The 288,358-nt window shown below is 34.3% G+C and overlaps 3 protein-coding genes and 2 pseudogenes across 7 annotated transcripts in view; all 5 read left to right on the forward strand.

Annotated features, from left to right (window-relative positions):
• Positions 1-7,459: 7,459 nt before the first annotated feature.
• Positions 7,460-11,190, forward strand: ATP5MC3 (ATP synthase membrane subunit c locus 3). 2 transcript variants are annotated; one of them, XM_074303048.1, is made up of 5 exons: positions 7,460-7,589; positions 7,782-7,890; positions 9,076-9,153; positions 9,978-10,171; positions 10,931-11,190. In XM_074303048.1, the coding sequence occupies exons 2-5, from the start codon at positions 7,852-7,854 to the stop codon at positions 11,043-11,045; spliced, it is 426 nt and encodes a 141-aa protein (XP_074159149.1). In that variant the 5' UTR covers positions 7,460-7,589; positions 7,782-7,851; the 3' UTR covers positions 11,046-11,190. The 2 variants fall into 2 exon arrangements, with proteins under 2 accessions (XP_074159149.1, XP_074159150.1); XM_074303049.1 differs by having other exon boundaries at positions 7,564-7,664.
• A 27,489-nt stretch (positions 11,191-38,679) lies between these two features.
• On the forward strand, positions 38,680-158,384 carry ATF2 (activating transcription factor 2). Of its 2 annotated transcripts, XM_074303050.1 has the most exons (13): positions 38,680-38,837; positions 59,448-59,521; positions 88,263-88,332; positions 101,916-102,012; positions 106,359-106,477; positions 106,620-106,748; positions 109,710-109,888; positions 113,307-113,421; positions 115,772-115,858; positions 140,395-140,544; positions 142,954-143,160; positions 151,710-151,815; positions 155,767-158,384. In XM_074303050.1, exons 2-13 carry the CDS (start codon positions 59,490-59,492, stop codon positions 155,991-155,993), a joined length of 1,518 nt encoding a protein of 505 aa, XP_074159151.1. In that variant the 5' UTR covers positions 38,680-38,837; positions 59,448-59,489; the 3' UTR covers positions 155,994-158,384. The 2 variants fall into 2 exon arrangements, with proteins under 2 accessions (XP_074159151.1, XP_074159152.1); XM_074303051.1 differs by lacking the exons at positions 151,710-151,815; positions 155,767-158,384 and adding an exon at positions 143,610-143,683.
• A 673-nt stretch (positions 158,385-159,057) lies between these two features.
• LOC141562212 (transmembrane and coiled-coil domain-containing protein 6 pseudogene) lies at positions 159,058-166,163 on the forward strand (annotated as a pseudogene).
• LOC141562213 (transmembrane and coiled-coil domain-containing protein 6-like) lies at positions 162,600-166,163 on the forward strand (annotated as a pseudogene).
• Positions 166,164-208,766: 42,603 nt separating this feature from the next.
• CHN1 (chimerin 1) overlaps positions 208,767-288,358 on the forward strand; it is a 258,773-nt gene continuing 179,181 nt past the window's right edge. Inside the window, exons 1-4 of one of the 3 annotated variants that reach the window (XM_074303053.1) lie at positions 208,767-208,957; positions 209,102-209,297; positions 259,785-259,823; positions 273,252-273,307. In XM_074303053.1, coding sequence (XP_074159154.1) covers positions 209,279-209,297; positions 259,785-259,823; positions 273,252-273,307 — 114 coding nt within the window. In that variant the 5' untranslated portion in view covers positions 208,767-208,957; positions 209,102-209,278. Of the gene's footprint in view, positions 208,958-209,036; positions 209,298-254,955; positions 255,339-259,784; positions 259,824-273,251; positions 273,308-288,358 lie in introns of those variants that run through there. The other 2 variants (XM_074303055.1, XM_074303052.1) reach the window with 2 other exon arrangements.

The raw sequence follows: 288,358 nt of genomic DNA on the forward strand, positions 1-288,358 counted from the left end.
ACATTATTATTTGCTTCTCCCAAAAGTCAGGAGAGCTCTTAATTACCTGGTAGTCTGTCTTAGTGATGGAGGAGTGGGAAGAATTTGGCTGATTCCAGAGATTGTATCAAATTTATTAATATATGTTTCAATCCCTTTGTTCAACAGGCTTTTAGAGACTGTGCTAATACAAATGATGCTGCTGGTGCTCCCATAAACACCTCCCTTTTGGAGACAGTATGTGAGCATCTGAAGAATCAATATTTCAGTACTACAATGTGGCCAAATAAAAAGAAAGTTTGGTACCCTCTAAAAGATGGTATTCAGAGGTTAAAAGAGGTCATGGAAACTGCTATAATGATGGGAGACACTGATACATACACTAACAGTCCCATAATAGCTCTCCATTGCAACCTAATAATTAAAACTGCTTATTAACATATCATGCTAACCTTGCTTTTGGCAACCACGGGAGAAAATTTAGGGACAGTAATAGATAAAATATCTCAGGAGATCTGGGGGAGTTTGGTCTTGCTCCTAAAAGCAGTGATGAGCAGTGCAAGCCGATTAACACTTGAAATATATTGTCTAGGCACGAATTATTTACTGTCTTACTAAAAGCAGGAGTAAAATGGGAGATTGATGGAATTCCAAACTCTGAAATATATCAGATGTAATATATAATTGGCATAGATATTTTGAGAAGGATGACTGACTATTAGAGGGACAATATCAAATTGCTGTAAGAAAACTATGAGTTATGCTTTAAAATTATCAGCTCTTTTGGACATGTATATAAGTTTTATGAAGTTATTTAGCTGTTAACTATATTGTGAATCTTAAAAAGTTTTGAAGAAAAAGAAAACAAAGGAAAGGAGAAAAGAGGTGATTTTACATACATGGGACAAGAAAGATTGATTTGCAAAAATAATAGTTTGAACAGAACATCTAGTATCACTTGGAAAGGTGTTGATTTTAAAAATAATTTTAATTGGTGTGTATGTGAAAAGAATTTGAGACAACTGTAAATGACATGGGATTCCTATCCATTTTTGTGATAGGTTATGTTTATTTGGCTATCAATTATGAAAATTGTGAAATTGATAATTGTGTAGTGGTTATTGTCAAAATATTGAAACCTGAAATTGTTAAGGATTATTGATTAGGAAGCATATTAGGAGAGAGAGAAGGAGAGTGAGAGAGAAAACAGAATGTTGGAGTTTCTGTATTAACTGACTATACAAATTGAAACTTGTAGCAAAAACAGTGAAATAAAAATGTCCCATTAGGATTTTGGTTCAGAAAACTGCCCAATGTAGATTTGAACTATATAACTTTTGATTAGCAGTTGCTAGCCATACATTGGACCATAGAAATAGAACAATTAACTATTAATCACAAAGTGATATTGAGACCACAAATTCCTATTGTGAATTGGATTATGGGCACCCCTATTTAAACATGCATAGTTTACTGATGGAACTGCTAAACACATACGACAGACACACCACTGAAAAGCTATTTCTCATAATCCTGTCAAAAAAGTTACACTTGAAACTACTGGAAAAGGGGGAAACAGCCAGTGGGCTGAATTAGTTACTGTTTATCAGATGATTAAACAAGAGAAAGGAGGACAATGTCACATATTTACAGATTCTTGGGCAGTGGCAAATGGATTAACTACATGGATGCCTGTATGGCATATAAAAAATTGGGACTTGTGTATGGGAAACAAGTTTGACGATATGAAATGTGGAAAGGCATATGGGACTGAGCTCAAAATACTAATATTTCAGTTTTTGTTGGAGATGCACATGCCAATGTAAACACTCCTGAACATGAGTATAATGCATTCATAAATTGGTTGGCCAAGATCAGAACCATGCAAATAACTCCTGAAATGTCTGAAGAACTAATGTCCTTGGCAAGATTGGCGCCACATAATTGCAAGATGTTTGGGAACCCAAGCTTCCTCCAGGTGGGCCCTTGCTAGAGGAATATCTATCCCTATTTCCATATTGAGACAAATTACTGATCGATACCATAGTAGGGGAAATAGGGAGAGGAAGGCTGCCTGCACAAATTTGGCAAATTTTGGACCATTACCTATAAGCCAGGGATGTCAATATATCTGCACTTGCATGGACACATATTCTGGAGTATTAATAGCCTGCCTGTATAAGAGGGCAACCCAAAAGAACACCTGTAAACCTTGGATATTATTACTTTGTATTATGGTTCCCCAATGCAGATCCAAAGTGATAATGGTTCCTATTTTAAGGGGAAAGAAATTGATCAATATTGTCAGGCCAATAATATAGAATGGATATATCATATATCATACTATCCACAAGCTGCTGGCTTGATTGAGAGGATGAATGGCTTATTGAAAGAAAAACTGAAGAAGTTAGGTAATATTATACATTGTCTAAGTGGAAAGATAACTTATTTAAAGCTTAACAACAATTACATAATTGCCTTGTGGGTGATGGTACTTCACTTTCTAGAATGATAACCTCCAATTTGCAAATACGAATTGCAAGAACATATTCTAAAAATTTGAAGTGATGATCATATGATGATTTCTTTATTTTGGCTCCCTATCAAGGGATGCCAGGATCAGCTGGATGTGACCTGGCTACTTGTAGAAGACATTAAACTTGGACCAGGGAAGACTGGCATATATCATACTGATATAGGAATAGAGATTCCCTTGGGAAATTATGGTCAGCTCCTCACTCATTTCAATATGGCTATTAAACAAGTTCAAATAGTGAGTGGAGTTATTGGCAGTGATCACAGAGGAGAAATTAAAGTGTGTCTCCATAATTTCAGCACCACTGAAGTATGTATGGCCTTTAAAGGTACCAGAATTTGTCAGTTAATTATAATACCTTACATGACTGTTCAGTGGGAAAAACTACTGACAGGCCAACTACTAGCACTGCCTAAACTGGTGATTTTTGGTTCAACCAATCTGAAGGCCAGAGGAAGAAAGATACCTTACTGATGCTCCAAAGGCCACCAAAATCATAGCAGAAGGAAGAGACAACACTGTCATAATTTGTCATTCAGGGGAGGACACATGGCATTACATTCCTAAATCACAAGCATATTTATGGGAATGATTAGTGTTTTGTAGTGTTCTTGGGAATTGGTTCACGGATGGACTGCTGGAGAATTGATGGGCAGCAGTGGATTCATTTGGCTATGGGTTGGAGAAACTCTACACTACCCCAGATACAAAGCAACTTTACTTGCCCTTCTTATCAGCAATGTACCATCATGAATTGGACAGTGGGACCCAGTGCTGAACTGTGAGGAGCACGTGTGCCGACATTTTTATGCCTATTGGTTAATAACTCAGAATTGCTTAACACCAGTATGACTGTATCCCCAGAAAACAGATATACATGTGACATGTTGTATCTTACCCTTGACATTCACTACATCACATACATAGTCACGGGTTCAGCAAGCCATATATGATAATTGTACCCAATGGAATGTCATGGTGCCCACCTCATGCCCCCTAAACAAAGCAGATGAGGGAAAATATTTTATGTGTGTTAATACTACTCCTATAGTGAATAGTACTGCTTGGGTTACCCACTATGCCACTAATAACAGGGGTACCTGTAACACTGACACCCATTGTTAGGATGCTATCTACTTGTAAAAATGTGGCCCAAAGAAACAAGAAGCACATCCTATATTACCATGTTAGCTTTCCACCTCTCAACTCATGTTCCAGAGTAAAAACAGCATGGTATGATAGGTTACTTGGTGGTGCAGGAACAGGTTTGGGTCTAGTAAATTCAATAGATCTTGAGGCCTTGGCCCATGCACAGTGCTGGACAACATGTATCTCAAGCTTTGACAATTAGTGCCCCATGGTTACCCACAACAATCCTGCCTCACCAACTTACTCTTGATTTTCAGAAACAATTCCTTGTAGTATTTCATTCCTCCATTATAGCCAATATTAAGATGGGTATTAACAATTCAGCTGTTTAATTGGACAATATGTTCTTTGCAGAACATGTATACTCTCATACAAAAGGAAAATGCACAGCAATTATTGATGCATGGAACTGTTGATTTGTGGCATAATATTTTTGGAAAATATCTTCCTGAGGATCATTGGATTTCTTCTTCTGTGACAGCCCCCATTGACTGACATCTCATACACTGGCACCATTATATATTTTATGGTTCAACATCATGTTATTCCATTTGTTTTATATATTTATTTTGCTTTACCATATATTATAGGACAGCATATAGACTTGGACAATGTAACCTGTTCTTTAGATGATTGTATTAGTTGCTATCAAGGACTCGTCTATAGAATGATAACCAGGCAGATGGAGCCTAACAGTTTAACAGACAGTTAAACCATTCATCAAATCTATGTGATCTCACTTTGTAGCCATTGTCTAACTTTTCTCTGCTGTATGAAGTTTCCTCACAGCATATATGTAGATCTTCTAATGATATTACTGATGCCTTCAGTAAGGCAAAGTGCCCCCTTTTCTGGTTGTTTAGTGAATGTTTTGTGTCTCCACTGGCAGGGTAATGATTTGTACTTTTCCCCTGATAGAGTGGATGAAGTTACTTTGAATTGGGTATCCAGAACTCTACTTCTACCTTATACGTATCTATCCTTGAATCCTCTAATCTCTGTTCTCAAAACCTCTAGAATGTTATATGATCTATTACAAAAGAATCAGAGAGCTCTCGATGAACATCACATATAAACACACATTGTGGCTGGCAAATTAATTGAAGCTTCACATGTAGTCACTTCTGATACCAATCATCACTGGTATGATTTCTTTTTTAAATCTGCTGCTGCTCAACAATATTCCTCTTATAGCTCATCCACTGCTGCTATGTGCTATAATTCAGTGGTCCTCAAACTTTTTAAATAGGGGCCAGTTCACTGTCCCTCAGACTGTGGGAGGCCCGAAGATAGTAAAAACAAAACCTCACACTCTTGTCTCCACCCCTCAGCCCATTTGCCATAACCCGGCGGGCCGCATAAATGTCCTCAGTGGCTGCATGTGGCCTTTGGGGTTTGAGAATCCCTGTGCTATTATCAATATGCAATATATACATATATATCAGAATTAGAAGAATTTATACTCACTTTAGGCTACAAGTAGAGACAGCCTATGCCCCCATAATTAGAAATGGCCTACGGCCTACTTCATCTTAGGGCCGAATGACATAGGTATAAGGATAAGATTCTGTAGGCCTCGGCCCTCAGTTTCCCTTCATGTCCATGGGATAATTACAGTACGGTGAGCTACTGTTCACCCTGTTTTGCAGCTACTGAATAACCCTGGGAACAAACCGTTCCATCCTGGGTGGATCCTGGCCAAATCCACCAAAGACACATTATCTATGTACTGGAACTAGCCACTCCAGGAGTAAAACTTCACTCTTGACAGACTCTGGCAGGACTGGTCCCCCTTCTGGATTCACTCAAGAAAGTGAAGTCACTATTGCTGGCATTTAGCCATCTTTGTTCCCTGGGCTATTTAAGTCATTATAGATGGATACCCAAATTGGAATTCAACCACAGAGAAGAGGCTCCTGGTGGAGACTTGCAGGGCTGTGATTCAGGGTTCCCCAGCTAGAGGTCTGCAGTGTTGGTACTTCCCTGAATCTGTGATGTATTCTTTCTTCTCTCCCCCTCTAGTCTGTGCATCTCTTTGTATTGTACTAGTTATATTAATCACAAGATGCATTAAATGCTTTTGTTATAAGAACTGCACTGTCAGTTCTTGTTTTCCTTTTTTATAATTCATTGTTATTAAACATTTTCATACAACCTGGTATCTTAAGTCTTGTTGTGGGAGCGAGCCATTCTGTAGGAGCAAATCATAAATCTCAACCTAACACCTCTGAAGTCTATTGAATGGGATGAGAAGAGGGAGAAAGGTATCATGGTCAGCCACAAACTGATAGCTGAATGGAGGATGGCCCATAAGGAGGAGAAATGAAGCTGGGAGGACAGCCATAAGGGCAGTATAATAGTCTAGGCATTCGGTGATAAGGGTCTGGACCAGGGTGGCGCCTGAGTCAGAGGACAGAAGGGTTTGGGGAGAAGATATGTTGAAAGCATAGAATCACTCAGGCGTGACAACAGAGGAGCTAAGAGGAGGGCGTGAGAGTGAGGTGTCAAGGTTGTTGACACCGAGGTTACAAGCCTACATGACTAAGGATGGTGGTGCTCTTACTAGTAAAAGAGAAGGTAGGAAAGAAGAGGACTTTGGGAAGAAAGATGGGTTTTGGATAGCTTGAGTTTAAGATGTCTACAGAACATTTTGTTTTAGATGTTCCCTAGGCAGCTAGAAATAGGAGACTAATAGGAGGGGTAGAGATTAAGACTAGATCAATGGATCTGAGAATTATCTGCATAGAGATGACAATTGCATCCATAGAAGCACCAACAGTACAGAGGAAGAAAAGGACCGTGAGCAGAATCTGGGGGTCACTGAGCGAAGTAGTCTTGACTTGAAGATCCAGCAAAAGAAATTGAGAAGATACAGTTGGACAGTGATTGGAGAACAGTGACACAAAACAGAGAATATGAGGGAAGAGAGTGATCAAGAAGGTCAAAGGCTTCAGGGAGGCCAAGAAGGATGAGAACTGGGAAAAACCAGTCTGGTTTGCTAAATGTGCCCCAAACAAAGCGGGGAACGGAGGAGTCTCATCCACAAACACTGCTAAGCAACCCAACAGATCCCCTGTTTATTCTTCCAATTATAGAACCGAGTGTATGAGCTAGAGCCGATTTCCACTACCATCCAGGTGAGCCCCCTCATTTTGCGTTTGGGGAAGGGGAGGGCCAAAAGAGCAGTGTTTCTCTCAAGGTTACCAGCCTGATTAGTGGCGCCCAGATCAGAAGCCAGAGGTTTCAGGAAAGCCGAACCGGTACTTTCCCAACCTTTTTAAATAGCACTTCAAAGTTTCCCCCGCACCAGCTTCTCGGACCTGGCCTTCCCAAGAGTCGCACTGATCACAACAGTTTTCTACGCATCTAAAGACACGAAAGCCACTCGGTGAGACCCTTAATTCATGACTTCACAGCTAATAAAAGTCTTGTCTGAAAGTGTTCTCAGAGGCCCGAAGGGGCCCGTCCCTCTGCCCAAAGTTCTCTGGAGGTTTGTTTCTCAAGGGGAAATAAAGATTCTAATCAAAAAAGGACTCTTGTTCTGCGGGAAGCCTGGAAAGTGAAGAAAAGGACGAACCCTTAAAAAAAGGAGAATAGAGATCTGGTCAAAATGGATCCTCAGCTATCTTCTCCTAGCTAACCAGCTCCATTCAGCTCCCGCAGCCACTCGCTCCTTAATCTTTTTTTTTAATCTCCCTTGCCCTTGGCACAGTCAAACCCCGTTGTCCTTCCCAGCTTGTTACTAATAAAGTTGTTACAAAGTGACCTTGAGCGTCTGAACCTCCACCCACTAGGATTCCCCCGCCTTCTCTGCCGTAGCCCCCTCCTCCTTCTGCATCCGGGTGCTGGGGTTGGGATAAGAGGCTGACTGCGCTTGCGCGCCCATCCCCACTCGGTTCGACCTCTGCCGCAGCCGCTTGAGAAGGTAAGTCCCGTGCGCGCCGGAGCCGGACTCGGCCCAGTCCGCTCCCTCATTCATTCGCGCTGCGTGGTGCACCAGGTGCGGTGTGGGGAGAGGAGGAACGCGGCAGGCCTGGGCTGTGGGTCCGGGGACGGGAATCGGGGCAGCAAGCTCCCAGCGAGCATTTGACCTTAAAGCTTGTTCCTCTCCCCGCAGATAGCAGAGAAAGCGGCAGTGAGCCGAGCCCTCACCTCCACCACCTGATCCAGTCCCAGCTGCACCTAAGATGTTCGCCTGCGCCAAGCTCGCCTGCTCCCCCGCTCTGGTGAGTGGCTTTGGCGCCAGGACCGCGGGCTCCGGGCGCCCCGAGAGCGTCCACGTTGAATGACAGCGGAGGCCAGCCAAGGCCACAGCGGATCCTCGGTGCAGGCCTTAGGCTCCCCCTGCCCCTTTTTTCTCGGTTTGCTTCACGGAGCCCTCCGGGACGGAGGAGCCCTTCCCTGGCCGGAAAGCTGCAGAGTTTCTTCTTGGCCTGGGGAACTTGGGGGAGGAGGGAGGGGGAGAAGAGGTCGGCGGGGCCTAGCTGTCAGGCTTCACCCTGAGTGTAGGTCAGCTCTTCCCCTACCCTGGCTCTGGCCCTTGTCGCTCGGTGTGGCCAGGCCCGGTCCTAAGGATCAGGGAAGGGCCTCCAGTGTCATTGCCTCGAGTGCGGGAAGGGGGTCTACGGGGAGGGGGCCTAGTTCCGGCCGCCGCGCCAAGGAACTCCTTGCCTGTAGGTCAAATTCCCGCAGCCCCAGGGGGAGGGACTTGGGCTCCCCAATGGGCCGGGAAGAGCTGGAGAAGCGTCGCTCGGCCGGCCGAGGGGCTCTGCGTGGTCGGGGTGTTTGCTAGAGCCTGAAGGCCCCTCTGGGAATCGGGACAAAGTTCTGTCAGGACTCGGAAGTGACCTTAGGCCCCTGGAAACCCAAGGGCATAGGCCGAAATGGAAGAGATCTCCTTAGCTTTTGTAAGGGTTTTCTTAGACTATAACTTAATGCTGCTTTTTTTGACTAAGGATTAGTGTTTTACCAGGACTTAAGCTTTTTTTTTTTTTTTTTCCATTTTTAGAAGTGGATTTTGTTTTCAATGACAAATAGCTTTGAAAATAACCAGTCTCATGAGGTTTTCCTTTCCATGTATCTGGGTTGCTTGTTTCACTTAATAGGTTTTAGATTTACTAAATAGGGAATCGTTGGATTCATTGGATAATTCCTAGAAAGAGTCTGTAGTGTTAAAATTAAACATTTTTAATCAGAACTTTTTTGAAAATGTAATATATAGTATGATATGCCTCCTGAAAGACTTCCAAGTCATCTTACAGTATAAGTACTTTTTCTTTCCTTTGCTAGTCAGTTTTTAACCATTAGCTTTCTTAGAATTTGGGGTGCCCACCCCCAGAAAAGTCAGTGAAGCTCTGCAGACCGTGTGTTTGCTTACTATATGGGAATTTAATTTATTTTTCGTTTATCAGATCCGTGCTGGATCCAGAATTGCATACAGACCAATTTCTGCAGCAGTGTTGTCTCGACCAGAGGTCAGGACTGGAGAGGTAATTGGTTATAAGAGAACTCTTTCAAATTTATGTCTTATGGGTTTTATATGTTATAGTGGTATCTTTTTGTATCCTCTTTTAACAAGAATAAAATAAGGAATAAACACAAGTTCTAGAGATTCAGCCATTTGAGAAAAGGTCTCAACACATGAGACTCAAGTGTCATAGAGCTTGACTTCTTAAATTTTTTTCACTTGGGGTCCCTTTTCTTTCCAGAAATTTTATGTATAGGTATGTAAAATAGATATGCAAATCAAACATTTACAGATAATGTAATTGTCCTGGGGGTAGAGGCTGAGGAGACATTCAGTTATTAGACCGAATATAAGGTCATGACCCACAGTTTAAGAAGCTTGGTTATAGATAATTTATTTAGAGCTGAAAGGGAAGTTAGGTCTTTAATATAAAAATTCTGGTTCAGCCTTCATATTTTACAAATGAAGAAACTGGGGCCTGGAAAGGTTAAGTAACTTGCAGATTTAGGATTTAAACCTAGGTCCTTAGATTCCAAATGATGGTACCAACAATAAGAATGTCTATGTCTTCAAGCTAAAATTATAGTAGTAATATAGTTAGGACAATAAATAGTTTGGCCATATAGTCAATTAAATAGCTAACAAACACAGGTGCTCTGAAAGCAATACACAAATAAATGGTGTATATTTATATTCACAATACCTGCCCACTATTCCTAATGTATTTCTTACCTACATGTATTAAAATTAAATTAGACCAATATATGTGGCATTAGCTTGGCGATATGCTTAATCTAACTATTCATTTGACCTTTGTCTTTTTTTTATTTTATTTTTTTTCCCTAGGGCAACACAGTATCTTATGGGGCCCAGAACAGGATGTCTCAGCTAGCACTAAGGGAGTTCCAGACCAGTGCTATCAGCAGAGACATTGATACTGCTGCCAAATTTATTGGTGCAGGTGCTGCCACAGTAGGAGTGGCTGGTTCTGGTGCTGGTATTGGAACTGTCTTTGGTAGTCTGATTATTGGTTATGCCAGGTAACTTTTCATATCTGAAAATTCAATCATATTTATTGCATGCACGCTAATGTATTTAAAAGTACTTATAAAAGTGCTTTTAAAGTCCACTAATTTTTTTCATCAAAACCAAAGTTTTTTGTTTTGGTAGGGGGTGAGTCAAAAGGGAAGTAAAGTCCTATGCTTTGGAACTGGAAATAATATCACTGGTGTACATATTTTTTAAATTTCCATAGTACACTTCTTAGGTATACTTCCCTGTTTATGATTTAAGGCCTTATTTTTAAAATCATCTTTTGGCTTAATATCTATTACAGTCCCTCAAAATATATGAAATATCCACATCCTAAATCTGTGTTCACACAGGTCAAATGATAAAATGGCTCTCAAATATATTTTTGAAAATACTGCTTGCTTTTTCAAAATAATCTTTGTGTTTTCCCTCCCTTATTTCTGATATACTTTAAGTTTTGCTTTCTAGAAATTTGATTTGAGTTTGGTTATAAAGGCATACCTGTTGAAGATCTTTCTTAATATCCACTACACAAGAAAAAATTGATTCTTAAGATAGAAGTAGTTTAGAATTCTTTCAGATGTGTTAACTTAGAAATAAAATACGTAAGTGTATACTTAAAATTAAGGTTGTCAGAGTTCATCTTGTTTTTTAAGCAGCATCTTATGGCAACAACCTAAAAAGAAAAGGCTTCAGCCTTACTGATATTGAAACTTAACTAATATATCTAATATATTTCCTATATCTTTTTTTTTTTTTTTTTAAAGAAACCCTTCATTGAAGCAGCAGCTGTTCTCATACGCTATCCTGGGATTCGCCTTGTCTGAAGCTATGGGTCTCTTTTGTTTGATGGTTGCTTTCTTGATCTTGTTTGCCATGTAATAAATTGCTGCTTGAAATGTTGACATTTAATACAAATTACGGATGTAATTCTGTGTATCTTACTGTGGCTCCGAAAACTATTGTGTTGGTGTCATGGAAATGTACATTATTTCCAAAGTCATTTCATTAAAGATGATAACTTTAATTTTTGCTGTCACTTTGTACTTATTATGTTGAACTTAACACAGGGGAACACATGCTGTAGTATAAATTATACTGCCAAACTGAATGAATCCATTAACGTTTGATGTAGAGTGGTTTTTGAGTGATGTAAAAGGAAGAGTATTGTATGTTGCCTGTTTTTCATGTTTGCCTAAAAAATGTATATATAAATTTCTTTCATGAAAAGTACAAAAGTTGATTTTAAAATTAATATGGACTTGAATTGGTTGGCTTTTATTATGACTTAATCTCTAGTTAACGTGTATGTACAAAAGCCAAAGTAAAGAGTCTTAAAAAAATTAATCACATCAGATGTTTTAAATAACTTTTTAGCTGTTATAACTTTAAGCTATAAAAATCTGATTTTCAGATATCCATCTTAATTTATAATAAATCTTGCTCTTATATTAGCAAAGCTATTTTTTAGATCGACTATAGCTCTTATTTAGTATCATTTAAATCATATGTTCCAATAAATTTACATAGCCAAGTAATACCTCTAGGTCTCACTGGTATTTATGTGGAAGTATGAGGAATAGGATTGGCTAAAATCTGTTATGATTGGTCAGAAGTAACATAGCCAGCCCAAACTTAGACCATTGGCAAGAAAAGGATTAATATGTAATGAAGCAAATTAATGTCAGCTTTTCTCTATATGCAAGGATCTATTTATGATTCCCATTCCTGCTCAAAAGACAAGAAGGAAAATAAGGTATGTGCTGTTGCCAGGGTGTGTTAATGTATCACTACAGCTATTATTTTACCTCTGGTAATAAAACTCGTGACAATGAATTTGGTTGTCAGCACCTTATCTTTGTTGAGAGAAACTACTGAATTGTGTGGTGGAAACCCAAATATCAACTCATATCTATATTAATCTTATTAGGAGGTACAATTTAATATTGATTGGATTCTTTAATAGTTCCTAGGAACAAGCAATTCTAAAGGTGCTGTTTTTCTAAAACCTATTGTTTGGTAAACTAATGTCTTTCTATCTTTGATAATTTACACAATATAAAATACTCAGACTAGTGAAACTACTTCAAGGTGATAAAGATCCATTTTAACATTAGATTTGTAGTTAATGAAGCAAAACTATATTTATTTGGATTGTTATCCATAGTTTGAATGTCCCTGAAGGAAAGAGTATGGCATTAATGGATTTTTGAAGCAATTGGCAACTTAAAAATATTGTATCACTTCATAAATGCAGATAATTAATGTTTTGGAGGGTGAATTTTTTTTTTTTTTTTTTTTTTTTTTTTACTAATTCAAGAGTTTCTGCCATGTATAACATACTGACTGAAAATTCAAAGATAAAATATCTGCCTACAAAGAATTTATAATCTGATAAGACATATACACAAATGAGTATAATAGAAGGTATGAAGTATTTTAATAGAAATACAAATGAAATGTCAAGAGAATTTAAATATCAACATTAAATATAAGACATGAGGTAAACTAGGATCAGACCACAGAAGAAAAGTCCTAGAATTCCAGCCTAAGAAACTGGTTCTAGAGGGAAAATCAAATAAGTTATTCTGTTTCCTCATCATAAAAAACAAAAACAATTAACTAGGTCCCTTCCTGCTTTTCTGATGTTGAGTTTAATTTTGGACACATGTATATTCAGATGAAATATTTAGGTGGCAGAAATTAGGGATGTACCCAATATGTAGTAGACATAGTTTTTTTGGTGCTTTGGAGAGATCGATGTTGATTTAAGATTTGTTATCTTCAAAGAAGTGAGAGAGTTTTAACTGCTGAAAGCAAGTAAAAGTCAAGGGTATAAAATTGGAGAATCACCTTAATTGAAAGGACACGAAGTAAGACAGTTAAGGAAAATTACAATGAGCAGTCAAGGTAGGCAAAATTCAACTATAGGAACTGCTGCTTGAGGGCTATGTTGGATCTCCCTTCCCCCTACAATTAAACACAAATACACAGATATATATACACATGTAAGATCATACTGTGCATATTTCTATTTGTAAGTTCTTTCTCTGAAGATGGATAGCATCTTCCTTTATTGGTCCATCTTTCAATGTTTTTTCTAAACCAGCTCATTTCTTATATCACAGCAGTGATTATATATAATATATATTTTTTTTCCTCCCTAATCCATTAATGATGACAGAATCTACACTAGCAGCTCCACTCCCAACTTGCTTCTGTATCAGTTCTTCCTTTCATGCTTTATTTGTATGAAATAATTACTCCTATGCAGTTTTATTTTTAGAATCACACTATCATACACAGCTTGGCCCAAGTCTTTCTTTCAAACTATCCAATAATGATGACAATCATAAGAGTATTGGTGACATGATCATATATAAGTAAATAGTTTGACCTTATTAAGTTCCTTATAATTGATCTAGGTCTAATATGTCAAATTTTCCATTAAGCTCTGCTCTTTTTGTCACAAATACCTGAGAGTCTTTAAATTTATTAAATGTCCACTTAAAAAAAACCATACTCAACTTTATTGGGTTAATTACCCTTAGTCATAAGCCTAGCTCTTTTACTTTACAAAATATGTTCCAACACTACAGTTCTTCAACAAAGTAACTGCTAAGTCTTGTGTAAACTTAATTGTAGCTCTGCTATATTTAAATTGGTTTTTGTTGTTGCTTGACATATTTTCTCTTTACCTTAAAAGTTCTGAAAGTTGATTATATTTCCTATAAGCTTTCTTCTTGGGATCTCTTTCAGGTAGTAATTTGTGGATTTTTTTCTATTTTTGCTTTACCTTCTTGTTCTAGAACTTCAGGGCAATTTTCCATAATAATTTTTTTATAAGATTGTATCAAGATTCTTTCAGTTGTAACTTTCAGATAGTCTATTATGTTGTCTCTCCAATCTATTTTTCAGATCAGTTGTTTTTCTGATTTGATGTTTCATACTCCATATTTTTCATTCTTTTGCTTTTGTTTTATTTCTTGATGTCTTATAATGTAACAAATATCATATAAAAATGTTTTATAATGAACAAAGCTTACCTTTGTTTAATTTTTGTTTTCAAATAATTTTTTTCATAATTTTCTTGATTTTCTTGGATTGCTCTATTTTTTTTATTCAGTATCTTTGATTTTTAAAGTTCTTCTAAGAACTTTTTTTTGGCTTGTAATTATTTGATATTTCTCATTGAAAAAGAATCTAGATCTCTATTAGTAACTATCTGCAGTTCAGATCTTTCTTCTTTGCTTATTCATTTTAATTTTTATTCTAGCAGCTTATCAAGTTCCAATCCTAAAGTAAGGGAAATGAGGCCCCAAACTGCAAGTCGTTCTTATTGTTAATTTTCTGAGCTCTGTCCTGGGACCCATCCTTGGATATTCCTCTCCACCCCTAAACTATGGCTATGGCCCCCAGTCATACTGTCCCACAAATGATCTTGCTCCCTGTAGTCCCTCTGGTAGTAGCAACTTCAATTGAACTCTTTGCTCTGGAACTGAAACTAGGGACATCTTTCTGCTACTTCACTCAAGAGGTGTATGTTAGCTCCTTCTTTCCCTCAATCACAGCCTGGGTCCACTTCAAGTCAGCACAATTATTTGTTGTTCCTTGATAATGGAACATCCCTTAATATTCTCCTATTCAGCTGTTGAACCCCTATCTTGTATGTGATGTAAAAGTGCCCAGGGTTGAGCCTGTCTCCCATCCCATCTGCCCCCAGGACATTTTTGTTGATTCCACAGTCTGAAGATGTTTCCACTTCATTCTGACCAAACCTCTACCTCTGCAGGTCCAGTCTTTCTTGAAGTCTTCTCAAGTTGTCTTAAAGAGAACAATTGCTTTCCTCCAACTTTTATTTCTGCTGTTTGGAGAGCCTAAAGTTTTCTGACCAATTCCACCATCTTCCCAGAATTCTCTCTCATCTCAGTATTATTCATTTCTGCTTCTTCCTCGCTCCACATTTATAATCAGTTGCCTAATACTTGGCCATTTCTACCTCTCATTTCTCCCATCCATCCTCTTCTCACTCCTCAATAGCCACCACTTAGTATATACCTTCATCACTTCTCACCTGGTCTACCGGAACAACTTACTATCCTCTGTCTCATGTACTTCCCCACTAAACTCAATCCTCCACACAGCACTAAAATGATTTTTCTTCAAGTGTAAATTTGACATTACTTCTCATATTCACTAAATTCCAGTATTTCCCTATTATTGTCTATAGGGCATATGAGTTCTAGGACAATATAATTTCCTGTTTACTTTTTAAAATCTTTCACAATCTGACCCCTTCCTATCTTTCTAGCTTCATTATTCTCCTTCAAGTACTTCATGGTCCAGAAAAAATGGAGGTCTTTCTGCTTTGCACATACAGCACTCCATTTCCTCTCTGTACTTTTGTACTAGCCATGCTCCATTCCAGGAATTTACTCCCTTCTAATCTCTATTTTACAGAATCTCATTTCGTTCAAGTCCTTCAGCTCAGATACTGCTCTCTACATGAAGCTTTTGCAAAGCTTACACACTTCTAGCGTTTGCTTTCCCTTGCACTAAACTATCTTACATTTATATTATCTTTACTCTGTATACATTTATGTTGCCTTTCCATAAGTTGACTAGAATTTATTAAGCATTTACAATGTGTCATTCACTCATAAGTGCTGAAGATACAAAAAAGGCAAACACATGATAAAAGCTTTCATTTTTGTTCTTGCACCCCTGTATCTAGTATAGTAAATGCTTATTAAATTTTTATTCACTTACTGTTTTATGATTTGCTCTCTGTAAAAATAAGTTAGTAGTTATATAGCTCTTTAAGATTTACAAAGTACTTCATAAATATAATTTTATTTGATCCTCAGCAAGATACTATCATTATTCCCATTTTACAGAACAAGTTTGATCTTTTCAGCATAATAGCTCTTCAAATTGTTAAACACAGCTATCATCTTCCCCATTCTTAGTATACTGGAAAGATTACTGAACCCCATAGTTAAACAATCTGGATTCAGTGTTAGTACTGCCATTAATAACTATATAATTTTTTTTCATTTTATGATCTTTTTTTTCCCCTAATTGCAGGTTGAAACTTTTTATTAATTTTATAATTATAATTATAAATTTTTTTGACAGTACATATGCATGAGTAATTTTTTATAACATTTTGCCTTGTATTCATTTTTCCAAATTTCCCCCTCACTCCCTCTACTCCCTCCCCTAGATGACAGGCAATCCCATACATTTTACATGTGTTAACAATATAACCTAGATACAATATATGTGTGTAAATCCAATTTTCTTGTTGCACGTTAAGTGTTAGATTCCGAAGTAACCTGTGCTAACAGTTTACATTCAATTCCCAGTGTTCCTTCTCTGGGTACAGTTGTCTCTGTCCATCATTGATCAACTGGAAGTGAGTTGGATCTTCTTTATGTTGAAGATATCCACTTCCATCAGAATATATCTTCATACAGTATTGTTGTTGAAGTGTATAGTGATCTTCTGGTTCTGCTCTTTTCACTCAGCATCAGTTCATGTAAGTCTCTCCAAACCTTTCTGTATTCATCCTGCTGGTCATTTCTCACAGAGCAACAATACTCCTTAACCTTCATATACCATAATTTACCCAACTATTCTCCAACTGATGGACATTCATTCATTTTCCAGTTTCCAGCCACTATGAAAAGAGCTGCATGTTGAAACTTTTAAAAAACATTTTTTAAAAGTTTTAAGTTACAAATTCTAAGCCTCTCTTCCTCCCTTCTCTTCCCCTTGCCTGGGATGGTAAACAATCTGATAGAGTTTATACATGTGCAATCACATAAAACATTTCCATATTATTTTGAACAAAAAAATTCTTTTTCAAAAAAGAAAAATGTCATGCTTTAATCTGTATTCAGACAGTATCAGTCTTTTCCTTGGAGGCAGTATGAATATGCTTCATCACCAAGCCTTTTGGGCTCACTTTTGGTCACTGTTGCTGGGATTAACTGAGTCATTCAGAGTTCTTCATCATACAACATTGCTGTTGCTGTGTATAATATTTTCCTAATTCTGTTCACTTCACTTCACTTTGCATCAGTTCATGTAAGTCTTTCCAAATTTTTCTGAACTCATCCTGCTTATAGCACAATAATATTCTATCACAATCATATGGTACAGCTTGTTTAGTTATTCCTCCACTTAATGGGCATCCTCTCAATATATAATTCTTTCCTGACATAGGAATACCTGCTATAAATATGTCCTTTCCTTTTTTTTTTTTTTTTAATGTCTTTGGAATATAGACCTCTTAGTGGTATTATTGGATCAAAAGGTATGCAGTTTTATAGCCCTTTTGACATAAATAACTATATAACTTTTCATAAGATACTTTACCATTCAGGGAAGATGAACAGAAAAGACAACATGATCAATAAATTCCTTTACGTTGCTAACATTCTATAATCCTATGACCTACTTGCAAGGGTTAGAAGGACTGCTAATGCTATGAAGTAGCAAGGGGTCATTCTGAGTTTATAAATGGATTGTGTGATCTCTACTCAGTAGCCAGATAAAAAAAGTTTGAAGAAAAAAGTGGTAGAAAGAGAACATCAAATGTTCCCAAATAGGGAATATTGCTGTACAGCAGTGACAAAACTCCTCTGATTATGTGAAAATGTGAATGCAAGAGTTCAATGAGACCTTCTTTGTGATTTGTGACAGAGGGCTATGCTCTTGGTAATAAAGGCAGCAAAGAGTCTGCTAAAAAAAAATGCTAGCAGAAGATACTGCAACAGATTCCAGCCAATCTATAGCTCATAGGTGATTGTAGCACACTTAAAGAGGCTCGTGGTTCTATGATGCTAGGAAATAAGATCTTTCAAACTTAAAGCTCTTGTATGTTTCTTGTTCATTTATTCTCCTTTCTTCCCTCCTTCCATTTCTTCAAATGCAATCTTCCTCTGAAAAGTGACTTAAGTACAAGATGTCCCCAGGCTTCTGGGTTAGGAGCTTGAGCCAAATTGAAGTCTGAATTTCTCTTGCACTCCCCTTCTACTCAAACATACTATCATCAGATTTAGGTTGTGAAGGGGATTTCAAAAGGTCATTTAGTCTAATCTCATTCATTTTTACAGATGAGGAAACTGAAGCAGATGACCTAGGACCTTTTTCTGATTAGCTTGGGGAAAGAAGTAAATAAGCATAAAAGTAACAGGGGTATTATTGAAATGGCTGGTACACTGGGATTAATTTGTAGAGATAGATGGAAAAGAGTGAAAAGGGCAGATTCAAGGAGGAATAAAGAAGATGGAAAATGAAAGAATATTTAGTCAGAAAAGAAAATAAGAGAAATGAAAACAGTTTGAAAATATTTGTGGAATCAAATCATGTTGACTATAATATAACTGTAAGTTTAAACTTAAAAAAAAAACTACTAAATTTTTGCAAGTTTCTTTTGTTCCTTAGTGTATTTTAAAACTATTTTATGTCCTTATGAACAATATTTATATACTCTGTTATTTCTATAAATATTTGGAGTTTGTCCTTGAAAATTAATGAGTGCTCTAATGCTTTAAATGCTTTATAATATTTGATTCCATCATCTTAATACTAATAGCATATATAATAATAATTGAAGGTAGTAATCTCTGCTTTATTAATGACAAAAACAAAAGTTATTTCATTAATGTTATTTTATAACTTTTACTAATGAGATAATATGCTACTACTAATAATAAAAAATATGATAACCAGGATAGAGTCAAGATGGAAAAAAATAGCTTTTATCTGAGCTATTCCTGGTGTTTCAACAGAATTTGGAAGTGGAAAAAAAAAAAGCCAATGAACAAAATACCTCACTTAAAAGTTCAATTGGCCAAATGCAAAAAGAAATTAAAAAACCTGAAAAACATAATTCATTACAACTTAGAATCAAACAAATAGAAGTGAATGACTCAATGAGACATCAAACATCAGTCAAACAAAATGCAAAAAACTTAAAAAAAAAAAAAACAGAAGAAAATGTAAACTATTTCACTGGAAAAACAATTCACCTGGAAAATAGATCTAGGAGAGACAATCAAAGAATTATTGGACTTCCTGAAAACCATAATGAAAAAAAGAGCCTAGCTATCTTTCTGGAAATCATCAAGGAAAACTGCCTTGATGTCTTAAAACCAGAGGGTAAAATGCCATTGAAAGAATTCACTGATCACTTCCTCCTGAATGAGATCCCAAATGAAAACTCCAAGGAATATTGTAGCTAAATTTAAGAATTATCAGATCAAGGAGAAAATATTTCAATTAGTCAAAAAGAAACAATTCAAATATCGAGGAGCCACAATCAGAATTATCCAAGATTTAGCAGCTTCCACTTTAAAAGATTGATGGACCTGGAATCTGATATTCTGGAAGACAAAGGAACTTGGATTGCAGTCAAGAATCAACTATCCAACAAAATTAATAACTATCTTTCAGGAAAGAAGATGGACATTCAATGAAATAGGTTAATTTCACTTATTTCTGATGAAAAGATCAGAACTGAACAGAAAAGAAAGAGGGAAGTGCTGTAAAAGGGGAGAACTGTTTGAGAGAGCTGGTAGTCAGAAGCAAAATACTGTAGGGGTGGAAGGGAAAGGGGGAAAGGAAAGAGAAACTTTCCTTTGAGGAAAATAAGATGGCGGTACCTGTGAATGTGAATGGGATGTATACTCCCATAAAATGGAAGCAGATAGCAGACTGGATTAAAAGTCAGAATCCTACAATATGTTGTTTACAAGAAATATATTTGAAGCAGAAAGATATATAGAGAGTTAAAGGTAAAGGACTGGAGCAGAATATATTGTGCTTCAGCTGAAATAAAAAAGTAGGAGTAGTGATCCCAATCTCAAATCAAGCAAAAGTAAAAATAGATCTAATTAAAAGAGATAAAGAAGGAAACTACATTGTGCTAAGGGTTCCATAAATAAGGAAGTAAATCAATACCAAACATATGTGCACCAAGTAATATAGCATCCAAATTCCTAGAAGAGAAGTTAAGAGAGCTATAAGAAGAATTAGACAGCAAAATTATACTAGTGGGAGATCTCAACCTTGTTCTGTCAGAACTAGATAAACTGAAGCACAAAATAAATAAGAAAGAAGTTAAGGAGAATTTTAGAAAAGTTAGGTATTTTGGAAAAAAATGAATGAAGGTAGAAAGGAACATCCTTTTTTCTCTGTAGTACATGAATCTACACAAAAATTGGCCATATAATTGGGTATAAAAACCTCAAAATCAAATGCAGAAAGGTAGAAACAGTAAATGCATACTTTTCAGATCATAATGCAATAAAAATTACATGTAATTAAGGGCCAGAGAAAAATAGACCAAAAATTAATTGGAATGAAATAATCTGATCCTAAAGAATGAGTGGGTAAAACAACAAATTAGAGACACAATCGATAATTTCATTCAAGGGAATGACAATGAGACAACATGCCAAAATTTATGGGATGTAGGCAAAGCAGTTCTTAGGGAAAGTTTTATATCTCTATATGCTTATTTCCATAAAATAGAGAAAGAGATCAACGAACTGGGCATGCAATTAAAAAAGCTACAAAAAAGTTAAAAACCCAGGGGCAGCTAGTTGGTGTAGTAGATAGAGCACCAGCCCTGAAGCATCAGGAGGACTTGAGTTCAAATCTGGCCTCAGATAGTTGATACTTAATATTGGCTGTATGATACTGGGCAAGTCACTTAACCCCAGTTGCCTCAGCCAATAAATAAATAAATGAAAATTAAAAAAAAAATTTTAAACCCCCAATTAAATACCAAATTTGAGATTCTGAAAATAAAAGGGCAAATTAATAAAACTGAAAGTAAAAAAAAAAAACAAAAAACTATTGCACTAACAAAATTAAGAATTGGTTTTATGGGAAAAAAACCCCCGACAAAATAAACCTTCAGTTGATTTGATTAGAAAAAGGAAAGAAAAAAATCAAATTATTAGTATCAAAAATGAAAAGGATGAATTTTCCAATAATGAAGAGGAAATTAAAACAATTAGAGAAGCATAATTTGCCCAACTATATGTCAATAAATCTGATAATCTAAGTGAAATGGATGAATACTTACAAAAATATAGATTGCCCAGATTAACAGAGGAGGAAATAAATTACTTAAGTAGTCCCATAATTGAACAAGCTATTAATTAAATCTCTAAGAAAAATTTTCAGACGATGGATTTACATGTGAATTCCACCAAACATTTAAAGAAGAATTAATTCCAATACTATGCAAACTATTTGGAAATTTATTTTTTATTTTATTTTTTTTAATGACACAGACATGGTGCTGATACCTAAACCAGGTAAGGCCAAAACAAAGAAAGAAAATTAGAGACTAATTTTTCTAATGAATATTTTTTATCTCTACCAATATTTGATTGAAAATAAAATTTTAAAACATGGCAACACTGGACAGCTAGTTTAGAAACAAGTATTGATAGCTTTGACACTGACTACCTACCTTATTGAAATAAGCTTCATGTTCTGAAAAGTGAAAGGGTGAACTAGATGATCTTTGCAGTTCTGTTCCTTTCAGGTTCAAATTTAATGACTCAATAATTCATTAATTATAAATCATGTTAAATATTGTCTTCTGTTTTTATTTTCCTGTTCTCATGAATCAGCAAAAACTAAGAGATGACACATTAATATCCTTGTGGTTTTAACATAAATTTAAGTTAGAACAGTAAATTTGTAATTCTGAATAAATTATAGTTTTTAGTATACCAAACATAATAGCATATAGATCTAACAATTATATATATCTAGTGGTCAGAGGCTTATCTAAATCCAGATATTCCTGATCCCAACCCAGAATTCAATTTACTATGTCCTTGAAACTATAATAGCAAAATATTGATGAAATACTACCAAATACCATATCTTTTCTCATTTAAAAGCTTTAGGTTAAGTTCATGGGATGATTTTCTCCATTTAATCACAGTTTAAATTTTAAAATTTGCCAGTGGCAGAAAAAGAAAGAAAAAAGGATCTATTTGTACAAAAATATTTATAATAGCTCTTTATGTGATTACAAATGGGAAACTGAAGCAACTGGAAAATGGCTAACCAAGCTGTAGTATATGATTGTGATGGAATATTATTGTGCTATAAGAAATGACAAGAAGGATGACTTCAGAATGACCTGGAAAGACTTACATAAACTGATATAAAGTAAAGTGAGCAGAATCAGGAGAATATTGAACATAGCAACAGCAATATTGCATGATCAAGAATTGTGAATGACTTAGCTGTTCTGAGCATTACAATGATCCAAATCAATCAAAAAGTATTTGTGATCAAGTACACTATCCATCTCCAGAGAAAGAACTCATACTGCCTATATATTGGTTTTGTTTGGTTTTCTGGAGGTCTTGGAGGAGCCTTTCTTTCATCAGATTAATCACCACCAGAATAGCCAGGTGTTCAAGTCCAAATCCTTTATTATCTCCTTCACAATCTAGTTTCCTTGCCTGGGGCTGGGCTAGCTTTCTTAGAGACTTCCCTGGAGTCTTGGTTTCAGTGAGGGGAGTGCAGGAGGCCAGGACAGCCACCACCAGGCTGATGAAGATGGAATGAATCTCTCTCCTTGGTTCTGAGAGCTTGAGCTCCTGCCTCCAGTCCTCTTGTCTTCTCTGGCTCTGTCACTAAGCTCTCTGAGTCTCTCTTTGGCTCTGACTCTGGTTGAGTTTGTCACAACTTTATATGCTCTACACTGAGTATAAACCAATCATTATATCACTAGGAAACCATTATTTGTTGTAAGATTAAATGAATCATACTGAACTTAGAGAACTATTAAGCACCATGCTAAACTAGATAACCATTGTCTCATCAATTCCACTGAGTTAGCACCTTGTAAGAATCTTGTTTCAAATTCAGAGTTCTGGCCCATAACAGTCTAATCACAGACTGAAGCATGCTCTTCCTTTCCTACTTCCTTTCTTCTCTTTTCCTTTTTATTATCAGTATAACAGATGTAATAAATTTTGTTTAATTAAATTAATAAGTAATGTGGAAGAGATTAATTCTATGTAGTGAGATCTTCCCACACAAAGTGGGTATCTCTTCCCTTCTTCCCCAACTAGGGGCAGGGATCCAGAACATTTCCTTCCTTGAAAGCTATTTCCATCGTTTTAAAATTAAACTTGTTTGATTCCTGACCCTCCTGCCTCTAGTCTGCTTTGTTTGGCTTTGCCCACTCACAATTGAGAAACCATTCTGTTGGTCTGACATTAATTGTATCAGAAGTGGCATTGGACAGAACCAGGACAAATGGACTTTCTGATACCAATGGGAACTAAGTGCCACTGGAGATTTCCCTGGAGTCTGACTCCACCCTTGTCAGGTGAATTTGCTGCCTTTTCCTAGTTCTAATACCTGGTTCTTGCCTTGTTTGAGCCCATCATTCTTTGTGAGGAAAACTCTATAGAGTCCCACCCTTGATCTGGTTTGTCCTAGATCACTCTAGTAAAGATATCCCTTTTTAACCGTACACTTCTTGTTATTTAGTCTGTGGGCTCCTGCTCCTTTACAATATATTCCTGTAAATTTTGCAATTGTGTGCATGCCTCAGTATTGTGTGCCTCAGCTCAACTGGTTAAAATTAGAATTGGAATTGCATGCCATGTTAGAATTGTTTGTGTCTGTTTATATTTATCTTGTTTTGTCTGTGTTTGTCTTTGTAAAATGTTGTATTGTGATTGTGTTTGTATTATAGCTAGATTCTGTTACCTTGAAAGATTTAAAATGTAGCCAGCCAGAATACTTCTAAGGGCTGAAGCCAGAGAATTCAGAATACTGGAACTTTCAATTGGAAGCAATTGTCCTAATAATAAGGACTAACTCCCACTTTAGGTTTTCAGTGAAACTTTAGTTTATAAGAAGAGAAATAACCTGTAAGACATTTTTTTTCCCTTGTCATTTCAGCTTTGGCTATGTTGGAATTTCAGAACTAAAGTCAGACAATCAAAGTTTGTGGAACAGTCTAAAAACATTTTAGCAGATTAAAGTTTGGAGATTAATCATTTTAAGATTTTAGGGGAGAATTCATAAGACTTTGGGGCAAATCTAGGAGCTCAATTCCTGAAATATCTTAGTTAAGTGTAGGATGTCAATGTGTAGAATTTGTTTTAAGGAAAAATAAAGATTAAATTTTATAAAAGTTTTGAAAATAAATGTCAATATTAATAATTTTATTATTCTGCAGCAATGAAGGAATGCAGCTAGTTTAGAATTTCATAGGGAAGAAAGAAAAAAAATAGGCAAATAATTTTTACCTTATAGAAACCTCTCATTAATCCTTTCTTGATATATCTGAACATGAAAAGAGAAAAGATTGTTTAAACCAGCAATCCCCTGTGACTCACCCAATTCGAGACACTCTCCCTATTAACCCTTCTCATCCCAGATTAGATTTCCAAAGAAAGATTTTGAAAAAAAAATGCTAGAAAAATATAGAGAAGTTTGAGTTATGTGATGCCCCTTCAACTGTACAGTTCACTGTCCAGTGCTTACTTGACAGAGAAGGGATAGCAGCTACACTGAGCCCCTCCACTGGTAGAGACCCTTGATGTCCTTGAGCAACCTGCAGACCACCTTTTAATAAGTAAGGCAGGGGAAGTACATTCTATCCACCCTCTCCTAGCAGTGTCAAATGGCCCCAGTCTCAGTAGGGCCTGGCCCTAAAGATGAGTTTGAAAGGTCAAGTCCCATGGCCAGCATCTACTTTGCCCTGCTATTAGGAACTAGACCAATGGGAAAGCCCTGGAACCAGCCATCCAAGCTCCTGGGATTCCCATTCTGCAGATGGTGCCCTCTGTTACATCTCCCAAAGCCCAGTCAGTGTTTCTAGTGCAGGCCCAGCCCTGGGCAGCTGCTGCCTGTGAAGATTCTGATCTTCCTGGCAGTACCTAATGTGGCAGTAGGAGGTGAGAGAGGTACAAGGATGACAATTAGCTTCTGCCCTTGGTGATCCCTCCCAGAAGTTAGGCTTGATAACTTTATTGTGGTTTAAAATGTCAAAGTAATAAGATCAATTTTTATATGTGATAATTTGGAAATGCAAATAATGTCAACTGAAGTTTTGTTTCAGGTTTTAAATACATGAAGTTGTTTGTTATTATTATATTTTAAAATTTTCTTATATGGTCATAACCATGATAATAGAAGTACTCTCAGACAAAATGACTTTTTAATCTGGATGTTGTTATACATGAATTGGGCTTTAAAAGAATGTGATAAAAATAGATATTTATTTAATGTTTAATAAATTTTAAAAATATATACTTATTTAATATTTAATAAAGTATATTTTGTTATAAAGCAGATAATATAGTAAATTTTTATTTGAAATTCTTAGTTGTTATGAAAGTATATAGGGTAGTTTAAAATATAGCTTTGACATATAAATGATGAGTCAACTATGTCTATATGTCTGAAGCACCAGAATATGGGTAGTTTTAATTTATAAGTAAAGGATAAGTGAAATGTTAATTATTAAGGAAACATCAGGAAAGATAGCCAAACTCTAAGTTTTGGCTAGTGAAATTTTGCTATTTGAGGTAATAATTCTTGGGACTATAATTAATGTTGTTTTGCATTTTGGTTATATTGATAATTGTCTGAATTATCATAAAGTCAGTCAGTAGTAGAAAATGGTGTTGCTGCAGTCTGGAAAATGTGGGTGTCTATACCTTGGAAAAGTTTTGGGGATGACTTAGATATAGCTCAGGCAAGATTCTCCTGGCTCTAATTCCCCATTGTGCTATTTCTTCTTTGAAAAGAAAATGTCATCATCTGATTAAACCTGAGTATTGCTTTTGATAACTTGTAAGCACATGAGTGGCTATCACATATGTCTTATACCTGGAATCAAACAAAGATGAGGAAGGTTTTCCTGTTCTGATATGTGACATTCTTCTAACTATGATTCTCTTTTTCCTTTTATAGCATATTTCTATAATCAAGAAATTTTGTAAGGACAATATTAAATCTACTGATTATTAGATTGATACTGGAACATCTCTGAATTACTATAATAGAATGCAAGTATGAATATCTTATAATTTTAAGCTGTATTTATGGTCAAACTATAACATAAATTATAACATATATAACATATAAATAAGATATCCTTTTAAGGGTAAATCATTACAGAAAGTAATGACACGGTGGAACCAAGATGGCAGAGTAAAGCCAGGAAGCTACTTGAGCTCTCTGTTTCCCTTAAAAACCTCATGAAATCAAGCCTTTGAACAGAGTTTATTGGAATAAAACCACTCTCCAACTCAAGATAGATTGAAATGACCTCAATAAAAGTCAATCTCACTGGAGTTAAAGGGGTGCTCAGCCCAACTCAGATGGAGTCTGGGAAGGCCAGTGAGAGAGTTTTAAACATAGCAGATAAGCAAATGAGACTCTTGGTCTTGTCTCAGTAAAAGAGTAGACCAGTGAGGCACTTCAAGTTCCATCTCAGAAGGCAAATTCTGGGAAAACAAGCTGTTTTCTGGAAAGATCAGGTAAAGCTACTCCTTGCTGTGAACAAACTACCAAACAAAAGGGGTCCCTGTGCTCAAAATCAAGGCTCAGAGCTGCACAGGAAGCTCGGGCCAACATCCCCTTTATCCCAGGAACAGAACTCAACCATAAAAGTTTTTAAAAAGAGGAAATACAAAAGGAAAAAGAAAGAAATGAGTAAGAAACGGAAAAGAACCTTGACTACAGAAAAATACTATCATGATTGGGAAAAATGAAAACATCAACTCAGCATAAAATGTCCACAGAGGACATCTCAAAAAGTGTTATAAATTGCTTTCAAGCTCAAAGAGGCTTACTGGAAGTGCTCATAAGACTCTAATAGGCAAATAAGAGAGATAGAAAAGAATGAGAAAAGAAATGAGAAATATGCAAGAGAGAGTCAACAGCTTGGAAAAGAAAGACAATTCCTTAAAAAAATACAATTGGCCAAATGCAAAAAAAAAAAAAAAAAATCCTCTGAAAGAAACCATACTTTGAAAAGTAGAATTAATCAAATGGAAAAAGATACAAAAGCTAACTAAAGAAAATCATCCATTAAAAATTAGAAGGGGGCCAATGGAAGCATTTGCAAATAGAAAGGGGCAAATGATTCTTGACATCGAGAATAAGTGAAACTAAAAAGAATGGGAAAAAAAACCCCAGAAAAAAAATGTTAAATATATTATTGGAAAAACAGCCAATCTGGAAAATAGATCCAGGAAAGGCAATTTAAAAATTATTAGTTTATCTGAAGGCCATGACAAAAAAAAAAAGAATCTGGCCAGTATTCATCAAGAGATCATCAGGGAAAACTCTCCTGATATACTAGAAACAAAGGAAGAAAATAAATCATTGAATGTAAAGGGCCAGGATATAAGAATCCATTATAGGTTTTGAATCTTACAGTAACTTGGCTCACCAAAACTCTTTTATTGAAAGAGCAGAAACTGTCAATATAATAAATTAATAATCTAGTGACTGAAGCAAAATGCAAACACTACTTTTTGGATTAAAGGCAAATCTTTGAATTTAGGACAGGAAAAAGAGCCCACAATAGAAACTAAAGGCATTTGGGAGAAAGGTACTTGAGACAATGGTATTATAAAATTTATCCCCAAGTGTATCTTAACTATTTGCATCTCTATCTAACCAAGATCCAGGGCTTAATCATTTACATCTCAGTAGATCTTGTTTGTGAGAGAAAACTATAGGAGTCCATAGTCAAGTCTATGAGCTTGTCAGATATACATATATATGTATATGTATATATATTCATGGTCCTGATCAATAAACTTTGAAGCATCCAGACTTTTCCTCCTGGCCCAAAAGTCATACCCTTCATCTCATTACAGGATCAGGACTCCAAGAATTGAAAGACTCCAACAATCCCTCCAGAAAGAGTTCCTACAAGGAAAACTCCAAGGAACATTGTAGAAATACTCCAGAATTATAATCTCAAGGTAAAAATGCTGCAAGCTGCCAGATAAAAGCAATTCAAGAATCAAGAAACAATAGTCAATATTGTCCAGGATCTGGCAGCATCTACGATAAAGGATCAGAGGGTATGGTATTCTGGAAGGCAAAGGATCTGGGATTACAACCAATAATTAACTACTGAACATCATTTTTCAAGGGAGAATATGGATCTTCAGTGAAGTAAGAGACTTTTTTAAAATTAATTTTATAATTATACATTTTTGACAGTATATATGCATGAGTAATTTTTTTTTATAATTATAATTTTTTCCTATTATCCCTTGTATTCATTTTTCCAGATTTTCCCCTCCCTCCTTCTACTCCCTCTCCTAGATGACAGGCAATCTCATACATCTTACATGTGTTACAGTATAACCTAGATATAATATATGTGTGTAAATCCAATTTTCTTGTTGAACATTAAGTATTAGATTCCGAAGGTATAAGTAACCTGGGTAGATAGACAATAGTGCTAATATTTTACATTCACTTTCCAGTGTCCCTTCTCTGGGTGCAGTTGTCTCTGTCCATCATTGATCAACTGGAAGTGAGTTGGATCTTCTTTATGTTGAAGATATCCACTTCCATCAGAATACCTCTTCATACAGCATTGAAGTGTACAGCGATCTTCTGGTTCTTTTCATTTCACTCAGCATCAGTTGATGTAAGTCTCTCCAAGCCTTTCTGAATTCATCCTGCTGGTCATTTCTTTCAGAGCAATAATATTCCATAGCCTTCATATACCATAATTTACACAACCAGTCTTCAATTGATGGACATCCATTCATCTTCCAGTTTCTAGCCACTACAAAAAGAGCTGCCACAAACGTTTTGTCACACACAGGTCCCTTTCCCCTCTTTAGTATTTCTTTGGGATATAAGCCCAGTAGTAGAACTGCTGGATCAAAGGGTATGCACAGTTTGATAACTTTTGGGGCATAGTTCCAGATTGCTCTCCAGAATGGCCAGATTCTTTCACAACTCCACCAACAATGTATTAGTGTCCCAGTTTTCCCACATCCACTCCAACATTCATCATTATTTGTTCCTGTCATCTTAGCCAATCTGACAGGTGTGTAGTGATATCTCAGAGTTGTCTTAATTTGCATTTCCCTGATCAGTAGTGATTTGGAACACTCTTTCATATGAGTGGATATAGTTTCAATTTCATTATCTGAGAATTGTCTGTTCATATCCTTTGACCATTTATCAATTGGAGAATGGTTTGATTTGAAGTAAGAGACTTTCAATAATTTCTATTGAAAAAGTCAGAATTAAACAGGAAATTAGATCTTCAAACACAGGACTCAAGAGAAACACAGAAAGGTAAACAAAATATTTTTTTTAAAAATAAACTGTTCCCTAGATGGGGAAATGTCTGTAAGTCTCAAGAACTATATCTGTTATTGGGGTGGTTAGAGGGGACATACATGGATGGAACATGTGATTATGAAGGGACTCTGATGGGATGATACCAAATAAAAAGATACTGTGGAAATGGAAAAAAGAATTGTATTGGGAGAAGAGGAAAGGGGAGGAATAATGCAACAAATTGATTACATAAAGAGGTACAACAGAACTACTACTATAAAGGGAAAGAAAGGAGAAGAATGAGCATTTTCTGAAGCTTGATCTCATCAGTTTTGACTCAGAGAGAATAACTGAATTATTCTGTTAGGAATAGAAATTTATTTTAACCTATTAAAAAGTAGGAGGAGAAAGGTGTTAGGTTCTTACTAAGTATGTTTTCCCAGAAGCTTCAACCAATGAACTTGCTCCTCTTAAACATGTAAGCTCCTCCCCAGAAGTTCCTGTAAAGGCTGCAACTAGAGAATTGTTAACTACCAACTTAGTAAGAACCTATCATCTCATTATCTCATTAGCACTTAGTAAGAAGACAAAATAATAACAAAATTCATCTGGAAGAACAAAATATCAAAAATATCAAGAGAGTTAATGAAAAAAAAAATACAATAAATGGTGGCAGAACTGTACCCAATCTAAAGCAGCAGCATTATAAAGCAGCAGTCATTACAACTATTTGGTACTGGCTAAGAAATACAGTGGATAATCAGTGGATAGGTTAGATACATACAACACAGTAACCAATGATTCTAGTAATCTAGTATTTGATAAACCCCCAAACTCTTATTTCTGGGATAACAACTCACTCTTTCACAACAATTGCTAGGAAAAGTAGAAAAGCATATGCCAAAAACTCAGCATTGACCTACATCTCATACCACCTACCAAAATAAGGTCAAAATGGGTACATGACTTGGGCATAAAGGGTAATAACATAGGTAAATTAGATCTGCCTATCAGTTCTTTGGAGAAGGGAAGAATTTATGACCAAAGAAGAACATTATAAAATGCAAAATGTACACCTTTGATTGCATTAAATTTAAAAGTTTTTGCACAAATAAAACCAAAATAAACAAGTTTAAAAGGGAAATACAAAGCTAGGAAAAACTTTTTATGGCCAGTGTTTCTGATAAAAGTCACATTTCTAAAATATATAAAGAATTGTGCCAAATTTGTAAGAATACATACAAGTCATTCCCCAATTGATAAATGGTCAAAGGATATGAACAATTTTCAGTTGATGAAATTAAAGCCATCTATAATCATATGAAAAATGCTCTGAATCACTATAGATTAGAGAAATGTAAATTAAAACAACTTTGAGATACTATCTCATACCTTTCAGATTAGCTAAGATGACAGGAAAAGATAATGATAAATATTGGAGATTTGGAATGTGAGAAAACTGACTAATACATTCTTTGTGGAGTTGTGAAATGATCCAACTATTTTGGAGAAGAATTTGGAACCATACCCAAAGGGTTATCAAACTGTGCAGTCCCTTTAACCAACAGTGCCACTATTAGTTTATATCCCAAAGAAATCATATAGGAGAGTAAAGGATCCACATTTGCAAAAATGTTTGTAGCAGCTCTTTTTGTGGTGGCAAAGAATTGGAAAACGAGTAGATACCCATCAATTTGGGAATGGCTAAATAAGTTGTGGTGTGTGAGGGTAATGGAATATTATTGTTCTATACAAAATGATGAACAAGCTGATTTTAAAAAGACCTGAAAAGATTTACATGAATTGATGCTGAGTAAAACAAGCAGAATCAGGAATACATTGTACACAATAACCAGGAATACAGCATACACAGAATCAGCAAGATTGTGAGATGATTGACTATGAAAGATTGGTTCTTCTCAGTGGTTCAGTGATCCAAGGCAATACTAATAAAACTTGGGATAGAAAATGCCATCTGCATCCAGAGAGAGAACTATAGAGAATAAATGTAAATCAACACATGCCATGTTCACTTTTTTTTCTTTTTATTTCTCTCATTTTTCCTTTTGTTCTGATTTTTGTCTCCAACGTGACTTGTAAAGAATTGTGTATTTTAAAGAGTTAATGAACATATATGAGAAAAAAAACCAAAAATAATTTTTTCAAAATAATTTTTAAAGTGATTTTTTTTTTTTTAAAGAGAAAGCAACAGGATTAAGCTATTTTTTCTAAGAACTATATGTAGATTATATGATTGACTTCCAAATTTAGCTAATGTAGAAATTCAGGCTTTTAAAGCATGTTTTAATAAGAAGTTCTCAAAATTAGATTAACATTTTACAAACAAAATCTATCAATAATGGTAAAGAAAGTGAAATAATTTCAAAGTATCTGAATGATAATCTTCCCCCCACTCAGGCAATTGAGATTAAGTGACTTGCTTAAGGTCACACAGCTAAGAAGTATTAAGTGACTAAAGTTAGATTTGAACTCAGGTCCTCCTGACTTCAGGACTGGTGCTCCATGCATTGTACCACAAAGCCGCCTCAGAGTGAGGATCTTAGATGGCAAAAGAGTTCATTTTGTTGTAGGACCCTCATAAATTTTTAAAAGCTTCTTATATTAGGTAAGGATAGAAATAACAAATTATATATAAACTGAAATTCTCTGAAGTTTCCAGATTAAAGAACCAAATTTGAGTGTACTAAGTTATATTAAATCAGAATTACCTATTAAATTTGGAACCAGACTGTAAGAAATGACCAGCAGGATGAATACAGAGAGGCCTGGAGAGACTTACATGAACTGATGCTACATGAAGTGAGCAGAACCAGGAGATCATTATACACTTCAACAACAATACTGTATGAGGATCGATTCTGTTGGATGTGGCTCTCTTCAACAATGAGAGGATCCAAATCAGTTCCAGTTGATCAGTAATGAACAGAACCAGTTATACCCGGCAAAAGAACTCTGGGAATTGTGTGTAGACCACAACATAGCATTTACACTTTCTGTTATTGTTTGCTTACATTTTTGTTTTTTTTTCCCCCCAGGTTATTTTTACTTTCTTTCTAAATCTGATTTTTCTTATGTGGCAAGATAACTGTATAAATATGTATACACATATTGTATTTAACATATACTTTAACATATTTAACATGTATAGGACTGCCTGCCATCTAAGGGAGGGGGTGGAGGGAAGAAGGGGAAAAGTTGGAACAGAAGTTTTTGCAAGGGTCAATGTTGAAAAATTACCCATGCATATACTTTGTCAATAAAAAGCTATAATAAAAAAAAAAAAAATGGAACCAGAAAATAAAAGCCTACATTAGAGTTGTCTTAAGAATAAAGCCTATTGTCCAAGAAAAGATATCTAGGGACCAGATAATTACATGACACATCTGAGACTCAAAATATGCTGATTAAATGGATATTGAGAATGGGTTACTAGGATACAAGGAGATTTGATGTTAATTAATTTTAGTGATAATCAGTGTATTGCTTTGGTTTTTTTATTTCAAGATGTCTATATTTAACTTTTCTTGGTTACCTTGGTGATAAAATCTCCCTTCTCAAAATGAATTCACACCAGTAGTTTGATCTGTATCTGACTTAATGTAATTATGGGAATTGGTGAAAAAAAAAACAAAACAAAAAAACTATTGAATTGTTTGAACCTAGCCCTATGTGGATGGGAAACTGGACCATCTTTTATTGTATTGTTTAGAGGTCTTAAACCAAGGTCCAATGTATACTAACCAGAAACTCAGATTCAAAGATAGATGCAAAAAGTATTCTCTAAGAGGCCCTATCAGGACCTTCTGATTACTCCCACCCCTGCCAAACTTGCCGATATAGACACCTGGATTATCTGAGGTATGCCCCTGCTCCTGAGTGGATGGCAGAACTTTTCAAGGTTCATCTAGTACAGAATATCAGAAGCACTGACATTCAAATGGGACAGCTGTCCCAATATTTCGGATGAGGGTTGGGTATACGTCCTAATTATTGTTTCTTTTCCCTTCTTCCTGTTCCCAACCACCAAGCCTCTGATTCAAGTGTATGTTAGTTAGCATTTTCTTCCTCTTCATTCTTCTCCTCCCTTCCCCTTTTCTACTTAAAAGCAAAAAATGGCTGGTAATGATATCTAGAACACACTTCCTTAATAGATCACTTCAAGGAATTACTAGGCAACATTTCATCATGGTCCGACTGGCTTCTAGTGACATCCTGGCTTATACTTACTGCCTCTCCTTTACAGGCCAGAAGGGTAGTGCAGTTCTTATAGTCTCCCTCTCTTTTGGCCAAATGGCAAAATATTAGGACACTTTTCCAGAGTTAAGGCCTAGAAAATAAGCTATACCTTAAGGTTGGCATGGCAACAATCCTTTGCGTTCATCCTATAGATGATCTTAGTCCTAACAAAATCCTAGGTCATGAAGTCCTGCTATGAATCAAACTTGTCACATTACTGCTATTATCACTCACTGTAAGGTTACCACTCACTGTGCAGGCACTGGTATAAACATTTGAGATCTCCCCACACTAAGCAATTCATCCCCTCAGGAGAGGTAGGGTGCTGGTACATGCTTCTTTGCCTATTAGCCATTTCCCTCTGAAATTAAACTTCAGTTTGATTCCTGACTTTTCTGTCTCTAGCCACTCATAGGTTATAGGCCTGGGCTGTTTGTTTGATAAGAGAAAAGATTATGTGGCCCAGAACAGAGCCTGGAGGGATCTTTTCAGATACTGGGTATGATAAGAATGAATAACCAACAAAGCCTGCAGAAAGAGAGGTCACATAGGTAGGAGAATAAGTAAAAAAAACTTAGAGAGAATATCATGGAGGAGAGCATGTCAAAAACTATTGGGTCCTTAAGAAAGATGAAGATTGAGCAAAGATTTCATTTAATCAGGAAAGTCAGGTAGTGGGTCACTATCAAACAATTTTACCCCATATATGGGGAATATCACAACTGCAACCGATCCTGATTCATTAAAACAATTAAAAAAATTTTTTTTTTGTTCGAGGTAGGGTTAAGTGACTTGCCCAAGGTCACACAGATAGTAAATGTTAAGTGTCTGAGATCACATTTGAACTCAGTTCCTTCTGATTTCAGGGCTGGTGCTCTATTCACAGCGCCTCCTAGATGCCTCCATAAAACAAATTTATTTGACTCATCATAACTTTTTAGCAATAACTCAGAACAGATTAAAATTATACAGAAAATATTTTAGAAATCTCTCCCCACTCCTACTCATTTTCAGAAGAGTAAAATTACTTTCCTGAGGTCACCAGAATACTAATCAGCAAAACTGATTTGAGCTCTAGTTCTATCTAGTACTCCCAAGTTCAGAATTCTGGCGCTAGGACTATTTATGGGATCCAGTTAGATGAAAAAGGGGATAGTCATAGAGCAAAGCAGGAAAAACAGGGTTCTTGAAGACATTAACTATAGGTGGAAAGAAGTGAATGAAAGGAAGTGTAAGAGTTACTGAAGTTAGAATAAGATAGGGAAGCATAAAATCATTAACTGATGAATTCAAAAAGGATATTGAAAGGAAAAGCTTTTGAAGAGACCACAAGGATTGTGATGCTAGTGTCTGCAACCTAATTGTTTGCTACTTGGGCCTTTTGCCCTCACAAATTGTTCATCTTTATTTTCTATCATTCTTCTGATATGGCATTTTCCCCTAATATTTAAAAATTTAATTCATAAAAGAGCCATCATTAGATGATTATTCAGATTATAGAAATATTCTCTTTCTGAAAGGATTCATGGAAGTGTTTCTTTAAATAGAAAACTTCCCTAGTGCATTTAAGTAAATCATTAACTACTTGGCAGGGAGGTTGAGTGAATCAGGAGAGCAAGAGAATTTTAAAGCCAAAATATTAGGAGTCACTGCCAATTGAAGATTAATCAGAAATGAAGATAAAGCATCTCAGAACTTTAATGTATGTCAATGAGAAAATGATTGATTTGCAAAAATTAAATACTCATGTTTTCAGGAACATAGTCATGATGTAAGATATCCTTGTTGAACTATAACAATTTATGAAATTTTCTTGCAATTGCCTTTTTCTTACATAAAATGTTGAGGAGAATAAAAAGGTATGATTTTAATGATGCATTTCAGATTTATTTATGCTACTTACTCTGCATTTTGCAGATCAATATTTTTACAATTAATTCTTTTAATCTCTGATAGATGAGGGTTGTAGATATGAGTTTGTTTTTTTAAACAGTTCACTTTAATGATATGCTTTGATGTTTGCTATTAAATTTGGGAAGTTACCATAATTTTAATTTTTAATGTTCAAGCATTAATAGCCTGGCATCCTTCTTGTCTTTAGAGTATTGAAAATTAGTTTTAAAAGAGGATTGAGTTGGCTTGCGTACATGTATGCATGCCAAAAATCTGTTAAAAGGTCCAGTGCCATTACAAACTTATTTTTAAAGCCAGATACCATTATTGAACTGCATATTCTTTACCTTTGAAATAAAACCTATGAATATCCATACATCAACTTAGATTTTACTTTATTGGATACATTTATATACAAAGATAATTTTAGAATGCATGTCATATTAAATATTAATAAGTTAATCTGCTTTAAAACAGAATAATAGAGTTGTATCTATGCTTGGGAACTTAGAAATCAGTGTTACTTCTCACCCTCCCTCATAGTAGATAAAATTCTATGTTGAACTAGCTTAAAGATATATTTATTAAACCAAAACTAAAACCCAAATCTCCTATCTCCCACTTAAGTTGTTTTTTTTTTTAAATTCCAGAAAGTATTTAAAAAGTGAACATTAATGACAAAAAACTGATTAGAGAATACTGAAATAAATTTGCTCTTGTAGAAAGTGCTATTTATGAAAGGTTCAGAAATTTCCTTATGGAAGCGATTTATTATAGTTTTCAGACCAGTGCCAATGCCTCTTATTTCATTAAATAGTTCACGAGACAAATAGATGACTAGTATTACTGAACATCATTGAAATCCATATATTGTAAAAGAGAATTTGGATTAAGTAGTCCAGTCACATCTACTTTCCATGATCTTTAGGAGCACAATTGTAATTTAATGGTAGAGTTCTAAACCATATTTCTGGAAAGCTCAAATGAAAAATCTGGCCCTTCATTTTTTTATGTATATTTGATAAAATCAATATTCTTTACAAAGTTATCTGTAAAGGGGACAGATGTTCCTTTGTTTATTGGAATTATAGTTACAACAATACAAATTTTAGTATTATTTCCATGTAAATTTTCTATAATTTTTTCAGTGGTTCAGCCATTTACTTTTCAAAAGGTTGAAATTAATAACTGAACTTTGTTGAACTGCTAACAATTCATATTTTAAATTTTCAATATTCTTGAATTTGCTATTAAAAATGCATGATAGATCTTTACTTAAATATAACTAGAAAAAATGGTTCTACATAACAAGAGGAAAGAAAAAGTGAGATAACTGTTGCTTTCTAAGCATGTATCAAATGACAGTGTGGGCAATATTTCATAATATTAATTTCCTTTCTACAATTTTGAAAGAAAACTTAGAACGTTATGCTTCTTTGTCCTTAAATGAGCAGATATTACACATTTTATCTTTCCAGGAGAATATAATCTTCTCAAAGTATGGAGGCTGATTTTTTTTTTTTCTTTTTTTTGTAAGACCAGGGCTTGGTAATTCAAAAATTCATGACTGATAAAATTAATAGTGAAAAAAGCTCACAAAATTTGAAATGACAAGACCTATATTTGAATCCCAACTTTGCTCTGTGTGTTGCTGGACAGGTCTCAACCTCTTTGGGTCTCAGTTCATCTGTAAAATGAGGAAATTTGGAATGAGCATTTAAGAATTCTTCTAATTCCAATTTAAGTACATAGCAGAAATGAAAAAACAAGCTCCTTTGTGGTTAAGGGATTTTTTCCATTTTGTAATTACTCTTAAAAGCTGAGAGATGCCATTTACACCCATCACAAAATTCGGGATGGAAGGGACTTAAAAAATGATTCATCTAAGTCCTTTCATTTTTACTGAAGAAATAATGAGGGTAAAGGATGGGAAATAATTTTCCAACATTACTCAAGCAATAAATGAATAAATGATCTGGATTCTCAGAATCCAGAACACCAAACTGACTCCTTGAGACCTAACCCCTCTCCTCCCCCCCAAAAAATTTGATGAATTAATTTAGTCTAAGAAACAAGAATTCAGGAGACTATCAGCAACTTCGACTGTGGACAAGGCACGCTTCAAATTCTAGTACTAACGGGAAGAGCCAGTCCCTCCCATCATAGTACGAGCAAAGGTGACCAGCAGGTGGCTTTCCTTCACAATCAGGTAAAGTTGAGGCAGGTTGGACAAGATTTTTTTCAATTTAGGTCTCATGTGACTAACTTGTATTATTTGAAAACAGAGTCCAAATCCTCGGGCCAATGTCAGTGTAGTCGAACTTAAGCAATAGACTATCAAGTCCATCAACCGTCTTCCTTAGCCTTTCTTTTTCTCTTTAAGCATTTAGAAATTTAAAAACCATTTTATAACTTAGCTCCGCCCCTGACTGATGTGGCAGCCGCAGCCAGAGCCCCTTCAGGCAGCAGAAAAATGCGCATGCGCTGAAGGACAGGAAACCGGCGCCGGAGGGCCGGGAAGGTGTCGCGTTTCTCGAGAGGAATAACCGAAGAGGGCAGTCCCTTCCTAAGTGCAGAATTAGAACATAAGAACTCTAAGTGCTAAGCAGCTGGGCTTGGAATCCTCCCTATGTAACCTAAGCTAACCCTATCCCCCAGAGGACCTCAGCTGACCACTCTACCAAACTACGCGGCAGGTGTACTGCCTTTCGTTCTTCCTGACAATTTCAATCTGAGAGATTCTCCATTTCCTTCCTTTTCCCTCCTTTTTCCCGCCCTTTCATGTTCCTCGACCAATCACAGGAGCTGGACGGTTTCGTGTTCAGCCACCTTTACTCCATTCTCCTCCTCTTCCTTTAATTCTATTCCAACGCTTCTGCTGCCCCACCCTCTCAGTCTAACCACTCGGGACCACGTGACCAGAAATTGGTCTTGCGGCAGGAAGAGGAGGGAAAGAGAACGTGGGAGGGGAGATGTAAGAGGGAGGGCGCTAGGAAGGGGCGGAGGGAAGGGTTGTCAGTAAGATCTCGCGAGATCGGACGGAAGCCTGTGGGAGCCCGTGGCCTTTAAAGTGCGGTACAGCCCTTTCCTCCGGGGGTAGTTTGTAAACAGCCGTGGGTACCGGAGCTCGTGGTCACGGCCCCCGCAATCGGGGGTGGCGCTCGACCCAGGGGAGCGGGGAAGGTGAGTGATAGTGGGGATCTGGGTGTCGGACGGGAGCAAGCGGGGGGCACCGAGGAAAGAAGGCGCTAACATGGCGACGTCGCTCGCTACAATCCCCACCCCCCACCATCCACTCCTTCTCGGCTCGGGTCCCTGTTCCCTCGGGCTGCTATGGCAGTCCCGCCCCCGCTGAGGCTTGGGTGGCGCCTGCCCTGCGGCCTTTGGAGGACTGGACCGTTAGGTAGGTGGTTTACCAGGTTCCGGCTCTTCCCCTCTCGCGCGCTTTCTTGAGCTCAGAATGACTGCATCTGCTCTCCTCCCCCATGGCCACGGCCTCTCCCGGCTTTCGAGAGGCCTCTTGGGGGCTGTGTCCTCGGTTGGCAAGGTGGGCGTGACCCTAGGGTGGGGGTCCCTTGCAGCTTGCCCTCCTCCACACCCCCGTCCCTCTGTATCTGCTGCTGTGTTGGGGCGGTGGAGGTTTCAGCAGCGGCATGGAAGAGATGGGGACAGGTGCTCTCTCACCTCTCTGACCTGGGTCATGGGCATCCTCGTTGCCAACTGTACTACTGCTACTAGTATAATGGCTTCCTTTAGCGCTGGTTTTTCTCTTCCTTTTCCTCTTATGTGAATACAGATTGAATCAGATTTTCCCCATCAGTGACCTCCAATGGTGTACAGCAAAGTCTTTGTCAGGGAATAATCTGTGCATTTCGCCCATTTCTTTTTCCTTTAAAACCCTATGGCACCTGGGGGCTGCCCTTTTTACTCTTGTGTTTTCTATGCTCTCTCCGAAATTGGAGGGACATAGGGAAAGAGCAGAGATGGGAAGCCCATTTGTGGGTGTGTGCCTACTTGTGTACTCTAAGGTCTGCTGTAAAATTTTCCTCTTAAGAGGATGTTGGGGCCTAAGAGCAAATCCACCATGTAAATATAACAGGGACAGATTAGCCATGTTCTTATTGAAGCCAAACCTTTTATTGCCAAAGAAACATAGGCTCCAGAATTTTGTTAACTTTACTGTGTAAGGAAGAAATGTCTGAATCCAAGGAATATTTTGAAAGCTATATTTAACTTGAGAACATTTTATTTATCAAATTAGAACACATTTATTACAGCACACATGTAGACACACACCTAACCTCATCTGTTTTAGTAAAATTGTAAAAATGGATTCTTTTTAGTAAAAACTTATTTTAGAGGCCAAGAAATTTATGGAATTAGGATTTAAATACTAAGAAATTCAGGTCATTGGATCAGTTTATATTTGTGACTTTGACCCAAAGAATTTATTAACACTAATACATAATCCTTTGAGCAGTCTTAAAAAGTGTGTAGAATGAACCATTTTTCTGATTTGAAGAGGAAGTCCAGAAGTTCTGATCTACCAGAGCTTCTCTCCTACCTCCTTCCCAATTATTTTTGTGTTTGTGTATCTTATTTTTACTCAACAGAACATAAGCTCTTTGAGAACTTTAAACTGTTTTTTGTTTTTATCCCCAACACTTGGCAAGGAGTAGGTACTTAATAAATGTTTATTGATTACTTCATCTTAGAAGACAAAAAGTGAATTATTTAAGTTTTAAATAACTGATCTAAGTCACTAATTGATGAATTACAAGTTGTAAGCATTTCCCCAATGTTTATTTTTTGTTGTAGTTTATAAAAATGTAATCTTGCATTATTGGGATATTACTGTCTTCTCTCTATTTCCAATACCTTACAATAGATACTCAGAAAATGTTTCACTGAAGGATACATAGGGATTTTTCTTAAAAAACAAAACATGTGACTAAAGTGTGTGCATGCACATACATACTCACACTCACTGGACTACTACCGTTCATTCCCTGCTTTGAAGGAATAGGAAGAACAAGGTGATGGATGTTATTCTCAAAATACTTCCTAGATTGTTGCAAGGGCCCTCAGAATACTTTATCCCATACCTGAACAAGAATTTTCTCTATGCTATTCTTAACAAGTGCACATTGATTCTTTTTGTCTGATGACCTCTCATTACCTTCTCTCCTAAGGCCCATTTCCTTATGGCAGTGTTTGCAATAAGGAAGTTTTTTCTGAAATGAAATCTAAATCTGCCCTCTTCTAGCCATTGTTTTAGTTTTGTCCTAGCCAAAAAAGAACAATCCTTTTTCCAGATGATACCTCTTCAGACTACAGGTACTTGAAGGCAATAATCCTTTACCTCCCTAAGTCTTCTCCAAGTTAAATTTTCCCATTTCCTTTAATTGAATCATATATGGCATGATCTGAAAGCTCTTCACAATCTTAGTTGCTTTTCTAGATATTCTTGAACCTATAACAAACATTCTAAAATGCAAGCACCTAGAAGTAAGCACAGTACTAAAGATAGGGTCTAATGCACAGTATAGTTGAGTTATAACCATCATTATACCTTTGTTAACACAAGTTTGTATCATTTCACCTTTTCTGTCAACGATATCACTATGTTCCCTTAAACTGAACTTGCAGCTGCAAGGGCTCTTTCAGATGACATCTCTATTTCAAATAATTATGTTTTCCCCATGCTGAAGTTGTGAAGTTTATTGTTTTGAGCCCAAATAAGGCTTTTGCATTTATATAGCTGCACTGCCTGCCATCTAAACAATGATATAAATATCAAATACAGAAGCCTATTTTCTTTATCACTCTTTAACTCTCTTTAAACTCACATACTGCTATAGATCTTAGCATTTCTTTTATTCATTGTTCATCTTGGAGAAAGATAAAAGTTGAGTGTTTTCTAGAAGTAATATAGAAGTCTTTCGGAGCATTATTTTAAATAGTAGTTTGTTACACTTTAACATAATTGTAAATTATAAAATTTACATTGTAAATGTATGAAATTGAGTATGCAGTGGAATAATTTTTGTGGGGAATAGTAACAGTGTTTTGTTGGAAATAAGAGTGACAAGATCTGAGTCAGTGGTTCATTTAACTGAAGGTTCATTGATAAGTGAGATTTGTTGTTCTTAGTGAAAATTCATATTTAATATTTAGAACAGAAATGACTATTGAAAGCATTTCACTTCATTTTCTCAGTTTCTTGTCAATAAGTCTTGAAATGACTATTGAAAGCATTTCACTTCATTTTCTCAGTTTCTTGTCAATAAGTCTTGAATGTTGAGAATATGATTTAATTTCAAGGTAGTAATAGGAATAACTGACATTGATATAGTACTTTGAAATTTATAGATAGCTCATTAGTTTTTCAACAATGCTGTGACATTGATACTTGGTTATTAGACAGATGAAGAAACTGAGATTGTGATTTGCTAAAAGTCAAAATTAATAAACATGTCAATATTTGATCTTCCAAACTCCATGCCCAGAAGTAATGTATGCACTATGACATGAGGCCTCTTAAATATTTTTAGGGAAGTAGTGAATAAATAAAAAACAAACATTTAGAAGTCAAAAATATTTTGTAAAATAATAATTAAATTTTAAAATACTTCAGTTCCATTAGGGTCATTTTTTTTATCCATATGGGTACCACTTTATCACTGTAAATGGCAGGCCCTCTCTATATATATGTACTTGTACACATGTACAACTGCTTCTTGTCAACTGCTTTCACTGTAGCTAATCTCAAAAGCATTTTAATATATAAAATACATTTTGAAGCTTTTCATTACTTCAGATCTTAAGACATGATTGACATTTTAATGTTTATTTAAAAGGAATTGAATCTGTTTCTTAAGATCTGATTATGCCACCAAAAACTTTAGGTAACTAGAATAGTGCAGAACCTCCTGCCTTATATAATGAGGACTGGTTGAATAAAGTGGTTGGTTTGATCTACCATTAAATATTAAGTTCCTACTGTATAGTAGGCATTTATGCTGGGTGATGAGAATAGAAAGGAAAAAGTGAAACGGTTCTTGAACTCTAGGAAAAGAGGAGATACACATAAGAGCTACAGGAGTCTTTTAAGTATTATGATATTAAAGAGAATTTAGACTTATCCTGATTGTCCCCAGCATCAGGAACAATGGATAGAAGTTTAAAAAGAGACAGATTTTAGCTGTCTGATAGAAAAACATGATAAATTCTTAGAGCTATTGAAAAGTGGGATGAGCTCCTTAGGAGCTACTAGATTCCTCATTAGAAACATTGAAGAAGCAGCTGGGTGACCACTTTTTAGATATGTTTTAGAGGAGATTCATTGTCTTTAATAAACTAGTTAGACATAATGGACTAGTTCATTTTTATTGGTTTGTCCTAATTGGATTTAGTAAACTAGGATCTTCTGTAACTCTAGGGTTCTTTGAATGTTAAACTATTATGCCATAAGATGCCATTTAAAAAAATTATTAAATCGGGGCCGCTAGGTGGCGCAGTGGATAGAGCACCAGCCCTGAAATCAGGAGGACCTGAGTTCAAATATGGTCTCAGACACTTGACAGTTCTGGCTGTGTGACCCTGGGCAAGTCACTTAACCCCAATTGCCTTGGCCAAACAAACCAAAAAAACGGATTATCCTTTCTGAAGATCCTTTCCTACTGATAGTCTATTAATTCCTGGCTTCAGTCTTCTTTTTGTAAGTTGTGTTTGGTTTGGGGATAGTATCTTCTTCCAATAAATTTTATATAGTTGAAAAAGTCCTATGATGTTGTCACCTTAAATTTTCACCTAGTTTATTGTTATTTTTTTTGAAAATGGGTTATGTAAAAGTAATTATGAAATCCATTAGGCAATAAGCTTTTTTCAACGTTTGGAAGTGGAATGAGTATCATGATGTTTTATTTTGTATTTATTGGAAAAGCAGATAAAGAGCTGCTATTGCATTTAAGAAGAACTAGATTTGTCATTCCTTTTCCTGGGAAACTGCTTAACTTCTCAGAATGTTTTAAAATATATAATACAAAAATATAACATTACAAAAGGGAAAAAATTATACTGATAAAAATAATTTTTTTTTAAAAAAAGGTTCACAGGTTAAGAACTCTAGCTTGAAGACTATGTTCCTATAGATAAACATCTATATTATTAAAGCTTTTACACTGAGCTACTTATACTGATAAATTCAAAGGTCTACACATACAAAAGGTAATTTTTATAGATTCCTATTTAAAGTCCTATTTATTGAATATTTTCTTCTATGTGTTCATGTAGAAATCCTCATATAACTCATTCTGTGTGTAATTTAAATTTTCTGTGACTGATTCTTTGATCTTTTGTCAAAGACAGTTTTGTTTATTTATGTGATAGCAGATTGAATTTCTTCCATTTGTTTCATCTCCCTCTCACTACCAGAATGTATAGTCTTCCTCTACTACTTCTTAATCTTGAAGTTTTTTATTTCCAGCAGTCTTTTGTGTTTTCCCAATTATTATATTAAACTCCAAACATGGCCAAAATTTTTAATACCTAAAATTTCTAGTGATTAAAATCAAACCAGCATCTTCTTGTACCTAGCTGACCTCCTAAATAAATATGGCGATAATAGTATTTCTTAAACATTACTTTTTTCCCCTATTCATTTATTAAACTCACAGACTTAATGCTAGGCATGGAAATTGAAATGTGCAATATTTATTAAATGCTCTTTATCATTTGTTTTCGTCTCTAGTGCAGTATATGTTTCTTGAAGATTTATAACTTTGTAAAAAAAAATTAATTTTTTATTAAAGCCTTTATTTACAAAACATGGGTAATTTTTCTTTTCTTTTTTTAATTAATTTTATAATTATAAAATTATAAAAAAAATTTTTGACAGTACATATGCATGAGTAATTTTTTTTTAAAATAACATTATCCCTTGTATTCATTTTTACAAATTTTCTCCTCCCTCCCTCTACTCCTTCCCCTAGATGACAGGCAATCCCATACATATTACATGTGTTACAGTATAACCTAGATACAATATATGTGTGTAAATCCAATTTTCTTGTTGCAAGTTAAGAATTGGATTCCAAAGGTATAATTAACCTGGATAGATAGACAGTAGTGCTAACAGTTTACATTCAATTCCCAGTGTTCCTTTTCTGGGTGTAGTTGTTTCTGTTCATCATTGATCAACTGGAAATGAGTTGGATCTTTTTTATGTTGAAGATATCCACTTCCATCAGAATACATCTTCATACAGCATTGAAGTGTACAACGATCTTCTGGTTCTGCTCATTTCACTCAGCATCAGTTGATGTAAGTCTTTCCAAACCTCTCTGTATTCGTCCTGCTGGTCATTTCTTATAGAGCAATAATATTCAATAACCTTCATATACCATAATTTACCCAACCATTCTCCAATTGATGGACATCCATTCATTTTCCAGTTTCTAGCCACTACGAAAAGGGCTGCCACAAACATTTTGGCACATACAGGTCCCTTTCCCCTCTTTGGTATTTCTTTGGGATATAAGCCTAGTAGTAGCACTGCTGGATCAAAGGGTATGCACAGTTTGATAACTTTTTGGGCATAGTTCCAAATTGCTCTCCGGAATGGCCGGATTCTTTCACAACTCCACCAACAATGCATTAGTGTCAAAACATGGGTAATTTTTCAAAATTGATCCTTGTAAAATTTTCTGTTCCAAATTTTTCCCCCCTTCCCCTCACCCCCTCCCCTAGATGTCAGGTAGTCCAATACATGTTAAATTTGTTAAAATATATGTTAAATCCAATATATGAATACATATTTATACAATTATCTTGCTGCATAAGAAAAATTGGATCTCGAGAGAAAAAAAAATCTGAGAAGGAAAAATGCAAGCAGACATCAACAGAAAGCGTGAAAATGCTATATTGTGGTCCACGCTCAGTTCCCACAGGCCTCTCTCTGTCTGTATATGGCTTTCTTGACCACTGAACAACTGGAACTGGTTTGGATCATCATATTGTTGAAGAGAACCACATCCTTCAGACTAGATCATCATGTAGTCTTGTTGTTGCTGAGTATAGTGATCTCCTGGTTCTACTCACTTCATTTAGCATCAGTTCATGTAAGTCTCTCCAGGCCTCTCTGAAATCATACTGTTGGTTGTTTTTACAGAATAATAATATTCCATAACATTCATATATCATAATTTATTCAGCCATTCTCCAATTAATGGGCATCCATTCAGTTTCCAGTTTCTTGCCACACACAAAGAGGGGTGCCACAAACATTTTTGAACCTGTGGGTCCCTTTCCCTCCTTTAAGATCTCTTTGGGATATAAGCCTAGTAGAAACACTGCTGGTTCAAAGGGTATGCACAGTTTGATAACTTTTTGAGCATAGACTGGTAACTTTTAAACTTCTGAAAGTACCTTACACATTTCTTGGCAGTTAATTCATTTTTATAGATGAGGGAATAGTAATTGTGGTCTGGGAAAATCCCCTGAAACAATTTTTTTTAAATTCTCACATGTACTGTGTAAGAAGGAATAGTTGTGGGGCAGCTAGAGGTGCAGTGGATAGAGCACCAGCCCTGAAGTCAGGAGGACCTAAGTTCAAATCTGGCCTCGGATACATAACACTGACTAGCTGTGTGATCTTGGGCAAGTCACTTATCCCCAATTGCCTCAGCAAAAAACAAAACAAAACAGGAATAGTTGTTAGAATGAATGTTCTATATAAGGAAATTTTATTTTAACTTTTGCTTAATGTCTTTTCCTAGTCTGGAAATACTTATGTGATTAAAAAAAGATTTCATTTTGGTTCAGACTTGTCTGAGTTTTCCCTTCTATAAAATGAGGAAATCTAACAATACAGCATGTTAAATATTCTTATTGCATTAATGTGTTGTTTCATTTAACATATTTACATCTGTGTTTGTCGCATAACTCTATATGTTGTATGGTCTCCAAAGTCCTTTTCAGCTTCTTTCAGAATTCTCTGATGAATAGCTTACTTCTGAAGCCTTGCCACTTTGGGAGTTTATGCTGTCTTTCATGATTTTGACCTCAATTGATTAGAAATGAGCCTCACTATGTTAGTCAACAGGCATCTATTAAGCACCTACTATGTGCCAAGTGTTGTGCTCAGTGTTGAGCACATAAAGAAATACAAGAGAGGTCCTGCTCTCAAGTTCACATAAAACAGCAGACAATAAGACAACAATACTTTAGTTGTAGACAGGATAAATTCACTATATTAAACAGAAGTGAGGCACTGAAAGGACCAGGACTTAAAGAGTTTCTTTTTCTTTTCTTTTTTTTTTTTTTTTTTTTTTTTTTTTAATATAATTATAAAATTTTTTTTGACAGTATATATGCATGAGAAAATTTTTTATAACATTATCCCTTGTATTCATTTTTCCAAATTATCCCCTTCCTCCCTCTACTCTCTCCCCTAGATGACAGACAATCCCATGCATTTTACATGTGTTACAGTATAACCTAGATACAATATATGTATGTAAATCCAATTTTCTTGTGGCACATTAAGTATTAGATTCCGAAGGTATAAGTAACCTGGGTAGATAGACAGTAGTGCTAACAGTTTACATTCAATTCCCAGTGTTCCTTCTCTGGGTGTAGTTGTTTCTGTCCATCATTGATCAACTGGAAGTGAGTTGGATCTTTTTTATGTTGAAGATATCCACTTCCATCAGAATACCTCTTCATACAGCATTGAAGTGTACAACAATCTTCTGGTTCTGCTCATTTCACTCAGCATCAGTTGATGTAAGTCTTTTCAAACCTCTCTGTATTCGTCCTGCTGGTCATTTCTTATAGAGCAATAATATTCAATAACCTTCATATACCATAATTTATCCAACCATTCTCCAATTGATGGACATCCATTCATTTTCCAGTTTCTAGCCACTACAAAAAGAGCTGCCACAAACATTTTGGCACATACAGGTCCCTTTCCCCTCTTTAGTGTTTCTTTGGGATATAAGCCCAATAGCAGCAATGTTGGATCAAAGGGAATGCACAGTCTGATAACTTTTGGGGCATAGTTCCAATTTGCTCTCCAGAATGGCCGGATTCTTTCACAACTCCACCAACAGTGTATTAGTGTCCCAATTTTCCCACATCCCCTCCAACATTCATCATTATTTGTTCCTGTTATCTTAGCCAATCTGACAGGTGTGTAGTGGTATCTCAAAGTTGTCTTAATTTGCATTTCCCTGATCAGTAGTGATTTGGAACATTTTTATATGAGTGGATATAATTTCAATTTCATCATCTGAGAATTGTTTGTTCATATCCTTTGACCATTTATCAATTGGAGAATGGTTTGATTTCTTATAAATTAGGGTCAGATCTCTATATATTTTGGAAATGAGACCTTTATCAGAACCTTTAACTGTAAAAATATTTTCCCAATTTGTTATTTCCCTTCTAATCTTGTTTGAATTAGTATTGTTTGTACAGAAACTTTTTAGTTTGATGTAATCAAAATCTTCTCTTTTGTGATCAATAATGATCTAGTTCTCCTCTGGTCATAAATTCCTTCCTCCTCCATAGGTCTGAGAGGTAGACTATTCTCTATTCCTCTAATCTATTTATGATCTCATTCTTTATTCCTAAATCATGTACCCATTTTGATCTTATCTTGGTATATGGTGTTAAGTGTGGATCCATATCTAATTTCTGCCATACTAATTTCCAGTTTTCCCAACAGTTTTTTTCAAATAATGAATTTTTATCCCTAATGTTGGTATCTTTGGGTTTGTCAAAGACTAGATTGCTATAGATGTACCCTTTTTTGTCCTTTGTACCTAATCTGTTCCACTGATCGACTGGTCTATTTCTTAGCCAATACCAAATGGTTTTGGTGACTGCTGCTATATAATATAGCTTTAGATCAGGTACACCTAGACCACCTTCATCTGACTTTTTTTTTTCATTAGTTCCCTTGCAATTCTTGACCTTAAAGAGTTTCTTGAAGGACCAAGCTGCATGAACTGACACTGCACGTTTAATCCATAAAACAAAAGTTAGGATGAACATTTTTATTGCAGAGTAAAATGAAAATAAAACTCTTATGTATGTTGGTATTTCTCCTTCTAAATGATAAGGGGCTCAGGAGAGGTATCTTGCTAAGGTGGAATCTAAAGATAGCATTTGAAAAAATCCAGAGAAGCTTTGAGGCAGAGGTGAGGAAGGAAAGAATTTCAGGTACAGGGTCAGTCAATGAAAATGGGAGGTGGAGCATCTTGAGAAATAGTACAAGAAACGCTAATCAAGTTATTATGAATCATAAAATGATTTCATAAGAGCCTTTTTTTTTTTCAAACTCATATACTTTTATTTTTTAAGTTTCTTAATTTTTCTGATATCTTTAAAGTCAATATATTTTCGTGTAATTAATCAGTGACTATTGTCATGGTTTTTAAAAAAGTTTTAGGTAATGATATATCTTTCTGAAATTTTGCTCCATTCAAGTTCTATTCTGATTTTATATTATCACCACGGTGGCAATCCTAAAACCTTTGAGTGGGTATGCTAGTAGCATATAAACTCTGATAAGTTTTACCCAGCTGGGTAAAGATTTTTAAGGAAAGGACTGCTTATGGCCAAGGTTGTCCAAAGGCCAGCTTAGCTCATCACCTGGTTGACTGCAGGATGATGAATTTTTTGGACACAATATTTCTTGAGAAGTGTCATTTTCCACATCAGTGAAAGAGGAGTATCTAATCGAATGAAATAGCTCCTTAAAATTTCCAAGGAAGTATACTTCTTTTGACCGATCATAACTCTAGGAATATAATTTTTGTTAGAAGAAGTATAAATGCCTCTTAACATGTAGAATGGGACTATTTATGTGTATATACGCTGACGTAATTTTTTGTATATTTGTATATGTGCATAAAAAAATGAAAATTTTTGAATTGAAAAATTTCACTTCATATCCATAGCATCTAAGTAGATTTATTTCATCAATTGAAATTTTGATTTAAAAAAAGTATAGCAATTTATTTTTATCCCCTATGAAGGTCCTACTCTTATGCCTTGGGCATTTTAGTTTCTTGGCTGTAACACAGCTCTGGTGAGTGCCCTGAAAAACATTTGACTGTGGGTCTGTAGTTTTATTCAAAAGACCAGTCTCTTTAAGTGTGGGTCTCATTACCAGAAATTTGATCCCTAGTTGCATCATGGCAACTCATGAAAACTCTTTTAAGGTGTAGAGTGTTGTAATATGTTTTATTGGAAGCAGCCATAATTGAATTCACTGATATTTTGAAGTAACGAAAAATAACCTATTGTCAAAAACAATTATTGGGCTAGATAGAAATAGTGTTTTACTCAGGCTAAATCAGATTTATATTTTTATTTATACCTGTAATAAAGGGATCCATCCCTATATTCTTACTTTGCATATATTGAAATTAAAGTAATTTTCTTTCTCATCTCATAAAAGAAAAGAGATAATTGGTAGTATTGCCATATCGGTGATACAATTAAAATAATCTACTCTTGAAAAATTCTGCAAAAAATTGGCATTTCTGTTTTCTCCCGCCTTTGTACATACCCACACACCCACAACTGTAAGAAGTTTTTTAGTAGTAGTACTACTCAGAATGAGTCCAGAACTTTTTTGGGGGGAGGGGAATTTGATTTCCTCACAGCAATCTTTCCTTCCTCCCCAATAATTAAACTTTTGAGTATACTCTAAAGAACGATTTGGGCCATTATCTAACTTAAAAATCAGTACACCAGATAAATTTATGAACTGTCATAATGTATTACTCAGGCTATCAGTAAGTCAAAGGAAAATAAGTTTTAGATATAAAAGTTGAACCAAATATTTAATTCTTAGCTCTTCATTCCAATTGTCAATGCTATTTTGAATAGAAAAGTAAATCAAATAAAAGGAAAATTTTAAATTTGAGTCCAGTGTTTCTCTGTTAAGTAGTTTGAAGAGCTTGTTATTCCTGGGGTTTCTTGGATTTCTAAATTTGTGTATTACAATTTCTCTTAATTGATAATTTCTAATTCTACAACTAGTATAGGTTTATGATATCATCCTGTCTTTTCATTTACTTTTTTTTTAATATAACTTTTTTGTGTTATTCCTTTTATTTGGGATATTCCATATTAACATTGCCCTTATTTTATATGCTTTAACTCTTAATTTAATTCTTAATTTTTCAACTCTTAATTCTTAATTATCAGGATGACTTTATAACTTGAAAGTGTCTCATTTCAAAACAGGTAGACTGCCAAGGATTTCAAGAAATGTACCTAGCAAAAAAATGGCACATCCCATGATTAAAAACAGAAATTGTCAAATACAAAGCACATTCAAAGCTCTACTAGCTAACTGTAAATCTTGCCTCATTTTAGTTGTGGTTTTAACAAAACAATGTAAAGCATAACTCCTTCCTAAGGTTTTTCAGGATCAGAGATTTCTGGATGAGTACTAAAGGCATCTCAGGAAGCACCAGCTTGAAAAGGGGTGTTTCTAATAGGATTAGTAAATTTGTCCTGGAGTCCTTATGTTGATCTAGTTGACTACTGCCAATTTTTAATGAGTGAGGTGATTTATTTGTAGTCTAAAGTTCTTTGTATTATCTTTTAAAAATACAATCTTTTCAAGAATTCCCAGACCAAAATTAAATATTAATTTAGTTTTTCTTATTATCTAAGTTAAACTTTTTATCCCCTGGGATTATTTTTTATACATTAGATGTCAGCTTTCACTTCTAAATACAGAAAAAAATAAAGAGCTCAAGTGGTTTCTCTATACCTCATTAATTTTATTAACTCTCTAGGAGTTATTAACTGGAAGTTCATGAACATTTTTAAAAAAATTGATAATTATTTTATTGATTGAGAAATCAACTATCAATCAAATAATTGATAATTATTTAATAAATTTTCCTTTCTAAGTGTATTTTATTAAGTAGTAAGTATTTAAAAGCATCCTGAATCATCTCTATTTAAGCAGATTGCCAGACAAGTCCATGACTCAAAAAAAGATCAAGAATTCTAGCTCTATGCCAATAGATTTCAGTTGTTAAGTGGAGGGAAAGATCTTCAATAAATAATTCCAGTTTAAATTCTGTAGATTTAGAATTTAGAAATCTTAGTCTAAAATTTTTGATTTAGAGATCTAAATTAATTATAGACTCATGATTTTGATTTGAGGGTGTATTGATGTTGGATTGTTTTTTGTCACTGCCAAACAATTCTCACAGCTTTATTCTTGTTCTAATGAGTCTTGGAGTTTCATAGAATAAGAGAACCTTCATGTCAGAATGAAATAGATTTGTATGTTAAACAATACCTTTTAATTTTAACCTCTACTATACTATAACATTTTTTTTTAAATTTTATAATTATAATCCCCTCCCCCCCGTTAAGTGACTTGCCCAGGGTCACACAACTAGGAAGTGTTAAGTATCTGAGATCAAATTTGAATTCCTGAATTCAGGGATGGTGCTCTATCCACTGCACCACCTAGCTGCCCCCCAATTATAACTTTTTTTTGACAGTACATATGCATGGGTAATTTTTTACAACATTATCCCTTGCACTCACTTTTGTTCCAAATTTTCTCCTCTTTTCCTCCACCCCTTCCCTATTTGTCAGGCAATCCCATACATGTTAAATGTGTTATATATGCTATAACATTTCAATGTATCTGTGATCTCACTGATGTGATTATTCCTTCCAGTGATGTAATCACAGTCTATTCATGCTTGCCTAGATAGCTAAGTGGCAGTGGTGGCCTAAAGGCATGAAGATTGGGGTTTGTTTTTAAATATTGGACCTTTATTTCTGAAAGAAACTTTGAATAGTTTTTTCTGTAGACAATACAACCCATTCTTGTCATTTTCAATTTTTGGCCCCAGTTCTTTGTAGTTTCTACAAGGCAAAATTAATATTATAGTTGTACATACAATTGCATTTCATAATCTAAATATTAGGCATTCTTTGTGTACTTTATTTTTCTTATATGTGAATGGTTACCTCAAACTCTTGAATAATTACGAATCTCATTTAGGTGATTTTGCTGTTTTCTAGAGAGTGATTTCCCCTTTTTATAGATGACATTGTATAAATTGTATTAGGAAGATAGCATCTCTAGGGAATCCCTCTTCCCTGGGTCTTCTCTATGACGGGCAAACACACATATCTCTATATCTTCTTTATTTTATACTGATCCATAAAGCAAAAATCCTGGAGTGATTTGCCATTTCTGTTTCCAGAAGAGGAAACCTAAGTACAGGTTAAGTGACTTGGTTAAGAGGTTAAAGGGTTAAGAGTCTTGAGAGTAGACTTGAACTCTGGTCTTCCTGTCTCCAGGGTAGGCCCTTTATCCACTGTACCATTTTTAGCTACCCTAAACCTTTAAAGGGCAATCTTTTAAAATGACATTTTATTATATTGAATTGTTTGCTTCTTGTAATCAACAAACGATTCACACAGTATAAGATCTTGTGTTTATAAACTTTTGGTCAGTTTTATGATGGTAAAAATGTCTACTCTGTAATATTGCTTATAGAAACTTGTTTTCTTTTAATATCTGCATCTTCAAGGGATACCCTGAATGAATATGTTGATTATTCTTTTTAAAAATGTCATATAGGGACGGGGTAGTGCAGTGGATAAAGCACCAGCCCTGAAGTCAGAAGGACCTGTGTTCAAATATGTTCTCAGACACTTAACACTCCTAGCTGTATAATCCTGGGCAAGCCACTTAACTCCAATTGCCTCAGTGTTCCCCTTCTCCCCCCTAAAAAAAAATCATATAGTGGGAAATAGGCATGTAAATCTGTTGAATTTGTTTTCATTCAGTTTACATTTAGATTTGGTCTTTTCCCCACACATATCTTCCTTTTCCATAACAACAACAAAAAAAGCTTTTTACCTTCAATTGTCACTTGTTTTTACATTTTTTTTTCCTATCTTTTATTTTCTTTATTGCTATTTCTTCTATAAAGTAGGTCTAGAGCTCTGTGATTGAATCCAAATGCTCTACTATCTTCGAGATAAAAGAAAATTATGAAAATCGCCTTTAGACAGATTGCCCCCTCCTAGTATCATTTTTAATAAAGCTATCAAGATAATTTTGCCGAAGTTGGCCACCCTTGGGAAGTTTGTAAACTGTTTTTTTCCTACTGATTCTTACTATTTTGCAAAGTGATAATTTTCATAATTTACCATCATTTTTCATTATATAATTTTTATACCCATTTAGGCCAGTATTTTCTTAAAAATTTTTTTTTGTTATAGTAGCATTTTGTTTTTCAAAAAACGGGCAAGAATAGTTTTCAATATTCAGCCTTGCAAAATGTTGTTTCATATATTTCTCCCTCCTTCTCTACTTCCTCTCTCCCTTAGACAGCAAATAATCCCATATAAGTTAAACATGTACAATTCTTATAAATATATTTCACATTTATCATGCTGCACAAGAAAAATTAGATCAAAAAGGGGGGGGACAAGCAAACAACAAAAAAATGTTAAAATATACTGTTATCCAGATTCAATCCCTGTAGTCTTCTCTGGATGCAGATGTCTCTCTCCATCACAAGTCTATTGAAATTGTAGGCCAGTATTTTCTGACTAAGGTAGGTTTTTGATTCTTGTGATCAGGCAGTTGATTTATATTAAGTTATTGAATGAAGTTATTTATAGTGTCCTTTTGAAACATCATCCATATCCCATTTTTTAATATTAATAAGTTGATTAGGTTATATTAAATGGAGCTTTTAAAATTTGTAATATCTCTATCATTTGTCATTTCTCTTTATCATTCTCTAACACATTGGCAATCTGAGTCTTTACAAACAGCAGTAATTATTAGCAAGTCATTTTCCATTCCCATATCCAGTCAGTTTTATTTTTTGTAATTTGATGTTCACCACAATCAATACCTTCAGATTTTTTTTTTTTAAAAGAAAATGATGTATAGACATAAGGATTGTGTAATCTTTTGACCTTTTCCATTGCCTTTGAACCATATTTTCCAACATTTTTGTTCCCATTCCACCCAATGTATCCTTTTTCATTAAAGACATAATATTGGAGTCTTTTGCAGGTTTTACTAAGTTCCAAGTAGTTTCTCTACATTTTCCAATCCTTTATAATAGTTGCCTCAATTGTCATCACTTAAGTTAACACTTGTGTTCATGGTAGCATTTTTTAACAACACTGATAATAGAAATAGCATAGTATTTTAAGGTTTGCAATGTTCACATGATCTCTAAAAGATCAGACCCTAAATTACAGGAAGTATGAAGTGACCCACAGGAAGCAGACAACATTGGTGACCATTGGTCAAGGAGGGTTACTTTTTAGTCTATCCAATGCAAAGGCTTGAGTCTTTTGTTATTTAAGCCTAAGAAGCCAGGAGCTGGTTAGTTTCAAGCACATGACGGGAAGCTGGGATGGCTCCCAGGTGTGTGTTTGGTCATCTCCCTGCAAGGACTAAATAAATGCTTTCTCATTGTACCTGAAGATGTCTCTGATATGTAAAATAGCCTAGCAGGTACCTATGGAAATTGTAGATTTCAGAGGGCATCATGTAAAAGGAAAAAGGAATCTTCAAACATGTCGATATAACCAGGCGACCTGGAAAGTCACAGAGAAGGCTATTCATAGTCAGGAGACCTAGTCATATCACAGGTTAAGAACTATGATGAGGAACCTCAGTTGTCATTTAGTTCAGTTTCCCATTTAATCAGGTGAGAAAATTAAGGCACAAAGAAGTCATTTGCCAGAGATCACACAAGTAGTAAATGGAAATAAAAAGGGGGTTCAAGTTTAGGTTGTCTTTCTTTGGTACTCTGTCCACTGGGCCATGCTGCCTTTCTCCAACATTGCCACAAACTTCCCTTGATATATCATTGGTGGTTTTCAATTCCCTTTACAAAATTCCTAAGGTTCCTTTTGGCTGTACAGTTTTGTGATTTTATGTTAATCCCTGAGAACAGAATAAGATTTCTTCATAGTAGACCTCATGCTTCATCAGAATCATTTTAGTTCATGTAAGTGAACATTTAACCAATTTTATTTCAAAATACACCTCTAATTCTTTTTTTTTTTTAATCAAAATGGAACCTTGTGCTTTAAAGTTTTCTTAGTCATATAAATATAGAATTGATTTTTCCTGTATCTGTAACTTGAAGTAGATGTACAACATCTTTGTTGTAGACAACAAAGTACAACTTTTAAAAGTATAAGTTTTAAACTTGAAAGTTTTGGTTTTGTATTTGGCAATACAATTTTGTAAGTAAAAATATAGAAAAATCCTACTGCTAGGCATGTGTTCCAGTGAGGTCAATGACAAAAAGGCTCATGTATACATCAAAATATTTATGGCAGCGATTTTTATAGTAGCAACGAACTGTAAATAAAATAGATAACATTCAGTTTGGGGAAAGTTGTATTTTTGGGAAATGGGCAAGTGGTAGAACAAGAGTGTTATGGAATGTTGCTGTGCTATTAGAAATGATAACTGAAGAATGACTAAGAAAAGGGAAACAAAGGGAGACATGAACTGATGTAAAGTGAATTAAGCCAAACCAAATTAAAAAATAATCTATTTATACATCAACAATGACAACAGAAATGGAAGGAACAATAACACGTCTGGTATGTAATAGGCACTATGTAAATGTTAGCTATTAATAATAAAAGTTTATAAAGCATTTTACAGTTGGTAATTCATTTGATCCTCACAGCAGTCCTTGAAGTGCTTGCTGTTATTTTGATTTCCCACCTGAAAGATTAAGTGACTTGTCCAGAATCACCCAGCTAGTAAGTATCTGAGGCAGGATTTAAGCCCAGGTCTTCTTGACTAAAGGCCTAATATTATCCACTATATCACTTATATGCCACTACAATTGAAATTAATGCTTTAAAGTTATAATGACCAAAGTGACCCATATCTCCTCCCTTCCCTCCCCCAAAAAAGGTAGAAAGTTGCCTTTTCTCTTATGGTTATGGAGCTATACATATATTGTCAGACTTTGATGTGTTGCTTTTGCTAAACTCTTTGTTTAACTTCTTAAAAGGGGTTATTGGAAAGTATAGATGATGTGAAAAAGAAGAGATCAATAAAAAATTTAATTATTATAAGGGAGGAGAGAAAGCTGCTTTATAAAAACTTTGTACCTTATAGGAGGAGTTTTGAAACCCCTTATTTTGGGTTGAAATCTCAGAGAGAAAGGATTCAAGTTAAGATCCGGATTTTAACTCTGTAGGTATTTTCCCCATACACACATAGTAATTCTAATTAACCTTCTAATGGCAAGATAATAATTGGTGTGTTTGCTCTGCCACCTACTTTGAAGTGTCTTTCTCCCTCATCACTATTGCCCTGTTCTGCCTTGTTCTTAAATCTTAGTTAAGGCCATTTTTGTTTAAGTATGTAAAGCAGAGGGGTTATTAAACAAAAGTGTACTTTAAAAAAAATTCTGTTTATGTAATGGCAGTTTAGCTGTCAGGGGTACCTTCTGGTCTTCAAAATTCTTAGGTTCCATACAGTGAGAGGAAATCCTTATTTTTAAGTTTTCTTTAGAGTTTTTCTTGCTCATTCATTTCTCAGTTTTATCCGACTCTTTGTTATCCCATTTAGGGTTTTCTTAGCAAAGATACTGGAGTGGTTTGCCATTTCCTTCTACAACTCATTTTACAGATGAGGAAACTGAGGCAAACAGGATTAAGTGACTTGACCAGAGTCACACAGCTAGTAAGTATCTGAGGCTGGGTTTGAATTGAGGAAGTGGAGCTTTCCTGACTCCTGGGCCAGCACTCTATCCATTGCACCACTAAGTTGCCCCTGTTATATATTCTATTTAAAAACAGTATTTTACAAATTCTATTTTCCTAGGAAAGGAGTTTTTGTTCGTTTTATGAATGTTTTATTCTTCCCTTTGAAAAATTTTTTTTTAATAATGATTTTTTAAGATATCAGATTACCTATTTTCATAATCGTATTTGATTGAAAACTAATCAGGTCAGAGGATGAGAATCTCAAATTGCTAAGTACCTGTGTGACAGTCTCTATAAAATGAGATGGTTGAACTATATGATTTTCCAAAGTCCTCTCAACTTCTAGATCCTATGATCCTGAATATAATGTCCACATAAAAACTTTTTGTTACTCACAAGTAAAATGTATGGGATAGCCTGTCATCGGGGGGAGGGAGCAGAGGGAGGGGGGGATAATTTGGAAAAAGGAATACAAGGGATAATATAAAAAAATATATAATAAAAAATTAAAAAAAAAAAAAAAAACTTTTTGTTACTGTAATTCAGCCAACTGCATTATGCAGTCATGTTCCCATAACAGCCTTATGCACGGATTACCCTCATGATAATCTGGTAGTTTTCATCTTCTCATGTTGTAGTTGTTTTTTGTTTTTTGTTTTTTTTTTTTTTTTTTAATTAATTTTAATTCATTTAACGTGAGTTTTGCTATAGACACGTCTTTCACACAACCCTGAGAATTTATGTAACTATTATGTCTTTGACAAATGAAAAAAACATAAAAGTGAAGTATAAGTACTTTTTTTAATAGTGTAGCTAATAGTGTCATTAACATTTGAACCTTGGGTTTTTTTTTTTTTGGTTTTTTTTTTTTTTTTTCTTTCAAAGTTAGTGGCTTTTTCTTTATTACTGCTTCCTACCATAGAGTAAGAAAAAATTTTGTCTCTAAAGAATCTTATTAAATATAAATTGTTCATGATCTTTTATGGTTTTGTACAAATACATAATAAAATGTTAGGTTAAATCAAAGGTTAGCAATGTTTGTGGCAGACAACTAAATAAGAGAACCAAGTTTTTGACCCTGGTTTGGTTTCTTGTTATGGCAGAAAGGAAAAATGTTAGCATTCACAACTGGATAGAGCATTTGGGATTGATTTTCTCATCAAAAATCCCTCCTTTTTCCAATCTCTTATATTCTTCTAGTTAGCCATTCAGACTCTTCTAATATGCATCTAGTCCATGGAGCCCTATTTGAGTAATCCATCATAGTTGTGCTAATTACTTTAATCCATTAATAGATGAAACCACCATATTTCTTTTTATTTTTCCTGAGGCTGGGGTTAAGTGACTTGCCCAGGGTCACACAGTTAGGAAGTATTAAGTGTCTGAGACTTGATTTGAGCTCGGGTCCTCCTGAATTCAAGGCTGATGCTCTATCCACTACGCCACCTAGCTGCCCCTACCATATTTCTTAAAATGTAAGCAAATAAAAGTGAAACAAAGAATCATACTACAGTGGAAAGAGCACTGATTTCAACATTGGAATCTGAGTTTACATTCTGATTTTGTCACTTCTCTACCTCGAAATCACTTAATTTTTCTGGGTCTCAGTTTTTCCTCATCTGTAAAATGAAGGAATTGAAGGCCTACAAGGAGATTTAATTTTCCTTTTCCTTGCAAGAGAATTTTCATCTAAGAAGTTTATCTAGCCCATTTTACTGCTGTGCCAGAAATCTGCTTTTGCTCACCCACAGATTCTCCAGAGCAACCTATTTTTCATAGTAGGTATTCATAAGTGATAAGTTCCTCTATTAGGGACCAAAAGACTGAAAATCCTCAATGATGTAAATACCGGCATTATTGGCAGGGTAAATGAATTGCTTGTTTTCTAGTAACTTTGGTAGAAATAATGTAGTTGTCAACCATATTTCATGGTGGTTTTAGGTATTTATAGTTTGCTCCGTAATGTTTCAGTCTATTTTTTTTTTAACATTGCAAAATCATTTTGTTTTTCAGTATCCTTGCCATGAAAAGTGGATCCGATAAGTTGTTTGCCTTATGAAATTCGAGTTACACGTGCATTCTGCCAGGTATATATTTAGTACTGTTAAGTAAATTTTGTTTAAAATATTAAAGGTGCATTACAGTGTTCAGAACCTTTTTTTTTTTTTTTCCTTCTTTCTTTCTTTGAACACATTTGGTTTTAAGTGGTGTTAGAAAATTCACATGATTTAGTCTGGAATTCTTCCAACATTTATTTGTGTTTAAAGCTGTCATTATAAATTCATTCAATTCACAAACATGTTTTAAAATGTGTGTGTTGCTAATTTTTAGTTTGAGTTAAATATTTTCTGGAAGATAGTAACTAATAGATAAGACTGCTATATTTCTTAAAATGTAAGCAGATATGTGAAGTATGGTACAATGGAAAGAATGTTTTTTGCCATGCATTTTCATCCTTTTAAACTAATTCCTTAAAGAGAAAAAAATGTTTTAAAGTTCGATTAGTGTATCTTTAAAATCTCTGTCCCCCACACCTTTATGAATTTCTCCAAATTTATATTTTAATAGCATACTTTTTTTTTTTTGACTTTGCTGTTTTAGTTGTCATATACTTACCTAAAACATCTAGGAAAGGATATTTGAACTTCCCATTTACTCATCAGTAAGAATGAAGAATCAATATAAAGTGTATTGGAAAAAAACATAAAATGTTTAATAGGTTTTCTTTTTTTTTCTCTTTTGTATGTTTTGGTTTATCTCAAGTATTACAAAGACATTTTTAAAGACCTAAAAAGGTTCAGGAAATATTCTTGATAAAAGTATTCTATGTGAGTGAGTAGTAGAATATAAGTAGTGGGGAATGGGGCTTTAATTACATAGTTGAGGGATGAAACATAGATGTGTACTTAAAAAGGAATCTGAAGATTTAAGATTCCTTTTTGTTAGTTCAGTTATTATTCAGTCACGCCTGACTTCATGATCCCATCTGGGGTTTTCTTGGCAAAGATATTGGAATGATTTGCCATTTTCTTTGTAGATCACTTTACAGAAGAACAGCTGAGGCAAAACAGGTTAAGTGATTTACTCAGGGTCGCATTGTCTGAGGCCAAATTTGAACGAAGGGTCCTCTTGACTCCAGGCCCAGTAGTCTTAACTGCTATGACATGCTTAAAATTCAATTTAGAAGCTACTATCTATCCTCCCTGACACAGCCATTCCTGTTTATTATGTTTATCTATATCTTGAATGTATTGAGTATGGGATGTATTTAGTAGATGGAAGATTGCAATAAGTTCCCTTACTTAGACCTTGTTTTCATTTACACATCCAGAAAAGTGGGCTAGTAGTACTAACAATCTATATGCAAGAAAAGGTAGGGGAAATCATGTCAATTCTTAATCTGCTGCTAATTTTGTTTGTGACCTTGAATAGGATATTTATCTTTTTTATATCTCAGTAACTTCATCTGTACAAAGAAAAATTAACTAAATCTTTAAAATTTTATGAAATGCTAGGCAGAAAGGAAAATGAAAACTGAACATTTAATCTGATAACTATTTGTTAAAAAGTTATGTGAAATATACTTTGGAAAGGTACAAGAAACCTTGATTGGATTTTATAAGGAAGAAAACCATTTAGAGGCTTTAAAATTGAAATGTTAAGACAGAAACCTCTAATCTATATTTTCAATATTTCTGTTTTCATTTTAGAAATGAAACATCTAATAAATTATTTTAAAATAAGGAATTGTGTTAAAGACCATGCCTAAGTGTGAAAGGGCATGTCAATTTTTCAAAAGCTCCCCTCCCCCCACAGCTGTGAATTATAACACTCTGAAAGAATTGCAAATCAGCCTTTACTAATTTAGATGTTGCTTATGGATTGTGAATGAAATAAATTGGAGGCAAGAGAGAAGAGGCCAGAGAATGCAACTGTCTCTCAGTCTCCTTATATCATTATCCTCTCACATGAAGGAATCTATTCTGCTGGTCAGAATTAGATTCCCCAGCAGTCACTAGTGGGTGGCTCCCATAACAAATGGCGCCTGAACAGGGACACAATAAGCACAAGAAATGTAGCAGTGCTTTAGAGCTGTTCGTGAGAAGGATCTTCCCAGGAGAGTTCCTAGTAACCCATGGGGAAGGAAAGGGAGTAGAAATGACAATAAAACTTTTTCAGTTAGAGTTATTAAAATGGGCCAACATATCAAAGGGCCAAGCAAAGAGACTGATGAGAGACTTATGAAAAATGTCTGTTCTGATTATAGTCTGCTTCTCCATTTATCAGACAGTTTACCTCCATGACATCTCCTAAGATTCAAAACCTGGTATAGCATCTCACCCTACAACCATCCAGAGGAATAGGATGGAAAAGATTTTGATAGTGCTGTTTGCATTCCTTAGTCTGTTGACTCAGATAACAGCTACTTCACAATATTGGACAAACTTACTGACTATGCTGTTGAGGGGAATAATAATGGTGTTCCCATAAAATAAAAAAATGGGGAATATAAATGTAATATGCTTTCTAGAGCCCCACATTGGGTGCCATTTGTTAGGGAAGCAGCCTGCTAGTGGCTGCTGGGGATTTAATTCTGACCAGTACATGTGAGAGGATGATAGATATAAGGAGACTGAGAGATAGTTGCATTCTTTGATCTCTCTTATCTTGCCTCCAATTTATTTCAATTCCCAATCCACAAGCAATATCTGTGTTAGTAAAGTCTGCTTTGCAATTCGTTCAAGTGTGTTATAATCCACAGCTGTGGGGGCTTTATGAGAATTGACCTGCCCTTTCACACTTGGGCATGGTGCTTAACAGTATTGGAAATAGTGGCAAAGCATACAATTTAATGAATCTGCCAACAATTATACAGTTCTATGAAGCATACATTTTAATGATAACATATTATTGTATTTTGAAAATATACATTGCCTTTCTCCTGTAAAACACCTGGCTCTACTAGAATTTTGTGATAATGGGAATGGAAGAGCCATGAGTAATCATTTGACTTTATTTTAGTCAGAGCCATAACCCAGCCATAAAAAAGAATCATTTATTTTGAAAGCTCTGCAGAGCAGGAAGTTTCAAAATCTCAATAATTTCTTCTAGTATTTTGACATGTTCATAATTTTTTGTGTAACTCAGGTCTTTTCTAATTCATCTTGTAACATAACTATATATTAAAATTTTAGCTCTCAAGTGAAGATTAGTAATTGATCCTTATGGTTTCTGCTTTTTTGAAAGCATATTAATCATGTATTTGAAGTTATATCTTCATTAGACACCTTTCTTTTGGTTCTGTTTCACTTCTCTTCACTTTATCAATATTCTTATTGATAAATTCTCAGAGTCTCAGACATTTTCTAACCAAGATATAATACAGAAGTGTTGTAGAATAAAGAAATAAGAAAAGAAATGGAAAAAAAAAAGTTCTTTAGTGGTTATTATGTCTCAGGCATTGTGCTAAGTGCTGGGTAAACAATTATAAAAAGAAACTGACTTGCTCTCAGAAAATTTATATATGTTATTTTCGCCATTAAAATATAAATTTGCTGAGACTGGGAACTGAGTCTGGATAGTGGACAAAAGAGATAGTTTTGGTCTGGAGAGTCATAGAAATGACATGCTTTTCCATAAGTGATGGTATTGTTTTGATTTATATACCTAGAGGAAAAAAATGAAAATGAAGGTGAAAGCAGGCAAATTTAAGGTGAATTGGATAGCCTAATGGGATATAAAAGCAAATTAGAGGCTGGTATAATGGGCACAGCTAAAGATATGGTAGTTTATATTCCAGTTACCAGTTAACTTGGCTGGTTAGAGTGAGAGCCTCAAAGAGGAGTGAATTAACTTCCTGAGAGATTGAGAAAATGAAAGTAATTTGTAGGTTTGTTACTATATATTATTATATAATGTAGTTTTTTGTTACTCTTTTTCCAAATCAATTGTTGTTGCCCTATTTTAATTGAGTGGTTTTAATGGAATATTTTAATTGAATGATTTTTTTTCTCTAGTGATAATCAAGTCAAAACAGGGTCTTCCTAACTGTGTTTGGAGAACATGGTCTTCATCAAGTTGGTACTGACAGGTTTTTGTCATTTGTCTTTCTCTATGTAGACTGTATGTAGTTACAGGTAATCTTCTTGTTCATGAACTTGGTACCCTTCTTTCTTCTTACTCCCTTCCCCTACTTAAGTCAGATTCCCACTTCAGACTTTGCTCGAGTCCTGGTGATATAAAGCTCAAAATCTCAGATATCATTTGGTAACAGATAGCCTTTATAAGCCTCTCACCTTTTTACTATGCAACCAGATATATTTTTTTTCAAAGATTTACTTTATCTTTTCCTCCTACCAGAACCTCTCTTTTAATTTTCATCAGTGAGTATTGGTCTCAATTAGGAACTGAGCAAATTAAAATTTGCAGTTGTATCTTGAAGTGAGAAATTTGAGAGGACAACATGCCCTTCATGTCCTTTCAATACAAATACTGCAGACTTTGAATTTCAGCAAGGAATTTAATAGCTATACCAAGTTTTATGGTCCTTAATGGATAAAATGGAGCACTGTGGGCTTAATGGTAGATGACTTTCTAGCTCACTAACGACCCAAATAACTTACCATTATTTAGGCTGGAGAAGAAAAGATTTAGGATTTGGAGGCTTAATAACTATCTTCAAATATTTGAAAGGATGTCATGTGGAAGAAATATTAGACTAATTGTTATAGCTCTAAATGGGAGGAGAAGACCAAAGGATAAAAGAAAAAGGGAGGTGGATTAAAATTTATTGTAACAAATTCCTAATAATTAGAACTATCCAAATGAATTATCTGCCTCATTAGCTACTTTTTTCCAGTCATTTGAGGTTTTCCTATAGAAATGGGATGATACATTTATATAAATTATAGAAGGAATTCATCTGTCAGAGAAGTGGTTAAAATAGGTCATTTTAAAACTCCTTTCCAAAACAGATTTGATGATTATAGTTTGTATTTTGAAACATTTAAATATTTCAAGAAATGGAGTGAAAAATTCAAATTTCAACAAATGAAATCTGATTTTAGAAATTTGCTTTTGTTACATGAAAAACAAGGTTACTTCAATTCTGCAACTCGAATGTCATCAATACCCCATCTCCCCTGGGGCCCGCCTCCCTCTGATTGTGTCTGAGGCATTAGTAAGCTCCTCACCGGAAGCTGCTCCATTCTAGGAGAGGCCAGCCATTTCTTTATCATGTATGAATCCTTCTACCCTCCCCTTCATTTTATACTTTTAAACATCTCACTGCAGATTGTAAATACTTTTTGGTCAGGGAATTTATTTGGGATGGAGGGGAGGAGAGGTATTCCTCGCACATCTGCACTATACCTGACACATTGTTTTAAATGTTGGTTGATTAAAATGTCACATTAAGAAGTAGCAATATAAATTATAATTTATGATAGCATGTAGGAGGACTCTTTTATCTGCAATCATTTCCTTATTATAATTTTGTTAGATTCAGAAATTGAAGACAGCTTATTAATTTTAAGCGAGAAAATTACATAATACAAGTTATATTTGAAAAACAGTGGTATAAAAATACATTAGATACTCAATTATCAAGGTATACATAAAAATTTATTGAATGACTTTTGTGCAGAGCCAAAGGGAAAAAAAAATATAGTTTAGAGATGTGAAGTATATTTGGTCATCTTAAATAAAACTAGTAATATTAATAGGAGAAAATGGTGATGGTACCAGTTTTAGAATTTAAAGATTAGTCATAGAATAGAGTTTTAGAAGCTGCAAAGGACCTTAGTGATGTTAAAAGCATTTTAAAAAATAACACTTCTACAAGGATCCTGCAGTTGTATTTTAAAATATCTTTAGATAATTTCCTGTATGTTGTCTAGCAATATAATAGTATCTTAAATAGATAATAAGAACATTGTTGGTTAGAGACAAAGTGAAAATTTTTTTTCTTCCACATTTTTAAAATTGTCATACAACTTGGCGGGGGTTGGGGAGAAGGACTTTATCTCACAAAGAATACCATTTCTTCTCAGATAATTTCTAGTTCTGAAGTCTTTCCTAAGTTCCAGTTCATGTTAATAACTGTTGCTTGTTGGGTAGCATCAATTACATTTCCCACAGATAATAAACTTTAGGACTGCCAAAATGAAACTCATTACTATAAGAGATAAGTGTTTTACCAAGAACTCCACAGATCTACCTGATGAAGCCAGGAAAGGATTTTTATTCAATCTTGCAAAACCTGCTGTCTGGAAACTGACACACTTTAGAATGATCTGAACCTGCCTTTTTGTACCCTGGTCTGTGAAAAGCAAGTCCTTCCATTGATTTCCCATTAATTGAATACTATAGAGGTTAGAGCCTATCTGGAATATCTAATTTCCCCACATGAATATGTTTCCACCCATTACCTCCCATCAGCAGTCACCTTATTTAGACATACTTCCATCTCTCCTCCCATTCTCTTTGGTAGAGGTTACAATTTATCTGGAACATCTAATTCCCCAATATGAGTATGAGTCTCCATCCCTGATTATATCTCCATCAGTGTTTACTTTATTCTAATTTTTGCTTTCCCTCTACAAAGTTTTATTTTCTTTGTTCCATGTTAGCCCAACTATGTAACTTTTTGGAAACTAAATCCTCATCCAGTTCTCACATTATTTTGCTAAACTTATTCGTCTTTTGCCCTATTTCTACTAAAGTCCATGCAGTTCTTCCAGTCACCAAAGTTCACAACCTTAATCTAATTCAGTTCTTCTTTCTCCCTCATCCTCCATTTCTTGTCAGTTGTAGTGTACTTTATCTTTGTCATGTGTTCTGTTCTCTGTATTCACATAGCTAATCCCTTAGATCAAACCAGCCTTCATAATTTTTCTGTAGAAGAGGGGTTCTTAACTTTTTTATGATGAAGTCTTTTGACCACTGCTTGGAATAAAGTTATTAAATATATAAAATACTTAGGCAATAAATTTTGTTTTAAAACACTTATTAGTATTTTTAAAAAAGAAGTTCATGAATCTCAGGTTAAGATCCCTTGCCTTGCTCTAAAATTATAATAGTAACTAATTAGGCTGCTTTCATTCTTTCTCATTTCCTATCTATTTTCTATATAACTTTTAATAGTCATCCTAAAACATAGTCAGTGTTAGTCTTTCTGCTCAAGAAGCATTTTTGATTCCCTTTTGTACCCAGGATAATAAAGATTTCTTAGCTTTTTTTTTTTTTTTTAAGTTCTTCATAGTTTGAAATCAATCTTCCTCTCTAGATTTGTTTCATATTTCTCCTTTTTACACACTAAAACAAATTGACTTACTTATGGGAATCAAGGAATTTTATTTACTACCACCATGTCTTCACCTCATCCTTGCCTTTTGGCTTTCATTCAAGATTCAGCCTCCTTTCTTGATAACCATAGTTACTAGTGCTTTTTCTATTCTCAAAATACTGTGTGTGTGTGTGTGTGTGTGTGTGTGTGTACCTACATTTACATTTTTAATTTTTCTTATGAGAATTAACTTTGGTGTATATTATAATGGGAAAGGATTTTCTGATAATATATTTGGGACTGTCTCCTTTCTTCCTTTCCCTCTCCTAATTACAGTCAGGATTTTTCTCATTCATATGTGTGAAGACACGAGTACACATTAAATTTACAGAAAATACAGGGTCAGCAATAAATAGCACAATAAATAAATAAATACAGTATTTAAATCAGTATTTAAAATAATAAAATAGGGCTAAAACAAAGTATCCTGAGTTTGGTGCTTAAATGAACCCAAGATTTATTCAGCGTCTTGCTCTTAGGGAATTAATATTATCTTCTGAGTAGAATTCCAAGTAGAAATTTGCTCCTCTAACTATTTACACAGATAAATAAACAAGTTGGCAAATAGTAATTACAAGTATAGTTTAAAGGTTTAAGGAACAAAATCCTGGTTGGGGTAATGTTAACTATTACAGTTGCAATTATTAAGAAAACAGTTGGAAAACATTTTGCATATGTGCTTACTTACAAAGTGAAGAACAGTTTCCAACATGGAATGATTTAGTTAAGCCAGATTATATGCTTCTTTGGAATGAAGGTTCAAAAAAAGGGCCCCTGTAGAATGGAAAGAAGAATAGAAGTCAATAAGATGAAATTTAAAGAGGTTGGGGCATGAGAGAATGATGTTCAAAGAGAAAGAGGATAAAACTAATGACTAAAGAGCATAAACTTTTTTATGGTTGGGAATAGGATTAGGAATAGGTATAGGAGAAATAAGTGGCTGCTTACATAGGTCAAAATTAGACTGAGCAGGTTTTGAATTGGACCAGGTTGAAATTTCTAAAAAGAGATAGTAAAAGCTGTGTAGATAGTCTCTTAAACGAATCTTACTATGGTGGCTCAGGACTCTCCTAACTTTGAGGGCCTAACCATTGTATTATTCTCTTGCAAGCAAAGCCAGTAATATGATCTAAGATTCCCTCCTGTTGTATTGGTTTTTAAGAAAACATGAAGTTTGTATAGACATTTGAAATAATTGACTGTTAACAACTACCATGGCAAAGCTTAGGAGGGTATAAACATCTTAAAAGTTCAAAGATACAAAATTATGGTTTGAGTCCATATAAAAATGTAGAATCACTGGATTTAATATTTGAATTAAAGAGAACTTAATCATCTGTTACAACACTTTGTAGATGAGCAAATTTAGGCCTAGTTCAAGTGTAAATGACTTGCCCAAAGTTACAGAATAAGCAGAAAATTGATATTCAAACCATCTAATTAAAATCCAATGTGGATAGTTTTTGCTTTATGTAAATGTGTATTATGCAAATTTGACTTTTAGGTAAAGAATTCTGAAGGAAATCTGCATTCCAATGCTGATTTTAAAATTGTGCTGGATTTTTATAATGTGCAGGTACTGCTTGTAGAGATATTAAAGCAACAATGAAATTCCCAGAGTTTCTGTAAAAGATAATAGATGAAAGTCTCTGTCTGCCTGAGCAAATCTTTATGATGTAGATGACACCAGCCTACTTAAAGAATGCCATCTTGAGCCTACATCTTGTTGGAAGAAAATGTGGCAATGCGTAAAGTTTCAAAAAATAGTTATTTTGTTTGATTTTTTTCCTGGAGGAGATATATTTGTGATTTGTGAATTAAAACCTGTTCTTGTACACCACTCAGAAAATTTCAGAATGTTGAAAGGGATCAGCAAAGCAACACTAACAATGTATTAATTCATTAACGTTAGGCTTATCAATTTTATACAATGATTTTTGCACTGCTTCATTTTCTAAGTAGAGAAGTTTTGTAATGATAATGGCATTCTTTTCAGAATTCTGCTTATTTTGGATAATGTCCCAGGTTACCCTCCCCATCTGGATGAATTCATTAAAAATGTAAAAGTGGTCTACCTTATTACAGTCTTTGTATCAGGGAGTGGTTGCAATTTCAAGGCATTTTATTTATTCACTACATTTACCCAGGCAATATCAACTTTGGATACAAGTATAGACATTGAGAGATTTCTGGAAGTCCTATATTTACCAGCAATCCAGAATTTTGCTAAGATGTGACAAAATGTAACAGAAATATGTATGAAGAAAGTTTGGTGAAAAGTGTGCCTGCAGTTCATTACTAATTTTCATGGATTTTACAAAGATGAATCAAAGAAATGAGTAACAAGATTGTAAAATTAGCGCAAAATTTGGAGCAAGAAGTAGATGAGAATATGTAGTTGATTGAGTCTTATGGAGAAGAAATCTGATTGAAATGATAGCTGCAAAGACTCAGAAGAAGATAGGGAAGCTTCAGGATCTGAGATTGAAACAAAAAGGTTCACAGTTAAACAATTGGCAGAAATATTTTATCATTTGAGTGAATTTTTTTTTTTTTTAATGGAAAAGATGAATTCAGATACTTCCAAGACTTTAAAATTTAAAGAATAGTTGAGGAAAATGCTGCTTGCTTATCATCAGATATATGAGGAAAAAGAGAGCCATTGATCTAAATATCTCTTGATAACTTTCTTTTTTTAAAAAAAGTTGAACAGTTAATCATCACTGATAAAAGACTAGGTACATTAGGTAGGGAAGGGGCAGGCAGTATACTGCACACCTCATTTATTTTACCTTTCATTTCATGTAACTATTGTGGTACAGCATTTATTATGTCTGTAGTTTAGTATATTTTAAGGACTGGCATAAAAATATATTTTCTATATGCCTTTTTTTACATAGGCTTAGTGAACTAAGTAGATAGGGGCAAATTTGCATCACATAAAAATTGCTTTATATTGAGTTCTTTGGAACTATCCATTTGCATAAAGTGAGAAGTCTTTTTTTTTCTACATGAGATTACACTGTCTCTTGAATAGATTGTTGTATAGAATGAATGTGTTGTTTAATTGAACATTTAGATTTATTTTTTCCTTTTTCTTTTTGTCTTCCTCTCCCCTACTTGTAGCCTTTATTCCTTATCTTCTCTGTAATTCCCTAAATACCTGGATTTCTTTCTATTCAGCAAAATATCTTACCCCTTTGAATTTCTCTGGATTTATCTTTACTCTAGTCTTTTCATTCATTTTCTGATCTTCCAAATCAGACCTCAGGGACTGGTTCATATCTGTTATTTATATTCAGTATGAAGTCTAAAGTCAAAATTATCTGTTTTCTTTAGGCTGGATTGACTAGGTAGCTGGTTACCCTTTTAGTCACTTTGCTTTAAGTTAAGAGGTAGTCTAGGAAATGATTTAAATGTTCTTTAATTGGGATTTCCTGTCATCGGGGGGAGGGAATAGAGGGAGGGGGGGATAATTTGGAAAAATGAATACAAGGGATAATATTAAAAAAATAAATAAATAAATGTTCTTTAATTACTTTCATTGACCTTCCAAACTTCTTTTCATACATTGTACAGCCTTCCATTTGTTAATTGTGGTAGTTGAAGCTATATTATGTTGTCACTGTTAACTGGTAGTGGCTTATTGAGAACTGAATTAGTACTTAATGATATTGAACACAGTAATTTTGGCAGCAATGTGCTTTTAGAGCATAATGTTTCTGAAATCTTTAATATTGTCATATTGGTAAGAATACACAAAAAGTTTAAAATGTCTTAGTGCAAATTTCAAACTCCAAGTCATTAAAACTTAAAATAACATTATGACTTTGGCATTTAATTGTCATACTATTGGCCTAAAATACGAGGAGTTTTATGTATCTGAACTAGAGTGCGGTACCAAAGAGGTAAAACTTCAAACATTTCCTCCCCATAGGAATTGATGAATGTGAATGAATTCAAGTACTGTGGTTGGTTTTCTCGTGAAAATATCAAAAGAAAAGAATAGCCAAAAATATGGGAGGGTCACAATAACAAAAACCTATTTTCTGAGCTCTGCTATATGGCAGACATAGAAGATGTGGAGGGAGGGGTTGTGGGAAGGAGAGAATTCAGCATGTAAAGAACTCCAAATTCTACTACATTTAATATGCTCCTACTATAATGTTGTAAATGACACCTACCTGGCCTTAGGATGGTATCATTACACAAGGAAGTGTTTTGTGCTAGAGAAGTTCGTGAAGTAGGACACATGAAATCAAAAAATGTTTACAAATGTTTTGATTCCCCAACAAAAGCATATTGTATAAGCTAAAGCAGAATAAATTGTCTTTCAAAATACCCAGCATTCTATGTAATGTCTCTGTCTCCTTTCACAGAACTAAAAAGATTCCTCAATGGCATTCCCTCATACCTCCAAAACAAAGTTTTCCTCCCTTCCCAGTCTTTTCTACCTCCTCACCCACTCCTCTGTAGACTTTCTTCTTCCTTAGAGAGAGTACAGGCGTCACCTTCTCATGCTAGCCCTTGACATCATCTGAATATATCACACTCCCCTCTATCTTCCTCATTCCCTCCCACTTTCCATGTACTGTTTCATTTTATAATGTAGTCCCATAAAAAAGTACTGCTTCACCTTTAGGCAGAAAGCTATAGTGTTGGGTTCATTCCAAAATATCCTCAGGCTTACCTCTTTACCAGCACCTCAATTTGACTTCTACCTTCACTCCTTGCCTCCTTGTGAATATTTAGAAAAAAATGTCTTCCTTGGTTCTGTTGTGAATTCTTTCTGACAGTTGTTCTGTCTGCATTCATTCATTCACTTCTTTGGCATTTCTTATGTCTGTGATATTCGAGAGTCAAATAGGCTCAGCATAGATGGAAAGTACATCTAACTATATGGTGACATCAAAGCAGCCAACTTTGTCCTTTGCCCAGCCTCCCCAACTTCTAGCTTTGGATCACCTCAGCTGCTCTAGAAAGCAGATGTTGACCTAAACTCATGCCCTCCTTTTTTCCCCTTTAGTAGCTGTGCATATAAACTAGCTTTCCCCCTAGTTTTCTAAGAATGTTTCACATGTCTATTATCAAATGTTCATCTTTTTTCAGTGCTAAGCTGAGAGTTGCAGGGAATGTCATCTTGGGTACAAAATTGAGCTGCATTGCTCTTTATAGCACATTATTTCACTCTCTCCTATGTTTTCTTATGGTTTGGAATAGTTTTATTATTCAGATTCATTTTGTATTTGAGCCTCTTTTTCTTGGTCACTGCAGTTTGTTTTATTTCTTAATGGATTTGTTAAATTTAATAATTATATGTCTTGAAATTTGCTGCCTTAGGGCTTTAAAATTTTTTTTTGATTTGTTTGTTTTTCTTGGAAATGATATCTTCTTTTCAGTTGGCATTTTGTTTTCTCTATTCAGAAGTTCTTGACAGTTTTCTTATATTATTTCTTGAAATAGTGTCCAAATTTTTTTGACTTTTGTTCTTCTAGATGACTTACAATCTAGAAGTCTCTACATATTCCATCTTTGAGACCAATATGTGTTGCTTCTGTAGAAAAAAAAGTTTTCTTTTAATGTTATTGATTTTTATTTTTATCCCAGATTGTCCTTCACTTCTTTGTATTTGTCTTCCCAATTAATTGTCTTCTCTTTTGTTCCTTTGGTGAGTCTTTCCACCATAAATTCAAGTTTTTCTGTTTTGTCCAATATATCTGCTATACTGGTCATACTCAGGAACAAGATGTTTAATATTATCCTCAAATCCTTAGCGTCCTCTGCCTCATCAGGTATTGTCATTTTCCATTGTTTTACAATATTTGCTAGATTCTTGAATTCATTTACTACATCCACGTGCCATGTTTTTAATCTACTTTTACTGTTTCCTTTTTAGCCTGTTTGTGTTCAGTTTTGTTGCATTTTCTTTATTCTGAAGTCTTACATAATTTTCACTTTTTTCCTCTTATTTTGCCTCTTTGCTCATTTTCTGATTCCCTCCCTTCGAATGGTGGTTTCCCAGAGCTTCTCAGTCTTTTCCTACACTTGGCAATGGCAATTCATAGTCTGACCAGCTTAGATCTGTGCCCCAAGTGACTTGGGGGGGGGGGACAGAACTGACAATAAATGCTATCTCTACTCTTTCCTTCAGACTTAGTGACCTACCATATGACATCACTACTCCCACTATTTCCTTCCAACCCCAGTGCCATCTTGTTCCTTCACTTCTCTGACCTAGCAGTACATAACACTGTCCTAAATTTGCTATTGCAACCTGGCCAAATTTCTGTTTATATCTTCATAGTACTGGGAGGAAATGGCAGTTGGTATAGAGTTAAGTTTCTGGACATATCCTGTCCTTTTCTACTCTGTTTCTCCATTTTCCTTCAAAACTCTATTGTAATCCATGATGATACTGTGGCTTTGGCTTTTAGTCTCAACATGTTTCTTTAGTTTAACATTTGGATTTTCACAGTATTGGAAAGGGGGAAGAGAATCTCTTGTAAACCTATAAGTTTAGTGATTAATGTAGACTTGATATGAAGATCATGAGGAACAGTAGCAGATGGTTTGCTTTGTGAGCTGGAGGTAGGTGCTATGTTCATGCAATTTTTTTTTACCACCTTTTGTCTCTTGATATCTTAAACCATGGAGATAGCTGAGATTTCTTTATTTCTTGCATATGTTTTCTATTTTGGAGAGATTTGAGAAGTTGTGAGGTATAGCTAAGATGTCTAGTTCTCCATCTTGTTGGTGACCCAGAATTTTTAATTGCTTAGAAACAATGATTTAGATAAGATTGAAAATTTTTACTTAACTTTTATGTTACAGTGCAGTTTGCATCCACTATTTCATTTAGCCTGGTAATGGGACTATAAGGTAGGTAATATTAATACTTAAAACATGAGGAAAATGAGGTTAAGGAAGTCTAGAGGCTTGCCCATAGTCATCAATTTAGTTTGTGACTGATGGTGGGAATCAAACCCAGGGAAGTTTATTGGAGACAAGACACAACTTCATCTCTAGTCTTAACCCGTACTCAAGAGGATCAGCTCTAATCATCATGATCTATATCTTACCACTGGTGAGGCTTGTGACTTTGCACAACCCTCTCTCATATAATCCAATTCACTTAAATTTCATAGCAGCACCTCCCTGTAGTCTTGGTGTTCTTGTCTTGTAGTAGAAAGGATAATTCCTACATACCATTAAGCCTCTCACTATGCTGAATTCTAATTCTGTTCTTCTGGTGATAAATCTATTTTTTATACTACTTTCCCTTTTTATATACTGTGAACTCCCTATGCATTCATCTTTTTTTCCCTCTGAGGCAATTGGGGTCAAGTGACTTGCCCTGGGTCACAGATAGGAAGTATTAAGTGTCTGAGATCAGATCTTAAGTCAGGTCCTCCTGACTTAAGGGCTCGTGCTCTATCCAGTACTCCACCTAGCTGGCCCTGCATTAATTTTTTGTTGATAGTTAGAATTTAAAGAGAATTCTCTTCTATAGCTATTGAGGGAATGAGGGCTTGATTGACTACATTTTGTAGATTGAGGTAGAGTTGGAGGGACCCTAAGTTCATACTGATCAAAAGTAATAATCCTTTAATTTGAAGCACACATAATCATTTCCATTCTCAAATCAAAACATGGTCTAAAAGATTTTGCCAAGCTCAGACTGTATCAGGTTTTGTCCACAGATATTTTCAGTATGCAATGTTGTGGCTATTTTTTCCCCCTGTAAATATGAGAAAATGACAGTTGGAGTGCTTTCATTCCCCTTTCTTTAAATGATGGTATTGTCCCTCACCCCAGCCTTACCTATATATCTTGGCCTCCCTGAAATGCTTTTCCTTTTCTCCTCTATGTTTTTGATTCCTATCCTTTCATAAAGACGCAAAGTTCCATTTCTTCCATGACCTTCCCTGACTCTTTTAGCCCCCATCCTGGTGTTGTAGAACATAGAAGTACAAGACCTTAATTCTAGTATGTGTTTCATTATTTAATTAACTATATGATCCCTTAATCTTTATAGGTATCATTTTCCTTATCTATATAATATTACACAATTGCCATTTTGCAGGGTGATAGTGAAGAACAAATATAAATTATGTTGCCCTTGAGGGCACTTCTTCCTAAACATTTTACTGCCAGAAATCAAATTCGTGAGTCAGCAGCCATTCAGAATCTTAGCTCATCAGCCTCTGCTCCCCTCCTCCCTATGTTTCTTTTCCTAGAGAAAATACTGAGTCAAAAGAAAAAATAGCACCAAATAGCAGAGTACAGTAAATTGCCCAAAAGAGCCCTTATGTGTACAGCAAGTATTTCAGTTGATTACTATGTATCACCAATTGGAGAATAGATGATGAGGAATCTCATGTGATCAAGAAGTCTTTGAGGCCAAGGACATATGCATAAATGAGTCTTCTCACATGTCTAATGGTGCTGTTACCAGTATTTTCTGTGGATGTCAGGCAAGTTCCTTTCTCTAGTAAGCTGGAATCCTCTGTTCTCATCTCTTTATCACTCAGCTCTGTTTTATCAATCAATCATCAAGTGACTATTATGTTCCAGGCATTGTGCTAAGAGCTGGGGATACAAAAAGAGTCAAAACTGTTCTGTCCTCGGTCTAACGGGGGAGACAGCATACAAACATATATATGAAACAAGCTATATATAGAATAAATATGAAATAATTAACAGAGGAAAAACACTGAAATTAAAGGGGGCTTAGGAAAAGCTTCTTCTAGAATTTAGTTTTGCTGTGACTTTAAAGGAAGCCAGAGATTTCAGTAGTAGTAGTAGTAGTAGACTTAAGAGGAGAGTAAGTGGAAGCATTTATTTGTGGACAGCTTTTTTGAATTTAGGTACAAAAGACAGAAGTGTTAGCAGGGATACATTTTTCTATTTCACTTTGATCTGTTATCTGCTTGTTGGCTGCTATGCAATTTCTCTGGGTCCTCAGCTAATTTCTAATGATATCTAATGAATTGTACCTCTTATGGCCTTTCCCTGCAAAAAAAGAACTGAATTTAATTTTTAGTAAAGGTTATTACAGCAAGCACAGACATTAGTAGGCCTTAGGCTTAGATTAGTTTTTTTCAACTACTTTTCTCCAGCTGTCATTCTGAATCATACAATTTTGTCATTGGCCATGGCCATGCGTAGAATAGAATAGGGACTTCCTCTTCACATGGAACTCACAGTATCCTCATTGCTTCCAGACACTAACTTCTTAATAATTCTTTTCCAAATGCTACTTCCCATACTAGTGCCCTTTCCATCTTGTATTCATTTTATATATACTTATATGCAATATACACATATGCACATACATATATGAATGCCTTCCAGTCTTGTTTTCCCCAGTTGATGATACTTTAGAGTGGGGAAAAGACTGGTGCGGAGAAAGCAACCAGAAAGCTATTCTAGTAGACTTTAATTTTGAGGTGAAGGGACTCCTCACCAGATGCTAACTATATGAGTGAAGAGAAAAGGGGATATATACACACACACACATACACATATACATTGTGAGGATAGAAATGATAGGACTTGACAATATTGGATATATGAGATTGACTGCAAATAAGGAATCAAGTGTGATATTAGGGTTAGGAGCAGTAGAATATATCTGGTAGAAAAGTAGGATGCCCTTGACAGTAATAAGGAAATTACAAAATGGGAAGATTTTGAGGGAAATAGAATGACTTTGGTTTTAGACATGTTCATTTTGAGATAAAGATCGAATTCTTTATGCCTAAAAGAAAGTTGGTGACATGAAATTAAGAATCCAAAAGAAAGATTAGGGTTATGTTTATATCTATCTGTCTCTGGAAATTATGAATAAAGGCAATAATTGAACCTATGAAAATTGATGAAAACGTTAAGCAATGTAGTATAGAAGATAAATAGGAGAAAGCAAAGAACAGAGACTTGGAAGACACCACAGTTAATGACCATGCCGTGGATGAAGATCCAGCAGAGGAGCAGTTAGAGGTAGAAGACCAGAAAACAGTGGTATAACAAAAAGCCTATGTAATGATAATTATTTATTATTTCTATCATTGTTATTACTGGATATATAGTTACATGTTAGGTGGTCAGAATTCTTTTTTTTTTTAATTAATTTTATAAGTATAAATTTTTTTTTGACAGTACATATGCATGAGTAATTTTTTTTTTTTTTTACAACATTATCTCTTGTATTCATTTTTCCAAATTTTCTACTCCCTCCTCTAGATGACAGGCAATCCCATACATATTAAATGTGTTACAGTATAACCTAGATACAATATATGTGTGTAAATCCAATTTTCTTGTTGCATGATAAGAATTGGATTTCGAAGGTTTAAGTAACCTGGGTAGAAAGACAGTAGTGCAAACAGTTTACATTCAATTCCCAGTGTTCCTTCTCTGGGTGTAGCTGTTTCTGTCCATCATTGATCAACTGGAAGTGAATTAGATCTTCTTTATGTTGAAGATATCCACTTCAATCAGAATATATTTTCATACAGTATTGTTGTTGAAGTATATAGTGATCTCCTGGTTCTTCTCATTTCACTCAGCATCAGTTCGTGCAAGCCTCTCCAAGCCTCTCTGTATTCATCCTGCTGGCCATTTCTTACAGAGCAATAATATTCCATAACATTCATATACCATAATTTTGGATACCCATTCTCCAATTGATATCCATTCATTTTCCAGTTTCTAGCCACTACAAAAAGAGCTGCCACAAACATTTTGGCACATACAGGTCCCTTTCCCATCTTTAATATTTCTTTGGGATATAAGCCCAGTGGTAGCACTGGTGGATCAAAGGATATGCACAATTTGATAACTTTTGGGGCATGGTTCCAAATTGCTCTCCAGAATGGTTGGATTCTTTCACAACTCCACCAACAATGCATCAATGTCTCAGTTTTCCCACATCCCCTCCAACATTCATCATTATCTTTTCCTGTCCTCTTAGCCAATCTGACAGGTGTGTAGTGGTATCTCAAAGTTGTCGGTGATCAGAATTCTTAAATCATTTTACAGTATTTTAAATTTTGCAAAGCACTTCACACAACACTTCTTTCAAGTTATGAGTGTATATCCCTGTTTTACAGAGGAGGAAAGTAAGGCTGGGAGAGGTCAAGTGCTTGAACAATTCAGAAATAGAAGTTTAAGCTGGATCTTAAACCAGGTTTTATGACTTGACACAGTCACTCTTTTCTCAAGTATGCCACATTGCAAACTATATGACTTGACACAGTCACTCTTTTCTCAAGTATGCCACATTGCAAACTATCAAAAACTCCCATTACTTTTTAAAGAGATGATGTAGTTTCAATTTCATCATCTGAAAATTGTCTGTTCATATCCTTTGACCATTTATCAATTGGAGAATGGTTTGATTTCTTATAAATTAGGGTCAGTTCTCTATATATTTTGGAAATGAGGCCTTTATCAGAACCTTTAACTGCAAAAAATATTTTCCCAATTTGTTACTTCCCTTCTAATCTTGTTTGCATTAGTTTTGTTTGTACAGAAGCTTTTTAATTTGATGTAATCAAAATCTTCTATTGTGATCAATAATGATCTCTAGTTTTCTGGTAATAAATTCCTTCCTCCTCCACAGGTCTGAGAGGTAAACTATCTTCTGTTCCTCTAATCTATTTATGATCTCATTCTTTATGCCTAAATCATGGACTCATTTTGATCTTATCTTGGTATGTGGTGTTAAGAGTGGGTCCATATCTAATTTCTGCCATACTAATTTCCAGTTTTCCCAACAGTTTTTTTTCATATAATGAATTTTTATCCCAAATGTTGGTATCTTTGGATTTGTCAAACACTAGATTGCTATAGTTGTACCCTTTTTTGTCCTTTGTATCTAATCTATTCCACTGATCGACTGGTCTATTTTTTAGCCAATACCAAATGGTTTTGGTGACTGCTGCTTTAGATCAGGTATAGCTAGACCACCTTCATCTGACTTTTTTTCCTTAATTTCCTAGAAATTCTCGACCTTTTATTCTTCCATATGAATTTTGTTATTTTTTTCTAGGTCATTAAAATAGTTTCTTGGGAGTCTGATTGGTATAGCACTAAATAAATAGATTAGTTTGGGGAGTATTGTCATCTTTATTATATTCGCTTGGCCTATCCACGAGCATTGAATGTCTTTCCAATTATTTAAATCTGACTTTATTTTTGTGGCAAGTGTTTTGTAATTTTGCTCATATAATTCCTGACTTTTCTTTGGTAAATGGATTCCCAAATATTTTATACTCTCGACAGTTGTTTTGAATGGAATTTCTCTTTGTATCTCTTACAATTGCATTTTGTTGAGGATTATAAAAATGCTGAGGATTTATGTAGATTTATTTTGTATCCAGCAACTTTGCTAAAGTTGTGAATTATTTCTAATAACTTTGTATTAGAATCTCTGGGGTTCTCTAAGGTATACCATCATATCATCTGCAAAGAGTGACAGTTTGATTTCCTCATTACCTACTCTTATTCCCTTAATCTCTTTCTTGACTCTTATTGTGGAGACTAGCAGTTTTTTTTTTTTTTTTGCGGCAACACGTCTTTATTCTAACTCTTTACATAGTGTTCCCTAACATTCCCTCTAACCTTCCCTCCAGAATTCTTCCTTCCCTTCTTTTTTTTTTTTTTTTTTTTGCTATTTCCTTTTTTTTTAATTTTGTTTTTTATTAATTTTTATAATTATAACATTTTCTTTGACATATGCATAGGTAATTTTTTTTTTTTTTTACATTATCCTTGTACTCCCTTCTGTTCTGAGTTTTTCCCCTCCTTCCCTCCACCCCCTCCCCTAGATGGCAGGCATTCCCATATATATTAAATATCTTATAGTATATCCTAGGTACAATATATATGTGCAGAACCGAATTTTTGTTGTTGTTGTTGTTGTTGTTGTTGTTGTTGTTGTTGTTGTTGTTGTTGTTGTTGTTGTTGTTGTTGTTGCAAAGAAAGGATTGTATTCGGAAGGTAAAAATAATCTGGGAAGAGAAACAAAACAAAACAAACAAAAAAACAATGCTCACAGTTTACACTCATTTCCCAGTGTTCCTTTTCTGGATGTAGCTGATTCTGTCCATCATTGATCAATTGGAATTGGATTAGCTCTTCTCTATGTTGAAGATATCCACTTCCATCAGAATACATCCTCATACAGTATCATTGTTGAAGTGTATAATGATCCCCTAGTTCTGCTCGTATCACTCAGTGAGACTAGCATTTCTAATACAATATTGAATAGTGATGGTGATAGTGGGCAACCTTGTTTCACTCCTGATCTTACTGGGAAAGGTTCCAGTTTATCTCCATTACATATTATGCTTACTGACAGTCTTAAATATATGCTCTTGACTATTTTAAGGAATAGTCCATTTATTCCTATACTCTCCAGCGGTTTTAGTAGGAATGGATGTTGTATTTTATCAAATGCTTTTTCTGCATCTATTGAGATGATGATATGGTTTTTATTAATTTGATTATTAATTTGGTCAATTATACTAATAGTTTTCCTAATTTTAAACCAGCCCTACATTCCTGGTATAAATCCTATTTGATCATAGTGTATTATCCTGGGGATGATTTTCTGAAGTCTTTTTGCTAATATCTTATTTAAGATTTTAGCATTAATATTTATTAAGGAGATTGGTCTATAGTTTTCTTTCTAGATTGAAAACCTGGTTTAGGTATCACTACCATGTCTGTGTCATAAAAGGAGTTTGGTAGGACTCCTTAATCCCCTATTTTTTCAAATAGTTTATATAACATTGGGGCTAATTGTTCTTTAAATGTTTGGTAGAATTCACATGTAAATCCATCTGGTCCTGGGGATTTTTTTCCTGGGGAGTTGATTAATAGCTTGTTCTATTTCTTTTTCTGAAATGGGAGTATTTAAGCAATTTACTTCCTCCTCTGGTAATCTGGGAAGCCTGTATTTTTGGAGGTAGTCATCCATTTCACTTAAGGTATCAAATTTATTGGCATAAAGTTGGGCAAAGTAACTCCTTATTATTTCTCTAATTTCCTCTTCATTGGTGGAAAGATCCCCCTTTTCATTTTTAAGACTAACAATTGGCTTTGCCTCTTTCCTTTTTTTGATCAGATTAACCAAAGGTTTATCTATTTTATTGGCTTTTTCATAAAACCAACTCTTGCTTTTATTTATTAATTCAATAGTTTTTTTACTTTCAATATTATTGATTTCTCACTTTAGTTTTAGAATTTCAAGTTTAGTTTTTGGTTGGGGAGTTTTAATTTGGTCTTTTTCTAGCTTTTTAAGTTGCAGGCCCAATTCATTAATCTTCTCTTTCTCTATTTTATTCAAATAAGCCTCTAAAGACATAAAATTTCCCCTTCTTACCGCTTTAGCTGCATCCCACAAATTTTGGTATGATGTCTCATCGTTGTTATTATCTTGGATGAAATTATTAATTGTTTTTGTAATTTTCTGTTTTACCCTGTCATTCTTTAAGATAAGATTCAGTTTCCAATTACTTTTTGGTCTATTTGCCCCTAACTTCTTATTGAATGTAGTTTTTATTGCATTGTGATCTGAGAAGAAGGCATTTACTATTTCTGCCTTCCAATTTTTGTATAGGTTCCATGAACTGCTGAGAAGAAAGACTACTCCTTTCTATCACCATTCAGTTTTCTCCAAAGGTCTATCATACTTAGTTTTTCTAATGTTCTATTTACCTCTTTAATTTCTTTTTTTTTTTTTTATTTTTTATTTTTTTTTTTTATTTTTTATTTTATTTTATAATTATAACATTTTTTGACAGTACATATGCATGGGTAATTTTTTACAACATTATCCCTTGCACTTACTTCTATTCAGATTTTTTTCCCTTCCTCCCCCAACCCCCTCCCCCAGATGGCAAGCAGTCTTATATATGTTAAATATATTACAGTATAATTTAGATACAATATATGTGTGTAGAACCGAATTTTTTGTTGCACAGGAAGAATTGGATTCAGAAGGTATTTAATTTCTTTCTTATTTGTTTTGTGGTTTGATTTATCTAATTCTGAGAGTACAAGGTTAAGATCTCCCACTATTATAGTTCTACTGTCTATTTCTTCTTGCAACTCTCTTAACTTTTCCTTTAGGAAGTCAGATGCTATACCATTTGGTGCATATATGTTTAGTATTGATATGGCTTCATTGTTTATGCTACCTTTTGGCAGGATATAGTTTCCTTCCTTATCTCTTTTAATTAGATCAATTACTGCTTTTGCTTGATCTGAGATAAGGATGGCAACCCCTGCTTTTTTGGCTTTACCTGAAGCATAATAGATTCTGCTCCAACCTTTTACCTTTACTCTGTATGTATCTTCCTGCTTTAAGTGTGTTTCTTGTAAACAACATATTGTAAGGTTCTGACTTTTGATCCAGTCTGCTATCCACCTCTGTTTAATGGGAGAGTTCATCCCATTCTCATTGACAGTTAAAATTACTAATTCTGTATTTCCTGCCATCATATTATCCCCTGATTTTGCTTTTTTTTTCCTTGACCCCCCTGAACCCCTTCCCCAGTATTTAATTTATAGACCCCACTTGTGACGCACACCCCTCCCTTTTTAGTATCCCTCCCCCCTCCTTTTAAGTCCCTTCCCCTTTCTTGTACCCTTCCCTTATTCCCCTTTTCCTTTTCCCTTTTTCTCTCCCCCCCTTTAATGAGGTGAGAGAGAATTCTCTGAAAAACAAATATGCCAATTTACTCTTTGAGCCTACTCTGATGAGAGTAAGATTCACACAATATTTCTCTCCCTCTCTAAATTCCCTCAGATGTGGTAGATTTTCTGTGCCTCTTCCTGGGATGTAGTTTCCCTCTTTTTATCTCCCCTTCCCCTTTTTTCTGATACAATCCCCTTCCCTTTACTACTTTCCTTTTTTTAATATATTATATCAGTAAAATCAAATTATTCCTGTTACTTTCTGTATATCCACAACAGAGATACAGTTCTCAAGAGTTCTTTTTACCTTTTTCTGCTTCTCTTCAGTCTTGTGGATGTAGATCAAATTTTTTGTTTAAGTCTGGTTTTTTCTTAGAAACAAATGGAATTTCTCTGTTTCATTAAATGACCATCTTCTTCCATGGAAGAAACTGCTAAACTTAGCTGGGTAGTTTATTCTTGGTTGCAATCCTTGTTCTTTTGCCTTTTGGAATATCAGGTTCCAGGCCCTTCAATCCTTTAATGTGGAAGCAGCCAGATCTTGTGTGACCCTTATTGTGGCACCTTGATATTTGCATTGTTTTTTCCTAGCTGCTTAAAGTATTTTTTCCTTAGTTTGGTAGTTCTGCAGCTTAGCCACAATGATCTGTGGAGTTCTTTTTTTAGGGTCTTTTTCAGGTGTTTGATGAATTCTTTTAATGCCTATTTTCCCTTCTGTTTCTATTATCTCTGGACAGTTCTCTTTGATGATTTCCTGTAAAATAGAATCTAGGCTCTCTTTTTCATCATAGTTTTCGGGAAGTCCAATGATCCTCAGATTATCTCTCCTAGATCTATTTTCCAGGTCTATAGATTTTCCCAGTAAGTATTTAACATTATTTTCCAGCTTTTCATTTTTTTTTTTTTTTTGTTTTTGTTTTTGTTTTTGTTTTTGTTTTGCTTGACTGATTATTGGTTTCTCAATGAATCATTCATTTCTATTTGTTCAGTCCTGATTTTTAATGAGTTATTTTCTTCATTCACACTTTTTAGTTCTTTTTGTATTTGTCCAGTTGAGTTTTTAAATGAATTATTTTGCTCTGTTGAATTTTTTTCCATTTCACTAATGTGTGTGTGTGTTTTTTTTTGTTTTTTTTTTTTTTTTGGTAGTGAGTTATTTACTTTTCTAATTCACAAATCCTACTATCTTGGGAATTTTTTATCTTTTCCAATTCAGAAATCCTACTTTCCTGTGATTTTTTTTAACCTTTTCTAATTCATAAATTTTGTTTCCCTGCACCTCCTGTGAATTCTTTATTTTTTCCAACTCAAATTTCAGGATGTTATTATTCTCTATCATAGCTTCTCTTTCCTTTCTCCATTTTTCTTCAAACTCTCTTAACTTTTTAATAGTCTCTTCTAGAAGAGAGTTATGTGATGGGGGGCAGGTATCATTCTCCGTTAGGGTGTTATCTGGAGACTATCTGCTGGTAGCCTCCTTGGGGTTGGATACCCGCTCTTTCTCTGTATAGGAGGTGTCAATCGTTCTCTTCAGTTTCTTACTCATTGTTAAAAATTTGTGTGGGCTCTGCCCTTTTGGTAGGAAATTTATCAGCTTCCTCCCAGATGGGAATAGGTTGCTGGTATCTTGTGTCTGGACTAAGAGAGAGCTCTGGAAGAAAGTTCCCCTCTCCCTGGAAGTGACTTAGAGATGGTTAGTATGGCTTTGTTGAGAGGAGTGCCCAGTGAAGGACCCTCACTGTGTGGCCTAGCGACTGCCCTGAGACTGGAGGCTGAACAGTAAAAGCGTCACAAACCCGAGCCAAAGCTTCCCGTGGGGCCATGGATATTAGCAGCTGATGCGAAAAGCCCCTGTGCTCAAACCGGAAGTGTCTTCCCAGAAAGTGCAGTCCCTGCTGCGAAGGTTCTGCTATTATGGGAGTTCCTCTGCTGCTGGAGTTTCACTGCAAGAATTCCACTGCCTCAGGCTGAGCCTGGCACTAGTGGATTAGAGGCTGCCCCGAGCTGTGTCCCCCTCTATTCAGGTTGTTAACTGTCCCAAGGGAAAAGCCCCAGACAGCAGCAGGCAGCTGCACAGCCGTGCTGAGATCTGTTAGGTTGCTTCTAGTTTGGGGTGATTATATTATCTGGCTATTGCTTTAACGTAGCTTTGATTTTTCTTCTGATCTGCTATTTTTAAAAGCAGAGTAGAACTATAAGCCAAGGCCAGATTCTTCTATCTCAGTGGCTTCTCTGATCCCAGAGTTCTCCCTAGGCGGTTTGGCACAGTGCTAACCCCAATCCAACACTGTCTGTGCTAATCTTTTTTTTCCCTCCCGTCGGAACTGACCTTTTCTGTCGAAATTTCAGAATCTCTTCGGCTGATAAGTTGTGCTTCTAATCCTTGTGGTTTTTATCAGTCCAGAGTTATTTTTGAGGCTGATTTAACTAGTTGGTATTGAGGGAAGAAGGGAGCTTACAAATTCACGTGTATCTTCTCCACCATCTTGGCTCCACCCACACTAGAATATTCTTGCTAGTGCCATCTTCTCTTTACTTTCACCTATTTCCTTAACCAGACTTCAACCTTACTTCCAGTCCCCATAATAAACCTCTTTTATCAATCTAGGTTTTTGGGTCTGTAAATTCCTTTACAGAGAACTTCTTGTGCTACCAGATGGGAGTCCCCAAAACTTCCTACTCTTGTACCAAAACCTTTCCTGAATCCCAAACCTGCCACTAGACCTCATTTAACTCCCTGACCACCAGAAACCCTAATTTTATTTGGGTTCCCCAAATCTAAACCTCATCATAACTACCCTACTTCTGGACATTCTTTCCTTTGTTGGACTTCTCTCTCTCCTGATTATCTTCCACTTTGTCCTGATGATGTTTTCTCAGTCTTTTTTTGTTGGTTTATTATATTGCACGCCCTCTGACTTTGGGTGTCCCCCAAGACTTTGTTCTGAACTCTCTTTTTCTCTGTACTTATTCTTCCTTGATGATCTTTGTTTTCAAGGTTTCTGTTATTTCTAAACAGATGATTCTGGAATTTATAAATTATCCCTTATTTTGTTCCCCAAAATTTCTAGTCAAGAATACAATTCAGCTAACTTTTATTATTTACCTATTATATACCAGGCACTGTGATGAGAAGGTTGGGTTGGGAATAAAAGGGTAAAGAAAAACAGACTCTACCCAGAAGGAACTTAAATTCTCTTGGGGGTGTTGATATATGTCATTCAGAGTGCCTACCACGTACCAGTAGTGAATTCAGGAGACTTTGGTAAAAAGGGTCTTATTATGGGCCAGAACTCTGAACTTGAAACAAGGATCCTATGAGGCACTAAATTGAGTTGATGAGACAATGGTTATCTAGTTTAGCATGATGTTTAATAGTTCTCTAAGTTCAGTATGATTGATTTAATCTTACAACAAATAATGGTTTCCTAGTGATATAATGATTGGTTTATACTCAGTGTAGAGCATATAAGCTGGGACCCTCAGCTAGATTCATTCAGAGAGCTAGAAAAGTCAAGAGGACTGGGGGCAGGAGCTTAAGCTCTTGGAACCAAAGAGAGATATTCATTTCAGGCTCCTGCTGGCTGGCCTGGCCTCCTGCACTTCCCCCACTAAGACCAAGGCCAGACTGAAAGGCTCTCCAGAAAGCTGCCCAGCATCAGGCAAGGAGACAATAAAGATTCTGGACTTGGCTACTCTTGTGATGATTACTCTGACTGAAAAGAAGTTTGTTCCCAGAGTTCTCAAGAAAACCAAACAAAGAACATTACAAGGTCTAGAATGAATCATATGTTTTTCAGAATTAGTCATAGTTAGGATTGTTTTGCTTGCCTATGCTTATTATAAGAGTGCTTCTTTTAGGGAAAGGGGCAGGAAAATTTGTAGATGATAATATTGATATGAAAAGAAAGGAATGTTAATGAAACATTAAAAAAGAAAGAAGAAATTCAGAATACATTGTTAAGCAAGGCCATTTTGTTGCTATTGTGTTAAATGTACTGTAATAGATTCTTGTTTTTGTTTTTGCTGAGGCAATTGGGGTTAAGCGACTTGCCCCATGTCACACAGCTAAGAAGTGTTAAGTCTGAGGCCAGATTTGAACTCGGGTCCTCCTGATTTCAGGGTTGGTGCTCTATCTATCCACTGTGTTACCTAGCTGCCCTCGGAATATATTTTTAAAAAAATAATTATACATATCTATACACATATAGTCATCTTTTCTGTTATTTATATATTGAAATGGTTTTTTGTTGTTGTTGATGTTAAGTTTATAATAAAGGTGTTATTTTTTTTTTAATATATTTTTTAAATAAAAAATAATCGAAAATTGCTTATTTCATTGAAACTCCATCTTTAGTTTGCCTGGGTACTTGATTCTTGGCTGCAGTCCAAGATCCTTTGCTCTCTGGAATATCATATTCAGGGGCTTTCAATCTTTTAAAATGAAAGCTGCTAGGTTCTGGGGTAATCCTGACTGCTACTCCTCAATATCCGAATTGTTTCTTTCTGGCTGCTTGCAGTATTTTCTCCTTGTTCTGATAATTCTGGAATTTAGATATAATACTCCTTAAGAGTTTTCATTTTAGGATCTCTTTCAGATGACCAGTGGATTCTTTCAATTGCCTATTTTACCCTCTATTTCTAGGACAGTTTTCCTTGATGTTTTCTTGAAAGATGTTGTCTAGGCTCTTTTTTTTTTTTTTTTTTCCCCTTCTGCTGGAAATTTGTTACATTTCAAGTATTTGTGGCTTCTGTCACTCCAAAACCCAATCAGAGGCTTTATCTGGTGTTGATTCTGAGGGAAGCCAGGAAAAGCTCAAAGACCTTCTATTCTCCACCATCTTTGCTCTACCCTATAAAGGTTTTGTTTGTAAGTTCACTGCATTTAGAAAGCTTTACATTCTTTGTATTTGTATCTACTATTAGGTACTTAATAAGTACTTGTTGAGGGGTTGATCTCAGGAACCTGTTTACAAATGAGACTGAATTGTCAAATTTGAAAAAAAAAAGAAAGAAAGAGAGAGAGAGAGAGAGAGAGAGAGAGAGAGAGAGAGAGAGAGAGAGAGAGAGAGAGAGAGAAAAGAAAAGAAAAGAAAAGAAAAGAAAAGAAAAAAAGAAAGAAAGAAAGAAAGAAAGAGAGAGAAAAGGGTAGCATATAGATTATTGAGTCCTGATTTGTTTGACAATAAAATTAAGGCGCTTCATGGTCATTTGGACCGGTTCAAAGCAGAGATTAGCGTTAGTAGCTAGAATATCTCCATAGCTCTTCTTTCTACTATATCCATTCCTTTTTCTTGTTAAGTATGGATGAGGAAAAGAACCCAACCAAAAGCGAATGTACAATAGGGGGATTTTACTTATGTCTCAATCAAGTAACAATGTACTGTGCTATGTACCTATTTCAGATACTAATTAATTGTTTAAGAATTATATGAGATCTTTCAAATTATTAGTATAAAAAATGTAAACTGATAAGAGAAAGAATGAATCATTTTTAGGTAAGATTTTGCCCCCAAATATTGTAAGTAAGTATACATAGGTTTCTAGTTGTATGTCTTATGTTAGTATTATTTATGTATTTGTCTGTCTTTATAAGATGGAAGTATTATAAAAGGTTAAAATACTACCAAAATACTCTTATAAAGAAAATATGTATTTTATAGCTCTTTTAATCTTAAATCATCACAAATGTATCACTTGTATTAGAAAATAAAGTTGTTTTGAATTGGTATGTTTGAATAAAAATGTTCTATAAAGGTCTTATCCTTTCAATACAGGCAGTTCAAGGACCTGTGGAATATGAGTGATGACAAACCCTTTCTATGCACTGCCCCTGGATGCGGCCAGGTAATGTGATCACTTTATCCATTTGTGTATGTGCTGCAAGTTGAATAAATAATCTTAAGGAATCTATCTTCTATAGAAAAAACATTCCAGATATTGTAATATTCATATAGGTTAAAGCTACTATGGTACCTTTGTGGTACCATAGTTTGTTTTTTGTTTTTTATGATAAGAAAACATAGATAGGGAAGAAAAAAGGGAATGCCTGTAGTTACAAAATTAATTTCATTAAAACATATCATAATGTAGGGGTAATAAAATACAATTTAATTTTATATGTATTCGAAAATGAAATTTAGATTTAAAATACATGGTCTTGCAGAAAAGTGATGATTTGTTTTGTACTATTTTAAAATTAGTTGGTAATCAATTAAGACTGTTCTGAATATACTTGAATTCTCCAATTCGAGTAACTATTAATCTAATTGGTATCAAATTTATAATATATACTATAGGAACAGTGAGTCATAATGAAAGTACAGTGCTCATGTGTGTGATGTCTGTGTATATTAAAATATGTAAACATGTCTATATGTGCATATAACACACATGTGTATATATATATTTCTATCAATATATGTGGGTGTTTTATAATATTAGTAAGCATTTCAATATTATTTTAACCTGCCTTTTCAAAAGAGACTTCTCTGGTATGGTAAGTAGGAGTTTATCACTATATTTCCTGTAACAATCACTTATAAAATTAAACTTTTCTATGATTATTATATCTGAAGTAATACAAAATAAAAATGTTAGATTTTTCCCTTTTTTTCCTTTTTATGAAAATAGAGGTATTTTGATAATATTAAAGATCAGGACTCAGAGTCAGAAATAGCAGATATCCAATCTCAATACCATTTCTGTGTGACCTTGAGCAAATTATTTGATCTCTTTATGCCTTAAGCAAATTAGATCAGTCATGTTTCTGTATCCCTTCTTCACACTCCCATTTCCCCCCCAAAAAAAGTCTAGGCAAGGAAAATACAACAGTGAAGTAATTTTTCCCCCAGGAAGTTTTCTTTTTTCTTTCATTTTCCTTTAAGTAGGTTTTTTCCTCCTAAGATAGGCCATCTTTTATATTGGCATTCTATAATTTAATATTTCATTATATTCTCAGAAAATAGGAAGAAACTTCTCAAATCCTATGAACTCCTAAGAGTCAATCAAAAAATATTAGTACAAATCTCTTATATAAATATAAGCTACATAAAGTAGTTTAGATAGTATTTCATCTGTTATCAGTAACATCTGGGTATTCCTTGCTTGCTATATTCTTAGTATTGTACAAAGAAGACTTAAATTTTCTGAGCAAGGTAAAAGCCATGCCCTGGAAAGGATATTTGCTCAAATGTATCAAATTCTAAGTTACTATTACTAATTGCCATTCTTCAATAGAATGTAAACTCTTTGAAGGCACAATTTTGGTTGTGGTTGTTATATTTCTGGTACCTAGCAGTGCCTTCTCTTAGAAGGTATTTGATAAATGTTTGTTGACTTGAATATTCATTGAGTCTTTAAGTAGAACCTGATGAAGTCTAAGAGTTTGAGTTTTGTTCCAAGGTAGTCATAGCATTTCAATAGTCTTCCTCCAAGATTGTGTGAAATTATAAACAGATTGGATTTCTGAAACATTTTATTTGAGTTTCCTACTCTCTTAACTTCATTGGGATAAGGAGAGAACTTGTGGTTCTTGAGGCCTATGTCAAGTAGAGTGCAGCATCTCTTTTGGTATTGAACAGGAAAGGCCTCAACTTTAGCCTTAGCAAGAGTCCATTACATGCAGGCTATTCACTTATCCACTTGCAGACTATGAATTCTTTGGTTATAGTAACCCATGAAAGAAGGGAAAATGTGAAGTGCCTTCATTTGGTTCCCTCAAATTTTTGCATTTATGGTGTCATAGTGATAAAAATGGGGCAGATTGTCTTAAGAATCATATAATTTTTGGACAACTTATTAAAAACCTTATCTTGATATATATTAGATTCTCATATAATGAACAACATATAGAAAACTATAAAAGGAATGGAATTGTGTCAGTCTTGTCATTATATACTATGCTCTCGTCTTCTCTGACAATGCCATCACCCTGGTGCAGAGCCTTATTACTTTATTTCTGGACTGTTGCAACAGATTACTGATTGGTTTCTCTTCCTCAAGTAGGTTTCCCACTGCATTACATTCCATCTACTCAGATATCAAAATTGAGCTTCTACAATCACAGGTCTGACTGTGTTATTTTCATCCTTCCCTTCCTTCTGTCTTCATTCCCCTGCTCAATTTTTAGTAAACTCCACTGGCTTCCTTCCCTGCCAATAATTTGGCTTCCCTTCTACCTTTCCAGTTTTGTTATACCATATCACCTTATTTGTGTGCCAGTGATACTCCTTTGCTGTTTCTCTACATTTCCCCACTCCCTTCTCACTGGGCAGTTTTACTGGCTGATTGCTCTGTCTGGAATTCTCTCCCCCTTCTTATTAAAGATTCCTGGTTTCCCTACTTTTCTTTAAGTCCTAGCAAAAATTGATTTTTTAACAAAAACCCCCTTAATGCTACTCCGTTTCTACTTTTGATTTTCTCTAGTTTATCCTATAGTAGTTTTCATATTGTTTCCTCTTTGAAGCTATGAGCTCCTTGAGAGCAAGGACTGTACTTTGTCCTTTTTATCCCAGGAACTTGTTATTATTAGCACAATGCTTGATACATGTAAGTACTTAATAAATAATTGTTGACTTACCAGTTAGTCAGAAAAAGAAAGTTATTGATAAATGAAAGGAAGCTCTTAAGCTTTTCTTGGAGAGATAAACAAAGGAGCTGGGAGAAAATGGTTTTTGTCATCCATTCAAAGGCAGTAATTAGAAACATCATTTCATAGGCTCTTTGGTGATCTCATAAATTGTACTGTCAGTATCGTAAGTACTTGATAAAAGATCACCATGAAAATAATTGAAGTTTATTCAGCTCTTGCAAAAGATGAAGAAACTGGAATATTCTTTGAAGAGCTTTTTAAGACCCACTTTAGTAAATCAACACATACTTTGATATTTAATTTAAATGCAAAAAAACAATGTAAAAGATGGTAAGAAATGGTGGGAAATATTGTTGAAGTTATTAAAGCTTAAAATTGCATAAGACTTTTGGGAAACCCTTGGACATACAGATGTGTATGTAAATTAATTGCTTATATGTTAATAGGAACCAGTTAGATCAAACTTTTCCTTAATCAGCTGTCTGTTTACAGTCAGATTACTGTCTTGTTAACAGACACCAACATCAAAATTTGTGCAAATCTGGAGGAACAGAAATTAGGAAAACATAATGTCTAATAAAACAACTCCCACATAACCTAATTATGCAAGTTATTGATGAGATGAATGAATGAAATGAAAAATGGATGGAAGAAAATATATCAAAACAATTATAAAAATTTAATTTTAACAAGAAGACCAAAAAAAGCCCCCAAACTTCTTTAGTCAGTAGAACACTTGACTTACTTGCAATTCTGGAAGCAAAGTCCACTATTAGTTTAAAATATGAAGGTGGGTTTTTGCTTATTTGTTTTTTATGAAATCTTATAACAGCCAGAATCATCTAGGGGAAATGAGTTTCAAGAAAATTGGAAATGAGATCTAAAAACAAATCATTCTTAAGACATATAAATACAAAACTTGAAGAAGGAAAAACAGACAAAAGATGGAGATCTGAAAACAGAAAAAATTTCTTTGTTTTTAAATATCAATTTTTTTTTTTTAAACCTTGAAGTACAGTATATTTTCATTTAAACAATATATCATAGTCCTGGATGTCTCATAGAGGAAATGACATGTAAGAAAACTAAATGGAGGTAGTAGCCAAATTTGAAAAAGTATCAAGGTCTGTTCTGGAATTAGTACAGTTTTCATAGCATTGGAAGGGGGTAATAATAACAAAGGTGTGGACAAAAGTATTAAGCCTTATTACTACCCCTCAAAATAGGGAACCAAATTATGAATGCGTATTATTATTTTTCTTTTCTGTTTGAAATTTTAATGAGAATAATTGAACATGTGTTAAAAACATTCTTGGAAATGTTACTGGAGAACAGTCAGGCTTTTTGGATACTGTATTCCACAGTAGATTAAATTTTTACCCATCATCTCAACTAATGTAGAGAAGACCAAGATCTGACTGCCCTATCTGTGATTTATAAATGCATCTGATGAGGTAATTTACTTTTAAGGCTTTCTAATAAAATATCTTCCCTGCATATCTATATCTATCGTATCTATCTATCTATATCTATATCTATCTATTATATATATATAGATAGATAGATAGATAGATATGAGACATGACATTCCTTAAAAGAGATAACAGATAACTTTGATTACCCTGTGATCATTCCTATCAAGAGCTGTCTTTTCATAGATGAGGACTGGCACAGTGGTCAAGATAGTGAGATCCAAAAGCTTTAGTTTATGTGGTTGAAATTATATTGTAGGCATTAATTCCCAGAGTATCACAGAGCTTCCTGAAACTGATAATCATACAAATCATACAAAATCATACAAAAATCATACAAAAGAAAAAAAACAACAACTCTTTAAGTAGATGAATGTCTGTTGTCTTGGACTCTGGTAGGCATTTGGACACAACCTATAGTGTTCTCTGAGCAGTGTATTAAGCTTGTACAAATCCTGCAAATGTACAGTTTGATTTGTTCCCATAATTTAACAGGAAGAAGAAAGTGGACTAGATGTTTGGAAAATTACAAAGTTCTTCAAGCTTCTCTCTGAAGCAAAGGCCTATCTTTGTAATTCTGAACTGGTGTGGACGTATAGCTGTGGTCATGAAGATGTGAATTTGAGGATCACCCAGAGGGCAGTGGGCAGGTACATGATGGGAATAAACAGGTTGCAACACACTACAAAATAGAAATTTTGAAGTAGTGTAAAGGATATAATCAAAGAAATGTGGGATTGAAAAACAAGATCGGCTTTGTTACATGATGAGGAAGATCACAACTGGATAATACTGATAAGTCTCACACTGTCAGATGAATATGAGAAAAGCTTCTACTACTTTGGCTTGTACCTCCTGTGACTGGAGAACAGTTATACAAAATCAGAATAAATTAATAAGTTGCATTTGCAATATTGAAGAAAATACCTACTTTCATGAGATCTTAGGTCCAGTAAAGGATTATAGTGCTTATCACAAGAGAAAGAAAATATCAGTACTTTATGACCAATATTTATATATTTTAAGGTTTTCATACTATATAATTGAAGAATTTTATTTTGAATATAGATAGACAAAATCATTTGTTTTTGTGATCTAAGTGAATTTTACAGGTATAAAAATATTCATAGAATAGTTTATTGGTTATATTGTAGTATAATCCAGTAGAAGTCTCAGTATATAAGTGGGACTGCTTTTAAATTAGCTATGTTTTAAGTAAGAAGTGGCTATAGAATCATTTTATAACTTTTGTTTATTTAGAATATGGAATATGGCCAAAATGTAACTTTAAAAATAAATAAGGACTTAAAATTCAAATGACTGCTGCTCCCAAGAGAACTTTGGGAAACTATGCATTTATGTCATCAATGCCAAGCAATTTTTAATTTGTTTTCAGAGCAGCAACATACCATTTTAGATAGCTCAGAGCTGGCAATATTTCTTCTTTTGAGGATTTTTTTTTTTTTCAAATAGCCAAAATTTGCTTGATCCAGACCTTGAATGATCTGATTGAAAAGTTAAATGTAACCATAAAATAATTGTGTTCATTCATTTTTTTTATGGCTTATCTGACTTCAAATTCTAGTTTTTTTTCCTTGGGAACAACTCCAAAATTTTTAAAAATAATAGAAGCATATTCATTTGGATGCATAAATTCAGACCATGTTGTCTTTTTTTCTTAAAAGAAATATTTTATTGCCATCCTTTCTACATGTACAACAAAATCTGCCTTATGACAAGCAGTAACCAATTAATATTAAATCTTATAAAATATTAACAGTTTTCTCATTCACCAGACATTAAAAGTATCAACAATAATACCCTTGAATTTAAATAATACTAATTTAGCAAAGGTGCTAGATATTAGATTATTATTTAAAGCCAATTAAGATTGATACTCTGATTTAGATATTTCAGTGTCTTTTATTAGGATTAATATTAACTTTAAACTTTATACCTATAAATTACTAAACATATGAAGCAGAAAATCTTTTTCTACTATAGCTCTAAGATGTTGACTATTATCTACTGCTATTTTTAAAAAATATATAACAAAACCTATTTGCTATTTGGATATTTCTTGTATTTATGGAAATGATCATTAATTTATTGAAATTCATTTTGAAGTAGTATCTAAAAATTTCAATAAAATATTAGATTTTATATTACAGAAGACTTAATTTCAGAATTTCAGTGACATTCATTTTAAATATTGATAAAATGTTTGCCTTAATTATTAATGTTCTTATAAAATTTATCAGGCTTTTCTGTTTTTGTTATGGTTTTAAATAGTATGAAATAAAGCCCTTTCACATACACCAGCTAAGTTTTTTTTCAACAGGCACAGCATTTGAGAATGGTATTATAAATGTCAGTGGTAAGTGAGTTTAAAAGAAAAGCATCTATTAAAACAAAATGATTTTGTATTTGCTATATGATTATTAACTTTCTAAGTAATTTTAAGGGTCTTTGAAATATTGTTGACCTATTGGAGATCTGGCATTACAGTCTGTGTGATTTAATTTTATATAATCAACGAATTTCAGATTTGAATGAATAGAATGGATGGAGAGATGTTTTATTAGATAGTTTCTGCGTCAGTTATGTAAGATTGTAGAATCACAGAACTGCTTCCAGATGTCATAGAATTTAGAAAATCATTTATATAGAGTACAAAGAAATAATTTGGTTTCATCTGCTTACTTCTTGGCACATCACTCTTAACGCCTTAAGACAATTATTTTTCTTTACTTTTAAAGAATTCTGGGGATAGATCTACCTTAAACATTCTCTGCTTCTAAAGCTTAGTCAGACCTTACACTCAAAATGTGTTTTGTTTTGTTTTGTTTTTGGTGATGAAGCAAATATTCATGCTGTAATGAAAGTTCATATTAGTGTTGTGTTTTAAGAATCCATTATTACTGGCTGATTTTGCAGTAATTTATAATTTTGAATATGATTTTGCAAAGTTTTTATGGCAAGCAGACAGCTTGGTATTAGTAATCTAAATTACTGTAATTTATCCAGTAATTGTTATCTTTATGTTATCTTTGAATCTTATAATCATATTCTTTTACTACTTTGCTATTAAAATAATGCACTTTAATGAAATCTTAAATGAATTAGTCTTGTCTTAAGGTCATCCCATAGTTAGTTATAATGAGGTTTGGTGCTTGTACTTAAATAGCTAATGAGAAAAACACTGATGGTATTGCTGTCTGTATGTCTATGTGTGGCTAAAGAAATCCTTGCTGATCTGCAGTTCCCTTGATATTGAAGTCATTTTGAGCTTTCTTCATGGTATCAGGATGGGTAGGGTCTGATTTGTATTTTATTACAATTTTATATATTTTTTAAAAAGTTAAATAGTAACTAATTGCCTTACTATAGTGGGTTGGATATTTTCTTTAATATGTAGAAATTCTGAAATGGTTGTTCTCTGAAATTTTTGCTTGGAGGATTTTTTTTAACCTACATTCTCAGTAGTTTTTTAATCCATTGCTATACTATCAATGAGTTTTCTCATTTTTTCCCTGTAAAAATGTGCAGTACTGTTGAACAACATAGTCCCAGGTAGCAGATCTGAGTGGCTACTTTATATGAAAATTAATAATAATAGAAATAATAATAAAATAATAAAAATATTTGTAATATGTTGTACTAAAAGTCTCACGGGATCGCATCATTCATTACATAAATATCTTTGTATTATATTTTTAATATGGTTGCAAAAATCAGTTGAATAACATGATATTTGTTTCTTTTGAGGAGTAGGAATGAGTTGGATCTGCAATTCTTGAGTGTTTACTTCAATATGTTGTAAGCATCTCAGGTTTCTCAAAATTTGTTAATATATCAATATTCCTACATACTGTTTAACTGTATATATTGGCATAAAAAAATTAGACCTGGATTCATGCCTTAACACTGCCACTAAATTTAGAGGGACATGTGGAATGAATTATTTCTAAAAATTCCATTTTGTGAATCTTTTCATTTTGTTAAAATCACAAATGCAATATATTGGTTCATGTAGGCATATCCACAGTATGTTTCAGCCTAATGTCACGCTGGTGCCTGATAACCTCTTCTCGAAGTGGCAGATATTAAATAATATCTCATATTTGCTGGCAGTAATCCTTTGCTCGAATTTAAGATTTTGGTAGATTGATTGTCTCTATCATATTTTTAATTACTGACTACCCTATCAATTTTCTTTAAAAGTTAGACCAGAATTAATTTTGTTCTAATGACATGTTATACTCATTTATATCATATCCTTTCTGTGTCAGTGATAAATAATATTTGATGTCTTTCTCCTTATAGATGCAGGCCTTATTACTATATAGTAATTTTTGCTTTACCATCAGACTACGTGAAGCTCCATTTTCTTTTTTCTTTTTGGCCAGTACATGATAATGTCCTGCAGATTATCTTTGCTTAATTAATATTGAATGAATGCATGCATGATATACATGTTGGATAAACTAAATCACCTTTTCCCATTTGCTCCCTTTATAAATATCTGAAATAATTTCCTAGTGGATTTTTATTTGGTAGTGATTGCTACCGTTTAGTTTTAAAGGCCTCTTTTTAGAGGCAAAATAATATTTTCTTTAGGCAATAATAATTCTAGTTTGGCTGGAGTGGCAACAGTGTACAAAAAAATTTAGAAAGCTATGATAAAACTAAATTGTGAAGGACTTTAACAGTCAGACCAGAGGAGTTTGTATTTCACCTTAGAGCAAAAGTAAGTCAGTAACCTTCTTGAACAGGAGAGTAATATGGTCAGAACTATGCTTGAGGGATATCATTTTGGCAACTGGGTAGATGATGAAATGGGGAAGGGAAAGACTAAATGCAGGAGTACTAATTGCAGTGCTGTTGCAGTAGTTGAGTTAAGGTGTGATGAGAATCTGAATTGAGGTGGTTACCTTGTGAAATAAAGCATGAAGATAGACTTTATAAGACGACAACTGACCCAGTATGAGAGATGAAAGAAAAGGACTAATCAAAAGTTATAAACCTAGGGAAATAGGAAAGTTAGAAAGAGTAGGTGATTTGGTGGCAAGGAAAGATACCAAGTTCTGTTTTGGGTGTTTTGAGTTTAATTTACTATTCAAGTAATGATTGATGTCTAGTAGGTAGCCAGTGATGGAGGAAATGGAGTTCAGGAGTATGATTAAGACTGGGAGTGTTCTGCATTGAGATCATGATTCAAACCCATAGGAACTTATGAAGTCGTCACTGAGAGAGTGTGTAAAGAAAAAAGAGAAGCTGGCCCAGCACAGAGCCTTTGGGCCCACAGGCAGTGAGATATAGTAGTTGACCCAGCAAATAGATGGAGAAAGTATGGTTGGTTAGATAGGTAAGAGGAGAAACTAAGATTTATAGATCACCCCAAAGTGATCAGAATTTGGGGAACCTCATAATGCTAAACTGTTAAAGGTAGATTTTGTAAATTGGAATGTCATCTTTTTTGCAGTGAGATAAAAGATATCTCTCTAGTAAACAAAGTACTGGAGTCTGCAATACAAGGATCCTTTTCCAAATATCAAGGAGCCTGGAAAACATTGGTAATTATAAGGTTGCTTGGCGATCATGGGGTCAGAACCAAGGAGTGTTGCACAGTTTTTTATTTCATTTAGGGCTTTGAGAATTTAGAGAGAATTACATGATCTCTTTAGAAAAAATACCTTTCTGATAATTGAAACACTTTTTTTGATACAATATGGATTTAGACAGTGACAAAAAAAACAAACATTCATATTTTTAGTTGTTACCCCCCATTAAATTCTGAGCACTTTGAAAATAGGGACCATATTTTACCTTTCTTTTTCTCTCCAGCACACACCATAGTGCTTGGCATATAATAAATGCTTTATAAATGTTTATTGCTTGATTTTTTTATTGCTTGACTTAGACTGTATTTAGACTACCATTCTTCATTTTGCATTTGTCATGGACAGATTTTACTTTATCTTACTTTCAGAAGGTGGTATTATCTGGGAGAAATCCTAACCCCACAAAATTTGGGAAACATTGTAGGATTATTTTATTCAATTTAGATTGATACTTAGTAACTTCAGTTTTTCAGAGGATTAGGTTTTCTGGCATTGTTTCTTAAATTCAACTGAAAAATAGTGTTACTTGAGCTACTGATCTCAGAATTTAAGAATTGGAAAACACCTCAGATACCATTAGTCCAACTTCTGCCTGACCAAGAATCTTCCTCAGTGTCATGTAATGTTATGTAACCATCTTTTGCATCCCTTTCAATGGTGAGGCTGAAGAAGGTGTTGGTGGAGGGGGAGGGAGTGAATGGAGGAATTTTTTTTTTTTTTTTACATAAAACTTAAAACTACCCTAATGAATACCATAACTTGTTTTGAATTTAGAATAATCACCCTATAATTTAGTTTTCCCATGTAATTTTCTAAATATTACATACCTGTACTTTATCTGTGTGTCCCTTCTCTGTCCCTTTAAAACAGGTAAGTGGTATATACCAAGTGTGTTTTGTATGCTTTTGTATTCATGTTTACATTCCAGGCATTTAACATTAAGCAGTCTAGATCAGTCTAATATTTTCTTAAAGTGTGATTGCTAATAATAAAATTCATGAGCAACAGTGGGTGGTAGGAGGATATTTATCAAGGGGAATGATGAATGTAAAATCCCATGAGAGTAGTGGAGAATTGATTGTAATTGCCATGATGAATTTCAGCAAGAAGTAAAGAATTCTAGGACACAGTCATGGAGAAGAAAAAATAAGTACACTTCTGTTTCATGTTCTGTTAGCCAATTACAAACCTGGCATGAAATGGAAGTATATGATACCTAGATCTAATGATGAAATTAAGACTTCCAGATCTATCAATATATTGTGACTAAGTCACTAGAAATTCCTAATAAAGATACATAAATTAAGATGGACTTTTATGATTTAATTAAAGTTTGATATATAATGATCTCAAAATGTCAATTGCAAGTATTTGAATAGCCGAAATTTCATCTGACAATGAGAGATGCCACTCTTGTAAAAGTATATTAGGTTGTTCTACCTTAAAAAATAATGACAATAACATTGTTTGCAGTGTTCAAATAGAGACTAGATGACTAACTGCCAGGTTGACTCTACGTTTCTATGATCCCATGTTACAGATGGTTAATTTTTCCTATTGTCAAACATTTCATCATAAACCTAAGAACATTAATGATTAAGAAAGTTTGCCATTTGGTCCGTGAACATTAGCAGAATATATTCTCACATGTGGTAAGATCAACGTTCTTGAGTAAATGTTTGGATTCAAGGTTTTAAAAGAAAATAAAGTTAAAGAACAATGAGAGATTTTTAAAATGTGTGGATAAAGGCAATTGGTAAATGTATAAAATAAAATCACTAGATTAAATAATGTAAGATCTTTTAAAAAACTCAGATTCAGTGATTTTAAGAGATTTCCATTGAGGAAAAGGCAACGCTGAAATTTGAAAGGAAAAGAGAAGTACATGCATTTATTTGAAAATAAAACTTAAAATTTAAACTTAAAAGAGAAATCTTAAGTCTAGCAAAGCTGTATGTATGTATATCCTACATTGTTTTTTTTTAATCAGAATTATTGCTTACATTTTGTATTGTCTTTTTTGTTGCAAAAATAGGTGTTGCTTCCATAGGCTATATGCTTTATACAACTTGAGAGTATGAAAAAATGATATCTAACAGAATTCCATACTTTTAATGGGAAGATAAAGATTCTTGGTTACAAATTTTATAAAAACCATATCTGTATAAACCACATAGAACTTCTGTTTTCTTATAAGAATATCATAATATTGCTAAGTAGTTTGTGATCCATTCTATATTTCATAGATTGGCATTTGATTTCAGACTTCCAAAATATGTTGTCTAATATTTTAAGTTTCTTAAAACAATAAAGCTGTAGCCCTATAGTAGTTCATTAAACAATTTTAATTCAAAATAAATTTTTGGAATCAGTTGTTTTGATGAAGAAGTAAAGTACATGTGGAAAATAATAGCTCCTAATGGAAATATCTGGTGCAGAGGTGTCACAGAAAGGACCAACAAAACCCTAATTGAATCAGATTAAAATGAAATTGGAAAATGTAACCAATAAAACACAATGCAACATAGCTAATACTAATTGGATACATCTGTATCTATTTGAGTTTGAAATTATTGCTGTAGTCCAATAAGCATCTGAGCACAAATCTTTTTGCTTGGTTTAGGTTTTTAAAGTGATTGCTCTGGAATCCTAATTATAAGAATATATGAGAATAAATACTAAACATTCTTTTTTTTTTTTTCCAAATGTGAAATATGTACATTTAATAAATATTTCTTAGGAGCAAGTTGATATGCTGAAGGTAATAGTCATTATAAAGATATAAATCTTTTTTGTACTCACACTGAGCATGTAAAGAATTAATGTTAGGATTTGGAATCTGACATAGCAAATAGCACCAAAAATAGTATATGTCCAGTTTTAGAGAAGAATTTGTTTTTATAATGATGATAAAGTTCATTTTAAGTGAATTTTTAAAATCCTCCCACTTCATTTTAAAACAACTTTTGTTATATTAAGTTCAAAAGCATTTAATATAAATAATTTTTTAAAGTCAATAAAATTAAGACTTTGGGGTCAACTAATTGCTTGTTAACAACAGTGTTTTTGTGCTTATGGAATACTTATCTATATAGTCTTAAGTCGATTTTCCCCATGTTAGGCAGATTCTTTCATTCAACATACAGGGTCGTTTTATTTGTGGCCCATTATGTATATATTTTTGTGAGAATGTAAAAAATGCAATTTTTTTGTTTTTTAGTTTGTCTAGGACTAATATTTTCAGAGGAATTTTTTAAAGTTAAGATCAGTATATAAGCTAGTTGTTTTTTCTTTTTTTTTTTAACTTAAAGGTGGTAAGTATTTTTTAAACCTTAAAAAATGAAACACCATTTTCAAAAGTCAGGTTTTTTAATGTGTTCATTTGCTATTGAATATTGAGTCATACAATATTATACATAACATGAAAAATAATGTAAACCTACAAATTTATATTGTTTACTTAACTTGTATTTTTTTTTTTAATTTTTCATCAGAAATGGGTTGTATGTGTTAAGGATACATTTTTGTAGTGTTTATTCTTATATTAGAGTGCCTCTGATCACTTGATATCTACCATGTTGATATCTACTAACAAAGATAGATTCCTTTTTAGTTAACAGAAGAACTGCTACTTCAATGTTAATGGTGGTTTTACATGTTGTGGAAATGAATTTCCATATCATATTATTTATTTTGATCAAATTGAAAATCTTAACTCTATTTTAAAACTTTTTGCCACAGCGTTTTACCAACGAGGATCATTTGGCTGTCCATAAACATAAACATGAGATGACACTGAAATTTGGTCCAGCTCGTAATGACAGTGTCATTGTGGCTGGTTAGTATATGCTTTTATTAATAGCTTATATACATCGTTCTCCTGGAATGTGCACAATTTTTGTGTATTTTTTTGTACATAATTTTGTGATACCCTTTACACTGGTGAAAAATGCCAATAATTTCATTTGCAATGAATGTTTGCAACATGTATTTTACCCATTACATATCCATTTCCACTTCTGATCATTCATTCACTTTTTTTTAATGTGCTTTTAAATGTAGGTTTCTTTGTCATTTATTGTGGGAATTAGTGGGAATTTTTTTGGAGCATGCAAAGGTTGCTAATTGAATTTATGTGATATTAATAAATGTTATCTTTGATTTTCTTGAACCTTATTTACTAAGCATTATAGAAATTACTTATAGCTCAAAACACCTGTCTGCTAACTTGGAAGACCAATTAGCAAGTTCATGAATTTGGATTCTGTTTATGCTTTTCTTAAGGCTAATTTTATCTGTAAGATAAGATTTAAAATCATTAGTGACCCTGAATAAAAGAAAAAGAATCTGGAATTTGATTATATTTAAGTTTAATTTTAATCCTCCAATCACCTGAAATTTAGTCAACACTTTTCTTTATTATTAACTTTATTAATTACTTTTTAAAGTAGAAATAAAGTTAATGAATTTGCTAATTGTTTTCCCTGTGCTAAACATTAGGTAATAGAATTTTTTTCATATATTTATATACAGATCCATATTTGTAATTGTAGTTTCAAGTCTTAAAAAAAGTTGTGGGGAAAAAAAGAAACATGGAAGTTTTTTATTTGGGAATTTCATAAAAAAGATTATATTCTTTATATTGCCTCAAAACTAACAGAACTACATCCAAATTTTAAAAAATCATTATGAAATGCTCATTTTGTCTGTGAAAATTTGTATTCAACTTCTCCAGAGCCATAAGTGCTTCACTTGGTTTGAATCAAGTTCAAAAATCACATACAGTCTAAATATTACTTCTTTTAGCAAAGTAACATTTACAAAAATGACCCTGTACCCTAAGGATAATCCTTAAAAATAGATGAATTATCCAGCAGAGTTTTGAAATAGTACCATTTAAAAAGTCTTAATGTGCAATAAATTTAGAGGCAGAGATAGAATGGTGTATAGTTTTAATGTATAATATTCTTAGTGTTCAAAATATTTGTAATGAAAAATTAGATGATAGAACATTTCAGAATCTTTAAAAAGGAATTCTTCACGATAAATTAATAAACTTTTAAAGGATGCCTTCATTTTTTAAAATCTTGATCTTAGAAATACTCTTTGTCTTAAAATCTCAAATTATTCCCTTAATAAATAAATATATTTAAATGAATAAGTGAACGTTAGATAAGGCAAACAGAAAGGCAGGGGTATATGTTTCTGGATTGTCTTAGATATCATACATTTAATTATAAGAGTTTCCCTAGAATAAGCTTGACCTCACAATTCCAGAATATCATGAACTTTGTGATTCTTTAATCACACACCATCACAAAGTTGAAAGGGATTTCAGAAGTTATCTCTAATCCAATATGGACCTGAATTACAACATTCCTTTCTGCAACATTCCTAAGTGGTCATCCATCCTTTGAAGACCTCCGTCATGGACAAGTTATTACCTAAAACTTCAAATTTCTTAACCACTAGTGACCAAAAATTGTATAGGCTACTCTAGGAGGTAGTGGTTTCTTCCTTCCTGGAAGTCCTTAAGTAAAAGGTGAATGACTGCTTGGCAGACATTTTATAGGAAATTTTTCCCTGCAGATATGTTTCGGTAGTCACTGAAATCATTTCCAGTTTAGAAGTTATTTAATTCCATGAATGTTTTGTGATGGTAAAATGTTTTACATTTGTCTTTTCAAAAGAAAAGAGAAAAATATATAAATACTTTATAAAGCCTCCAAATTGTTGAGGCATCTTGGTGATATAGTAGAAAGAACTCTAGACTGTCAAGAAGAGCTAAATTCAAATCTTGTGTCACTTACTAGCCCATGTGACCATGGGCAAGTCACTTAATTTCTTTTCTGCTTAAGTTTCCTTATCTTTAAAATGAATTTAATCACAGAAACTACTCCCAAGGTTTTTGTGGACATCAAATCATTTAACTTTTATCTGTAAAACACTTCGCAAATGTTAAAATGCCATATAAGTACTATTTTGTTTTTAATACTATCTTGCCTTAACAGACTTCTTCAATATCTGCTTTTCAAACAGGCTAATGTATATCTTCTGAACAGTTGCATTGACATTGAGTATTAAATAGACCCATTTTAACTGATCTTAAATTATTGGATTATACTAATTTAACTTGCCCTTGAGCAAAGAGTGAAAAGTTAAAAAAGGAACATTTTACTAAAACTATAATTCTACCCTCTCAGAGTATTACCTTATACTTCGATGAGCTCAGATTTAAAATTTGTTTTTAAATTCATAATTCATAGAATTTGACAAATTAAAAAATCAAATAAAAACATCCAAATAAAATTATATATATATACATTTGCATGTACATATAAAACTAATAATGTAGATTATGCAATATTGTATGTAATTTTTAAACACATTAATGGTTTTACCTTTGTCAGTATGTGAGTTCTCAGAAGTCTTAGTGATTTGTTTTGTTTTCTTTCATTATGACTACTTCAGCATATTTATTGATAAAAATTGATTTAAGTTTTTGCTTTTTCAAATGAAAACTTAATAGTTCTTCCTCCTTCCCATTTTTAAATATTTATCGACACCCGAGGGGGCAGCTAGGTGGCGCAGTGGATAGAGCACCAACCTTGAATTCAGGAGGACCTGAGTTCAAATCTGGTCTCAGACACTTAACACTTCCTAGCTGTGTGACCCTGGACAAGTCACTTAAACCCAGCCTCAAAAAAAAAAAAAAAAAAATTATTGAAACCCTGGTGAGAATAGTTGAATAAACAAAGTCCAAGTGAAAACAGAAGTAATTGATCATTGATGAACATGAGGTGAAATGTAAATATTTACACAGGAAATTAGTTTTCTAACTTTGTTAGGTGCATGTTACAGGATCAGACTTCAAGAAAGATCTGCATATCAAATTATATACACAGTGAATCAAAATATAATAAAGATATATTATATTTATACTGATGTGCATACATGCATATGTTATATATGTGCATTTTATGCATGTCTGTATACTTAATTGATTTTTATATGTGATATGCATATATGTGCATATATGCACACATAAAGTAAGAGTATACAAGTGGGGTTTTTTTTAAATTGTTCATACCAAAACCAAATACTAGCTAATTAATGTTTATAGTAAAGATAGAACAATTAGAAGATTGATAAATTATCCATTCACCTATTTGAATTTTATTGATGTGCTTGCAATTTACATGCTGTTTTTCTCTTCAGGAAAACAGCATTAGAAATAGCTTTGAAGAGTTGAATCTGGCTTCCTGGTTTGAACTGCAAGATATATTAAAATTTGTACACAATTCTATATAATAACAGAGCTGATCAAAGCAGAAGTCTTAGTTATTATACACATTAATAGACATTGAAAATAAAAGGCTAGACTATTAAAAGGCATAAATCTGTTATTTGTTCTTCCTTCAGTACAGTTAGTAACAGGTATTTTTACTTTAGCTATCGTGTATGTATATACTATATATATTATTGTTTATAGTATGTACATACAAACCCAAATATTGATAGTTTCTTTACTTAAGAAACATGCAAGAGTTGCTATTGTTAAAATACATGATATAAAACAATATTTTTGACAGCATACTTTGCTTACTTTATACAAACATAAGTAGCATAAAAATTAAGTAGCTTCAGAAAATGGTAAGTAGATATTTTAAGATCTTAAAAATGTTTTCTTTATACCATAATTGTATCAACATTTTAGCCTGCCGATCAAACTTTATTCTCCACCATCCCCACCTCTTTCCCACCCTCACCCCCGAACTAATTTCAAGATAAATTGTGACATTTTCTTTAATTTTTCTTAAAGCTTATTCATTTTTCAGCTACTTCTATTTTGTGTTTTCTCACAGACAAACCTAAAATGACCTCTACTGACATGATGAATAGTAATAATGATTTTGATTGAAAATAATTGATCCCTGAGTGATATAGCCAACTATTTCATTGATAAGGAACAAGGAAGACTTCTTAAACTAATTTCTCTAAAGCTGAAGAAACTTTCTTGTCTGCTGTAGTAATTTAACTAAATCTTGTTTGCTTTAAAGGAAGAGAGTACTTTCCAAAGAAAAGATAAGCAGCTGATTGATTCAATTACTTGCTGTTTTTGTGTCAGTGACCAAATTTTAGAGTATCTTTTCTAATATTTAAAATATGATTTTTAAATTTCAGATCAGACACCAACGCCAACACGATTCTTGAAGAACTGTGAAGAAGTGGGTTTGTTCAATGAGCTAGCAAGTCCATTTGAAAATGAATTCAAAAAAGCTTCAGAAGATGACATTAAAAAAGTATGTTGGCAGCACTTGCAATTTAAAAACTTCGTAGTGTTACTGTTAACTATTGTTGTTGTATCTTGATTCATGTTTACCTATTTTCTATATGTCTATTTTTTATTTAATGACTTTATTTTAATGAACATTTGCATTTTAGATGCCTCTAGATTTATCCCCTCTTGCAACACCCATCATAAGAAGCAAAATTGAAGAGCCTTCTGCTGTGGAGACATCTCACCAGGATAGTCCTTTACCTCATCCAGAATCCACTACCAGTGATGAAAAGGTTAGACATTTATATTTATTGGGAAAATTCAGATTAACAGAGTAAATTAGTCACATTCGAAAATTACATACTCTGAATAAATGAGTATAAACTTACTATTCCATCTTGTTAACTGAATTCTGTATAACAGTAATTTCATATAATTAAAAAAGAAAAATCGGGGAAAATAAAGACTTATATGTATTGAATAAAAATATCCTCTTTATTATAAAAAAAAGAAAAAGAGGGAAATGAGGTATAAGTTAGGGTGTTTTAATATAAAATTTGAACTTCTGATGATCCAATGTCTTTAGTAAATTTTTTAGACTTGTATGTTGCAGATATAAACCTGTATGTTGATGAACAAATCACCATATCATTCATGCAAATATATATGTGTGCGTGTGTGTGTGTGTATATTTAAAATATTTCAGTCTATCTACATATTCCATGACAGTGTCTTTTCTGTTTATTATTATTCATCCTTATCTAAATACTTTTTTTTTTTTTTTTCCTGAGGCTGGGGTTAAGTGACTTGCCCAGGGTCACAGCTAGGAAGTGTTAAGTGTCTGAGACCAGATTTGAACTCGGGTCCTCTTGAATTCAAGGCTGGTGCTCTATCCATTGCGCCACCTAAATACTCTTAAAGCCTGAGGTTCATACCTTTCTTTTCTATGCTTTCTCATTGAACAGTACTATGCTGCTTCTACACACTTTGTATTAGATTGTGACTTGTTTGTTTCTCTGGAGTGGTTCCTCACATTTTAGCACCTCTGAATACTCCTTATATTTCTGTAGATCCTAGAATGTCACAGTTTCTTCAGAAAATCCATATTCATACTTTATAGTAAAAACCTTATACTTAATATGCTGTTCTAGTGATTCAGAATTCCTTTCACATTCAATTTGACAAATATCAGATTCCTGCCATGTCCAACAGACTAGGACAATCAAGATGAAAAACTGTATAATCCTTGTCTTTAAAGAGTTTGTATCTTTTGGAGTATATAATGAATAATTAGAAATCTTTCTCATCTCTATCATTTTTTTTTTTTTCAATTTCTAACCTCTACATAGTTTTGATTTCTCTCTGTCCTGCCAGAATCTGCTTCTAAATCTCTTAACAGATTTTTTTTTTCCCATCTAATTTAGTAACCCTTAACACTTTGTTAAGCAGAGAGAGGTTAGACCAGGGGTTCTCAAACAAACTACGGCCCGAAGGCCAGATGTGACCCATTGAGGATGTTTATGCGGCCTGCTGGGTTACGGCAAATGGGCTGAGGGGCGGAAACAGAGAGTGAGTTTTTGTTTTTACTATAGTCCGGCCCTCCAACAGTCTGAGGGCCAGTGAACTGGCCCCCTATTTTAAAAATTTGAGGACCATTGGGTTAGAGAATGGTTTTTCTCAACTTCTTTCATCTTCAAAGGGCGTGAGATCAGTTTGCATTTCTAACACATGTATTAGTGAACCCTTTATCCTTCAATCTCACAGCATAACCATAATATATTGCAGCCTACTTATAGCTGCCATACGTATCTTTGTTGATCTTCAGGCCACCTAAGGCCTTCAGAGATCATAGGTAGTCCTCTGGGATTCATAATTGTGTCACAGAACAGGAGAACATTTGTATTTTAAAAGATGGGCTTTTGTGCTGGGCAGAAACATGGGATCCTCAAAAGCTTTATACAAGTTTACACATTTAATCCACTTTACTCTCTTCTTCCTATTTGCTTTTTGTTGTTGCTTATTGTTCACCTATGTTGATTTAGATATATGATAGAGAAATAAATTATTGGATGAATTGCCAATCATATCTCATAATCTAGATCAATGGTGGTTTCCAAACTTTTGTGTGTTTGACACCTCTGATGTACATTAAAAACCATATGTGAAAATAAAATGCTTTAAAGGATGAGGTAAAGATGAAATAAATAACTTCTCCAAGTAATATTTAAAATTTCATTTCTTAATGGTTAAAAAAACATTCTTACTCTCATTGCACTGGGAAGCTGTTTTTTTCCCAAGAGTGTTTTGTGCTACCATAAATAGTACTCTGGCCAGGAGAAGGAATATATGAATTTCTAGAGTCAGTTGGCACCTGCAGAAGGTTGAGATTGGTAAAGGAGAGAAAACAAGAAACTTCATTATGTGATCATAGGTGGAGCTAGAAGGCATATCAGAAGCCAACCTTGTCATTTTAGAGAAACTGAGAGGCCCAGAAGTAGAATTTCAACCAGAGCCTTTCTTATTGGGGTTTTTGTTGTTGTTGTTGTTTTGGGGGTTTTTTGGTGGTTGTTTTGTTTGCTTTTGGCTGAGGCAAGTGGGGTTAAGTGACTTGCTCAGGGTCATATAGCTAGGACATGTTAAGTGTCTGAGGTCAGATTTGAACTCAGGTTCTCCTTACTTCAGGGCTGATGCTCTATCCACTCTGCCACCTAGCTGCCCTTCCTTTTGATTTTTTAATGTTACTTTTTCTGTTGTACTATGCTGTGCTGTAGACATACCCAGTTCCCAGCAAGTAGTGAAGTGCTGTGTTCTTTTATAAGAATGATGGGGTTGGACAGAATATTTTATAATTTGTCTGCTTCGGCCAAGCCTCTTCTCTCCAGGTTGCTTAGTAGGCACTAACAAGTGACTGCTCATTATAGTTTCTCTAGTAACACTTTTTCCTGCTCGTCAAGGTTATTGTTGAAGCTACTGTTATAATGTATTTTAAGATAGTCCACAATAATAGGAACTCCTTACAGTCTGATATATTTAAAAATTGTCAAAATTAAAATAATGTCTCTATTTAAAGTAATATATGTGCTTCACCAGTGAATATGTGCTGGGTGTTAATAACCTTACTGTGCCTTTTATAGGAATGGTTAAATAAATGAGTTGACAAGGGAACAGTGTCTTTGTATTGGTTGTAGTTATAGACCACTGAAAAACTTTGGTTAAATTTAAAAAATTTTTCCCTTTATCCTGCTGTTTAATAGGAAGTATCTTTACCACAGACTGCACAGCCTACATCAACTATAGTTCGTCCAGCATCACTACAGGTTCCCAATGTACTACTTACAAGTTCAGACTCAAGTGTCATAATTCAGCAGGCAGTACCCTCTCCAACATCAAGTACTGTCATCACTCAAGCTCCTTCCTCCAATAGGCCAATAGTGTAAGTAAAGTAATTTGATAATTAAGTGACATTATTAACTTTTAAATTTATAATTTCTTCCATTCAGTTGGTATTAGGGCTGGGTATTGGGACAAATTTGAATTTTCAGAAAAATTTACCTTTTAGTGAATTAAACAAAACTCCCAGTACATTTTGCCTTCTTGTCCTCTTTTCTCTCATCCTTAAAACAAAAACTTAATTTCCAAGACAAAATTAAAAGCCCCTGTTACAAAAGACTTAAAACACCATGAAATGTTGTGAAGGACATGGAACACCAAAAAGATGATTTTATATGTGATCTTAGAGGTAAGAAGAATCACTGGATTTTACCAAATAGAGAATTGATTTGGTCAGATTGTACTTAAGGAAGATCATTTTGAAGTAGAGGAAATGGGGAGATTAAAAGAAGCAAGAACAGGAAGTAGAAGGGGAAAGGATAAAAAAGGGGGACAGACTGTAAAAGGGGAGGGTTGTTTGAGGATAGTGATGGTCAGAGCAAAACACTGGGGGATTGGGGACAAAAGGAGAAAGGAAAGAGAAAAATATAATGGGGAAAATAAGATGATGAAAAATACAGAGTTTGTGATTTTAACTGTGAATGGGATGAACTCTCCCACAAAATCGAAGCTGATAGCAGTGTCCTATAATATTGTTTACCAGAAACACATTAAAAGCAGAGAGTTAAAATATAGAGTAAAGGTAAAAGTCTGGAGCAGACCTATTATGCCTCATCTGAAGTTTAAAAAGCAAAACAAAAAAAAAACAGGGGTAGCGATTCTGATCTCAGATGAAGCAAAAGCAGACATAGATCTAATTAAAAGAGATAAGGAAAGAAATAACATTTTGCTAAAAGGTACCGTAGATGATGAAGTTCTAGTATCAATGTTAAACATATATGCACCAAGTGGAGAGCATTCAAATTTCTAGAGGAGAAGTTGAGAGCTGCAAGAATTAGATAGCAGAACTATACTAGTGAGGGATCTCAACCTTGCTCTCTTAGAACTAAATAAATCAAACCACAAAATAAATAAAAAGCTAAGGAGGTAAATAAAATTTTAGAAAAAAGTTAGGTATGGTAGACCTTTGGAGAAAATGGAAACAGAAAGGATATACTTTTTTCTTGGTGGTACATGCAACCCACAACAAAATTGACCATGTATTAGGGCATAAAAACATCAAAATCAAATGCAGAATGGTAGAAATAGTAAATGAATCTTTTTTTCAGATCATGCTGCAACAAAAATTACATATAATAAAGGGCCAGGGAAAAATAGACCCAAAATTAATTGGAAACTAAACAATCTACTCCTAAAGAATGAGTGAAACAACAAATCATAGACACAATCGATAAGTTCATCCAAGAGAATGACAATAATGAGAAAACATACCAAAACTTGTGGGCTGCAGCCAAAGCAGTTCAGGGAAGTTTTATATTTCTAGATTTTTTTATTTGCATAAATCTTTATACAAAGAAAGAGAAGATCAGTGAAATTGGTCATGCAATTGAAAAAGCTAGAAAAAGACAATCTCCAATTAAATACCAATTTTGAAATTCTGAAAATAAAAGGGGAAATTAATAAATCTGAAAGTAAGAAACCTATTGAACTAATAAACAAAACTAAGATTGGTTTTATGAAAAAAAAAAAAAAAACAAAACATAAATCTTTAATTTGATTTAGAAAAAAGGAAAGAACAAAATCAAATTATTAGTATCAAAAATGAAAAGGGTGACCTTTCCACCAATGAAGAGGAAATTAGAGCAATAATTAGGAGCTATTTTGCCCAATTATATGCCAATAAATCTTATAATGTAAATGAAATGGATGAATACTTACAAAATGTAGATTGCCCAGATTAACAGAAGAGGAAATAAATTACTTAAATAGGTCCATTTTAAAAAAAGAAATTGAACAAGGAAGATCAATTGGAGTGAGGTGAACATTTAAGGGAGAGAGCCTTAGCCAGAAGGCTAGGCTATTGCAGTTTTCAGGAATAATATCATCAGAGTGCTTACCAGGATGTTGCCATTATGAGGAGAGGCGATATGAGATATTAGGAAGGTAAAAACAACAAGGACTTGGCAAATGATTGGGTATGGAATGTGAAAGAGTAGAATCAAGGGTAACATATTAGGGCAGGACTGACTGACAGAGAGGGCCCTCAGTAGTGTTAAGGAAATTAGGAAGAGGAGTGGAGTTGAATTTCATTTTGGATATGGTGAGTTGAAGTTGTCCACAGGACTTCCAGTTCAAGATATAAAGTAGGCAGTTGGAGATGTGCAATTGGAGGGCAAGAGAAAAGTTATATAAGAATGCTCTCTACCGGGAATTATCCCAAAGTTGTCATTGTTATTCTTTTGTGAAGCCTGGAGTTTTGGAATTGAGTGACCAGGATCCCTGAATTATATTGGAAAGTAGGCTTTTTAAATGTGTATTTTGTAAAAAGTGGGATTTTAGAGAATTCCACTAACCAAAAGATTTCTGTTGCTTCAAGAATAAAATATAAACTCTGGTTTCCTCAAGAGAAAAAAGAGAGATTCTAGACAGATAAGTAGATATGGAAATTATTAACATAGATGATGATCATAATTAAATCCATAGGAGTGATGAGATTACCAAGTAAAATAGGAGAAGAGGGCTGGGAGACACCCATGTTTGGGTGCTGTGGTCTGAATGAAAAATCCAACAGAGAGAAACTGAAAAGAAGCAATCAGATAAGTATGAGTATGTGGAGAGATCAGTGTTATAAAAACCTAGAGAGAGAAAATAATGGAGAAAAGGATGATCATCTCAGAGATTGCAAAGAGATCACAAAAGATGAAGATTAAGAAAAAGCCATTTAAATCTGGCAGGTATGGGATCATTTATAATTTTGGAGGGAAAATAGTTTCAGTTGAATGACAAAGTCAAAAGCCAGCCTGAAGTGAGTTAAGAAAAGAAATGAAAGTATTGCTCAGAATAGCCTTAACAGAGAAGAGATATGGGAAATTAGCAGGGAAAAATGGATCAAGTAAAGGATTTTTTGTGAGCGGGGAAGACATGTAAACAGTAGCAAAACAGCCTGTAGACAGGTATTACTTGAAATTAAGTGACAGCATGACACTGATAAAAGAGTTGATCTGGTGTTGAACAACAGATAGATCACTTGTGCATAAAGAGATCCTCATTTGAGACCAAGGAGTAAGGAAGAATATAGTCATCAAAGACTTTTGAGATGAGAATGAATAAAAGCAACCTCTTGCCAAATGGTTCCAATTTTTTTCAAGTGAAATTGCAGTAGTTTCAAATTCTCTTTTTTTTTAAGGGTTGGCTTGATAATAAATGTTAGTTATAAACCTTGATTTTTTAAAAACAAGATTACTTTTTTTTCACTGTTTTCTTTTCTTTTTTCCTTACAATTTCTTCATTTTGTTTCTCAGTCCTGTACCAGGTCCTTTTCCTCTATTGTTACATCTTCCCAATGGACAAACTATGCCTGTTGCCATTCCTGCCTCAATTACAAATTCTAATGTACATGTTCCTGCTGCAGTTCCAGTAAGTTTGAAATTAAAATGTGGTTTAATTTTTTTTTTTCTGGTCAGCAAAGGGAATATTAGCAAACAATAAATAGAAAATGTATTTCATTGCTGATAATTTTATTTGTAAATTGTATTATAAATTTTTTAGATAATTATATAATATTGTAGGGAAATTTTGGTGTAAAATATTTTTTCAAAGTCAGCTAGGTGGTATAATAAAGTGCTAGATTTGGAGTCAGTTCAAATCCAGTTTCAGATAACTTGGAAGCTATGTCAGTCAGTCATTAAATAGTATGTACCTATCATGTGCCAAACATTGTTGTAAGCAAATGGAGACAAAGAATGGCAAAAGCTGATATCTCTGCCCTTATATACCTCACAATCTTATGGGTAAAAGAACATACAAACAGCTGTGTGCAAATTATAAACAGGGTAAGTAGCAAATAATCAATGGGAAATTCACTAGATTTAAGAGGGTTTGGGAAAGGTTTTCTGAGTGATATTTTAGTGAATTTGAAGGAAGCCAGAAGATGATGAGGTCATATATTCTAGGCTTATGAAATCGTCAGTGCAAAGGTCAGTTGAGAGATGCAGTGTCTTTTAGGAACTGTGAGGAGACTAGTACCACTGTATCATAGAATATATGGGAAGGTGTAAGAAGTCTGGAAGGTTAGTGGGTGGGTTTCAATATAAAGAGCTTTGAACATCATAGAGAAGGGAGTCTGTGGACAACTCATTTGATTTGACCTGTTGTCTGTTCCTTTATCTGTAAAACGGGAGTAATAATAGCACCTACCTCTCAGTGTTTTATGAGTATAAAAAGAGACAATGTTTATAAAGTGCTTTGCAAGCCTTACAATAATAGATGAATATTAATAACATTACTACTAATATTGTTAAATTTGAGTAGTTAGGATTTCTCATTCAAAATAAAATGATGTCTTGACAGCTTCTTAGAATATATCTTTTAGCTTTTTTTTAGTGGGAGACAACACAGAGAATAGAAAGCAAAGCTGCAAGTAAGAAAAATCTAGGTTCAAGCCCTGCTTGTTCTGGAACTATAGCCATTCTTATACTACAGGCATTTTACTATACAAATTACCAGGCACTGGTGGAGGGAATTTCCTTATATGAGTTTTTTTTACTACTAAAACGCCAGTCCTTCACCATGACCATTACTCAGAAATAAGACAAGGAGAATTACTCTCTCTCTCTCTCTATATATATATATATATTACTATAGTGAATTTTTTCTACATTCTCTTCCTACCATTTTCCTCATATGTATGTATGTATGTAAACATATATTTCAGCTCTTATGTTTCTATATATATATGTAGTGCTTTTTAACGCCAGATTTTTAGCTTTAAAAGTCTATTTCAAAGATCACTGTTGTTAATACCAAGCAGCCTGCAAGTGAATTCAGCAATTATTAAAAGCATCATGCTTCTGTATATTTTTATGATAAATTTGGGAATTATTAAGTCTTTGTGATTACTTCAGTAACTGAATATAATAATTATAATCATAAAGTGCTTAAATTTCAAACTATGGTAGAAGCAACCTGAATGGCTAAAAAAGTAATGTACTTTGACCTAATTTCAATTTACATCAGCATCATGAGCTTTAATCAAAAAGAAGACTCCAAGTTCCTTAGCAAAATAAGTATCTGTGCAGCTCCATCTTTGTAGTCAGCATAATGTTTTATAACAATTATTTTAATAAGATTTTAAAATACCATTTAGTCAGATACAACAAATGTCCTTCATTTAACGAACTGTTAAGAATTGCAGTAGGCACATAGTTGTTAATCTATCTCATAGATACTATTAGATGTTACCTTGCAGATAGTATCTCGGGTTGAGAAATCAGTGGAAGTAACTATTCCATTAATCTTTTCTGAGAAAATTTTAAGTTCATCCTGGTCATTTCTGGTTCCTTTAAAATGTCTTATAAAGGCTAATTACATTTATACACTTAAGATACTTTTCAATGATATGCTGTTTATTTCTGGTTTCAAAATCTGAATATAATTGCAAAATTTGTGAGAATTTTTTATTATTATTATTATTATTTTTGGCAAGAATACATAATGAAATTATGAAACTCAGTAATCAGGACCGAAGGAGAGGGTCATGAGAAAAAAAATGCTTGTTGAATTAAAAAAGAATTGTGTATTGTATATATATATGTGTGTATGTGTAAGCACACATACACTCATATGGACATATACTGTTCTCAGTTGCTAATAGGTTAGGGTGGGAGAGGTTCCAAATTTTTAGATAGCATTTTTGTTATATTACCTATTGTATAAACAGAATGAAGTATATTCTGTAGAAAAAATAAATTATAACATCTTTGTGCAGCTTGTTAGACCTGTCACCATGGTGCCTAGTATCCCAGGAATCCCAGGTCCTTCTTCCCCACAACCAGTGCAGTCAGAGGCTAAAATGGTGAGTGAGGTTTTTTAAAAAATCTTTTAAATTTCCTTTGAGTCTGTTGTGGATATGTTTTTTATATAATGTACCTGATTTATGTGTGCTACTTAGTCCTAAATGCTTTAGTCTTAAAGATTTTATTTTGTAGAGCATTAGAGAGCTGAATTCTTCAAGAAGACAAACTGTTCATAAAGTATAGGTTGATTCCGAAGATTATAAACTTTTCTTGTACTGCCTTGATTCAAAAGTTCCAAACTCCCTTGCTCCTCCTAGTGGAAATTGTTTGCATTACAGCAAAAATTTAGCTCACTAAATTAACTCTCCTAAGGAGGTACAAATGTAATGTTATTAATGTTATAGTAATCACAAATATTCTCTAAGTTGTTTAGTTAGATGATCAAACTTATATTAAGGAAAGCAACAGCTTTTTATTTGTCCCAGATAGTAAGAAACAGAGTTAGAAAAAAGCTATTTAACATTGAGAAAAGTAATCACCTAGGAATAAAAAGCCTGCATTCTAGTCTTAGCTCTGTCATAATCATATTGTGTGACCTGAAGCATGTCACTTAACCTCACTGAATTTATTTCATCATCTATAAAATGAAGAGGTTAAACTAGTAAGTCCCTTTGTAATCTAAGAAAGTTATGAATGATTCAATGAATTTTTTTAAATTATTTTTTAATCACTCTGCAACTTAAGACATTTGCTGTCAGGAAAAAAATCTTAAGAAAAGCATTTCCCAAATTTACTTAGTAATGGAATACTTTAATAGTATCTTCATCCAGCTTGTGTAGAAGGATCTAGGTGGGTTTGGGCAAAAGTAGGAATCATGAAGATTATTTGGAGACCTTTTCTTGTAATTATAAAAGACGACAGGAGATTGAATGTGGGAAGGAGAAAGGAGCATGAGGAAAAGTTGGAAAACTCAGACTGATGGATGAAAATTAAAGCTGCAGGAGAAGGAAAACTTAAGCTGGATGTGAAGGTAGTTACTAAGACTAGGGAATCTAATAAAGGAAAAGAAGTTAGGTGTGGCAAGTTGCTAATAGATAGCACTCAGGTGGAAACTAGAAATCTTTAAACTATTTTAAACTCAAGAGATACACACAGGCAATTTGCCGCAGTCTTCTTCTTTAGGTGAGCTGGTAAGAAGAACAGCAAAAGACTAATGATTTCCCCTTCCTAAAGATGAGAAGACTAGGAATGATTTTGCATTGTCCTTCATAAAGTATACCATAGTTTGGTAGTGAACAAGACTGCCACCTATTATCAGTGGATCTCCATTCTAAAAGAGAAAATGGAGTTTTAGAAATGCCTTCCACTCTTCAAGTTAACTAGGAGAATGAAGTCTATTTTTACAACAATGGAGGAAGCATTTAACAAAACAAAACAAATTTTTTTTTTAAGGGTAGATGCATAAGAATGTTTATTTTAATTATATATGCTTCCAGAAAACTCCCATAATTTTTCTTGCAACCCACTATCTTATTGTTTTACTATATGAAGAGCTACAAAAAGAACTGTACTACCTCAAATTTCCTTTTTTTTTTTTTTTTTTTAATTTATTCATTTTTACAAATTATCCCCTCCCTCCCTCCACTCCCTCCCCCCATGGCAGGTAATCCCATACATTTTACATGTGTTACAATATAACCTAGATACAATATATGTGTGTAAATACCATTTTCTTGTTGCACGTTAAGTATTAGATTCCGAAGGTATAAGTAACCTGGGTAGATAGACAGTAGTGCTAACAATTTACATTCGCTTCCCAGTGTTCCTTCTCTGGGTATAGTTATTTCTGTCCATCATTGATCAACTGGAAGTGAGTTGGATCTTCTTTATGTTGAAGATTTCCACTTCCATCAGAATACATCCTCATACAGTATTGTTGTTGAAGTGTATAGTGATCTTCTGGTTCTGCTCATTTCACTCAGCAACAGTTGATTTAAGTCTCTCCAAGCCTCTCTATATTCCTCCTGCTGGTCATTTCTTACAGAGCAAAAATATTCCATAACCTTCATATACCACAATTTACCCAACCATTCTCCAATTGATGGACATCCATTCAACTTCCAGTTTCTAGCTACAACAAAAAGAGCTGCCACAAACATTTTGGCACATACAGGTCCCTTTCCACTCTTTAGTATTTCTTTGGGATATAATCCCAATAACAGGAATGCTGGGTCAAAGGGTATGCACAGTTTGACAACTTTTTGGGCATAGTTCCAAATTGCTCTCCAGAATGGCTGGATTCTTTCACAACTCCACCAACAATGTATCAGTGTCCCAGTTTTCCTACAACCCCCCAACATTCATCATTATTTGTTCCTGTCATCTTAGCCAATCTGACAGGTGTGTAGTGGTATCTCAGAGTTGTCTTAATTTGCATTTCTCTGATCAGTAGTGATTTGGAACACTCTTTCATATGAGTGGAAGTAGTTTCAATTTCATCATCTGAGAATCGTCTGTTCATATCCCTTGACCATTTATCAATTGGAGAATGGTTTGGTTTTCTATAAATCAGGGTCAGTTCTCTATATATTTTGGAAATGAGACCTTTGTCAGAACCTTTCCTTTTAAAAATATTTTCCCAATTTGTTACTTCCCTTCTAATCTTGAACAAAACAAATTTTAAAAAAATCTGAAGAGGTAGAAAGATATCCTTACCTGTGTCAGTAGATTTTAGGATAAAAGAATGTCATATAGAATAGAAAAGGATAGGAGAGAAGTTTGTTTATATATATTCAACAAGCTAAGTACCACATCAGTAAGTATTTACTTTGTATGTGTACTATCCTAGATATTGCAGATCCTTGTACAAAACCTATAAGCTTTCAGTGTGATTCTATTATTATGAGGGAGATAAGTACGTTTAAAAGATGTATAGTATAAATAGAAAATAAACAAATACATAAGGTAGTTACTGTAATGAATTCCTTATGTTATAAGGGGTGGAGAGGGGGCAGTATTTGAGGAACAGAAAGAAGACCAGTTTCATTGGATCAGAGTCCAGGTGGGAGGTTAATGTCCAAAGAAATTAAATAGTTTGGGGCCCGGATATAAAGGCCTTGGAAAGCTAAAGACAAAAGTTTATATTTGATCATAGAGATAATGGGACGCTACTGGTTGAATAAGGACATGCCATAGACAGCTTGCACTTGAGGAAAATTACTTTGTTACATAGCAATATATAAGATGAACTGGAGTATTAGGATGGACCTAACGGCAGAGAGATTTATTAGAAGCTTCTGTAATAATCTACATAACAGGCAGTGAGGGCCTAAAATAAGGTGGTAGCTGTGTGAATGGAGAAAACAGTCTAAAAAACAAAACTTAATAAGTGATTGGATATTTAGAATGAGGAAGAGTGAAGAGTTATGCATAATAACAAGATTGTGAATGTGAGATACTGGGAGAAAGGTAGTGCCTTTGAATGAAATAGAATTCTATTGATAAAAGGATAAACAAAAAATCTTTGAAGTGTAGTTCAAAATTGTTTACCAGAATAAGTAGACCGGTCCACAATTCCACAGTTCTACAATTGATAGACATTGCTATACCTGAATTCCTATATCCCCTCCCATATTTCTTTTAAGTTGCTTTGATTTGTGATTTGGAATTTTTTTTCATATGGCTATAAATGGCTTGGATTTTTTCTCTTGAGAATTGGTCTCTTCATATTCTTCAGCCACTTATCAATCTGGGAATGGTTTTTAGTCGTATTAATTTAACTCAGTTCCCTGCATAGCTTGGAAATGGTACCTTTATCAGAGAAAATTGATGCACAGTTACTACTTACTTTCTGATTTTGTTTGAGAAAGCAGTTTAGTTTTATATAATTAGAACTGTCTATTTTCTGTGATCCTGTCTGCTCTTTAGGCATATATTTTCTTCTTTGACCACCTAATTTGCTTATACTATTAAAGAATTTTATGTCTAAGACAAGTACATTAGTGGCTTAGCTTCATATCTGTTGTGAGCTATTAGTCTGTACCTATTTTCTGTTAAATTGCTTTCCAATTTTCCTACCAGATTTTGTTGAATAGTTAATCTTATCCCAATACCTGGGATCTGGACTTATCAAATACTGTATTTCTGTGATTTATCAAGTAATAGATTACTATGTTCATTTGTTTTTGTAATCATTTACCTAATTAATCCACAGGTGGTAGCTCTGTTACTTGGTGTTAAATCATTTTGATAATTACTGCTTTTTAGTTTGAAATCTGAATTGGTAAGCCCTTTCCCTTCCCACTTTTTTTTCTTTCAATTATTTCCCTTGAGATTCTTGACTTTTTGTCTTCCTTTGTCCTTTCCATGCTTTATGAAATAATAATTTGGGAGTTTAATTGGCATGACATTGGATGAGTAAATCAGTTTAGTTAAATTGTCCTTTGTATTACATTGGTTCAGTTTAGACAAAAGCATTTACTATTTCTTCAGTTATTTAGATCTGTTTTTAATTTGTGTAAAAAGTATTTTGTAGTGGTATTCATATAATTTCTCTATGTGTCTTGAAAGGCAAACTCAAGAGTTTTATAAGGCTTTTTTTAATTAACTTTAAATGGAATTTTCTTTTTTTCTGGATTTTCCTAATATATAGAACGAGTGTGGATACATTTTATTAAGTTGTTTCAATTTCTAGGGATCTCTTAAGGAAATTTTCTTCTATGTCATGTCCAAAAAAGGAAAAAGTATGTTTCTTAATTATGTTTATTTCCTCAATTCCTTTTTCTTATCTATTATTATAGCTGGCATTTTTAGCTGTATTATCAGTTATTATCAATTATGTTGATAATAGATATTCTTGTTTTGCCCCTGATCTTAGTAGAAAGGCCTCTAATTTATCCTGATTCTATATGGAACTTGTAGGTTTAGGTAGAAACCACTTTTTAAGTAAAGATCTGCATATTATCAAGTTTCCTAGTATTATTTGTTTTGTTTTTTATATCTTTAAAAAATTTGTCTGCATCTACTGACAAAATCATGTTTTTTTAAATCTTGACATCTTAGAATATAAAATGGAATTTTATAAATTAGAATGAAATGATAAACTTTGAAAAAACCTAAAATTGACATTGTTTTGGAAGATATTTTTACATTGTATGTTATAAGATTGAACACCATATTTTTTTGTTTTGTTTTTATTATAATAGCTTTCCCCCAAAAAAATACATGTGAAGATAGGTGAAAAGCCTTGTTCCGAATTTTCTCCCTTCCTTTTCCCAACTTTTCTCCCCCAAGACAGAAAGTACTTCAATATAGCATTTCTTCTAGACATTTGTCATGCTGCACAAAAAAAAAAATCAGATCAAAAAGGGAAAAAAAAATGAGAAAGAAAATAAAATGCAACAACAACAAAAGTAAAAATGCTAAGTTGTGGTCCACACTTAGTACCCACAGCCCTTTGTTTCGGTGTAGATGGTTCTCTCCATCACAAATCTATTAGAACTGGCCTGAATCATTCTCACTATTGAAAAGAGCCACATCCATTAGAGTTGATTAATAATCTTGCTATTGCTTTGTACAATGATTGCTTGATTCTGCTCATTTCACTTAGCATCAGTTCATGTAAGTCTCTCCAGGCTTCTCTGAAATCATCCTGCTGATCATTTCTTATAGAACAATAACATTCCGTAACATTCATATTCCATATCTTATTCAACCATTCTCCAACTAATGGGCATCCACTAAGTTTCCAGTTTCTTGCCACTACAAAAAGGGCTGCTACAAACATTTTTGTACATGTAGGTCCCTTTTCTTCCTTTAGGATCTCTTTGGGCTATAATCCCAATAGAGACACTGTTGGGTCAAAGGTATGTACAGTTTGATAACTTTTTGAACATAGTTCCAAATTACTCTCCAGAATGGCTGGGATCTGTTTACAACTCTGCCAACAGTGTATTAGTGTCTTAGCTTTTCCATATCCCCTCCAACATTCATCTTAATCTTTTCTTGTCAGTTTAGCCAATTTGAGAGGTGTAAAGTGTACCATATGTTTTTAACATAAAAGTAAATTAGAAGAATATACAGGCAGTTAGGTGGCACAGCAAATAGAGTTCAAATGTGTTCAACTGTGGCTTCAGACACTAGTTGTATGACACTGAGCAAGTCACTTAACTGTTTGCCTCAGTTTCCTCATCTGTAAAGTGAATTAGAAGGAAATGACAAACCACTCTAGTATCTTTGCCAAGGAAATCCCAGATAAGGTCACAAGAAGTCAGATATCACTGCAGTGATTGAACAACAAAGAACAATGTTGTTCTATCTATAGTTGGGTTTGGTATTTGGCAAAGTTATATATATTTTTTTTAATTTGAAAATTTTAATATTCATTTCATGTTGTTTCAAAATCACAGAAACTAGGTGAGAGGGAAAAAAACAGAACCAGAGAAGCACTGCATTTCTCAAAAGTTCTCAACTTTCACAGTTGTATTCTAATGTATGTGACTTGCAAATAGTTACATGTCTAAAGCAGATAATTATGCTAGGCAAGAAGCAGAAAATCATAATTACAATGACTACAGAACATGTGACCCACTTAAATAGATAATCATTCATCTTGAAATTCATATTCAAAAGTTCATTTTATTTTTAAAAATTCATTAATGATATATGCTTATTTGACAAGATTTTCTAATCACATTAAAACCCAAGAGGTTGATGGCATTTTACAATCAAAATAGATAACAATATAGATAGCCAGTTACTATGTGTAAAGGTACCAACGCAGAAGTAAAACAACCCCTATATTTTAAGTGTTTAAAGTCTAGCAAGGAGAGATAATGTATACTGTCTCTTACATAGGAGTATCCTCTTACATAGGAACAAGAGAAGCAGGTGAGAATTTGTAACTAGAAAGAATCACTAAATCAACACTTTAGATAGTTGTGCTTGTTAAAAAATAAAACAGTCGTTGGAAAGTGTGACATGGTTTTATTTGAGTCATCTCTTTATCATTTATTTTTTCCCATCTCTCTATCCACCACTCAAAATAACAGGTAATTTGACTTACCAAGGAATTCTTTATCAATTGTGAAGTTAAAAATGTACAATAATATAAATTGTATTCTGTATTACAGATATTACATATAATCAGTCACATTTGCAAATAACTTGGATACTGTCAAAGGATCTTTAGTCCAAAGATTTTGGAAGCTCAGATTAATCAAAGTATTTATCATTGTTCTTGCAATTATTCTTTCCTTAATTAATTATACCTCCCTACTTGTGGATATGAGAGATAACAGGAGAAAATTCTAAGCCATCCTCCAAATTTATTGCCATCATAATCATGCATTTTGAGGTAAAGAAGCTATAATTCTTATGAGAACATCTCTGACTTGGTTTTCTTAAGAAATGTTGTGTGTTTTGTCTGCCACTTTATTCAGGTAAATACAATAGTTTTTGCAGACTCATGCTAACATAGCACTTATATAGGAGAATGCTCCAAGAAGACAGCACAGAAAAGTGTGGAGTCTGTATTCTTTAGATGTTCTTGCTGTCATCTTCTTTTCATTCAAAATAAAGTCCATCAATTGGGCTGGACTCACCAGATCCATTTCTCCTTTCTACTCTTTGAAAGATCATGAAGACAAAAGATGTCCTTCAGGATTGGAGAAGAATAGCAGGTGCCTTTTTATTTTTCATTAAAGGAAGGAGTAGAAGCTGTAAATTATAATCCAGTGATTTTGACTTTGATTTCTGGCAAAATTCTATAACATTTTATTAAAAGACATTAATAAGCATCTACCAAAAAAAATGATGAACAAAGAGAAAACATCATTTTCTTCATCAGGAACAGGTCATGCTATATAATTTTATTTTTTTGACACTGCTACTACTAAATGAACGTTTAGCTCAAACTCACATAACTTATAGACTTATACACTTATATTAACTCATGGAAAAAGTGAAAGTGTAGAGAACAATATAGTTGACTAGGTGCAAAATGGAATCAGTCAACAAACATTAAGTGCCCTCTATATGCCAAGCACTATAGAAATCCTTGGGGAAGAAAAAAAATAAAATAGCCCTTGCTTTCAGGAAGCTTGGAGGCAAAGGACATGTGATATAAGACTATCAAGAATAAAATCAAAATAAATGTAAATAGTTTAGGGAGAGGGGAAATAGTATTTGGAGAGTCAGAAAAGGCTTTATGTGGATAGTAGTGTTTTGAGATGAATCTTGAAGGAATAAACTGAGTGTGAGTTGAAAGTGAGGAATGAGAACATACCAAGCAGGAAAAGTATCTAGTGCTAAATCAAGAGAGGGAGTCATGTATAAGGAATAGCCAGTGGGAAGACTGGGTTTGTATGAGTCTGTCATCACTGTGGATGTTGTGTTGTCATTTTGAAATGCAATGATCCAGGCATATGTCCTTAGCCTACTGCCAGTTAGCTTTCTTTTCAGTGACTTGGATAAAGTTATAGATTATACAAATAACAAAAAGTTGAATCAGTATCCAAAATAATATTTTCAATCATTCTGTAACAAACACTTGTGCTTTCTATAGGCTAGTTACTATGTGTAAGGTACTAAGGCAAAAGTGGAACAGCTTTTGAGAATTTTAAAGTCTAATTAGGAGAGAAAATGTGTACTTCCTTATATACAAACAAAAGAAGGGGGCAGAGAAGCCTTGTAACTGTAAGGAATCAACAAAGATACATAGAAAGTAGTCTGTAAGCTAAGCCATCTTGAAGGTAACTAGGGGTCAGAGGTAAAGAAATTGGATTCAAGGAATAGGGGCTAGCCAGAAAATGAGAGTGCCATGTATGAGAGACAAGGAGAAGGTCAATTTGGCTAGATTAATACTTAGGAAGGGAGATGCTGTGTAATATAACTAGAAATAAAATCGGACCAGATTTAAATTAATTGAGCATATATTAGCTCCTAAGAAGTATTAGGGAACCACTGGAGTTTATTGAATTAGAGGAGTGATTTTTTTTCAGTATTAACAGTTAAAGAAAATCACATAGTCTAAGAAGTGATAAGAACTTAAAATAGCTGGTAGCCATGTGAGTGGAAAGAAGTAAAAGAAAAAATTTAGTAGAGGTAGAAATTACAAAATTGGGCAACTGATTGGTTATGTAAAGTGAAGGAGATTGAGGAGCTGAAACAGATAATGGTCTCCACCAGGATTGTGAGTCTGGATGTCTAGAAGAATATTAGTGTTCTGAACAAAGTTTAGAAAGGGGTCAGGTTTTAGCAAAAGATAATTAGTTTTGTTTGGGGTATATGAGAAATATATCACCCTTTCAACAACAAAAAATGGTTGAACATCCAAGGTAATTTTATATAATAATAATTATTTAGATTTCTTCATTGAGACCTCAGTGACGTTTTTTTTTTGCCAAAAAAAGCTCCAAATTAAAATTTGTATCATAAATTGTGATCATGATATGATTTTCTTCTACTTAAAATTATGAAAACTCTAAATATAAGATTATATAACTAAGTATAAAATAATTAAATTATTTCATTTAGATCCATTCTATAAGAATTAAAAATAAGTCATTCAGGAAGACCTTATTTGCTTACTATTGTTGTGAAAACTTTCTATTAAATTTCCTTATCTTATACATTTTGTTGAACACCATTTTTAATGAAATAAGTTACAACTTAGAATATATTTAATATAATGTCTGTCACATATGAAGGTAATTTTGATATTAAAATTTTTATTTGCATTGTGATCTGTTATATTTAATATACAGCTTTAAATCTAGTTCCATATCAAATTTTTCTCTATATTAAAACAAAAATATAGTGAAAATGCTCACTCATAAAATGTAATGGAACATGTAGAAGAATTTTACAAGCTGTGTTACTAAGAGATTGGTGGGGGAGGGAATTTATTTTGATCATTTAACCAATTGACAGAAATTAATGATAATGATAACCACTAATTTGAAATAACAGTATACTTAAAAAATTTAATTTCATGTGTTACTCCATTTTTAACAATGTTTATATATAATAAGCATTTTATATATAAATATTAAGAACTAGGAAGATCTGACTTTTTTTTTTAATTTGTATTAATTTTATAATTATAACATTTTTTGACAGTACGTATGCATAGGTAATTTTTTACAACATTATCCCTTGCACTCACTTCTGTTCCGAATTTTCCCTTCCTTCCCTCCACCCCCTCCCTAGATGGCAGGCATTCCCATACATATTAAATATGTTATAGTATATCCTAGATACAATATATATGTGCAGAACCGAATTTTTTTGTTGTTGTTGCAAAGGAAGAATTGGATTCGGAAGGTAAAAATAACCTGGGAAGAAAAACAAAAATGCAAACAGTTTACACTCATTTCCCAGTGTAAAAAAAATACACCCAAAACCTCTCCTGAACAATCAGTATTATTAACTAGTTCAAAATCTGCCAGATAATACAATAGTAACATAAGTGGAGGATAAATGTAAATCAGAAAACCTTGATATTGGGAGTAAAAAGTTATTTAATGCTCATACCTAGCAGTTTTGGTTTTCAAACAGCTCAGCCTGATAATTGTACTGCATAAAAGCAAGCATAACATCTTGAACACATGATTACACTGTCTATAAGATATGCTTACAAGATAATGGAACAAGGGAGTTTGTTCTGGTGGAACACAGAAAACACAAATGATAATGTGTGTGTTGTCAACCATCTGTTGAGAATTGGTTTGAGGCCAAATGTTGAACCCGTGTGGAGGTTTGGAAACAATTTGATAATAGGTAGAGAAACCGAAAACAAATGCTTAGTCATAAATAGCAAGAGTGACTTGATCACTACTCAATCATAGTCATTGTGCATGTGAAAATGAAGATTTTGTATTATTACAGAACTAAACCTGCAATGCTTCCAATATGCATTTGCTTGTTTTAAAGGAAAAAATACATTTGTAGTATAACTGGAAAATTATCTACTGTTTTAGGGATTATTAAAGAATTTTTAACAACAACAACAACAAAACTTTGACTACTGTCATGAACTTCAAAGGGAAACCACTGATATTGAAGGGTTCCCATTCAAGTATGTGTTGGATTGTATTGCCCTCATATAGCATGTTAAAAGATTTGCAAAGTGCATTTCTCATAAGAGTACTGTGAGGTAGATAGGATTTGTAGGATTCCAGCTGACCTTGGTGTTACCCAAATATATTTGAAAAATATATAATTGGGAAAGTATAATTAAACTCACCTTAACTTGAAGTATCTACATCACTCTTTACCTCTTTTAGTACAGATAGTAAATGATTGATATGCTTTCTTTGTGATAACTATTCTTAAATACTAAAATTTATCTGGAGAGAGAGAAAAAATTATTTTATTTGTTGATTGACTTACAGTGGGAGACAAATGGAAAAGGGAGAAAAAATTTCCTGAAATGTTTTTTTTAACACTAGAATGACTAGATGTGTCAATTGACACAAAACATAATTTTACTTTGAAATAAAAAGTTTTCATCTTGCTATTCTTTTTCTTTGCCTTATGGATCCATCTATGTAGTTTTGTTCTTCAACTATACACTGGTTTTTCTAGTGTTTAAAAATAACTTTAATAATGAGTGAGGTTTTCTTTGGAGAATAAAAAAGAACTTGACTAGAAATGTTTACAAATTGTTCATTTTTACAAAATATACTTTGGAATGACTGAAAAACTAACCTTCAATTTATATGTACCTAGTGAATTACAATAAGAAATTAGGACTTATTTGTCCTATATGAGCTTTCCTGAAACAAATCATGTTTATTAAATCAATACATGTTACAAAATAAAGGAGTTCATTTTCATATTATATTTGGAAATTATTAAAGATTAGCTCCTCAGATAACTTTTTGATTTTAGTTAACCAAGAAATTAGATATATAAGAATAAATCATAAAAATGCTTTGAATGAGGGGCAGCTAGGTGGCGCAGTGGATAGAGCACCAGCCCTGAATTCAGGAGGACTCGAGTTAAAATCTGATCTCAGACACTTAACACTTCCTAGCTGTATGACCCTGGGCAAGTCACTTAATCCCAACCTCAAAAAAAGAAAAAAATGCTTTGAATGTTTAAAAAAAAAAAAAAAAAGCCATACACATAAAACTTTCATCAGTTCAGGTGGGAAATATAATCAGTCCCTCACTAAAGACACAAAAATAGCAGTAACAGGAGATGTAGAAAGATTGCTACCCTTAAAATTTAATAACCCAATTAGATTTCTCATTAAAACTTGGCTAATACATATAAACCATATTTAAGTGATTGCTCATCATTTTTAATTGAGATGGTTAAAAAAAAAACCTTTCCTTTTTTTGAATAATTAAAAGACTATATCTGAATGTTTTATGTTTTATTATTTCTTATGAAGAATATTAAAAAGGAATCAAATTAGAGTTGTTAGAGAATATCAGAGTAAGAATCATAAATTGAAATATTTGGGGTATGACAGTAGGGGTTAACTCAAGATATAACAGAGAACCTAAGACAGGATATCTATTGTAAAAGGCACAAACTCACCAAATCTAAACTTTTTGTTTTGGGAATCTCAGAATTATCTAAATTGGGATATAGCATTTTCTAAGTGAATATTTTAGAACACTATAATTCTTTTTTTGAAGTGTGCATATATAGTTCTAATTTTTTTATATGTAAGTTGATTTTGAATACTTTATAATGTTAAAGTTTATTTGTACAACATTTTAAAGAGCAGCTTTATGCATAAATGTAATGATTTTGTTCTTTCATCAGAAAATGAATTATATTGGAGGTAGGAGGAGGGGGAAATCTACTGATTTATTACTTTATTATTATAAATAATATTATTATTATTACTATGATGAAAATTTTACTCAGGGGAAATTGAAAAGCTGGTAGTGCCAATAACAAGAAAAGAGCAGTTAGTCTGCAAGCATTTATTATACACTTGCTATATGCCAGGCACTTTGCTAGGCACTGGAATACAAAGAAAAGCAAGACAGTTCTGGTTTTCAAGGAACTCAGTAGCATGGAAGTTGAAACATAGAAACATCTGAGGAAGGAGGGGAGATGGCCATGCTATATAGCAAGGAGGTCATCTTTGATACTAAAGCAAATTTAGAAGGAGAGACAATAAATCCAATTTTTTGGTGTTGAATTTGAGTTACGAATGGTACATTGAGGTGTGAATATCCTCAAAATACTGTAAAAAAGCAGCAGTAATAATAATTAGTATTTACATAGTACTTAAGGTTTGCAAAAACTTGGCAATGTTATTTTATTTTCACAGCAATTCTGGAAGTTGGTTTTATTATCTTCATTTTATAGATGAGGAATCTTAGGTAGAGAAAAGTAGCTTGCCCAGAGTAATAACTTTAATTTACTCTAGAAGTTAACTTTTCAAAATACACCCTACTTGACATCAGCTTATTTTCTCATTCTTATAACTTTTTTCTTATTACATTTTTTTATTGAGCTACAATGTACCTAGAACCCTGCTAAGCATTAGAAAATGCATATTTTATAATGAAGAGTCTTTTACATGATTACAAACAACATTCCAGGTTTCTGCCAAGCAACCTATTCAGATATCAGGACATGTTATGTAGGGGAAAAAAATCCATTTGAAAGTAGATGTATGTATAGTGTCTAGGAAATTTGAATGTCATTAACTTTTAGTGTAACGTAATTTTTTTCGAGAGTGTGATGGAGAGAAGAGTCCTTAAGAACCCTGAAACATAGCATCATTCAACTATTGTTTTTACCATTTTCTAGATAAGTAAATGGGTTTTGAGACATTATTTGCCTGAAATCCATCCCCTAGCTTTATGGAGCTGGGAATTGAAAGCTGGTCCTTTGGTTCCAAGACCTGTTTGCTTTTCACTTCTTGGGTCATACTGTCTTTTCAGTAATACAAATGTGGAGAAAACTGATTGGGTAGTTATATTTTTTTGTTGTAATCTTAGAATTTTATTGTTGTTAACCCAGATGAATGTTTCACTTAGCATGTAAAATCCTTGCTCTGAAGCCCAAGCTATTGCCTAAAGCCTTCTAGTTAGTTTCTCTACTCTCTGTAGCTTATCATTGGAAATGTGTAGCCACTAAATTCTGAAAAGTATTATTATAGTTAGACCAGAGGTTCAGAGCTAGTGTTCATGATAAAATTGCCTGAAAGAAATTCCAACAGTGATATGAGAAAAATAACAAAACAGCAATAGTGGGGAAGAGGATCTTTCTCTCTCCTTCCTTTCCCCCTTTCCTCCTTTCTTCTTTCTTTCCTTCTTTCTTTCTTTCTTTCTTTCTTTCTTTCTTTCTTTCTTTCTTTCTTTCTTTCTTTCTTTCTTTCTTTCTTTCTTTCTTTCTTTCTTTCTTTCTCTCTCTCTCTCCTCCTTTCTTTCTTTCTTTCTTTCTTTCTTTCTTTCTTTCTTTCTTTCTTTCTTTCTTTCTTTCTTTCTTTCTTTCTTTCTTTCTTTCTTTCTTTCTTTCTTTCTTTCTTTCTTTCTTTCTTTTTCTTTTTTTTTAATTATAATTTTTTATTTACAGGATACGTGTACGGATAATTTTTCAGCATTGACAATTGCAAAACTTTTTTATTACAGTTTTTTTCCTCCTTCCCCCCACACCCTCCCCCAGATGGCAGGTTGACCATTACATATTATATATGTTAAAGTATATGTTAAATACAATATATATATATATATATATATATATATATATATATATATATATATATATATATATATATATACATGTCCATACAGTTATTTTGCTGTACAAAAAGAATCAGACTTTGAAATAGTGTACAATTAACCTGTGAAGGAAATAAAAAATGCAGGTAGACAAAAATAGAGGGATTGGGAATTCTATGAAGTGGTTCATACTCATTTCCCAGAGTTCTTTCACTTGGTGTAGCTGGTTCAATTCATTACTGCTCTATTGGAACTGATTTGGTTCATCTCATTGTTGAAGAGGGCCGTGTACATCAGATTTGATCATCATATAGTATTGCTGTTGAAGTATATAATAATCTCCTGGTCCTGCTCAATTCACTCAGCATCAGTTCATGTAAGTCTCTCTAGGCCTTTCTGAAATCATCCTGTTGGTTATTTTTACAGAACAATAATATTCCATAACATTTATATACCACAATTCAGCCATTCTCCAGTTGATGGGCATCCACGTAGTTTCCAGTTTCTGGCCACTACAAAGAGTGCTGCCACAAACATTTTTGCACATATAGGTCCCTTTCTCTTCTTTAAGATCTCTTTGGGATATAAGCTCAGTAGTAACACTGCTGGATCAAAGGGTATGCACAGTTTGATAACTTTTGGGGCATAGTTCCAAATCGCTCTCCAGAATGTCTGGATGTAGTCACAATTCAACCAACGATGTATCAGTGTCCCAGTTGGGAAGAGGATTTTTCCTGCAGCTTAACAAAAACTTGAGATATAAAGTTGATCAAAGACATATTAGGTACATTAAAATTTCACTTTTCATATTCCCACTTGCATGTTATTTCCTTATTAAAAAGACCCATAAGTTTAATGGATAAAATGTAGTGAAGATCTGGATGTGATCCTGACTGGATTGGCATGGCATAAATAAGTTAATTAATCCTGACATGGATAATGTCATTTCCTTGTTTATTATATGGCAGTGATAGTTGCACTTCCTATCCCAAAAGGTTGTATTGAAAAAAGTTTTTTGCAGACTTTATACATAAATGTGACTCATGCTTACAAAAAATGTTACACAGATTTAGCAAAACAAATAGATGAAGCCCTTCTTTACTATTATTAATATTGTTGTTGTTATTATTATCATTTTTTGGCAAGGGAATCAAAGTAATTTACCCAGTGTCACACAGCTAATGTTAAGTGTCTGAAGCCAGGTTTGAACTCCAAGACCTAATACTCTTATCTACTGTAATATCTAGTTTCTCTGCCCTTCTTTATTTAAAAAAAAAAAAAAAAAAAAAAAAAAAAAGTCTCCATTTCCTTTAAGGAGTTTTAAAACATGCACGTACGTCTCAAAAGATAATATTGTATAATACTGAAATTAAACTTTCAAGTCGATTACCAGAAAAGATTATTAAAAGGTTTTTCTCCTGAAATTATGTTTAATAAATTTTCTATTTATTATATAGTGGATTCTCTATTCTACATCCATACTAACTCAGAAAATTTTTATTTGATTTTCTCTTTATTTTATGATTGTATTGGTCCTAGACACATGAAACATGAATTATCAAAAAGTCATTTTGTGTTATGAAAATAGACTGAATTTGCTATCAGTTCAGATCCTGGCTTCACTATTTCCTACCTGTGTGGCATGGACATTTAACTGTAGCCTCAGTTTTCTTATCTGTAAAATAGTAGTGATAATATTTGTACTACTATGTAAGCTACAAAAATCAAATGAGATAATATGAAAAATCCTTTAAAATTGTACAAGTATAAAATTTAAATAATAATCTCCTGCCAAAATAGTGTTGTAAATTTCCATGTTTTCTATTAGACTAAAACATTTAAAACAAGAAAACGTTAATCATCTTAAGAGTTTAATTTAAGAAGACTTGTTAAATTGTTTAACTTGTACCCTTTAATATCATTATATAAAGACTTGTGTGACAAACTGAGAAATATCTCTGAAAACCGTGGGTAGCCAGTAGGTTTTCTGCAGGGGGTTTCTACTGAGAGCTGACAGAGGGCAGCTTGGCAAATGTTCAGAAACCTACATTAACTCGGTTGAGCCCGGCATGGAACCTTGTGTTCAGCAGAATTCTTCTGACCTGCCTCTCTGCATGCCGAAGTAATCAGCAAACACCTAATGAGCCCACTCCAAAGAAACAGACCCTCTCCCAACCTACTTCATTTTCCTGTGTTCTCTGGGGGTGGAGAGACAAGACTTCATGAGGACTGATGATGCTGCAAAGACCACAATAATGATAATTAACTTGCTGAATTTAGAAGATTATGCTGTTAATTAGTTGCAAAATAAAGATAAGTAATAGAGCAGCAGATGGTAGGATAACACCCAGGAGAAGGAGGGTTATTACTCTGATGAGCTTTTGTGGCATATATGAAATATGGATCTGACTTTTTCATAAATTGTTTCTGGAGAATATTATCTTGTTTCTATGAGCTATGATGGAGTAGTCTATTCCTACTAAGTTTTGACAGATGTGATAAGGATTTTTTTTCAAGGGTAGAAGTAAGAACTTGAATAACAGACTAGCCAGATTACCTGTTTGAGTAAATATGGCAGAATTACCATCCAGCTTGAGCAAATCTGATTGAAATTTCTTTGATTAAGTGATACTGTGTTGATCCTTGAAAACTATTTTGATATTGCTGGATGGTATAGTTTATATAGAGTGCCAATTCACAGTTTTCTTAACACTGAACAATTCATTATTGCTTAATGTTTTTACACATGTTGCAAAAGGTTGTGCATTATTATTGTTTCTAAATTCTACTTATTGTCACTTTACAATGTTTAATTGCTAGAGAATCATTCACCTCAATAAATGATGGCTGTTTAGCTTATTATTCTTTTTCTTGTTAATGTTAGACTTTTTAATTACTAGGATTAACTTAAAATCTTGGCAAAAAAAATCTTATAACTCTCCCACTAAATTACAGAGGAGAGGACTTCACAAGAAGTCAGGAGATCTGTGTCCTTGCCTCATGACTAAGTATGTGACCTTGGGCAAGTGCTTTCAAGCCTCATAGCTTCTGTTTCTTCATCTCTAAAATGAAGGATTAGATTAAATGATTTCCAAGCTTCTTTCCAGTTTTCACTTTTTATGATTCTGTAAAATATGCCTTGTTTGTGCATCATTTCTTTTGAAAATATTTTTGCCTAATCATTTGGATCTATTCTGAAATTTACTTTATAAAAATGGGTAGATTGTCTTATCAATATTAAATAATATTAAATGTTATAGTAAGCTTTTCAATTGCTCTTCAATGTATAATATTTAAGTTGATGGTATAGCCTTTAAGTTTGTATGCTTAATTTCTAAAGAAACTATGTTAATAGTATTAACTCCATTGTCAAATTTTTAGAATAGTTGTGCTGTTGGTAAAGAATTAGGGGTGATGTTCATTTAAACTGTTGTATAAACTTATGATTATAAGCTTGAAAATAAGTTGGCAGCAGACTCAGTGCTCTGTTAATTAACCCTTTCAATTCTCTTCTTACATTTTATACCCAGGGGCACATATTTCAAAGCAGATCCATTGTAATCAATGTAACAGCATGAAGCAAACATTAGAATTTCTTCACTGGTACATACTGTATACCCTAGGGCAGTCAAGAGAAGATAATGAATGAATACTGATGTAGCTTTTAAGCTCTCTATCAGGTAGTAACTTGCCCTATTAAAGATTATTCAAGAGAGTGATGTTTATGTACTTCAGATTCCCCTATGTGCTATAACTGTATTTCATTAATGTTAAGAGTTAAGTTATTTTAACTATAAATATAACTTATATGCTCCTTGGTTCTATGGTATGTTCTTTCTAGGAAACTCAAAAATTTTGAGCCAAACTGATCGGTTGTGCTTCATCTCACTATCATTGGATAATGTTAGATATAGAGAAAGCTCAGATGATCAGTTATTAAATATATGTTATTGTAAAAATTTGGAAATTGTTTTTCTGCTTTTGCCCTTTGTGTATTCTCCAAGGCAGTCTCATCTTCATTGTTTTCAACTCATTACAGTTTAAATTTTGTTGTTCTGCCTAAGTCCACCTTTTTCCAGCTATGGCAACTTTAAGCATTACTTTAAGCTACTCATCTCTATATCACCTTACAATTCTTCTCAGCTCACTAGTGCCTCAAAACTGCAGCTGCTTAGAACCATGGAATGTTAGAACTAGTAAAGAATTTAGAAAACCCCTTTCCTGCCCTCTCCTGCCTTGACTTCACTCTATTCACAGTCTTGATTTTTCTGGTTATTCAACTATAGTATGCTCTTCCCTAGCACTAGACTAATGTATACAACTTCACTTTTCCAATTAACATCCTATTGAACACTGACTAGGTCCACTACAGACTTATTAACTGAACCATATTCTTTTATTCTTCTCTGACTATCATGTTTCTTGCAGTAGCTATTCCAAACATCTTCCTCTTTCACTTACCCAAAATTGATTTACTTCCTACTTTGCAGCAGAGGACTTGACCTCCTCTCTTCCACTGAGAAAATAGAGATCATCTAGACTGCTACTTCTTTTTTATCTTAAAATGTCCAACCTCCACTCCCCTGGTATTTTCATCCTTTGCTTCTATCTCTTGAGGAAGATGGTGGTCCTTGACCTTACCAAAGCCAGCTAGTCTGTCTTCAGAATGATCCCATCCTCCCTAATCACCTGCAGTCATTCATCCTTGATTATTTTCTTTCTTGTCTGTGTCTGTCTGCCTGTTTGTCTCTCTCTTTCCCCCTCCCTCCTTCATTTCCTTCTTCCCTTTCTATCTCCTTTTCCCCTCTCTCAAGAGTTCCTTCTGACCTGAAAACATGTCCAAATCTCCCACAACCTTTTACTTCAAAACTAAACCAAACCAAATCTTTCTTTAAAAATTCACTTCTTATCGTATTAACTTGCATTTCCTCTCTTTTCAAAATTAAATTCCAAGAAAGAGTTGGTTGTATTTTTTTTAACCTCCATTATCCACTATATTCTTAACCTCTTCCAATATGACTTCCTTAAATCTTGATTATTGATGCTCTTTAAAGCCAGATTTGGAGCCTTTTTTCATTGCTCATCATCCTGAAGTAGGTCACTTTAGACACTGTAGACCTTCTCTTGGATTTTATATCCCTTTGTTTTCTATGATGTTGCTATTCTCTTGGTTTTTGTCTTATCTGTCTCACTGGTCCTTTGAAATCTCCTAAATAAGAGCAACAATAGCAATAATGATAGCTAGCATTTAGACAAAGCCCCTGTACTAAGCTCTTTACTAATATCACCTTAATTGAGCTTGACATCAGCTGCTCTTAGTTGTACCTATTTTATAGTTTAAATAACTATAAACAGGCTACATTGACACTATAACAGGATTTGAACTCAGGTCTTGCCTCCTGACTCCAGGCCCAGCATCATATCTACTGCACCACCTAGCCGCTAATGCTTCTTAATCATTTTGTGCCTACTGGGCTTAGATGTTTTCCAGAGCTTTGTTCTAGGTCCTCCTCTCTTTTCTCTTAACCCTTCTTGGTGATTGCCTCCATGAATTCAGTTGTCTTCTCTATTTAAATGTCTTCCAAAATGATATGTCTTGTGGGTCATCTCAACTTGTTTAAAACAGAACTCATTGGTCTTTTCCCTTTAAGCTTCATCTTCTTCCAAGCTTCTTTTATTTCTGTTGAGAGTTCAGATAACCAATATTCCCAATCCAAATATCATCCTTGACCTTTCACTCCCTTCCCATTTCCCAATCATATATCAAAGCTTACATATTCTGCCTCCACAACAACTCCCACTAGTCCCCTTTTTCCACTTAATGTAGCTTTCTTCAAACCCTTGTTTCTTCTTCCTGAACTATTGCAATAACCTCCTAATTGATCTCCTTCCTTCTGGTCTCTCCTCTTGTAATTCATTTTCCACACAACTGCAAATTAATATTCCCAAGACAGCCTCTTGCTTAGAAGTTTAAAGTAGTACCCTCTTGCCTTGAGCATAAAATGCACACTCCCTAGCTTGACTTTAAGTCTTGTAGAAATTAGATTCTGTATTTTCCACCTGTTTCATATTTTTCCTCCTTATCATGCTCTTCATTCCTATCAGACTTACTTACCAGTAATAGATTTTTTGAATTTAACATTTTATCTTCAATCTCTGTGTCTTTATGCAAGTTATCTTCCATAATGGAATGAACTTCCTCTCTTAGCACCTCCTTAGAATCTCTGTCTTCCATGGGAGGTTCCACCCCCCCTACCCCACTTTTTATACCTACATATAGTATTTTCTGAGTAAAATGTGGACTCCTACACAAAGGAATGATTTTTTTTTTGTACCTTTTTCACATAAGCATTTTTATAAATGTTGTGACAATAAAATTGGACCATCCAACTATTATTTGTGTACTGTTAGGAGGTAAATCCTTGAAATTATTTCTCTAGCAACATATAATTCATTTAAAGTTAAAACCAATGAAAAAGAGATGATTTTGTAATAATCTGTTTTATTCAAGTTGGAAAAGCAAAGTTGCTTAGGGGAGTCAGTCTCTATTTGCTGTCAAGAAGACAGATTTGAAGTTTGAATCCTTGTTTAGATGTACAGTATCTAGATGACCATGAAAAAAATCATGTAACCTCTTTCAGACTCAGTTTCCACATTTATAAAATGAGATTGATAATATTTATCTTTAAGCTTTTCACAAATAAAATCATATAGCTTTTATTAGTAGTAGTATTCCATCTCCTGCCTTTGTGTTTACAAAGGCTATTCCTCTATGCTATACCTAGAACGTATTCTGTTGTTCTAAACACTAAGTAAAACCCTTATCTTTTTTCAAGGATCTTAATTCAGGTACCATATCCTATGAATGACTTTCCAGATTGCCTTAGCTATTAATATTTTCTACCTTTTAAGATTATGAAGTATTGTTTTTTGTTTTGTTTTGTTTTGTTTCTCTTCCCAGATTATTTTTACCTTGCGAATACAATCCTTCCTTTGCAACAACAATAACAAAATTCGGTTCTGCACATGTATATTGTACCTAGAATATACTATAAGATATATTAATATGTATGGGAATGCCTGCCATCTAGGGGAGGGGGTGGAGGGAAGGAGGGGAAAAACTCGGAACAGAAGGGAGTACAAGGGATAATGTTGTTTAAAAAAAAAATTACCTATGCATATGTACTGTCAGAGAAAATGTTATAATTATAAAAATTAATAAAAAACAATAACACACACACACAAAAAAGTTAACTACATGAAAAAAAAAAAGATTATCAAGTATTTACTTAACTGTGTAAATGTTATACCCACTTCCCATTAGAGTTTAAACATCTTGAAAGCAGAGATGTTTTTAACATTTTCTTTTTGTCATTCCTCAATTCTGGGATGAATGAATGAATCCCTATAATCTACAACAGCTGTGTTTTTGAATGAAAAAGATTTTATATTTTTCTTCTCATAATAGCTAGTTTTCTGCAAATGTGCCCTGAAATCTATATTTGAAATTTTTCTTATAGCTTGAGCAATTTTATATTTATATCTTTGTATAAACCTCTTTTTTTATGTGCTCTGCTATGGAAACAGGTATCCCATTAATAGGGATTCTTGTTACTTTTTCACTTTTTCTCTGGTTGTGAATCTTATCTTTTTCTGATATATGTTCAAAGTTTATGGGATGTGGGCAATTACATTGAAAAATTATTTTTAAAAAGATAAAGCTTTTAAAATACTTCAGGCTGTTCATATTCATATTATAGAGCATAATACTTATCCTCATCAACTGAATTGAACAGGATAGATGGAGAATTGGAAGGGACCTTACACATAATGTAGGTCGAACCTTCATTTGATAGATGAAAAACCAGAGGCTGAGAGTAGTTCAGTTTTTTTATTCATTTATTCATGAGATGGCAGTAACCTATAGCAGCAGAATTCAAAAGAAATATTCTGGTCTCTGGAAATATCACTTTTACTAACCAATGCTTTTTACCTTTTAAAAATGCCGTCTTGAGGATAGTAGTTTAAGGCTTCAGTTTTCAGGTATATTTTAAGGATATGTGAAGTCATAATTTGTATGGGTACTCATTCCTCTATGATTTAACAGATTTTGTTAGTTGTTGCATCATGATTTCCAATCCCATGATATATGAATATCTGAACTTAGATATATTGTTCCCTGGGTAATATCACCCAACCTGTATCAAAGCTTATCTAGATTGTTATAAAATCTTCTAATATTTATAGTATGCTGGTAAAGTTTTTTGAGAACCTAAGATTAGTCAATCAATAAATATTAACTATCTGATTTGTTCCTTGACACACTGTGCTAAATACTTGACATATAAATAAAAAGGCAAAAAAAAAAAAATTTCTACTTCCTAAGAGCTCGTAGCGTAATGGAGGAGACAATGTGCAAACAAACAAGCTATTTGCAAGATAAATTAGAAATAATCAGCACAGGGAAGGCCCTGAAATGAAAGAGGATCAGGAAAGGTTTTTCCCCCCCCACCCCCCAGAAAGCAAAACATCAGGAGGGACTTGAAAGAAGCCAGATGAAGAGGGAACCATTGCAGTTATTTATTAGTGGAGCAGCCATAACATTGTCCACTTATTATCATGATGTAAATGGGCCCTTATAGGACTTTTTACCTACTAAGTCTCTGACTTGATTGTTGCATGATTTTTATTTCACATTTAGAAAGGGAAATCATAAAAGCTTCACTAGAATTTGTACTTATTATAGCGTAATTTCAGTCATTTGATAACCATAAGTTGTAGTTATTGAAAATATCATGCAGAAGATACAAAGAAATATGAAACATAGACCTGCTCTCAGGAAACTGATAGTCTCATTGTCAGGGGGTCAAGAAATACACTTGTGAAATTGGTAGCCAAAACATGAGATAGCAAATAAAAGACCAAATGAATATTCAAATGTCCAACTTATCTTGCCTTTATGGAAATAAATAAAATATTATCTATATTTACTTCATTCTAATATCAGATCCAGAGATATTTCTGAATGTGATGACATCTTTGTTCAATTGTAGAAGCAAAATGTCATTATGAATTTAAGGTATTCATCTTTATTTGAACCCAGAGTTAGTTTGAATATTTAGAATGATCTCATCATTCTTTCTTATGGGTCATTACAACAATTAAATGGTAAACAACAGATTCAAAGCAGTCATCCTCCAGTAGCAGCTGGAAAAACTCCAGGGCTAGATATGAGTTTTCTTGCAGATGCTAGAGGACAAATGTTCTTGTCCTAGGAAAATGAATTAATGAGACAATGAGAGTTCTAGTTTCTCATGTGTATATACATGTACGTTTGTGTGTGTATGCACATATATCATTTAAAACATTGTCGTTAACTTAGAAGATATTCTTTCAAATAGTTTAGATGATATTTTAATTAATGAGAATTTCTTTTATCTCTAGAAAGTTAGACACTTAATTTTGATTTCTGTATGTTAGTAAAGTAACCGGTATTGTTCTAAGTTTTTGTTTTTCATAGAACTGCCTTCAAATAGTCGTCAGAATGTGCTTCCTTATTAAAGTTTATCTCAGAAGACTTTAAAAGATTCTTGATTCTATACATGGTACTTCAGGCTTATTTTAAATGTTAGCCTAATTCTAAATTAGTTTTAACAAGATTTGAATGCCTACAGACTTAATTTTTTTCTTTATGGCTTTACCATCTAATATAGCAAATCAGAACTCTACAAACTGAATAATTCTTAGTTGTATTGTCCTAGAAAATTTTCTGGTGTTTCATTAGCCAAAGAAGTAATTTATTAGACTTGACTGTGCTGTTTCTGTTTATGTGTTTGGGGTTTTGTTTTTCCTTTTGAAGAATTGGACGTAATTTTTATAGTATGTGTTTTAATTTTTAGAGATTAAAAGCTGCTTTGACTCAGCAACATCCTCAGGTAACAAATGGAGATTCAGTCAAGGGACATGCAAGTGGATTGGGTAGGACCCAGTCAGAGGAATCTCGAGCACAGTCATTACAACAACCTGCTACATCCACTACAGAAACTCCGGTATACTTCATTATATTTGTTTATCATTATTGTTGTTTATCTTGTATTATGTTGTAATGCTGTTGTCCCTCCCCTTTTTTCTTTTAAAGGCTAGTTTGCTATGATACATGAACCAAAATGGTCTTTAAAGATGAACGTCTAAAGGAATGTTCTATTGCTCCAAAGTATAGTAAAAGTTCTAGGGAAAGACATACTAAAAGTATTAATGATAAATTTTTAGCAAATACTACTCTCTCTGGCTCTCACTCATACATGTACACGCCCACACAAATGTAGAAATACATACATATATATTAAAGGGTTAGTACATATCTTTGTTTCTTGAATGTCATAGAATATTGTTCTGTTTTTCTGTGTCTTTTTCTCTCTGAGTTTGTCACAAAAATTTTTAAATTAATTGAAAACATCAGCTTAATGTTTTTATTTTATTTTTATTTTTTTAACCCACTCCACCCACTACAATTATCTTCTGTCACCCCTTCCCCCTTTTCTTACCTTTTTTTTTTTTAGGAAGACATCAACTTAATATGAATATATTATGGTATATACATATATCATATGAGATATAGAAAGCAATAATTTCCTATGTAGTGCATCTGGATTTAAATGATACATATAAGTGAGATCTGATCCCTTTAATAAAGTTCACCACCTAAAAAGAAAGAGCATCTAATATGTGTACAATATATGTAAACTCTCATATGTATGCATTTATTATGTAGCAACTAAGTAGCAATCACTATTCTGGGCTTCAGAGATAGAAGTTAGGAGAAAAAAAAGAAAAATAATTCTCACTCTCAGGTAGCTTATATTCATTATACAGAGGCAGGAAAGAAGAGACTATATATTCAAAATGTCCCAAAAGTCTTAGTGCAGTTCTAAACTATGAAAACTTAGAGCGGCACTAACATTTCTGACACAATGAGCACATACAGAATATGTGGAAAAGTATTCGATAAACAATAATTAAATACAAGATATTTTGCAGTAGAGAATGCTGCTATTTGTCCTACATTCTCAAAAGGACCATGACATTAGGGAAGGGATGCCATGACATGCAAGTGAATTGGATTTAAGTGAAGGAGGATTTAAGTAAGGTCATATGCCTCACTTTCCCCTTCAGAGCCATCTGGGTCCACTTGTAAGATATAGATCCAGGGCCACTGGAGATGACCTTGAATTCAGAGGGAGACTTTGGTTTTTTTAAACTAAGATAGATCTTCAGCAGGTCTCAGTTTGACTGAGGCCATGCCCATTTAGTGATTAAGGCTTGATAAAAATTAAGACAAAGAATGGCCTCTTTCACCTAGTTAAAACTATAAAATACCTAATTAAATAAATCTGGAAGGGGAAGATCCTTGGTTTTGTTTTGGGTTCTTTTTCCCCAAAAAAACAGAAATGACTATTTGTACTTATTCTGAGCCAATCAGTACCCAAATGATGATCACGTGGGGCTTGGCCTGGGACTTATTTTTGGTCAATCTATGAGAGTCATAGTGGTTTTGGTTTAAGGTATAACCCTTAAGAAACAAATCTAGCCAGTAAACCCTTAGATTTCTTGAAATCTTCCCAAAAATGTTTTTAAGAGCAGCTGTAGGCAAGGGTATGGTACCCTATGTGGACAGAGGGCTGAAAGGGAAGAAGCAAAGGGAGGAAAGAAAAGAAGGGAAAAAAAGGAGGGTGCTAGCAGTTGGGGAAATTAATATGTTGGTACTTGAGCTGAGTCATGAAGAAATTGAAAATTTTTAAATCCAGCATGGCTGGCCAGTGCAGAGTCGTGAAGGTCAAGTTAAATATGTGTGTTTAACTTGTTTGAAGAGTACATAAAAAGGGTTATGCCCATTGTATCTTAAAAGCTATTGAGACCAACTTGTGTAGGGCTTTTAAAGCTAAACAGAAGAATTTACATTTTATCTTAAAGGCAATAGGAAACTGTTGAAATTTTAGTATGGGAATGACATATTCAAATCTTTTTCCTGGTTAAAAATGCAATTTTATATTAATATATGACTATATACTAAGTTTGAAGAAGATTTGAATATCCTTAAATTAGTGGTTTCTAATCATAAATGCAACTTTTACAGTAATATATCAAAAAATAAATATAACAAAACCTATTATGTATAGAGAAATTAGGATTATATGAAGAAGAAAATATTTTAATTAAAGAGAACATTTGTGCCATTCCCCTGAAAACCTTTTGTAACAATTTTATTGATGCTTAGCATCTTATAAATCATAAATCAACTTACATGCTTAAAAATAAAATCCTGTAGCTAAGGCCTGATTACCAGTTTTTAGCCTTGGTCCCATGTATGGGAATTGGATGATGGCAGTCTGCTTAATGGTGTAATAAATTTCTATTAACTCTTTCATTATGTATAAATAAGTATATTTTGTTTACTACAGGCTTCTCCAGCTCATCCAACACCACAGACACAAAACACAGGTGGGCGTAGAAGAAGAGCAGCTAATGAAGATCCTGATGAAAAAAGGAGGAAGTTTCTAGAGCGAAATAGAGCAGCTGCTTCAAGGTGCCGGCAAAAAAGGAAAGTCTGGGTTCAGTCTTTGGAGAAGAAAGCAGAAGATTTGAGTTCATTAAATGGCCAGTTGCAGGTATGGCTTATACATACATTTTATAGCTAAACAAAATTTTCAGATTTTATAGTTAGCTATTCAAACATCATAGAAGATAAACTTCTGTTATATTTTGAATCTATAGTAAATAATAGCTTTTTAAAAACTTACATCAGAGATGAAGTAATATCTTTTTAAATAGCATCCAAACTATTATTGTAAAAAGGCAACACCAATAGAGAGATGAAAGAAAACAATGTTTAGCTATTTAGGAAAAATGGGTCCCCATCCTGGCCAGAAACTTCTTTTTAAGGTTGTGATATAAATTAATTTAAAATTAAAATAAGCATTATTGCTCCTAAACATTTTTTTCTTTTTTTTTTTTCCTTTGGTTTGTATCACAACTATGAAATTGCTTCAGTAGAGGTTTCTTGTTTTTAAGTTCCTTTGTTCTTTTAACTGTAGTTTGTTTTTTGTTTTCTTTAAAGTGAATATAGTGCTCGTGAAAGGTGCCAGATTGACAGCACTGGAAACTGAAGGCCTCTATTTATCCACAGACCAGGTACAATACGGCCAGTGGCAGTGCAAGCTTCCGACACTGCCCTGCCATGTGCCTCAGCTCCATTTCTGAGAGACCCATTGCGGTTCAAGCTTGTCTAGTTCCCATCCTTGTCTAGTTTTTTATTTCTATATACAGATTGCCAATAAGGGTGCCATTCAGTACCATTTCTTTTTAGTGATCTTTTTAGTGCTGTGGATAACTCTCCACTAGGAATCTATGTCAGCTGTCCCACTATATCAAATCAGGCATTACAGTAAGGGACTTGAATTATTGATACTATAGTTTAAATTTAGAATCATTTAATATCAGTTTAAAAAAATTTAAAGTTTGTCCAACTATTCTTTCCCAATTTAAAACAAATCTTTTATATGTTTATAATTGAACTGAGAATTTTTTCATCTTATACCTGCCTTTCAAGATTTTCATTAATATGCTTATGTATTTGTGATAATTTTAAAAAGAAAGAAGATCTTATGACTTGAACTTTGTTTTACATGAGGTGAAATTCTTTTAAAATCTTGATGTAGGTAGTTTTGAATAATATTATAACTTGGATCTACAAAGTGTTTTGGTAGTTCTTTTTAGTTACTTATCCTATTTTTAAAATGTATTACTACTATATTGACCATAAGGACTTCTAATATATGCTACCACATCACATTAACATGTTTTGTTTATATGGAGTAAATAAAAATTATTGGATATGAAGACCTAATCCAAATAACACTTTAAAAAAATTTTAAATATAAGGTTTTGAGGGGAAAAGCTTTACTTAAAGAAATGAAATGTTTGTAGGTGGTAGGCTAGTAATATGATCTGCTATAAAGATACTCTGTAAAATAATTTAAATATTGAGTAAATGTTATTTTAAATATTAGTGACTACAATTTTTAAGTTAAAGTGATGTAAATTAATTTTCTTTTTGTCTTTTTCTAACAAAATCACCCACCTGAATTTTTGTTTAGTATTTAATTCACTTGGTCTTGAGACTGTGCCAGTTTTCTGCCTCAAGCATATATTTATGGCAACATTAACAACTTTTAATGAGATATTGATGTATCCTTAATTACACTGCAGTACTAGTGGCCTCTGCTATAATAACAATAGAGCTTTTTATGTTTTTAGAAAAAGTTGAAGATTCAGCATCCAAAATAAATGAATTCTTTAAGATTCAGATTTTTCAAGAACTACTAGTTTCTGATTTGGATATGTTATCTTGATAAGGAGCAACAAGAAATGGGAGAGAGGATGATGGTTTCATCCTCTTTCCTGATATAATTTTAAGACTAATCTCTGCAATGAAATAAATGTTAGACATCCAGTACAAACAAAGAAAAAAATAGTAAGGGGAATGACTCAGAGATGTGATCTTGCCATAGAAAAGTACCTCTAGCAATGGAGATCATTTTTTAAATTTTACAACTTTATGATGTTAAGAGAGTTCCCTGGGCCTTTGAACTTAGATCTTCCTAACTTTAAGGATTTTTATTTCTATTATGCCACATTGCCTTTCACAAAAAAAGTAATAATATAAGAAATGTTTTTATTGAATCCTATACTTTGGCTTCCAGAGCATAAAGGGTTAACCTGCTTGTGGTAGATTCAGGGGAAAGAAATTTCTTTCAGTCTGCCAGAAGCAAAACCGTTAACTGTGAAGAACAAAATGACTTGTAAAGAAAATTGAATGTCAAAGAAATAATTAAACTGTACTTTATGTGAAAACATTAATCAATCCTACATTTCCTTAATAATTCTTCACTTGACATGCTGGCATTGCTGATAGGCATTGTAGGCAGTAATGACCCATGATTACTTATATGTTGTATTCAATAGTAAATCTAATAAGTTTTGAGGTTTGACTTTATATTTTAAGAGACCTGCATTTTAAGATTTAATAGTTCACATTTTCTTTAATACCTGTCTAACTCATATGTAGTTTAGCATGTTTCAACTTAATTTTTATTTATTTTTTTTTAACAAATTTGGGGGCTTTTTTATGAAAGTACTGTAACTGATCTAGAACCAAGCCTTGAGTAATTTTAGTTATAAATTGTTAGTTTTTTAAAGGCTTATTACCCATTGCTTAGTACCTTTTTAGTACCTTTTGCTTGAATGAATTTTTAAATGCTTTTCTATAGGGAATTACTTTTTTTATTTAAATGTTATAGCTGCCTTTTGTTTTTATACCAGTTCTGTCTTATTGATTTTCTTCAACCTTTTTCAGCAGTGAACCCTTACCTGTAGCAAAACTATTTACAAAAAAAAGTCACATTCCACATCCATAGCTTGCCTATATTTTATTATCAATTCTTCAGGGCTGAATTTATGAGGCTATTGTTATTATAATATTTTCATGTTTTAAGTAATTGCCCACTGTTAATTTAGGCAAATGATTTTATCTTTCTGAGCCCCTGTTTTATTTATGAAATGAAAGGGTTGATCTAGATAGTCTCCAAGATCCTTTTCAGTTCTAAATCTGTGATCCTCTGTTACTTGGTTTGTTGTCTTTTAAGTTTTCATTGGTGTGGCAAAAGAACAGAATCTTCCTTTTACTAAAATTAATTTCCTTACATTATCCTCATAATTATAATATTGTGAATGTGCAGTATGTTAAGCTTTTTAAAGTTGAAGTACTGCTTAAAGTTGTGTGAAACACATAGCTGCTTAAAGCTTAGGGTATTGTTGTTATTTAAAAAAAAATAAAGAAAAACAAGGCAGAATTTAATAAATGGAGTAAGACAGAAATAAGTTGGATGTTTTTTCCCTCTATTTTTCCTTGTGGTATGATGAGCACTTTTGTTTCATACTAATATGTAAAACAGATAAAATTTATGTTTCTTGATCTTCTTTGGTATGGAGTAATTAGATCAGATTATTTCTGTCAGACTAGACATTTTTAAATTTCAGAATTGACAATATCATTAAAACATTTTCATTCAGTCTTGAGAGTATTTGTATGTGCTTCCTACTAATTTGGAGTTCTATTAAGTTTGATTTTCTTTAGTGTATCTCAACAATCATATTTTGTTCTTTAAGAAGAGACTAATTCTCTGTATACTTATGAATTATATATTGTATTTCTATTTAAAGTAATTATTTCAAATTTTGTATTATTACCGGTTCAGTTTAGAAGCATAGATTGTTAAAACTAGACAATCCTTGGGGCAGGAAACGTAGAATAGTGGAAAGATTGCTGCTCTTTGTGTCAGAAGAGCCAGATTCAAGTTCTGGTTCTCCAATTAATAGTGTTTTACCTCAAGTAGCTCATTTTTGCTTTTCTGAGTTTTCTGTTTCTTTATCTGTTCAAAGGGGATAATGGTGCTTGTGCTATGTACCTCCCAGAAAGATTGGCAGAAAAATTCTTTGTAAGCATTAAAGCACCACATAAACATATGCTGTTATTATCATCTAGTAACTCCCTCCCCTTATTTTGCAGATAAGGAAACTGAGGCCCAGAAGGGTGATGCTCACACAAGAAAATTAGTGGCATGACTGACAACCAAGACTCCTATCTGAAATGCCCAAACCATGCCATATTTCTATATATTCTATTGATGTGTTGAAAATTATATGACTTTATCAAGGATTTAATTCTGTTTTTACTAAAGTTTTAAATAATTTAGATATTCTCTAAAAAAAAGTATAAGATATTATTTTAAGATATTTTTCCATTACAACTTTGAATAGTTGTGCCTAGTGATTAGTTGGAAAAATTGTTACATAATAATTGGGTATGAGTAAAAAGAAGCAATACAAGGAAATAAGTTACCCAAGGGGGGGGGGACTATGATTAGTTCTCAGATTTTTAAAGTAGAGGTAGACTAAGAAAGAAATAGATGACTGGTTAATGTATCTGGACATTGTACCATGATCATTCAGAGTAAATTGATTAGTTATTCTTAGTGTGATTTTTATCAGATTGAGATTTTTTTCATATGACTAGTATAAAGAATGTCTTTATATGATCCAACAAAAAAAAAAAACATATATATATATATATATATATATATATATTTTTTTTTTTTTTTTCAACTTAATTATCCATAGTAATGGAGGGGAGCAATAGTGTAGAAAATCCAGAAATAATTTATACTTGACTTTGAACTTTTTTTTTTTAACCATCTTCATTTCTTAATTATGTTTTGTTTAGGTTTTATAATGGTTTTTGGTCAATTATGTATATTCTTTTTCCAAATGCTTTCACATCCATTATCTGGAAATCAGTGTGCTATCTCCATTGATTGAGAGTAGGGAAAGAGCCAGAAATGGACTAGGATTAAGAGAAAGGGATCATATTAATTTGTGAATTATGGAGTTATTTGCAAATGGTGACTAAGAAGTTTTTCTGCAGTCCATGGTTCCCAGTTCCATAGTTTTCAAGAATCCTCTGTTTTTCTCTTGTCATATTCCTCTGTTATGAACTTTGATTTTCATCTTCTTTGTAATTGATGTTCATTTAAGGAAAAAAAGAATTATTATATGCCAAATTAACCTCCTTCCTGAGGTAGCAACATCAGCCAAGATGTTAAGTTAATCATCAACTAGTATTAAGTGCTTGCTACATACTAGTCCCTATATCTGATGCTTGTCTTTGTATAGAATTATTTTTCTCACTAGTACATTGAAGATAATATACAGTAAGTTGTATTTTGCTTGGGTAATACTTAAGTACTGAGTTACTTACTCTCCTTGCCTTACCATTTGCCAGGATCTGCCTTTCTGTGCTCCCTTTTACTAAAGAGTGCTGAATTAGAGTTGGGCATTGACATTAACTCCCAGGGTGCCCCTAGACAAACTCTTTACACACCTTGACCTCAGTTTTTTTTTTATCAGATGAGTTGAAGCAGATGATCTCTAAATCTGATCCTCTACCATATTCCCAATTCCAACTCTGCCTTTAAACTGCATGACCATGGGCAAGTCACTTAAACTCTGTGAGCTTTAGTTAAGACCCTATTGATAAGTATTGTACCTTATACCAGTTGCTTCCCAATGTTTCTGCAAGAATAAAATGAGCTACCATTTATCTCTTATTATCGCTGACGCTTTTAATGCTGTTATTCTTGGGTTTATAATTCTACTATCATCACTGGCTTCCCACTGTCCCCAAGTCTTTATGTCTTTTATCTTTGAACTCACCTGATTCTTGTCTTATGTCCAAGTTACTTGCTACTCATTTTATCACTGTTCATAACTTGCATTATAGTTAATAGAAATTATATCTATTTGTAGGCAGTATTGACAAGAATAGTAAAATTGTGCACTTTAAGCTTAAAACTTGTTTAGTCATTTCTGCTAATTTTTGAAAAGTTCACTTTTGATTGGTTATTCATAAACCAGGTAGTTTAAATTAAATGAACAGTGGTAATACAGTGGTTGGCTCTGAAGCACAAAAATGATGTTCTTCTCATTGTTTTAAACTCTTTAATTTGGACAGTGTAACACCATTTAGGAATTTAGATTAGATAGCATAAAAATGTTTTTAAAACCCCATAAGGAATTATCATTGAATCAACTTTTAATCATGATTACTAGTAATTATCCTATTTCTTAATTTGTCTTACACATTCATTTTATGGTAAATGTCCGTATCCTTGTATGTGAAGGAAAAAACAATGTAGGGTGTAATTGTTTTTAATTATGATCTTAAAATAATATTGTATAATTTTGAACCATTCACTTGTACCTTAGGCATGTGCTGGTGTATATTTTAACAATCATCTCTCTGAGAAAAAAAGTATGTATGACAACACTTTTAAGTTTAATCTACATATTAACATTCTCTCCCTTCACACTAAGTCTAAACAATCAATAAAGCAATAAATCAAGCCTATTTGAAGCATTTGCCAATTTCCAAGTGTAAATAATCACCATGAATTTATCAGTTGCTTCCCTTTAAGCTAGTTATAGCACACTCTGGTTTAAACTTTTCCCAGTGTAATTTTCCTAGTAGTATAGCAAAGTTTGTGTGAGATATGATGGAACCCTCCACCTAGTTTCCCCTCACTTTCACCCTTTCAAGTACTTCTTTGGTTCCCTTATTCTCTGGCTATATGGTCATTATGACCTTGTATATAATGGGAATATTTTCTATTGTTATTTTAGAGACATAAGCATTGAGAAACAAATCACATACATGTCAGGTATTGAATTAACTCTTGATTTATTTACATATAGATCCTTACATGTTGGGGCAGCTTGATCCTTCAATTCAGGTCTCAGGATCAAACTGGCAGAGAGTCAGGATCAGGTACAAAGAGATGTGTGAATGAAAAGTAGAGGAGGAGTGAGTGTGTGCACATGCATGTGCATATGTGTTTGTGTGTGTGTGAGAGAGAGAATGAGAATGATTTTTGGAAATATTTTGGATTTTTCATGCCACTACTGACCTTCATTAGTACAGATACTAATAAAGAATTGACATTAGTTATACAGTAACACCTTGTTTTTATTTGGTATTTTCAGAGAATGGTGTGTTTCACATAAATGAATTTGACGAATAACTGATTTATTGCATTAAGCACCGAAATTAGGAAATATTTCTTCAAAATGTTTAAGTACATCTCTGTCTCATCTCCAAATAGTCTGAACTTAATCTAATATTTTTGATAACTTCAAGTTATCATTATGATTATAATCTATTGGACTATGTTCTAACAATGTCTTTGGAATTTACTTAAGTTTATAGAACTGTCTGCTCCCATACTGTATGATCTCAGATAGCTTGGCTTTTCTCATTCTTGTGTGTCAACCTTTTACAGTTTTAATGTCTCTTTCCTTTATTGTCTTGTTACTTCTCTTATCTGTGAGCCTTCTGCTGCCTTATATATATTTATATATATATACACACACACACACACATACACACACACACATATAGTTCATAGTTTTGAATGGTTCAGGTTGCTAGAATTCTAATAGCCAAATAAATGAGACATTCCTATAATTGGAAATATTGTCTTAATGTCCATTGCTAATTACATTTTATTGGTAAGTAGCTGCTACTCATTTATATAGGTTATAGTATTTGAATGGTGATATTAAGGAAAGAGTTAATATAATAAGTTATGAGTTAATAAGAGAGTGTTAATATTTCAATCAGAGTAAGGCACTCCCAGGGGATACTGTTATTCATGACCCATAGGAGGTACTGTTTACCATATTGAAGCGCTTCAGTGAGTGGAATAGAAATCAGCATTGGACTCTTAGTTTTAAATTTATCATATGGAACCATTTAGATGTTTCAGGTGTTCATCTGCTATTCATACATGGTATCTTTCTAGTTTCTAGGTTATTTACCTGAGATTTCAGCATTTAGCATGCTAATTTTAATCTTTATTATGGTTGTGCATTTCCCTTTGTAAATTGAAATATGTTTGTTGTTGTTTTGTTGGCTTCTTTAAAAAGTAGGACTCAAAATCTATGTAAATACGTTGCTGAAATGTCCAAATATAGATTCAAGAAAATTAATGGAAGGGTTAAAATGGAAGATAAAATGCACTGAAAGTGGATGGGCACCATAAACTCTTGAAGTATTTTAGTCAGGACCTCCAGAGCAAGAGGGACAACAAATATTTTTCTTAAAATTGGATATGGAACAACAGTATTTCTAATATTATTTTTTAATGCTCATATATTATGCAAAAGTTAGTTTTTCAGATTTCCTTAACTTTCTCATTGTATGTAGTTTTACAGTGAAAGTAAATACGTTTTAGTGCAGTTTAATTGAAGAAAGTTCCAGAAGCCACAAACTAGTGTGAGAGTAACTTTTCGGAAAGAAACTTGCTGTCCACAAATTTAAAAGCATAGTGCATGGATATGGCCCTATCAGATTTATAAAGTTTGCAAAGTTTTTGCATGTCTAAATACAAAAACTAATTTTGCTAATTAAGTATTTAGGTAACATTCCTATATGAGTTATGAAGTTGTCCAGTTCTCAGATATTAATACCTGCTTGCTTTAAATAGTAAAATGTATGTTTAGTTTGACTCTGGTAAGGCATACAAAGTTGTTTCTTCATCTCCAGAGTGAAGTCACCCTGCTGAGAAATGAAGTAGCACAGCTGAAGCAGCTTCTTCTGGCTCATAAAGATTGCCCCGTGACCGCCATGCAGAAGAAATCTGGCTATCATGGTGAGTAATGTCCCATTACCCACAGCCTGAGGCTGTGTCAGTGAAATACTGCCAGTGAGAACTGAACTAGCGTGAAAAACGTGGAAACGGCATTTCTAGGATTTAAGATTAAATACAAGGTTGTTGAAGAAGAGGATTCTGCCAGTAGTAATTTTAAACCTAGTTTTCTAAATGCCCCTAACTAGATTTTTTTTCACTTTTCTGTAGGTACCATCTTGTAAGGTCATAGTTTTCTATAGATAAATGAAGTTTCTCAATAATTTTCACAGCATTTTCACAGCATTGGAAGTAAAGAATAATATGTATCTTTTCATGGCAATATATTTTCTTAGATTGGCAAAGTGAAATGTCACCTCTCTATGCCCCATTCTCTAATGACTTGAGTGGAAAGCAGCTATCCTTACTTAACATTATATCCAAAATAGTGAATCTTATAACAGTTGTCACTTAACAGCTTCTTTATTCTGTCCCATTAGATTCCTTGAAAGTTTGTTGTATTCAGCATTGTGAACTTTGAAACTATTCCTTATAGTTACACAAACAGAAAACAGCAGTTTAAACTGTGAATTTCCTATTGATAGAAAAGCCATTTACAAAGAAATAAATGCTTTAAGTTTTTGTATTCAGCATTTTAAAGGTTAATTTTGCTTTTCCTTTTGAAACTTCATTTTTTGGGGAGGATAAAATGCACAATGTTAGAACCAGCTGCTGCTGTTGAATAAATGGCCAATTTTGTCCATCGTACACAAATTTGTAACAAATAACAAAGCTGGGAATGCATTAGGCAACATTCATAATATATAACCCACAGCTTTCATTTTTATGATTTAGTGATATTTCAGGATATTTGTAAATGTGAAGATTGTTTCTGCCATATGTATCCACTTCATTTTAATTTGCCAGTGTCAGTAATTCAGAAGAAAAGAAACATTTTCTATTGCATGCAAACAGTTCCTCAGGTGCTTGCGATAAAACTTAATGGCCACCATCTTTACTTGTAGTCGTTGTAAGCAGTTTCATCAGAATGGGCAATATTTTTTAATTTAAAAGATTCAAGAGATTTAGTAACTCTCTGTTGCCATATATATTTAGAACACTGATTTTTGTCAGTTTTGAGCGCATAAATCTCAGTCCTTTGATATCTAGTCATTTTGACAGAATAGCAAATCTCATTGTGAAGTAAATTAGAACCATATAGAAATATGTTTGGGATTTATATTAACAATGATTGCTGCAGGGATGAGACTATTATAGCCCCTGTTTGACAGAAAAAAATAATTTCATATAGAAACTTCTGGGGATAATATTATGCATACATGATTTTCCTAACTAGTGAGGCTTTCTTGAATTGTGATAGTTTAAAAGGAAATGTATGAACTCAACTTTGGGTTTGAATGCATATTTTAGAGTTAGAAAATTTACTAATAGCTTTAAAATTGCCAGTCCTCATTTTTTTTGTTGTTGTTCAAGTCATTTCAATATTGTGTTCACCTCTTCATGACCCTATTTGGGGTTTTCTTTGCAGAGATACTAGTATGGTTTGATATTTCTTTCTTAAGCCCATTTATGGATGAAGAACTAAGACAAATAGGGTTAAGGGACTTGTCCAGGGTCACACAATAAAAGTCTAAGGCTGGTTTTGAATTTGAGTCTTAAGTGCTCTATACACTGGGTCATTTAATAAATAACCCTGGCACTCAGTTATCAGAAACAAAGTTTATCTTCTTTCTATCTCTCTGTCTAGTATAAGTACAATTTCCCAGTTTCTTCCCATCATCTATCCCTTATGTTCCTAGGAAATTCATCCAAGACCAAGTAAAATAGCTGTTTGAAAAATTAAATGGACAGGAATTGAATGTATAAAAACAGTACACCATTTGATTATAGAATTTAACACAAGAATAAAATTAGTATTTGCTGCTTGGAGTTATCCATGCTGTTGTTCCTTTTCTTTCTCTCAATGTGAGTTTTCAAGAATTGACAAAAGTCCCAAATATCTATGACAATGTTTAGTTAATTTTAATCTTTAGATTTTGGATTATAACTGGATTAAATAAAAATTTTAAAATGCTGTCAATAGTACATAACAGTTTGACTTCTTTAAGAATATAGAGTGGTAAAAAGGTGAACCAGTTACATAAATGAAGTACTCATTTACAATTTGGAGAAAATGAAGGAAGTTATTAGATACTTAACACACATTTTTAATGTGGTACTATAGAGATATAAAGGCATGAAAGTAAGTTGTTTGTATACTTTCATATGCACACTTTGGTGTATAAGACGAATCAGTCAGTGTGTATGAAAGTATATTGAGACAAAATAAAGAATAATTAAAAAGAACAATGATATTATGAGAAACAGAACAGGCGAATGATCTTATGTGATTATAAATCATACTCTCCAGATTTGCCCAAAAAAATTGTCCTTAGGAAAGATTATAATTGTTTTTTGTTATTTTAAAATAAGATGTGTCCGTTGGGAGCATGACAATTCATAGGATATTGGGATGATCAAAGAATAGGAAATATTATTTGTTCAGAATCATAAAGCAAAACATACTTTTACCTCAAGCAAAGTTCAGAATAATAAACAAGATGCCACACAGTTACTATTTTCCTGAGGTGTTCCCAATAATCTCTCTGAGGCTTTATTGGTGATTATTAATATTGATCATTTTTCCCCTCATATTCTAGAACTGACAATACTAGTATATGCTAATAAACATAAATTTTACATATACATTTTATTATTGGGAATTTTCTGAATCAATATCCTGTGCCTAAAGACTGTGAAACTTTGAGGTCTTATAGAGATATTTAAATAAATGTATTTTCCCTATTTGTTCATTTTGAAATATTTCTTCCAAAATTTTTTTTTCCTATGCCTTTTATCTCACTCAGATCAGCCTTATTATTTCTGCAAGCCACCAATTCTAACATTCTTTGAATTTAATTCTACTAATAAACATTTATGCTAGGAAAGTAGATGAGTGTATATTTGCCGACCTGCTATAAAGTATTGCTTTTCACAGCTAAATTCTAAATTAAAAAAAATAATAACATTTTTATTCTACTAAAGGAATAACAGAAGCCTATTTGTCCAGACAGCAAACTTTTGGATAGCCTTTTTTGAAAGTCTATTCTATTGGAGTATCTGGAGTTCTAATGTGGATTTTTAAAAATCTTAATTAATTCACATAACTGTAACAGCTGGTGGCATTTAGACTCTAAATATTGCTTATTCTCATGTGTATGCATCATTAGAATCAGGTGTTGTAATCATCCATTGCTGTAATAGCCAAAATCACTGCAGTTCTAAAAATGTAGAGGGAATAACTTAAAAACTTACATCTCATATTTAATAGCCTATTGTGGTATCTTTTTTGCTGCATAATAAAAATTTTTATCCTAAAAACAACAACTATGTATATACATAGAACTAAGAAAAAATGTTTTCTCCCTAATAAACTGATAAATAGAAATGTCATTAAGGGGTTTTAAGGGACATTTTGGCAACTTGTCCCCTTCCTTTAAAAGAAAAAAACACCATTAAACAAATATTTCTGGAGCTCCTACTCTGTGCAAAAGCACGTAACAATTCCCCTTCGTCTTAAAGATGTTTTAAATAAAGCAATATCTTTAGACCACAAAGCACCGTATAAAATGGGAATTATTTGCTACATTTGTGCCTTTCAGTTGGCCATTGAAGATATGTTCAACTACTCTGAGGGGGGGAGGGGGGATTTGAAGCACTATCACTACTACTAGGGGAGCAGAGAGATTGCCTCATTTAGCTTTATTTCAGTATGTCACACCTGCTCCTAGACAGTCAACAATTGGTCTTAAAGTAATCTTTAGTAATCTAATGTTCAATGGCTCATTCAATGGCAAACATACCTTACCATTGTTTCATTTGAGAAAAGTAAAAGCTTTATTATTTTTTTCTCAGCTGCTGATAAAGATGATAGTTCAGAAGATATTTCCGTGCCAAGTAGCCCTCATCCTGAAGCGATACAGCACAGTTCCGTCAGCACGTCCAATGGAGTGAGTTCAACTTCCAAGGCAGAAGCTGTAGCCACTTCAGTCCTTACACAGATGGCGGATCAGAGTACAGAGCCAGCACTTTCACAAATTGTTATGGCTCCTCCTTCTCAATCACAGCCCTCAGGAAGTTGATTAAAAGTCTGGATTGCAACAGTTTTAGATATTAATGACTTTAAAGGGAAATCAATGAAAGACCAGTCTCCAATTAGGAGAAATCTATAGTTGTAAAAATTATTAATTTTTTTAAAAATTGAAATTAAAATTGGCTCTAAAGATTGAGATATGGGAAGATGAAAAGACTGAACAAGTTTCTAGTCTCTGTGGAAAGACTTTTCTTTTTTTTATAAATATTGTTAGATTTAATAGTTCTTTTCTGTGCCCAATGTGTAAAGTGTGTGTATAGTACAGTGTGATTTATTTCACTTTTAATTTGATGTTATTATTTTAACAAATATGAGGATATTACTAAATTTCCCTTCCCATTTCCCTCTTCCTACTTAATTATCCTTTACCCCTCAACTGTGATGGTAGTATTGTTATGTCATTTATACCAAAGTTCTGCATAGTCCCTACTGACTTTGTAATATTAACAAGGTCATAAAGCACTAGGCAAGAGAAAGATAGTAACGGTTAAATTTGCTTTTAATCTTTTTGCCTTTTTTTATTTTGCACATTGTGAGAGGAAGAACCATTGAAGAAAACATTTGCTTTATATTGTATTGTGGGGCTTTATTTGGATTTTAAACTTTTTTTTTAAACGTCAATATGGTATAAGACATACAGTACCTTTTTATGCACATTCTTAAACTAGATCAGGGGCATTAGTTTAAAAAGGGGGGGGAGGGTTTGTTTGTTTTTTTAAGAATTTAAATTGTTATTAGTATGTCAACCTTTATCATTTCAAATCCAAATAATAAGTGTGCAGTTACCCTACTTTGTGAGGCTAAAAGACAGTAAATATATAGTGTATTATACAGGGTTATCAGATATCTAAAGATTTTCAAAATTAACTTGATCTTTTGTGAATTTCAAGTTATAAACTGAGGAGTTTATGCATAATCAAGTATGGTATGATCACCAGAAAAACCTAAAAACACTAGACCACTCAAAACTTTTTTTTGTCATAGTCTTGTACTTGCAAGCTAACTTGTACTTAATCTTGTGAAAGCACTGTCATCTTTTAGTAGCAAATTTTGATACCTTTCTCGTGGAAAAATCAGTATCTATCTTGAAAACAATGTAATTATAATGTGGATTGTATGTGTGAGTGTGGGTGTGTGCACGTGTGCACGTGTGCGCTGGTATGGATGGTTCAGTAGCTTATGCCAGCAGTCTTTGCTTGAGTGTTTAAAGATGCCTTCAATGTGATGCTGGCTAGTAGATGATTGCAGTTTAGAATGTTGTTTCCGTGCGGACTTGGATAACTAACATTCCATGGTGTTGTCTGTTACTGATGAGATGATTGGAGGGACACTTTTCTCATTATCCAATCATCTATAGGATATTGAGTTTTCTAAATGTGCCATTATCTATTCTTATTCTGCACTTATGTTCAAAATACAATACGATATTTTACAATAGACAAATTGTTAAAAAAAAAAAAATAGTAGGTGTATGCTTTCAGGTAAGCAACTTTGTAAAATAGCTATAAAGCATACCCAGTAGCAACTTCTGGCATTCAGGCAGGATTCCATTATGTAAATATAACATGGATATCTGTAATGCTTCTATAAGTTGTGTAGTTTGTTCTTCCTTCTACATGCTACACTATCTGCTTGATTGACATTTAAAAAATCTGTATGGAATGTCCTTGATGATTCTAGGAAAAGAATATGCTTTATATAGTAATCCAGTTTTTCTAAAGTCAAATCTACAAAAGCATCCAAATTATCTGAATACCCCTCTGGGACTTTTAAATGTAAAGATAATAGGAATTCCAAATATGTGGCCTATTAAAAAATAATTTTAGTTGGCAATACAGCATCTAAAATCTTTGGTTTTAGCTGATTTCATAGCTACAGTTTAATGAGTGCAAATAATTTTTCAGTAATAATTTTGCCACAGATAGGCAGAGAAGGAATTGATCTCAAAGGCACAAAATATGAATTCTGCAAGCAAGTTATTTACTTCCTGTTTTTTATCATATTTTTGGTGGATTAGGTAAAGCCTCATTGGTTCACTCTCTTGAATGCTTCAAAGCATTTTTCTTTTTATTTATAAGTTTTTTGGTAATAGAACTCTCACAACTGTAAAATAAAACGATATAGATGTAAGGATATGTAAACAATTACTGTACTTTACTGAGGTTAGCAGAATTTTCATTATAAAGCAATCTGTATTCAGCAAAATGAAAACCATTATTAGCTGTACAAATTCCTTTTTGACTTTAAGTATGTCACACTACTTCTGTAATTAACATTTGGAGTCTTTACATTTAAAATGTTTCACAAACTGTACTGTTTTCTTTTACATGCAGTTTGCATGAGTAAATCATCAGAGAATAAAGTCTATCTTTAAATTACATTCCTAAGTTGATTGCTGTTCTCTCTGCACAGGGACATTAGCAATTAACCTTTTTTTTTTTTTTTTTTTTTTTTTAAGAGCTGGAAACTCAAATAATGATCTTTTTTTTACCTTTTTTTTTTTTTTTTTCCCCTGCTTCTTTACATCTAGTGCCTGGTATTCTAATAGTACTCTGTTTTCAAAAACTGTTCCAAGTCACTCTCATGCAAGCATTGACAGCTATAGACACTTCTTGACTCTACACCACCCATAGTCTGTCTTTCCTCTCCCTCTCTCATTCATGCTCACACACAACTTTTTCCCTCCTCATCCATAAACACCCCAACTTTACTGCCATTGCAAGTTTCAAGAATCAACAAACCCCCCCTTCCTACCCTGTAACAAGGAAAGGAAAAGATGATGGAAACTTGATGCAATATTTTTGAAAGGTTTCTACTGTCTTTAAAGGTTATTAGATGCATAAAAGCTAAGCTTTAGCCCAAATTTATTTAGATGAGTCTTTTCCTGACTACTACCATCTCAATGTAATACCTCCCTTTTGCCATAATATAGAAAGTATTACCCTTTTTTCCTTGAAGGGTATATTTGATGCCATATATTGAATTGATAAATGCTAGGAACTCACTATTTTAGAAGGGGAAATGCATTTAAAATGAGTTACTGTCAAGCCTGAATGAAGAATGACAAACTTGTCAGTGAGGAATGGACTTACCACTGCTTCAAATGCAGGAAGGTGTTCATTGTTTAGGAAGAGAATATCATACCTTACTAATATTTGTAAAAGAGGATTAAAATATTCAGTCACTTATTTATTTTAAAAATAAGTAAACAGAAGTCTGACTTTAATGTGAGGTCTCCCTCTAGGTTCAATAATGTGTGTAAAATTTGTTCAACAATACCCCTTTGAATTGCGTCCAATAAACTTCTTATACCAATTTCAGCTAGCTTTAGAATAGTTTATATTTTTAAAAAGTATATAAGTATATAAAATAATATGAAGTAAGATTGGTTGGGTGAAATTTTATCCATTCAGAGGTGAAGTTTGACAGATTAAATTCTCGTTCATTAAATAGTAGAATTAATATTTTAAGCTAGAGTGGTAGAAAATATTTTTATCACTCAAATCAACCATCTTTTGTCTGGGGGAAGTATGGAGGGAGCTATCAAGAATCAATAATTGTTCTATATTAATAAAAGTAATTTTAAATGAGATTAATCCTTTGACATTATTGTTTACTTTATTTTTATCATGGAGATAAGCAAAATTAATTCTGTAATGAAGTCCAGTAATTGAATAAGTGAGATAATAAGTGATATAATTGAATAAATGAGATAAGAATTCACCTTCCTGAGGGTTCAAGATAATTTTTTTTCACTTAAATGATGAACTGTTTTTTTTAGCATTTCAACTTTAATAAGTCTTGACAAAAAGTTGTTTTTAACATCTTGAGAGAAAGAGGATGAAAAACATTCCACAGGTGGCTTTTTTTTTTCTTAATGTATGAAAATATCTTTTAGAGAAACTTATTTGACAGAATTTTACCTTCTAAAATATTTCCATAGATTTTATCTTGACCATACAAGAACATTACTAGAAGCAAATGAAATTATCCTGTTTTAAAATGTTTCCCAAAATCTCGAGTATCATAATTGGAAGGAATTTCAGACCCTCTAATCTAGATATAGAATATACAAATTGTCAGTCAGCTTTTGCTTGAATACTTTCAGAGAATTAACTCTCTCCTAAGGTAACCTATTCCATGTCTTTGCCTCCTTACCTCAAGCCTAAATTTGGCTTTTTGAAATTTCATTCCACTATGGCTTTTCAGAGATGTTATGTATTTATTTGGTTACACCTTTTTGCTTGGTCTTCCTGACTGCCTGAGAGTGATAGAATTGTGGATTGAGAGCTGGCAAGGGCCCTCAAGGTCATCTAGTCAACCCCTGTTTTTTATAAAAAAGTAAAGGGACATCAGAAGGCTGTATTTTTTCTGTAGCAATCAGAGCTTTAATTCTAACTCAGATCCCGTGATATCAGTCCTACCAGTCTTTACAATCTCATTCTCTTAACCCCTTGAACATGCTAAAAGATAGTTTTCTTCTGACTTTGCTATCTAGCTTTTATATATACCTCATATATAGTCATTTTACAATTTTCATATTTATTACATTATTTGATCACAAATGAGACAGTCAAGGTAGCATTTTTTTCATTCATTCATTTATTCAGTGTACATTAGACCTCCACTTTTCATACTCTCAATGGGAACAATTAAACCAAAAAGTGTATTTTGGTAAGCCAAACCCCTGATTTGAAAATTAATGGTAATGGGAAATATTGACAAATGTAAGTTTGGAAAAGATCCGTTTTTCTGCTAGTTAGGTGCGTCAATAATCTTGTCAGTAGCCTTCAACCTCTCAACTCATTCTGAAACAATAGCTTTCTAACTAGGGAGAAAATATCCTGTATCTCTAACATGTCCTTGAATCCATTCCTATTATGCTGTATTTCTTTTCTCTAAAAGTTGTCTTAGTGACATGTTATGTCTTAATTTTATAATGTTTTTGATATTGGGATTCAGACTTTCCTAAGTCAAAGACATAATTTGCTTTACATTACCTCATAGATTCTAATAAGTAGGAAAAGATCCTTTTGATTCTTAGCTTTCTAATTTATTTTAATATTATATTGGTATAATTAAATGAAGGTTGACATCTTTTTTTTTTTATTAGGTTCCATTTCCTGTAAAGATTATACAGAAGGAAGACTATCATTTTAGGAGATTTCTTTTTAGATTAAGCAATTTCAGCCTAAAGAAATAATTTAAGTAAACGATGAAGAGGTTGTTTGTTACAGCCTGCTGGAGAAATCTTGACAGATGAATTTTAACTTGACCTTTGCCAATTGTTTGGCTTCCTTTTTCCTATGAATGTAAAGTATATCACTTTATGTTTGTGGAAAAATAAGCATGAATTTTAAGTTAATAAAAACTTTTCCAGAAGTACATACTACGTAACCTTCTTATTTTTCATTTTCATTTATGTCATAGAATAAATGTTAAAGTTTGGCCTCTCCTCCAAGCCGCACATTTCATTTAGACATGGGAGACATTGGCACAGGACCTTCCAGCATGGTGTGCCCTCATCAGAGAAATTCTGTGCTCTAGGAGCAGAAGTGAATTAGTTCAGAAGAAACTCAAGATTTCTACCCCAATGTTCATATGTGTGCCTTACCTGTGGTAGGCAGAGCATTTAGTCAGCTAGTTGAACACATTATAACTTGATTCTTGGAATGCCATTTTGGTCTTCAAGAACAAAGAGCAGCAGCTGCCCATCCTTGGTCTAATCCTCTTGTGCCTTCTGAGCACCCAGCATCATTTGGAATTGCCACAGTGGCTGCCTTCGGCCCACAGCTACAACCTATAAGAGCGGTGGGATCACTGGAGGGAGTAGGAGGCAGCTTTAAGGAAGGCCAGGAACAGCACCTGGTCAATAAGAGATTGTGAAGGATGGTGACCTTGAAGAAGCCAGATGTGAGTTCCAGAACAAGCCCCTGGAAGAGCTGGAGGTGCTACACTCAGTCCAGGTATCTCAACAGGCAACTGAGGAGAAGGAGGCTGTAATCAGCCTCCGCATGGCCTATAGCATCCTGGGACGCAGCAGACTTTTATCTGGCTAGAAAGCAGTAGTTGGACACTCATTGGACTCCTGACTAGCAACTGGGCTTCACTCCCGGTGGAGGCAGCTCGATGTCTGCATGTACCCATGCTGATAGGCTGAATATGGTGGAAGCCATCTGCCTTCCACATCCTAAGTCCTCACACACAGTTCTGGGCACGATGCTGACTTCATAGAGCTATGTCTCTACGCACTAGGTAATCTGGCTATGGAGAGTGAGTCTGAGGAGGCAGCAGCTTCCACAGGGTATTATTCCAGCTTGCTCTTTATGCATCCTCCTCCCATGCAGCTGTTCTGGAAGCTCTTGCCTACACTGTCACAAACTTTTGCAGGCCAATGGAGCTCCTAAAGAAATCATTTCCTTTGACTTAGGCTCTGCCATTCTCTTGAACATGCTTTAACTTTTACACCCTACTCCAGAACTGGGGGCTATAAGTTGCTGTGAAGTTTTCCTGGTGCCTTCAATACATTATCCTGGGGACCTTTGTGCATTCTGGGGCTATGGCTGATGGACATGGCTAGGGCTGCTCAGGATCTATGAATACAGGACTCAATCTGTTAGCCTGCCCAGTACTTAGGTGCTTTGGTAACTGTTAGGGGCCAGGACCGGTCACAGGGAACCTCAACAGTGACTGCCTCTTGCAGCTTCCCCGACCCGACGGGGCTTTGGACGTCTCTGGCCCTCCTCGTTGAGACAGGAGGAGGGAATCACCAGACAGAGAGCCAAGGTGGATAGAACACAGTGATGTTTATTGAAGTTACAAGTCAGCAGTGTCTCACTGAGCCCTTCCTTGTTCGCTCTTTTATTTTGTTTTGGGTTCTTCCGGGGCTCCACTAGTTCCTCCCTGAGGGTGCAGCCAAACCCTTCAGATGCCTCCCCAGCACTCGCCCAGATCCTGCCGCATCAGCAGTGCCACAGTGGCAGTTCCGGTTTAGGGCGGGTCCCAACATCAGGCCGTCTCCTTTCCACTCAGGAGGCCTAGGTCCAGAGCCCCTCACAGGTAACTTGCTGGCAGAGAAAGGAGCAGCACATGTAGAGATCCAAGCAGATTTTGGAGATGAACAAATTATAGTGCCATGTTTATCCTCATAGAGTTCTTCATCCAGTATCAACCAAGCCTGGTTCCTGAATGCCTCTTAAGTCCTCAATAACCTCACTAAAAAATCTTGGCTTTTGAACAGCATTGCTCTCTTTGGATTGGGTGGTATGCATACCGGTACTCACAATTCTGTACAACATTGCTGAGAAGGGCCCTTTCTACTGCCAGAGGCTCTGGCCTGGCCCATTACTCCTCCACATGCTAGATATCCTGATAGCCCAGAGCCTGGAGCTGTTGCACCTGCTGTTTGTACCCCAACCTGAGGCAGTTCAGGACTTCTTATAGCATGCTGGCCAGAGGCCTTAGAGAAACACAAAGGAGAGCTTGACCTGCAAGGACATACATCAGCTCTTCAGGAGGTGGCACTGAGAGGAAGTGCACTTGTACCAAATTCACTGGCATGCCATCATCTCTCTCCTCTACTTGTATGAGCCAGCCCTATTTTTCTGTGGTTCAGAAGTTATCATCTATGCTCCTGTTATGTTTCCCTTCGAGCCTGACTAAATGGCACCAGATCCTAGCTGCTCAGAGTCTCGTTATAATTTCTGTCCCTTTTCTTTGTTTTCCCTCTTTTGTATATCACAGCTTCTCTTAGAACTGAAAAGTTGCATTACATTAAATTTCTTCAGTCACCAAAAAAAAAAAAAAAAAAAAAAAAACAACCGAAGGACAAAAGGCAATCAAATTGTCACTATACATTGTCACTGCTCTTTGTATTATAATCTAACCTTAAACCCACCTTAACTTCCACTTATTGCTGTGTCTCTTGGGAGCACCACCATTTTTTCCATCCAGGTTTGCCACCTAAAAGTCATCTTTTATCCATTTTCATTCAACTGTCTTACCTCATCAATTACCAAGTTTTACAGATTTGATGTCCTTAATATGCATCTGTCTCTTCACACCACAACATATTAGTTCAAAACTCATCATCTCTTGAATATTGTTGAGTCATTTCAGTCATGTCCAACTCTCTGTAAGCCCATTTGGGTTCTCTTGGCAAATATACTGGAATGGTTTGCCATTTCCTTTTCCAGCTTGTTTTATAGATGAGGAAATTGAGGCAAGCAGTGACTTACCCAGGGCCTGAGGTCAGATTTGAACATGTCTTCCTAACTTCAGGCCTGGTACTCTATTCCTTGTGCCACCTAGCTCCCCAAACTATTACATAGCCCAGTTGGTCTCAGGGCATTCAGACTCCTCCCCTCCTTAGGCCTATTAATTGTGTCCGAAACTGCAGGGGCTCTACAATAAGTCTAGATTAAAATAGAAACATTTGTTTGACATTTAAAGGCCTCTGCAATCTTGTTTGAGCCTCCCTTTCCAGGCCTCCTTCAGATTTTTATCTTTAACACATCATGCTGGCATTCTTGTACCTCACATATGCTATGTTTCAAGGCCCCATGCCCTTTGCACAGGCTTTATTCTGTGGTATAAATGAAAATGAAAAATGAAATTTCATATACAATGTTCTTGTTCACTTCTGCTCCTTTAAAATCCCAACCCTCCTTTCAGGATTCTGCTTAAGTGCCACCTTTTTCAAGACGTCTTTCAATTCTTCTTGTTGTTTTGTTGGTTTTTTTTAATAGCTTTTTATTTACTAGATATACGCATGGGTAATTTTTCAGCATTGACAATTGCAAAAACTTTTGTAAAAAATCCAATTTTTCCCCTCCTTCCCCCCACTCCCCAAGATGAAAGCTAAACCAATATATGTTAAATATGTTAAAATATATGTAAAATACAATATATGTATACATATCCATACAGTTATTTTGCTGCACAAGAAGAATCGGACTTTGAAATAATGTACAATTAACCTGTGAAGGAAATCCAAAATGCAGGCGGACAAAATTAGAGGGATTGGAAATTCTATGTAGTGGTTCACACTCATTTCCCAGAGTTCTTTCGCTGGGTGTAACTAGTTCTCTTCATTGTTGAATAAATGGAACTGATTTGGTTCATCTGATGGACAGCCATGTCCATCAGAATTAATCATCATATAGTCTTATTGCTGTGTATAATGATCTCCTGGTCCTGCTCATTTCACTCAGCATCAGGTCATAAAGTCTCTCCAGGCCTTTCTGAAATCATCCTGCTGGTCATTTCTAACAGAACAATAATATTCCATAATATATAATTTATTCAGCCATTCTCCAATTGATGGGCATCCACTTAGTTTCTAGTTTCTGGCCACTACAAAGAGGGCTGCCACAAACATTCTTGATTGTTTATACCCCATCTCAAATCCCTTTATATCTGAGTACATCTAAGCATACTGTCCTCCCCTCCCAATAGCTTATAAGCTTCTTGAGGCAAGGATTGGCTTACTTTTGTATTTGTATTCCTCATATCTTTCATGTTCTAAATAAAACTTTATTGTTTGGTCTATGATAGGGTAGGAATACAGGAGCAGTAGTGAAGTTTTTAAAATTAGTGAATAATTTTATTTATTATACATCAACCACTGTATTAGGCATGGAACATAAAAGAAGAATGAAATACAGCCTGCCCTAAAAGAATTCCTTGAAGGCTAAATGGCTCAGTGGGTAGGAAATGACCCCCAGTCAGAAAGACCTGAATTCAAATCCAGCCTCAGACACTTATTAGCTGTGTGAATCTGGGCAAGTCATTTGATCTCTCTCTGCCCTAATCCATTGGGGGGGTGAAGGGGGGAATGGGAAACTAATATATTTGCCAGGAAACCTTATGCTATTGGCAGACTATGCTCCACAGAGTCATGAATGGTTGGACAAAGTGGAACAACTGAGGAACAAAGGAATTTAAATTTTAATGAGGAACACAGTAGGTAAAAAATAAGGTACATATAATAACAGTTTACATTTATATAGCACTTAAAGGTTTGGATTTCACAAATTTGTTCAATTTGTTCTCAAAGCAATCCTTGGAGTTGGGTGCTAATATATGCCTAATTGCTTCACCCAAAAGTGTGTGTGTGTGTGTGTGTGTGTGTGTGTGTGTGTGTGTGTATGTGTGTGTGTATGTGTGTGTGAACTAAAAAAGAAATCCCAGAAGTTTCAGTTGAATGATAAGATCTGAAATCCTATTACAGAGGGCTTAGAAGAAAATAAGAGAGGAGGAAGTGGAGGCACCTTAGATGACTTTCTCAAATATGGAGAAAGAAGCAATATAGGACTCTTGTGATGAGTCAAGTAAGGATATTTTTTAGCTCTAGAAGAACTAAAACTTTAAAATATATTCAAGGAATCAAAAATGCATCAATTGGCATAGTGTATTTTTTTTTTATCCAGAAAGCAAAAGAAACATACTTCAAAGTAAAATTATAATATCTTTGTGTCAATATTGCACCTAGTACTTCTAGTATTCAGAGTAGGAAAGGTACTAGCAGATGGAGACTAAAAATTGAGAGTGAAGGAATGATAAGGACAATCTGCTGGAGAAGAAGGAAGATGGCATCAACGGTGCATATGGAGAGACTGACCTGTGGGAGCCACTTACTGATTTGAGATAGGAATAAAAGAGGAAGTATCAGTGAATAGATATATGAATTTCTGTCCTCAGATGAGAGGATGGTGGAGGTGGGTAGGGTGGGAAATTTGAGGCAAAGGGAGAAGGTTTGGAATACCCCTTGTGGTATAGGGGATAGAAAATTAGATTCAAGCATTACCTTGGTACAACGAGGACCCAGTAGAAATTAGAAAGCATAAAAATTTAGTGGACCAACTAATTTCAACTCTGATCTCCAGCTCTGTTGAACAAAAGAGAGAATAAGAGTAATCCAGAATTGGGGTTTGCTGACATGCAAACTATTGATAGTACAAATGGGCAAAAGATTCTAGAAGCCTTTCAAGGATTGCTTCATGGAAGAAGTAGTCACTAGATGGATTTACTTTTTCTCTTTCTCTGGTACAATCTAGGTATAATTATTTTGATTTTATTTCAATACTTGGCATTCTTTTTATATAAATTGCTAATAGCTCATTCTGTGCAGCATTGATATTTATCATAGTATCTGAATTAATGTTATCTCTAGAGTCATGGACACTATCCTTCATCAGAATTTGCAGGAAAAGCAATAATTTCTATTTTAAGCATGTTGTAAGCTATTCTAATCTTCTCATGTCATTGCTAGACAACAATTAGACTATAATTGGATGTAATTAACTTTCCTGCAGACTAGAGTGTACTCTACTTATGACAAGGTAGTACTTAAAATATGAAAATCTGTTTCTCACCTTGAAAATATCAAAGGAATGCTTCCAGTGTGATTGTTATAAATAATTGCTTCACTGATCAGCATAAGCTTTGAGTAAGCATCTTCTTATCAGTAGTGAGCTATTTTAGAAGGAAAATGTATCAATAATTTAAAATATTGAATAAAAACAAGCAGGTATAACTATTGAAACTGTCAAATAATTGTGTAATATAATTGTGTAAATAATTTAAATCTTTAAATATATCAACTTTCCTCCCTGCCAGAAGGGCACCAAAAATACACATAATCCACTTGGGGAGACTACAGTAATACACATAAAATAACAATAGAACATTATAAAATATAAAATTCTATCTTGTACAGCTTATAATAATGTGTTATGTAAATGTTACAAGTTCAACCAATCAACCACTAAAAGTTTATTAAGCACCTACCATGTGCCAGACACAGTGCAAAGTGTTAAGTTACAGAAAAGTAAGAGATTTACAAAGATTAATCAGAGAAAGCTTCATAGATTGGGTATAGAAACCTACAATCACAGGCTTGGAAGGTTTCCTCTAATTCTGAAATTCTGTGATTCTTTTAAGTTCAAATAGAAATCCATTGCTTTAATAATAACAGCTAATATGTATATAGCATTATTGTGTACCAGGTCCCATGCAAAGCACTTTACAATTTTTATCATATTTGATCATCCCAACAATTCTGGGAGGGAGGTGCTATCATTGTCCTTAATTACAGAGGAGGGAACTGAGGCAGACAGGGGTAAGTGACTTTCACAGTGTCTAAGGCCAGATTTGAACTCAGATATTCTTAACTCCAGACTCAGCATTCTGCACAACCTAACTGCCTTTGCCAAGTGTGAGATAATGAAGACTTTGGCTAAGGGGGGGGGGGGGTATTGAGGGAAGGGATGAATACAAGATGGATATCATGGGAAATATCAACAAGGTTTGAGAATTGACTGGATAGGAAGCATGAACGGTTGTGTCAAATGGGTCTCCAATCTAGTTAATAAGGAGAATAGCAGTGTCCTGGATATGAAGAAAGTAGAAGGGGCATTTGGCTTAGAGGGAGGTAGTGATTCATTTTATCTCTGAAGTCAAAGAGCAATAGAAATATCCAAATGAAAAATCTCTAGTAGGTATTTGGAAGAATGATCCTGGAGTTTCAATGAAAAGATAGAAATTTTGGAGTCCTCATAATAGATAATAAAATGAATTCATGAAAACAGTCCTGCTAGCTGTGGAGGCACATGGCTGTAATCTCTACTATCTAGTAGGCTAAGAACGATGTATCACTTCAATAGACCTAAAGCTGATCTGCACAGAATTGAACTAATATGAGGAGCCACCAGACAACCTAAAGAAGGTCAAACTAGCTCAGTTCAGAAACAAAACAAGTCAAAGGGCCTATGTATTTCAAAGGTTCCACTACACTTCAAACTTGAGTGATATAGGGAAACCAAAACTTAAAAAAAAAAATAAGAAAAGAAAATTAAAGAACTAATCCTTTTTTAGCTCAATTCTGTGATTGACTATGTATTTGTTTTGTTTTATAAATACCTATTTATATCCATTTTCAATCTCTCCAGCATCAAACCCTCTCTTGTAACAAAAACAAGTAAGCAGAATCAGTATGCCAAATGACCTTATCTTTGGTGTTTGTGCTATATTCCAGACTTTTAGTTCCCCAATTCTCTACTGTGAAGGGGAAAGTGTTTGTCATTTATTATATGGAACCAAAAATGATTATTGATATATATATATATGTATATACATATACATATATGTATAAAATCTGTGACACCCTTTGGCAATCTGTCTGATTTAGTGAGCAATGAAGAGACAATCTGAGAGATTTCCAAGTAAGAAGAAAGAAATGACCAACCCAGAATGTTTTAACTGGTCTGCCCTCTCTTGCCCTCCCTTACCTCACAGAGAGTAAAACAAAATCAACATTTACTACCTACCCACTATAAATTATTGTTATTCTCATTTAAAGGGACATATAACTGCCTGCAAGTAATACTGCCTGTGGAAAATTCAAGTATAATACTTAAATGCAAAATAAGATTTCTCTGCACTTACATTTTTTCTAATGAAAGGCTCAATAAAAATATTTTAAGAGTTTAGTCTAACCATTTTTACTATAAACAAAACTTAAAAGAGCACCACAAGCCCAGAGTTTTCTGTTTCATTTTTTGTGATGCTATCACTGATGTCAGACAAATGCATGATGATGGACATTTTTGAGCAGTATAACATCAGCTAATTTTCACTGTGGAGGCCAGTGCCTTGCATGTGGTTGGCTCTTCCCTAGGAAATTAGGGGTGTGATTTAGTGGAGAAAGCTTTGGAATTGACATCAAGAAAGGCCTGAAGCCAAGACTCAGCTGACACTAGTTGGTCAAAATTTGTCCTCTTTAATTCTCAATCTCATTTGTAAAGTAATTATTTTATAATTATATATAATTTGTAATTATATATGGTTATGATACATAGAATTATATAGAGATATAACTTGTAATTATATAGCACTTTTACATAGCATTTTAAGGTTTGCAATGCATCTATATTATGTATGTATTACATGCATGCACATATATAATACATATTATATGCATATGTATATAACATATACCTATAAATTATATAATTTTATATTACAACATAGACACATGATATAGACATATTACATATCAACATATAATGTAATATGATATAGCATAATACGACATGACACAATATGATAATGTAATGTGACATAATAAATATAATAATACATATATATGTATATAAAAGTACATTTGTTACTCATAATAGTCTTGAAAGGTAGGTGCTATTATAATCTCCTCTTTATAGATAAAGAAACTGAGGTCAAATAACTTGTCCAGTATAACAGCTGGTAAGTAAGTGAGGCTGGATTTGAATTCAGGTCTTTCTGACTCCATATCCAGCACTGTACTTAGCAAAATCGAGATAATAATCCTTGCAGACCTACCATAGAAGGTCATTGTGAGGAGTTTTTCAAACCTCAGAGCACTATATAAATATAAACCATTATATTTGTTGAACTGAAATAATTTTTCATACTAAAGTATGACTGCTGCTTATTTTACTCTATTTTCAATAAAGTTTTCTTAAATGTTTTTTAGATGAGAAACATATGACCAATGTATTGGCAAAAGAGACACACTAAATTCAACATATACTATATCCTTTTGAGGTGCCATGGACCTATTGTTCCAATGTCCACCATGATCAACCTTTTCTACCAACAAACCCTACCTTTGTTGATATTTTATTTTCATTTGCATTCATCTCTTTGTGACTCCATTTAGGATTTTTTTTTTTTGGTAGATAGTGAAGGGGTTTGCCATTTTATTTTCCAGATCATTTTGCAGATGAGGAAACTGAGGCAAAGAGCAACTTGCTTGGAATCACACAACTAATAAGTGTTTGAGTCTGGATTTGAACTCAGATCCTCCTGACTCCAGGGCCAGTGCTCTATCCGTAGTGCATTCAGCATATCAATTGTTTTCAGTCATTTTTCATTCATACCTGTGACCCCATTTGGGGATTTCTTGGCAAATGATACTGGAGTGCTTTGACATTTCCTTCTCCAGCTCATTTGATAGATGAAGAAACTGAAATCAAACAGAGGTAAGTGACTTGCTCAGGATGGCACAGGTAGTATCCTTTACTGCAGATCCAGCACTCTATGCACTGTGGCGCCCCCTAGCTGCTAGGAGAAAGGTACAGCAGGTAGATAGGAGTGTTATATGCTAATAGAATTTAGAGGTGAAATGGCCCTTAAAGATAATCTAGGTCAACTCTCATTTTATAGATGATGAAATTGGGACCTAGAGAGATTAAGTGATGTACAGATCTTCCTGAATGGAAAGAGGGAGCAGCAGACTTGAAGTCTGGAAGATCTAAGTTCATATACGACCTCAGACACTTATTAATGTGACTCTATTTTCCTTAGTTCCTCATCCATAAAATGGGTGTGCACTGGAGAAGGAAATGTCCAATCATTTCAAGGGTTTTTGCCAAGGAAATCTCCATGGACAACTCCCACGGTGCCATGTGGAGGCAGACGCTATTGAACTATCCCAACAATGCAAAGTTAGCCATTCCATCCTAGGCTTCTTTAGTTGTACACTCATGTATGATGATTTTGTTCTATGGGAAATGATGAGCAAGATGCTCTCAGAAAATGTGGAGAGTCCTCCATGAACTCAAAGTGAAAAGTACTGTGTATTAAGTAATAGCAATGTTGCAGTATAATCACCATGAATGACTGCTATTCTAGCAATGCAATAATCCAAACCTACTCTGAAGGACTTATGATGAAAAATACTCTCTATACCTAGAGAAAGAACCATCCTGTTGGATGTGCTCTTTTCAACAATAAGATGATTCAGGCCAGTTCCAATGATCTTGTGAATAAGAGAGCCATCTGCACCCAGAGAGAGGAGTGTGGGAACTGAGGGTGGACCACAACATAGCATTTTTACTTTTTGTTGTTTGCTTGCATTTTATTTTCTTTTTCATTTTTTCCTGTTTGATTTTATTTTTCGTGTGCAGCATGATAATTATAAAAATGTATATGTACATATTAGAGTTAACATACATTTTTACATATATTTGATCACTTGCTGTAGCATGCTGTTGTTTCCAGAAGCTGTGGATCGCTCTCTGGGAAGAGATCTGCTGTGTCAACTCAGATCTCTCCGACAGATTCTTCTTCCTGTAGAGAACCGTTGTCTCCAGACAGTTGCCGTTAACTCTTGTCCAGATAAGTGACTTCCCTTCCTGCAGAGAGCCCGGTCAAGCCTGATGTAGAGCAGAGACTTCTCCTATCTCTGGAGTGGTGTCCTCTTTTATCCTCCCAGAGAATGGGCGTGGGATAATGCAAGGGCTTCTGGGAAGAACCACTTCAACCAATGAACTTGCTCCTCCTAAGCATGCAAGCTCCTCCCCAGTAAAGGCCGGAACTAGAGAATTGTCAAGTACCGATTTAGCACTTAGTAAGAACCTAATATCTCATTATCTCATTAGCACTTAGTAAGAACCTAACAACTTGCCATCTAGGGTAAGGGGTAGAGGGAAGGAGGGGAAAAATTGGAATACAAGGTTTGCAAGAATTAATGTTGAAAAATTATGTTTTGAAAATTAAAAAGCTTTAATAAAAATACATGAAAAAATAAGGTTTGCTTATAAATAAAATACTGGCTATTTCTGAATGTGATGAAACCTTTTCCTTCACCCTTTGGGATTGAAATTATGCCATATTCTTTCTTTCTTTCTTTCTTTTCTGAGGCAATTGGGGTTAAGTCATTTGCCCAGGGTCATACATCTAAGAACTGTTAAGTGTCTGAGGACAAATTTGAACTCAGGTCCTCCTGACTTCAGAGCTGGTGCTCTATCCACTGCGCCACCTAGCTGCCCCCCCCCATATTCTTTTTTTTTTTTTTTCTGAAGCTGGGGTTAAGTGACTTGCCCAGGTCACACAGCTAGGAAGTGTTAAGTGTCTGAGACTAGATTTGAACTTGGGTCCTTCTGAATTCAGAGCTGGTGCTCTGTCCACTGCGCCACCTAGCTGCCTCCCCCCCCCCCATATTCTTTCAAAAAGTTTTCTTCAGTTGAAGCAGTTGAGCGTCAAAGAATGGTACAACCTCAGCATTATGGACATTTTCATATTCTTTACAGAATATTTGACACAATATTCTTTGATATTAAATAGAAAAAATATTCTCATTGAAGAGTTTATGAGTGAATAAGTTCAAATACATATGGTAGAGCAAAACATTGAAGCATTCCTTTGAGATCATGTCTTAGGAGCATGTGTTGAAGCAATTGGAGTTGCGTAAGATTGGAGAAAGGGCCGAGTGGTACAATGGGTAAAGTGCTGAGACAAGTCAGAAAGATTCACCTGAGTTCAAATCTGGCCCCCGATATTACTGGCCCAGTGACTCTGGGCAAATCACTTACCCCCTTTTTTTTTTTTTTGTCTCATTTTCCTCATCTGTAAAATAAATTGTAGCGGTCTTCAAGTAAAGCCGGTCATGGTGTAGTAAATAGAGTACTCACATTATGTTCAGATATACTGGATTCCATTTAGTTGCACGACCACAAGCAACTACCTCTTTGGGTCTCAGATTCCCCATTGTTGGGATAACAATAAGTATCTTTTTCACAGGGTGTTGTGGGGCTGAAATAAGATAATACATGTAAAACACTTAGCAAACTTATGCAAAGGCCATTATTGTATTGCTATAGAGAGAATTCTTATTCAGGTGCAGCTTGGATTAGATGCCATCGGAAGGTTAAAAAAGACAAGATGTCATCTCCCTTCCTCACTCCACACTTGCTTCCTCCCCCTTTTCTTCCAACCCCAAATTCTTCTTCAGAGAGGAATCATGTCTTTCCCTTTGTTTCAGTACAAATAGAACCATGAATAGCTCCTAACTTTTGAATAAAACAAAGTTTTCATCTAGCTCATTGCCAGTTTTGCAAATTGAGATTAATAGGAAAGAAAACATTGAATGGTAAAATACATTTAGTGTTCCTGCTTTTACATTACCTTTCCTTTTCTGAGATACCTGAGACCAAAGGGTGACTTTAGTTTGGAATTTGTTTGAACAAAAACACCACCTACTGGTAGCTAGAGATACGTTGAGTAGAGATATGCCAGAGGTTTTTTAATATGGGAAAAATTCAAAACCTCGGTAATTAGTAGACTTCCAAATATCACTTTAATAAAAACTTTAACTTTGAGGTTGCAGCTCAATTTTTAACATAAACTCCAGACATATTTGTGTGAATGGTCTCCTGTTGTGAAAAGTAACATTTTAAAAGATCAGTTCTATGTGAAAAAATTTCAATATTTGGGGACTAGGAGGTCTGAGTAGCATCTTTTGAGAATACAGTGATGGAATGTAAAGGATGCTCTCCAGTGGTTTACAAGTCTAATTCTAGAAATCTGCACAAGTCTATATTTGCATGCACAGGAACAGAGGCCCAGGTACATAAATATATACAACATGCTAGACATAAACTCTGTCATGATGTCCTTTGGGCCAGGGCTTCTTAAGCTTTTTCCATTCGCAAACCCATTTCACTCAGAAAATTTTAATGTGACCCCAGGATGCGGGTTTACAAAATGGGTCAGCAATTCAAACATTTATTGATAATAAATGATAAAGAAATTTATTTTAAAATAATTATTTGGTATATATATTATTACATTACATACATACACACATACATATATATATATATGTATATACACACATAAATGTCTATAATTTTACTTTTTTTTTTCCCTGAGACAATAGGGGTTTAGTGACTTGCCCAGGCTCACACAGGTAGAAAGTGTCTGAGGCCAGATTTGAACTCAGGTCCTCAGACTTCAGGGCTGGTGCTCTATCCACTGTACCACCTAACTGCGCCCAATTTTACCATTTATTAAAAACAAAAGCAAATTTGAATGCCAATGAGATGGATATGATTATTTAAATTTACTTAAAGAATTAAATCTTGGGAGAATTTTTGATACTTTTTACTTTCCCAACCCCCATATTCAATTACATACTCTTTATGGGGTTGGCCCACAGGTTTAGGTTTCAGCTAAAGATTAAGGAGACAGGACAAGGGAATTCAAACAACGATGGAAGAATCAAGCAGTTATTTGGGGACAAAACTAGGTAGGCAATCTGGTCAAGGCAAACCCAGAAATCAATGGTCTAAGTATACAGTAGGTAGGAAACAGGAGTCAGGGCAAAGCAAAACTTAAGATAGCATGGAAATGTGTTGGAAGAAGATTCATCTGAAATTAGTATGTAAAACAGGTTTTATAGGGGTGAGATTAGATGTAAAAAGACCACTAAGGAGGTAATTACAATAATCTAAGAGTGAAGAAATATTATTTTCATAACCCAGAAGTAGTACTACTTTCACAAATCCCTTATTATTTTTTTATTTTATATATTGATTTTTATAGTCTATATATTTAATGACTGTCCTCTTACTAGTTAGGGATTTTTTTTTTTGGAGTGATATAATGTTTTTTGCTTTAAAATTTTGTATTTGTAGATAAGAATATTTCTTGCATATTTGTACAGAATGATAAGAAGTTCAAAATGATACAATAATTTGGTTTGTGCATATATAATATATATGGTATTTGTTTAGAAATGAATGAATAAAACATTTATTAATCACTTACTACATGCAAGGTACTTTTTAAGAGCCGGAGAAATACACAAAAAAAGACATTCCTACTCTTAGGGAGCTCACATTTTGATAGGGGAGACAACCCATATGGAAAGTATTTGCATGGGATGGAAAAGTCCCTTGGGCCTTAGGATGCAGCAGCAAAGCAGATGGCAATGCATCTTCCTTTCTACTGTTGTATCAGTTTCTGATGTTGAAGCATTCGACACTGTATATAGAAGCACTATTGTTCCAAAGCCTTTCAGATTCAGGACCCTGGGTCATTTCCATCAGGGAGTGAGAGAGGTGCTGATCAAGGTGGTGGTGTGGCCTGCTTGCTACAGGCTGCTTCCTATCTCTCTGTCTCAGAGTACAGTGATGCTTCAGCCAGGATCACTTAAAGGTACAGTGACTGGTAGTCGGTTGTCAGTTGCTAGGGCTGCTACCTTCTCCATGATGATGATTGTGAGATACAGCCTGGAAGCAGGACCAATCTTTGCAAAGGGCAAAGGGATGGTGGTAATATTCCCATGGCTCTTGCACCTCAATGCCCATTGGTGGCAGTTGGCTAGCAGTTGTTGCTGGAGGTGATGAAGAAAATGGGGTTTCTCCTTCACAATGATTTCTCCCATCAATAATGTCTGTGGGGTCTGAGCTAGAAGCAGGTTTGGTAGTTAATGGGGCTCTTGGATTCAGGGTCCTGGGCTGACTTGAGGAGAAACAGTGGTGGAATGATGGTGGTGGTGGTTTGACTTGCTTGACTTATTATGTACAGGTTTTTTTCTCCTAGCATAATGTAATCTCCTTGAGAGCAGAGTCTTTCATTTTTATTTGGTTTTGTGCCCCCCAGTACGTGGTGCAATGTCTGGCATTTATAACATTTTTTTGACAGTACATATGCATAGGTAATTTTTTTACAACATTTTCCCTTGTACTCCCTTCCGTTCCGAATTTTCCCCTTCTTCCTTCCACCCCCTCCCCTAGATGGCAGGCATTCCCATACATATTAATTATGTTATAGTATATCCTAGATACACTATATGTGTGCAGAACCGAATTGTTGTTGTTGTTGTTGTTGTTGTTGTTGTTGTTGTTGTTGTTGCTGCAAAGGAAGAATTGGATTCGGAAGGTAAAAATAACCTGGGAAGAAAAACAAAAAATGCAAACAGTTTACACTCATTTCCCAGTGTTCCTTCTCTGGGTGTAGCTGATTCTGTCCATCATTGGTCAATTGGAATTGGATTAGATCTTCTCTTTGATGAAGATATCCACTTCTATCAGAATACATCCTCGTACAGTATCATTGTTGAAGTGTATAATGATCCCCTAGTTCTGCTCGTTTCACTCAGCATCAGTTGATGTAAGTCTCTCCAAGCCTCTCTGTATTCCTCCTGCTGGTCATTTCTTACAGAACAATAATATTCCATAACATTCATATACCATAATTTACCCAACCATTCTCCACTTGATGGGCATCCATTCATTTTCCAGCTTCTAGCCACTACAAAAGGGGCTGCCACAAACATTTTGGCACATACAGATCCCTTTCCCTTCTTTAGTATTTCCTTGGGATATAAGCCCAGTAGTAGCACTGCTGGGTCATAGGGTATGCACATTTTGATAACTTTTTGGGCATAATTCCAGATTGCTCTCCAGAATGGTTGGATTCTTTCACAACTCCACCAACAATGCATCAGTGTCCCAGTTTTCCCACATTCCCTCCAACATTCATCATTATTTGTTCCTGTCATCTTAGCCAATCTGACAGGTGTGTAAAGATATCTCAGAGTTGCATTAATTTGCATTTCTCTGATCAATAGTGATTTGGAACACTCTTTCATATGAGTGGAAATAATTTCAATTTCACCATCTGAAAATGTCTCTTCATATCCTTTGACCATTTATCAATTGGAGAATGGCTTGATTTCTTATAAATTAGAGTCAATTCTCTGTATATTTTGGAGATGAGGCCTTTATCAGAACCTTTAACTGTAAAAATGTTTTCCCTATTTGTTACTTCCCTTCTAATCTTGTTTGTATTAGTTTTGTTTGTACAAAAGGTTTTTAATTTGATGTAATCAAAATGTTCTATTTTGTGATCAATAATGGTCTCTACTTCTCCTTTGGTCACAAATTCCTTCCTCCTCCACAAGTCTGAGAGGTAAACTATCCTATGTTCCTCCAATTTATTTATGATCTCGTTCTTTATGCCTAAATCTTGGACCCATTTTGATCTTATCTTAGTATGTGGTGTTAAGTGGGGGTCCATGGCATATTTTAGATGCCTAATTATTGATTGAATAAATGGGCCTCTGGTTATGACAGGCAAGAAACCAGCCATCTAATACACTAAAAACAATGCAACAATATTTGTTAAATTCCAACTTTGAGTATCTATATAGTGGGTGTATTGGAGAGGGGAAAGATGGGATGCAGGGAACCCAATAAGGAGATTATTGCAGTAATCTAGGCATGAGATTGTTAGGTTCTTACTAAGTGCTAAGTCCGTACTTAACAATTCTCTAGTTCCGGCCTTTACTGGAAGTTTTACTTGTGAACTCCTGGGGATGAGCAAGTTCATTGGTTGAAGTAATTTTTCCCAGAAGCCCTTGCGTTATCCCATGCTCATTCTCTGGGAGGATAAAAGAGGGCAGCACTCCAGAGATAGGGAGTCTCTTGTCTGGACCAGACTTGACGCGGCTCTCTGCAGGAAGGGAAGTCACTTCTCTGGATCAGAGTTAACGGCAACTGTGTGGAGACCACGATTCTCTACAGGAAGAAGAATCTGTCCCAGAGATTTGAATTGACACAGCAGATCTCCTCCCAGAGAGTGATCGGCAGTTTCTGGAGACAACAGCATGTTACATGGGATGATGAGGGCTTGAACTGCGGTGGTCAGAGTAGATAAAAGGGATAGATTTAAGAGAGATGAGGGAGAACAACAACAACAAAAAAAACTTGATAATTGATCACACATGGGGGGGTTGATTACTCTAAGACTGGATAACTGAAAGAATGGAGCTGTCCTCAATACATCTAGGGAAGCTGAGAGGGAAGGGAGAATTAGAGATAAAGATAAAGAGTTCTCTTTGTATATGTTGAGTTTGAGATGCCTATGATTTCTAGTTAGGGATGTCCTGTAGGTAGCTAGGTAGTTCAGTGGACAGGGTAGAGATCTTTAGTCAGGAGGTGTTTGAAATCTGACCAGACACTTAATAACTGTGTGAACTTAAGCAAATTCCTTTACCTTCTCATTGTATTTCAGTTTCCTCATCTGTAAAGTGGAAATAATAACATCACCTACCTGAGAAGATTATATTGAGGGTCAAATGAATTAGCAAACATAAAGCACTTTACAAACCTGAAAACTAAAAATCCCTTTAAATCCTAGCTATTTGATGATGGTGATGATGTCCAATAAGCTGTTGGTGATGCAGGATTGAGGCTCATAAGAGAGGGCTAGGGAAGTGGTATTTGAATCCAAACCATGGGAGCTGATGAGTTCATAGAGAGATGGACCAACAGAGAGTGAAGGTGTGTGTATGTGTGTGGGGGGGGGTGAAAAGGTGCTAGGTGCTATTTTTGTCTCCATTGTACAGACGAGGAAACAGGCAAACAGAGTTAAAGTAATTTGCCCAGGGTCACACAGGTCCTAAATATCTGAGGCTGAATTTTAATTTAGGTCTTCCTGACTCCAGTTAAGAACTCTTTCTGGATCTGTGATTTTTAACCATATTATCAAATGAGATCACACATGTACAGGACTTTGTAAACCTAAACCTATTTATTTACAAATAAATATTTAAAATATACATAAATATATTATCATTTTTATTTAACACACTTTCTGCTAGTATAGATTGTAACTCTTCTATGTCTCCTAAACCTGTGGAATTCTTTTTCTTATTCCTTTATTTATATTCCAATGTGTAATAGTAGCAGAGTAAGATTTTAATATCTCAATGGTACCAACACTGAGTTCCCAGTTTCTCCTTTATATGAGATTGGCCCATCTTCTTTTCTGGTCATACAAGTTCTTTTCTTTTCTCTTTTTTTTCCCCTGAGGCAATTGGGGTTAAGTGACTTGCCCAGGGTCACACAGCTAGGATGTGTTAAATGTCTGAGACACCTCCTGACTTCAGGGCTGGTGCTCTATCCCCTACACCACCTAGCTGCCCCAGGTCATACAAGTTCTTAATGATGTCTTCTATTAAGGCATCATTAGTGCTTCCTCCTACCATAGCTGTTTCATTACCCTTCAAATCACCTATCGTTTTGCATTCTTCTCAGATCCTTGTGTTCCATTATTGGTTGCAATATGTTTATGCAAAAAAGACTAACTTTTATTCAAACAATATAGAATCATTGATGTGTTATATAGTTTTATCCACGAAATAGAAAGAAAGTTAAAGAAATTTTTCTATTTAAAAATCTTACTTTTAGAATTTCTTTTTTGTTTAAAAAGTTTTTATACAAACAAAACTAATGCAGACACTGATACATTGTTGGTGGAATTGTGAATACATCCAGCCATTCTGAAGAGCTATTTGGAACTATGCTCATAAAAGTTATCAAACTGTGCATGCCCTTTGATCTAGCAGTGTTACTACTGAGCTTATATCCCAAAGAGATCTTAAAGAAGGGAAAGGGACTTATATGTGCAAGAATGTTTGTGGCAGCCCTCTTTGTAGTGGCCAGAAACTGGAAACTGAATGGATGTCCATCAATTGGAGAATGGCTGAATAAATTGTGGTATATGAATATTATGGAATATTATTGTTGTTGACCTGCAGGATGATTTCAAAAAGGCCTGGAGAGACTTACATGAACTGATGCTGAGTGAAATGAGCAGAACCAGGAGATCATTATAAATGTCAACAACAATACTGTATGATGATCAATTCTGATGGATGTGGCCATTTTCAACAATGAGATGAACCAAATCAGTTGCAATAGAGCAGTAATGAACTGAACCAGCTACACCTAGAGAAAGAACTCAGGGAGACGACTATGAACCACTACATAGAATTCCCAATCCCTCTATTTTTGTCTGCCTAATTTTTGATTTTCTTCACAGGCTAATTGTACACTATTTCAAAGTCTGATTCTTTTTGGACAGCAAAATAACTGTTTGGAAAGTTTGGACATGATGGATATGTATACATATATTGTATTTAACTTATACTTTAACATATTTAACATGTTTTGGTCAACCTGCCATCTGGGGAAAGGGGTGGAGGGAAGGAGGGGAAAAGGTGAAACAAAAGGTTTTGCAATTGTCAATGATGGAGCATTACCTATGCATAAAATTTTTGTAAAAATTAAATAAATTTTAAAAAAATAATTTCTTTTTGTTAAATGATGCTAATTGATAATGCGCAGTGGCAACAATAATCCAACAGTTATGAAATAGAAGGTCTTTTAAATATCATCTAGTTCAGCCCCTCCTTTTTTTTTTTTTTTTTTTAAACAGGTGAGAAAACTGAGGCTCACTGAAGACTTCCTGAGGTACCACAGGTGGTAAGTATCAAAGTCAGTATTCAGGCAGAAGGTGGAAGAATATACATCTTTCTCAGTATCTCATTAGTTTTGCAAAAATTGAACAGATTCTACATTGGAAAGAAAATCATGAACAATTATGAAAAGGCATAAATATTAAAAATTATATTCTATACTCTAATGCAATAAAACAGTAATCAATAAAGAAAATGTAGGCAAATGATAAAACCCTAAATAGAGAGTAATATTATATTTGAAAATTAAAGTAAACTGAGAGACAATGATCTGAGCATGATCAATTAGGCTAGCAATAACCAGTAAATTGGATCAGTTACTTCCCTCAATGATCAAAGACCTTGAGGTGGGGCTTAACTATATGAAGGTTAAGCCTTCATATAGTTTGGGAGAGTAAAGAGTTGGGTAGGTGTGAAAGACAATGTAATTGATTGGATATTGGGAATGAGGGTCTAACAACAACTTTCTTCTTCCCTCCTGTAACTATGTTCATTGTTTGAGTCCATCAGCAAGATTAGATATAGTGGGTCAGAATTCTTTGGGTAACAAACCAGACATCCTTGAAGGATAGTTTGATGATGTGAAGGTACTAGACCAGAATTGCTGGTGTCCACCTGCATCCTTCAAGGATAATAACTTTTCCTAAGGCCTAAGGCAATAGTGATAGGCAGAACTAAACTTCTAAATTGGCTAGTAAGCAAAGAAATAAAGAAATATGGCTTGAGCAAGCCTACAAAATGGCACAATAATATTTGATAGGCTGAAGAATCAATTAACTTTTTCAGTAAGTAATAAAATTATAAAAAATGACAAGGTCGAAGAATAAACCTTAGAAATATCAAACAAGTATTTATTAAGTGCCTTCTATGTGCCAGGTTCTGTTATGTTGCTGAGGCACCAAAATAAAAATGAAATACTTCTTTCTCTCAAGGAGCTTCCATTCTATTAGAGAAGACCATAATACATATATATATATATATATATATATATATATATATATATATATATATATATATATATATATATATATATATATATATATATATATATATATATATAAATACTTTTGGAATAAATAAAAATAAAATGAGAAAAATCAAATAATTGTGGAAATCCAGAAAAGAACTTCTGATAGAGATGCATCTGGAAGGAAATAAGGGATTCCTCAAGGCAGTGAAGAGAAAAAAGAGAGTCCTAGGCACAAAGATCTGGAAAATGAAGAACTATATGCAAGTAAGGCCAGTGTACCTAGATTATAGAAAATGAAAAGAAGTAATATAAGTTTGGGCTATTGCAAAAGGCTTTTAAAAATAGAGAAATTAGTATTTTATCATAGACCTACAATAAGAAAACTCATCATTTCAGCAGCTGTGTAGAGGATGATTTCAAGAGGAGAGAGATTTAATTTAGTGGGCCCAATCAAGTCATGGTTGCCATACCCCTGAAAAGAGATGGTAAGGACCCAAAAATGGCCACCTGATTGGTATCAAAGGTCAAGCTTTGACATTTCTACCTTTATAATGTCACTCTCAACTGCTCCATGCTTACTACTCTTAGAGCAATTGGTTCAATATAAGAGAATAAGAAGTTGAAAGTAATATTTCCCTGAACATGAAAAAATGTCTGCTAGATTTTTATCTTCATTCAGAGAAAATTTTGTGGAAAACACTAACCTCACTTTGAACAAGATTGGATTTACTTTAAATATATAATCATTTTGGCTTTATATGATATCTGAAGAAAATACTAAAAAGAGATATACTTCATATTACACATTACAGTTTTTAAGATAATCTTAGAAAGTCTTAGTTTGGTGGAAATAAGGCAGAGAAGTGGGGGAAATCTCAGGATCCAGAAGCAGTAAGGAAATTCCCAATACTGAATATTTCACCTGCAAATAGCTTGACTCTAGGTCCACCTGCTGGTGCAGGATTTTCTCTACTGCAATCATAGGGGAAGGTACTTTCTTACATCTTAGTCTGCATTTCTTTTTCAGGCTGAAAAGTCAATGACATTTATCTTCTCAAAATCCTTTCTACCCCTCCTCTTCCCTCCCTTCCAGCTGCAGGCAGATTCCTTTTCCTCTCAATAATGAAAAATTCCTGAATGAGCTTATAGATAGTACTAAAACAATCTGAACTATTGAGTTCTTAATCTGCATCCAAGTGACTTGGCCCAATACCAGTATTGTTTCTGGTGTCATCTCTTCCTGTATTTACTTTCCTGTGTCTGAAGAATTCAGTTAATGAGAGGCTTGTACTAGGAAATCTAAGGACCACAAACTAGGTCAGTAGATTAGATTCTAGATACTCATTAAGGATGTCCCTAATTGAAGCAAGTTTTCCTACAAATATATGTATGCTTTTTATGCCAAAGTCAGAGATAGCAGATTAGTGGAAATCTATCACCATTGCAAGAAAAAAAAAAAGAAGCCTGAGTGTTTTCTTACTGTTAGTGTAATTAATTACCTTAGGATATTACATATATACACACCCATATACACATATATGTATATGTGTATATGGGTGTGTATACATATATATGTGTGTATACATACATATAAATGTATAATTGAGCAGGTACTATAAAATGAGGGGGTTTGATTAGATGCTCTTTGAGATTACTTTTAGCTCTATGTCTCTGATTTTATGATACTCTGACTGTTAGACTTTTATCTTTATATTCATAGCAGCTGAGCAATTAGTGGGTTCTTAGTAAACACTTGATTGATACCATAAATCATTATCATCATCACCATCATCACCATCATCATCATTGTCATCATCACAATGATTATTTTTGGGATTCAAATCTAGGTCTTCCTGAGCCCAAGTTAATTGTCTATCCACTACATCTCATGAAAACGTAACTTACGCATCATCATTGAGAAATGAGGCATGCCAAATAATGTCTTTCCCATTAAATGACAAACTCAGAAGTAACATAGCAAGGTTGTGCAGTAGATGGTACCCTGGATTTGAGTCAGGAGAATTTGAGTTCAATTCCAATTCCAATATTTACCGAGTTATTATGGACAAGTCACTTAACTTCTGCCTGAAAATGAGATGATATTTGTAAAGTGCTTTACAAATCTTAAAGCATCATAATAAATGCTAGCTATTATTAGTGGATAGAGATTTAGAATTAGGAAAACCTAGATTCAAATCCTGCCTCTGGCATTAAGGATCTGTACGACCTTGAGCAAATCAATTAGCTCCAATGTATCTCAGTATATATGCTAGCATATGGCCAGAGAAATTTTAAAATAGTGTAATTCCAATGTCTGAATTTTATTTAAAAATTTAAATTTCAAAATAATGTCATTCTTATGAAATGAAATAATGTTTATAAAGCACCTTTGCTAATATTTAAGTGCCAGTAATAAAACCCTTGTCCTCAAATACCCAATGTTTAGGTGACAAGTAAACAGGAACTAAAGGTATTAATATGACAAAATTTGACCTAATAGATATCATTGGGACCTAGTTGGATGAAACTTCTGCCTGGACCTTGGTTCTGGATACATAAAATATAATCAAATGAAACAGAATATGTTAGAGGGGCAAGGGTGTGGTACCTCTGCTTATCAAGAAGGCTTATTCAATTGTGGTAATCTGAGAACAAAAATAAGCATGAGGGAGCTTACTTGGGTGAAAGTCAATGGAGGGAGGAACAGAGTGATTTTGTCATAGGCATATATGACCACTTATAGAGGAAACATGGGAAATAGGTCATGAGCCTAGAACAGAGAGAGATATTGATGGAAGGAATTTTCTTGGCATCCACAGAAATCTTTTAATCTCTCTGTCTCTGTCTCTCTCTCTGTCTCTCTGTGTCTCATGGGGTATCTCCTTTCCCATTGCAAATTCACTAGGGGTTTGTGCTTTTTTGTTCCCTATTTCCTCTCTCTTCCTTCTTCTCTCACACCATCTCTTCCTGTCCCATCTCTGTCTCTCTCCTCCCAATGCCTACTTGTTCAAACCTTCTCTGACATACTTTAAACACTCTCAAACCAATACTAGATGCTCCATTTAAACTATTAATTGCTTTTGCAAATCAATCTTTCTTATCCCATGTTTTTAAGTCACTTTTTAAAAAAAATTTAAACTTCAAGATTCGCAAATAACTTTGAACCAAATTTCATAAAACTTATACATATACCCAACAGAGCTGACAAATTTTTAAGGCATAACTCATAGTTTACAAATTACCCAATACTTCTAGAAAGCAACATACCATCTATGTAGGGAGATACAAACGCTTCTCAAGGTAAGCTACTGGCATTTTATTTTAATAACCTATATTTTAACTTAAAAACCAATCAAATACAGCCTTAAGTTCCCAATAATATAAAACTGTTTTTCCTATCGTATTTCAAATAATGAATTTCACTAAACAGCAAAGTGGTTTTGGGGGGTTTTTTTCCCCTCTGGACCCACGTGGCCATTATTCCCAGTGGACTTTTCCTAGGCTCCAACTTTGGCCAGAGTTGGACTTTAGAATAAAGTCAGACCCTTCTTTACCTAATTAGAGACACATGACCTCTTTCAGGCAAGTCTACAGAACAAGCTATTGTTTTTTTAAGATCTTATACTTAAAGATAACTAAATCTAGCCTGCCTAGGCAACAGCAAAATTATTTCCCACAATTTTAAAGCTGCCCAAAAGAATACTCAGAACAAATCTAGCATGCACAGGCAGTAGTAAAATTATTTCCCACAAATTTAGAATCATCCTAAAATTCCTAATCAAATGTTTTCTCCAGCTGGATTTCAAAGCAATTAACATAAACTCCTTTGTTCTTCAGAGGATTTATCTAGGCTAGCCCAATTCAAACCAAGCCTGAATTTTAAACTACTTCAAGGAAAAACCTGAGTGCCAGTTTTAAAATACTTACAAATTATCAATAGCAAATTTTATACTGAGTACAGTTGCAATATTTAAATAACCAATTCCCAAATTTCTTAATCATTGCTCTTAAAAATGTTAGCAGAGCTCTTAACAAACAGGACAGACAAACAAGTCTCACAGAACACACAGACATAGACTGCACGGTTACAACATGAAACAAAACATTTAACACACAGACCAGAGGCCATCTGGAAACCCTAGAATAGCCCTGAGGGAAGTTGTCAGCTTGAGAATCTTCCCTCCCAGAATCCAAACGGAGCTTTTTTCTCCAAGCCTGGTTTGGTGCATTTCTCTGCCTTCACAGAGAATGCCCATATTAAAACCAGATAGTACCAAAACAACAAGGTGCTCAGAACCAGTTAGTGCCACTTAGCGTCCTACTGGCATTTTCCATATTTGTATGGCCTGTCATCTCAACTTTTTCTGGGGACCAGATTTGCTAGCAATCAGAACAGACAGAAAACTTACCCTGCAGGGGTTTTAGACCAGATTCTCCCTTGGCCAAATGGAGTGTCCATCATCAGGCGTCAGACACAGTTGTGGCTGAAAACTGCTCTTTCCCAGAGGTTCTGGAAAAAAATCCAGAAGGCCCAGATCCCCAGCTGCCCTGAGGCCCAAGATGGAGATGCAAATGTCTTCTAATCTCTGATTCTGCTCTAATTTTCTCACATCTCGGTGGGAAGCCTCCAAAATGTAATGCAGGAGAAACTGAGGCAAGAAAGAGATTAGAGAGTATTTAATAATTTATTTAAAAGGTAGAGATTTACTGGGATCAAAGGGATCCATGGTTTGGTCCCAGGACTGAATGAGACTGTCGTCTCCAATAATCTAGCAAACAATGTGAGTTCTCAATGGCCTATATACACGTGGCTCAGACTCAGGGGGTAGACCGAGTCAGAGGTGGAGTGCTGAGAGCAGGAATGGGACTCTGACAGGGTGGGGAGGCATCTTGATAAGACAGTATCTGATAAAAAGCTTGGGATGGGGAGAGGCATTCTGATATTCTAAAACATAAGATCCTTTATCCTTATCAAATATTCTAATTAAGAGGGAGGGATGGTTTTGCAGGATTGAGCAGAATAATTATAAACTGAGGCAGAACAATTTAGGGAAACTGAGTCAGGATAATTAGGGAAACTGAGTTAGGATAATAAAAAAGAACTGTGGCTGAGAGATATTTAGTTTTAAATGTCCAACAGGCAAAGTAATATGGGACTGAAGCTCAGGAGAGAAACTGGAACTAGATGTGCTTGAAAATAGAAGATGAGATAGAGGAGGAGATGTGGAGGAGGAGGAGGAGAAGAAGGAGGAGGAGGTAAAATACAAGAAGGAGAAGGTGGACTAGAAAGAGAAAGAGGAAAAAGAAGAGGAGAAAGTGGAAGAGAAAGAACAGGAGGAAGTAAAAGAGGAGGAGGAGGAGGAGGAGGAGGTTAATAATTAAACCCATGGGAGATAAGGTTGTAAAGGAAATGTGTAAAAAAAAAGAAAAGAAAAGAAGAAGATCCTGGGCAGAGTATCCATAAACACCCACAGTTATGGAGCATGATATGGAGAAGAGGGAATAAGCATTTATATGGTACCTCCTATTTTCCAGAAACTGTTCAAAGCAATTTACAAATATTAAGTCATTTGATCTCACAATAACCCTGCAAGGTAGGTAGTATTATTACCTCCTTTTTATAGCTGAGGATACCGAGGCAAACAGAAATTAAGTGACTTGTCTGGGGTCACACAACTAACAAATGTTTGATGTCAGATTTGAGGAAACAGAAAGGGAGCAAATAGTGCCATGAGAAATAGAGAGGAGAGTTTACAGGTGGAAAGTATGTTCAGTAGTGTCATGGTGAAGACCAAGAAGGACTAAGAAGAGGACTGAGAAAAGACTAGTAGATTTATCAATTAAGAGATCTTGGGTAACTAAAGAAAACAATTTCAACTTAGTGATCTGGATGGCAACTAGATTTCAAATGGTGGAAGAGAGAAAAAGAGCAAGGGAAGTGAAGGCAGCCACTGTAGATAAGTTGGTTTCTCCCCACCTCCCTCCCCCAGGAGTTTGGGTAGTCAAGAAAGAAGAAATATAAGATGATAGTAAGGAAATGGTAGCGTCAAATGCAAGTTTTTAAAGACAAGGATAAAGTTGGACATATTTGATGATAGTAGGAAAGGGAGAGAGGGAAGTGGGATAATTGAAGGAGGCAAGTTGCTGGAAAAGATTGAAGGAGATAGAATCAAGAGCACGTAAAAGGGGATGATCTTGGGCAAAGAGATGAGCCGTCTCATTATCAGAGAATGGGGGAAAGGAGAGGAGATTCTGGGAGATGGTGTCTAGCAATTTTGAGATGGAAAGAAGAGGAGAACCGGCAGCTTGGGGAGTAAAGTGAAAGGAGACATCTTCAGTTTAGAAGGGCAAGAGAAAGTGTCAGGTTTATCAAGCTCAAATCCTGAGTCTTCACTTTCCTAGTTTTTTTAATCCATTGTTCAACTCAAGAAAGCAATTAGAAAATTTCACTTCTGGCTCTATGCCTATATCACATAAACTACACCCAATGCCTGGAAGGCCTCCTTCCTCTCTCAACTAGCCAAAAGCTTTTCCTTTCATTGTTGAAACTGCTCCTGGAAGTTCCACTTCCTTTAAAAAGCTTCTTAGTAACTGGAAAAAGAAATGGCAATCAGAGCTCCCACCCACCCTCTTTTTAATGTGTCATTATTTCCTTTAAATTCACACTCAGAAAATACACTACTTTGCTTGCCAAGATGACAGATGCTTGCTTATAAGTTTAAATATTTATTCAATGTGGTAATTTCTACATCTATTCAAGCACAAGGGGGCTGTGAGCTATATCAATAAAAATTAGTATGGATTCTTGAAGTTAACTTTGATGCCGTGTCATTTATGTGAGTGCAAAGATACTATCTGCTCTGACTATAGAATTCTTTAGAAGAATGCATTGTATCTCTTTTTGTAAATTCAACAAGGTATGGTGAAAAAAAAAAAAAAAAAAAAAAAAGCTTTATTTAGAGACAAAGAATCTGGGTTCAAATTCCAATTCTTCCAACTTTTTGCTTGGTTGATTTTGGGCAAGTCCACTTAATCTCTTTGATCCTCTGCTTCATCTATAAAATAATGGAATAGGATTAAATGGCATTTAAAGTCTCTTCCAGTTCTAAAGTTGTCAAACTTTTTAATGTGATTTAATTTGAATTTAACATGAGGCATCCACAAAAGGAACTTAGCAAATTATTTAATATTAGAGCTGAGATGAATGAAAATGAGATTGTTTGACCTGATCTCCTCATTTAACAGATGAAGAAATTGAGGCCCAGAGAGAGCAACTGACTTGGCCAAATTCATATAGCTAGTTAGACTTAAAAAACAAATCATGGCACTACTAGTTTGGAGACTTCTCCACTGAATTGGTAAATTCTATTTCCCATGAAGGACTCAACCTCCCAGAGTTTCTTCTCTGTATTCAGTATCAAATCTTTCTTGTTTAGACTGAATTTCAGTGAATTGCTTTTTTAGTGGGCTCTCTAATAGATGCCAGGGAAATTAACCTCTGTACCAGGAAACAAAAAAAAATTGTTTATTAACACAATGATAACTCTTCTCTTGAAGTTCAACCATATCAGCTCTTCCCACACCATCTTCTAATTGGCTCTCATTCCAACAGAACTATGAGATGAGAATATAAATCCCCTAGGGCCTGACAGAATAGAATTTGTTTAATCTTACCCTTTTTGGGTTTCCTTAAAAAAAGAGAGAGAAGAATAACATGTAATTTTTGATAACTCAGATAAAAAAAGAATGGAAAACAATAGTTTTTTGGTTTTTTTTATCTAAATTACCTTCAGTCACCTATCAACAAAGACAACTATCCCTCAATATCCTATAGCAAAGGGCTACTACTGGGATATGGACTGTATACATGAATAGAATCAGACAAAACCCCATAACTGTCTTAACATTGCAAAGTAAGCCCACCTGCAAACAAAGGGAAACTTAAAAAAAAAACCCAAATTCTCAGTAGTTACTTAGGACTCCTGGGTTCCTTGTTCTTTAATTATGTTCCATTTCAGTCTGCACTTAAAATCATCCATTTGGTTTTTGTCTATATATATATATATATATATATATGTAAAATGGGAACACAAAGTAATATTAGGTCAAGAAGCACTCAGAATTAGAAATTCATCTTATAAAGAACTATATGAACTAATGCTGAACGAAATGAGCAGAACCTAGAGAACATTTATACATGGTAACATAAAACATAAGATAGTGATGATCAACTGTGATGGACCTGTCTCTTTTCAGCAATGTGGTGATACAAAGCTATTCCTCCTCCTCTTCCTCCTTCATCTCCTCTTCCTTCTCTTCCTCCTTCACCTCCTCTTTTACCTCTTTGTTTTTTACCTCCTTCTCCTCCTCCTCCTCTTTTACTTCCTCCTCCTGTTCTTTCTCTTCCACTTTCTCTTCTTTTTCCTCTTTCTCTTTCTAGTCCACCTTCTCCTCCTTGTATTTTACCTCCTCCTCCTTCTTCTTCTCCTCCTCCTCCACATCTCCTCCTCTATCTCATCTTCTATTTTCCTTCCTCTCCTCCTCCTCCTCCTCCTCCTCTCCTCCTCTTCCTTCTCCTTTCTCCTCCTACTCCACCTCTTCCTCTTTTCTCTTTCTTTCTTTCTCTTTCTCTCTCTCTTTCTTTCTCTTTCTCTCTCTTTCTCTTTCTCTCTTTTTTCTTTCTCTTTCTCTCTCTCTTTCTCTTTCTTTCTTTCTCTCTCTCTCTCTCTCTCTTTCTTTCTTTCTTTCTTTCTTTCTTTCTTTCTTTCTTTCTTTCTTTCTTTCTTTCTTTCTTTCTTTCTTTCTTTCTTTCTTTCTTTCTTTCTTTCTTTCTTTCTTTCTTTCTTTCTTTCTTTCTTTCTTTCTTTCTTTCTTTCTTTCTTTCTTTCTTTCTTTCTTTCTTTCTTTCTTTCTTTCTTTCTTTCTTTCTTTCTTTCTTTCTTTCTTTCTTTCTTTCTTTCTTTCTTTCTTTCTTTCTTTCTTTCTTTCTTTCACTTCTTCTTCTTCTTCTTCTTCTTCTTCTTCTTCTTCTTCTTCTTCTTCTTCTTCTTCTTCTTCTTCTTCTTCTTCTTCTTCTTCTTCTTCTTCTTCTTCTTCTTCTTCTTCTTCTTCTCCTCCTTCTTCATTTCACACTGTCTTTGAAGATTATCTTTTTCCTTCTAGTTTGCATTGTTACACAGAAGAAACACAGGAAACACAGGAAGGCAATCCCTAAGACAGCTGGTTTCCCTTTGCAGTTCAAGAGCTAAAAACCACTTTTAAATTAAAGATCAAAATCTAAATGGAAAGAGATGAAGAAATTCATTGTAAGCTTAATAAATGCTCATAAGATTAAAAAAATTAACCTTAGATTTGAAAAGTAAGAATTTTAAAAACCTCATAAAATAAGGTATTGGTTTGTTTTTTTTTCTTCCTGATGCCATGGCCTTGTTCAAGAATCTATCAAGGCCCTCCATTATCTGGCTCCAATCCTATTTCCCTTTAGTTCATGACATGAACTCTTCTCTAATTAGGTCAATGTCTTTATTGTCTTAGCAGGGCACATATTGTACACATTCTTGCCTTTGTGCCTTTTCTGATATGGTTCATTTGACCTGAAATGATTTCCTTCCTTCCTTTTCTCTCCCTCTACAAATTCTACTCATCTTGGCAGTCCCAGCTTTAAGTCCTTTTCCCTGACTACTGAATTCCACATCATACAGAATCATAACTGAAATAGACCTCACAGCTTAACTTGTCTGAGATCACATGCAGCTAGTTCTTTCTTATCCATAAGATTATGTAACCATCCACCTCTGTCTTAAAATATTCAACCTCTAATTTCATAATACTTGGATTTAAAGACAGAATACCATGGATTTTAAGCAGCAGTCTACATTTAGTCACTTCCAGCTCTCACTCCAGAACTTTATACCTTTCTTAAAGCTACATGCTTAATCACTGAACCTATGGCATTTCAGTTGCACTTCCCTAGCTGGAGGATTTCCCTCATCTTGTGGTTTCTAAGTCAGCTCAAATCCATCATCTTCTGCAGAAACTCTTTCCTGGATTTCCTCAATACTAGTTTCTTCCCTCTGAGATTACCTCCATTTTAATATCTGTATCTAGTAGGTAAATGGTTACTAGCATATCATCATTCCCATTATAATATGTATTCCTTAAGGGCACATAGCACAGTGCCTGGCTATGTTAAGTATTAAATGAATGCTTTAAGACTTGACTACAGAGAGGATATTATAAGCCCCTTGAATTCTTTCCTCTCTTTCCATCTTTCTTTGTACCTTTCTTTTTTAAGGTCCTTTATAACTCTTTTTCTCCTTGTCTCCTAACTATCTATACTTGAAGTTTCCAACAGGTTCAACCCAATTAATCGCAAACTACAACCTTTTTTCTAAACTCCTCACTTCATTGTATTTTCAATCATTTCCACACATTTGGGTGAGTAGAATGTCAGAGGAGGAAGGGACCTTAGAGGTCATACCTTTAGAAAAGCCTCATTTTACAGATAAGGAAACTGAGTACCAGCAATATAATTACTTATTGACATAACCACAAAGTGGTGCTCAGGAAGAACTAGCATCTTTGTTGTGAAGGTTTGCTAAACCCTTTTCAGGGTTGTTCATCTACCTTTGCTGTATACCTTTACCCACCTCTCACCTGTGGTTCCAAGATGCAATGACTACAACCTGGTCACTGAGCTAAACCAGATTGAAGATAAGTGACATCAAACCTGTTGATGAGGTAGGCAGATATCTACCACAAACATGTGAAGATTTTCTTGGTGGAATGGACAGATGAAAACAATTTGTCCCAATGGCTACAAAGGCAGCTGAAGCAGATACTTAAGAGTTTGGTCAAGCATTGCAGGCAATTGCAAAATTGCAGGATTACCACTTCATATTGGACTATTACTAGTCATTCTGACTTTAATGACTCTGGAAGGAAGAGGAAGGCTGACAATTTTGTGCAACTCTGTTTCATTTAAATCCAATTCACAGATAAGTCAAGATATTAACTGTGATGTCATTGATCCTCTTTGAAAATGAAGGGTGAATGGATGCCCATCAATTGGAGAATGGTTGAATAAATTGTGGTATATGAATATTATGGAATATTATTGCTCTGTAAGAAATGATTAACAGGATAATTTCAGAAAGGCCTGAAGAGACTTACTTGAACTGATGCTGAGTGAAATGAGCAGGACCAGGATATCATTGTATACTTCAACAACAATACTACATGAAGATCAATTCTGATGGACGAGGCCATTTTCAACAATGAGATGAACCAAATCAGTTCCAATAGAGCAGTAATGAACTGAACCAGCTACACCCAGCAATGGGTGATGGGAGATGACTATGAGCCACTACATAGAATTCCCAATCCCTTTAATTTTGTCTGCCTGAATTTTGGATTTCCTTCACAGGCTAAATTTCAAAGTCCAATTCTTTTTGGACAGCAAAACAACTGCTTGGTCATGTATACATAAATTGTATTTAATTTATATTTTAACATATTGAACATGTATTGGTCAACCTGCCATCTTGGGGGGTAAAGAGGGGAAAAATTAAAACAAAAGGTTTGGCAATTGTCAATGTTGTAAAATTACTCATGCATATATCTGGCAAATAAAAACTATTAAAAAAAAGAAAGAAAATGAAGGGTGAACAACAAGTGGTGAATCTGGGACTTGGACAACTCCAATGCCATAATTGTCATAGCAATGCTCTTTCGCCTACCCCCAATCATTTAATATGTGCTACTTTTTTCCCCCCCATCCTTGAGGTCAAAAAACATTTTTTACATTTTTTTCCTTTTATGCTTAAGACCCAATCCTGAGCTCAAATAGGAATGAATGGGAAGAGCACTGAGCTAGGAACTTTAGACTTCAGACTTGCCTTCAATACTTACCATGCTACTTCTGGAAAATCACTTAACTGCAATGAACCACAGTTTCCTTAGCAGTGCTTCAATACATCCATGGCCTCACTGAAGTAGATACTCCCTCCAATAGTAAAGATGATAATATACCTACCCTAATCTATACTCTTTCACCCTGTCAACTTGGAAATTCCTGTAAGGATCCACCTATAATGATGGAGAATTGTGTGTTTATCAGAATATCATTTGGATTATGCTTCTGTTATCTGCAGAATTACTACATGACTGGCCCACTGCCTTTTCCAATCACCTATCTCATTTTAAAAAACTACTTCTTGTTCACAAGTCATTGTTGATAACACACTACTGATTATGTATTCCTATCTTATTTCTCTACATTGCTATATAGATAACCTCAAATTTTGAATTGAAATAATTTTATTTTCCATGGTTTTCATGCATATAGTAACTGGAGGAATACTAATATCAAATGGATGGTTTATTTCAAAGAGAAAAATTCCACAGTTTTGAAAGGTCTATCTATAATATTTGTCTTAGATCATATATGTATTGATTGACCTACTCAATGCACTATATGTCTAACAATATAAGTTAAGTAATAGGAATTGCCATCTACTTGATTTTTCTGGGGTGAATTGTTTTAACATTTTTGAATGCTTGCAGGTTTAGTTGATGGGACCCTGTAAGTACTGCTTTGTGCAATCAGCATATTGAGCAGGGTCATTCAAGAACCCCTTTTATAGGGAATCCCTCTTCTATTTGGATTCTATGCTGGACAGTTTCTAAAACTGTGGTTTTAGATATCTTTGGCAGATATCTTTGGTGGGCTTTTACTCCTTTCTTTTTTAATTTAATTTAATTAATTAATTAATTTATTTTTTTAATAATATTATCCCTTGTATTCATTTTTCCAAATTACCCCCTCCCTGCCTCTACTCCCTCCCCTAGATGACAAGCAATCCCATACATTTTACATGTGTTACAATATAACCTAGATACAATATATGTGTGTAAATACCATTTTCTTGTTGCACATTAAGTATTAGATTCCGAAGGTATAAGTAACCTGGGTAGATAGACAGTAGTCTAACAATTTACATTCACTTCCCAGTGTTCCTTCTCTGGGTGTAGTTATTTCTGTCCATCATTGATCAACTGGAAGTGGCTTTTGCTCCTTTCTTGATACTGATTATGAAACGATAACTGAAAAAAAAGATGTCTTTATTGCAATTATCAATCTTCTATGACATTTACACATACATAGGAGACACTTTTAATTTTGTTCTATCTACTCAATTTCTTAAAAAAATAACAACCATATTGCATTTTGATCTTTTTTTAGGCAAATGAATGAATATTAAAATGTGGTCTGCTACAAAATGTCATTTATGAAAACCTGTCAGCATTCTGAAAGATTTTAATATATAGTCTAAAAATTCATGACTCTTTAAAAATATTTAATTTTATCCTTTATAATTAGCAAGCATTTTTTCCCCCAAAGAAAAAGAAAAAAACCCTTCATTACAAATGTGCATATTTAAGCAAAACAAATTTCTTTGTTGCCTATTTTCAAAAAAGTCTAATTCTGAATCTTGAATCTATAATTTCTTTGTCATGCCAGGAATAGCATGCTCAGTCCTCTAAAATACTAGCTGGTCATTGCATTGATCAGATTTCTTTCAAAGACATTTTTTTTAACAATGTAATTATTACGTTTCTGGTTCTACTTATTTCACTCTATATCAGTTCATGCACTTCTTCCTAGGTTTCTCTGAAACTATCCCTCCCATCATTTGTATAGAACAGTTGCATTCATTACATTCCTATACAATGATTATCAGCCATTCCTTAACAGATGGGAGCTCTGTAGTTTCCCGTTGTTTGCACCACAAAAAAGAACTACTTTAAATATTTTTGTTCATGTGGATTTTTTTTTCTTTAATTTTTTTGGTACTTATGCCTAGTAATGATGAATTGGATGAAAATTGGATGAAAAAAAATATATGATTCTTAGTATTCTCTGCTACCTTTTCCAACATTCTATAGAATAAGGGAACTGATCTTAGTGTTGATATACCTCTTCTTAGCCAGGCAAATCTTCACAAGGCAATCTGTCGTCAGGCCCATTTTCAAAGTCTTCCCATCTTGGCAGAACCTGCTGGAGCTTGTTCTCCACAGGCATTGGCTTTAAGAACCCTCTTGTTTCAATAAAAATTGTGTAATCATCACATTGTGATAATTCAAGCTATTTTGGAGATTTTGAATCTGTAATTAATTTAATATGAAATGAAACATCTTAGATTTAAGTATCCTGCTAGCCACAGAACTCTGTGAAATATTGGTCATGTATATGGGAGGTCTGGCTTGTAAGACAATTACCTCATACCTTGCTATAAAATCTGTCCAAAGTTTCACTTCTCAAATTACATAGCTATTTGGCCACCCTGTGCAGAATGACGTCAAAAAGAATATCTGCCCTGAGCCCTTCTTCCTGACCTTATGTTAAACTGAAGTTAATAGGATGATGGAATTTTAATTCAACACAAAATTATAAATACATTGTTATATTGATTGCATTTTCTATTATTTGTCAAATTTCAAGTAGTTTTGCTTTTAAGATTGTAAAGAAATCCCCTAACATCTGCTCTATCATGAAGGGAGTACATTATAATATATTCCCAACATAAAATCAAAGACAAGGTTTTTTTTATTTTTTTGTTTTCATAATACACCTGAATATTAGACATAATATAGTGAATGTTTGAATATTTCAAGGCTCAACTGACCCACATGCATGCAAACTCTTTCCATCTATACCTCTTGATGTTTTAGCAGACCATATTACTGTGTAGCTATTGTTGAAAATAAAAATATAAAAATCAGCATGAGTGATGGTTTTCAGGGCCAATGAAAATTTGCATATGAAAAAATATAAAAATTCATATGTCAGTGACATAAATTTATATTTATATATAATGTTAACACTGACTTTCAGGCATTATTTTATATTGTAACTAAGCAGACTAAGGAGTAACTAAGAGCTGCTAGATGGCTCAGTAAATAAAGCACTGATCCTGAGGTTAGGAAGATCTGAGTTCAAATGCAGCCTCAGATACATACATACTAGCTGTGTGATCTAAGGCAAGTCACTTAATCCCTAATTGCCTTAACCCACTAGAAAAGGAAATGGCAAACTACTGCATTATCTTCGCCAACAAAACCTCATGGACTATATAGTCTACACTAGAGAGACAGTATAAGTAGGTGATAGTGAGCTGGCTTCAGAATCAGGAAGATAAGGTTCAGATCTCATCTCTGACATACTTATTATGTGATTCTGGCCAAATTAGTCTTCCAGTATGCCCAGGAAACCCTCTAAAACCATTAAGTTACAGACAAGTTGCAGCTCTGTAATTGTAAAAAAAATTTTCTTACTAAATGACCCCTATACCAGTTTTGGACTGAAAACCCCAAAGTAAACAAAACTATTGTATACTGAAACCGATTCTCTAGATTCCAAACAATGGGATAGAAAAGAGATGTCTCCCTATTCATAAAAAAGTGGAAAATGTTGTGCTTTGATTTAGGAATGCCCACCAACTTCCCTCCCCCACTCCTCCCAAAACCTCCATAGCCAAGCCTTTTTTTTCTTTCACTGAAGGTGGCAATAAGACCACACACACAATTGGGAGATTTAGCCAGTCCTATACATTGTTCCAGGCTTCTTTTAGATTCCCCCCCCAGTTTTTAGGCTTACAAGCAATGCCACTATATAAAGGAACTAAGGAAGAATGAATAAAAACCAATAATACAATTTTAAAATTCAAATTTTTCCTTATTATGTAATTTACATGATCTCTCTATTAGATATAATGTATACACCCTCTGGTGGTCAATATAATATGGTTAATTCTCCTGAACATTAACTCATGTTCTGAAAAAAAATGTAGAGGCCATAAATATATTTTTATATCTAAACATTTTTATAGGGGGATCATTATGCTTTCTAGGCATATGCTAACCAAGTTTCATGCATACAATTTAGATCAGAGAAATGAGATGAAAGCAAATCAAATCTTTCCAGCATGGACATTTAAGGGGGAAAAAAATCGTTTAATACATGTGAGCCACTTTAAACATATTCACCATGTCACAGCAACAAATAGTCAATTTGAAAATATAAATATGAATTTAAAACAGAAATTCTAATGTTAGCCTTGCCACTATTTACCTGCCTAAGATTGAAACTCTCCAAGGGGCATGGAAAATGAGCCTTATTTCTTTAGATGGGGACATTGTGATGCAGTGGAAAGAGCTGTTATGTCTAAAGAAAAGTCTGAATTTCAGCTCTGCCACTTACTACCGGTGTAACTTTAAGCAAGTCACTTAGCCTTTGCAAGTCTGTTTCAATATCTAAAAAATGAGAAAATTGGGCTAGAAGCTTTCTAAGTTGCCTTCTAGTTGAACATTATCCTTTTTACTCATTCTGTTCTTGATGCTCATCCATTTCCAAAGGCTCATTAAAAATAGCACCGATGGATGGAGAAGAATGGATGATGGGGTAAATGATGAAAACACTGTACTTAGCCACAAGGTCATTTGAGTCTTAAATGGAAACATAATTAGATGTTTCTGGAAGAAAAAAAATTCAGAGAACTTAAATGGCAAAATCACACAGGATACATAGACTTCTCTGAGCTAGGAAGAGATTAAGAAGTCCCATGATTCTGCTGAAATTATATTGTTTATTAAAGATTTCTTGAAGGGCCAAATCAAGAAGAATATCTTTAAACTGGCTGCCACTATGCTTCTTAGCTCTGGAAAAGGAGGTAGATTGTAACAAAAACCATCCAGCTTTGTTCCCTTATATTATTATATATTTTGTTAAGAATGTAGATTATTTCTTTGGCAGTGATTGGAGAGGACAAGGACAGTGCTCAAAGGCATGTGGAGCCTGGGCCACTGGTGGCTCACGCCTATATAACTATGGTATAGAGAGGACTTGTTAGGCAGGAAACTAGTAGAAAAAATAATAGGGGCTCAGTCAGCCCTAAATCTAGCTAACCACAAGAGAAGAAACCCAATTCTACTTGTTTCAGTCTATTGACAATATCCAGTGGTTTGAGCACTTGTACAAGTCCAAGATGAATGGGACCTGGATTTGAAGACCAAGAATTAATCTACTGAAAAAAATCAATTAAGGCTTTTCAGTACAACAGACACATTTTCAAGGAACTGGACAAAACTGTTTCTTCAATGGTCAAAGAATCCTAGGAAGATTTTAGGACATGAGGGAAAAGTAACAGACATGAATGAGCCTCCAATGATGATAGAAAAATGCCTGGTAAGATAATGCCTATAAACTGCCTGATATGAGGGATGGTGCCTCTTTTTGTATCCCCTGCTTAACACAGTGTGTGGCACTGAGTAAGTAGCTTAGTAAATGTTTATTGATTGATAGAAAACTGTGTTTAGGAAGTCATAGTAATTTAATTGTACTCTTAGGGTAACCTTTAAAGCACTAGGATATTATTCTAGAATTAATTAATTTTTTTTCTGAGTACTTAATATTCAATCAGATTTGGTTTCATATTGAGGTGACCTTCAACTTATATTTACTGGTGTCTGATCCTGGCTGATGGATTGCTGGCCTGATACTTCCTATGAAGAAGATGGTGAGCTTGGGACCTCCAAGAATGATTCCAGTCAATATTGCCTATCTCTTTGACAGTTCAACTCTTACTGTTCCTCTTGGACAAGTCAACTCTTCAATTAAGATATGAATGTAGTAGAGTTTGAATTCTCTCATATTTAGGCTTAAAAGCAACAACAACAACAACAACAAACTATCATTTTTGAATAATACTATAGGCAATTAAAAATTTATAAATGTATTATTGTTTATTACAATTATTTCACATGAAATAGTTTTTAACTTATTTAGCTGAAATTAAATTCATAATATTGAAATTCTTCCTAGCTGGCTTTAACATCAGGGATCTTGGGTATATAAGTGATTGTCCATATAGGGTATGTACATACCCTTACACAATATGTGTGTGTATGTGTGTATATATATATATATATATATATATATATATATATATATATATATAAATATACACACATACACACACACATATATATACATAAACATTAAAAACTGCATTACCTTCCAAAATATAAAATAATTTGCCAATATTCTGTTGTGAACACAAAAATGTATTTTTAGTTCTTTCTACATCAGTCAATAGCAATACTATTTGGAAAACTGTGCATATAACACTGGGATTCTTGATACTTGAGGATATGTTTGTATGAGAAAGTGTTATAATTTTAAGTTCTAGCTATTGCTACATAGCAATTACTATGGTTTTTTTTTTAATTTTTTTTTTTTTTTTTTGAGGCTGGGGTTAAGTGACTTGCCCAGGGTCACTCAGCTAGGAAGTGTTAAGTCTCTGAGACCAGATTTGAACTCAGATCTTCCTGAATTCAAGGCTGGTGCTCTATCCACTGCGCCACCTAGCTGCCCCCTGCAATTACTATGTTAATCAACTTCATTCAAAACTGAGAAACAAACCAATACTTACTTGCCAGGGAGATAGGACTGATTCAGTTTTCTTAAGTCTTCAAACATTTAAAAAGTAAAGAATAAAGTTTAAGTTAATCTTTGTTGATAAACAAACTTTAAATTAAAATGACAAACTGATGTTTTCAGGGAACTTGAAATTACTATATTAATATACATTTTCAATTTTACTTAACTGGAAAAATTCTGTTAATTCCATAAATGTATAATTATTCCTTTAATATCCTAAATTTGAAATGGACAGTTTAAATGTTTAGTAAAAGAGGTTTCTTATTTACTAAATCACCTAGTTATGAAACAGTGAAATACTGATTGGGTGAACAGATATTTTATATATATCTGTTTTAGATAAAAAATAATTTAAAATCCTTTTTTAAAAGTCCATAATACAGTGAAGCTAAATAACATAAAATACTTTGAGTTACAGTGAAAGTATGCTTATATATTATATATTACATATTACATGCCATATTGAATTTTTGATTGAAAACATAAGTGCTTTGGAAATGCAATTCATCTTTGCAGCACTTATAAGCAAATGAGAATATAACTGGTAAAAACCACTTATGGTCATCACTTATTTATACTGAATCTTTAACTCAAAGAATATTGTGTCCAAGTAACCATAATAAAAATATGACAAATTCGAATGAGTCACATACAGTATTATGAAAACCAATGTTGGTTGGCATATGCATAGTACACATCTCAAGTAAACAGGAAGTATTTTATTTAAAAAAAAATCAAACAATTTAAAGGATAAGATCCAGTAGAATTTTAAGTGATTAAGAGAAATACACTAATATCAAAGCAATATTGCAGCTTAAAGTTTATCCTGATAAACTTTAAATAAATAGATATATAATTTAGATAAATAACTGTAAGTCATAAACATCTAGTTTGTTATTAATTCATTTAAAAAGAATTTATTGTGGGTGCTATACTAAGTACTGGGGATACAAAATGTTCCTGCCCTCAAGACGAGAGAGACAACATGTAAACCAATATATAAAAAGCAAATTATATACAGAATAAATAGGAAAAGCACTAAAATTAAGATGGGTTGGGAAAAGCTTTCTATAAAAGAACGGATTTTAGTTGGACTTAAAGAAACCATGGAAGACAGTAGGAAGAGTTCAGGAGGGAAAGCATTCCAGGTATAGGGGATACAACCAGAGAAAATGCTGGGAGCCTGGGGATGAAGTGTTTTGTTTCTGGAACCAATGTCCCTGTATCAAAAACTATGTGTCAGAGAGTAAGAAAACTAGAAAGGTGGAGGAGGCTAGGTTATGAAATGATTTGAATATCAGAATATTTTATATTTGATCATGGAGGGATTGGAGTTTATTGAGTAGAGCAGGAGTTCTCAAGCTATGACCTGCAGACCAGATGCAGCCCCCTGAGGACATTTATGTGGCCTGGCGCATTATGGCAAATGGGCTGAGGGACAGCGAACTGGCCCCCTATTTAAGAAGTTTGAGGACCACTGAAGTAGAGTGACATGTTCAGACCTGTGCTTTAGGAAAATCACTTTAGTAGCTGAATGTAGGATGGATTGGTGTGGGAAGGTTACTACTAGAAGGTTACTACAATGAGTGATGAGCTATTGAAGGCTTTCACTAGAGTGGTGACAGTGTCAGAGGAGAGAAAGAAGGAGGCATATATAAGACATTCTACTGAGGTGAAATCAACAGGTCTTGGGGTCTATTAAGGAACAAACAACATGTGCATAAGAATTTAAATGAAAATATATTCAAAGTAGGCACAAAGGGATTGGGGTGAGGTTTGGGGGCTTCTTGCAGGAGTGGACCCTTCTGCAGTACTTTGAAGCAAAGTAAGGATTCTTTCTATCAGGAAGTTCCCTGAAAGAGAGGTATTATCCCATGCATTTTCTCTTCTCATGCTTTCCATAGACAAAAGTCCCTCTATACATATCATTTGCTATATAATTGAGCCATACTATAGATATACAGTACAGCAAATCCATTACAGACATAGTTCATACAAAGTTTGTCAAATATTTCTCCTTTGATGAAATATCTCACAACGTGAAAAAGTATTGATGAAAGATTGATTACATGTATAACTTATCTATTGGCAAAATAGAGTGCTGGGTTTAAAGTCAGAAACACTAATTTCATATTCAGCCTCTGACAATGTGCGTTTTGGTAAATTACTCAATCTGTTCCTTAACAGCTCTCTATTACTCACTATTACTAAGTCATAGGCAATTATGATCTACATTTGTGGAGGGAGTTCCCCACAATTGTATGATTTTAAAACTAGATTTTTTTGTGGTTTTTCAGTTCTTTTCAGTCATGCCCAGCTCTCCATGATGCTATTTGGGGTTTTCTTAGCAAAAAATATGGCAGTGGTTTGTCATTTTCTTCTCTGGCTCATTTTAAAGTTTCTTTCTGTATTTTAAATTCGCCTCTTCTCTATTAAGAATGAGTTTTAACATAAAGAAGATCCAACTCACTTCCAGTTGATCAATGATGGACAGAAATAACTATACCCAGAGAAGGAACACTGGGAAGCGAATGTAAATTATTAGCACTACTGTCTATCTACGCAGGTTACTTATACCTTTGGAAGCTAATAATTAATGTGCAACAAGAAAATGGTATTTACACACATATATTGTATCTAGGTTATATTGTAACACATGTAAAATGTATGGGATTACCTGCCATGGGGGGGGGGAGGGAGTGAAGGGAGGGAGGGGATAATTTGGAAAAATGAATAAAAAAAAAAAAGAAAAAAAAAAGAATGAGTTTTAAGTTTCATTTTCATTCTTTGGTAATAGTTATTAAAGTTTTTCAAAGTTGTTTTTCTCTATAATCTTATTATTATGTTTATTGTTCTCCTACTTCTGCTTACTTCACTCTGCATTAATTCTTAAAGATCTTCCAAGTTTCACTTGAAATTGTCTATCTCATTATTTTCTATGGCACAATAATATTCCATTATATTAGTAAACCACAATTTGACTGTTTTCCAACAGAATACCTCATTAATTAATCATTTTTGGCTACCATGAAAAGAGCTTTTATAAATTATCTTGCACATCTAGATTTTTCCTCTCCTTTGATTTCCATGGGGTATGGATCCAGTAGTGTTATAGCTAGGTCAAAGGGTGCACACAACTTGGTAAATTTCTGGGCATACTTCCAGGTTGTTTTCTAAAATGGCTAAACATCTTATAATTTTAAAAGGAACAGGTAGAATACAAGAAGGAAAATATACTGCTTGAAACAAATTAAAACTGAAAAATATTATAATTGAGAAAAATTTAACAAAAGAAATAAAAATACAATAGACATAGATAATGTTAATATGTTGCAGGATATATTTTAGTAACCTTCAGTTTCTATTTGAATTTAATACCACTGAACAAGACTAATGTGAGATTTGTAAGGAATGTGAATGTTGAACCTTATCATGTTTTTTATATGCTATTATTTTCATAAATCTTATTAAAATAGCCCTTTTATTAGATGACATATTTTTAAAGGCTTTTTTCTAGTCCTTGTGACAGGGAATCTTATTTCTAGACCAGAAATGAGACTAGCTGTCAGTGCTGTCTTTCAGAATTGGCAGTGACAGGTCACTGCTTTAGCATTTGATTCAGAGAACCAGATAAACACAAAAATGCTAGTGACCAGTACCATACATACAGACATTAGCAAGGACAACATTAACTCTAGTTTCTAGTTAGCCTGGTCAACACTGAGCAGAAGGCAATTTGACAATTAGCTATAACTGATTGCCAGATTAGGGTACATAGGAATGTAAAGAAATAGGATCTTCCTGATATATTCAATGTGGTTTAGTGGAATGAGTGGCGAATTAAAGCTCAGAAAGTCTGGTTCTTTTTCCAGAGTTATCACTTTGTAGCTATCTAGCATTGGGGAAACTCACTTCCTTTCTCTGAGGCTTGGGTTTTTTTTTTTTTTTTTTTTTTTTTTTTTTAATTTTCTGTTTAAAATGAGGGCATTGATTAGGTTACATTTCAGCTTTTAACTATTATTCTCACCACGTTTAAAAGTTATTACAATAAAATGTCACAATTTTCATGATGGAACAAAGAAATATCTAAGTGGCAAACATTTTTGAAGATTGAAAAACTTTTTGCCATGAGTATATTACCTACTTCTCTCCCTATTCCATGTTTAATATAATTAGGTATAATGACTTTAAAAGATGCAGTAGAGTATTGGAATGCTAATGGTGGTGTTTTAAACCCTTCCCCCAAAAGTATTATAAACTTCTGAGAGAGCATAAGAATTATTTTTTTTTATTTTTTAAATTAATTTTTATAATTATAACATTTTCTTTGACAGTACATATTCATAGGTAATTTTTTTTTCACAACATTATCTGTTGTACTCCCTTCTGTTCCAAATTTTTCCCCTCCTTCCCTCCACCCCCTCCCTAGATGGCAGGCATTCCCATACATATTAAATATGTTATAGTATATCCTAGGTACAATATATATGTGCAGAACCGAATTTTGTTGTTGTTGTTGCAAAGGAAGAATTGTATTCGGAAGCTAAAAATAATCTGGGAAGAAAAACAAAACAAAACAAAACAAAACAAAACAGTGCTCACAGTTTATACTCATTTCCCAGTGTTCCTTCTCTGAGTGTAGCTGATTCTGTCCATCATTGATCAATTAGAATTGGATTAGCTCTTCTCTATGTTGAAGATAGCCACTTCCATCAGAATACATCCTCATACAGTATCATTGTTGAAGTGTATAATGATCTTCTGGTTCTGCTCTTTTCACTTAGCATCAGTTGATGTAAGTGAGAGCATAAGAATTAAAAAAAATAAACTTTGAAATACTTTTCTACTAAATGTGAGGCCTTCCCCCCCTTTTTTAGAATCCTGTCCAATATGTATCCTAATTGATATGATTCAGATCACACAAATTTAAAGAAATAATCTGATGAATGAATATGTGTATACATGTGTTTATTCATATATATTATATATGTTTATGTGTATATGCATATGTTTATTCATATATCTTACACCTCTCTTTTGTGACATAAAATAACTGCTGTTTGTTTTAAAATAATTTCTTTTGAAAAGATTCTTAACTGTTATTATGTCAGGCACCTCTGGAAAAAAACCTATCTGGAAAAACCTTTGAGCCCCTTTTCAGAAAATAAAATCCATAAGATTACAAAGGAAACAAATTATGTTGAAGTAGTTATCCAAATATTTTTTAAAAGTTGTGGATCTTAGGTTAAGAAGCTGTGATCTATCAGATAAAAAACTGGACACTGGGTAATAGTCACAAAACATCACAAATGGAAAGGGCCTCCACAGTTATCTGGTTCAATTTATACCTGAACAATACCTGAACTTATACTTATAGGATTCCCTCTACAGCATATCTGGCAAGTGATCATATTTGATGAGAATTTGCTAATCATTTCAACCTAGTGTGAGATCCATTACCTCTAGAGGCAAGCTAATTCTTCTTTTGTATAACTCTAATTGTTAGGATTTTTAAAAAAAATCTAATCTAAAATTGATCTCCCCTCAAGTGACTCCCCGTTCTACCTTCTTAGCTCAAAGTGAACAAATCGGCCCTCTTCCATATGACAGCTCTCCAAATACATGAAGACAAAGATCACATCTCTCCCAAGTTTTCTTTCTCTACTGAACTTGCCGATTGCTTAAACTGATCTTTGTATGATATGAACTCAAGGCCCCTTCACCATGCTAGTGTCTTTCCTTTGGGCATCCTCTATAACGAAGACTTTTCTATGAAGAAAAGTGTTCCTAATATTAGGGGGAAAATCACCTCAAATATAATAAAGGAGAATTATGAGGGATATATCACCTTACTTATGTAACTCATACTGGTTATATGCAATATATATATGTATATATATACTTATATATATTTAATTTTAGCTACTACACACTTTCTAATATTGTATGAAAAGACAAAAAATGTAAAAGATCTAGAATATAGACAGGAATCTAGAATCTCTTTGTATCTGTTGAAACCCCTTGATTTTACAGATGAGAAAAATGTGGTCTAGAGATAGGAATTGCTCTTTCTGAGATCTCATAACTAGTTTGAGGCAGAGTAAAGACTAGAATTCAGTTCTCTTGATTCTTAGTTTAGAATCTACTAAATCTGAGTTTAGGATTATGAATTGCCTATGAGTTCAGTGGGAATTCTGTATGTTGAAGAAAGGGAAACTTTTCTTGAGATGCAATGGTCACACAGATCATAAGTGTCTGGAGTTTGATTTGAACTCAGGACTTCTTGATCCAGGGCTGGTGCTCTATCCACTGCAACACCCAGCTGCTCTGAGAGGAAAACATTCTAGAACAGTTTCTAGACATAGAGTGGAGCCTTTGATTTCTCTGTTGTCTAGCTAAATACCAGGCAGGTGGCAAACTTTAAATGCCTGGAGATTCCTATCCTTAAAGTTTCTTCTAGCTTCCTATATTTCATTAGTTGGGATTTTCTTATTTGTTATATTTCAGGAGAACAAAGTGCAGTTCAAAAGGATGGGGTTAAGTACAAGTGAAGATAGATTTTAAGTATAGATTTAAATTTTGGGGTGGGCGTGTATGAAGATTTGTTTTGATATCAGTGATTTAAAGTGAGCTATTCAACACTATAGAGTGGGGGGAGGGATACCAAACACCCAGTATCTAAAACATCTGTCTATTCATGTTGGGTTATTTTTTTAAATCTCCCCCCCTCCTCTTTTGTTTTTTCTAACTATCAGAGCTGTCTGACTTCAAACAAAAGGCCTGGCTCCTCCTCATCAGCCCACCTTTCTCTCCCCCTCCTTTCTGTCTGCAGCAGATTAATGATGCTGAATTGATTTGGTTTTCATTCTCATTTTTATAGAGATTTGGTCCTCGAAATGACTTACAAAGAAATTATTTATATGATATTCTGGGAACAACTTGAAAATTATAGAAAAGAGGGGAAGTGACTTAGAGGAGCTGCAGGCACTGACAAAAATATGCAACATTCATATGGTAGAGGATACCCAAAGAGAGAAAGAAAGCAGAACTAAAGAAAGGAGAATAAAAAACTCCCTACAAAACTGGAAAGAGAGAAAGTATCAGATAGGGAGAAATATTTATTTATTTATTTACAGGAAAGGAGCATGGCAACTAAGGGGCATTGAATTTTTTTTTTAAATTTGAATTGTAAAAGATTAAGAAACTCATAACAATTTTTCAAATGCATATTTTGACAGATAATCTCATGTATTTTATATTTTAATTTAGAAGGACCTGTGGTAGGAGAGTTATCCAAATAAAACCTGCAGGAATTAATAGGGAAATACAAATGGTTTTAGGATCAGTCTATTGTAGGAAAGTTTAAAACGCCAGCTAGTGAAAAATATTCACTTTGAGGGTGGAAGGAGGTATGGTGGTGAAAGAAAAATGTCAAAGAAAATTAGACCTGACCCTGAACCACCTAGTTTAGTAAATTGCTGTCCCATCCCAGAAAAGCTCTTAACAGGATTCCTGTTTCCTCAGAGATACCTGAGATCAAAGCCCAAACCCTAAGCCCAAGTACAGCTTCAGAGAAGCTCGTCATATCTCAGGAGCCAGGCTCAGCTCAGTCCACTCAAAGCTCTCTCTTGGTTACGGGATTCCTCTTTGAGCGAATCCCCTCCTATCCATACTCCAGGCCTTTGTGCTGGCCTCCTGTTTTCCTCCAGCAAGGGGAGGACACGCTCTTTCTCTTTAGAGTAACAGCTGATGTCTGCTCCTCCTCGAAACCCATTCAAAGAAAAGTGTGGGGATACCGAGGCTGGATATTGAGTCCTCTCTGTCTCTGTCTCTGTCCCTCCTCTCCCTTTTCCCCATCCTTTTCTCTTTCTCCTTCCCTTTTTCTCCCTGTCTCTCCCTCCTTTTTTCTCACTCTCCCTCCTTTCTCTCCTCCCTTGATTTTCCTTCCCTCCTTCTCCCTCTCTCCTCCTCTCTCTGTTTCTCCTACACACAAACTACTAGGCAAGCCCATGTGTGTGTGTTGTATGTAAGGATGGGGAGCTATTCTAAGAAGGGGGTTACACACACGTACACACACACACACACACACACACACACACACACACACACACACACACACACACAGAGGGATGCCCGGTTACCATGGGAACACAGGCTGCAGCCTGGGAGGCGGGGATGGGGGAAAGGGCTGCTGGTAATCAAATGGGACAGCAAGATGGCGTCTGGAAGACTGCAGGATGCGGAGTGAGCGGCAGGAGGAGAGCGAGCCGGCCCCAGTCATTGCCATGCCCCGCGCCCTCCCCCTGCCGCCGCCGCCGCCGCCGCTCCTCCTCTTGCCCTCCCATTGATTGCACGGCGGGGCAGCAGCCCAGCTTTCCTCGAGCAGCCTGCCAGGTATCTCAAAGCACCCACACTGAGTGTAGGCAGTAAGCCGATGAAAGCGACAAGTGCTTGTTGGGCATCTCCCTCTCTCCTTTTTTTTTTTTTTTTTTTTTTAAATGAGCATGACAATAACGGGTAAATAACTTTTTCTCGCAGCGTCTCCTCCCTTCCCCGCTCGCCACCACATCCCTCCCCCCACCCCCCACTCTCTTCCCCAGCCCCTCCTGCACCCCACTTCCTCTGAGGTGTGAGAGCTCCGAGCCAATGCAGTGATATCTGGCCAGCCCTGGGAGTAGTGAGCGGACCAGCGAGCAGGACGGCCACGGCTCCGAAATGGCCCTAACCCTGTTTGGTAAGTGAAAGCACCTTTCCCCCCAGCCCAGGTAGGCGCGGCGCTCTCGGAGCGGATGGAAGTCGGGGTGGCCGGGAGGACCGGCGGAGTGGGGAGTCCTCTGGGCAGTCCGGCCGCGCGGGTCTCCGCTGGAGAGGCAGGCGGTGCGGCCGCCGGGCCACTGAGGGCTGGCCAGCCGCAGCCGGCCGCTCGCGCCCCTCTCTCCCCTCTCCCATTGTTTCTTCTTCAGCCTCGTCGATGGGCGTGTGCTCCTCCAGCTAATTTCTGGGCTGCGAAGCTAATAGCTCTGTGCCGTGGCGAAGGTCTGTAGCCTTAGCTAGGCTCCGGGATGCATTGTAAATGCACCGACTGACTAACTTGGGACCGAAGTTAGCCAGTGGTTTTCGAAAGGGGCTTTTTCCTCTAGTCGATAAAATAAAACCCGCCGGGAAGTTTATTTATTCTAACAAGCTGTCTGATCCTCTAAACTTCCCGGGGATCGCCAGATGCATGTGTTGCTTCCTGCCGGGGTCGGGTGGTGTACGTGGGCTCTCGGGGTGAGTGGGGTGGGGGTGGGGACGCGGGGGGAGTGTCTGATTGTTTTGACTTCCAGGTTCTTTCATAAGCAGCAGTAATTAGTTGAATTAAAATTATTTGGATTTTGAAAAGTCTAAAAATCGACACTACGTGAATAGGCAGAAGAAAGTTGGTCAATGAAAAAATGATCTGAGTCTGGGGAGGCTATCTTTGTTCAGAAGTATCTAGGAAGAAAAAAACTGTTATTTCTATGATGTAATTACATGAGTGCAAAAATTGCTTGGTGCTATCGGTGTCTTATCTAAGAGTGCAATGAATGAATTTGAAAGAAATGGGAGTAGATTTTTTTTTTTTAATACATTCACTACAGTATGTTACAAGCACACCCACTAATTCAACATGTGAAAATTCTGATTAAAAAAAAAAAGTAGGGAGTGGTTGTTCTCCTTATAAAATAATTTACCACAGGATTACAATAGTGACCTCCTCTGGTGAATCTAAAATAATTAACTTAGAAAAATCTGATTTAACAGCAGTCAGATAGTAAGGGGAAATGTTATGAATATCTGATATATTACTAAGTTACAGATGATACTACGTCTCACGTTAAATTGAGTTACCGTCATCCAGGCTGAGGTGTTTTCATGCTGATAGTCTAAAGTGAAATAAAAAATCATGTCCATAATTCAAATTGCAGACCATTTAGAAGAAGCCTTTTTAAGTTGATATTTTTTCAAAGGCTCTCTTTGCTGATTTATCTTGACTGAAAGATGTTCAGTCTATATACAAACCTTAGCGATTCATTTAAAAGTACTTTTACTCCAAAGGAGCATTTCAGTAATTTAACCAAAAATCAAATTTTTTTAAAGATAAAAAAGGTTAAAAAAATGATCATTTTGGCTTTTTAATATTTTCTTGTAGAAGAATATTTTCTTGTGCTGTAGTGCCAAGATGCTATCCAAAGCAAAGTCAGAGATTAATTTAGTTTCAGCACCAAATTTGTCTAAATTTAATTTTATTTCCTAAAGATATTCTTGTTCTCTTTGGGAAGACAAGCTACACATAGGTGAACTCTTCCTTAAGAACACTGAGAGGTACATATGGATATGTGGAATGTTTTAAAACTCTGATACATAAAAGATATTATAAGGAGGCTAGATCCAAATTACCACAACTTAATTTTTTTTCACTTCTCAAGAAAGAATGTCCATCTAAAAGATGAAATATAAAAATGAATTTTGTTTTGTCTTTACTACAGATTAACTTGTTACACATGAAATTATAATTCTTATGTATCATTACTCTCACTTCTTTATAATGAAAAAAAGCTGCAGTGTACAAAACTAGGAAGGAAAGAATTAAGTATTTTTCAAGTAAGTGTTCCAGCCACTGTGCTCAGTGTTTTTTACAAATATTATGTGACCTGATCTTCATAATCCTGAGAGATAGGCTCTATTGTTATCCTCATTTTACAGTTGGAAAAAGTGAGACAAACAGAACTTAAGTGACTTTCCCAAAATCACACGGCTAGTAAGAATCTGGATTTGAACTCATAGCTTCCTGATTCTAGGCCTAGCACTCTATCCCCAATGGTGATAATTCTTCTAAATTCTGTTCTTGTCAAGACACAATGTGACACCATGTTTTAGGAAAATCATTGTTAAACTGGAAGCCTCTATCTTTCTTTTCAGTCATAAATTTGTGATCTTATGAATGTCTAGAGAATGGCAATTAGGATAGTAAAGATTCTCAAGATTATAGTGTTTGATGATTGGTTGAAAGAATTGGAAATTTTTAGATTGGAAAGGGAAGGCTAGGTGGTAAAGTAGATTGAGCACTGGGTTTGGAACAGAAGGGACTCATTTTCCTGAATTCAAATTTTGTCCCAGATGTTTTCTAGCTGTATGACTCTGGGCAAGTCATTTAATCTTCTTTGCCTCAGTTTCCTCATTTGTAAAGTGACTGGAGAAGGAAATGTCAAACTATTCCAGTATCTTTGACAAGAAAATCCCAAATAGGGTCACAAAGACTTGGATACAAATGAAAAACAACAGATTGAAAAGAAAAATTAGGAGAGCAGAATAAATGTTTTCAAGTATTTGAGAAGCTGTCATGTGCAAGAGAGATTACACTTAGACTTCTGCTAACCTCAGAAGGCAGAACCAGCACAGGGAGGGAATGTGGCAAAGAGGCACATGGGCACTTGATGAAAGAAAATAATCTATAACAATTCCTATCTAGTTTCCAAAAATGGAAGTGATTCCTTAGGAAGTGCTGGATTCCTCTTCACTATTTCACATATGTTGGACTCTCATATGCTAAGTATGAGAATTCTTGTTTAGGTGTGGGTTAAACCAGCTGAACTCTGAGGCCCTTCTCAATCCAAAGTTCTACTATTTTGTTACATAATACATAACTGAAATGGGACTTGGGCTCAAGACTTTTGGCAAAGTTTGCCAAACCAGCTACACCAGCCTACCAAGGACAGTATGATAATCAACTGACAAAATTATGTGAGCATCTCAGTAGAAAGAACTACAAACATACATACATATATATATGTGTGTGTGTGTATATATATATATATATATGTATATATATACATATATATATGCACATTATCAATAAATTACTCTTTTAAATTAGCAATTGAAGATTGCTGAGTTCCTGGGAGTTGCCTGTGGAATATTGAGGTGAAGGCTTGACCAGATTCATACAATTAGTATGCCATGGAAACTGGCTTTCAGCCCAGGGTCCTTCTGATTCCAAATATATAACTTTATCTACTATCCCTTGCTAACCTTTTCTCATAATTATAATGCACAAAATGCTTTTAAAAATTCTGGAGAAATAGCCAAATATATCTATTTTTCTACAACTTTTAAAGTTTCCTATATTTATCTAAGTATGTAGTTGGATGATTTTTAAAATTTTTGAGTCAGGGAGGAAAAACAAGTATCACCCAGAATTCCATGTTTCTATCTGAAGCTCTTATAGAACAGAATTAAAAGTATGGCTTCTATATAGGCTTTGATGCTATAATCCAACCAGCAAATGTAACCTATATATTGAGGTGGAATGAGCCTCCAAAAGTCTTCTACTTTGATTGTTGTTGTTCAGTCATTTTGTAGTTGTGTCCAACACTTCTGTGACCCTGCCTGGCATTCTCTTGGCAAAGATATAGAGTGGTTTGCCATTTCCTCTCCAACTCATTTTATAGATGAGGAAATAGAAGCAAACAAATTTAAGTGACTTTTTCAGGGTTACTTTAAATCTGCTTTAGTGGGCTTCTGGAATGGCCACAAAACTAGCTGGGTTAGATGCAAGAGAATCCTGCTAGGTGAGGGCTTTGGGATTTTGATACCTAGTACTTTCAAATCAGGAAGGAGTTTTGTAGATTATGAACTCCATTCTCTCATTTCACAGATGAAAGAACTAAGGTGAGGGGAATGAAGTGACTTGATCAAGATTGGTTATTAGCAGAATTGGGAATCAAACTTCCATCTCTTCAAAAAAATATCATTGATATTTTTGGTTTTTATGTCATAATCGCTTCTATATTCCTTCCAACTTAATCTTCCTTTATAATAAAGGGAAAACAGTTAATCAAACAAAACAAAACCCAAACCAATAGAGTGATCTCCTCTTGTGTCCTCCTACAGCTATACCTCTTACACTTTTCTCTGCTGAGAAAAGGGAGGCATGCTTGACCATTATTAGCTAAAACCCTCATTTCTTTCTGCTGGACTATACTGCCACCTAGTTGTATGGGGGATCTTGTTTCTGCTGCCTGCCTCAAATATTTGACTTTGAATGAAGATTTGATTCCTTTGGGGACAGCTGAAAGGCATCCCTGTTCCCATCTAGGTAGAGTATGTCTTGCCACACCCTCAGCCTCAATTTCCCTTCCTCCTATTATTACTTGAATCCTCTTCTCACCCAAATGTCTACAGATCCCATCATGAGTTACACTATTATGACTTAATCCTTTCTACTATCACCAAAAATCCTCAGAGCACCAATGTTATTCTGCTAGACCAACTCCCAAAAAAGTATGACTATCCATGTACAGCTCTTAGTTCAGTAGAAAGAATATGTTTTTTATGAACCATTTGAGAAACTTTTTTGTTTCCTGAACATTTTTTACAGAGTTTAATTTTTTAAAATCACATTTCTACTTTAAATATGCTCTACTTAAAAGCCTTTATGGGAAGAATCCCCATCAGGTAATATGTTTTGCCTGACAATAGGCATTAGAAAAGAAGAAAATAGAATTAAATGAGGCCGTCTGGTATATTGGATAGAGCTTCATCTGTCTGATATTATCACATAACTTATTTGTAGTGAGAGAGGGCTAAATCTCCTGACCCTCAGCTGAGTTCTCTATGAAATTAATTTACCCTTTTCAACCTTAGTATCTTACTTATAAATAAGTATTTATTATGATTACTTTTACTTGCTTGAAAGAGTTTTTTTAAGCAATGTTTGAAAATGACAGATGAGAAAATGCCTCAAAAAATAAAAATATCAAACGTGAAGCATCAACTATATTGTCCTTTGCTTTACTGAACCTCACTGTCACTAAACACAAAAAGGTGAGTGAAAACCAACAACATGATAGAATGTAAGTTCTTTCATGACAAGGACTGTTTTATTTTCTGTTTTTTTATTCCCACTGAGTAACACAATGCCCAGCACATAATAGGCCTAAGCAAATATGAAAAGGATTGAACTTAAATGGATTGAATGGGATAGTATTTAACTAGAAAGATACAGTAAGAGAACTGTTAGTTTGAAAACCAATTTTGTTGGTAGGAATTGCTATCATTCTTTTGGGTGTTTTCCTTCCATCTAAATTGCCACTGCAGTCAGAGACACAAATGAGTCTTTTTAGTATCTCACTAAAAGGTTATGCGTTTTGAGCAATGAATATAGTGTCAGGATTAAATATGGGTTACCCAAGGCCTGGATCAAAATGTGAACCTTCAGCTTCTCATTGAGAATGCAGCTAATTAGGCTCTCCTACCACACAAAGAAATATTAATTTACCAAGAGGATTAGCTCATGATTAGTATGTAGGGGAAGGCTTTAATCATAAAGACCCAGATATTTCTACAAAATACAAAAATATATAGAATAATGAGTAGGTCAAAAGGGAGACCACAAATTCACATGAGAAATTATGTATGGGTAGTGGGTAGTGGGTTAGTCAGAAAGATATTTTATAAAATTTATCTTCCTCAGTATTTTTTCTCTTTTCTACCCTTTTGTGCAGAGTCTTTTTAATACTATAAATCAGCTTGTGCCCTTCAGACAAGGTTAGGGTTATTTTGATATGACTAAGAAAAAGGCTACTTTTCCCCCTTCCCTTCCTTAACATTTCTGTCAACAGCTGTTTTCTCTCACTGTGTATATCATTCCGGCTGTGGTCACACCTGCCAAACTATTTTCTCCTGGGTTTCAAGTTAGTCATCAGTCTTGTTAATCCCTTCTTCTATAACCTCGGTCTCAGTTGTGGAATAGAGATACTAATTCGGTTTTAAAATATGTGCCCTTACTTTGTGGAGATCTGACATTATTTAAGTGAAATATAATATAAGAGTTGGTAAAATTGATACTTTTATATACACAATTTGGAAGTTGCTTCAGCCTTTTTTAGCCACACCATATGGATTTTCTCTTTTAAATTAGTCCCAATATCAAATATAGGGATATAGTTGTTGTTGATGATGATGATATTGTTGAATTCATGTCTGACTCTGTGACCCCACGGTCCCACACATATCCTCCACTATCTCCCAAAGTCTGTCTACTGTCCATTGCCATGGCCATGCCTGTCATGTTCTTTGCTTTTATGACACAATTTAACCATCTTAACTTCTTTCATCCCCTTCTCCTTTTGCGTTCAAACTTTCCCAGCATCAAGAGTTCATTTCAGTGAGTCCTATCTTCTCATTATATGACCACATTGTTAGACATATTTTATTGTACAAATCTAAAATGACTCTATTGAAATTAAGTATCCATTTGTGATCAGATTGGACAAAACATCCACTTCTATTTTGCTGTTGTTTGACATATACTAAAATGATATTCCCATAGTTTGTTATTTCTTGAGATTACACTCCAAGGAAAAACTGGGAAGATACCCCAAAAACCCAAAATTCCCAAATCACAGCATATAAGCCAAATGACATATCGTGTTTACAAAACCATTTTAGGCTTTTATAAACTTTTTTTAAAAAATTAATGCAACTCTAAATACAGTTTACTCATTTTGTTTAATTAAAATTGGTTCCTTAATTTTTAAACTATAAAATTGAAAGAAAATGAAGCTTGTGTCTAGTTAATTTATGTGTATTCATAAGAGAGCTGATTTTTGAAGCTCTGTTTTATATCTAGTAAGCATTTTTTCCTTAAGATTTGTGTGCGATTCATTATGGGGGGAGAGAGAATGTGAAATAACAAAATGATAATGATAAAACAGCAGCTAGCATTTTAAAAATGCTGTCTGATTTTCTAGATTGCCTTGCATAAGAAAAAAAAATTGTGGTAAAGGCATCCATGTGTTTTAAATGTTTGGCATTAGTTTATTTTTTTAAATGAGTAAAACAAGTAATTCCTAGACTAAAAAGTTTATGCTTATAGTTGAAGCAATTGTGGAAGAATGAGGAGTAGGAAAATAGAAGAATTTGTAGCTGTTTTAAGAAGTAGAAAAAGATATGGCACCAGGCCATTTTATCCATTGTTCTTAATCAAGCTGCATGGAAAGTTCCTTTCCCTTTTCATTAAAAAAAATAATTTTAATAGACTACTTTTGAGAAGCATTCTTTTGACACAGTGGAAAAAGTAATGCTGATGGTCAGTTTTATATCTCACCGTTGAGACTTAATAGCTAAGTAGTCCTGGGCTAGTGACTCAATTTCTTAGGCAACAATTTAAGATTTACCTTCTAAGATTGGTACCTACAGTTGGTATCTCTTGTTGGAATTCCTGTAACAGGATTTCCCCATGGTGTTGAAATTGAAGTTCTTTCCTATTTTCTTGTAACCTTTCCATGCTAAAATAAGCAGAAAACAAGGGTGCACAGAAAAATGTTAGGGAATGTCCTGAAACCTAATGTGTTGAAAGTCAAACTCATCATTATATTACTGAGAATGACATTCCTTTTCAACTTCCTAGTTCCTAATGACAGCATATTCTTTCAGCATTTATCTAGGTGCTCTGTATTGTATTACACAGATTCCAGTCACATAAGTAGGTATGCCTTGAGGGAACTGATTTTAGACATTGAAATAGCAGCAGAGCAATAGATAATCAGAGTTAAGTGATTGTCTGGGATGTGATTGGTGTGGTGCATCTCACTCAATCCATCTCCTTATAGATATTTAAAAAATATTTTTATTTTTTGAGAACACAAAAAAGGAGAATTTCTATATACATAATGAATTACAGAAAGAGGAGTCTCTATGAAAATGTGAATCTCTATTTCATACTTCTTGCCTTTTTAAAAAAAAGTATATAACAAATTCCACATGTTACTTTTAAAACTGTCCTGCTTTTATGTATTTATTTCTGAACTTCCTAATGTGCTTTCCAGTGTATTTAAAAATAATGCTTTGATGCCCCCCTCAGTATTATTCTACTCTTTAATCCCCATCATTGCTGCTTTTTGAGTCTGATATATTTCTATACTAAACTTTCTGTATGTGTGTGTGTATTGATCCTCTACCTTTTTTCTTTAAAATAACTGTGATGTTCACCTGATCCCTGCTTCCCCCACTGCTTCCTTAGCTTTTGTATGTTCTCACATACCTCAATTATGAGAAATAGGAAGTTCCACTTTCTTCTTTCTCCTTTCTATACTACCATATTTTATCCTTCCTATCTTCCCCCTCTTAAACCCCTCAGAACAGAACTAGTACACTCCCAGGTCTTCTATTTTTCCTTTTAAATTCCTTCAATACATGTTGAAAACATTAAGATTCTGAAGGAGCACCTATTTCTTCTCCCCAACAGAATATTATAACTACATCATCACACAGCCTTTCAATTATTCAAAAAAACTTTACCTTTCTAGGTTTTACTTGCCTTGTGTTTGCATTTCAAAGTGTCTACTCAGTTCTTTTTTTTATCAGAAATGTTTGAAAGTCCTCTATTGCAACAGTTTCTTTTTTCCCCCCTAAAGTATTTTACTTAGATTTGCAGTGTAAATTATTCTTTATTGTAAGTTTATATCCCTTGCCTTCTGGAATATTGTTTTCCAAGAGCTCCTCTCATATATAGTTGAACCTGCCATGTCTATGTGATCTTCATCTTTTTTTTTTTCCCTAAAAATTACTTGAATTGCTTTTTTCTAGAAGCTTGTCGTATTTTTTTCTTTTGATGTGAGAGTGCTGGATTTCCGCTATTGATATGCCTGAGACTTTTCCTTTTGAGCTTTATTTCAGGAGGTGATGGGTGGATTCTTTACATCTTTATTTTGCCTTCTTTTCCCCATAGATCTGAGCAGTTTTCATTGATTATTTTTTTTGAAATCAAGTGTCTAACTGTTTAAAAAAAATAAAATCATGGTTTTTCAAGTTCAATGACTTTTAAATTATCTCTACTTGCTTTCCAATTCACTTGTTTTTGCCATCAGATATTTTGCATTTTTTCTTATTTTAAAAAACTTTTTATTTTTGTTCCAACTTTTTAAAGTGTCTTATGGAATCATTGATTTGTGTTTGGTTTGCAGGTATCTGTTATTTGAATTTGCCACTTTTTCTTGTAAGCTATTTATTCTCTTTCAAATTCTTTCCTCTAGATCTTAAATTTCATTTAAAAAATTTCTTGCCTCATAGTTTTTCTAGGCATTTCTGTAGTGCTTGTGGAAAATTTTTTGTCTTTGAGATTTTTAGAATTACTCTCTCCTTTTTTGGGTATCTCTAGGTATTCAACAATTTTTTATGCTGGTTGTTTATTTTCTTTGTTTACTTATCTCTCTAGGTTTAGTGGATTGAGTTGAGATTTAATGTCAGGGTCAGACTCTGACCTCTACTGTACTTTTAGTTGGGGTGGGCAATCTTATTTGGTCTTTCTTTGGGTCCCCTGCATTCAGTCAAGTGCTGACCTTCACCTTCTGTGGTTAGGGTCTTCTAGATCTTTGAAGGTGAGAATGCATGATCTTCAAGGTTTTCTGGCATATCAGGACAAAATGTTAAGGATCTCTGAGTACCTGTGTCAATGTTTTTCAGATGTGAACACTGTAGTGCTGTGCTTGGTTGCTTCCTGTGACGGCAGTCCTCTGGACTTTCAAGGTCCCTGACTCAAAAATTTCTGAGCACCCTGGGATTTACTTAAGGATAGCTGCTGTTTTTGCTGTCTCTGGACACAGAGACTTTCAGACTACATGTGTCTGGTCATATTAAGAGGCTAATCTGTGTTTGTGTTGATTTTACTGGCAACCTCCTTTCTTACTGACTTCTGGCTGACTGGCACAGTTCTGGGATAAAAGAAGTCACTTTCTATAGTTTCTCATTAGATTTCATGAACACTATTATTCAGTGTGATGAGAACATCAGGATTTTGATAGATATAGAGTTAGGCAGTTTGCCTCCTATTCAGGCATCCATCTTCTCTACATGGTTTCCTGTAAATCTTTCCATTGGTGAAATTTCTATTGACCATAGCTTAGAAGCTGTGAGTTAAGTTATTACTTCTAAAAAGAGCCTATTAAAATACAAACATTTTTTAAGTGACACATTAACTGCAGAGTCTATCATCTTATTGTACTAATAGGGAACAGAGAAAACAGAAAATTGATCAACAAAGCTTAAACTTAGAAATTAGGAAGAGATTAGGAAAGTCCTAAAGACTATATGTTTCACTATAATTATGAATAAAAACATATAGACATGTAAGAGTAGAAATAATATTTTTTTTCCTTCCTTTGCCCCTACGCTAGAATTTAAAGGTATTTATTACTTCCTCATTTGGAATTCAATTGATATGTGATTTTTGAGACATAGGTAGATTAATGGGTAGAGTCCTGGCAATTTTTAGCTTAAATAGCTCTTTTCTTTCAAGGATTTCACAGCCAACTGAACAAGTCCTGGCAGCTAGTAATGAGGGTTTGAAGTGAAGTATAACTGGATGCAGACTAGAATGGAGGCACCCAACAAAACCTCTTGAGAGAATGATGGGGATAAAAGGTTTAAGTCCTTAGGATAGGTTACTAGGTAGTGATATAGAAAGAAACTTGGCTTTGAAGTAAAAAGATCTGGATTTCTATCTAAACTCTGCCATGAATTGAAGTCTCCTGATCTCAGTTTTCTCATCAGCAAAATGGGAGAGCTAGACTAGATGTCCACTAACTAAAGGACTAACTAAAGGACTCTATGGTCTATAAACAGCAGGGCAATATTATTCCTTTCCCACCTCCACAGTATAAATGATCCACAGATCACAAGGCAAATAATTAATTGTCCTAAAGGAGACTATTCCAACCTAGAGGGAAAAGGCATAGAATCATACAATCTCCAAGTAGGAAGGGTTCTAGAAATCATCTAATCTAGCTACCTTATTTCACAGAGGGGGAAAAGGACAGAGACTGTGCCTTGCCTAATGTCATAAAGCTAGTGAGTGATAGCTCATAGAGCACCTACTTGGATGTTACTCTTTCAGAGTGAGGCTGGCTACATCTCCTCCCCCCCTTAAGTTTCTGGGGATATTCATGAGAAATTAGAAGATCTCTTTTTGTTGAATTGAGCCTCCATTTTGCTGTCTTCCCTCATTATCAGCCAGTAATAATTAGCAATCCAGTTCCCTTTGACTGATGAATATCCACAAACTGATATTTACTTTGAAGTCACAGACAGAATACAAGTCTCTTTCCATTAAATCACATTGCCTTTGAAAAATTCCTGAATTCTAGGTGTAGAGAGAAACAAGATTTATGAGTTACATGTGACTGCAACTAGCCTCACTTAGGGAAAAAAGCTGAAATATGAAGTTTTCTATCTATCCAACAAAACTGTATGCATACATGTAAATAAAACCAAAGAGAGGCTAATTTCTCTAGGAATTATAACTCATTTAGCTAATAAATTGGAAGAAACTGTTGTATAGTTTAAAAGGGAACTTAATCATAAGATTTCCCCAATTCTAGAAAAAGTTAACCATAAGCATGTTAACAAAACAGATTTTTTTTTTCTTTTTGGGGCTAGCCCTAAGTGAGGACACTCCTTCCATCAGTGTCCATGAAGAACTGTGCTATGATTTTAGATTATTGCTAAGAGCACTGAGAGGTTAAATCAATCACTGAAGAACCCATCCTATTTGAACCAGCTCTGTCTATTATGTCAGACAGATATTTTTGCTAAAACTCAGTTTATATCATTTCACTTCAAAGTCCTTCAAATATGCCAAATATTTTTTTTTAAGGATTTACTTGTGTACTGATTTTGTATAAGAAATTTCATTGCAAGATACAGGATAATATTTAAAAAATGTATTCATTATTAGACAGTTAATTTGGAGTAAGAAAGTACCTTTTTTTCCTCAATGGTATTTTATTTTTCCAAATACATGTAAGGATAATTTCTAGCATTTGTTTTTGTAATATTGTGTATATCAAGTTTTTCTTCCTTCCTTACCTTCCCCCTCCCCAAGACAACAAGAATACATAGGTTAAGTGCAAATCTTTTAAACATTTCCATATTTGTCATATTGTGCAAGAAAAATCAGACCAAAAGGGGGAAAACATGAGAAAGAAAACAACAAATAAAAGGTGAAAATAGTATCCTTTGATCCAAATTTAGGATCCATAGTTCTCTCTTTGGATATGGATGGCATTTCTATCCCAAGACTAGTGGAATTGCCTTGAATCACCACATTTGAAAAGAGCCACGTCCATCACAGTTGATCATTATATAATCTTGTGTTATTGTGTACAATGTTCTCCTGATTCTACTCATGAAGTAGTTCTCTTGATTTCCCAAGAAATTAATTTATTAAATTTCCAGATTTTATCTACACATATATATATTTCCTAGATATTGAAGCACCTAATATTAATAGGGCTTAAAGTTATAATATTCATTAAACAATTATTTTCATGTGAGAGAAATGGATTTGTTCTACCTGTTTCCAGAGGGCAAAATTAAGTCCATGGATAGGAACTACCTGAAGTTCATTTCAGCTTATTTTAAAGAAACATATGAATAATTAAAACTGCACAATATGTCAGTGAACAACTATTTCTTGTTTTCTTTGGAGACAGTCAGTCACACAACTAGTATGTATCTGAGGCCAGATTTGAACCCAAGGTTCAGGGAACTATTGTTCTATCAACTAGTGCTTTATCAACTTTGCCACCTAGTTGCCCCTGAATAGCTGTTTGTTGAAAGTGTCTGTGTGTCAGACTCTAAATTCTAGAAATAAAAAGACAAAACAAAACAAAACAAAAACCCAGTTTCTGATGTTTACATTTTATTAGGAAAGATAAATATACACTCACATGCATATCAATGAATAGCAATATATTAAGATAATTTTTTGCAGGAGAAGTCACTAGCAGCTGGGGGAGCAAAGGATCAGTAAAAGTCTCACATAAAAGGTAAACCCTGAGCTAAGATTTAAAGAAAACTAGAGATTCTAAAGAGTAGTGAAGTGGTGCAGTGAATAGAATATTGGGTTAGAATCAGGAAGCCTCATCTTAATGAGTTCAGATCAGACTTCAGACACTAACTGTGGCAAGTCATCTAACTCTGTTTGCCTCAGTTTCTCATCTGTAAAAACGAGCTGGAGAAGGAAATGGCAAACCACTCCAGTATTTTGGCTAAAAAAATCCAAATGGAGTTACAAAGAATTGGACCTGACAAATGACTCAACAAGAAAAGAGATTCTAAGAAGTAACAGTGATGAGAAAGTAAAGATCTGGACATGAGAGAGAGAGTGTTGTGTATAAAGAACAGCAAGAAGACCAATTTGACTATATAGTAGTGTGGAGGTGAAAGGCAGTACATAAAAGAGCCAAGGAACATGAAGCGGATTGTCTCGGATGGACAGTGACTCCTCTCTCACCAGAGATCTTCAATCAGAAGATAGACAATTATTCTGGGATACTGTTTGTCACTCAACAAGCATTTATTAAACATCATGTACCTGGGATTGTATTAAATGCTTTATATAGCAGGCATTCTAATGGTGCTCAGATATCTATGTTTAAACAAGATATATATTGGAAGGTAAACATAGGTACCAATAGTAGTAGGGAGAATAAAGGGAAGAAGAAGAAAGAATGAAGTACAATGATCTGAGGAAAGTGAGAAGCAAGAGGAGCTATCGTTAAAAAAATTCTTATTTTCTCATTAGATGTATTTCTGTTACCACATTTTCCTAAGTGAGGAAGCTGAAGATTATATATTATATAGTCCCTTCCTTTTATATATTGACAGAGGTTCCCAAATATTAAATGATTTGTCAAAATGGTTTGGTAGTGAGCAGCAGAATAGGAATAAATAATGATTAAACTCTGAATTTTGAGACTTTCAAGATGGTATTCTGTGACAAAATGGTCATGCCCAGAGCAATCTCAAATAGAGCTCCTTTGGGAGTTTCCTGTTTCTCCATAACATGCCACTGCCATTACATAAAAAAATCAAAATAATGGGGATTTCCCCTCAGAATATTGATATCCATTGTTGAATTTATCCTTTGTCCTCTTCTGTGATCTTCCTTTCCAACAGGCCCAAAGATGTATTTATTGTTATTTTTTTTAGTGGTGAGTGGAGAATCCTGGGAGTATAAACTATATAGCTCACATATAAATGGGTCAGAGATAATTTGAAATTATTTTAAAATCAAAATTTATTTTCTTTTTCCAGATTCCATTTTATTTCCTTGCTTTTCAGCAGGTTTCTTCTCATTATCCTGACTCTTGGGATCATTGTCCTTACTTATTTGTTATGAAGATACTCCCTCATGTTCTTCCTCATGCTGTCAAATCTATACATACCAAGAGAAGAAAGTTTTATTCAGTATCAAGTTCCACAGTTTGGGGTTCTTGTCAAAGCTGCCCTTCCTGTAGCCATCTGAACTCTTATTCAATTAATATTCCTAGACTCAGGTCATAGAAATTCAGACGATCCTTTCATTTATTATAGACACACAACATTGTGTTCAGGGAATCTCCACTTTCAGCTGAATCCACGAACTTGTGGGATCTTACAGGATATCATAGGTTACTGGATATTAGCATCTCCTGAATGGATGAATGAATGAAAAAGAATTTCTTAAGTCAACAATAGTTTACTAAGTACCTTCGATGTCTCAGATACTGGGCTTAGTGCTGGGGATACAAATAATTTGATAGCTGATCAAATGTGATCCCATGTGACTGGGATATATTCTAAATCCTATTCTGAGTGCTCAGATGGTCCCTGTTCACAAGGAACTTATATCCTAATAATGGAAGAAAGCAGCATTTTGGGAAGTGGTGACCAAGGAGTGTATTTTGTTTTGGAAAATTACAGTGATTGGTGAGTGGAACGAAAGAGGAGTAAATTGATCACCAGTGACAATGGCAATCAATTTAAGGAGAGTTCTGCTTGGTTCTTTTCCTTCTTATTGAATCCTCTCCAGATTTACCAGCTTTACACTAAATTATAAAACAATCACATAATCAAAGAGTTTGAATTGGAAGAAACCTTAGAAGTCATCTAATTAAAGTCATCTGTGAGAAAAAATACCCATTGCACAGAAAATACATGTCCAACAAATAACTGTAGAAACTGTAGTCCTTTTTGTGGTTGTTCAGTTGCTTCAATCATGACCATATCCTTGTGATCCCATTTAGGACTTTGTTGGCAGACACTGAAGAGGTTTGCCATTTCCTTCTCCAACTCATTTTATAAATGAGGAAACTGAGGCAAATAGGGCTAAATGACAAGCCTAGAATCACAAGTTAGTAAATGTCTTGAGTCTGGATTTGAATTCAGGTCTTCATGAGTCTAGACTTTGCATTTTATTTACTGTGTCACTTAGCTACTCTAATTGAATAATATTCAAATTCCATAAGACATTAGTGTAAATATGATGAATTGAAAGTTTTCAAAATTCTATAATCCAAATATCCAATTTTCACTGAGTCATATAAATTTCTGTGAAATGTGAACCTTTCATTTAGCTTCCTAGCATTAAATTATAAACATTAAAAAAATTAAATGTGAGGGAAAAGAGAAAAAACCCATCATGTATGAGTTCTTTTGTTTTTCACTTAGTTCTATAAATCCTTTTGTTTTTATATTTTCAGTTTTATTGATGTGTAATTGGGCAAAATATTTATTTTTTAAAAGCTTTTTTATTTTCAAAATAAATGCATAGTTTTCAACATTCACCCTTGCAAAATCTTATGCTCCAAATTTTCTTTCTCCCTCCCTTCTTCCTTAGATGGCAAATAATCCAATATATGTTAAACATGTGCAATTCTTCTATACATATTTCTACAATTATAATGCTGAATAAGAAAAATCAGACCAAAAAGGAAAAAAATGAGAAAGAAAAAAAATAGCAAGCAAACAACCACAACAAAAAGCGAAAACATAATGTTGTGATCTGCACTCAGTCCTTACTGTCCTTTCTCCTGTACAGATGGCTATCTGTACAGGTTAAAGAGATACACCAGTCCATTGGAACTGCCTGAATCATCTCGCTATTGCAGTTCTATAAATCTTAAAATTCAATCTGATAGGCATTATTACATGGTGGTATTTTGTTTTGTTTTGTTTTGTTTTTTTTTTACCAGATAAGTGATGAAAGGCATAGTGGATAGAAATTGTGGTGTAGCTGGCTTTTAAGTCCTAAAACCCAGGGGTTAAGTTCCCTTCTGAAACATACTGGCTTTGTGATCTGGAGTGAGCCATCTAACCTTTGTAATATCTCAGTCTATTCTCTGAGACTCTCATTTGCAGAGAAGGTGCTCACCAATATTAGGAAAGAGAGTTGCCTCATCTGGGAATTCCACATATCAGTGAAATCCCAGTTCTAGTATTTAAATCCCCTTCTGGGGTTTCAACTATCTATAGAGTTTCTAGAGATAAGTATCATCTTCTCTACAACTTAAAGTTATAGGGCATTGAGAGGTTAAATGACGTACCCAGGATTACTTAGCCAACCTGTATTAGAGACTGGGTAATATAGATCCTGAAACTCTATTAGCTATATTTTTGTTTGCTGTTGTTGCTCATTTTACTTATGTTTGACTCTTTGTGACTCCATTTTTGGCTTTTCTTGGCAAAGATACTGGAGAGGGTTGTCATTTCCTTTTGTAGTTCATTTTATAAATGAGAAACTGGGGCACAGGGTTATGTGACATGTCCAGAGTCACATAGCTAATGAGGCTAGATTAAAACTCAGAAAGATAAGTCTGCTTTACCCACTGCACCATTCGGTTGCTCCCTTTTAATATCTTCTTATGTTTCCACGATACACTGACTATATATAAAAGCTCTAGATGGTAGAGAATAGAAAGATGAAACAAAAAACTCTCAGGGAATTTATATTCTAGTGGGAGAATATAATATAGAAACATAATTTGAGAGGAAGAGTTTAATGTCTTAATTTAAATTTAATTTAATTTCTTAATAAGGAAGACCAGGAAAAGCTTCTTGGAGGAAGTGTCATAGATCCAAGAAGGAAGCTTTTAAAAGATGGAGCAAAGAGCTAATAATTCCATGCTTGGGGAAACCTGTTCTAAAGCATAAGACACAAGAGCTGGAGTTCCAAGTTCAAAGAATAGAAAGAATGTGAAAGAGTCCAAGAAACCAGGAATGGTCAATTAGAGCCAGATTTTGAAGGACTATAGATGCCAATTTGAGGAATTTTAAATTTTATTCAAAAGGCAATAGGGAACAGGTGAGTAGAATCTTGAAGAGGAGACTTACTAAGGGCCAGATTCATGCTTCATACAGTTACATTATTTTATCAGCTTCATGGAGGATGGCTCATAAAAGGGAGAGACTAGAAGCCACAAGACTAAATAGGTTTTTGCATGAGTCTAGAGATAAAAAGTGGCCAGCTAGGTGGTGCCATAGTGCAGTGCCAGGCTGGAGTCTTGAATTCAAATTTGACCTCAGACAGACACATACTGGTGACCCTGGGCAAGTAACTTAACCCTGTCTACCTCAGTTTCTTTATCTGAAAAATGAGCTGGAGAAGAAAATGGCAAACCCCTCCAGTACTTTTGCCAAGTTAATCCAAAAGGTCACTGAGTTGATCACATTTGAAAACAACTATACAATGACAAAGAGAACAAAATGAAGATATATAAGTGTTGAGGGTCTTAAATATAACTAGTGACTACCAAAATAGAGAGAGATTGAAAAATGAAAGATATGGAAGTTATATTCAGTCAAGATTTAGCTCTTGTTTTTGTCTAGGGGGTAAGGGAGATGGAATTTTCATTGATTAGTGAAATTGTAAATCTGGATCATCGGAAAAATGCTGGACCCCTCAAAAGAAAGAGGAAAGTTTGGAGGGGAGGTGTATTATAAATAACATAATAAAACTGTGTCTGATCATCACATTTTCTTTAGTCTCATGGTGTTTCAACTAAATGTGACATTGAGTAGATATTTTAAATATAAAATTTAAGTAAATTATTTTTCTTCTGCCAACAGCCTTGATGTTTATGTTTTCCTTTAGGTTATTATGGTAACAGTAAGAAGGGGAGTGAGGAGATATGGATTCAAATAATATCTTTATCACTTGCTAGCTAAATGACGAGGGATAAGTCACAATCTTTCAGAGATTTGGATTCCATGTCTATAAAATAGGAATAATAAATGGGGTCTATTAAGGAGAAAGTACTTTGTAAAATTTAGAACACTACATAAATTGTTTTTTATATTCCAACAAAAAAGAGAAATGGCCTTGTGGAACAGTGATGAGTTACAAGAAAATATACTGATTTTATCTATGGAGTATCTTGCTTTTCTTGGCTTAACATAAAAAAAATTACTGTGATTTTGAGAGAGTAAACTCTTCTTGAGTTCCATTAGAGACCTCTTAAATCTGTCCTCAGTTCTGCTGGGGAGAATGAAGTAGAAAGTATCTGTAAACATAGAAAGTCCAAGGTTGTTGATTCATTTAATTAGACTGATTTAAGGGCTCATGTAAGTTTGCCATGTATATAATGTTGAGTTGGAAATTGCAGTCTCTTTTTGGAGAGACATTTTAAAAGACTGAAAATTTAATGACTGCTCTTGGCTTTTCCTTTTACTTCTGAGTGTTCCTACATTATCAAGGATGAGATGTTAATACTCAAGGCAGTTGGATGAACCAACATAAAACATGTAGAAGGAGGAGTGAAGAAAGAAAAAAGAAAAGATTCTTCCCATTTAATACTTTATTTTTATGGGAGTCTGTTTGGGTTAACCAAGATAATGTTATAAGAAATTTGCTTTTGTGAGCTTTTGGGGGGGCACTTATTGTGGACCTGTGACATCTATTATTTTTTCTTGTGTTTTAATACTAGGATCCATTATACTAGACTGCATTATAGGAGAACATTAAAAACCTAATTGCTTGATGGAATACATCACACACTGCATAAAGAACTTTTCCTTTAGGATTTTAAAAAATTTAATGGCAAAGGCCATGATGGTGATTACTATTTTGAGGTTTGAAGAAGTTACTTAGTAATATGTAAAATATTTTTACCCAAGTGTATATGTCTATGAATTTGTTTCTGTATTTGAGAAGACACAGAAATCTCATGCTCAAGGAACTTCTCTATCTACAATTTGGTATCAACATACAGGGCAGAAGAAGGACATACATGTTCATTAAAGATCAGAGATTTTGTGGTCATGTAATCATCTATAGTCCCCCCCTTTTTTTTGTTTTTTTGTTTTACAGATTTGAAAACAGGTTCAATGATTTGCTCTAGATTTGATAAGTGGTAAATGGAGAACAGAGATTCAAACCCAGGTCTGAAGATTCCAGATTTAGCCTCTTTCCAATGTATGATACTGACTGCAAATGTAATTTCTGCAGATTAACAGTGAGGAGGTCATCAGGACTTCGGATTGTCCCTTAGTGAAACACTCTTCATTCTATTTTGGGAGTGAGGGTTTGCTTCTTTATACCCAAAAGTAAATGAACTGTTCAGGGTCTTTACAAATGTCCCAACCCCAGGGAAGAATAATCCTTGAATTTATGAATATTCAATAGGAATACACATGTAGGTTGGTATAATTTCTTTGATGCTTAGTGCTAACATCTATGGATTCATTAGTCAGTGACTGTTTCTGTCAACATTTAATATCCTTCCACCCTTTTTGTGAGGCAAAGGGCCAAGCCTTCCCAGCCTGCCATTAAAAACAATGTCATAAAACACCACTTTTAGTTTTTACCCCCTCCCCCCTTCCCAGAATGCATTACAGGATTACCAAAAACCTTCAGAGCCTTGAGAGAAAAAATAAGATTTATTCTTTATTAACTGACAATTCTTTCAACTGAAGTTCAAGGAGAATTTGCTTCAAAAGGGACAGGCAAAGGAAGAAAGTGGATGGATTAGTAATACAGCAGTGGAAAGGGTGGGGAGGAAACAGAAGTTGCTGCTCAGTAGGAAGATTTGCCCTTTAGAGACCTGTCATCTTGAATTTTTAAGACAGATGGCTCAGTAGTCCCACTTGGACAGTGACAGCCCTCCTTTCTTTCTCCTTTCTTCCTTCCTGCTGTTACCAGTCTTCCCCAGCCAGAGGAGCTCTTCCTCTTTCTTTTCACAAATGCACAGAGCTCGACCCACAAAACAAGATTAAGAGAGGAAAAGGCAGAGGAAGGAAGGGAGGGAATAGTGGCTTCCCCCCTGGGGGTTCCAGTTCATTTCTTTGAGGGGGATCTTTTTATCTGCCCAGCTGGAGACAGACCTGATGCCTTCATTCCTTATTCAGATTGGTCCAATGCTAGGAGAACAGTGAAATTTCATATGAAACTTAAAAATTCCTTCAGTCTTATGAGTCAACCAAAGCAACAAAAGAGATTATTATCAAAAATCTTAATGTCTTCTTTTAGGATTTGGATACACACCAATAAATACAGATCTATCCTAGTAGCTTAATATTTTCTGATATCTCGGGTTTTTCTGTAGGACAGGAGGAAAGAACATGAATGCATGCTATTGAGATTAATTTTGAAGAAGTTAAAAAACCAACAAATATCTCTTGGTGATTTCTCTCACACAGATCAATTATAATAAAACTTTAAAACCATGAGAATACCAATTTATTTTTGATTTAATGATTCAATCAAAATAGCAAAAGCTAAGCAAGAATTGTGGGTTAAAATATGCAATATTTCCATAATGACAATTCAATTGACACATTAAAGATAAACAAAATATGGCATATAAAATTTCCCCGGCCACTTTAAAATAAAATGTCCTGTTTTTTTTTCCTAGAAAAACTCCTTTCTTTAACCATAAAAACTCTTTAACTTGAATGTGGTTTGAGTGTATTTTATATGGGGAGGAGAGGTATATAAAAAGAAATGCTTGTTTTATATTTATCAAAATCTAGCCTTGTCTTTGATCTTGTCAAAAGTTATATGGGAGATGACTTTGGTAATCTTTATTCATGTTTGATTAGAAAATTCCATTGACTACTGTCCAGCTCTACTGCTGGACAGGTTTAATTGTAACAACTTATCCCATTGTTAGGCAAAATTATTAGGGTTTCTCTTTTCTTATTTTGAGCTGGTTTACCTTCCTTTAATTTTAACCCTTTGGACCAAAGTCTATTCTTCAGAGCTCCTTTCTTTCCAGAGCCATTTCCCTTCATCTTGATCAACATTTGGTCACTGGACCCAAATGGCTCTGAAGGAGAAAGTGAGGCTGATGGCTTTGCATAGACTTCCCTCACTTAAAGCTAGTTCATTTGCATGTCTTGCCATCATCTTCCTGACATCAAGATCCTCTTCAAAAATGAAAGACGAAGAATGGCAGTCCTGCAGTCTAAGCAGCACAAGTCCTAAACCCTTCCTTCTCAAGAATAATTATCTATTAGAAAATAGAGGAAGTTTGAAGGGGCCCTAACAAACAACTCTGGTCAGTAACTAACTCGGTTTCTAAAGTATGTTGACAGAATCAGACAATAATCTTAGTCACCTAAGAGAATGTCCCTCTTTACCCTTGCCCTATAAAAAGGATTAGGGTAGTGATTCATTTAAGAGAAATATGATGTTTCTTATTATTTTAGTTAGTGGAAAATAGGGTGGTATTGATCAGAAAGAAAAATGAATTTTTGAAGGGTATTGCCAACGAGGGACTGAATGGTTTCAGGAAATGATTCTTAAAGGGTATGTAGAAAATTAAGTGACTATTATTTGGCTTGATGAAGCAAAGCGTTAATTGAATTTTTATCCTGAACTCTGACTTTCATCATTGTGAAATTTAGTCTGTTTTCATGAAGACTACAACTCTAAAATGCCTTAAATCAGAGAGAGATTTTTAGTGTCATGGGTAATATTAACACCTACCTCTAGAATTCTTTTTAAAGGATCAAATGAAATAATATATGTAAAGAACCCAAAAGGAATCATCTAATGTCTTAGACAACAGATTTCAGAGTATTCAGAGATAAATAGGATCCTATGTTCTGAGGCTCTAAAAAGGAAGTTGACTAAAAAGGACTGGAATAACAATAATAGCTATATTTTTATATAATACTTTAAATTTTCCAAAATACAATACATATGTTATTTCATTTCATCCTTAAAAAAGAACTCTAAAGGTAGATACTAATATTACCCATGATGCTGAAAAATCTCTCTAACTCAAGACATTTTGGAATTAGTTATAGTCCAGAGTTGTTTGTTAGTTCCCCTTCTAACTTCCTCTATCTTCTAATAGATAAAATTACTAACAAAGCAAATTAGATAGTTTCTACCTTAAAGCAGGCTAACTTCTCACAATTATTCATTTTTCGAGACTATTTCTTTTTATCCTTGTACTCTTCACACCTAGTACAGTGTCCTGTATGTAGTAGGCACTTAATAATCACATATATTGAATTGAATTTATTATTATTATTATTATTATTATTATTATTATTTTATTTTATTTTATTTTACAAAACTCTGTTTTTGTTACTGCTCTCAAATGGTGGAGGGAGCAAGAAAAAATGGAAGCCAAGAAGACATCAGTGATCAAGAAAAGTCTAAAGAAAAGATAGAGTAGTAGATGAGATTCTATCCTTTCTTTTAATTTCTACTGCCAGCTTTAGAAGGGAAACATAATAATTAAATTCTGACTAATACTAATATACCTCAGTTGAAGTCATATCTCATTTTACATTGCTAAGCATCATTCCATTCTTATTGGGGAGCCTGTGACCTTTCTGGTACACCACTATTCTCATCCCTTACAAATTTTGCAGAGCTCTTCTTACCCTGATTAATTTAGCCATCATCTTACTCATTAACCTTGGTTTTCTCTTGTATGAGCTAAAGGGGAGCGTCATTGTAATCCTGGAAAAAGAGGTGAGTGAGTCCGCCTACATTTTTAGCAAGGTGCTTCCTCTTACTTACTGATATAGACAGTATCTATATCATGGCAGATATCTTTATGAAAAGTGAATATTATAACTCGTCACTTAGATATTTAGCATTTTATAACATCTTTTGACATTATATGTGTCTTAATTTCTGACTGAAAAATGGAGCTAAAACCCATATTCCCATTCACTATAAAGCCTTGCTGTAAACTTGAATCCAACAATTCAAATTTTCCTCTTTTTTGTTGTTATTAAGAGGAAGGGAAATGTGTTACAAAATCTAAGATTTCATTGGTATTTAAATTTCTACTTCAACTTTTCAGGAAATAATTCAATGACACATCTTCCTAAGATTTAAGAACAGTGATACTATGATTTTTCAGTTTTATTTTGACACTATATCCATTTATTCAGCTAGATACATTATACATCTGAATTTAGAACTAGAAATATCTCTGCTAATTTTAGGCAGCCTTGTGATTATCTCAATCCACTGATCCTATTGATTCTGAGTTTTTAATGGTGATATCTTTGGATTCAGTTTTTAACATAAGATAAAGACTTCTTGTATCAGTAACATAGTGTTCTTATGACAGGGATGAAGAACAGGGAGCTAGGGAGGAGAACTTGCTTCTTATCTAGCTCTTCCACAGACGAGGGTAGAATGTTTTTGAGGGGGAAGAACTTCAATTTGCCAACTCTTTAGATATGTAACTATTTTCTTTATGAACCTACTTTAGAAGGTTGTTTTAATAATCAATTCTATAGTCTAAATCTGAGGACCATTTTTTAATGTTAAAAAATTTCCAACCTAGGATCTGTTGATTGAGAAAATAACAAAGACAAAAACTTTGATCCCTTTAAATCTTATTAATTATGTTAGTGTCTACAAATTTCAATACTCATATATATATATATATACATATCTCACATCTTTGAAATATACTATTATTCTTGTGACATATAATTTCACCAGTGTGGGGAGCTCTGGGTATGGAAATATCCTAAGATTGGCAACATTTTTGTAATCTATCATCTTAGACAATTATCCAGGGCCCTGAGAGGTTTATATGACTTACAAATGACGTTTATGTCAGTGTCATGATTTGAATTCAGATCTTATTGAATCTTCACTAGGTAAAACTTACAGTCTAGACCACTATATGTCCATTTATATGAGGCATTTACTGTCATGATGTATATTTTTATTTGGATTAAGTAAAACTTAAAATGACTGTGATTGGTATGTAGCAAAATCCTTGAAGCATCCCTCCACATACGTTCAAGGTTTCTGGTTTAAGAAACACTTACTTATATGCTTAAAGTCTTTAGAAGAAAAGACAAGCTTTTCTACCAAAGAGAATGATCTTTGGAATCGAAAGGGAAGGATACAAATGGTTAGTGGGGAGTTAATATCTACAATAGCAAGGCATCTTCTTGGCCCTGAGTTCAAGTCACCTGGCCCAGATGAAAATGAACTAGAGGAAATGAAAATATGGGTCTGTTTGCTGAGTTACTGGCAATGTTCTCTGGAGGATCCAGAGGAATAATTGAGGATTGGAAGATTGGAAAAGAAAAAAAAATATGGTCTAGCAACATCAGCTTTCTGGCTATCTCTCTCAGTAGTTATTCCATATCTGGACTCCAGGCATTTTGTCTGGCTGTCCCTCATGCCTCTTTCCTTCCTTATACCTGCCTCCTGGTTTCCCTATCTTCCTTTAAATCTTCAACTAAAATCTTGACTTCTGCAAGAAACCTTCTCCAATCCCCTATTCTCCTATTATTTTTAAATTTATCCTATCTATATCTTGTGTGTTGGTTCCTCCATTATAAGGCCAGATCTTTGACAGCAGGGAGTTTCTTTTACCTTCTTTTTATCACCAGTGTTTAGTTCAGTGCCCAGCAAATAGTAGTTGTTTAATAAATGCTTTTTAACTGACAAAAAAGACAAGACACAAATAAAATTTGTTGCACTTATTCCTGGTGGTACTGGGGAATTAACCTTTACTTCTATTTTGTGCACAAGTACAATATAAGTAAGTGAGAATTGCTTAATGAAATCTGAATTAAATCAATCTGTTTCTGGAAATTGAAATTCAAACCTATTAAGTACAGTATTTCCGATGCTGCACTGGAAATTTGGATTCAGATAGAACATTTTTTGGTGAGACCACAAGGTGGCACTTGTCAACTTCTTTCAAGCTCTGCTATGAGGTGCCCTTAAGTAGTTGCTACAAGTCGATAAAAACTGCACATGTAAATCTTCCTGCCTTTACAATCTGACTTTGATTTGGTGAACAGTAAAACTTATCTCCCCAGAAATTCCTTGTCATGATTTCCTGAAAGATTATAGTGATCACTTCCTGAAAGTTGATGTTGACAACCTTTGATGCCTTTTTATTGTCTTTTATAATAGACAAAATATGGGCCATCAATCTGCTGGGATGTGTAGACTCTGCTAAAGACATTATTTTGAAAATGCTTTGGGGTTTGTATAAAATAAGCTGGACTTTGACCTTTTGTCCTCACAAAGTAAAAACCAAACAACATGTAATTTATGTGGGACATTTTCTATTTTGATAAGCAGAAGTATCACAGAACCAGGCAAGATGCCACAATATCAATGGGCTAAAACAAAACATTTTTTATTGATTCCTTTTTTGTTTTTATATCATAGTAAGTTGTTTTTTTTAGGCTCCCTTCTCCAATTGAGCTCTTTCTTGTAATGTTGAGAATTAGCTAAGCAAAAATATCGCAACACAAAATTATCTCTGACTTGAACTAGTCTTCTGTTCTGTAAGCTCCTACCTCTCTATGAAGAGGAATGCTTCATTATCTGTTATCTGGAGCCAAAATTACTCAATTCAACTTCCATTGAATGATATTTTGAAATGATATCCATGATTGAGGAACTCTTTTAAATGAACTTTTTTCTACCTACCCTCAAGGAATTTTATTTTTCAAAGGATTTTATCAAGGAGAAACATTACTTTTCCCACTCAAGCAGATATTTCATTAGAATTAATTTATTGGACAAATAATATTTGTTATTTTTAATAAACAATTTCTGTTTTGTAACAAGAAAACACTAGTGTGGGGATTGAAATCAGTCAAATTATAGACTGATTGTTTGCCTTTGCACATTTATTTTTTTGTTAATTGAAATATGGTGGTTCTATTCAGGAATAAGAAGACTGGAAGCCAAATCCAAAGATCAGTTAGATGGCATTTTATATAAAGCCAGTGAATTGAATATGAAATTATAACTTTCAAGTGGTCTGATTTACCCAGAAACAGCATTAAAAAGGGAAAGTAAAGAAACCAGTATTTCTGAAATCCTGTTCATTGTGCTTTTATGTAGATATGTGACAAACCCCAAAGACCAAATTTTGTGTTTGGTCAGATTTGCTTGTAATAACAGTCTGTTATGATAACTACTTTACCTAAAGGTAATAATTATTCTGCAAATGAGGAAATTTCAGTTTTAAAAAGCAAAATCCAGATTCAAACTGGGGTCCTTTGAGTCCAAATCCATTAAGCTTCCCATTGAGCCAAAATTTCTACCTAAACTATTGAATTACTTGGAACCAACACTGTTTTAGAGAACATGGAGTCCATCCACTTCATTTGACAGGTGAGGAAACAAGCCCAGTCTGAGATTTACCTAAGGTCATACAGAGAATAAGACCCCCAGGACTTGAACCCAGGCCACTGTTCAAGTCACGGTTCTGTCCATTGTACCTGATATTTTGGGGCACTCTATTTGATTTTGAGCTGTAGGACTCATAGCTATGTTCCTCATTGCTGTTCCTGTGACCTTGAGCCTACAATTATGAAGTAGGTAGAGGATTCAGCAAACTGAGGGCTCTAAAGTCTGAGTCAGGAAGACTTGATTTCAAATCTGGCCTCAAATATTTTCTAAATGTATGACCTCGAACAAATCAACCTAAGTTCTGTCTACCTAAGTTTCCTTATCTGCAAAATAGAGTTAATAATAGGACTTATCTCCCAAGGTGGTTGTGAGGATAAAATAAAATATTTGTAAAGTACATACAAACCTATATATAAAGCACCATATAAATGCTAGCTATTTATCATTAGTCAATCAAACTATCAATTAATTATTTTTCTTCTTCCTCTTCTCTCTCTCTCTCTCTCTCTCTCTCTCTCTCTCTCTCTCTCTCTCTCTCTCTCTCTCTTTCTCTCTCTCTCTTTCTCTTTCTCTTTCACTTACTCTTTCCAGATCTGAATTTTTACTTCTTATTTAACATTTCCAAGGAAAAAAGAACCAATAGCTTCCTTCAAATATCCATATACAATTTGTTTAAATAGTCAATGGTAGTGGAGAGCGAGCGAGCTGTAGATCTAGGGTTCAAGTCTTACCTTTGACTCATTTGCCATTGTGACCCTACATAAGTTACTTTATCTTCTTGAAATTCAGTTTCTCATCTTGTAAGGTTATTGAGAAGCTCATGAGATAACAAATGCAGCTCTTAAGGTGCTATATAAATGTTATGTACTACTAATACTAACAGCTGTGTTACCTTGTACTAGTCATTATCCCATCTGGGGTTCTGAGGGAGTGGACTAAATGGCTTCTAAGATTTTTATATCATCCAGCAAACTGAGTTTTTTACATCCTAAGTAGTGAAGGCTAAATCTGGATAATTTTCATAAATTCAATCACTAAGATGGACAAATTTGACCTATTATACTGGCTATGCTTAGGTGACTCAATTCTGTACAGAAATGATACTTGACAAGACTACACTTTCATCCATTCATTAGAAGAGACTAGCCCTTATTCATCTAATTCCATGTGTCCTGGGACACTGAACATGGTATGTTTATGTTTTACTTAGGACTATTGTCATATCAATTGAGGATCACAGAATCTCAGAGTTGAAGGACAGCTATTTCATTTAAGAGCTGACTGAGAATCACTCTACAGTGTCTTCAACAGTTGGTAATTCAGTCTTTGGTGACCAGCTTTGTGTATAGGTTAGGAAAAATATTTCAGATATGAGCAATATTGCCATGCTGAGGTATTTTCATAACTACAAATTGCAAATAGATTTTACATGAGACACTGAGAAGATGAAAGAAATACAATACAAAGGCAAATGAAACTATACAAAGGGATCAGTAGTTAATTTTTGAATTTTTATAAGTTTTAATTTCTCATGGAATAATTTCTTTTAGCATAATCATCGCTATTCATTGAATACAGTACTAGGTTTAGCATGAGGAAAACCTGAGTTCAAATTTTATCTCAGACATTTATTATCTTTTTAACTGTGGGCAAGTCACATAACCCTTGTCTGCATCATTTTCTTCCTATGTGAAATGGGGATAAATATAATGTCTAACCCTAGGGTTGTTGTAAGAATAAAATGACATAACATTTGTAAAGTACTTTACAAGACCTATATAAATGCTACCTATTATTATCATTGTAGTTGGGGGAGCATCTCAGTGTGAGGGCTTGCTGAGCCCTTTTCAGTACTGTGCAGCCACATTTTTGTCATCCAAGGTGACCTTTTGGCTCTAAGAAGCCATAACATGCCACACTGCAGAAAAAATCTTCTTGGCAGATGGGCTAGGTTAGTCTGAGGGTAACTGGCAGTGTTCAAAGTTGATGGTGAGTTGGGAGGTGTCTGCTCTAAGCATGTGAAGACTTCCTTGGCAGAATAGATGGATGAGAACATTTCATTTCAATGGCCAGTCATTCTGACTTTAGTCCTGCACTGGACATCAATGACTCTGAAGAGAGTGAGACTGATGACTTTGTGCAGTCCTCCTCCACTTAAATCCAGTTTACCTGAAAGTCAATGATCTCATTTGTCCTCTTCAAAACAAAGAAAAACAATAATCATTGTTAGACTCTTCTCTGTGGGCAGCTGCTATTTTCAAAAGTATGCCATGTCCATAGATATAAATATTGATGTAAGCTCTACAGTAACATTTCAGTCTGGACTTATGGTTTCACTAATGAAAAAGAACTTCTGGAAGAGAAATTTTCTCAACCACTGCAAATGATCAGCCTTTCTTCAGTTTATAGTCTTAGTGATTTGCTCCTGGGCTACAAGTAATCAAAGTAGGACTTGAACTCAAATCTTTCCCATCTCTGAGCTCTAATCATTCAGCCTCTTCAGTTTTAGTGTTGCAATAATAAATGATAGGTTTTTAAAATATATATATATATATATATATATATATAATTTTTTATTAATTATAATTCATAAGTCTGGTAAGGTCATTTAATATTAACCTATAATAATTTCTGAAAATATTTTGTATGCTTTCATTTGAAAATCTATTAACATGAAATTAAAAATGTTGGGCATGTGTTTTAAATAATCTTTATCAGTAAAGTAAATAATGATACATTAATATTTTTTCAGAAATATACACATGCCTATTTTCATTTCTGTCATGAAATAAGATAAAAAAAATTTGCCATATAAGAAGGCAAAGGAAGAAATTCTCCAAAACTCAAGTTTAGGCTCAGGAGCATTTGAATTAAATATTTATAAGCAAATGTCCAATTACTTAAAATGTATGTGGAAAAAAAAGAATTGGAGGCGAAGTCAAGATGGTGGAGTGAGAAGTTCGTAATTGCCAAAGCTTTTCCAAAATCTCATTTACAGTGACCACAGAAAACATGCTAAAAATAAGTTTGAGCAGGAAAACCAAGAAAAAGTCATACTGAGTTAGTTTTTTTTCAACCTAAGACTGCTTAAGAAGATAGAGAGGCCTGTAGACACTAGAGTGGTAGCTGATCAGGAATGCAGTTCATTGGCTGTGGTGACAGCAGCAGAGTAGAGTAGCTCAGGGAAGGTAAAAAGATTGAACAAATGGGCAGAAAGGCATTCAGATGGTACCTATGCTAGCCCTGGGCCCAGGACCTGGTGCCATTTGGCAGCTCTCACACATTGTCCAGTTATGGGTCATAGTTTTAGACCAAAGAGGAGCTGTAATGGTTGTAAAGGGATAGGGGTCCTACCTATGTAAGAACTGCCTGGATCCATCATTGAAAAATTACCTTAGTCTGAGTTGTGAAAGGAATAGAAGGACATAAAAGACAAGCTCAGACAAGATATACTTTCTGCCTTTGGAGGGAATAAAACCCAAGTCTAATATTAAGTCCATACTTTAGAAGTAAGCTGGAAAAATGAGCAAACACCATAAAGGAAAGTGTAAAAAGCTATTAAAGTGACAGGAAAGCTCAAAACACAAATTCAGAAGAAGACAATTACTTGAAACCAAAACTTGAAACCAAAGCAAAGATTCAAAAGAAAAAAAAATGCAAGTTGAAGCAAGCCCAGAAAGAATTCCTAGGAAAGCAAAAGAAAGAACAAAAAATTATTTTAAAAAATCAAATAAAAGCAATAAAGTAAAAAAATGGGAAGAGAAATATTTAAGAATTATAAAGGAAAATTAGAAAAGAGAATTAACAGCTTGGTAAAAGAGACACAAAAATACTAAAGAACATAACTCCTAAAATTCAGAATGGATCAAATGGTAAAAGAAGTACAAAACCTTGCTGAATGTAATAACTTTCTGAAGCTAATGACTTCATGAGACATTAAGAAACAATAAAACAAAGTCAAAAGACAAAAACCAGAGGAAAATGTGAAATATTGCATTGGGAAAAACAACTGACCTAGAAAATAGAATAAAGAGATAGAATTGAAGAATTATCGATCCATCTGAAAATCATGAACAAGAAAAAAAAAAGAATCCATTGACATACAATAAATGTTTCGTTCTTTTAATGAATACCAACTACTAAGCCCATCTAGCAAGTTATGTATTGTGAGTATACTGCATGTGGAGAAATAAATTATTTTTTTTTAAACAGTAACAGTTTTTATTTTAAAGTTATATATAGTTTTTGTTTGCTAGAAACCTAGGCAGTTGAAGGCTGGATGTATGATTTTGAGAAATAAATTCTTAATCAGACTACCACCTTATACAAATGGTACATAATTTTGGGAAGTCAAGTTGGTGACTTGAAAACTGAAGTTTAATTTGCAGGGGTATAGTTTTCATGACTTGTAAAATATAAAATATTTTAAAAATAATCTCATAAATGCATTTATTCAAATTTCTTGCTTAAATTTTTTTAACCATGACAAATTTTAATTAAAAAAAAATTTAAGTACTAAAATCCATAAAATGATACCTACCAGGTAACAACAGGAAATTGTGATTCATTCTTTTTTCTGATTCCAAGAGATTATTACTCTCCTATGGCAATGCTTTTCAATTAAAATTCTAAGGTATTTCTAATTTAAGAGGAATCTTATTTTTTCCCTCCTCCTTGTACATAGAAATCCTCCATTGTTTAAAAAAATTCACTTGTGCAATCAATATTTGAGGCCTGGTTGAAATGAAATAACCCAGGCTGATATACTTGATTTTTCTTTGTGGGTCATTTCCTCTACATCTTTGAAAAGTGATCATATGTACTCAATTGCCAGGTAAATCATTCATTTCTTGGTTGGCAAACTAATTGCTTTTTGAATGCACAAGGGTTTCCATGCTAACTATTGTTTAGTTTATTAATTTGTACCTTTATTGTCTAACTGCTAAAATAATTCTGGGTAGGCTCTTTCCTTAATTTTATCTGAGACTAGGTATGATCACCTATTCCTCCCTCTCCAAAAATTCATTGGTGCTTATTCATTTAGAATAAAGCCTCTTAAGCTTTAATAAGAATTATTGAATAGATATGAGTAGTGGTTAATCCATTTATTCATTGATTTTTATGTTTACTTGGGTTGGGGGAAGAAGCAGTAGGACATTCTCACTATGTGATTTCCATGAGGTTTCAACTAGTCCTCCCCACCCTCACTCTCACTCCCACTCCAGTTGCATACAAAGAAAAATCCCCTGGGAAAACAAAACTTTATTTTAAAAGACAGTCTTTGAAAATAATAATAGAAAACCAGTTATTTCTCGGGTTGGAAGGGATTATTTTAAACTTTTAGAGAATTCATCAGAATTTCTGTGGATGATAACATATTATAATATATTTTTTTTCCTGAGACCTCTGAATGAAAAAAACAAATTAACTTAGGGATAACATTGGGATCTGAGAATCCATTAATACAGTAGCCAGGTTGTTGCTAAAGTGGAGAAAGCACAGGAAACCCATTTTGGGATTTTGAACTTTCTCTTCTCACTTTTGAACAAAATGCTTAAAACCCATTCTCATAGTTTAGTATATGATTCATGAATTATCTGTAGCAAGCTTTTGAGTCTCTAAGCTCTCTGGGTTCTATTTGTATTAATGATATCCAAATTCTCACAGGCTCATATATTTGGAGTCATATTTGATGCACAGGCTATATCTATCTATCTCTCTCTCACTCTATCTATCTTTCTATCTATCTACATATATATATATATACACATATATATGTATATATATATATATATATATAATTATATAAATGCATAGACTTAGAGCTAAAGGAGTCTATTGAGTGGAACCCCCTTAATTTTTTTTGCATGTTTTCATGCCCCCTCCTTCCCTTTGACAGATATGAAAATACAGGGATAGAATGGTGATGCAATTGTCAAATGCAGACAATGCATTAGTTAATTTTGCTTAATTTTTTTTTTTGTTATGAGCATGGGTTTAGTTTGGGAGGGATGGAGTATGGGATAATATATCTGGAAATGACTATGCTATTAAAATGAAAAGCATCAATAAATCTTCTTTTCAAGACCAATGTGTTAATTCCCAGATGACTGATATCTGCAGGGAAATGGTTATTTCTAGCAGCTCATTCCTCTTGCACTTCTTGACACTTTGGTACAAATCACTGCTTTGGTTTTCCTGGGATGGGCCAAGAAGAAGAAATTTTCTTAAAGTAAATGTCAATTGTGTAATTCTAAAAAATTCTAGGGTTTTTTCCTTGTCAAAACCAAATAATGAAGAGTTTTGAATTCAGCTTTGTTTTGTTTGAAAAAGAAAGAATATTTCCTTTAACATTTTTCTCTCTTGTTTTCTTTTAAGGTTGTTAAAACCCTACAAAATCTCACATTTTACATTTTTTTATTAGTTATCCTTCTCCTGACTCCAATCTATTTCAGCATTTTATTGGTAGGTATGAAAGGAACCAGATGATAGTTAATATGCACACATTTGAGATAATCAGTGCTTTTCTTGGAATTCCTTTTTTTAGGGAATATTCAGTTCTCCAGTAAAATGGATAAATTAATTTCTTTGCCAGTTATCCATTTCTCAAGGAATCTTAAATACTGAGGCATAAAGGCAGCTTACCAGATGTTAGCATCTACCACCTAAGTTTAATTGTGTCCCTTAGAAGAACTCAGAGAATCTTTTTCAAAACTAAACATTTATTAAACACCTATTGTGTACGAGGTACTGTGTTAAGTACTGGGTTATTACAGATCATTTCTACTTCTGAAAGACCAGATTTACAGAAATTTGTTCTTGTTACTATTCTCCTTTGAGGTTGCTCAAATTATTTTTATCTTAAAGAAAAGATTGCTGTACAAAACCAATGAAATGATCTTAATCTTCTGGGTTTTTTTTTTTTTTTTTTAATATTTCTGTGTTGGCAGAGAAACCATTTGCAATAGTTTGGCAGTGCATCCTAAAGAAAAAAAGAGTGAAATTAGAAATAGAATGGATGGGGATCTATAGGAAATATGAAGCTTCATCATATTTTTGCTTACTTTGAGATAATGGAATGATTTTTGATAGAAGACAATATGAAAATTTTTTTTTTCAGTTTCAGTGCTAATGACTTTCTGTTTTCCAGTCCCGAGGGTGCAGCATCCTATGGATATTCTAACAATGTTAGTGCACTAAAGCATGCAAACAGTATTTGAAACAAAATGCTTGTTCACAGCTGTGTAAGTTATTCAATCTACTTATTGAAATATAAACATTCAAAATTAGCATGTACTTTGGGTTTTGAGCAAAAATGAATTGTTTGGGTAAGTTTAAAAATTGGCCATTTTTTTCCATTTAAAAAATCATTGCCCTGTGCACCTCTGCTATAGTTCCTTTCATTTATGGAGGATCTTACAGTTATCTTACATGTTTAAGAATACACAGTAATATCAATACCTTTGGAAGATTGAATTGAGATGGAAGATAAATTTGAAATGCTGTCTTTTCCCCTTTTGTAATGACATTCAGATGGTTATATACAAGTATGGAATATTTCCATAAGAAAATAGCATCATGAGAAAACTAGACAATGCATTTATATGGAAGTTTCCATTTCTATTCTGATACAAAAGATTTTGTTTCATTTATGTTGTTATTGAGGGGCCCATAATGCTGCCTTAACTTGGAAATTTCATTATGTACCTTTAACCAGTACCTTCTGTTGATATTTTATCTCCCACATCTGATTGGATATCACATAGATTGCCATCTGTGTGGGGGTTGGGCTCATGTATAGAATATCAGATGTTAAATTTGGCTGGAATTAGAATGGGTAACTTTGGCCCTACCCCAAACCACTTCACAAATAATTCATACTACAGACTCTGCTAATTAGCCTTGCAAAGCCACATACTAGAATAAAACTATTTTGAAGTAGGCTGAAATAGGTTTTCCTTAGTAATCCCAAGATAGGCAGATAGGCAATAGGTAGATAGAGTATGGGGCCTGCAATCAGGAAGACTTATCTTCCTGAGTCCAAATCTGGCCTCAGATACTTATCAGCTATGTGACCTTGGTCAAGTCACCTAATCCTGTTTTACTCAAGTTTCTCATCTGTAAAATGAACTAGAAAAGTAGGAGCCAGAACATCCCTAAAGAAAAAGTAGTCCCAGATCCTCCAGTAGTAAAGGACAAGCCAGTTTGTGTGCAGGCTATATCCCATCTCCCATCATGATTCTGACACTCTTATCACCAGTGACTTTGATGAGACAAAAACTAAGTCATAACTCCATAAAATATACCCCTTATAGTCAAATCAACATCTATAAGCAACTAAAATGTGCCAGGCACTGTGCCAAATGCTACAAAGGCAAAAAAACAGTCCTTGCTCTCAAAAAGTTCAATCTAATGGGGATACAACATTTCAGAAAAACCTGTCCCACCAATTGGAGAATGGCTGAATAAATTGTGATATATGAATATTATGGAATATTATTGTTCTGTGAGAAATGACCAACAGGAGGAATACAGAGAGGCCTGGGGAGACTTGAGCAGAACCAGGAGATCATTATACAGGGCAACAACAAGACTATATGATGATCAGTTCTGATGGACATGGCTCTTTTCTTTTTTCTTTTTCTTTTTTTTTTGTTTTTGACATGGCTCTTTTCAACAATGAAGTGATTCAAACCAGTTCCAATTGTTCAGTGATGAAGAGAGCCATCTACAGTCAAAGAGAGGACAATGGGAACTGAGTATAGTTCACAACACACCATTTCACTCTTTTTGTTGTTTGCTTGCATTTTATTTTGCTTTACTTTTTCTCTTATGAAGCATGATAATTGTATAAATATGTATGCATATATTATATTTAACATATATTTCTACTATGTTTAACATATATTGGAATACTTGCCATTGAGGGGAAGGCATGGGGGAAGAGGGGAAAAATTGGAACAAAGGGTTTTGCAAGGGCTGATGTTGAAAAATTATCCATGCATATGTTTTGAAAAATAAAAAGCTTTAATTAAAAAAAAAACAGCTTTTTTTCTAAGATTCTGATAGCCTTTTCTCAGTCCACATCTTTTTCGACCCCTCAGCTATTTTTGACAGTGTCAACCTCTTTTTATCTTGAATGTCCTCTCAAGTTTTGACATCTGTGACACTGTTCTTGGATTTCATCCTCCATGTATGATCAGACTTTCTCAACTTATTTTACTAGATAACATATCACTTGCCCACTGATAAGCACATTCCCCCAAGGTTTTGTCTTGTTCCCCTTTTAAGTTATCTTACCTGCCTCCATTACTTCATTTACTCTTTCTACACATATAATTACAAAATCTATATATCTAAACACAATCTCTTTCCTGAACTCTAGTTCACCAATTACCAATTAGACATCTCCATCTAGTTATCCCATTGGTATTCCAAATTCAACAAATTTAAAAATTAAACTCATTTTTATTAAAAATAAAACTCATTTTATTTTCCCCTAAATTCATCCCTTTTCTTATTGTTCTTATTTCTATTAAAGATACCACCATCCTTCCTATTACCAAGATTTGAAAACTCAAATTTAACCTTTTAAAAGACTTTTAGTTTTATTCTTTTACCTCTACTTTGTCTGACTCAAATTGAACAAGAAAAAAAATCCTTTGTTATATTCATAGTTAAAAAAAGCAAAATGTTTGTTTCATTCTCCATCTTGTTCCTTATCACCTCTTTGACAGGTTATAGATAGCCTCTGAAATTGGTCCTCTGAAATTGTGGTTGGTTACTGATGTGATCAGAGTTCTTAAGTCTCTCAAAAATGTCTATAATGCTGCTGTATACATTGTTCTCTTGGCTTGGCTACTTCATGTTGTAACAGTTCATATGCATTTTTCAGGTGTCTCGGAAAATAGCCCTGGAATCATTTCTTGTAACATAATATTCCATTGCAGGTATTGACTATAATTTGTTCAGTTGTTCTCCAATTGATAGATACCCCCTTAGTTTCCAGTTCTTTGCTATTACAAAAATAGCAGCTCTACATATTTTTGTAGGTATGTCCTTTTTCTTTGATCTTTGAGGGATAGGTCTGGTAGTGATATCATTGGATCAAAGGGTATGCAGTTTACTGACTTTTTGGCATAGTTCCAAAATCCTTTCCAGAATCAATTCCTAGCTCACTAACAGTACATTAAAGGACTTATTTCCATACGTTTGTTATTTTTCTTTTTTATCATCTTTGCTAATCTGATGGCTATGAATCAGAGTTACTTAAATTTGCCCTTTAGCTTAAATTTTTCCATTGGAGACTATTTTTTGATTCATCCTTGATTCTTTCATTTCTTTTGCCCCTCCCCCACATTTAGTCCATTGTCAAGTCCAATTAGTTTTACTTTTTCAACATCCCCTGTTTATTTATCCTTTTCTCCACTCATGTAGTCATCACCCTGGTTTAGAACTTCTTCTTTCACTTGGACTTATAGCCCCCCTACTCAAAATTCTTCAGTGGTTCTCTATTATCTCTGGGATACAGTTCCAGCCTACATTTCCAATCTTATTCCAATTATTTTTATTAAGTTCTAATCAAATTGGTCCATTTACTATTCCCCAAACTTGACCTTTGAGCCTTTCCACAAACTGTTCTTCATGCTGGAAATATACTGTGTCTTTACCTCTACTGCCCAGACTTTATATTCTTATTTCATGGTTTTACTCAGATACCATTTATTTTTTTTAATTTTTAATTTTTTTTGTTTTTTGTTTTTTGTTTTCTGAGGCAATTGGGGTTAAGTGACTTGCCCAGAGCCACACAGCTAGTTAGTATTAAATATCTGAAGCCAAATTTGAACTCAGGGTCAATTGACTTCAGGGTCAATGCTCTATCCACTGTGCCATCTAGCTGCCCCCTCAGGTACCATTTCTTATTTTCCTTTTCTAATTTTAATCACAGCTATTAGTGTTGTCTCTTCAAATTATCTTCTTTCTTCTTATATGTGTACGTGTTGTATCCACAAGTAAAATGTAAACTCCTAGAAAGCAGGTATTATTTTTTTTTATTTTCTTTTCCTTTCTTTTTTTCCTTTGTCTTTTCCTTTCACCTTCATTTCATTTGGTTTTCTTTTTCTTTTCTTTTATTTCCTCTCTTTTCCTTTCTTTCCTTTTTTCACTTCCAGCACTAAGAAAAGCACTAGAAAAAAGAATGTTTGTTGAACCAAGTTGAAAACTAAAGCACAAATTAGCATAAAGGAGATAAATGGTATAAAGTTGGAGAGAGTAAAAAGGGGGTATTTAAAAAATATGTTTCTTTTCATTTATCAAGTGCTGGGGATCAGGTAGATAGTATAGTGGATAGTGTGCTGAGCTTGGAATCAGGAAGATCTGATTTCAGATATGGCCTCAGATACTAGATATGTTACCCTGAGAAGTCACTTAATGCCTATTTTCCTCAGTTTCTCTTTTGTAAAATGGGAACATACTGAAGAAGGAAGTGACAAACCATTTCAGTATCTTTGCCAAGAAAACCTTATGTCCACGGGGTCTTGGAGAGCTGGACAGGTTCCCATAGCTGTAAGGTCTGCAGACATTGCATACTAGGATGAATATAGTTTCTTTGCATATAAGTTTCTCTCTCTTGGGTACTTATTTCTGTTTGAGTTTAACCTCTGGAAAATTAAAAGCCATAAAAGGAGATTTTCAGAAATGCAGAAACAAGCTTGGCATTAGAGGTTTCTTCATTTGGTTTTGGACTAATAACCTACAGGATTTTCCTAGAAACTGAAGCTAGAAGGGATCTGAGAGTTTACCCAAACATTTAACAAATTGAAAAAAACAGAGTTAGAGAAGTTATTTGACTTAAAGACACACACACACACACACACACACACACACACACACACACACACACACACACACATGTTAATTAGAAGAGCTGGAGTATGAATGTAGGTCTTCTGCCTCCAATCTGGATCTTTTTTTTTTTTTTTTTTTTTCTATTAAAATCAACTGTGTTAAATATCATCTAAGATTGATCTCTTCTGATATCCGATTGTTCTTAAGTAGCATATTCTTTGGACATTTGACAGCATAGAGCGTCATTTGTGCAAAAAAGGTGGATCAGTGTTAACTCAGACATGCAAAACACTTTATTAAACCTCTGAACAGCCTGCACATGCTTAGAATTATCGGGCTATGCTCATCTGTGGTTTGCAGCAGCATTGCTTTCATTTCTGGCTTTGCTCTTTCCCACAGCTGTGCATTGCTTTCTCCCTTATTTGGCCCCATCTGATTATGTAGCTCACAGCCCTCCAAAAAAGCACCCTGATATTCCCCCGGCTCACCCATTAATCCATTAATTTATGGATTGATTTTTTTGAGGACACTCACTTGAAAAGAGATGCATTGTTCTGAGATGGTTATCCTGTATCATGGTAGGGGACAAGCAGTTCTGAGCATTTCTGTCTCAAACTATGATTGCTAAAATTCCAGGTGACAAAATAATTTTTCTCCCTGAAGATGAATTTAGGGTCTCACAACTATTTTCTAAGATTCAGTTATTGTCATGTACCTGCAGGGCCTTCATCCCTTCCCAGACTCTGGGTTAAGTCTGGATGGCTCTCTCTCAGAATTAAGCCCATGTCAAAGTATACTGAAAATTCTAACAAACACATTCTGTGGCACATTCCCAGGACCAAGAATGTGGCAATGGATTCCTTTTCTAAGGGCCGGGGCTCAAGTGAGACATTCCTCTACCACTATGTTTGGTCTCGGGAGAAGCACAGTCCTAGAGTCCTCTGTCACAAGGGATAAATTGCCACAAAGAGAAAAATTGTATTTTTAATATGTTCTTTAGGAAAAAACCAAGGAGGGACATTTACTATCTCAACTATGAGAGGTGAGGAATTCTCAGATTCAGGTATATTTGTCAGATATCTGGGATAGAGTCACACTTCTACTTAATGTTGCATTTTCCAATAATTTTATTTTCTAATGTCAAGAGTTTTTAATATTATTCAGATAATTCAATCTTTAGAAGTCCCCAAATGATGTGAAGAAGGGTCTCCAGAATAATTGTTCATGTTAGGAAAAAAGTAGCAATGGGTATATATTTTTCAATTTTAAGTTTTGACCATTGAAAAGTTGACTTCCATTTTCTACAAGTAAACTTTATTTCTCCATTGTGTTGCTTGTGGCAAAGAGTTATAAGGAAAATTGTATTAATTAAAGTAATGGCTTTGTCTTAAAACAAATTTTTTTGAAGGTTGAGATATTGGGGAAATGCTATGCAGAAGTTAATGACTTCTCATAATGCTTTCTTTTAATCCTTAAGCAGGGCATTGTGAGGGTTTTTAGTCAATTTGACAACTGGTTAGGATGTACATTTTCTGGAAATTACTGAATTAGGGAGAAAATCTCAGAGGGCCTTTATTATTTCTTACTGGAAGAACAAATATTAAATGGGAAAAGGACTGCATTTTCTTCCCTGCATTTGTGTGGCAAACAGGTTCCAGAACTGTCTCTTTTTACCTTTTGGATTGCTAGGTTGTATTGAAAAGATAGAAAAAGTAGTAAAGGGTTATTTGCATAGTCTATTTGCCAGAACTGTCCAGTGAGGGAAAGGAAAGGCTTTTGAGGGCTTGGATGAAAGGTCTGCAGGAGGAGTGAGGTTTCTATGTCTATTCCATATTTTATTAAGGGGACTTTGTCAGCCAGAAAGCCCACTCTGGGCCTTTTCTCATGGTGAGAGAGGATTTGCAAAGTTTTTGTTACTGGAGACTCTGGTGAAGGAAGACACAGCACAGTGGCTATCCTGAATTAGAAATTATCTCTCTTCTGTACAAGTTCTGGGTCATTATTCTCTGAAGAATGAAAAATAATTAGCTTTGGTTTTTAAAAATAGTTTATACTTTATAAGTGAATCATGACACATCAATTTCCAACTTGAAATAACTTTAAATGACTTTTTTTTTTCCTGAGGATGAACTTAACTGACCCCATTTGGCTGTGACTTTTCAGGATGAATTTCTAATTGTTGGATAAACCTGTTCCTTTTCATCCTTTACTGTCTTTTCAAGAAAAGGAGCTTACTGAGGGTGTACTGTACTTATAACCTTAGATATGCTCATTTTTTGAGTTTCTCCATTATTCATGAATTTTTTAAAGTTTTAAAAATATTTGTTTTAATTTATTGCTTTTAATGAAGGAAGCTTAATTTCTTTGGTTGCTGTTGTCAATTTTCTTTTCTTTCTTTTTTAAATTAAAGACTAATAATTCTATTTTACTTTTTGAGGAAAACTAGAAATTTACATATTCACTAGATTTTTTGTTTTAGGTATTCTTCCTTTAAAAAAATACAATGTATAATAGATTTCCTAAACATTTTGCCTTGTGTTGAAATATGTTTCTGGGGTTACCAGCACCTGGTTCTTTCAGTATTAGTGTCCATGAATGTGCAGAATGAGAGCAGTAGCAGTTGGTAGGGTGTAGGAAAATCACCCTTGAATACTTTGGATTTGGGAGATTAAAAGAATATAATATGCCAGGTGGTTAAGATGAGAGAAAGACATTACTCTCTACCACTGTCATTCCTGTGTAGTGATTTAAAACTGTGACTTCTTAAAACAAAAGTAATCTGAAATTATGAGCCTTTTGCTTTGAATTGTCTAAATCAGATGTTTTTTGATCAGCCAGAAAAGGTTTGGTAAAGCTTAATGGATTTTCTGATGGAAAATTCTTATGATTATATATTGTTTAAAAAAATTGTAAAATGGTGCTTGAGCACTAAAGGCTAACAATCTCAATTTGGACTTTTTTTGGTTAAGGTTTTTTAAAAAGCAAATTTCATTCTGTTCTAAAAGCTATGACTTATTTTGGTCTTTTTATAGACTTTAAAACTGTTTAAATTTCACCAGAAAAACTATACCAAACTGAAAAGCATACAGTATGTATGGAGATTATAAATATGTATATACAGTATATATGTATACACATACACAGAGCAGTATATTTGTATCTATTTGTCCTTTAGCTGGCAAAGAAAATACATTATTACTCTAAGTGTTTGTGAGTGCTGGGGAAAAGACCAATGACTCACTTATTCCCATAAGGGGTATGAAGAAGCTAGATAGATTCTCTCATCTGGTTAGTAGTTACTATCATAAATATTTAGTCAATCATATAATGAAAAGAGCTACCACATTATCCTAGCAATCAGGGAAACATTTATTGAGCATGTAGAAGTTGTGCTGTAAATTATATTACTCAATACTGAGGTTATACTATATACATATATAAAAAGACATGTAATTTGGGAACTTCCAGTGATGAAATTTCCTGCACAAATAAAGATCAGATCACATCTTGCCTTTTATTTAATAAATAAGCCCCAGGGAATCTTTGATGCCCAAAGAGATTATAAGGGTCATACATTTTCTAAGAGTCAGAAGGAGAACTAAACCCAGGCTCTTCTAGCTAGAATAGTATCTACTGTGCTACAATAGTTCTGTAATTATTATGTTCATGTTGAAATGCTTTAAAGTTGTTTGAGTACATTTTGTTTAGTTTTAGCATCACATGAAAATGTTGATGAATGTTGATAAAACTTTACTTCTTTAAAGAAAAAATATAGCACCAAACAAAAAGATTCAGAGATAATACAAAGATAAATCTTTACAAACAGCTGATAAATGAATTAAGTAATCATAATACATACATAATTCCTCTTGGTTTATAAAGTGTGTTCCTGACCTCTTCTTTATGAAGTAGTGGTATGATCAAATATTAATCCCATTTTAGAGATCAGGCAACTACCTGAGGTTTAGGGAAGTTGTAATTTAATTTATCCAAGTTCACTGGATTAGGAAGAGGAAAGACTTGAACAGAGGTTTTGTTTTTTTTTTCAAATCAATCAAACAATCAATAAACATTTTTAAAGCCCTTATTAAGTGCCAAACATTGTACTAAATTCTTGGGACATAAAAACAGGTAAAAAAAACCAGTTCTTCCCCTTAAGGGGTTTATAATCTAATAAATTACAATCAAACCCATGTTCCACTACACAAGCTTATTTGTAGGGCCATACTTTGAAACTTGAAATAGATTTTCCTTTAGAAATAATGATATAAATGGTCCCATTATTCTCTTGTATTTTATGTTTTTTTATCCTGCAAGGCAGTTGGGGTTAAATGACTTACCCAGGGTCACACAGCTAGGAAATGTTAAGTATCTGAATCCAGATTTAAACTCAGATCCTCCTGGTTCCAGAGCCAGTATTCTATTCATTGTACCATCTAACTGTTCCTTCCTGCATTATTTTAAACTAGTGGTGTAACTGAAATACCCTACACTTGTAATAAAAAAGATAATATGAAACAATAGCATGAACTTACTTTTTAAATTTTAAATATCATAAAAGATAAATTAACACAGAAAGTAGCAGAAAACAAGTAATAATAGCTACAGAAAGTTTCAAGGAATAGTATAATTACAGTACTAAGGAAACAAAGAGAAAGTTTTGTTAACACTTGAGGAAATGTTAACTTGAAGAATGTTAACGGAAAAACAATTTTAATGGAGGATGAAAAGGTAGATGAAACTTTTGGTAGAGATTCTTTTTTTTTCTTTTTTTTTTTTTCCTGAGGCAATTGGGGTTAAGTGACTTGCCCAGGATCACACAGCTAGGAAGTGTTTAAGTTGAAATTTGAACTCAGGTTCTCCTAACTTCAGAGCTGGAGCTCTATCCACTGCGCCACCTAGTAGAGATTCTGAAGGAAACACATGAACAATTTAAATAGCTTTAGAGATGGATGGAACCTATTCTTCTTACAGTTAATTTCATTGTGAAACTTAAGACTTGCCTTTTCCTGAATAGAAGTGTTGCTGATTATTGTGATTAAGGTTTTGAGGTGCTTACAAATACAATAACTTCATATTTGTCAAGAGCATTTATTAAGTGCCTTTTATGTGCTGTGTACTAGGCACTAGGGATACAAAGATGAAAATGAAAAAAATATTGAGCTTATTTATGTTATGTCAGGAGAGATAGCATGTATTCATATTAGTTTACATGCATATAAAAGGCAGGTAAAGGCACAATGGATGGATGCTACCAGATTTCAAATCTCTCCACAGAGAGTTATTCATTTTTGACTTGTAAATGATTTTTGCTTTGATTCTGAGCAAATCAGTTGACTTCTGCCTACTTCAGTTTTCTCATATATAAAATGGGAATAATAATAGCACCTATTTCCCAGGGCTGCTGTGGGATAAAATGAGATATTTGCAAAGCATTTTGAAAACCTTAAAGTCCCATATAAATGCTAACTATTGTTATTATGCAAATCACATGCAAAATAATTGCAAGGTAAATTTGTTGCTCCCCCTACACTGGAGAATATATCATGATTTTTGTCATGCTGACCTTTTCTGATTCTCCTACCCTTTGATTACTTTCTTTTCTTTTTCTTCAATCAGTTCCTTCTCAGTCATATCCATCCATATTAGAGAAATAATCAATAGGGAAGCCGCCTACTTTTCTGATTATTCTTGGTCAGTCTCCTATGCTGGCATGTGCCCAATTATTTAAGTGTGGATGCTCCCTGAGTTTCTAGCCTGAAACCTCTTCTCTTCTCTCTCTCTTCTTTTTTGCTTTTCCATTTTGCTTCTATAGTTTCAACTTTCTACAGTGATATCTATTCTATAAAAGACACAGATTTACTTATAGAGATATATGGTACTTAGTTACAAATCTATTTCTGTACCCTCGGTAGCTTGTCTCTAGTTTCCTTCTTCCTTACCCTCCACTGATGTGACATGCACCTTTCCTTTTGTACAGACTTCCAAAACTGAGTGTCCTTAGCTTGTAGCATTGGGGAGAGTATGGATACTTGGTTGATTTTCTGTCTATAATAATGATAGGAGATTGATTCTGATTATGTTTTCATTATCCTTTTTGATATACATGGAACCCTAGCAAACTCTGTGGAGAGGAGTCTTCTTTCTCCTCATCCCCAACCTCTATCTAGAAAACACGCCCTTTTTTGCCTGCCTGGGCTGAATCACTGCTGTGGGGGTACCAGGGAATGAGTCTCTAAAGGAGAGCACTGAGACCCAAGCCTGAGAGGTTGCTTGTACTTGTAGCACTCAGTACTAGGATGGAGTGAACTAGGAGTAAGAGCTCTGAGAGTTTAATTTCTCCCAAGTCATTTCAGGAGACTTTCACATTGGTCAGTACTTCTGTGTTATAATGGATTCAGCTTTAGTTTCTGTAAAAAATTTGCTGTTTATGTTTTTTTTTTTAATTTTGAGGATTTGGAGGTTACAAAGTTCTGTGGAAAACTACTCTGCTGACTGCTTTGGTTATTTCACCATTATGTTACCTAATAGGCTTTTTACAAATATGAGTTCTATCGAATGCTTGTTGAATTTTACTTTGTTGAAATTTACTTTGAATCTTCCTTGCATTTCAATCTAGATGTCCTCCATTTCTTCTTGAGTCCTTGATTTCATTGTGTTTCTCTATTGAGGAGTTAAGTTAATCATTCAGAGCCTCAGATCTGGAGCTCATACTGAATACCTCCTAGGGAACTGAAGCATCACCTGAAGATCCCCAAATTCCTATGTCTTCTATCCTGAAAGAGAATATCAAATTTGGGGGCTACATGTTATAAAGGTACCCAGAGTACCTTTTATAAGATTGGCATGGCAAAAAACCATAAACCACAGAGTGAATTCCAGAACTCCATGGACTCATTATCTAATCCCTCCAAACTACTTAGTGTTCTAGGAGAACGGATGGATGAAGTAAGAACTAAAAGCAAAATAGGAGATAAGAAAGGAAGATTCTAAATCCAAAGTGCCTGTGAGGGATTGCAGAAAAGGGGAGCATAGCCAAGAGTCCTTCAGTGGTGGGACCTAGAGATAGACATAAACATAGATTGTAGTGAAGAGTGGAAATAGATCCATTGATTGTGATGAGAATGACTGGGATGGTAGTGGTTGCAAGCAGCTGCATCATAAGGTCATATATTTAGTTCTAGAAAGAACATTAGAAGTTTTCTGGTATGACTCATTCTTTTTACAAATGAGGAAACTGAGACCTAGAGAGTTAAAGTGATTTGTTCAAGATCACACAATAAGTGGAAATGCTAGGATTCAGATACAGGTACGCTGACTACAAATTAAGTGAACTCTTCAGTGTATCATCCAAGATGAACTGGCTAGCTAAGCATATAGCAGCAGCCAGAGAGAATAGGGAAGAAACAAAAAGAGATTTCCCAGTGGCCATACCAAAGGGAAAGAAAGAAGAATTCTCAGCAGCAGCATTTTGGAGAAGGGAAAGTGAAGGTAAGAATGGGAGGGAAGTTAACCCTTGGACAAGATGGCTAGTAGTATATAGATGTTTGGAACTTGAGACTGGCCACATTTCCTTTCCAGGAAAAAGGCAGTAAAACTTAAATTGAAAATGCTGTGTGTCGGTGATGTATCATGCGTGTAATAGATTTTGTGTTGCAGGCACTAAGTTTAATTACTGCATTTTCCATGCCATTTTATGATTTCAAGCAATTGGTGAATTATTACTTACTCACAGGCTATTTTTTAAAAGCAATAATAAGATGCCTCTTTCTTGTATATCCTAGGTCTCTGGGTTGGGTTTTATGACAAATGCTAAAGAGGAGGCGGGGAGAGTCCTTGAAACTTCTCTTTGGAGGTAGACTAGCAATATTTGGTGCTTATTGTCTCTTGTTTACTTGAGGACAAGCTGTTGCTTTATGTTAAAAGAGCACACTGTTCTCTTTTTTGTATCTTCTTTTAACTTATTGAATTGTTTTGCTATATATACCACAACATGTATGTCACTCCCTTGGGAATAAGAAAAAATAGTTTGAAGTTTTAGAAGAAGAATTTCTGGTGAATTAATCATGAATTTCTATAGATATTCCTCAGTTCCTCTCCAGATCTTTTATAATTTATGTTGACTGGGGCAAAATGTAGGGTGAGGGAGTTGGTTTATCCATGATACAATCAGTTAGCTTACAATAATTTACCAGTACAAGTAGGAATACTTTAATTATTTTGAAAATAATTATAACACATCTATCTGAGGCTTAGTTCTCTGATCACTTTGCCTGCTTAGATTTAGCACAATGAAGTGGTTACAATGCTGGTCTTGGAGTCAGGAGGTACAAAGTTTTAAACCTTGCCTATGACATAATCCACCTGTGTGAATTGAGGCAAGTCATACCACCTTGCTGGCCCTCAGTTTCCTCATCTGTAAAATAGAGATAAAGTCTTACTATTTACTTCAGAGGCTCTTTTGACAATCAGATGAGATGATATATGAGGAGTACTTTGACACCTTAAAATTATATGAATACTAATTATTTTCATTATTGTTATTACCAGGAACACAGCTCAAAGCCAGAAATTAAGAAAAGGCCTGTGAGAACAAAAACAAGTGTCACAAAGTTCATATACTAACACTTTATTAATAGAAGCTGTTACTCAAACCTTTTGTTATTATTATTTGACAAAAAAAGAGCAATACGTTTAGTTTCCAAAAAAAGTGGGGAAAATGGACTGCTAGTGGTAGGTACATCAATAATAGTAAGAGTTGTTATTTGACAGTAAAGGAGGAAATGGAAAACTCCCAAAGAGCAGACCAAAAACTCAAAAAGCACATCAGTCTGAGGCCATTTAGCCTCAGAAGTCCTGAAGGCATCATAGTATAATTGATGTTATTTAACTATCAATAAAATAGTGCAATATTAAAGAAATATGTGATCTCTATTAAAAGAATTTCTGTCCAAGACAGTTTAAGATAAAAAATAGATTTGACTGTAGAAAACTTAGTTATCCAGAAGGACTAATAGCCCAATAGTTAAGTTTAATTGAAGTTTTACAATAATAATGTTATAAAGAACTCATAAAATTAAGGGAGAAATATTATATTGCACCAAATAACAACATTGTGGATTTCTTTACTTTGAACTTCTATCAACTCTTGTCAGTTATAAAACACTTCTATCTGAATTACTCATCTTATCAGATAGTTGTTATGTTTTTACCCTAAAAAGCCTCTTTTTAGAAGATACTTCTAAAGGCTAAATTTAGCTTTAAAACATCTTTTCCTCTCAGATCATTCTGTCCTTATCCACTGATTCCTTTCCCTCCCCCACAAAATGGCAGACTCCCCTCATCCTTTAAAGAAACAAATAAGTCTCTCTATCTTGCCATAAGTTCAAGCTGTTTTCTTTTCTTTTCTTTCTTTTACTTACTGTGAAGTTTTTTTTTTTAATCTATTTTCCTTCAAATCTCTAACCTGTCTGACATTTTGTGCTCCTTGTGGAACTCCATGTTAGGTTGGTCCCAGAGCAGCAATATATAATGGACTTCTCTAGTGCTTTAATTATGAAACCAGAAAATTGAATCTCTTTATTTTATTTAAAAATGAAAATATAAAACAGGGTGAAATTCTTTTCAGCTAAATAACTTTGGTGGGTTCTTTCAGGAGACCAAATTTTAGAAGAACATCTTAGCTGCCATGGGAAGGGGTTTTTTGGATCTTTTTGTTTTTTTTTTTTAATATTTTTAGCTTAAGGCTGTTTATACATTGGTGATATTCACTAGAGTTTTATTCTGAGTAATTTCAATTGCTTTCTTGATAAACATATTAGGGATTTTCTTGTCCTTCTCATCCACAGAATTCCCTAGAGCCAAGTTTCTAAAGGAATTCAAACTTCAGTGCCACCAGTCAGGGGTTAGCTACACTGGCATCCTGCCACCACATCTATCCCACCTCCTCACTGGTTGGTTTTGACTATAGAATACTAACATCCAAATATAAACTTTGGGTAAGAATATTCAACGAATGAAAGACCAATGAAACATCATTCTCTCCTAATTCTTCCTTATGTGTTCTCTTCCTGCCTTTTTAAAAAATTAGACCCTTAATTTTATTGATAGAAGAACTACTCTATCAAGAGCAGATCATGAATTGTCCTCCATGCCTGTAATGCCTTCCCTTCAGTGCTCTGCCTACAGACATCCCTGGCTTCTTTTAAGTGCTAATTAAAATACATTCTTATACTGAAAGGCTTCCTCAATCCCTCTTAATTCCAGAATTAATATTTTTAAAATTTACATTTTCATTTATTTTTATTTAGATTCATTACTAACACTGTTTGAAAGCATCATGACATAGTAGGCACACAATCTTAAAATGTATGATTTTGCATAAGTAGTTTGTCAAGTATAGTATCATTTTTTGGTACTAGGTTTAAAGATGATACTTGTATTCTTTGTTTTTTAATGTGTTTTGTAATACCATAATATCAGTCTAATCATGTATTGGTAAGAAATTAAAAAGCATTTTTTTCTTCAATCAATTACTTCTCTGTCAGATCTACCTTTGTGTAGAAGAAATCATCAATAGGGAGGTCTTCCATAAATTTCTGGAATTTAATTTAAATTAGAATTTAATGGTATTTATATTTTGTATTTATCCTGTATATAACTTAGTTTGTATATGTTTACTTGTTGTCTCCCCTATTAGATAGGAAGCTCTTTGAGGGCAGGATTGTCTTTTGACTCTTTGTATCTCCAGTGCTTAGCACAGTGCCTGGCACAGGAACTTAGGAACTTAGAAGGTATTTATTACTAAACTGATAAAAAACTTTCACTGCTTTGTGACTTATTACCTCCTTTAAAACAAACTTTCTTTTTGGAAGGGAACAGAAGGAGGCATTTAGGATCACACAGCTAGTAAGTATTTCAGTCCAAATTTGAACTCCTCCTGACTCCAGGACTGGGTCTCTATCAGCTGTGCCATCTAGTTGCTCCGAAACAATCTATAAGTAATAGAAGCTTAAACTTATGGAGCAATTTTACAAGATGCTGTGGACTTACTATTTCCCTGATTTTTTTAGGATCGTTATCTTTATTATACATAGAGGAAAATGGAGCTCATGGAGATTATTAAGTGACTAGGATTGCACTTTAGGAGATGATAGAGTATGGACTCAAAGTTAGACTTTTTGACTCAAAACTCAAGGTATGAAAAAATGGAGTTTTCTTCCTTCGCTGTTGGTGTTCTGTCTGTGAGAATCTGAGGCTAAATTTGAATTCTTCCTGGCTATAAACCCAGGACTTCATGAGCTGCACTTAACCAAGTTGGAGATGGTTGGCTGGGAGTTGAGTTGTAGATTGTTGTTCAGTCGTTTTTGTTGTATCCTATTCTTTGTGACCCCATTTGAAGTTTTCTTGGTGAAGATACTAGAATGTTTTGCCAATTCCTTCTACAATTCATTTTACAGATGAGGCACCAAGGCAAACAGGATCATACAGCTAGTGTCTGAGGCCAGATTTGCACTCAGAAAGAGTTCAAGTGATGAATCTTTCTGACTTTAGGCTCAGCACTTTATCCACTGTGCTGCCCAAGTTGGAGAGTCTGGCCTACCTCAGAACTCTGAATACTTAATCCATGTTCTCATCCTTCCCTGTTCCATAATTCTTAGTCTGGTCACTTGCCTAGAGGTCAGATTTGTGATTTGGGACCTGGAACAATGACCTGCCATAGTTTCTACTTCAATTTTTTGATTTTTTTCTCAGACATTCTTTTAAAAACCTATTAAATAAAGTAACATTTCAAATGTATCAAATTTATTAAAAGTTTTAAAAATTCCTTCTGTAATTTGGAATTTTATTTAAAGAATATTAAGAAAAAATAACATAAGACATGAATTTACATAATGAAGATTATACTAATAATGTTGTTTCATTATTTTCTTTCAGATACTGATGAATATAGACCTCCTGTATGGAAATCTTACTGTAAGTATGAAAATAAAAATGTAAGCATATCGGCTATACAAAATATATTATTATAACAAATACAGCAGAGGCAGCAAATCTAAAACTATTAGTTGGGGAATTTTGGATTTTCACCCATTCATTGAACAAGTAATTTGCAAAAGGATGGCTTAAGTTTTCTTGGTAGGCACAATTAAAATGGAGCAAAGCCATCTCTGTTGGGTTCATTTATGGTCTACATTTTTGGACAGTATAAAGTTCTGTGTTGATCATACATGCATCATACCTGCACATGCTCAAAGATCTTGATTTCCAAGATTTGAAGCTGGCTGATTCAGAACTCCAAATGAATCTGGTAGAGAAAAAGGGAAACCAAGAATTCAATCTTTTTTTTTTTTTTTTTTTTTTTAACTTTCATTTATTTTATTTTTTATTTGTGGAATAAAACAAGCATTTCTATAATGTAGTATAATTTCTAAAAAGATGATCTTTTAAAAAGATGATTTAAAATACCTACACATTTATTAGGTATAACTTGCTATTATTTTAAATATATTTTAAAAGTTATATAATTTTTTCCCTTTATTTTCATCTCTCTCTTCCCCATTCTAGAGATGGCTATCATTAGACACAAATATTTGTGTATGTGTTTACATGTGTGTACAAATATATATAATGTTTGTGTGTATTTGTGTGAGAAATCATTCTATAGATACTTCTGTTTCTCTCTGGATAAAGAGAACATCTTCCTTCACATGTTTTTTTTTGGTAGTTAATTTCAATTCCTGTTTTCTTTTCATGAAAATGGACACCTAACTTCATACCTTCAGAAAGCTACCAAAATGGGAAGAAAAGGGACAATGAGTCAAAAGGAAAAATACATTTCATTTAGGAATATTTTTTCCACTATAGCATGGACAGAGCCATATTGAGTGCTGTATGCCTCATCACTCTTTCCATGTTGCATTTTTTTTAATACACATGAAATCCTCTTTATCCCAGGATTGATTATCCACATCCCTTCAATTATGATGATATGTTATGTTTAGTCTGAATTTATTATTTCATTGGTTTTGAGAATTCCTAATGAAGAAGTTCCTTCTCTCACCTCAGCAGTTGTTTTGCAATTCATAGTCTTAGAGAATTTCCTGGGGCCCTTAGAAGGTCAATGACTGGCCTTTTGGGACAAGAGGTTGGATAAGTCTTCTTGAGCAGGAACCTGGCTCTCTAGCTACTCTTCCATGTTAACTTTCTAAGAAGTTTTTAAGAGAAGCAAATGCTATCACCACACAAAAATACTAATGAACTGACCAGCTAGAAAATTGGTCCACATTCAGATATCCCTTCCTGATTAATACAAACATCTTTCCTCATTGAATCAATTGACTTCATTGTCTATTCAAAGGATTAAGAGAAGCTCATGGAAAAGCTGATGAAAACCTTGAATATGTGCTTCAAAAATAAAATGTGTAATGAAAGATGTCATATTATGTTATCATATAATTTTGATAGGAAAAATAGTTTCCCCAAACCAGTAAGCACTTGATGCCTTCTTTGTTATTCTGAGAATTAATACATAAATACTACCATAACCTAAATTTGTTAATTATAAGATAAAATAAGCAGATTTTCATATTTTAATTTCATTTATCAAGCATTTTCAACATTTACTATGAAATATTACTTTCTATTTTAAGTGGATTTACTTTAAGTGGAATTTTTCTATTTTTTATATTTCTACTAATTTATTTTCTATTTTTCTATTTGGACAATGGAATTTCCTACAAAGGATGTCTACTAGAAAAACATATCATTTCCATTTCTCTACTCTGTCTACTAAAGTCTTCTTTTCCTCCCCAAGTTCTAGTAATCTCTAAGGACACTTCTACCTCTAAATCTTAGTAATCTACTAGTCCTAAGAAACTAATAGTTTAAAAGAATCAAAGGGGAAAAATAAAAGCTTGTGTCCATTACTTACAAATTTGAAAGCAACAATATTTTGAACTTAGATATTGGCTATTTTAGGAGTAGATAGAATTTGAAAAAACACTTTTAGTAGCTGAAAGAAGAAAATTGTATTTAAATAGAAGCTTTTTCATCTTTGTAAATGTAAGGAATTTGTCTTTTAGTTTCTAATGGTCCCAAGTTGCTCAAGAGAAGACACTAAAAGAGAAACTAAATTTTGCTTCTTTCATTATAGTGGTTATATGGTCCCCAAACACTTATAAGTAGATATATAGTTTTCTATTTTAAGCTTATTATAGTAAATAAAATACAAACAGCCCATAAAAATTGCCATAGATACTTTTTCATCTGCTTCTGTCTTTCCATCTCTGAAGTATGTAGTTCAAAAGGTTCTTGGGATGACTAATGTATCCAACGCTAGGTACTTTTTGTTTCATAATACCATTGATTGGAAGTCTAATTAACATTAGTTACCACTTTTTTCTTTTCTTTTTTTTTTTTTTTGTACAGTGACTGGTTTCCTTATTACTGAAGGCAAAGCTATTTATTCACCATATAGAACTATTTTATGACTTTCCTTGAGATGTGATGTTTTCTTCTCATAAGGCTGTTGATTGGTGTCTATAAGAGGTGTGAATTTTTTTCAATAGTTTAAAAAACTGATAGTTATCATTTGTCTAGGAAAACATTTTCAAATGTTGATGGCAGTTCTGTTGCACTGTGTAGTTCCTCGTAACTTTAATGGCCTGAACTCAACACAGTGGCAATAGCTAAATTAAGAGAAAATTAAGAGACAGAGGTTTATCTGTCAAGTAAGAAAATCTTTCCTTTTTTAAACCACAAAAATTAAACTCTAGTTATTGAGTTTATATGAAAAGGTCTATTTTTTTATTAAACCTTTTTTCCTCCATAAAATCTACAACATTTGAGCTGACATGGCTTCAAAAGACAATTGTCTTGTCACCAGAGAGACAAGGCAGTCTACCAGTCTGAACCATTGAAGTCAGGGTATTTTCCTAATTACCTTAATAGAAACAACAACAACAAAATGTAAACATCCAAAGAAAGGAAAAGGACTAAAAAGTACATGAAAAAATAAAGTAATCAAAAATAGAAAATATGCAAAGTGATGAAAAGTGCCAATACAATAAAAAATACCACAGAGTAACAGAAAAAGATAAAATGCCTGAAGCAAAACAGATGGGGAAAGAAACAATGCAAGATTTTCTGCATGATGTTGTCAGATAGATAAATGACACACCTACAGAAATTAAGCAAGAAATTGCAACGTTGAGAAAAGATCAAATAAAGAAATCAAATGAAGAAAGTTAAAGAAAAACATAGGGGAGAAACTCAAACTTGAATTAAGATTACAAAAAAAAAATCTGGAGGAAATATTCATATCACAACTTCTAATTATTGGGGTTCCCCAAGTTTCTTTCCTACCTACCTCTACCATCTTTTTCTTGGTACTCTCATCAGGGTTTAAATCTCAACTCTTAAGCACAAGACTTCCAGATAAGTCTACTGGGCTCCAGTCTTTTTTTTCTGTGCTTCCGTCCCAAATTATCAATTGTCCATTGAACAATTAAAAAAGCATGGAGTAGAGATATTTTAAACTCAACTTGTCCAAAATTGAATACATAATCTTTCTTCTTGAACCCTTCCTTCTTTCAAAGTGCCCAGCATCTTTTCAGGCTTCCCTATTCATAATCTCAGCATTATTCTGGGCTTCTGACTCTGTTATCTCTCACATCCAATCACTTGCCAATTCTTGCTATTTCTATCTTTCCAACTTCTTCCATATTTTGTTCCTTCTCTTTACGTCCCAGTCAACTCATTGGTTCAGAATTTTATCATTTCTTGCTTAGATTATTACAACTGTCTCCTCAATTCTCTCACAACTCTAGTCCATCTTAAACATTGATGCCAAAGTATTTTTAAGTACAGATCTGACCATGTGCTGTGATGGACAAAATATAAACTCCTTTATTTAACTTTTAAAGTTTTATACAGTCTAGCCACAACCTGCCTTTCTGGTCTTACTGGACATCAGCTCCCCACTCCAAACTGACTTGCATTTGGTGATGAAACCAAACTGATCTTTTAAATTTTCTTCAAATATTATATTCCATCTCTCATTTCTTTGTCCTTATACTGGCTATACCACTTGCCTATTCTGTACCCTCTCCTTACAAATGCCTCATACAGTAATTTTTTCCTAGATATAGCTCATCTTTCACATGAACTCATCCCGATTTCTTCCAGCTCAAACTCATATGTTTAACCATTTTGAATATTATTCATATTTATTGACTTTATATTTATGTTTAAATAGCCAGGAAGCACAGTGGATAGAATGCTGGACTTGGAATAAAGAAGAACTCAGAGATCTCAGTTCAAATATAACATTAGACACTTATTACCTGTATGCCCTGAACAAATAATTTAATTTCTGTTTATCTCAGTTTCCTTAATTATAAAACAAGGATCATGATAGCAGCTACATCCAAGGATTATTGTGATGATCAAATAATATAGTTGTTTTAACGTGCATAGCATAGTATCTGACACTGTAGTTGCTATATTGATAATAATTATTTTATTTTATACATCTCCTATATATACTTGCCCCCCCATTATAAAATAAATTCCTAGAAAGGAATTATTTCATTTTTGTCCTTGTATCTTCAGTGAAAAGCACAGTTCTTTACACACAATAGGTGATTAATATTTATTGATTGATAAGAAAACTACCAATATGAAGAATATAGAAAACCTGAAGGAATCCATAGGCTCAACCAACAAAAGGCTAATTACAATGGAATACAGGATAACAACTGATTCAAGTTATTGGAGAAAAATACTGAATTATTTAAAGAACTAGAAAGTATGCAGAATGAAGTAACAATAAGGAGCAATTTCAAGATTAGTAATATCTCAGTAAAAATTAGGACAGATAAAAGCTATCAATACATTTAAGGAAATGGTCAAAGAAAACTTACCAGGCTTAGCAAAATTACATAAAAATAGATTTGTATTTTTAAAAAATAACTCTATAACACAGTAATAGTGAGAAATCCTAGACCCATTGCTCCTAGACACATTAGGGTCAAATTCTGTGTTGATGAAGGAAGGGGAGAAAAGTCCAAACTGTGAAAAGAAAGGCAGAACTTTTATACCAAAGAATTTTAATTAACAAGGAAGATTTAATTCTCAAGGAAGATTGCTATGACCAGCACTTCCATTCTGTTCCAGTCATATACTCACAAGGATTCTACCTTTATGATCAAGAACTCTGAGGTTCCTCTGACCATGGTCTCCCTATTTTTCATATCTCTCTATTCACCCATTCTAGCTTTCCCCATTCATTGCTCCTGATCTAGTCTCACTTTTCTCCTTTCGAAATTTTGATTCTATAGTTAACCAATTCAATTTTACATTTTCCTTTGTTTTCTAATCCTTTTCTCTGTTGTCAAGGGGTTGTAGGATAGTAAACTTAGTGCTTGGAGGAATCTTAGAAGCCATTAAATTTAACTTCTTTATTTTACTGAGGAAAAATTGATCCACAGCGAGGTTAAATAGCTTTACCTGGGTTATATAGCTGTTATGTATCTGAGGCAAAATTTAAATAGGTATCTTTGTGCCGCCAAATCCAGCCCTATATTAATTATCATTTAAAGCTCCTTAAAAAGATAGTTTGCTTCCCAAATGCCAATATCAAATGATGCACATGATCTGCCTTCTCAACTTCTTTTAGTGTTCTGTTTAATACTGCTAAAATCTTACAACTTTGCTGATCAGATCTACTACAAATCTGTTATTTTATCTTAACTTAACCCTAATTGCTACCTACCAATCTTTATTTTCATTCCTGATTTGTTCCCTAACACAAATATTATCAGATTCCACCTCCTCCCCCAAATCTCCTCCCAAGTCATGTACACCATTCTCTTTTTGTCCTCTCAACATAAGACTGATCTCATATTTTATATTTTGCACATTCATTAAAGCAATTTGTTCTGAGCTTCTTTTCTACACTCCAGTTCCTCAAAGCCACTCAACATCATCCCCCATTCTTTTCTTCTTTTTCAGCAGTCCTAGAAAAATAAATTATTCTCATCTTGCCAAAGTTAGCTACTCTTTTAATCAATCAATCACCTAATCAAAACAGCAAACATATGTTAAACATCTGCTATGTATAAAGCACCATGCTTTATACCCCCAGCAAAGTGCTGGGGATAAAAATACAGAAATGAAACAGTTTTTGCTCTCAAGAAACTTACAGTTTACAAAACGAAATGTATTCTATTTTACTTGTACTTTTGATCCCATTCCCTTCCATTTTCTCCCATGGGGCCCCATTCCTTTTGGCTTCTTAATATTATGATTTTTTTTTCATAAAATGTAGATTTTTTTCTTAACCCTATTAACCACATATATTTTTTAACATCCAACATAATACTTGTTGATAGGCTAATTCTCATAATTTTAAATGGAATGCTAAACCAGCACTACCACAATTGATTAAATACCTTTTATAATAGCTACCAAGGATAGTTACAAGATGGACAATAGAGAAGCATTTTGATTTTGAGGAAGGAAGCAAAGAAAAAAGCATTACAATTCTAATGTTAAATATAAATGACATAAACTTTTCAATAAAAAACTGGATGAAAACATCAAGCATTTATTAAGACAATGTCCCAGGTACTGTACTTGGAATAAATATTTTTGTCTTAACTATGGAAAGTAATTTTTAATTCATTTTGACTCATTCTCAGTCATTTTTGAAAGCATCATAAATTATGAACTAGGATCCAGTTACCTTCTAGCTGGGGAAGAGAAGATATTCAAAAGCTTTGCCTTAGTCCCATTCACATTCTTTAGCTCCATCCAGGAAAGTGTGAGATTGATGGAATACAGAAGGCTCTTTTCTAGTATTAGTATGGTTTCTTGGTTGAAAACGGACTTGTCCTTTGGAAAACTGCCTGGATAGAACTGACCTTCAGATACAGAGGAGCTTGAAATGTGGAAAATAAGTTATTTTCTTTTACCCTTTTGTTTAGTAGAAATGGAAGGAAGTTGAGGAGTAGGGAAGGAGCCACCTTCTTCTTTCTTCTTCCTTCTACTTCTCCTCTTCCTCCTCCTCCTGTTCCTCCTCCTCCTCCTGATTTTTTTTTCTTTTTCTTTCTTTTTTTTTTTTTTTTTTAACAAAAGGCCAGGAGAGAAGAACTATATCTGCCTTTTATTCTTTATTCCCTCATAGTCAGAGCATGAGGCCTTAGTCTCCTACTTCTCTAGCCCAATCTAGTGGTTGCATAGCAGACCCAACTGAGCCTAGGAAAGATACTGACTAGCAAACATTTTCCATTCTATTTTTAGGATAAACACATGATTTTACAGTGGTGAGGGGCAGTATAGCATAGCAAGTAGATAGACAGTTGGCTTAAGAGTCAATAATGCTCGAAGTTCAAGCATACCCTCTGACATATAGTGGCTATTTAACTGTGGTCGGGGTTCTTAACCTCACAATGCCCCAGGCTTTTCTCAGATTATAAGTTTTTAGGATCATAGATTTTGGAGCTAGACGGGACCTTAGAAATTGTATAATGCAATCCTTTTTTTTTTTTTTTTTTTTTTTTTTTTTTAAATAGGTGAGGCAATTAAGGAACAGAAAGTTAATTACCTTGCTCAGAATCACAAAGATAGTTAGCAACAGATCCAGAATTCGAGATAAGGCCTTTTAGACTCCAAATATGATGGTCTTTCAATTTGTTACCAGGGTCTCCTTATATTAGTCCAAAAAAGGATTAGTGTTATTAAATATATTTTCATTATATTGGATTCATTGTTTATACCTACACACATATGTATGTTTGTATGTGTATATATGTATATATGTTTATATTGACCCTAATAAATCCCCCATTAGTCCATGTGTTTGATGGTTCCATTAAATAATTCTCTTTGAAGCAAGATGTTGTATGCTTATTTAGTAGATTCAGCTCACCATCTAGAAGGGAAGTGAAAAAGGGTTCATCTAGCCTTTGCCTCCAGGGCAAATCCTGAAAAGCAAAGATTTATGTCCTTGTTTATAAGTGTATTTTTTTTTTTTTTTAAAGAAGAATAGAAAGAAATACAGAAAAACTTATATAAAGATTGCAAAGCCAAGATCAGCACAACAGGAAGTATACATTCATTGATTACAGTTACCTGTAGCAAAAGGAAACAAAGTCCAAGATGGCAGAATTTCATCTGGACTTCAAAAAAGACACCAAGCAAACACATTTATTTGCTTATTGTCTCTTGAGTCATTTGGTTCTGCTTTGTTAATTTCTAAGGGTTTCATATGAGAGTTTGTTTCTTCTTTTCTCTGCTTACTTGATCATTTTTCTTTGTTGATGGTTATTCGGTTTGTAATGCTTAAATTTTAAAAAATTCCTTGCACAAGGGCTCTTCTGAAGTTTTTGAGAATACTTAAAATGTTTTATTGTTTTAAATAGTTCAATAATTCATCCAATAACTTGTTTATACCATAAATAATTCAGCAGTCCATTCTAGCAGAATACAGAGTTAAACGTCAGCCCTATTGAATGATCTAAATTTTTAAACGAGAGAGGTCTGCATTAATGATACCTCGCTGTTTTGTAGGGTTTTCAGATAACAGCTTTGTTGACAGATATTTTTCCTCCTGAATATGGATAGATTACACATATTTATGTTTTATTTATATAAAATTTCAAGAGTTGTTTTTGGTCTTTATTATTGAAAGAGAATCTTGACTTATACTGTCACCATCTAAATGCAATCTAGAGACTTTTATCTGAAAAATTCTTTTCTTTCCCTCTCTTCCCCACCTCTCTTCTCATTATCATGTGTCAAATGAACAAGCAGAAAGCAACAAGCTATTAGTAGACTTCTATTACATGCTAGGTACTGTGCTAAGCACTGGGGATAGGAAGAAAGGCAACAATACTTCTTGCTCTCAAGGAGCTTACAATCTAATGAATGAAGCAACATGAAAAGAACTATGGAAAAATAAAATACCTATATACAAGATAAATTGGAGATAATTCCAAAAGAAAGTCATTAGCATTGAGTGAGAACAGAAACAGGAAATGGGACTTTAGCTGAAACTTAAAGGAAGTGAGGGAAACCAGAAGGCAGAAATAAAAAGGGAGAAAATTTCAAAAATAAGGGATAATCTGGAGTTTGGAGAGAGTGTCTGTTTGAAGAGCAACAGGGAGGCTAATGTCACCAGATTACAGAGGATACAGGTCTGTACAAAGAGGGAGGGAGTAAGCTGCAAAGGTAGTAAGTAGGACGATTGTGAAGAATTTAAAGAGCCAAAAGGAGGATTTTGTTTGGATTGTAGATGTAATAGGGAGTCAAGTGGAGGGGCTGGGGGAAGCTGAATGGTACAGTGGATATAGTACTTCCCTTGGAGTCAGGAAGACTCGAAGTTCAAATTCAGTCTTAGACACTTATAGCTGTGTGAACCTGGGGAAGTCACTTTGACGTGGGCGGTAGCCCCCTTTAAGATTTCTTTCTATCTCCAACCCCTCTTTGGGACTGACCTTTGATTTACAAGATCTTATCAAAATCACCCTTTTGTATTCCAAGGGGAGAGACCTGAGTTAACTTAGGCTGTTCCTAGCCCCCATTCTAATGATCTGCTCAGGTTTCCCAACCCCCACCTGGCGGGTTCTGGGACTCCACCCATAGGCCCCTTCAAGCAAATAAAAGAGCCAAGCTGGAATCATCTCTTTGCAGAGGGTCGAAACATGCAAGCACCATGCTTTGCATCAAAGACTCCCTGTCTGCCACTTTCGGTGTATTTTTTTCCTCTATCTAATACCTTTTACTAACCAGACTTTAACCTTACTTCCAAACCCTACAATAAACTTTTTTCTTTTCTTTTCTTTTCTTTAAATCAATCTAGGTTTTTGGGTCTGTAAATTCTTTTACAGAGGACTCTTGCGCTGCCATTAGAACTCATTTAACTGTATCCTTGCACCGAATCCAAAGGGGTTGCAGGGGAGCTCCATTTGACTCCCTGTATCCCAAACCTTCCACTAGACCTCAATTAATGCTAATTTTATTTAGTATCCCTTATCTAGATTTTATCTTATTTGCCTCAGTTTTTTCAAGTGTAAAGTGAGCTGGAGAAGGAAATGGAAAAAAAAAACATTCCAGCGTTTTTGCTGAGAAAATTCCAAATATGGTCATGAAGAATCAAAATGCAACTGAAAAAATGACTAAACAACTAACCAAACAAAAACAAGTGTAATGGTGGCAAACATTGTCTAACATGCACTTTGGAAGATCGTTTTCACAGCGGAGCAGAAATCAGACTGGAGTATGGAGATTTTTTTTCTTTTATTTCATTTATTTATTTTGCTGAGGCAATTGGGGTTAAGTGACTTGCCCAGGGTCACACAGCTAATTAAGTTTCGGAGATCTGATTTGAACTCAGGTCCTCCTGACTTCAGGGCCTGGTTCTCTATCCTCTGCACCAACTAGCTATCCCAGAGTATGGAGATTCTTAAGGCAGAGATACCAACATGTAGACTGTTTCACTGATCCATGTGTGAGGTGATGAAGGCCTAAACCAAGATGGTATCAGTATAAGAAGAAAGAAGGAAGCATGTTTATATGAGAGATGTTGGCAAAAGTAGAATTGACTGAACTCGGCAACTGCTTTGACAAGTGAGAAACATTTTAAAAATAACATGAGAAAAAAGAATCAATACTGATTTCTTTGTCCAAACACTGACACTCTTACTACTCACCAGCTTATTTCTTGCCTACGACTTGTTAGTCTTATATTTTGAATTTGAATTGTTTAATCCCACAAACATTTATGAAGCACCTAATATGTGCAAGGTACCATTCTCAGCAGTACACATGATGGGGTTAAAAAACAAAAAAGCAAAAATAAATAATCACTGCCCTTAAGGAGTTTGTGTTTTACTAGGAAGAAACATGTTAAATAGGCAAGTAAATATAAAATGATTTGAGGGGAGGGAATATTTATAACAAGGAAGCTCAGGAAAGGCTGTCTGTAGGAGGTGGCCTTTGGGTTGAAGCTTCCTAGAAGATAAGGTTTCTAAGAAGAGGAAATGAGTAGGTAGTGTATTCCAGGGGGCCTGGATACCCCCTGGGCAGACCCAGCGCAAAGGGACAAAGGTGAAGGATGGAATGCCAAGTTTGGGAAATGGAAACTAATCTAGTTTGCTTGTAACGTAAAATTTGAGAAGGTGTGCAACCTGAAATAAATCTGGAAAGATTGGCTGGAGTCAGATGGGGAAAGGCCTTAAAAGCCAACTTGACGAGATTCCATCGTATCTAAGAGGTTTGTTTAATCAAAGGAAATTCTGAAACTAGTGAAGTTACTTGATCAGACCTGTGATTTAGGGAGGCTCGAATAACTGTTTTGTACTTGTTAGTAATATTTTACATCCTGAATAGCCATCATTAAGTCTGAAAAGTTAGAGGTCCCCATAGAGATTCCAATTTCCTAGAGCCTCTTTCATTGCTACTGAAAGAAATCTAGAAATTCTCTGAGCACAAAGTAAAGCACAGTAGCTTTATGACCTTAATGTTTCTTTTTTCTGTCCATCAAGGTGGATAAAGTGAAAAGTTAGAGAAATTTCATGAAAACCTTTTTCCATCCCTTCTCTCTTTTTAAGGCAATCAGGGTTAAGTGACTTGCCCAAGATCACACAGTTATTAAGTATCAGAGATCGAATTTGAACAAAAGTCCTCCTGACTCCAGGGCTGGTGCTCTATCCAGAGTACCCCCTAGCTGCTCCCTAGTCTTCCTGTCTTCCTTCCTTCCTTCCTTCCTTCCTTCCTTCCTTCCTTCCTTCCTTCCTTCCTTCCTTCCTTCCTTCCTTCCTTCCTTCCTTCCTTCCTTCCTTCCTTCCTTCCTTCCTTTCTTTCTATCTTCTTCATTTTTCATTACATGTTTCATTTTTGTAAAGAATTTATTTCCTATCTAAACTTTCAATTATCCACCTGAAGGTGAGTGAAATCAAAAGAAATTCAAATAATTAATACAAAGCAAGTTTATTTGTAAATCACTGAAATATAGTCAGAAGTTGAAACTGTTAGATGCCGAAGGGGTAGAATCAGATCCTTTGATTTCAAGGACACTGCTTGTTCTCCATATTGCCCCAACAATGTAGTATCTAGATTTCAAAGTAGTACATACACTTTAAATCAAATATATGCATTAAATAGGCAGTGTTGTATGAGACACATTTAATAAGGGAAGTGAACTTCAGTGTATTTTGAGGTGTACATATAGCTTTAGGTGCTCATACTCAGCTCCCAGCCTCTCTAGAACTATAGGATTTAGCCTGGAATCACTGCAAATAATCTGCAAACCTAATGAGCCCCATGAGTTGACTTCATTTTCAATGCCTTCTCTCAGTAGATTATTTCAGTGTCTGGACCCTTTCTATAATATTTTCTTAGTTCTAAGCAATTCTTTTGAACAAATGTTCTCTGAAAGCAGATTCAGAATGTCTTCCATATTAGAAAGTTTTAATTTTTTAATAGGCAATTTTAGAACTCACAAGTTCTCATAAATTAGAACAAAGTCCACATAATCTGTTATTTTTACAGCATTTTTCCCTGCTCCTTGGGCAACTAAGCAGTATCATAGTGCCTAGAACACTGGAAGTAGAGTCAGAAAGACTCAGTTCTGAGTTCAAATGTAACCTCAGCTGTGTGATGCTGGGCAAGTTAGCCAACCTTCTGTGCCTCAGTTTTTTCATCTGTAAAACAAACTGAAGAAGGAAATGGCAATGCATTCCAGTATCTCTACTAAGAAAACTGCAAATGGGGTCACAAAGAGTTAAACACAACTGAATTTAACAATAACAAATATTTTCCCATTGTATTCTACAGGATTTTATTTTCAGGATTGATATCTGACTCATTTGGCAGGTGTGCTTTAAGCATTAATGTTCATTAGTTTATATCAAGGGACTAATTTATGTAATACATGCAGAAAGGATTGAAGAGACTTAATTATGAAGATGATAGCCTCATAATCAGCACAGATCTCTTAAGATAAAAGATGATTTGTAGATATTATGATTTCTGAAACACATTAGTGTTTGTTTTGTTAAACTCAGTTCAACCTGACTCATTGTTTGGTGGTTGCTATTTACTCATTTCATGAAGATTCCTAGTCTTGTGCTGAGGATTAACCTCAGTGTCTTATCCAGGGTTACTCATTTAGTAAGTTTTAGAGTAAGAATTGGAACCCTTTTCTCCAATCACAGCCTTCTTTCTACTTTTCCAGCCTGCCTCTGCTTTATGTATATCAAAATCTAAATCTAATCATTAATGTGGCTGTACACATTTGTCCCCATGCATCTTCAAAAATAGTCTTTTTTTCTTTAAAACATCTTTGAGTATCCAAAAGTTTTATATGAAGAAAACATAACTTTTTCTTTCTTCTCCTAGTGTATCAACTACAACAGGAAGCTCCTCATCCTCGAAGGATTACCTGTACATGTGAGGTGGGTATCATTGTTTCAGTCTTTGACAAATTGTCTAACTTTACTGTTAGGAAAATTGCAATTTAAATATATCTCTTTTGACATTCTTCTGATTTGATTACCACTTATCTATAAACTATTGGAATCAGAAAGGAGAAAAAAAAGTATAGTTTTAATTGAAATTAGATGAAAAAAATACTGTTTCTATATTTAGGCACTTTGGGGAAAATGTCTCTTTAAAAATAATTTCAAAATAATTGTTCACTTAACAAAAATACTTGGTCATTAAGCAATATTGTAGAGTTATTAAGTTATATAAATGTTATTAGTATATTGTTATGCAGTGAAGGAAAGAATTCTTAGAAAGAATCTGTCATTTTGACATACAACTCAGAGCAGTACTGTATGATCAGGGGTTTAATAACATGTGTTTAGATTACAAAGAGAATTAATTTACAGAATTAGGCAGGGATTTTACTAAACCACTATTTAAAAGTGGAAAAATTTGAGTAGAGATAGCATATACATACAAGTAATGGGTATTTAATTCTAGTTGAATGCTTTTCCTTGCTACAGCAACATGATCCCATGTGATAAACTATTTTTATACATGACAAAAATAAAGAGAAGATTTTTTTCTTTTAAAATAAGTTCTTTCTTTTATGTTCCAACCAGGAACAACTTATATGTACTCTTTATGGCAGTGGATTTCAACTCACTCCTTTGAAGAATCCAGAAATACTAATAGGAGAATTTTCTTTCTCAAAAGGAATCAGGAAATTAAAAATCAAAGGAGAAACAATTTTTTTACAGAGATGCTTAGTCTGAGAACAGATTTGCTATGGAACTTTTTCCTTGAACATCTTATGCCAACTGTATATAATTTTCATATCCTCTGCTGTGTATTTAAGTTGTCAAAAGGATTGGACTAAGTGATCCCTAAGGTCTCTTCCAGTTCAGTCATTTTATGATTCTAATATTGGGACCAACATTTTAATGTTGTCCAGAGAGCTATGAACCTTGCTTTTCCTTTTTTTGGTGGTAATTAAAACTTAAACTTGATGCCTTTATAGTAACATAAATTATGTGTTTTCATTTCATTTATTCACCTAACTTAGTGGTGAGTGTTACTGCCATCCTCTACCCCCAAAGGGTTAGAACTATTAGGGACTGTCAACCTGTTTATTTTGTAACAGCCTAAAATGTATTTTTGACATCACTATATGAGGATACTCAGCAGTGTACCCAGCTCAATAGGTGAGGAAGTCATTCCTTATTTTAAAAATGAACTTCTCCTTATGAGAAGAGAATAGATTCAAAAATCTCATACCCTTTTATGTCAATCACTGGTAATGTCCATAGAATGACACTAAGTTTTTCATGAGCCCTTTCTATAAAGAGAACATTTCTTAGAAGAAGTAGCATGTTGTAAGAAAGGGTTTATAGATACTTATTAGTACTAGTGCTTGAAAGAGGAAAAAAATCCCCCAAGATGGAAGCATTGGAGTGGCTGTAGATTGGCCCACTTTTAAAATTGATTTTGCTCTTTAGTATGCCATTGTTGTTGTCACTACAGTGCCAGCACACTGCTCAGTACATGGTGGGCACCTGCCCAGTGATCATGGAGGGACTTGAATTAGAATCAGGCTCTGTGATGTGAAGGTGCTTGAGGGGCCACAGAGTGAATAGAAGGCTAGTCTTGGAGGTAGGAAAATGTGGATTCAAACTCTGCCTCTGACAAATGCTGTGACCATGGCCAATTTCTCAGTGCCCCAGATGACTTTTAAGACTATAATTTGTAGAAAATTATAGATCTGTTTTGTGGAGAGAATGTCTACATTGGAAACTATATTCTGATAAATGGAAGTTTAAAATATTTTTGCCATTGTGATAATGCAGTGAAATCATGTATGGAAAATGTTTTATTATCATGAGATACTATATAAGTTATGTTCTTGTATTAAATATTGAATATACATATAATTTGCAGTGAAGCAACAGATTTTATAGAATGATAAATCCACATGGTTTGTTTATGCTGTTGTTTGTTGTTGGTCATTTCAGTCATGTCTGACTCTTCACGACCCCATTGGGATTTTCTTGGAAAAGATACTGGAGTGGATTTCCATTTTTTTAAACAGTTTGCCCAGAATCATGTAGCTAATAAGTGTCTGAGGTCACATTTGAATTCAGGAAAATAAGTCTTCCTGACTCCAAACCTGTTAGGTGCCACTGAACAGCCAAATTTGCTTACAAAGGGACTAATAATAAGGACTAGATTTGAGGATTAAGAATCTTCCAGATGAGAAAACAATCTCTATTAATCAATATCAATCAGCCCCATTGCATCTAGGGCCATCTCCAGTCATTCTGATCTACTTCTTGCTACTGGACCCAGATGGTTCCAGAGTAGAACCTGAGCCCTTCCTCCATCAAATCAAATTTACCTGCATGTCACAACATCACCTGCTTGAAGCCATGATCCTCTTCAAGAATGAAGGCCAAAAATAAGAACAACCAATCAGCACCTTTCCTACAATTTCCAGAGAGCTTGCTAGGGGATTGAAAGAGTTAATGACTACTGAAGAGGTGATCTAATAAGGTTATTTCAGGACCTCCCCATGGTATGGACATTATGGTTCATTAATGAAGTCAAAGATCCTCTTAGCTTTTTGGGTTATTATGGTACTTTGCCTTGTCCCATCCAGATATCCATCCATCCATCAATTGTTAAACATTTATTAAGGGCTTATTATATGCCAAGAATGGGTTAACTACTGAAGATACAAAAAGAGGCAAAAAGACAGTGTCTGCCCTCAAAGAGTTTACCTTCTAATGGGTTATTCATTCAGACTGAACTTGCCATCTTCTAAAATTCCAGAAGCAGTTTTTTCCATGTAAACTATTGTGATTTCCATATCTCCTTCTCTTTCCTTCATTTTATAAATATACATCTGATTTATTTTAAACCAAGTGTAGGATTTTACATTAGGAAATCTAGGTGACACAGTGGATAGAGCTCTAGGCCTGGAATCATGAGAACCTGCGTTCACATGATTTCAGAAATGTACTAGTTATGTGACCCTGGGCAAGTTACTTAACTCTGTTTGCCTCAGTTTCTTCATCAGTAAAATGATCTGGAGAAGGAATTGGCAAATCACTCCAGTATCTTTGCCAAGAAAATTCCAAATGAGGTCATGAAGAGTCAGACATGACTAAAACAATTGAAGAACAACATCAAAGTATTTTTCATTTATTCTGATTCAATTCCATTTTATCAGATATTCATCTTTTGTCAGTAATCTGTCAGGTTCTTGGGCAGTCTTATTGTGTCATCCCTCCAACTTCATGTCACTTGGAAATTTGATGGACATACTATTGGGCTATCATCCAGATAACTGATAAAATATATTAATAACACAAAGCCAAGAATGGATTTGGGTGTAACTCTAAATTACCATCAATTTATTAAGTAATAATCAATAATGATTTATTAATTATATAATAATAATAATTAGTTATATTATTAAATATTTGAGTCCATATTGAGATTAGTATTGAATATATTTACTATCATTGAACTCATGGAGCTCCCTTTTCCCCAAAAGTCTATTGTGGGACACAATGCTGAGCCCAAATCTAGATATACTATACCTGCAGAATTTCCCTCATCTTCTAGTCTATTAGGATAAGACCTGGATTTGGGATTTCATCAGGTAAGGAAACTCTCTCTGCCAAAACAAGTTAGCATCCTCTCTGCAAATTATAATTTTAGAGAATACCCAGAGCTGAGAGTTTAACAAATTTGTCCAGATACAAAGACAAGACTTTGTATGTATCAAAGACAAGACTTATGAGTTTGAGACTAGTTCACTATCTTCTTTTTTTGAGAGGCAATTGGGGTTAAGTGACTTGTCCAGTGTCACACAACTAATAAGTATTAAGTGCCTGAGGCTGGATTTGAAGTCAAGTCCTCCTTACTCCAGGTACCATCTAACTGCCCTCCAGGTTTTTTCTTATCCAAATACTAACCAGGTTCAATCCTCTTTTGCACCTGAGATAAAAATGTTTAGGTTGCCATGACTGTAGACTTTTGAGTTAATAAATAAGTCAGTTTTAACAAGGATGAGATTAACCTGAATTGACTTGTTTTTGATGAACCAGTTCTAGCTCATAAGGATCACTGTTTTCATTATTTCATCATGCTACTGAATTACCTATTTTTTTTTAAAATCTTAGAGCAATTGCCAATGGAAGATTTAAAAGTTGTTATAAATAAGTAAATTCAACTGTTATTTGCAAATTATTTTGGTCTTGTGATTGGAAAGGTCAGACTGACTAGAAGGAAAAAAAAAACTAGAGAGAGAAGTAAAACAAGCAATCACTTTTGATTCTAGGAAGTTAGACACTGGCTTTTTGGAAATATCTGCTCCTTGTGGGTTTAAGTTAAAACAAAAATACGAGGTAAGGTAAACCTACAGAAGTGTTAGAGAAAATAATGGTAAAAAGTGAGGAGGAGAGAAGAGCATTAAGAGAATAATAAAGTTTTCTAGTTTAAAAAGAAATTCAGTAACACAAAAGAATACTCTCTAGTGAGCCTACATGATGTTTTCCTAAGGAGAAAACCACTGGAGACCAAGTAAAGCTTATTGAGGCTTAAAGACAACAGCCTTTATCCAAAGTTACTTGTAGTATTTAAAAATGGCAACATTTTTAAAAAATTAGTCAATCAACAAAAATTTATTAAGTGCTTATTTTGTGCCAGGTATTTAAATCAAGGTTTTTATGTATGTTAGTCTTTCTATTTTATTTGGAATATTACCCTTTATTTGTATAGAACTTGAAACTTATAGAGCACCTTGAAACATCATCACCATTAAAACTAGTTGGTTTTTTTTTTGTTTTTTTTTTTTTGCAATGAGTTTTGCATCTTTGGTATTCACAACAACACTGGAGACAAGTGCTACTATTATGACTATTTCACAGGGTATTATATAGATAATATTATTTAACATTCCCAACAACACACAGTGAATATCTGAAGCAGAATGTGAAGCCAGTTCTTCTTTCTAGCTAGTTATGGAAGGAATTACATCCATTGTTCCATTCAGATAGATTCTGTTATCCTCATTTTAGAGATAAGAAAACTGAGGCTGTGTAACCTTTAGTTTTTTTTTTTTTTGTTTGTTTGTTTGTTTTGTTTTGTTTTGTTTTTTTGGCAAGGCAATTGGAGTTAAGTGATTTACTCGGGGTCACAGAGCTGGGAATTGTTAAGTATCTGAGGCTAGATTTGATTTCAGAGCAGGTGCTCTAAACACTGTACCATTTAGCTGTCCCTAGCTTAAGTTTTTGATCAAGGTCTCACATCTAATAAGTGATAGCTTAAGGCTCATTATCTTCTGATTCCAACTTTATGACTTTTTTATTATGGCTTTTACTTTCTCATGTAATTTAAAATTTATCCGTTTAAAAATATAGAGGGGTGTGTGTGTGTGTGTGTGTGTGTGTGTGTGTGTTGGTAAGCTTAGCCCTATTCTGATTCCTCCATTACATGCTTTCAATGCTTACATACTCAATTTCTGCTCAAGATTAAATCCTTACTGATTTTGTCAGTGTGAAGAACAGCAGAGGGCAAACTCCTTCTCCACAGCCAGATTCATCATCTTCTCCACAATTCACCATTATAATGAATTTCAAATAGAATTGAAAATTATCTTTTATTGTATTCATAATTTGTCACATTATTTTTTCTTTGTATATTGTTTTTCTCTATTATTTCATATATATTTTGTTTATTCATGTCTACAGATCATCTATTCCTATGATTAATTAGAAATTGAGAACCAAGAAATGATTAAAGTTAAACAAATGAATAATTATTTCGGCCAGTATTCTATGTTGTTATTAGGTCATGTCTGACTCTGTGATCCTTTTGGGGGTTTTCTTGCTAATTGATATTGGAGTGGGTTGCTATTTGCTTCTCCAGCTTATTTTATAGATGAAGAAACTAAGGCAGATACAGTTAAATGGCTTGCTCTGGATCACATAGCTAGTAAGTATCTGAAATTAGATTAGAATAGGGTTGGAGTTAACTAAATCAAAGGAAATGTGATATTGGATAAATTAAGTAAAATATGTTTTTAGTATTTTTCAACAGGAAAGGCATTTCAAGTGTCAAAGAAGTCACCTGAGAGAATTATTAGATTGTTTAAATAGCAAGAAGTTACTTTGGCAAGGGTTGGAAAATTAAAATTTTGATGAATTGTAGAAATATAGAGGGGGCAGTTGATGTATATTTTGTAACATTTAGGAGCTTAGATTCAATATACTAGACCATGGCAATATTTCTTTAAGTGAACAAAAAGGATTTGGTGACCTTTGGAATAGAGTCAGGGGTGTGTCCTGCCCTCCTCTCTTTCTATGGGATTAGTTGCCAAGTCTTGTTGATTCTATCCTTCCAGCACTTTTTGCATCTATTAAAAAAATTCCTTCCATTAACATTGCCTCTATGCTACTTCAGGTCATCATCTCCTCCTGCCTAGATTATTTTAAAAGCCTCCTACTTGTACTCTGTGTTTCTAGTCTCTTCTTTTTCCAATCCATCTTCCAAACAGCTGCCAGATGGTGTTTCTAAAATACAGATTGTCTGTGTCACACCTCCCCCATACCTTTCTAAAGACTTCAATTGCACCTTATTGCCTCTAAGATAAAATACAAAACCTTTGACCTGACATTGAATACTTTCCACTTTTTAGCTCCCTTTACCTTTCTAATTGCCCCATTATTTTTTTTTCTATACACTCTTTTGGGTTAAAATGGCCTGCAAAGTGTTCTCCATACATGACTCTCCTTTTCTGGCTCTTTGCCTTTGTACAGATGGCCCTCCATGGCTAAAAGCACTTCTTCTTCATCTCTACCTCTTCCAAATCCCTGACTTTCTTGAAGTCACTACCTCCTGCAAGTGCTACCTTCTGTACGAGGCCTTTATGCACTCAATTGTTAACAGTCCCTCTTGAAATTATTATTGTTCATTTGTTTTTTAGTTGAGTTCAACTCTTTGTGAAACCATTTTAGAGCTTTTCTTGGCAAAGATTCTGGAGTATTTTTGCCGTGTCCTTCTCTTATTCATTTTACAGATGAGGAAACTGAGGCAAATGCCTGACTTGAACTCAGGAAAATGAGTTTTCCTGACCCAGGGCTTAGTATTGTATTTATTGAGCCATATAGCTGCCTCTCTCTTGAACTTATTTTGTATTATTTTGCCTATACTTTGTATTCACTAATTGTTCATATGTTGTGCTACTCATGATGGAATATAAATTCCTTGAGGGAGGGGATTAATTCCTTTCTGTTTCTGTATTCCCAAGTCCTTTCAGAGTTCCTGAACATGGTGACCACTTCATACTTTCATTTTTTCTTTTGTGGTTTGGATCTGATTTTATCATCGGTATGAAGAATTGATAGTGTGTAAACTCTTTTCACAGATTCCAACAAGCCTTTCCTTTGTAGTTCACCACCTGAGAGAATTGGCTGGAGCTCATGGGTAATTGATTCAATCATGGATACAGAGCTGGTATGCATCAGAGGCAGGAATGGAATGCTGGCTCTCTTGATTACAAGACTGACTTTCTATCCTTTACTCCAAGCTGCCTCTCTAAAAAATTTTTAGCTTGAATCAAATGGAAAAGTTGAAAGAATACTTCATTGGAAGCTAGAGACCAAGGATTCAAATTTTAGTTTTTCTTTTTATTTTTAAATATCAGCTTGTCATTTTTCTTTCCTTGGGCTTCAGCTTCTTCAATAAATGAGGGTGTTGGACTTTGTGTTCTCTAAAGTGCCTTCTTCTACAGCTTCTGATTCCCTGGGAAGGCAGGTAAAGGGAGGAATCAGCATTCCTGTGTGTCTAGGTAACAGTTTTCATGACAGTGTTTGTACTAATAAAGGAATTGATTTAGGAGGTTGACTTTAAGGATGTTTTCTTGATACAAATTTGTTGAATTTCACTTTTTTAAAAATTGTGTCCCTTTATTCTGGTAATTGCATTATCTTATAGAGTTTTAGTGCTGAGGATACTGTGGAATTAAGCCAAATCAAAAAATAAAAATATATTCTGTGTAAATCATCTGCTTCACCTTCCTCTTGTGATCTAAGCTTTTACTGCTGATGCTAAACTTCCTGTTCTGCTCTTTCTCAGCTGGGTTTCTATTATCAGCAGTGAAACCACAAGGTGCAGCATCTTCTAGAAATTTGGCTTGTTCAGCTGTCAAAACAAATTAGGAATGATTAGAAACGACAGTAATGTATAAAACATCTAAATAGTAAGAGAAGAGCATATGATATATGGTGAAGGGCCATGTGACAATTGAGACACTATTCTCTAAATCTCAGACCATGTTACAGAGGCATGTTGTAAAAGATAAACAGAAACAAATCACAGCTAAAGGTTTTTATTAAGGGACAATAATGAAATTTTTTCCAAATACACGCAAAGATAGTTTTCAACATTATTTTTGGAAGACTTTGTGTTCCAAATTTTTCTCCCTCTCTTTACTTCTCCTCTCTCCAAGACAGCAAGCAATCAGAAATAGATTGTACATGAATAATCCTTTTAAACATATTTCCATATTTGACATATTGTGCAACAAAAGTCAGATACAAAGGGGAAAAAACAGAACAAAGAAAAAGCAAGTAAGCAAAGGTGAAAATACTACGCTTCAATCTGCATTTAGTCTCCAAAGTTCTCTCTCTGGCTGTAGATGGGTCTTTCCATCCCAAATCTATTGGAATTATCTGAATCACCACATTGCTGAGAAGAGTCAAGTCCATCACAGTTGATCATCACATAGTCTTGCTGTACTGTGTACTATGCTCTCTTGGTTCTGCTTACTTCACTCAGCATCAGTTTGTTTCAGTTTTTCCAGGTTTTTCTGATCATTTTTTATAGAACTTTACTATTCAGTTACATTCATATACACAACTTATTCAGCCATTCTCTATCTGATGGACATCCACTCAATTTCCAATTCTTTCCCACTACAAAGAAGAGCTGCTACAAGCATCTTTGCACATATGGGTCTTTTCCCTGATTTCTTTGGAATATAGATCCAGTAGACACTGCTGAATCAAAGGGAATATAGCTGTATAGCTCATAGAGCTCTAAGTTGCTCTACAGATTGTTGGATCATTTCACAACTCCACCAACAATGCATTGGTGTCCCACTTTTCTTACATCCCCTCCAATATTTATCATTATTCCTGCTATCTTAGTCAATCTGAGAGGTGTGAAATGGTACCTCAGAATTGTCTTAATTTGCATTTCTCTAATCAATAGTGATTCAGAACATTTTTTTCATTTGAATATAAATGATGCTAATTTCTTCATCTAAAAATTGTCTTTTCATATCATTTGGCCATTGATAAATTAGAGAATGACTTGTATTCTATTAAATTTTCTCAGTTCTCTATGTATTTTAGAAATGAGGCCTTCAGCAGAAACACTGGTTATTAAAATTGTTTTCCAGATTTCTGTTTCCTTAAGGGACAATTTTTAAAAAAAAGAATATAAATTACACCTTCAAAGGCATGAGGATATGCATTTTAATATCTTACAGTGGTTTTAGAAATCAGTCAACAATAAAAAATTCTTTAAATGTTTTTGAAAGAGCATTTATATTATAATGCTTATGTGGATGCATATGTACATCTATAGTTACTACAACTTCTTCCTAAAGACACATTTAGAATTAGTCTAGTAATTTTTTAAAATCAGGAGGCAACTTTGAAATTATTCTAAATTATTCTATGAGCCACAAAGATATAAAAGGTGTAATTTCATGGCTCATAATATTTTGTTTTGCAATCCTATGTAAAACATGAAATCAGACTCTACTTCTTATATACAATAGACAATCCTAATGTAATATCACTAAATCCAAGCTGTTCATTTAATTCTGCTCATTATCAAAAAGAAATTTATGTTAGAGACAATAAAAGAAAATAATTTTATATTAATGTCTAGGGAAGAAGAATATAAATCTGAATTTATTGAGACATCCATTTTTTTTCTCACTTCAGTCTTGATTTTAGTCTCAAGGTTTAAAACTACAGGATAATAATCACAGTATAATTTTAGCAGATATGCTAAATAATTTGCCAACATGCACAGCAGTTGAGGGGAAAACACTATATGTGTATATGTATTTATACCATGCAGATATAAATATGTACATATTTGTGTACATAGTCACATTATTTCTCCTTATATCCACAAATGCATGCATAGGTATGTAGAGAGAAATTACATATAGTAGAGATTTAAGAGGATGTTAAGAGAAGAGTGAAGATCTGTTAGATCAGTATAAAAATAACAAGGTGTCTGCCTTGGGGCCTTCTTTAGCTGGTGGTCCTCAGAAGGGCATTTTCCAGTCACCAGCAAACCTTCTACCCACTTCTTAGTAATTCTGCCCCAGGGTCTTCTCCAGCAACTACTTGAATTTTCTCTAATTGTAGGGCATGACCTGGAACAAGACCCCATTTTTTGACTTCTGTCTTAGTTCCTTATTGCAGAGACTTTTTCCAGCATCAGGCCCAAGTGACCAGTTCCAGAAGAGACCTAAATATCTAGTTCCTGGCTACTGTGGCCTTCACAGCCTTCTGTAGCACCAGGCTCCTCCAAGAAAATATCCTATTCACCTTCGTACCCCAGTATTTTCTCCAGTTCAGGTTCTCTTGATAAGTTCCTATACTTCCTTCTCCTTTTGCATGCTATAAGTTGTATTGCCCAGAATCTTACAGGATAAAACATCAACTACTTGCCATAAGGATGGACTTTCAACAGCCTATTCACATTCTTCTTTCAATGGACCTTTTCTTACATGCTGGTTTTGTGCTTTTTTGTGCTTTGCCTCATTGCTTAATAGCATAATCTCACCTTATGCAATCTATACATCATTGATTCTGAAATTCTCAGATCCTAAATGCTATCTTCCTTATGCCCAGATACCTCAACCTATCCCCTTTTCCCTCCCTACCAAACTCAAGTCCATATTTCCTTTTCCCTTCCACTGTGTACTCTGGAAAAACATTTTTCATAATTAACTAGCTTTCTTTTATCCTAAAACTCTTTCTTACTCCTTCCATTTTCCGACATTCACTAAGATCAGGTCCTGTTTCCTTTGCTTCCATTTCTATTACTGCCTGCATTTTTGTTCCTATCTCTGATGCACAATTATTCTTTGATCCCCAAATACTCTTTGATCCACATTGACTCTTCCAAACTCTTCCCTTTATCACCACCACTCAGAAAGCTGCCTTTCTTTGACATTTATGTGTTCCACATTTGCTACTCAAGCCCTATCATGGCTGCTATTATCTAAGGACTCCCAACAGTTTTCTATCTTTCCTCAGTGAATTCATCTAAACATTATGCAATTTGGCTTTCAATTTTTTCATCCATTTAAAACTCTTCTTTCCAAACTTACCAAATGATATCTTAATTGTAAAATCTAATGTCCTTTTCTCCATACTCATCCTTGTTTTACCTTTCTACATAATTTGACTCTGTTGATGCTTCTCCTTCTAGATGCTCTCTTCACATCTTAGTGAACACCAACAAGGCCTTCTAAATCTCCTCTTTTTTTTTTTTTTTTTTTTTTTTTTTTTGATTTTTATCTGTGCTGTACTGACTCTGGGTGACCAGGCTTTATCTTGGATCCACTTGCCTTTTTCCTCTATATTATCTCATTAAGCAATCTTATCAGTTTCCATGGATGCAATTATTAGCTCTAAGCAAATGATTTCCAGATGGATATATCTAGTCCTAGTCTCTCTCCTGAGCTATATTCATGCATCAACTCCTTCTTAGACATCTGGAATTAGATTGAGGCTTACTTCCTGTACATTTTAGATCAAAGTGAGTCTGTCAAATACTTAAACCTTGCTTTGGCTCCACTCTTTTGGCTTTTTCCTCTATGAACATCTGCCAACATTTCCCTCACTGACTAGAAAACAAAGCAAAGCTATGTAGCATGAGCTGCTGTAGCTGAAATGTGAATTGGATGTCCCATTGGCATCTCAAATGTAATATGCCTAAAACAGAGCTCATGCCCTGCTCCGGAATGATTCCTTCTTCCAAGCTTCCCTTTATTGTCAAGAGTACCACCATCTTCCCAGTCACTCCGGCTTGCAACTTGATGTAATTCTCAGCTCCTTATTCTCCCTCATCTCATATGGTTTATTCAATTCATTCCCAAATCTTGCCATTGCAGCAGTCACATTTCTCATATTCATCTCTTCTCCATCACAGAACCATTTCTCTAGTTAAGGATCTTATCACCTCTCACCTCTCACTGTGTCAGTAGTCTTTTAGTTGTGTCTATGCTTCAGGTCTCTCACTTGAATCCATCCTCCAGTCATCTGTGAAAGGAATTCCTAAATTCTTCCTCTTCCCTCCGGCCCATTCAGTAACAGTCTAGTGACTCCTTATTACACCCAAGATCAAATACAAAATCTTCTCTTTGTCATTTACAGCTCATCATAACCTGACTCCATTCTACCTTTTCAGTCTTCCTACATTTTATCTCTCCATGCTCTATACACCCTATAATTTTGCTGTTCTGGTCTTTTTGCTATTCTTTGCACACACTTTTTAATCTTCCATCTCTATGCTTTTGTACTGACTACCTCCCAGACTTGGAATGCTCTCACTCAACCTTTGTCTCTTAATTTTTCTGTTTTCTTTACAGTTTTGACTCAGATTCTACTTTCTGCAGATACAAAAGGCCTTTCTTGGACTCTCTTGCTGCTATTATCTTCTTTCTAACTTGAATACGCTGAACTATTTATACTTTGTCTTCTCCATTAGAATGTCCTTGAGCTGAGTTAAACTTTTTTTTTTTTTATATCCCCACTGCTTAGGTTAGTGCCTGGAACAAAGTAAAATCTTAATTAGTATTTTTATTGAGTGATTGAATTGTTTCAAAGGAAAGGAAATAAACAGAGCCTTTTTTCTTTCTTCTGAAGCTTTCTGGTCAAGTGTTTATTATAATAACTTTGGTTGTGTGTGTCTAGGACAAATAAGTAAGAGGACTAAAAATCTTAGTCAATGACATTTGTGTAATAGGAGATGAAAAGAAAGTTACAAGTTTTATGGTAATCTTGATGGTAACATGGAATTGGATGTTTGTCAAATTCATTTTAAATTGCCCATTCATTCAACAAAATGAATGTTAGTTGAATAAATGACTCTTATTTTAAAACCCCTCTTGAGATTTGGGTAAAAAGAAATCAATACCTTCATATCATTTATTTATTAACATGTAAGGCGATCCTCTTATAAATAAAGTAACACAAAGAAATGTGTTGATACTTGTATGAAGTATAGATGCGTCATTCCTTCTGTGATGGATGTCTCTTAGATCCTGGTGGGTAGAATAATAAGGGTGGTCCCTCCAGTTTGGTGAATTTGTTTTAAAGAACATGTTATTCAGGTAGAAAGTAGCATTTTCTTGTTGTCCAAGCACAGAAATAAGAGTTTAATTGTTTTAATTCTGTACTAATTGCTGCTGAGTGGTCAGTTATCCTCCTAGCTCTCCTTGCACTTTGGCATCCTGCTCCATATAACTAATCATACTCAGGTATCTCCTGGGTGTTGTGAATGTTCATTACTTAAGGCCCATAATAAGCTCAGGATATTTTATAAGTGTTCTAAGTATTATTACTGTTACCTAAGGTCAGGGATTTTTTTCTTCGAACAAAAGTAGCATTCAAAAGCTTATTTGAATGGATCTTTCAGTTTTGTTTTAAAAACTGTACATAGGTAATTCTGTAGTAAAGCTTGCTGCTTTGCCTAAATATCCTGATATATTGATGTAACAAGAAAATCAGGGTATCCCGAGATAACATTTTGGAAAGGGCCCATTTTGTCCTATGTTAATTGTAAAATAAAAGATTCTACTGCCCTGTTTCTTTTCCCTTCAGGGAAGGGGTCACTTAGGTGGGAGCTATGCGCTTAGAGGGAGAAGGAATGAGGCACACAACCTAGATTCTTCTATTTTCTTCCACGTTTTCCTGATGTGGATAAGGCATAAACTAATGATTAATTAAACACTTTCCCATCAAAAAATACACTCATAAGTGGTCTTTGTCAAATGATTGTTTATGATTCTTGGTGTCTCATGAACTAGAAGATTTCACGGTAGGGGATGCAAAGGCAATTATGAGGTCTTAATTTTGATAACATGATAACACTCTAAATATACTTTGTTGAATCAGCAAAATTTGCTAATAGGCAGGGGGTATAAATACCCCCTTGCTTCCTCAGCTTTATTTCCTTTAGTCTTTATGGGGAAAATAAAGCAATCTGGGTTCTCCCTCCCCAAAATGTAAACGATATCAAAGTAGTCATGATAATGTAAGGCAAGGAAAGATTAGGAAGAGATTATTTTGCAGTTAACTAAACAGTTAGCATTGAGTAAATGATGACCTATCTCTCTTGTTCTAAAAATCCTTATCTATAAAATAAGCTTATTGCAGCTCTAATATTTTGCAATTAATTCATTTATTCCATAAGCATTTATGAAGTTTAATTTTATTTATTGTTTACACTTATTAACCTCTATATGCCATATATGCCCTATATGATTCCAAGTCTTATATATAAGATCTTCTTCACCATTTTCACATTTGGATCTACAATTATTGTCTATTTTAAAGCTTGTTTCTTACTTACTGAGGTTTAGTAGTAGACATTTTCAACAGATTTTCCAGTTTCCACAAGTTCATTTCCCATGCCAGTCAAAAAAGCATTTATTAATGAATTTATATGCTAGGCACTGTGCAAAATGCTAGGAATACAATGAAAGGCAAAAATTGTTGCTGTTTTCTAAAAGTTCACTAAGAAGGGAGCAAACCTCCCAAACAAATCTAAATCAGAAGGAGACCCTAAAAAAAAGTAAATTTAGAGTAGTTTGTCTTCATATAATGGCAGCAAATATTTTTTAGTAAGACACTCAGGACATTTGGCATTCCCATAGTTTTGCTTTGTTTTCTATCCACTGAGAAAAAATTTGGCAG

This window comes from Sminthopsis crassicaudata, chromosome 3 (genome assembly GCF_048593235.1).
Source record: "Sminthopsis crassicaudata isolate SCR6 chromosome 3, ASM4859323v1, whole genome shotgun sequence".
NCBI lineage: Eukaryota > Metazoa > Chordata > Mammalia > Dasyuromorphia > Dasyuridae > Sminthopsis > Sminthopsis crassicaudata.

Coding starts and splice junctions, on each gene's coding strand:
- ATP5MC3 (XM_074303048.1), top strand. CDS start 7,852: ATGTTCGCCTGCGCCAAGCTCGCCTGCTCCCCCGCTCTG. Junction 9,154..9,977: donor CAGAGGTCAGGACTGGAGAG/GTAATTGGTTAT, acceptor TTTTTTCCCTAG/GGCAACACAGTATCTTATGG. Junction 10,172..10,930: donor CTGATTATTGGTTATGCCAG/GTAACTTTTCAT, acceptor TTTTTTTTAAAG/AAACCCTTCATTGAAGCAGC.
- ATF2 (XM_074303050.1), top strand. CDS start 59,490: ATGAAATTCGAGTTACACGTGCATTCTGCCAG. Junction 102,013..106,358: donor TGACAGTGTCATTGTGGCTG/GTTAGTATATGC, acceptor TTTAAATTTCAG/ATCAGACACCAACGCCAACA. Junction 115,859..140,394: donor TGCAGTCAGAGGCTAAAATG/GTGAGTGAGGTT, acceptor TTTAATTTTTAG/AGATTAAAAGCTGCTTTGAC.